The sequence below is a fragment of the Fundulus heteroclitus genome, unplaced genomic scaffold (assembly GCF_011125445.2).
Source record: "Fundulus heteroclitus isolate FHET01 unplaced genomic scaffold, MU-UCD_Fhet_4.1 scaffold_60, whole genome shotgun sequence".
Taxonomy (NCBI): Eukaryota; Metazoa; Chordata; class Actinopteri; order Cyprinodontiformes; family Fundulidae; genus Fundulus; species Fundulus heteroclitus.
This window is the reverse complement of record NW_023397033.1, coordinates 1,826,224-2,085,244: the sequence shown is the minus strand read 5'-3', so window position 1 is coordinate 2,085,244 and position 259,021 is coordinate 1,826,224. Positions and strand designations below refer to the sequence as shown.

General features: G+C 41.5%; 2 protein-coding genes and 1 long non-coding RNA gene across 9 annotated transcripts; 1 reads left to right on the top strand and 2 right to left on the bottom strand.

Moving 5' to 3' along the window:
* The first annotated feature begins 23,257 nt into the window (after positions 1-23,257).
* Positions 23,258-59,180, top strand: pipox (pipecolic acid oxidase). Of its 2 annotated transcripts, XM_036133284.1 has the most exons (8): positions 23,262-23,506; positions 29,228-29,376; positions 31,017-31,230; positions 34,709-34,891; positions 40,099-40,251; positions 49,169-49,318; positions 52,758-52,833; positions 57,963-59,180. In XM_036133284.1, the coding sequence occupies exons 1-8, from the start codon at positions 23,396-23,398 to the stop codon at positions 58,091-58,093; spliced, it is 1,167 nt and encodes a 388-aa protein (XP_035989177.1). In that variant the 5' UTR covers positions 23,262-23,395; the 3' UTR covers positions 58,094-59,180. The 2 variants fall into 2 exon arrangements, with proteins under 2 accessions (XP_035989178.1, XP_035989177.1); XM_036133285.1 differs by lacking the exon at positions 49,169-49,318 and having other exon boundaries at positions 23,258-23,506.
* On the bottom strand, positions 51,531-54,994 carry LOC118561289. The gene is made up of 2 exons (XR_004929922.1): positions 54,778-54,994; positions 51,531-54,699 (listed from the first exon to the last, which is right to left on the bottom strand). It is a non-coding gene; the product is annotated as an uncharacterized LOC118561289 (long non-coding RNA).
* A 4,490-nt stretch (positions 59,181-63,670) lies between the features above and the next one.
* LOC105918954 (unconventional myosin-XVIIIa) lies at positions 63,671-252,539 on the bottom strand. 6 transcript variants are annotated; one of them, XM_036133278.1, is made up of 46 exons: positions 252,439-252,539; positions 240,881-241,976; positions 199,676-199,726; positions 198,886-198,973; positions 196,553-196,659; positions 192,186-192,362; positions 191,832-192,042; positions 182,542-182,684; positions 182,342-182,442; positions 176,690-176,753; positions 176,429-176,573; positions 175,843-175,854; positions 174,676-174,840; positions 172,390-172,480; positions 168,365-168,557; positions 166,749-166,835; positions 162,025-162,166; positions 161,784-161,943; positions 156,815-157,001; positions 155,156-155,360; positions 152,244-152,353; positions 148,492-148,557; positions 142,627-142,755; positions 139,522-139,665; positions 139,083-139,172; positions 134,208-134,327; positions 134,013-134,124; positions 121,322-121,452; positions 118,856-119,010; positions 115,341-115,464; positions 111,438-111,545; positions 111,239-111,331; positions 110,819-110,929; positions 107,358-107,462; positions 99,097-99,243; positions 98,359-98,472; positions 96,830-96,946; positions 95,538-95,621; positions 94,346-94,483; positions 80,159-80,344; positions 77,371-77,510; positions 75,683-75,727; positions 74,888-75,001; positions 68,559-70,011; positions 67,630-67,672; positions 66,284-66,333 (listed from the first exon to the last, which is right to left on the bottom strand). In XM_036133278.1, the coding sequence occupies exons 2-44, from the start codon at positions 241,898-241,900 to the stop codon at positions 68,565-68,567; spliced, it is 7,479 nt and encodes a 2,492-aa protein (XP_035989171.1). In that variant the 5' UTR covers positions 241,901-241,976; positions 252,439-252,539; the 3' UTR covers positions 66,284-66,333; positions 67,630-67,672; positions 68,559-68,564. The 6 variants fall into 6 exon arrangements, with proteins under 6 accessions (XP_035989174.1, XP_035989171.1, XP_035989172.1 ...); XM_036133281.1 differs by lacking the exons at positions 68,559-70,011; positions 199,676-199,726 and adding an exon at positions 201,606-202,712 and having other exon boundaries at positions 63,671-66,333; positions 67,639-67,672; XM_036133279.1 differs by lacking the exon at positions 199,676-199,726 and having other exon boundaries at positions 252,439-252,538.
* Between the last annotated feature and the right edge of the window lie 6,482 nt (positions 252,540-259,021).

Sequence of the window (259,021 nt, the reverse complement as noted above, 5' to 3'; positions counted from 1 at the left end):
ACCTGTCCAGTGTGTATTTAAATATTTTAAATATTTCTCATTTCAGAAATTGAAAGTCCTATTTATGTACACATGGGAAATATTTCAAGGCTTTACTTTCTTGTAATTTGGATGATTCTGGCTTACAGACAATGAAAAAAAAAGTGTTGCGTCTCAGAAAATTTTAATACTGTATAAGATGAATAAAAAGTATGTTCTAAACAGAAATGTCAGGCTTCAAATGGATGTTCATTTTTATGGTATGGAAGCTCCACAGTTCAGTAGAGGAAGGACTGAGCATGGTTGGTGAGAACAGACAAAACAAATAAACTTAGAAACAGCTTCTTCCCAAGAGCTGTGAGAGCTATCGCTCCCTGATGGGAGACTGCAGTCCAACGTTTTAAAATCACCCCACTGCCACTAGCCCATCATACCTTACAATTCACCTTAATGCTACTGCCTACTTGCACAATATCATGTCAGAATATCTAAATGCACATTTCTGTAAATGAAGCCTCAAATCATCATTGCACATTAAGCACCTTATTACCTCATTATCTGTTATCGGTGACGCATGAAGGACAACTAGTTCATACAAACTTTTAAATCTTCATCTTTTAAATGTTTTAATCTGAATGCTATAATGAGAGAAAAAAAACACTGTAACCCTTGTTCATTGTCTGTTTGTTTGTTTGTTTGACATTTTTATACGTACTCTTAGCTGAAGTGGCCAAAAAGAAATTTCGCCACAGTAACACATTGTGACAATAAAGAATCTTTTAATGTTTATGTTCTCATTACTTGGCTGGGCCCTTACTGTATCAATGCGGTGTGGCATGGAGGTAATCAGTCTGTGGTTCTGCTGAGGAGTCATGGAAGCCCAGGTTGCTTTGATAGCTGCCTTCAGGTCATCTGCATTGTTGGGTCTGGTGTGTCTCATCTTCCTCTTGACGATGCTCCATAGATTCTCCATGGGGTTCAGGTCAGACTAGCTTGCTGGCCAGTTAAGCACAGTGACACCATGGTCACTGGACCAGCTTTTGGGACCTTTGGCAGTGTGGCGTGGTCAGTGACGGACTGGGATTAAAAAACGGCCCTGGCATTTTCACCAACCAGTGGCCCACATGGGCACGCGCACGCACGGGCGTGCACGTGCCCGCAACACACAGATATAACTTCACATGCACGGAAATAACACGTAGCCCCATTGGTGTTGAACTCTAACTTTAATATGCATAAAAACTGAACCAAGAGGCATTTGGCTTATTAGTGGGCCGAGAGATAATGTAGGCCTACAATGAACAGGGTGAAAGGGCGATCATGCCACCTCGTGATTGGCCGGCCCAAACGGCCCACGAGGGCCCGCGGCCCTTCTGGCATCTGCCCAAATGCCAGACCGTCCAGTCCGTCACTGGGCGTGGTACAAGGTCCTGCTGAAAAATGAAAGCAACATCTCCATAAAACGCATCAGCCGAAGGAAACATGAGGGGCTCTAGATGGCGGCGTAGACTCTGGACCAGAACCAGCAGATGACATGGCACCCCAAACCATCACTGACTGTGGAAACTTTACACTGGACCTCAAGCAACGTGGATTCTGGGCCTTTCCACTCTTTCTCCAGACTTTGGGATCTTGATGTTTAAATTAAATGCTGAGTTTAGTTTGATCTGAAAAGAGGACTTTGGACCACTGAGCTGGCTAAGGAGCAAAAGAACTGGACTGTCCAGATCTTTTGCTCCTTAACCCAGCTCAGTGGTCCAAAAGTCCCATGTATAACGCTTCTGGTGTTGCCTCTGGTTCAAGGGTGGCTTGACATGAGGTATGTGACATTTTTAGCCCATATATAGGATTTATCTGTGCCTAGGTGTTTTTGATGTGCTGACTGCAACCCCTTTCAATTCCTCTTGTGAAGCTTTCCCAAATTTCTGAATGGATTTTCCTTGACAACCCTCTCAAGGCTATGATTATCCCTATACCAGGGTCATGTTTTCCACACCTTGTCCTTCCACTTAAATTGTTATGAATGGTCTTATATACAACACTCTAGGAACAATTAGCTAATTTAGAAAAGACCATTTGTGGCTTAACCTCCTTGTCGAGTGTGTCAATGATTGTCCTCAAGATATACGTCAAGTCAGCAGTTTTCATAATGATTGTATAGACCATAATATGGCCATTCTATAACGCATATACATTAACATGTTTTTTAAAATTGCCGATATGTTATATTCTAAATTTCTGATACATATTTTTGGACTTTTGTCATCTAGAAATAAAGGCCTGTCATGTTCACTCTGTCTAATAAATCTATATAAAATATGAGTTTGACTTTTTACAATGACTGACAAAAAAGACTAGATTTTCTTCATGATATTCAATTTCTTTTAGATTTACCTGTATATCAAGCTGACCTGATCTGATAAAGCCTGCAGAAAGCCAGACATGCTGCTTGTAATTTCCTAATTGTAGTTTTAAAAGTTACCTTAAAAGTAATGGACGTCACTCTTTAAATATAACACAATGAATGTTCATACTTTCCGTGACCAAATGAATTTCCAAACACCCACATTTGCAAGTGAAGGAATAGTGCAGGGATGATGACCACTCCTAAACAGGTGTGGCCATCATCAGGGAGGAGGGGAGGGGTGCCTTATTACTTTGTGCACCATACAGATGGAGATAAATGCAATTAGCAGAGAACTTTATCTGGCATCTAATTAAAATGACTGTCAACCTTTAAAGATGTCTCTTTAAATGACAGCAACTTTTGCTAAGTTTTTATTAAATTCAGTACAATTCAATACAGTTTATTTATATTGCACTAATTAACAACATGTGTCATATCAAGGCATGATAAACATCCAATTTTTAGAAATAGTTGATTTCATTGAGTTATTAACTTTGCATTAATTCCTCATGGGACTGGGTTTGCGTGTAAAAGCTGTTGCATCAATGTCAGCACTTGGACTCTTGAGTGTTGGAGACATGTTCTCTCTAGAGTGACCATTCATACCTGTTTGCTTAGAAATTTTGGGTGAGTCTGGGTTTTCAGTTGTCAGGGGAACAGCACATCCCTGACTGCAATTTGTTAAGGCAAGGCGAGTTTATTTATAAAGCACTTTTCAGTAGCAAGACGATTCAAAGTGTTAAGTGTAAAGTTTGGTGTAGAGGGGGTTTTGGTGTGAGTCTGTTTTTCAAAAGCTGAGCTTGGCCCCTTAGGTCCAGTAAAAGGAACTCTTTATAGCTTCAAACCAAGACAGTTTGCACACTTTCCTGCAGCAACAGTTTGGGTTGCTTCTTCCAGGTCCAGCAGGACTGCACGCCATTTCACAAAGCAAGGTCCACAAAGACAAGGATGAGTAAGTCTGGTTTGGAAGCACTTGGCTGGGTTGTACAGAGTTTGCTTAACTAGAAGTTAAGCATTTTGGTCCAAAATCAGAAAACATCAGACTAATTTTTTCAAATATGTTTCTGGAAGAGTGGTCAAAATTTTTCATCAAAGCACTCCAAGCCTTGTGAAGAACCTACCCAGAACAGTTAACGCTTTTGTGTTTTGAGTGCGTCTATCTGTCATTCTCTTTGTGCACATTGAGAGCATCTATGAACATTAATCTTCAAGGCTTGCCGTACATTTCCAGTCAGTTATAGTTCACCTGTCCATTCCTTAATCATCAATTCTGAAAAGCATTTACTAAGAAAAGCCAATTGGCTGCTTCTCTGATGAATGCTTTCCTCGCCCAACCTGTCAGCTGGACAACCATGTCTCAGGACTTTTGCAGCAGTTTGGCACACTTTCTGTTTTCAGATGATGGACTGAACAGTGCTCTATAATATGTTCAAAGCTTGGCTAACAGTTTTATAACCCAGAGGAAAAATACTTTTTTGTTTGTTTTTTGGCTTATTTCTTGGTGCAAATAGGAGGATGACTTTTGTTTTTGATGTCCTATGTTCTCACTGATTATAGTTGCACATTTGGAAATTAATTTTCATAATAAAAAGAGAAAGAAAAAATCCTTGACCTGTCTCCTGTGTTCCTTGGTTTTCTCTAAAAAGGCATTCAAAGAACAGCTTGATTTATATTGAGATTAACTTTATCACAGGTGGACCTTTTTTAATAAGTAGGTAATTTTGTAGACATCTGTTTGCACAAATTTTTATTTTTATAGTAAAACATTTTATTACTTTTGAATAGTCAGAATTTTTCTTCGTATTCACAGTTAAGCACTACTTTGTATGTGATTCCATAAGAATCTCAATAAGAAGCATTACAAGTTTGTGATTGAGCAAAATGTAGAAAACAGTTATGAATAAGTCTATGCAACAAACCATAGACAAAAGGTGTTTCTTGTGTGCCCTCATGTCACATTTGGGATGTATTTGAGCAAAAAATGTGAAAATAAAGAAATGCTCTGAAAATATTTATATTTGTCTATGGGATGCAACTTAAAAGACTCTCAGTAAGTGAAAAAAATATTTGTACCGAAATTATTCAAGGATGAAGAAACGACGGGCAATTTGTGCCCCTTGCCAGCAGAGGGAGCCACAGCCTTGTTGTGGCTAGCCAAGCAAAATTCCACCACAGCCAAAGTGCTTAAGATAGGGTGAACTAAAGATTTATTAAAAGGGATTGAAAAGGCCTTTATGTTTAAAATAACCCTGTAGCTTGACCAACATGTTTCTTCTGACTCGAAATGTTCCTAAAATTGTGGATAACTGAAGGTGATTAAGAATTTGTGGAATAAGCTCAGCAGCCATCCACCAGTAAAGATTTGGAACTTAGTTCCAAAGATAAATCATCAGTGGAAATATGCAAAAAGCACCTCAGCAATTATAAAAAGAGTCTGACTGCTGTAATGTCAATAAATATTTTTATATTGATTGGTGAGATAGGTATAACAATTTTCACCATGCCATTTTAATAACATGCAAATAAAATGGTTTAGATCAAAACTGATACTCCTTTTACCTAGTTTGGTCATCTTTTCAGAGATATCTCTTTTTGTACAAGAGACCAAGTTCTGTTTTGAATGAATGTAAATCTAACTCTAACTTCTCATCAGCATACCAGTGTAAATTAATCCCATGTTGTCTAATAATTTTACCAATTGGAAGCTTAAATATAGTCAAGAAAATTAGCCCAAGGACTGAACCTTGTGGAATTTGAAAACTATTTATTTCTAGCATGAACACATTGGGGCCATTAATCAAAGGGAATACTGCCTTAAATAGCTTGGTTGGGATTTGGTTTAACATACAAGTAGAAGGCTTAGATGAAGCTTAAATTTGAGAAAACTCAGAACGCTCAACTGGGTCTAAACAGTTTAAACACGATCAGGTTTTAAAGATTCCTCCAACACTGCCTCACTTACTGAAGACTCATGAGTTGTTCTGATGAACCCGAACAAAACTACACACAGAGCTTCGATTTAAGGGTTTTATTGAAGAGGATGAGTTGTGGAGGATGAGAACCAGAGTCTTTTACTGGGATGGAGCAGGTGGAAGGTGAGGGCAGGAGCAGACGGAAGGGATGGAGCTTGAGGACCGTAGATGAGCCCTGGGATGGAACCCAAGGCTGGCAGGAAAGCTTTGGGAAGCTTAAGAGCTTCGGGATGGTACTGAGCAGAGCTTGAAGCGGGATCCAAGCGGGGCAGCGTCTTGAGCGTGATCCAAAAGGAGCTGCTAGGGAGGAGTGCGGTCAGGGGAAGACTGCTGGAAGACGAAAGTCCTTCAGTGCAGGATGACCAGAGAAGACAGTCTTTCTGCAAAGGAAGATGAGAGACGAACCAGCAGGGAAGAGGAGGCTGAGGTGAGTTTATATAGGAAAGCTGACAGGTGCATTGAGTCCGGGATGATTGAGACGGCAGGTGGAGATGATCTAGGGTGAGTGGAAATGGGGCTGTATGGGAGGAGGAAGGTCCCAGAAAATGTTCAGGGTGCAGCAGGAAAAACTGCACCCTGACAAAGACGAGGTAATCATGTTTGGGAGGATGCCAATTATTTAATTTATTTTTTAATAGAATACGTTTTATTTATGAAGAATCCCATGAAGTCATTACTGCTGAAAGCTGAGGGAATGGATGGATCAACAGAGCTGTGACTCTGTGTAAGTTTGGCAACTGTACTAAAGAGAAACCTAGGATTATTTTTATTTTTATTAATGATAAAAAAATATGCTGCTCTAACTTTGCGAAGGGTCTTTTTATACAAAAGTAGACTGTGTCTCCAGATCAGGTAGGATTCCTCTAGATCAGGGGTTTTCAAATTCATTGAATGTGAGCCTCCCCTTGGAATAGGTAAAGATGACCACCCCCCCTCCCCCCAACCATAGACCTACCGCACTCATGTCCCTGCAGTAAATGCATCTTTCTTTTGTGTTCCTGGAATGCTGTGTTTCAAAAACAAGTGATAGCCACATGTATTTTTATTGTATTTCTTATAACAAAGTACATTAATAAAAAAGGCCTATTCATAAAATATCCATCCAAATATTTCCATTTTACATGCTACTTTTACTGAAACATCACGGACAGAGGGCTTAGTTTTAAAATTGAGCTATCATTAGAGCAAATTCATGAACGATTGTTTTCAACAGTAGACAAACTGAACTAAACAGACGCCAATGTCAAACTGAACTCACGTCAACAGGAGACGTCAACTGAAATAATAATAAAAAAGATAACCTGAATTTAACAGACGTCAACACGTTCCATATTCCGATTTACTTTTTAAGCTAATTGTACACAATTTAAACCTATTGCTATTTTAACAACCAAGCATTTTATTAGATCTTATCTCTTATCTCATGTGTTTCTGATGTTTGGCACTTTGTTTTACCTTTTGTCAAAGTGCTCTTTAAATAATGATGACAATGATGATGATTATTATCAAAATAAACTATTGGATCACCTCCCAGAAGCTGGAAAGAAAAGAGACAAAAAGATAATTTCACACCTCACTTAGTAACTCAAATATTTTAGTCTAAATATTTTAGCCTAAATATTTTAGGCTAAAATATTCAACTTTTTATTTGTTTTTCCACGGTGATGTTTAGTAATTTCTGCCAAAGGCTGCAGCATTTTGATTTAATCCATCTGAATGCAGTATTTGCAAGCCATACTCTGATTGGATGGAAAACACCTTTCGTGGATTGGCTGGTGGAGTTTTTGAAGTCACGAGCGCAGAAACAGCCAAGCGAGCGCACAGCTGGTGTTGAGCGTGGAATAAGCAGGTGCGCGCAAGCAAAGTAGCGTGCCTCCCCTGTGACTCTTTGGCGCCCCCTGGGGAGGCGCGCCTCACCTATTGAAAACCACTGCTCTAGATGTTTAGAGCCTCTTTTTATCTCCAATTTCCTAACATTGTGCTTTAAAGAACGTGCCTCTGGATTAAACCAGGGAGCCAGCTTAATTACTTTCTTTTTCAAGGGGGCTACATCGTCTAATGCAAAACGCAATGAGGAAGTGACACTGTCAACAAAGGCATCAATTTGTGAATGGGAAGAAATAACATTGTCAGAAATAACATCTGCTGGGCATTTTTGTGATTTTGAGAAAATTAGAAGGGGGCAGCCTCTTTAAAGCTTGATACAACATTATCTGAGATCTATTATATTGTAACCTTCTTTTGGGGGTAGAGACTCAGTTAAATTGTTCTCAAAGGTTATTAAAAAATGGTCCGATAGGACAGGATTGCGAGGATATACTGTTATTTCTTCACAATCAATGCTATATGTCAGCACAAGATCCAAAGTATGAAGGCAAGAATGCATAAGTTTATGCACATTTTGAACAAAAGGAATTAATTTTAAGCAAAACCAATTCTGCTTCCAATCCAGCTGGACATGAAAAATGGGGAAAATAGTGTTTGTAGAAAGGGGTGACTTGTGTTTTGAAATGTAGAGTTAGTGTTTTAATAACAAAATATGTATTTACAAGTTGGTCAATTGTGTTGTTGTAAGAGTTTAGAAAAATCTTAATTATAGACAGATGGATGTACGAACAGACAGAAACTACTGATGTCTTAAGGAGGTTCCCTCTGGGCAATTTAAAATATAGTAGATGTAAATGTGTGTTAGCAATTTTTTTAACAAAAAATAAATAAATACAAAAAAAGCAATTAAAAAACAAAATCTACCGAAACAACTGATTTCTTGAGAAGTTGTGAACATAGTGGAGGTAAATGGGTCTTTGCAACTGTTAATATTTTAGTAATGCTGTATTAATTTACACAGCATGTAAATAACTGTTACTTAAAAAAACTGAATACTGAAAACTGAATATTTTAGATTACACTTTTTGTTAAGTATTGATGGTAAAATATTTATCTGCATCTAAGTTATTTGAATATGTAAACATCAAGAATATCAAATGCTATAAACAGTGAAACAATGTTTCAGCGTACAATGGCTAAATTCGTCTGTGGTTATGCATCAGACTGCAAACAAATGACCAATGACCTAAGTCAGTATCTGTAATGTAAGTATGCTCTTTGGTTGAATGTTGAAGCTGGATTACAGCAGTGCAGAAATATAATACACCTAATGGTGCAACCTGGACACATCTTCAGTGACTCTCCCGAGATCACTGGGTGTTTCGGGTCTTAGTCATACACCCTAACTCGGGCGACCCAGCCAGGGTCACGCCTCCCCCCTCCTAAACCAGAGCCACCGTGAAGCCCTTTCAGCTGCTTCCAACATGTTCTTGGTGGCTCTTCGCCTCAGCAGACCACAATTCCCTAGGAGTCCAAGGACACGGTGTAGAGATCAGCCTGCGAAGCCCCTGCAGCCCACTTCAATAGGCTCGCAGCGGGCCTTCCAGCCATTCCTCCGGCACTCAGCCACAAGTTCTGCATATTTAGCCCTCTTCCTCTCCTGGGTTTCCTCTATTCTGTCCTCCCAAGGAACAGTTAGTTCAAGCAGCACAACCTGCCTGGTGGAAGTTGATAACAGCACCATGTCCGGGCGGAATGTCGTGTCTGCGATGTAATCCGGGAATCGCAACTTTGTTGCAAGCCATACTCTGATTGGATGGAAAACACCTTTCATGGATTGGCTGGTGGAGTTTTTGAAGTCACGAGCGCAGAAACAGCCAAGCGAGCGCACAGCTGGTGTTGAGCGTGGAATAAGCAGGTGCGCGCAAGCAAAGTAGCGTGCCTCCCCTGTGACTCTTTGGTGCCCCCTGGGGAGGCAAATCAGAGGAAGCGAACCCCAGAAAAGCCAGCAGAAGGACCCACTTTGTATGCTGAGAGAAAGAGGGAGCTGACAGAGAGACTGCGTGGACCGTCGGTCGAGCCCCCCCCCCCGACCACATGCTGCAGCAGAGCTAAACGCTAGCCCACTGTTGAACAGACCAACGATTTTCCCTGCTTTTTAGTGCTCCTTCCTTGGATGGCCAAAGTGGACCGAACTCATATGAGGCGCCGACAGGTTGGGCAGAGAAACCAGAGGGAGAAGTAAATGGTTGATTTGGAACTGTTTTGTAAATCGTTTTGCACATGGTGTCTTTGAACAAAGGGCTAATGGAGGTAGCTCATGCAAGCCTTCGGTTTCATGGTATTGCTAATATCATTCGAGTGTGTTTTATGGTTATAACAAAGGTTATCTCCACAAGGGTTTCATACATTAATGGGACATTAACGGATACGTTATCCGGCCCACTCATTATGACTAAAAGAAAACCAAAACTTTTATTTGTTTAGCGTCGAAAGTCCGCAAGCCAAAGTGCTATTAGCTTCTTGTTTCCGACATTCAAAGGAGCTTGTCTTAAAGCATAACGCTTGTTTGTTTTTGCTCCGCCGTCGTTAGATAGAGCTATGAGCCTTATTCCCAAATTAATATTGAATATTAATGTTGGTTTAAAGGCAATTTTGATAACTTCAAGCTTTAACCAATTTAGCGACCGATCGTTACAGCGACCCCTAGGGCCCAGCGGTAGAATCACATAAACAAAGGCAAGCAATCCTAAAAGTAAATGATTTTACTGGGCAAATCAGTCTTTCGAATGTTATTTACTCAAAATAATGTTCTGGTTAACTTGGGATTTGCATTGTGAATGGGTTAAATTACATGTCAAATGTGGTTCTGAATTAGTCAAGCTAATTTAACCTCAATTCACATTCCTTAAGATGAACTTTGGTTCTTTAACTTAAACAAAATGTTATTTAATCAAATAACGATTGTTTAACTAAGGATTTACGTTGTGAATGGATTGAAAACATGACAAATGTTTTCCTAAATTAGTTAAGATAATTTAACTCCATTCCATGCTTTTGAATCAGATCTGCAGTGAATGGGATTCACTGAATTATTCTGATTATGATAAACCACTTTTGTTTTGTCTTTTGTCCTGTCTTTGCATGTGTTAGGATATCAACGAGGTCAAGTGAAACGAGCTGTTTATCCCAGAACTGCATGGCACACTTAGATGGCACTGACCCAAAAGATTGGCACATATCTATCAGATACCACCCCGGAGGTGACACAGTTTCCCTGCTGATGTCACAGTTTGGATGTGTACCGCCCCTGTATGGGTGTGTCTCGAGATCCCTATATAATGTTTGTGTGATGAGCAATCGAGGCCTTCCCGCCGATCAGGGGCCCATCAGCGCTGGTGTGACTGTAACTATTTCTCTGTCTTTACGTAGATAAAATATAACTAAAAGCATACTTGTCTGTTTTATGCGTCCTACATTCAAGGTAATAAATAAGTGGGGTTCGCCTGACTGGGTAAAACTAACTGGGTCCACCGAGGGTGCTTCACCGTAGACGGGACACGGTGAAACAGTAACAAATTGGTGTTTCCGCCCGGACCCAAAAGGCGGCGTACCACCTTCCGTTTTTCGGCCAGGACGTCATTCCGGAAGAAAAACACACAGCCTGCGGCCGCACAATAAGGTAAGGAGATTTCATTCATCTCCTAGTGTCTTTTTCTTCCTGGAAGGGCCGATTTTTGTACTCCTAAAGGCAGAGAAAGGGTTGAGGATAATTGTTTGCAAACGTGTCGATAAGAACTTGGGATTTGCGTGCGGTCAAAGAGGTGAAAGTCCGGGAGACCCTGGCCAGGTTTCTGAAAATACTGTGAACCTTGAGAATTTAGGGTTTAAAAGGTCCCCTTGTTAGGCACAGAGGAAAATACGTGTTCCTCTGTGTGTAGCATAAAAGCGGCCATTCTGACAGACACCCCATTACGCGTGGCTTCTAAAACATCGTGTAGCCTAGAAAATGTGGGTTTAGAGTCCCCTTATTTTCCGAGAGGACGAACATAAAAATCTTCGTTTTTGCAGTAATATAAAAGCAGCCTTTTTCAAAAAACGAGCGCGTATGAGATTGAGAACAAGACCTGGCAAATACACAATGGTGTGAATGCGGAGGTTTGACGGAGGGTGGCTCTGTTAAAACCCCGATTACAGACGAATATAGAAAATCAGCCAGTGGACGCACACACAACCAGCAAGACCGGAGGTACGTACGGAGTTAACTAAAGATTGGCTAGAGAGAGTGTGTGTGTGTGTGTGTGTGTGTGTGTGTGTGTGTGTGTGTGTGTGTGTGTGTGTGTGTGTGTGTGTGTGTGTGTGTGTGTGTGTGTGTGAGACACGTTACTACATTGAGCCTATGGAAGTGAAGACCAGGGTGCACCTGTTCAGGTGACATATAACCTGCTCATCCTGAGTACACTGGCTCATTGAAACTGCCGTGTAAAAACACAATAATAAGGCATATAGGAACATAATAAGTTTTGGTATCTGAGAGATAAAAAATAAGCTCTCATTGGACCAGGGACAGGACGCTGCCCCAGCAGGTTGGCCAAGACGTGTGAGTGCTGAAATGGCTGAGAATCAGGTAGAAAATGAGCTCCAGGGGTGTTCTTTAGGAACACTGCTGGAGGCAGGAAAAGGGAGCATAATGGCAAGCTTCCCACACAAAGATGCTGAAAACCATTTAAAACAATTTGAGGAGTGGTGTGAAAAAATGAGGGGAGACGGGGTTTTTGGTGATACAGAAGGACCTCCACCCGAAGCCCAAATGTGCACTTACTATTTGCAAATGTTAAAAAATAGACTAGCCCAAGCACAAGTAAAAACGGCTGATGCTGGTGAGTTTGCTAGAGAAAAATGCCAAAAAGAGGAAATCAAAATAGCAGACTTGATAAAACTAACTGAACATTATTTCAGCATATGCTTCTCAGGCCTCGACAAACAACAAGAGAGTGAAAATCTGCAGGGGGTAAGGGAATCATCGTCTTTCAAACAAGAAGGTAAGTACACAACTCCTGTTATTCCAGACATGTCTGCTTCTGGTGCAGCCGCTGTTATGCAAAACAATCTGTGTGGTGATAGTGCAGAACTGTTATCCAAGGCCAGGAGTGTGGTGACTTCATCAGACCCTTCGGTGCAGGTGCCTGGTATGGAGTTATGTGGGGGACAGGTAAGCTGTGACGCAAGACCGATACATGGAAAAAGTAGGTTAGAGGGACACAAACGAGACCAGCTACGGGTTGCGATAGAACAAGTGGTAAGACACGCTCTTAAAACTGCAGAATCAGATGACACAGATGTTATGAAAATCGATGACACGCGAATACAGGGCGGAAAAGGGCCCCAGATATAATCTGCATTCTAACAAAACGGATCTTTCTTTACCTGCAACAAAACAAAATGTGCAACTGCCATTGTTTCAGACTCACAGTGCTACAGGACAGGTGAATGCAGCTGTTTGCAGCCATCTTTCATGTGCTGACAACGTTCATCTGAGGCACATGTTCCCTGATCCAAGAAAAGGATCAAATTTGATCCTTTGGATCAAAGCATTCGTGGAGATTTTAAGCGGGTATGTATTGGCTATTGGTGATGTGAGGACTGGCTTATCAGCATACCTGGAACCACATGAGGTACATGCGGTTGAAGTTTCTGCTGGAACTGATGAACTAGGAGCAGCTGCCCCTCTGGCCCCGGTGGCACGGCAACTTTGGATCACACTGAGGGCGTTTTATCCGGTAAGTACGGATTCTGGCCTTTTAAAGGACACTACACGTTGTGCAGGGGAGTCGGCTTCAGCATATGTGAACAGAATGTTGAAAGTATGGGAAGTAATGTTCATGGTTTCAGAATGTTCATTTGGTTTGGGAGAACTGCAGCTCCGTAATTTAAATGACGTTTTTAATCATGAACTATGTTAACTAAAAGCTGGAGAAAGGTATAGAGAGGTTTCAATAACACAGTTTGTTTTCTTCCCACATTAAATATCTGGCCAAATTAAATTGTTACACTGAGATATGCTAACGTGTCTTAAACAGAAAATATCCCAGGGCTGTAGGAAATACTTGGGACTGGGGATAAAGGTTTTTTTTTAGTTTGGAGCTTAATTATGCATTACAGCAACCAGAGGCGTTAGGGCTGTATTCAGTTGTGCTATTAGATTGTGTTTGGCTTGTGTTTGTCAATGAATTCATGACAGCTGAAATAATAACAGAGTAAAAGCTTTTATATTGTAATTTTAGAACATTAATAAAATGGCAAGCAGCATATGGGGAGAATATGGCAGACTGTTTGGGAGAAATGGAACCGGATGGGATATGTTTAAAGGGAGATTTTTAACTAAGGATTTTACAGCTGCCTAAAGAGAAGAATTTAAGAGCATTAAGATATACATGATTTTTTTATTTAAATAGATGAGAAAAACTGTGCTTTAAACAAACTGTATGGGACTAAATATGGTTGCTTTTCTAAGGCTTCTCTATTAATTTATTTTATTTCTTTTTACTTGGGATTTGAATGCAACTAATGAGAAATTTTGAAAAGTGTCAAAATATCAGAAGGCCACGTTACACGCGTCATCAGTTAGAAAATCATCTGATGTTATTAGTTATACTGAGCTGAGGCAAGCCTCAGAGGGACAGTTTAACCTGAAACAGGACAAAAGATATGATAAACAAATCTGACCATGATGTAAACATCCAAAAGTTTATGGTGAGGCTGGGTTCAGTGTGTTCTGACCTGAGGGGGCATGAAAAAATATATCAGCAAAATAAAATAAAAGGCGAGTTTCTGAAGGGTTGTAATCTAATTCTACTCTCTTTGTTTTTGGGTAGCCTTCTCAATGTGCTGAATTACGGGGGAACTCTTATCATGTATAGAAAAACACTAGAAGCTCAGAAGCCTGAAAGAGAAAATGGTTGCTTTAAAGTTTCACCCTTGACCAATTAAGATTGAAAAGCATTAATAACTAAGTTTGCATGATCAAAAGAGCTAGAAAGAAATCAAAAGAATGCAATAAGATATTGGAACACACATATTGCACTCCTTGGGAGACTTTTTACTTTCGGGTTTTTATTGTTTTGTGCATTTTGATTATTTCTTTGTTAAATGATTCCTTTGCTTTAATTTTTGCATCACCAGTGGCAAAAAAGTGACAACATTCAAGGTTGTTCGGCAGATAAGGAGAAGTTTTAATACAAAATGCTGAAAGAAAAGGAACAAGAGATTCCTACATCCCCTGGACCAACCGAGAACTTAGACACATCACGTTAAGAACCAAGACACTAAAAAAGACCAGGTTTTCTTTTGTCTCCTAATACACTAACAGAATTGTTTTTCTCTGAGTTACTTCTTTCAGATGATGGCAGATGAGGCTGCTAAAGCCACCTTTGTTCCAACAGAAGACTCTGGGAAGTGAGCTCATTCAGGCCGTATGGTAAGAAGTCATGATCTAAAATGGACATGCAGGGATTGCTAAAGGTGACTAAATTATGCTAAGCCTTAACAAACTTAGAAACCAGGTAATATGGAGACCTTCTGGAGGAGAAATATGGCTTTAGAAATTTTTCTTGTACCCCTTCCCACTTTTCCCCTCTCCACTGACTCACATTAACATTTCTATCCTGTTTTCTGCCTTTTTCTTGCAAAAAAACCTGGTCAAATACATATAATTGGAATGTGCTAACAGAGAGATTTTAGTCTCTTTTCTTAGGCATTCTCAGAGATAAGTGAGTACCAAGCGGTGCCACAGTGGTCCAGGGGACGGAGAAAAAAGGTGATGTACTTGACTCCTGCCTAATCCAGTTTTTAATCAAATTTTGGACAAAAAATCAGTAATTTTTGCAGAAGCTGCATAGAGGTTTAATGGGGAATGTGATGCTACAAGGTTAAGAGAAATATATTTTTGATTATTGAACTTATACAGAGAGGTTGAACTATCTGTAAAAATATTTTGCTTGGATAAATTTAGTAAGGGATCAAGATCTGGGGTAAAGGTGAAGAACTTTTAGAATAATTTGTTTCAGAGGGAACGATGTGGTTGATTTTGTTTTGAGAAAGTTTTACTGTAATTTTTGTTTTAGTTTTTTCTTTTCAACTGATGTACACTACACTACGGATGAAGATAGACAATTCTTGTATTAGACAATTTGATTTTGGACAAAATCCATATTGGCAAAATGCTGGCAGAATTCCTTGTGGTTTCAGACACAACGATTGGAGAAAGAAGATTCATGGACAATGATCGTCCTGGAACGATGTTGTGGTGCTGAACTGAGACATGAGGACTGAAAATGGACAACTAATTGCGGGGGCAAAGACAGAGGCATCGGATAACCTTCAATGGGCCGCAACACGAAACAAAGATGAGTTGGCAGACACCCCTTCTGCATTTCACATCAGATTTTCCTGCACATAATTAAAACACAAAACACACATTAGAAACATACACATTGGCGGATGCGCTTAGAAGAAAACTTTCAGATTAAAAGCAATCAAGATTATTATTAAACCCCTAGGATGTTAATTGTTTTAAGTCAGAGCTGTTATTAGCGAGCGATAAGAGGGTCAAACGCATTCGGTCAAGTGGTACTGGTCTGGAAACAAAGCTGGTAGAGTTCGCAAAGATAAGAAGGATTTTCTTTTACGTTTCTAACAAGGTTTTTATTTAAATCATTTAAAATACATATAGATATGTTTTGGAATTTTATTAGCCCCGCAAGGGGTTTTGAATAAGATTCAAAGAGGCACCTTTAAGATACAATAAGCTTCATAAAATACATCATGCATGAGAAGAAATAGGGGGGAACCGCTAAAAGACATTCATTTTGCACAAAAATATTAAGTTACGCGATGAGAGCATAGAGCAGCTTAAGTAAATATGCTAAACCTAAAACAGGTTCAACAACTTATGAGTATTGGTGATTAAAGTAAGGAGTGGGATACATAGGGGGGGCGTTTAATCGTAAAAGGAAAATGGATAAGAACAATGTATGCAATTCTGACGACATGAAAAAAAAAATACATCTACATCAATGAGCGATAATTATGATCATGAAAAAACTAGTGGCCGAAAAAGTTAAAGTAGGCATTACAGCAACAGTTAATAGCATAAACGAATGAACGAACGAGTGAGCAAGCTAATTTTTCAATATAAGCAGAATAAACTCTAAACCTTTTAACCTTGTTCAAGCGAAGGAGAAATTGTGAGCACAACATTTACTGGGTATCTTAAAGTAAGCAGAGGCGCAACTAAGAACATAATAATTAGGATGTAAAGCACCACAAAGGTTAAGGACTTAAATGGATAAAACTGCAAGTTTAGAATAATGCCTTATTCTAATAAATAACTTGGGTAAATTAGGGATTAAAGCACCAGTGTAAATAGTTTGGAAGTGTACGCAGTTACCTAAAAGGTTTGAGGAGACTTAACAACCACTGTTTGAACACAAAATAGCACAATAGTTGTTCTTTAACTAAATGTTAAAACATCCAGAAGAAAAAAACCCACATAAACATAGTTTAGCCATCTATTAACCTAGCGGTCTTTTAGACCAGGATAATCTAACGATCGTCCTCTTGTACATGCAGAAAAGTAATGAGGTCAATTAGATTAGTTGGACATTTGGTATCTGGTCAGGACAGCAGAAGTGACTCCTGGACACAAGATGATGATAGGAGGATAACAGCTTCAACGTGATATCGATGCATGAAGGTTGGCTCTGAGGAACATCAGAGCTGCAACGGCACCCGACAGTGAAACTTCTGCTGTGCTAAAAACATCTTGAACAAGACTATGCATGACTGCTTTGCTTCACAGGTGATGGAATTCAACTACAAGGTTTCACGAACATGACATGGAGAGGTTGGCGTTCAGGAAACGCACCTAGAACACACTCTTGGAGTCTCAACAAAAAGAACATTTGAAAATGGGGATTCAACAATATGCAACTTGGGGTTAATGGGCCCGAAAGGGGGACACTAAAGAGGAGATAAACTGAAAGCCTGGGCTTACGACGAGAGACATTTCAGACAGGGGGTGTGGACACCCAGGAATTGCTGCTGTGGTTTGAAAATGTTAGAGATTTGTCGCAGGTGGTGGAGTGTTTCGATGACCCAGGCGCTTGGAACCAGGTTGGACCAAGGAGACGACGTCGTATTCCCACAGGGATTACCTGTAACCTAACACTGACAGTGAACATTTTTGTTTTTGGGTTTGCTGGGGTTGCCAAAAGGAGCATCGGAGATTACTTTTTCTATCCTGACCAGGTTCACACTTAAAATGCAAAGAACAAAATTATAGAGGCCAAAACAAACACGGACACAGAGAAGTGTTTATACAAAGAATTCCACTATTCGTCAATTTAAGGTGCAGATACTAAGGCTAAACAAAGAATTAGAAGAAGGGCAAAACTTAAAGCTGATCATTTACCAATGGGTGGTCAATATTTAAGAGGGTCTAAAGGAACTGCACAATTTCTTCAATACTCACAACAGACAGTGATTGATGAAACAAAAAAGCAAATTCTAGAATGGGAATTTTTAATCTGCTGGGACAAGACGGTGCAAACATAAAATAAGGATTTATAGATCACTGGGTGATCACTGGGTGACGATTCGCCTCTGGCGCCCATGTCCCGCCAGCCCTCTGGCGGATAGCGAAGTGAAGTTGGATATTAAAGCTCCACGGAATCAGCGGGATCTCACTCACGGTTGATCCGGCTGAGGGACCCCGATTTCGGACAGCGTCTCTCAGCTGCTCCCTCCTCTCACACGCGGTGGTGCAGTTAGGGACCGTCAAAAAACTGGGGGCTTGCAGGAAGCACACATCGTTCTTCAACATGTCAAGTCATCAAAGATTAATCAACAAAGGAAAACAACCAAATATAAAGAAGCATAAATATGGACAAACTCCTGGCAGTCTTGAAGTTGTAATTTATAGCAGGCAAATAAACAGCTGGTCAGAATGCTCTCTATGGTGCTTCTGTAGTCATGGGGATGGGCGGTGGCAGGTGGGCTATCCTCATCCTCCGTAGGAAGTACAGTCGCTTCTGTGCCCTCTTGACCAGTGATGTGGTGTTCACAGACCAAGTGAGATTGTCTGTGATGTGCACCCCCAGGAACTTGGTGCTGCTGACCACCTCCACAGCTGAGCTGTTGATGAGCAGTGGAGCGTGGCGAGGCCGTTTTTTCCTGAAGTCGACAATCATCTCCTTCGTCTTCTCCACATTCAGGATCAGGCTGTTGTCTCTGCACCAGCCAACCAGCTGCTCCACCTCCTCTCTGTAGTCCTGGTCGTTGTCGTCTCTGATCAGGCCCACCATCGTTGTGGTTGGTAAAGAACCTGGGGACGCAGTCGTGTGTCATCAGGGTGAACAGCAGGGGGCTCAGGACGCAGCCCTGAGGGGATCCCGTGCTGAGGGTGATGACGTCAGAAGTGTTCTGACCAACCCGGACCGACTGAGATCTGTTGATGAGAAAGTCTAGCAGCTAGTTGCGAAGAGGTGTGCTGAAGCCCAGATGTTCCAGTTTTTCCACCAGATGTTGAGGGATGATGCTGTTGAACGCTGAACTGAAGTCCAGGAACAGCATCCGCACGTGCGTGTTCTTCTCCTTCAGGTGTGTCAGGCTCAGGTGAAGAGCGGAGGAGATGGTGTCCTCAGTGGAGCGGTTCCGCCGGTAGGCAAACTGGAATGGGTCAAGTATTGGGGGGAGACTGGAGACAACCTGTTATTTCACCAGCCCTTTAAATCACAGGCCGGTAGTTGTTGAAACAGGTGACTTGAGGTTTCTTCGGCACCGGAATGATAGAGGCAGACTTAAAGCATGCAGGCACTGTGGCTTGGTCCAGCGAGGTGTTAAAAATGTCTGTGAGGAAACCAGCCAGCTGACCTGCACACTCCTTGAGCACCCGCCCAGGTATGTTGTTGAGACCTGGGGCCTTCCGCGGGTTGACTCTCCTCAGAGTCTTCCACACATTGGCAGTGTCAAGGCAGTGGACCTTCTCTTCCTGATGGGGAACAGCCTTCACTGCTGGAGTGCTGTTTAGTGCCTCAAACCTCCCAAAGAAGTTATTTAGTCCATTGAGGAAGTCAGCATCAACTTCACCCACCGGGGGGGAGGGCGTGTTGTATTCAGTGATCGCCCGTATGCCTTTCCACATGCTCCTGGTGTTGCTGGCATCATGGAAAACCTCCTGGATTTTCTGACTGTGGTTCCACTTCGCTAACCGAATGGCACGGTTCAGGTTGGCTCTCGCTGTCCTCAGTGCCTCCTTGTCACCAGACTTGAAGGCTGAGTTCCGTGCTTTTAGCACTTGACGGACCTCAGTAATCCAGGGTCATTGGTTGGCTTGGATGATGATGGTCTTAGTGGTGCTGATGTCCTCAATGCATTTGTTGATGTAGGCTGACACAGTCATGGCATACTCATCAATGTTGATCTCATCTTCATATGTTGCTGCAGCTTTGAATAAGTTCCCTAATGTTGTGCAATTATACACTGTTATAGTTAAGTTATTTAATGTTTCATAAATAACTCTCTGTCTGTTAAGTATTGTCTGGTGATGATCAGCTCTTAAGCTGATATCAAGACAATGGTTGAAAGGGATGAATTCGAGCGCTAGTGATCTTTTAACAGCAAAACCTGCACACATAAAATAAAGGAGTGACAACTTCTTTTCAAGTTCAAGAATTTAATTACAGAAATAAAATGAACATCCAGAGAACATCACTATGTAATGCTGTTTATCCGAATTAACACAATATTTCGATCAGTAAATTCTCTCTACTAGGCTAGTGAAACTTAACTAAACTACCAAGCAAAATGAAGATAAAAAGAACCTAAGCTAAGGAACTATTTACATGCAAAAAATACAAACAAAAGACAAACAAGAGTGGTTGATCATGATCAGAATAACTGTGAATCCTTGTTCACTGAAGGTCTGATTCCAAAAACATGTAATGGAGTTAAAACATTTGCCATGTATTTCAATCCATTCACAATGCAAAGCCCAAGCTAAACAAAACATTATTTGTTGAAATAATATTCTGAGGACCGGTTTGTCCTGTAAAATCATTTAAACCCTTACGACCGAGTTTGTTAATGCGATTCTCCCTCTGGGCGTCTGGGGTCGCTGTAGCAACTCAGTGGCTAAGAGGTTACAACATAAAGTTATCAAAATTGCCTTTACCAACATTGACGGAAGGAGCGTTAAAGGAGGAAGTTGTTGGCAAGCGTTAGCGGGCTAGCGCTTGGCTCTGTTGCCATGTGGTCGAGTCGGAGGCCTGGTGTGAGCACGTTCTCTGAACCGGTTGCAGTCCGATTTGAGCAGGGTTTTTCCTCAGAATTCCACAGCTTTCTGCTCCATCTGGGTTCGCTCCTCGGTACAGGCTGAGAATAAATACACAGAGCTGTTTCGCATGCAGGATCTTTGTTCCTGCTACCGGTGATGATGTTAAACAGCAGACTTAGCTTTGTATTTCGTGTGTTGTTTGTCTGGATTCAGTCAGGTCCTCTGCTAAGGCAGGCAGTTGAGTCTAGCAGACCCTGGATCAAGCGTGGCTGGTCCAGGCAATCTCCCTCAGCTGCTGGCTTGTGTGTCGGTGAGAGCCAACCAGGCCCTCATGGTCCGGCCTTCTTTGTCTGCTCTGAGAGAGCTGCAGTTGAGCTGAAGAAGTCTGCAGAAGAATGCTGAAGAGCTGAAGAGGAGCTGAAGAGAGCTGAAGAAGAGCTGAAGAGAGCTGAAGAAGAGCAAGTCTGTGTCTGTGCTGTGACTTTTATCTGTAAGGAGGGGTCACAGCTGACCTCCTGCTGGGAAGAAGGGCCCTCAGGAGGAGAGAGAGAGGGAGAGAGGGAGAGAGGGAGAGAGGGAGAGAGGGAGAGAGGCCATCCTTCCGGCCATGTCTGCAGCAGGACAGAATTCCTGTTACCTTCTCCATACCACTGTTAAGAATTCAATCCGAGATCAATTATTCATCATGGCGTTATTGCATAACACTAATCAGAGCACTCAAAACAGTCCTGGAGTGCCTCCATTGCTCCCTCAGTCCACACCCTCACCTGCCTCACTGTAGGTTTCAGAAAGGTGGTCTGAAGAGCCGAGTTGGGGGCGGGGGGCTTTATATTTGTGTAAACTAAGTCTAGAGTGTTCTCTCCCCGAGTAGCAAAATCCACGTGTTGGTAGAAATGAGGGAGAACAGTTTTCATATTTGCCTGGTTAAAATCCCCAGCAGTGATGAAAACCCCCTCTATGTGTGCAGATTGCAGCTTGGAGATAGCCTGATAGAGAACACTCATAGCCTCTTTTGTATTAGCACTCGGGGAACATAAACCGCTGTGATGATAACAACAGTAAACTCTCTGGGCAGATAAAACGGCCTGCAGCTAACAGTCATGAGCTCTATGTCCGGAGAACAAGAGCTTGCGACTATTCTAGCATTTTTACACCAGGTGTTGTTGATGTAAACGCAGAGTCCGCCTCCTCGGGTCTTACCGCTGAGTTGTTTGTTTCTGTCGGCGCGGAAAGTAGCTAGCCCCTCCAGGCTAACGGCGTTGCCCGGGATTGATGAGGTAAGCCATGTCTCCGTCAGGATGAGAGCGCAGCAGTCCCTAAACTCCCTCTTTGCAGAGAGCTCGAGTTGTAAATGGTAAATTTTGTTATCCAGTGAGCGGACGTTGGAGAGCAGGATGGATTGTAGTTTGTAACGAGTTTGGTGGCATTTTTTATGAAAATGTCCGCGGGTTGGTCGGAGCTGTATGCCCAAGCCGCTGCCAGTAGGCGCCGCCGGAAGTCACTGCTCTGCCACTGCTATTACTTTCAGTAAAACTTAAAGTAATATAAATCAATACACATGCCATATGTTTTGATGGATGGTAAAAAATTATTGCTGTATTTTAAAATAAACACACAAAATGCATTTTGGAACCGGTATTGCTCACTGGAGATGCGTCACAGAACAAAACTTACTCAGCCAACTTTTTCTGGATCAAAGTCTTGCCCTCAGGTGTTCCTAATTCAACACCTGATAACTCCCACCTGTTTTGCCATGCCATTTCCCACACTACCTCTGTATATAAGCTGCCTGGTTGTCATTGTTCTTTGCTGCTTTCATATGTTATTCTGCTTTGTGGTCCATCTCTCTGCCCTGTCCTCCATTTTTTCTCCTTGTGCTTGTGTAAGTTTGCTTTTGATTCTTTCATTAAATCTTTATATTCATTAGGCGGCTTCCAAGTTACTATCTGCATCTTGGTTGTGCTACAACCTCACAACTTATGACTGCAATGGCTACATTTGTCTGTGGTTATTTTTACAGATCTGCAAAAGAGACAAATGAGTAGGCTAACCAATGACCTACATTTCGTGTCTGGTGTTATATAAATGTGCCCTTTGATCTGCTGTGAGCTTGGATGACGGTGATGCAGGAATAAGCAAGATGGAACCAGAGCATACACACAATTTGAACCTGCTGCCCCAGGTTCTGGCTAAATGCCAGGAAAACAATGAATGACATGTACATGTGCATTTAAATTCTTTTAAGAGATGTTGGTGTGTAGCTGTTTAAAGGGCACTAAATGAAATGCTTTTACTATTTCTCTTATAAAGATTTTCAGCTTGACCACTGGCAGTAAAAAAGAAAGGATCAAGCCTGAAAGATTACTATTTTATATGATTAAAAGTGAAAATTAACCTTTTATTTTAATTGTTGATGGCCGTTTTCTCTATAAAATGCATTAGTAAATGAAACTATTCAGTGATGTGTTTTGCCAATTTAATGTTGTAAATAGGTAGGAGTCCTATTTAAAATGTTACCTGGGTTTAATGGAAACAGAGGCAGTTGCAAGGCTGATCAAATTTCCACGCACGTTTCCCTCTTTTATGACTTTCAGGGACTCACGTCCATTTCTGCCAAGCCCGGGTGCAAATCCGTTAATAACGGTCGTTATCAGGAGTTAACTCCTGATAATGACCGTTATTAACCTCGCTTAGGGGTGTAGCCTAAAGTACTTTACAGTACGAGACAATGACATGTTCCTGACAGGCAGCACTGAGGGTTCCAACAGATTCAGGATCTTAGGTCCGCCTCCAGCTGACATGGGCGGAGAACTATGAGGTGTAAAAAAGCTGGGAGCTGCGAGCGTCTGTTTTTGCCGTGAGAAGACTTCAGACAACATGTCCCTTATGCAAGACTATGACTGTGTGGTGATCGGGGCGGGAGTCCAGGGCTCCTTCGCAGCCTACCAGCTGGCTAAACAGAAAAAGAAGACTCTGCTGCTGGAGCAGGTGTGTCAGACACAAACATGCAGCCTGTGTCAGAGCTACTAAAGGCATTGTAGGAAACTTACAGCTCGGATGTAAGAAGCAAAATAAGTGACCAAATAGGGGTTATTGTGAGACCTGCCTGCACTACATTTGAGTGTATCCAACTGATTATTGCAGTTTACGGAGCAATAACCGGTGATAACTGCTGAAAGTAGATTACTTGATGCAGAAGATCACCATTTTATCAGACATTGGTTCTGAAGATGAGCTTTTAACATGCTGATAACATTGCAGAAACCCAACCCATAAACCGTACTTTAATGCTTATTTATTTGTTTTCTCTGTATTTGACAAACTAAGGCTGAATCACGTTGCCAAACGAAGGACCTGGAGTTACTAAACAGTTGCTCAACAGTCTCATTCAGGGTACTAAGCTCCTGCCCAGTTACAAGCAAAGTATAAGACTGGAATGACCTGGAAATTTAAAACCTTTTTCCAGGCTTAAACTATGAATATGGATATAAACAGCAAGCAAAAATATTTAAAGAAATTATTGTTGTTGGTGTGAAAGCTCAGAATTAGATGTGTGAGAGAGAGAGTGAAGAAATGAACAAAACTTATGACTTTATTGAAATGTACAATTTTTATTAATTTATATGTTTATGCATAATACCATGTCTAGCTTTGTTTAAGAGGCAAAAAAAATATATATCGGCATGAAAACAGGTATTTATTTACACATTTGTTTACACATGGTGTAAACATCAGGGCGTCATGATTAGTCATTTAGCCATTATAGTCCAGAGTTTAACATTTGGCACCAGGATGTTTTCATTCCAATTCTGAAAAGTGCTTGAAAAATAACATAAAAATATGTTTTGTACAAGCATGTATTTTATTAGTGTCATTTATTGCAAAATTGCACATTAAAATGCCCAAACAGGCTATTACACTTTCAGAAATAAAAGGATAAAATATGCGATTAATTTGCGATTAATCTCGAGTTAACTATCGACATTATAGGATTAATCGCGATTAAAATTTTTAATCGTTTGACAGCACTAGTTTCGACACATTGCCAAACTGTATTGATACTGTGACAATACTGTGTTACTGAATACTGACACCTGCTGGACCTTAAAAATCCCTACAGGCAACCTAGTTGACAGAGTTAACTGACACTGATTTGATGACCTGGGGTCCGTTCTTCGTACGTCGCTAACTCAGTTAGCAGGATTTCATTGTTGACGATTTGGCATGATCTTGGATCGTTTGGTTCTTCGAAAGACTTCCTGCACTTGTTGTCATAGCAACAAGTGCGCCAGCTTGAGCCTGCTCCAGAGCAGGCTTATTTCATGTAAACAAGATTAGATCACGGCTGTATAAGCGGAGGAGATGGGAAGTCTGTGGTAGCCATGTCCATTTTTACGACAGCAACCTGTTGCGGAAGGTGCTAGAATAATTTGCAGAGTTTTTTCGAATTAATCGCGTATTGCGCAATAGACAGGATCCATTAGAGCAGCGCGAGTGTAGAGATTTTTCTTGGTGGCTGTTATAAACAGACAAACACATCATTTAACAGTGGCTTTTAAAGAGGAAAAAGTGGTGTTGGAGCCATAAATCTAAAATTTTAAGTTATTTGTATGATGGTTTGCTTTTTATTTTTATCATATTCAGTAAGAAGATTTGTTCGGGCCATTTTATTGTGAAGTTTAGTTTACTTTGAAAGGCTTGCTTCCTGTCGAGCCGTATATTGTATTAGAAAAAACTATGGATGGATTATAGCCACGGAGCAATACAGTTTTACCGTGTAAACTGTGGATGACTTGGAAAAGGAAGATTTTCATTTTTTATGGATAAAGATTGTTTTTTTTTTGTTGTTGTTGTTAAAATTCCCAGTTTGCACGTGTCCTTTACTTCCCGTCTCTAAGGAATGACACTGAAATTTGGATGTCTTGACATAACAAGTGCCTTTTTAAAATACAGTATAATAATTAAAGGCTACCATTTTGTAGAATATTCTTGTATTTCACTTTTACTTGTCCCCATGTTCTAGTGGGTCCCGTGGAGGCTCTGACATAAAAGAACAAAGTAAATATGAGATTATTAAAATTCAAAAATTCATACTGTAGAAAGTGGTAGAAACATCTACCATGGACAGTATTTACGCATTAATTTGTCTGCTGCTTTTTGCCAGCCCTCTCTCCTGGCTTTAACAGATTTTTAGGTGTTTTAATTAATGACTCAAATTCGGCATAACCTTCCATTAAAAGCTTTTGTTCTGCTGGGAAAAAAACTGTGGGCGTTGTTTGGCCATGCTGACCAGCCAATAGCAGCGTTGCTGATCATTGTTTCTACTATCGATACATTTCCCCTTTTAAACAAACGCATGAACGCGCAGTTGTCTCAGATAACTCAATCCAGCCATACTAATCGTAAACAACAGGTGTGTTGGAAGAACCAAATTAGCCGGATCATGATTAGCCGGATGAAATCATCTTGGATGTCTCATTTGATCTTGGATGTTTTAAGCAACGTACGAAGAACGGACCCCTAGTATACACAATATTTACAATTGAAGTCATTGTATGTTGCATTGTATTGTTTTATATTTCCATTTGAATTTAAAATATATTTGATTTTTTTTTTTTAGATACAGTCAATAAATAATGTGAACCTGTATCATAACGTAATAACCTCTAAGTAAACATGTTGAGGATGCTTTTGGACTGGCATTTTTATTAATTTTTTTTTACAAATTTTTTGCTGCCAAGTCCTTTCAATGCACCCCCCCCCCCCCCCCCCCCACACACACACACACACACACACACATATACTCCCCCTTTTGTATTGAACAGTGAAGTGTGGTGAAAACAGCTTTAATTCTCCATCACATAACTTTCATATCGCGCATGCATTGACTTTTTTAACAATTTTCCCTTGCGGTTTTCATCCGCAACGGCATTGTTTCTTATGGTTTAATGTTGTCCATATGCCTTCTTTAAATATTTCAAATTCTACTCGCAGGACATGCACAATTCCAAGCTTATTTCCTGTCATTGCCATGGTGAATCACGTTATTTGCGATCCAGTCATCGGGCTTTTTTTCATGCTCATGCTCACGTTCAATGGTTGATAGGGCGCTGTGTTTAGTTAACCTGACTAATATCATCTGTTCTGAAATCGGACATGCTGAGTATGACAAAGGGAGGAAGAACTACTCAGAGTAGCAGCTTTCTACTCAGTGTAGATCAGCCGTTTTTGTCTGAAACAACGCTCAGAACAAAGATGCACAGTGCAACCTGCCCAACCATAAAGGCGTTGCAGAACCCATCCATCAGTGGTGCGCTCCGATCAGCACCTGGCACTCACTGAGCCGGGCCGTGGTACAGCTTCACACCAGAGTTGCAAAATGGTTAAAAAAAACTTTGTTTATTATTATTTTGTTTACAGTTCAGCTTGGATTTTATTTACTGCGCAGCATAGCTTTGCTGTGCGCGCTGAATCCAGATGGTGTGCGCGAATGCACACGTGCGCAGTTTAGAGGGAACAGAAACAGTTTGGCGCGTCAGTCAGTTCGAAAGAGTTCCTGTATCGGTCACGTGACTTTCCCATAGCGATACGCGCATCGACACAGATTTTGCTCTACGAGATCGACGAATGCGCCAACACATCGGTGTTGCCGGACCCATCACTAGTAAGCAGGTGACCAGAGTTACCAGTAATTACTGGCAGCAAGTGGAGTTGATGTAGGCTAATTGACTGGTAACTGAGCTGATTGGATAAAAGTCCAAAGCAAAACAAACAAAAACCTAAATCATGACACACACTCATCGAGAACAATAATATATACACCATCTTTAGAATTCCAATGCGACACAGAGTCAAACAAGTCACAAAACTGGAGAAAGCATACAATTCAGAGAAAACAGAACACCAATTCCTCATTGAAACTCATGAGATTTAGTAAAGAGTTTATAAAGTGTGAATTAAAAATGCTTCTCCTTATAACAAGAGTATTTATGTCACCCCCTCTTTTAGGAGTAGACACCATCTCAAACTTATGCTGGAACAAATATACTGGCCAACCGTGTTAAAAGTGGCAAGTATGTGTTAAGAACTCCAGATGTCTTTAATATTTTAATTGCAGTATGTATACCAAGCTGCATGAGCATTTCAATAATGCATTTAGTACAGAATGTTATCCTGTTCTAGTTAATCTTTATTTTTTTTTACCTGTGTGTGGGGTGTAGAAAAACATTACTTTTAATCATAACACTACACTGAGCACAACTAGAGCAAGTTATGTTATCATAACAGAGGTCTGTTCTTTGTATGTTGCTTAAAACATCCAAGATCAAATGAGACATCCAAGATGATTTCATCGTGCTAACCATGATCCAGCCAATTGGGTTCTTTGAACACACCTGTTGTTAATGATTAGTATGGCTGGATTGAGTTATCTGAGATAACTGCGCGTTCATGCGTTGCTTTAAAAGGGGAAATGTATCGATAGTAGAAACAATGATCAGCAATGCTGCTATTGGCTGTTCAGCATGGCCAAAGAACGTGCACAATTTTTTTCCCAAGCAGAACACGAGCTTTTAATGGAAGGTTTAAGTCATTAATTAAAATGACAGGGTATTTACACAGTGGTCACAAAAAGGTATAACAAGTTACTGGACTATTAGAAGCAATACTGAATTAAAGATTTTTAAACAACTTCAAGATAACTATAATCTGGAAAAATGTGATGTCTTCAGATACCTCCAGCTAAGATACCATTACAATAAATATATACATTTTTTGGAGCAGTATGAGACAGGTAAGTTTTGTATTTAAATAAATGTGCTATGTAAAACCCACTGCTGCAGCTTTTACATAGAGTAGAATAGAACAGGGGTTCCCAAACCTTTCAGCCTGCAACCCAAAACCAGAGATTGGTGGTCCCAGTAGTTTAGTAGTTTTTTCTCTTTTGGAAATTATGAGAATAAAGTGATAAAGTAGTAATTTTATTTAAAGTAGTAATTTTTATTTATTTAAAGGACAGTCTTCCCACTGTGTTGGAATGTTGAGCATCTTGTAAAGTTCTACTTTGGTATCGATTTCACAAATGCAAAATCTTTTTAGCATATTGCAAACAACTGACTTTATTCTAGTAATATTCTGACTTTATTCTCATAATGAAATGTTCGTTATTGTTGTAAACCTAAAATTATAACATTAGGCTCTTAATTGGATTAAGGTCATTGTAGATTAATGACAGTAAACTAATGGCCATGGAGGATTAAATTTTCACACAAAAGAATCTGAAATTTTGAGGTAAGTTTTACATATTATTTTAATTTGATATATATTACTTTAGGAGATAGGCACCAGCAACCCCCGCGACCCCATTAGGGATTAAGAGGGTCAGAAAATGGATGGATGGATGGATGGATGGATGGATGGATGGATGGATATATTACATTATCTTCCGTGATTAAAGGCAAAATATTTGCTATATTAAAACAAGTGTATTGTAAAGTCAGGAATTTGGATCATTATTTGGGCCATCTTTCGATTCCCAGGTGATGTCTCACGTCTACCCTGGGGGTCCCGACCCCCCCCCCCCCCCCGGGGGTCCCGACCCCCCCCCACACACACACACACACACACACACTTTGGGAAACCCTGGAACAGAATGTGCTTATTTTTACCCGACAGTTTTCTGTTTCCCTAATCTGGAATATTTTTCTCCAGTTCGTTTTGCCCCACACCCGTGGGAGTTCCCATGGTCAGACTCGCATTATTCGCAAGGCCTATGAGCAGGACTTTTACACCCAGATGATGGAGGAATGCTACCATCAGTGGGCTCAACTAGAGAAGGATGCTGGTGTCAAACTGTACAGGTAATCCAGAAAGTTGAGATGCAGAGTGACAACTGTTTAAACAGTACTTTTGGAATATGCATCGGAAATTAGCAAAGGCTATAGATGTTGGTGTTCCGTAACTGTTTATACTTGATGTTTGTTTGCATGCATATAAACTATAAATAACTAACTAGATGGGTTGGACAATGAAATTGAAACACCTCTCATTTTAGTGTGGGAGGTTTCATGGCTAAATTGGACCAGCCTGGTGGCCAATCTTCATTAGTTGCACATTGAACCAATAAGAGCAGAGTGTCAAGGTCCAATTAGCAGGGTAAGAGCACAGTTTTGCTCAAAATATTGCAATGCACACAGCATTATGGGCGACATACCAGAGTTCAAAAGAGGACAGATTGTTGGTGCACGTCTTGCTGGCACATCTGTGACCAAGACAGCAAGTCTTTGTGAGGTATCAAGAGCCACGGTATCCAGGGTAATGTCAGCATACCACCAAGAAGGACGAACCACATCCAACAGGATTAACTGTGGACGCAAGAGGAAGCTGTCTGAAAGAGATGTTCGGGTGCTAACCCAGATTGTATCCAAAAAGCATAAAACCACGGCTCCCCAAATCACGGCAGAATTAAATGCGCACCTCAACTCTCCTGTTTCCACTAAAACTGTCCGTCGGGAGCTCCACAGGGTCAATATACACAGCCGGGGCTGCTATAGCCAAACCTTTGGTCACTCGTGCCAATGCCAAACGTCGGTTTCAATGGTGCAAGGAGCGCAAATCTTGGGCTGTGGACAATTTGAAACATGTATTGTTCTCTGATGAGTCCACCTTTACTGTTTTCCCCACAACCGGGAGAGTTACGGTGTGGAGAAGCACCAAAGAAGCGTACCACCCAGAGTGTTGCATGCCCCAAGTGAAGCATGGGGGTGGATCAGTGATGGTTTGGGCTGCCATATCATGGCATTCCCTTGGCCCCATACTTGTGCTAGATGGGCGCGTCACTGCCAAGGACTACCGAACCATTCTGGAGGACCATGTGCATCCAATGGTTCAAACATTGTATCCTGAAGGAGGTGCCGTGTATCGGGATGACAATGCACCAATACACACAGCAAGACTGGTGAAAGATTGGTTTGATGAACATGAAAGTGAAGGTGAACATCTCCCATGGCCTGCACAGTCACCAGATCTAAATATTATTGAGCCACTTTGGGGTGTTTTGGAGAAGCGAGTCAGGAAACATTTTCCTCCACCAGCATCATGTCGTGATTTGGCCACTATCCTGCAAGAAGAATGGCTTAAAATCCCTCTGACCACTGTGCAGGACTTGTATATGTCAATTCCAAGACGAATTGGCGCTGTATTGGCCGCAAAAGGAGGCCCTACACCATACTAATAAATTATTGTGGTCTAAAACAAGGTGTTTTAGTTTCATTGTCCAATCCCTGTATATACACATATGCGGTGCTGGGAGAAATATTTGTACTTATGGATATGATTTTGATTATATTATTTTCAGTTTTTCACAAACACATTACCCCAGAACACCCTTGTCTGCTGTTGCAGAACAAATTTTGTGTTTCTCAGTTTGACCTCAGTGAGCTAAATACACACAGGCTTTTATCCCTTCCTTCCAAAATGGCACCTTTATTTCTCCTCACAGACAAACAGGACTGTTAGTCATGGGACCAGAACACAGTGGGGATTACCAGCTTTTCAAGAACACGTTGCAGAGGAACAAGGTCCCCACAGTGATTTTGACCCGTGACAACTTCCCCCAGCACATCCCAAATGTCATCCTGGCTGAAGGAGATGGCGCTCTGGTAGATGTAACAGCTGGAGAGCTGTTTGCTGACCGTGCTCTGAAGGCTGTACAGGTACGGTAGTTTTAGGAACTGACATTTTTACTGCTAAGGAACCAAATTATCTTATTCCAGGTAAAGTTCCTAATTAAACTTTGTTCAATTCAACAAAACATTAACTTTAACACATTAGTAACTTTAACAAATTAGTAAGTATAAGTATATGCTGTTTGCAGTCTTCATTCTATAAGATATGCAAAACACTTGAATAATTATAAACTGTTTTTGTCAACATTATTTATACTCAGCAATGCAGCAGTTACAATACATACTATACAAGCATATTTACTCCGTTTACAATCCTCCTCTCTGCAGAAAAAATATTAAATGAAAGAATATTTTGGAATTTCGTGCCCTAAACAGTTTTTGATTGCTTGCTTGTTATAATTGGGTTCCTCCCATTCTACTTTTAGAGACTCTAGGAACCACCAGTAGACCTGCAGTCTGAGAGTAAAGTGCTCTGTTAGGAACATATGGAGTAACCAGATCTCTGATGTATGACAGATGTTGTGCAATTATACACTGTTTAATGTTATTTAATGTTTATTAAATAACCCTCTGTCTGTTAAGTATTGTCTAGTGATGATCAGCTTTTGAGCAGATATCAAGACAATGGTTGAAAGGGATGAATTCGAGCACTAGCGATCTTTTATCAGCAAAACCTGCACACACAAAGAATAAATGAGTGACAACTTCTTTTCAAGTCCAAGAATTTAATAATAGAAATAAAATGAACATCCAGAGAGCATCACTATGTAATGCTGTTTATCTGAATTAACACAATATTTCGATTAACAAATCCTCTCTACTAGGCTAGTGAAACTTAACTAAACTACTAAGCAAAATGAAGATAAAAAGAAACTAAGCTAAGGAACTATTTACACGCAAAAACAACCAAAAGACAAAACAGGTTAAAGAACCAAAGTTCACCTTAAAGAATGTGAATCGTAGTTAAATTAGCAAAGCACAAGTTAACCAGAACATTATTTTGAGAAAATAACATTCTGGTTACTGATTTGCCCAGTAAAATCATTTAAACCCCTACGACCGAGTTTGTTAATGCGATTCTCCCTCCGGGCGTCTGGGGTCGCTGTAGCAAATCGGTGGCTAAGAGGTTACAACATAAAGTTATCAAAATTGCCTTTACCAACATTAATATTTGATAGTAATGCGGGGATAAGGCTCATAGCACCATCGAAGGATGGCGGAGCTGAACGGTTAAGCTTTGTGCTTTAAAGGTATACTATGCAACCGGGGTTGATTTTCCAGCGAGGCTCCCCCCAGAGGGCGAAAATAAAAGTACACTGTCATAAAGATGCTCAGCTGTTCTGGTTTCTCCGTCAAGCCAGGCGCTTCGGTTGTTTGGAGCTTAGCAGACAGGCGAACGCAACGAAAAGTCGAAAAAACGGCAGTACAAACCATGACTAACACAGTGAAAGTATGAACATCAGGGTTTCCCGCAGCGCTATCTTGGCGAGGCGTCTGCCGCAGCCGCCTCGCCAACATTCCGAAAAAAATAAAATAATAATAATAATAAAAAAAAAACTATATGCTTGCATATTTATTTGACGTTAACACACGGTTCTTTGTTGTTGCTTTCGCACGTGCATATAGTGAATGGCAGGGCAAAAACACATGGAATTCTTGCCGTAAAGCAAGACCGACTCTCGCGGTCTTGCACGAGACTTCTGAGCCTGTGGGTGCGGGCCGAGGGCTCTTGCAAGTACGGTATTTACCCCACAGACCACCAGGGCGGCCGAGAAAACCTTTGTTCGACCTGAAATGACTCATTTAATCATCCAAAACGGTATGGAACACATTAATTAACTGAAAAATGTTGCATAGTATGCCTTTAAAACGAACTCCTTTTGAAATGTCCGAGACCGGATGTTAGCGAGGCTAATAGCATTAATGCTAGCGTGAGCTACCTGTCAGCCCTTTTCTAAAGCATTATATGTCCACCGAGTTACATACATTTCCCAATAAACCTTTTTACTTCACCCTCAGCTCCCTGTCCAAACCTGTCTTTTGTCTCGTGTCATTTCTGTCCAGTTTGGCCATGAAGGAGCATTGAAGGAGGGAAGTTGTTGGCTTGTTGTTGGCGGGCTAGCGCTTAGCTCTGCAGCACCATGTGGGTTGGGTCGGAGGCCTGCTGTCCTGCAGACAGTCTCTGACTCCTTTGCGATCTGAGTTAGGCAGATTTCTACTCAGTATGGGGAAGTGGCTCCTGTGCCGGCTTTTCAGCCCCGCGTTGCCTGGAACCAGCTCCGTCTGGGGTCCGCTGAGAAAGCAAAACAAAGCTGGCAAAGACGGATTCTTTCACTTCGGCATCTGTTTTAAGCAGAAGTGAGAGACTTATCTTTGAATCGGCTGGCAGTTTCTCCCTATGCCAGGGAGGAGCTGAGTTTCAGAAAGGCTCATTCTCACTCAGCTCGTGGCCTCCTCCAGGCCCCATGCATGGCTCCTGCAGGGCCTTCAGTCACATGGCTGCTGAGGAAGGAGACCCCCCCCCCCCCCCCTCCTCCTTGAGTGCTGGTCGTCTGTTGATGGAGGAGTGTGTGGAGAAGAGAGAAGGGATGAAGCAGAGCTGTGCTGTGACTTATCTGTAGGGAGTGGTCACAGCTGGCCTCCCGCTGAGAGAAGGGAGAGAGGCCGCCCTCTCTGACTGTGTGTCCTTTGCGGCAGGAGTGGGATTCCTTTGTCAAACTCTTCCACTGTTCAGAATTCAATCTGAGATCAATTATTCATCATGGTGGTGTTTTAGTATAACAAAGAGCATGATTACTAAGGGCTTTATACGTGAGATTGAGAATTTTAGATTCTATTTTTGATTTAAGAGGAAGCCAATGAAGAGATGATAAAATAAGAGAAATATGATCATTTTAATTTTCATCAAAACTCTTGCAGCAGCATTTTGGATCAGGTGAAGGCTTTGAACTGTATTTTGCGGACTCCCTTATAATACATAATTACAATAGTCCAGCCTTGAAGTAACAAATGCATTGACTAGTTTTTCAGCGTCACTCCTGGACAGAATATCCAATAATAATATTCTAATATTATTTCAGTTGCATCGAGTCACTGACTTTGCAGCAATCTTTCCTCAATTGTGAGTTCTTAACCGTAAAATTTTAAATTAATTAAATGGACAGATCAAATGAATTAATAAAATTCTGTTCCGTTTTTTTTCCACTACCATAATTAAATTCTCCTAATAAATTACATAAAAAGTAATTTACATCTATAGACAAAAAAAAAAACGTTCAAGGTCGTGGTGGTGCAAGAGTAGTGCACATCACTGGGGTTGGGGTCCACAGGCCCTAACTCCGGCCTGTGGAAATTTGCTGCATGTCTTCCCCTATCTCTCAACTCATTTTTCTGTCAGCCTGCTTTCAATTAAAGGCTATTTAGTGCCACACCAACAAAGTAAAAAAATTACCTATTTTGACAGAAAATGCTGATTGTCTAAGAGAATTTTTTTTCTTTTTTTCAGGGTCAGTTTCAGAAGTTGGGCGGAGTCATAAGAGACAATGAGAAGGTTATGGAAATCAATCCTGGTCCTGTTGTCAAGGTGACGACCTCTGGAGGAGTTTATCAAGCGAGGAGTGTGGTGATCACGGCTGGACCCTGGACCAATAAACTCCTGGCTCACACTGGATTCCAGTTACCACTGGAGGTATTCAGACTTGGTGTCACATATAATGTTGCTGAGACGGCTGTATCTACTGCATGCAACATTTCAAAGGATGAACATGATTACACAACTACAGCACTCGGCATACAATATATTTAAACATCAATGTCAGGACCTTGTTGATGATACTGTATTCTAGTATACAGCTTGGAATGGTATGGACCAACGCTATAGTAAACTGCAGGACATGATGTTGACTCAGTCTCAGCCTTCAGAAAACAACAGCTTTAATTCTGTCCCTGGCTAAATATTTCTCACCAAATTAAGGATCTGTACAGTGAGCATAATTTCAGATAAAACTCAGTAAGTATATTTTCTACAAAGTAATCTAACTAGGAGAACAGATATTGAGGGGATGGATGTTAGTGCAGGCTAAATATTTGCAACATTAGGAAAGGTAGACAGACAACTTCTGTCTTTCAGCTCCGAAAGCATAGAGGCCATTACTCCCTTTTTATTTCTCTTCTTCAACAACAACATACACATATATAACTTCTCATCAGAGAACAACACTGTCTAGCAGTGTGGAATAGGCAAGTTATGGTACAGAATACATTCAGTCAGTCATACACATGTCAACACTCCCACTTATGAATGACTTGTATCCTGTACACCCTTTTTAACAATCAGAGTAAACAGAGTTGAATCAGAGCCTTTTACAGCACATACAGAACTTAACATATTTACAATCCCTCAGATGCTTACACCAAACATGACTTTGGAAAACTTCCTCAGTTTAACCTTTGAGACTGGTTTGGTCATAGCATCTGCTACCATCTCATCTGTAGGACAGTACACATGTGCCATCTTTCCATCTTTAATGGTTGACCTTATAAAATGGTACTTGATCTCAACATGCTTGCACCTTTGTCTGTATACAGGATTCTTCACAAGTGCAATGGTGCCCTGGTTATCCTCATAAACAGTGGTTTGAACATATTTATAGGAATCCATTGCTTTCAGCAGTTGCTCTAAATAAATACACTCCTGTATTGTTAGAGCTAAAGCCATGTATTCGGCTTCACATGTTGACAAGGCTACTGTGGGTTGCTTTTTGCTTCTCCAAGATACCAGTGAGCTGTTTTTGCTCATGCTCACGCAGTAACTAGATGTGCTCCGTCTATCACTAGTGTCTGCGCCCCAATCTGCATCACCGTATGCCCGGAGGCCTAAACCATCTCTGCCTTTCCTGAAAGTCAGCTGCTTACCAACAGTACCTTTAAGATAACGCAGCACGTGTTTCACTGTCACCCAGTTTTCCTATGTGGGGTTCGCAAAATGTTGTGAAAGCTTGCTTACCACGAAACAAAGATCAGATCTCGTACAAGTAGCTAAGTAGATGAGACTACCTACAGCTTCCCTGTATTTCCTCACATCTGTCATCTTAGGCGCATCATCAGCGTAGTCAATCTTTGTTCACATGGGGTCTCGCGTGTTCTGCAGTCCTGCATATCAAATCGGTTGAGGATCTTTTCAGCATACCTCTACTGTGACATTATTACACACTCATCAGTCTGACTGAAGTCTATGCCTAGAAAGTGTTTCAGCCTGCCTAGGTCCTTCATCTTAAACATGTTGGAGAGCATTGACTTCACTTGCTCTAGGCTTCTTGTGTTGTTCGTTGCGATTATCCATCCACCCAAATGACTATTATCACCTTCACTGTCTGCTCTGACTCTTTTGTGTACACACAATGGTCCGCTGGGTTCTGTGTGAAGTTGTCACTTATCAAACATTTATGTAGCATTTCGTTCCAATTTCAACCCGACTGTTTTAAGCCATAAATTGACTTCTGTAATTTACATACTAGGTTGTCCCCCAGTTTTTCATAACCTTCAGGTTGGTCCATGTAAATATTTCGGTCTATTGGCGCATGTAAGTAGGCTGTCTTCACGTCCATTTGGTGTAGTACCAAACAAAAGTAAAAAAACAAAGCAACTGGACTTGTTTTCCGTAGACAACGAAAAACAAGTCCAGTTGCTTTGTTTTTTTTACTTTTTTTTGGAATGACTGAGACTGTTCACCAGCATTTGGTGTAGTACTAACTTCTCTTGGGCTGCCTTTTGCATGACAACACGTACACTTGTTATATTGGCTGTGGGGGAGAATGTCTCACTATAATCTATTCCCGCTCTCTGGCTGTACCCCTTCGCCACAAATCTGGCTTTGTACTGCTCATGACCATCACCACCCTCCTTAATAGAGTGTACCCACCTACCTCCCACTGTTTCTCTGCCCTCTGGCAATTTCGTCAGGGTAAAGGTCTGGTTCTCCTCTAAAGACTGTATCTCCTCGTCCATTGCCCTCTTCCATTTACTTGCCTGTGGAGATGTCATAGCCTGTTTAAAGGTCAGTGGTACACCACACACTGCTCGGTAACAATAGTCAACACTGGTGAGTGGACTATCATCGTCATCAGTATCTCCCTGAGTAACGTAATCACTAAGATTACTCAGGGGCTTACGATCTCTAGTGGGGTATCTTCTACTGCTTGTGTCCTGTGGCGTCACCCTGTGGTGCTCCTCGCCATCATCCTCTGGGGATTCTGGACTGTCAGTCTGTACATCTGTGCTCTGAGCACTGGATTGCGGTGAGTCTGTCCTGTCAGTATTTACGATGGGGTCAAATCCTAATCCCTGTGTCTGAGTCTTGCTGTCACAAGTGGTTTTAGTGATAAATTTAACCAGCCTGTGTTTCTGCACTTTCCCTTTGTTGGGGTAGTAAACTAGAAAGGCAGGGCTCCCTTTGTTATGCCCTATGAAGAAGCCCTTCTCACACTTGGGATCTAGTTTATCCTTATTTTGTACATACGCATAGCACTCTGACCCGAATTTGTGCATATTGCCTAGATCACACTTCTTCCCTGTCAGTGCTGTGTACGGTGTTGTGCCAATGTGCTTGTTAAAGCATCAGTTTCTGGTGTAGGCTGCCTCCTGTACAGCATAAGGCCATAGGCTCTTAGGTAAATTACTGTCAATGAGCTTACACCTTGCCATCTCGAAAAGAGTACGCCTTTTCCTCTCAGCTATCCCATTTTGGTTTGGGGAGTAAGGACAGGACGTTCCATGTCTGATTTTGTTCTTTCTCAGGAGTGTCTTAAATTCTCTGTTTGTAAACTCAGTCCCGTTATCTGACCGGATGCACTTTACACTGCCATAAGGCGCTACATCAGCCAGGAACTTTTCAGTAGCCTGTGTGGCATCACTCCTCGTCCTGAGGAAGTATGTAAAAACTACTCCTGTGCACACATCTGTGAAAGATTGCATGTATTTGTAACCATCGATTGAACCATTGGTCACTGGGCCAGCTAGATCAGTATTTACCAACTCAAGTGGTGTTTTCACCTTGTCAGTTGCATTTCTGTTTCTCGTCTGAGTCAACTTCCCCTCTAAGCACACACGACATTCTTTGTCAGGCTTGCGCTTTGCACCTTTAATGTGCATACCTATGGTTATGTTTTGCAGTTTCAGTATGTCGTCATAGTTACAATGCCCCATAATCTCGTGCCAGGTGTGGATATCATGGCTAACATTGCACATGTCGTTTTCATCACACTCTGTTTGCAAATAGTACATTCTATCACACACTTGAATGTTAAACTCTGTCCCATTAGGCGCCACAAGAACATTATTACCTTCTTCGAAGATTACCTTGGCACACTTCACGGAGAAGAGTTCTTGTGGAAATGAAGGAATATACAGGGCGTTCTTCAGAGTCACTGTACACCTACGTCTGTTGTTGTCCATGAGACATACCTGTGCGTCTCCTCTGCCTTCCGCCAACCCGAACATCCACCTCCTGTCAGCCAGTTCCATGCTGTGGCTCTCTGGCTTGAATGAGCTATCGAAGGTTTTGAACCGGCTTTTGTTGTTAAGCATGTGGGACGTCGAACCTGTGTCAACGATCAGCCCCTTTTTCTCAGTCTGCTGCTGCTGGGCTGGCTTGTAGGTGTCTCCGGTTTCTGCTCGGAATGTGAAGTCGTCTCTCGCCTCAATCCGTCCTCCACCGCTCGCTGTCAGACCGCCACCGCTGCCGCCATGCCCGCTGCTGTTACTGCCGCCGCCGTTGTCGCCTCTGTCGCTTCTGCTGTCTTCAGTGCGAGCACACTTGGAACTTTGTGCTTGCTCTTTCTTCCTGCAGGTTTTGTCGCTGTGGCTTGTGCTTTTGCAGGGACCGCACCAAACTTTCCTTGTGCATTCATCTTTTCGATGTCCCTTTTCTCCGCATTGCCAGCATGCCATCTCTGTTGAATATCCGCTGTTCTTTTTCTTCAGTGCAGTGCGGGCTTTCAGCACCCTTTCCCCACCACCTCGGCTTCTGGCTCTGCTTCCTACGATGCCTCGAAATTTCGTAGCTTCACCTTGAAGTCTGTCAGTTTCATCTCCGCTGAACTATGAGTCACCGTCAGCGTAAATGGTTTGTGGCCTGCCATTGCCAATATAGTGCTCTCTCAGCACTTGGAGACTCTCGCGTCCTATGGTTTTACAGTCTCTGAATATCAGTCCCAAACTGACGTTGTCCAGTAATGGTGCAAATGCGCAGTAAGCATTAGCATTTCGCTTCTCGTCCTCGGCTTGTTGCTCCGCCGTCAGCGGTCTACCCGGCTCGTTCAGAATAGTCTCTTTTAATCCAACACGGTTCATACAACATAGCATCCGTTCTTCCCAGAGCTCATATTCTTCGACCTTACCGTCAAACATCGGCCACTTTGCCTTTTGCTGCGCCATAGCTAGCTACCATGTGTTCGTGGTCACGCTTTCCGTTGTTGTAACTTTGCTTGTCTTCGTCACTTCTTTCCGTTGTTGCAACTATTTATCGTTGTCACTGGGCCCATAACCTGTTAGCGCAGGCTAAATATTTGCAACATTAGGAAAGGTAGATAGACAACTTCTCTCTTTCAGCTCCGAAAGTATAGAGGCCATTACTCCTTTTTTATTTCTCTTCTTTAACAACAACATACACATATATAACTTCTCATCAGAGAACAGCACCCCCTAGCGGTGTGGAATAGGCAAGTTATGGTACAGAATACATTCAGTCAGTCATACACATATCTCAACAATGGAACACATTATTTATATTGATCTTTTATTCTCTTAGTTGTTGAAAATATATAGTGACACTAGTCATGTTCACTCAAACTGAGGCATTTTGATATCTGGGTTTCTGATGTTGCTTTTGCACTGCAGGTGGTTAAGATCAATGTGTGCTACTGGAAGGAGAGGGCTCCTGGGACATATGATGTGAAGCAGCGCTTTCCGTGCTTCTTGGTCACTGAAAGTGTGGAGACCAAAGAACACATCTATGGCCTTCCGTCCAATGAGTATCCAGGCCTGGTAAAGGTGGGTGAGTGTTTAGGATCCCTACAGTGTTTTTGCAAAGATTAAAAGTAAGGTTTCACAATATATTGCAAACATATTGTCTCTGCAACATCTGTGTGTAATATTGATATCGTTTAGAGTGCAATAATTTTTGACCAATGTATTGTGTTATGGTTCTCTTTGTGTATTATGTTATTATATGTTAAAAACTTGCGTTATATACACTAATGTAATATTTAGCCAGTTGAACAGTATCTCTTGGCAGCAGATACTCACGCCAAAGACAAATGTCATGGCCTAAAATGTTAATGGTCACATATTGATGAAAGAACAGATCAGAAAGTGAAGAAATAACAAAAAAGGCTCATTTAGCAACTACAATCATTGCAATATTTACCAATACTATCGCCATTGCAAGATTTTCTAATATTGTGTGGCCCTAAATGTGGAATTTCTGCTGGGATTGATGGAATCTCATGGTGCAGTTCTATTTTAAATTTATTGTCAAGCTTGCAGTTGATGTTTAGGGCACAGTTGCATAATTTTCTCAGTCATAAGACCCACTTTATTTTTCCTGTATTGAAAAAAAGTTCAAAACTATTGCATCTACTGAGTAGAATACTTCAGAACACTGAAAAAAAGAATAACAGAGTTTACTATGAGAGAGATGTTCTATCCATCCCATTATCTATACCTGCTTATGCATGTGGGGTAGCAGGGGGCTGGTTAGTAAGTTAGTAACTCATTTACATCAAAGTAACTAGTTACTAGGCTAAGCAACTATTTAGTTATTTTTAAAGAATCTAAAATGGTGATAAATTTGGATGACTTTCCTGTTATTGGAATTTGAAATACTGAGTTCATTTATTATATACAAAATGACTAATAATTAAAAGGATCCAATATATGAAAACACTGTACACCAGTGGTTCCCAACCCTGGTCCTCGAGGGCCCTGATCCAACACACCTGACTTACTTCCCAGTGTGCTGTCAAGTTCTCCAGAGTCCTCCTAATGACCTCATTATTTGACTCAGGTGTGTTGAAGCAGAGTAACAAGTAAAAGTTGCAGGACACCGGCCCTCGAGGACCAGGATTGGGGACCACTGCTGTACACCAATGTAAACCATTTGTAGTTTGTGGAGTGGGAGAAGTGAGTCACAACATATGTATGTAGATTATTTGGTTTAATTTGCATATTTGTTTTACTGTTTTATTGTTTTTTATTTTTGTATTTGCACAGCACTTCAGTCAGCTGCTATGTTGTATTTTAAGTGCTTTAGAAATAAATATGATATGGTGTAGATATGATTTTTTTTCATTTTCAATTTTGATAATAAAAGATAAATTAAGCAAACCCCTGCACACACTGGAAACCTTTCTCAACCAATCGCTATCACATAGGCTATGCATGCCTTGTCCGTGCCCACAGACATCATATACGTAGACGCGTCATAGGGCGCAGGTTCGCACGTCAACGTCACCACATATTGTATGTGGCAGAAAAAAGTTGAGTTCTGTTGAATCAGAAAAGATGCCTCATTCCTGTGCTGCATGGAAATGTATTCTGGCTGATTTCACTACTTGTATCTACCTTCTATAAACTAAGGCTGCACCATGTTGCAAAACTGGACACACTAAAGCTGCAGAGTGGCAACTTATATATAATGGTAAAAATGGCTTGTACTTGTATAGCGCTTTAACTTGTCTTGACGACCTACAAAGCACTTCACACTACAGTTAGTCATTCACCCATTCACACACACACACACACACCCTGACGGTGGTGAGCTATGTTAGTAGCTACAGCTGTCCTGGGGCAGACTGACAGAGGCGAGGCTGCCATGCACCGGCACCACCGGGCCCTCTGACCTCCGCCAGCAGGCAATGCGGGTGAAGTGTCTTGCCCAAGGACACAACGACAGAGACAGTCAGTGCGGGGGATCAAACCAACAACCCGCCAATTGCAAGACGAAATCCCTAACCTCTGTGCCACATCACCCTTACACACATATATATTTGTGTGTGTATGTGTTATGAATATAAGGATCAATTTGTTAAATCTAAACATTGTGGTCTTCATTATTTCATAAAACCGTGTCACATGTGAACCTTTAGGAACAGACTTTTTGGGGGAGTATTAAAGAGGTAAAATTAATAATATGAGAAGAAAAAACTCCTAGGTCAATAAAGTAAAAAAAACAAACAAACACAAAAGTGATAATGTTATGAGAAAAACGTCATTATGAGAATTAAGGGGGAACATTTCCAGAATAGTCACAGTTTGCAGAATTATTTCACTCCTGGAGTAATAGGGCCAGGTTAGATTATTTTAAATATTTTTATTCTTTAGGAGAATAAATTCAGGAGAGTGAAGCTAAAGGGATACGAAAATAAACTTGTAATATTACAAAAACTAAAATACTACGAATACAAAGTATATTCTGAGATTAAAGTCCCTCTGATGCTGTTTAAGTGACTGAGTAACTGCAGATTTGCCACATTTAAGATGGCGGACGCTCTGACGCATCGCAGCATAGGCAGAACCTGCCCAATGACGCGTCTTCGTATATAATAGCTGTGTCACAATTCGCAGGCTGCGTCCTTCATAGGACGCATTTTAAGGCCAGTGACGTCATAACGATGCGCGGAGGCTGTCCCATTTGGCAAAAATTCTGAGGATGTTTAAAATGCAGCCTTCGAATGCGTCATCCTTTTCCCCGAATTCTGAGGATGCACCGCTACCATCCTTAGTGGCCTCGCCTGCCATAAGATTTCCTGAGGTGCTTTCCGCGCTTTTTTAGTGATAGTGAAAGTAGTGATTTTAGTCAGTTATTTACAGGGTTTGTACACATTTAACTATTCAATTCAAATTACTAAAGTTACAAACATAAGCTTATATCAAGTCTTACAAATAAATATAAAATTTTATATTTAAACATATTCGTCAATCTGCTGACAAGCGTTTGTTTAATAACTGGTATATTATGATCATTAGCAGGCCCCTGGGTGAAAATAATAGCAGGTAAATGTTGCCTCTCCACTGCACTCTCCCAGCCTGAGAAAAATTTGTCGCCGGTTTTGCTGCCGCCGAAGCTGTCTAAACCGACTCTCCTCCTCCAATAAAATAAAAATAAAATAAAATAAAAATTTCCATATCCATTTTTTTGTCGTCTGGCGCTGTTTTTCCCAGGCTTGGGGTAGACATGATGACATCGGGTTGCAACCAGGAAGTGCTCCAAAGGCTAGACCCTCCCATTTACCAACGGTTGAGGATCCTCCGGAGCATCCTCTGATGGCTGGGTCCTCCTAAGGCTGAGTAGGCTGGGTCCTTCGAAGGATGCAGCCTGCGAATTGAGACACAGCTAATGTCTATGTCCGTGCCCCACGCAACCCTTTCCCACCATCCTCCACCCCTTCCCCTAATCCTCCACCCTGCTTTCCCCTAAGGCTTTCTAAAAAACACTCCGCAGATGTGGGAGAAAAGCAGAATTGTGGCATTAAAATACTCTTAAATTTTTTTGAGTTGTAGTAACACGTTGTTAGAATGTAAACAACTTAACAGAGTTATGAAAACAAGAAGAGTAATCAGCTAGATTGTGCCTTTAGGTGATGTTACTCCCAACACTGGTCTAGGAAAGTAAGGTGTGAAGTGCCATCTAGTGTTTGTATATACAAATAGCAGGCTGCAGTCAAAACGCTGCACACATATGGAAAAAAGGAGTGACAACTTCTCTTCAAGTATAATAATTTATTAACATAAATAAAATGAACAATCCAAGAACACCACTATAGAATGCTGTTTATCTGAATTAACACTATATTTCAATCAAAAAATCCTCTCTACAAGGCTAGTGAATCTTAACTAAAACTATCAAGCAAAATAAAATAGAAGCTAAGGAACTATGTACACACAAAAGAAACAAAAAGACAAATAAAATGGTTGAAAACCATCAGGGATATAGTATGATCTGTTGTGCACTGATGAGGCTGTGTGAATGTCAAGAGCGGGCAACCCTCTGTACTAGACTAGTGAAACTTAACTAAAGTACTGTGAAAACAGATTAAAAGTAAATTATTTTTAAATACGACTATGACTTTCCCTGTAATTTATCTGCCAAACCTTTGTCTGGTTTGGCAACGGGGCATTCGATTGCTGTGAATTACTCCAACGTAAAGCTGGTTGCCTGAGCAGGGGGGTGAGGAAGCTCAGCGCTGCTTGGAACTCTGCAGGCTTTCCCCATGTGGCTGTCTTGAGGTTTCCTGTGCGGGCCTGCACAGGTTGCACCCTGTGACTTCAGATCAGATTTTCTCTTAGCTTGGCCTAGCTGCAAGAGACCGCTCCACGCCATCTTGACTCGGCTTTCCTGCAACAGCTGAGAAGGGTTACAAACAGCCTGTTTCATAGCAGTTTGCTGTTTAAGTTCTGATGTTGAAAGGGCAGGCTACCTTAGCTGGATCAGTCTGCATATGTGGCAGGTCTCTGAATTCCATTCGGACACCGATAGCTTGTCCCTCCAATGCTGCTATTGAGGAACAGTGTGTGATAGAGAACGATTGTCCATGACCAGAGGTTTTTATACAGTGGCCTGCTGCTGTGAGAACAGTCCCCTGATGCCTGTAAGGTCTCACATTTCATTTAGTTTCCAATTTACAGTCTGATTTATCCCACATGGCAGAAACCACCATACGGAACACTTAAATTTGGCTCAGAAAATGTGACATCCCGGCAAAAAACTGGACAGTTGGCAACCCTAGTTGTCATTGTTATTTGTAAAATTATAACACTTTTATAACAATGTGTCTTCTTCCCTCTTCTCCTCTGACACAACTTGCAAAGAAGTTATGTACTTCTGTGGCTCTTGTGGATGATCTGGATGGGAGTGAACCTTCAGGGGAAAAAGACAGATTATTATAGAACATTGCCATTTGTAATATAGTTCTTTGTAGTCCAAATAGCATATTTTTTTGTCTATCACAGGTCTTGCCTATATTAAACATGGCCTACTAGATATTGCACACATCTATGTGTGTGTGAATGCATGCCACAAAATAAAAGGAACCCATCCATCCATCCATCCATTTTCCGAACCGCTTTATCCCTCATGGGGTCGCAGGGGTTGCTGGTGCCTATCTCCAGCGTTCACTGGGCGAGAGGCGGGGTACACCCTGGACAGGTCACCAGTCTGTCGCAGGGCAACACAGAGACAAACAGGACAAACAACCATTCACGCACATACTCACACCTAAGGACAATTTAGAGAAGCCAATTAACCTAAATGCTTGTCAGTATTACAATAAAAGGAACCGTCACATAAAATATTGGCACCCCAGATGGGACTTGAAGCCACAATCCCTTAGTAAGCCAGGGATTCAATATTTTGGTTTTGATTGATTTTTCTAGGTTTGTAGGTGTTTTTTTATACCTATAGGGGTGCCAGTCAGGTATCTCTCCTGACAAGTAGGATTTTAAGTTTTGTTTGTTTTTTTACCAGTCACACAAGGACCATACACTTAAAGGTGTAGACCCTTAAGTACAATGAATGACAAACAATTGTTTTACACATAACACCAACAACAGAAATGTTTGTTCCACAGTTGTTTGTATTTTTTAAATGTCCATTCAAAAATAAACATAAATCCCTTCCCCACAAAAAATAAAATGTCCTTGTTTCCTCCCAAGTAGGCAGGCTCCAACACAAATTGCCCCACAGCAAGAGCAGGGAGTAAACAGGTTTGCTGGTGTATTCTACAATACACCAGCAATATCACAACACCACAAACAAAACATACAAAAAAAATAGACTTACAGATCAGGAGATGGAAATCTAGCACACAGCAGAAGCAGGAACATGTTTTCTTTTGTTGCTTTCACTGGACAAATATATTTACATTTATTTTAACTTCTTTAAAGGAGCACTGTGATTACTTTTGTTTAATTTTAGGGTTTTGAATAATTCTAAAACTTACGGGAGATTTTGTATCTGTGACGTCATCAGCTTCAGATGACACGTTAGCAGGGCAGGAGCACAGAAGTGGATGTATTATTTATTGTTTGGCTTATATTTAAAGGATCAGTGAAAGAAAAATCTATCCAGCAAAAAGAACTCAAAAAACATAGCCTGAGGGGTTAAACAGCCTCGGATTAATTATTTTTAAAGCCTCTGTCTGGTCACGGTTGTCTCTGTCTCTTGTCTTGTCTGTTGAGACACTGACATTTTTGAAACTACAGTCGGGAGCCATCTTGAACTGCGGACAAATCAGGTGAGTGCATGTGGTTGGGGGCGTGGCCAGGGCGTGTCTTGGGCTGTCAGAGGACAGGAGGTTAGAGGGAGAGAGGAAAACGGTGCAGCCAGCTCTGTGCAACAAGCAGGTTGTCACAAGTTTAATAGATAAGTCCTTACTTCTGACTTTGCATTGCAAGTCAAACTTTTCCAGGTCGAATTCTCCACTGGCGGTTTCTCCATCTATTGCTGTTTTTTGAACACGGGTGGAAAACATTGATCGAAAGCACTGTTGGATTTTGGGTCATGTAGTTCGTTTGACTCACATTATAGTATATGCTTCTTGGAAAAAGATTACAAAATCGCAGCGTCAAGCCTACATTTTTTGAAATTTTCTAATTTTTCTTTTTTTCCCCCCCCCACGAGAATTCTGTAAAAATGTCAACCCGAAAAAATGTCAGCCTCACAATCATTGTGACACTTTCACGCAACGGCACTGTTTGTTCCTCGTTAGTTTCCGTTTGCTGGCTGCGCATGTACACTTCTAGTGTTTATGTATTCTGTTAGCTTCGGTGTTAACAGAATACATAGCTCCCCTGCTCTGACCGTATTCTTTGAAAATGGCTGAGAAGTAAACTGTGAAACTGGTGATTTGTGTGCCAGTGAAGCAACTGTGTACAGAATAGTCCACAGACTGCAGCGCCATAGGTGATCTGAGAAGCTTGTACATCCATTTCCCTGATGCTGCTGAACAAGCCCAGTATAAAGTGTGGTTCTATGAATATGGGCACTTCCCACAAGTGATTGGCTGTGTAAATGGAAGTTATGTTCCCATCAAGTGTCTATCTGCTCCTGATGCTGAAGAGTACAGGAACCATAAGAGCTGTTTTCATATCAATGTTCAGGATGTGTGCACACCCAATCTGGAGTTTTCAGACATTGTTGCCCAGTGGAAGGGTGCAAATCATGAATCAAGGATTTTTCTTAATTCTTCATTGTGTGATGAATTTGAAAGAGGACAGCATAGCGGAGTACTACTTGGTCACAATAGATATGGTCAAATACATAATTATTCACGCAATACCTACAATTGAATCCGTAAAATTCTCATTGTAATGCCATGCTCTTCTTTTAAATATTACATTTTCTGCTCCTGAACTTGTAGAGCTTGTTTTTCATGCACACGTCCTTTTTGGTCTCTGCTGGAAGGTACTGGCAGTATCTTCTCTCTGGCATACCACGCCAGATGTGGAGGGTGCACAGACAATATGCAGAGGCATCAAGAAAAAATTCTCCCTGGGTAAAGCACTATGCTAAAAACACAAACTAATGTGGTCTTTGGAAAGACAAAAAGTAGAATAATTGTTCAGGAGGAGGTAAGTGATGTACTTTATTTGATATATTTACCATTTGTGTTCAAGTCTTCTTATCCACTGTTCACATGTTCTCTGGACTAATACAGGACCAGCTGCCTCTGGACGGTATACCAGACAATGATCAAGTCACCCAACGCATCTGCCTTTTCTTTACTTGGTGGTGGTCCACCACCACCAGTAAAACGGACTCTCCTAGCTTCTGCATCCGCTTCTTTTTTTTCTTCAGTAGTATTTTAGAGTCTATAAAGGCAAATATCATTGAATATAAACAATATATTAAATATGAAAATAAGAATACTACCTATGTATGTTGCTCAAAAAATGCTTGTCAGTATTACAATGAAAACCACCAGGTGTATATAATACAATAGCACAATGGAACAACAAAAGATAATCAAGTACATTTTTACTTATACTACCATTATACTCTGATACTACCATTATATCACTAAATCATCAGATAAAATTACAAAATGTGTTGTTTTTAAACCTATCATGATTTAAACATCAGTGTTTAACAAAATGCTTTCATGCATGCTCAGTATGAGGGATTTGTGACAAGAAACTGGGCAGGCAGGATTTAAATGACAACTTGTACAGTTTCCAAAATTCTGTGGTTTTAATGACAGTCCAAAGGTCAGTATATGGAGAATCAGTCCAGACGGCAGAGGTTTAAAAAAACAAACACTGGGCTAAGGCAAAGACGAAGCACAAAAAATGGTCCAAATGTCACTGGAAGCTAGAAAGCTTGGGGGAAAAGGGCTGGAATGCTTGTTGGAAGAAAAAAAGATGAACTGGCATGGAAGGAAGGGAACAGACTGATTAAATACACACACAAGAGGAGATGATTGAGAGCAAGTGTGTTCAATCAGGCTGGCTGGGGAAGCGAAGGCAGCAGAGGTGAGGCAAAACAAAGCTGCCACGTCACAGGATTACTGCAAAGCCATCGACAATGCAGATAACTGTCCATCTTGCACATGTAATCTCAAGGCAGATTACATGTGTTATGAATTGGCACTTTATGAATCAAATTTAATTGCGTTGAATTTCACTATCTACTCATTAATATAGAAGAAAAATATAAGAAAGGTTACTTGTCTGTAAATCCTTATTGCTGCTTTTTTTCTTTTGTTTTTGCCTGAACAACTGTTCTGGCATAGGGGAGGGGAATCTAACTCATTTAAGAGAAGCTTATCAACAACACCCTGTCAATATCTAAATATTAAAACATGCAGCTGCAAATCTACCAATAGTTTCATTTTGTGACAGTTTTTAAACAATATTTCTGGTGTTAATTATAAGGTAATGTAATTTCATTGATTATGCCTTATGTTTGTAGATATGCTACCACATGGGCAGCAAGACCGACCCAGATTACAGAGACCTGCAGACGGATAAGTCTGATATTGATATCCTGAAGCGTTATGTAGCCAGATCCATGCCTGGCCTGATTCCTGAACCTGCTGTGGTGGAGAGCTGCATGTATACAGTAAGCAAACCTTTAAATATATCGTCTTACTTCTGGGTGGAAGACAAAAAAAAGCAAAAAACAAAATTATACTTTGAAGCCCCTCAAATGTTAGGAGCTTGTTAACATCATACATAGGAGTTTAACGATCCCTGGAAGCGCCTGTTAAAACCTTTTCGTGTTGGCCTATGTGCCATTTAAAACAATTATATTTGATTGCTTTTGCAGAAAAATCCAGATCTTAATTTAAGCGGAAATGTGGTTGAGACTGTTTTCAGATTTGTTTTAGTTATAGTCGAGATGTGGATCTATAAAGTCTGAAGCTTCTCCTATATTTTCAAAAGGGTTTTCATGATGTTTTGCAGTGTTTATTTTTTCTTTGTTTAATCACCTGTAGATCAGACATATGACATTTGCAATAGTGATTCCACCTGAAAATTTTTCTTCAATGCCTTTGTGTCACACAGATGCTGACTTTTATATTTACACTTTAAAACTTTGAAACTGTACTTAATTTATATCAGATATGTCATTTAAGGCAGACGATGTTTCCATTCAGCCTTACATGTTCAAGTCAGTCTGACCCAAAGCAAGAAAAAACTATGCTGCTTATATCATAATGCTACTCAAAATATTCACTATAAGCAAGCACACAGCAAGGGCTATGATATAAAATAAAGTCTGTTGAAATTTCAGTTATCAGCAGCTCACAGCTTTGCTGTGTCCGTCGTTTCCATACTGAGAAGTAACTGGGCCATCGATTAGATGAAGTCTCTGGCCAAATCACTCATTACTGGCTAAAATTATTGAAGCATTGATCCTTGAAGCGCTTCATACAAACACGGAGGACTTTCTCCACTAATGCGGGTACATTGCCATGAAAGTTTAACCAGGCATTTCTGTTAACCCAATAACCACATCGGTGATGATGAAACTAGACCAACCAAACTGCTCCCCATAACAAGAGCACCCCATTTCCAACCTTTCCCGCCTGCGCATCCCCCTCTCCACCTAACATATACATAGTAGGTTACATGCAACTTAGCACCTTGACAAGACTGATAATGTGGTTCGGAGGAGTGACTTGTGTGGGTTAATACACCCAACAACCGAACATTTAGACTGCTTCGGCATCCTTGAGTTTGGACTACAAAATCGAATCGACAGATAAACACAGCGGGAAAAACCTTATTTAGATGTTCCGCAAAAAGAGCTGAGACGTAACGGCAAATAAAACGTAACAGAAAACAGAGAAATCAGAAAGGCTTAAAAACATGGCTCAAAAAGAATCTAAAGATATCCAAACAACACTTTGGAAGACCAAATTGAACTTTTCAGTACTTCCTTAGGCCCCAAGCACACAACAAAATATATTTTAGGGCTGGAAAAGTGGATTTTGCATGTTATGTCCCCTTTAACCATTTTTAATTCCCTTTCAGATTTTATTATTTTTCTTCAAAATTCATGTTTATATTTCTAATGGTGTAATTATTATTATTATTATTATTATAATATATTATTATATTATGTAAGCTTTGACCAAAGTATATACAGGATTTGGCACGTATCAATGCTCTATTGCAGGCTGCCCTTCTCAAAAACTCACCTATGTAACTTGAGAGGGTCGGAACCTGAGCCGAAACAACAAAACAAAACAGATATGATACTTACCTGATCAGACATGCCACAAAGCGGTCCACCAGCTCCCTGTAGTCAGCGTCCAGTCCATCCAGCAACTGCATAATCATCCGATATGTCATATATCACATGATATATGACATATCTGATATGTCATATACAAAGAAAGATTTTGTATTTGAAAATATATTCAGAATAGAGCATTGGAGCATATAAGACTATCCTATTTTAGCATCATGAGCTCCTCAGACAGTGCGCATACGTTTATGGTTAGGGTTATAATTGTGTGGTACCTCCCCATAAATTAACTTCAGCCACTCTTCTGTGATTATCTCCTCTCCTCTGTTTTTTTTTAACCCGCAGACGCAATGGCTTCCCTTTTTAGTAGCTCTCTATAACTGCAGTTATAGAGAAAACAGCCAGGGATCCTGGCTGTTTTCTCCTGGTGGATCCATTATCTTTCAAAATTGAAGGTTCAATCCATCCATCCAATTTCTGACACGCTTAATCCCTCATGGGGTTGCGGGGGTTGCTGGTGCTTCAAGATGTCTTTATTATGCCCAAGGAGCAAATAGTTTTACAACAGACAGTAGAATAGAATATAAATATTTTTATTCTCCCACAGTGGGAAAATCAGGGTGTGACTTTGGCAAAAACAAGTAAATGGATTATACACGATATGAAACATTAAGAACAAAATTAATTGCATAAAGCTCAATTACATAAAGAACAAAATGTTAAAGTTAAGCTGTTCCGCAGAAGAGAAAGAACATATTCGAAAGGATGGAAATATTGTGCAATTATTTATAAATAGCAAGGCTTATTCATATAAAATGTTAAACCTAAAAAGAAGAAAAACAGCAGATTTACAGAACCATGGGGGAAAAAAATAGCAATATGCATAACTGTAGAAACAAACACTCCTGGTAAAGTTAAAAAGTGTGCAAATAGTCATTAGCATCTAAGAGACAGTGCAAATAATAATTCTTGATCAGATCAAGAAACCATGCAACTACTAGCATGTTTATGAACATTGACTTTGTGGGGAGCAGCAAAGATTATAAAGTCTTAACAACAGCTGTTGCTGAATGTTTACTTTCAATGTCTGTTATCACACACACACATACACACACCTTAATATACATATGCTAAGATATGTTAGGGATAGGGCCGATCCGATCCAGCATCCGTATCGGGCTCTGGTATCGATAATTTAAGGATCGGAAAATTCCAATCAAACCCGCGGACATTTCCGGTTCATAAGCTGCGTCGGTGCTTTAATGTTTTCTGCTGGAAAATCTCGAGACTCTCCGCAGGTTGCTCTGCCAGCTAGCTGCTAAGTGTGGAAAGTTCAGGTGCATCAGCACAGTTACATTGACAGCCTACAAGCAGTACATTTACAGGCAGCACAGGCTGTACAGAGAGATGCTCCTCTAAACGAAACAGAGGGAGAAAAACTTTGGTGGAAAATAGGACAGATTTTGTGGGTTGCTAAACAATCAAGATCTGATGTGATGTTCACAAGGCCAGAAAACCCGGTGCCTTCTATAAGTTGGGGCCGGTCTGTGTTGCAGATAATTATACAAACATGTTTTCTTTGTTTTTTTATGTTTTTGTTTTCTTTCCTTTTTTTTGTACTTTTCACAAAGCTTAATTTGATTATGTCACACATCTGTAACCAACAATTTGTATTCCTGCCTGTATGTAGACATTTTAAGTTGTTTTGAATTCTGATAACTTGATTTTTGTTTGATTGTGAAATTATTTAATGTCGCTTCAGGCCTTGCTGACTTGTTATATCTTGTTTGTTTTGTTGTTCTAGTTAACACCTGATCGCCACTTTGTGCTAGATTACCATCCCAACTACAGCAATATCATCATCGGAGCAGGATTCTCAGGTATATTTCAAAAACATCTAAGCCAACTAAGCACCAGGAGTCAAATATTGTCAACCATGATACTATGACTACAGTTACTATAATCTCTCCTGATATTGATAAGCAGATCAGAAAAGTCTCCTCTCTCTGGTTTTGCTGGAGTTTTTTCTGTTTAAAGCAAGTTTTATTTATTTTTTAACAGGGTTTTTTTTTTTTTCCTCTTATCAAAAACTACTGAGACTTTATGAAGCTTGCTGTAAGACATAATCTCCTCACAGGTACAAGCTAGTCCTCCTCACAGTCAGGCCTCTCAGACAGCCATCCTTACCAGACACCAAACCACATCACTTTTAAGAATCGCCTTTACTCTGAGCCATGCACCCTGTGTCTGACTTTGCATATGAGGTAAAGTTGAAGAATCTGCAGGTAGTCTTTCCTCTTGGTTATTCTGTCAACTTTGTGCAATGCCAGATTTACTGGTAGCAAAAGGGCCTCTGAGCATGATACTATCACCACTCTTCTTGAGAATTTCTCAGGAGATACTCAGATAACCTATTGGCAAGAATCTTAAAGAAGATTTTGCCTTCCACACCGAGTAGGGAGATGATGCGGAACTGTGTGATGTCACTCGCGTTCTCCTCTTTCAGGATTCAAACACCCTTTGACTGCTGGGCCACCTTCCACCTCCGCCATTCTACCCTAATAAGTCTCCAGAGCCTCTCCAGGAGTCTCGGGCAATGTTTGCAGAATTTGTAGGGCACTCCACTTTGGCCTGGGGCTGCACTAGTATGCGCAGCTTGTATAATGTTCCTGACCTTTGCCAGAGTGGGCTCCTTGATGTTGAACTGGACAGAGGGTTTTGGAGGTGTGGGTAGCTCTCTGCAGGTGGGCAGATTTTCCTCCCTTCTGCTGTTGCTGTATGTGGCACTAAGGCTCTGGTTGGTCTCATCCTCTGGGCAACGCAGGGTCCCACTCTGCGTCTGCCCCAGCAGCTGCTTAGTAAATCCGAAAGGATTTGCAACAAAGGCCGTTCGCTTGCGAGCCCTCTCTCTGCCTCTCCACCTGTGCCACTCAGCCCGTCGCAGAGATGAGTTTCTGCCTCAGGATGTCCCTGAGCTCTGTCAGGTCTGGTCTTTCCGTCTCGCACGCCTTCAGCTCCTTCCGGAGCTGGGAGATCTTGGTCTCACGCCGGTTTGGCCTAACGATGTTCTGAGCCTTCGGTAATTTGATGCCAAATCTCTCTACACCGATGCTGATGATTAGTGTGCTCATCAACTGCAGTCGCTGATCAACTTCTCCTCTGCAAGATGCATTTAGAGTGGCATCAACGTCCTCGTCAAACTGCCGCCACTCAGCCTCCTTGTTTGCAGCCGGCAATAAAACCTGACGCTGTTCTAATGGTTTGCTAGGTGTAGCATGTTGAGCATGGAGTTTCTGGACACTGTGGGGTGCCTCCGGTTCCTGCTCCTCCTCCGTCTCACCAAGGTCAGTGCTTGGCACTGGCTCTGTGCGTTGCTCTACTTGCTTCCTCCTTGTGCAGCCCATCTTGGCCTGGTAGATCCTCAGGCCCCTAAGGTTCTTACTTGCTGTCGTTATCGAAAATCCGTTGCGTATGTCTGGCACTGGGTAATCCGTCCATTTTGGGGTGCTCATCCTGCCCCCCTCTCATGCACCCCTGGGGGTATTTTTCTTTAGGGCTTTCTATAGCAAGGTATGATTGCCCCATCACGGGAGCTGCAACTCAGGGTGCTAACCTTTACTGCACCGATTGCCGTCTCTCCGAACCGTCCCCTGTCTCTCCAGTCGTCACCATACTTTCACGGTCGTCATCCAGCCTTTCCTGGAAGTCACCGACACGACCAGTGGCACCTGAGTCTTCTGGAGTTTCTGACAAAGCAAATCAGGCTGAACTGTCGTCACCATACTTTCACTTTCATACTTTCACGGTCCATACTCCAGTCATACCATACTCCAGTCGTCACCATACTTTCACGGTCGTCATCCAGCCTTTCCTGGAAGTCACCGACACGGCCAGTGGCACCTGAGTCTTCTGGAGTTTCTGACAAAGCAAATCAGGCTGAACTGTGTTAAATGCCCTGGATAAATCAAAGCAACAGCAACAAACTGTCCCTCCAGATTAGGTAGGAATCCTCTTGGTGTGTAGAGCGCCATTTTCTCTCCAATTTCCTAACATTGTGCTTCAAGGAACGCAGCTCTGAATTAAACCAGGGAGCCAGCTTCCTGTGAATAATCACCTTCTTTTTCAAGGGAGCTACATTGTCTAATGCAGAGCACAACGAGGAAGTCACACCATTAACAAAGACATCTATTTGTGAATGGGAAGAAACAACATTGCTGCTATCTGCAGGGTATTTCTGCAATACTGACGATATTAAGAGGGGGACAGACTCTTTAAAGTTTGATGCAGCATTGTCCGATAAAGATCTACTATAATGGAACCCTCTTTTGGGGGTGGAGAACTCAGTTAGATTAAACTCAAATGTTATTAAAAAATATCAGGACAGGGTTGTGAGGAAATACTGTTAATTCTTCACAATCGATGCCATATGTCAGCACAAGTCTAAAGTATGGAGCTAAGAGTGCGTCGGTTTATGCACATTTTGAGCAAAACCAATTGAATCTAGGATAGTTTTAAAGGCTACACTAAGGTTATCACATTCTGTGTCAACAAGAATGTTGAAATCCCCCACTATAATAACCTTGTCAGTGTTTATCACCAAATCAGATAAGAAGTCTGACAACTGATCCAAAAACTGAGAGTAAGAGCCCGGACCCGGACGATACAAAACAACAAACAGAAGAGGTTTTATTGCTTTGCAATTTGAATGAGGGAAACTGAGGGTTAAATGTTCAAAAGAACTATAGTAATTAGTTGGCCTGGGACTAATTAATAAATCAGACTGAAAGATGGTTGCCACTCCTCCTCCTCTTCCCACAGATCTGGGAATGTGGAAATTTGAATAAATGGAGGGAGTTGACTCATTTATACTAAAGTAGTCCTCTTGTAGCCAGGTTTCTGTGAGACAAAATAAATCAGTTTATCAGAAATCAATTCATTAACTAACAAAGTCTTTGCAGGGAGAGACCTTATATTTAATAGACCACATTTAATTGTTTTATTTTTTGGTTCAAGGTGAGCCGTATTGATTTTTATTAGATTTTTATGATTTGTTCCTTTTAGATGGGGGAAAGACACCGTCTCAATAGGGTAATGGGTGGGTAACAGTACAGAAGCTGCAGAGAGGTGTGTTAAACTACGGCTCTGCTTCCTGGTCTGGACCCTGGGTTGTCAGCATTTAGGAGAACTAATAAATCCGGCCAGATTCCTAGAAAGAAGAGCTGCACCATCCAAAGTGGGGTGAATGCTGTCTCTCTGGATCAGACCAGGTTTTCCCCAGAAAGTTCGCCAGTTATCAATGTAGCCTACATCGTTTTCACGACACCACCTAGACAACCAGCGATTAAATGATGACATGGGGCTAAACATGTCATCACTGGTCAGATCAGGCGGGGACCAGAGAAAATTACGGAGTCCGACATTGTTTTAGCAAACTTACACACCGAAGCAAGACCAACTTTAGTGACCTCCGATCGTCGTGACTGGGTGTCATTACCGCCAGCGTGAATAACAATCTTACTGTATTTACGCTTATCCTTAGCCAGCAGTTTCAGATAAGATTCTATGTCGCCCATTCTGGTCCCTGACAGGCATTTAACTATGGTCCCTGATGTCTCTAGTGCCACGTTTCTGACTATAGAGCTCCCAATAATCAGGGTCGGCTTCTCAGCGGGTGTGTCGTTGAGTGGAGAAAATTTGTTAGAAATGCAGACGGCTTGGTGGTGACCTGGGGGCTGAAATCTAGAGCTATGCTTCCTACGAACAGTCCCCCAGCCAGCCTGGTTACCCGGCTGCTCGGGTGCTTCTGGAGGACCGCTACATAAAGTAAATATGTGGCTCCGCGCTAGCAAAGGGGCGGCTATCAGCTGGTTTTTCCATAGCACGGAGCCGGGTCTCTAATTCTGACACCCTCGCCTCCAACGCTACAAAAACACTACATTTATTACAAGTACCGTTATCACTAAAGGAGGCAGAGGAATAACTAAAACTCTGACACAGAGAGCAGGAGATAGGGGGAGACTTAGACAGAGACGGAGAAGCGGAGGAGAGAGTAAGGGGGAAAGCCATTGTGGAGCTAAAACTAGGCTAGGCTAAAGCTAGGCTAGCGCCCTTTTACCACCCCAAAAAAAGAAAACCGTGTGAAACACGAGGAGTTCCCAAGCGCGATGTGCAGCTACAGAGAAAGTTTTAAAAGTGCGTATGTGTTAAAAACAGATGTTACAGCAAAGAGATTAAAGATAAAAGCTAGTGAGCCTGGAGCGAAAGACCACAGTTCACGCCGGGAAAACAGGAAGTGACACAATACGCCTTACCGCAAACAGGAAGTGACGAGCATCAGAAGCTGAGCTCAACATAATTTCTAACTAACAAAAGTATATCACAACCAATCAATTATAATAGAGGATGCAGAGAAGGATGCCCTTTATATCACTACTATTTACCATATCTATAGAACCATTGGCAATTGCAACAAGAACAAACCCTGAAATAAATGGATTGGCAAGATGGAACATAAACTAGCATTATATGTAGATGATGTAACATTGCTCATGTCTCACCTGAGTACATCCATTGCTGCTATATTGGAACTGCTGAAAACATTTAGCACAATCTCTGAATATACAGTTAATGGAACTAAATCTTCTATTCTAATTATTGTTGAAAAAGAGAATTGATACCCACCACAGGGAATTTCTCAATTCAGGCCTAAGTTGACTTCAATAGTCAAGTAAAATTCAATCAATCAATAGGGGGATGTTCCTACCATTGGTGCTATTGGGCAGAATCTATGCTATAAGTAAATATATACATTATTGTACATATTTGAAAATTATGATTGAGTTTCATGTGAGGAATCTCCCAAAATGTTTAATAACCTGTGTGTATATTCTGGTAGGTAAAACCTCTTTCCTGGTATTCTCTTTCATTTGAGATAGCTTTTGTCTTTGTTTTGCTGACATTATATGATATGGGGGGAAAAACATTTACTACTATGATTCCTTTTCTTTAGGTCATGGCTTCAAGTTTGGACCAGTCATTGGGAAGCTTCTGTGTGAGCTCTGCCTGGGAGAAGTACCCTCCTTTGACCTTTCACCTTTCAGAATCAGACGATTCCAGTCAAACACCAAATCAGCTTTATAGGGTTGGGCCTGGATTCATGAAATCTTGCTCCAATTGTTTAAGATTGTTGTTATAATTCTCAGCCAATTGTCAGTTTACATGGTATAGCCAATTTTAGAGCTCTTAAAGACATTCATTGTTTTCATATCCAGGTTTAGAAGTGTTTAACAACTGTTTTTTGCTCTACTTGGATTTCTGTTTTACTTTACCTAAATAGTTGAAGTCACTGTCTACTAAAGGGAAATAAGTAATGTTTAAACCTTTGTGAAGTAGAAAAGCAAAGTATGCTTTTAGAGGAAAATAATTTCATAAGTAAAAAGTGCACCACGTATACTTTTAAACAAGGTGTTTTGCTTTCTCCTCTGATCACTGTTTTCCTTCTTTGTCATTTCATGGATCTTACTTATTCATTATGACTTGATTATCAAATGTAAGAGAATGAATTTGTACTAATTGACTGGACTGAATAAAACAGAATAGCCAACCTCTTCCAAGACTAAACATTAATGTGGAACACACAAAATTTCATGTGTATCACCAGATATATTTCCTAATGGTGCTGTTTACATCTAAGATACACCAGTTTATGATTAATGTCCCCTTTTTTAAGACATGATTAATCTATCCTTAGTGTTATTTTTGGAACACCTCCTTAAATAGTTTGCTTGGGATTGGGTCTAACATACAAGTTGAAGGTTTAGATGAAGCTAAAATTTTAGATAACTCAGAAAGCTCTTTGAGATTATGAGATTACAGAGACTAGACTGCAAAATCGGTTACCGTGGAAATTACAGATAAACAGACTCTGGGGGCAGAGTCTGACATACTTGGATTGGACAGAATGACTGATTACGGGAAAAAATGTCAGCTAGGACACATCTGCATTATAGTATGATCCTCTCCACCAATGTGATGAATGGAACACTGATATCATCCTGGGCACGCCCCTGAATGGGTGTACACAATTGGTCCTACTTGATGTCTGTGTGAGTAATGAACGGGGCTCTCGGACGTCCGGAAATCTGCCCGTCGCGTTGTTGTGTATGAGAGCCCAGTACTGAAGCTGTAAACATCTTTCTGCCTTTTAGATTAAATATGGTAAAATATAGTTTTGGTTTCAAGCGTCTTTTTATTACTACAGAAGTCTACAATTGAAACACCACATTATTCAGTAAAAAGAACTTTGGGTAACTGCAACAGGTCAAATATGTAACACTACTGCGCAGACCTGGCTGCAGAAACAAATTACAGGGGGGGGGGGGGGCATTCCATTTTTTTAGGGGGGCACACTTTAAAGAAAAAAAAAATAAAAATAAAATATATATATATATATATATATATATATATATATATATATATATATATATATATATGCTTCAGGCTGAACAGTGGCTCTGTGACTACTGTAACAAACAAACAAATAGCAATAATGTAGTCAGTGTTGCCAAATTAGGCAGGTTTCCAACCAATTAGGCTTTTGAACACATTGAGTTGGGAAAAAAAATAGCTTATGGGCAGATTTCGGAAGCTTTTCATAACATTTGTTGGGCTTTTAGAAAGAATTACTAACAAAAAATATCAAAATAGTCATTATTCATTTTTTAAATAAGTTGAATCTGTTGATCTGACATCATCACTGAATAATAGTTATAATGAATAATATTGATTGTTATAATAAAACAAGAAAATAATAATGGTCAATCAAGTGTTTGGTCAGTGTAAACGCCCAAGAGGGGTTGAGTTCTACGTATCAACTTAAAAATATTTTATGGCTGCGTGTAAGAGAAATGTTTAATTGAGCTATACTGAGAGAAATTAAGTTTATATTAAGGTAGATTTACAACTCATGTTGGGAAGCTATTTATGATTTTTTTTTTCCGGTTGATATATCCTGATTGTTAAAGAGATCTTGGGTCTGTCTCATTCCGCCTACTTCTACACTTCGAACACTTAGTTTTAAGTATATAGTGTAGATAACGCAAAAAGTCAGTGCACTGAAGGTACCCGATGACCCCCTAAAAAATGCAGTGTGTAACGATGAACCCTACTCGCACTAAACGGACGCCATCTTGACTACAAAGCGGAAAGGGAGGGACTAGGGACGTTGGGAAGATGTTCCCATTTTGAAAATAATGGCGGACAATTCAGCCAAGACAGCCGGAGCTGCGACACCGCAATCATATAAATGTAAGTAATGGTGGTAATACGAGGCATTGTACTCTCGTCTAATGCATCACTTACATGTCCCTCACTGACAGAAGCTGATATATATGCCGGCAGCATATATTTTTGGTGGGCTGAAAATTCGCGTTCACGTGTGTTGCGTTCGTCACGTCATCCTGTCATTTCCAGTAAGCGTTTTAACATAAGTGTTCCTTTTGGAACAATACTAACGATCAAAAGTGGGCACTACGGCAGTAAGTGGTCAGTGCACATTAGCAGTGCACTGACGGAAGTATTCGGAAGGAGACAGAGCCCTTGAGTGTTATTGGGTTGTCTGATTGTACATTGTGTTTGGTGCCCATGTGCACAGTTTTTTTCTTTGCTTCAGCGCAGTTGTGTGCTAATGGCATGTTCTTATGTGTTTAATAGTTCTTTTAACATGAGAGAGTTTGAGATTTGGGCTTGTTTTTTTCTTTTAAGTTGGGCATGTTTTATGCTGGTTTGGGTTACTGGAAACTAAGTGACATAGGGTAACCTGTAGCGCTGTGTCTTAACTCAAAAGTCCAGCATAAGCTACACGCTAATAAACATGATCGCTGGTGTCAGGCTGAACACTGACTGAAGTAACAATTCTGACTAGAACAGGTTTTGTAATTACAGCAGCTATGAGAACAAGGAGCAAAACAAAGCAACAGTTCTCTTCTACCTGCAAGTAACTCAAGTCTCTTCAGTTTGGCAGTTTTAGTACTTGGTTCTGCTCCTTGGGTTCCTAGCTGTCCTAGCTAACCCTGCTAGCTGTCCTAGCCAACCCTCCTAGCGTGAATGTTTACTCCAGTTTAGACTTCAGTGCTGACATTTCAAACAGAAATTAATAGCACTCCTTCCAGCTCAATCTCTGTTTCGTTGTCACTTCTTGGAATTGTTTGGTAATCAGTAGTGATGTTACGTGATGGGCCGAGGCTTCGAGGCGTGTGTCAAGTAATGGAGGGGGGCGTTTCCGTAAAGCGCGTATCGAGGCTTGCTTCATTTAGGGGAGGAGCCGAAAACGATGACGTCCGAAGCCTCGCTGCCCGGCTGTACTACTTGACTGCTTAGGGAAGTGGCTCAGAGTTTGCCAGATGACCGGTTCATTCAGAACCAGTCATGGCTGCACGCTGGATCATAAAATAGTTCTGCTAACCAGATGCAGTTTAAAAAGCCACTTGGTCTGTTTATAAGTTTCGTTTTTATTAATTCTGCATTTTACTGTGCCTCAGCGCTTGCTCCTCTTCCCCCCTCCTTTCCTTCGGAGCAGATGCTTTTATCACCGTTCACCATTCAAAACGTGAATCACTACGTTTAATGTCCTCACGTAGCAACGTGTGTCAGTTAAAGTCAATAGGAGAGTTACTAGCTGTGCTTCATGCTCTTTTGTTTTTAACAACATAGAATCAGTGGCGCTTCGGTGGGCGTGCTGCCTCGCGCTTTAATTCAGGTGCGCACTTTTAAGGGTCATTTTAAAGAACTTGTAACATCAGGGGCTTCATCTCAGACCTGTCAGTACCCCTGTTCCCTTTATAAGAGCCCTTTACAGTATTTAGTTATGCATTTTCCCCACTGTTTATCCGTCGCACGCAGCGCACCAACGGGGGTAAAATCCGCCCACCGCACCGCCGCACTGACGAGAGCAATAGAAATTTGTCTGGTCAGCGTGGCGACTGACTGAGAAACCTGTCACTGTGAAAGGTGATGAGAATGTTATAAACTGTAACAGTCTAGAAGTGCACATTAAGCTGAAAATAGGGAGACATCAGCAGCAGGATCGTGCGTAAAGACGCAACGTGAACCTCTGTGTGCTTCAGTGTTGCTGCTGAGGGGAAATTGTTGACCATACCCCCCCCCCCCCCCCCCCCCGCAATTAGCATAATCTCACTCTTAACTTTTGATCAAAGTTGAGAGGTCTGATTATTACACACCATGCCATATCACATGACACTACTATTTTGGGAATAATTACACACAGAGAATACATTCAAACAATATTTCATTATACACATGTGTATGCATTATTTATGTAGACAAATTATTTCGTCCTACACCTTTTGTGAAGTCATTCCCAATAGCCATAATTGACAAAAAAATCAATGGATCACACGTGTTAAGATACAGCTGGCTGTGATTATACACCTGGCCAGTAGGTGGTTTCGTGTGCACATGAAGCTCCAAGAAATGAACCCTTTCTCGAACCAGTTGGCTCAAGTGGTTCAATGCCTCATAAGGCTTCATCTCACCATCACTAGTAATCAGACCAAATTTCCATCCCGCTCTACCGACACCAACGGCGACCACAGCCAAACCGCGGCGGCGACTGAAGTCTATGACTCACTTAGTGTCCCGCCCCACTCCAGCTGTGATTGGCTAGCATGTTGCCGTCAGTCGTTGATTTGATTGGCTAAATTGTATGATTGACACATCAAAAATAGTACTAAAAGGACGATGGCCACTCCGAGGTAAAAAAGAGACAGCTTCCAGTCCAGGGCAGGCACAGCTGGCTCACAGGGCGGGCACGGCCCCCCAATGCCCGCCCTTGCCGCCGGGTCTGGCTACTGCGTGTAAACAGAACCTGATCAGTGTTTGGACTAAGTATACAAAGGGTCTTTTTATACAAAAGTAGAATGGTTAATCAAGTGTCCAAACACTTGATTAACCATTATTCTTCAATCAATATTATTCATTATAACTATTATTCATTGATGATGTCAGATCGACAGATTCAACTTATTTAAAAAATAAATAATGAGTATTTTGATATATTTTGTTAGTAATTCTTTCTAAAAGCCCAACAAATGTCATGAAAACCTTCCGAAATCTGCCCATGAGCTATTTTTTTTCCCAGCTCAATCTGTTCAAAAGCCTAATTGGTTGGAAACCTGCCTAATTTGGCAACACTGACTACATTATTGCTATTTGTTTGTTCGTTACAGTAGTCACAGAGCCACTGTTCAGCCTGAAGCATATATATATATATATATATATATATATATATATATATATATATATATATATATATATATATATATATATATATATATACACTGTGTATATATATATATATATATATATATATATATATATATATATATATATATTATTTTTTTTTTTTGTGCCCCCCCTGTGATTTGTTTCTGCAGCTGGGTCTGGATAAAAGCACTATACAAGTACAGGCCATTTACCGTATATATGAAACACATGTTAAGCATTTCTGTATTAACAATGTTCTTTTATTGGTCTGATGTAGCTAACCTTAAATGTTGTGTTTTCATTAGCTGTAAGAATTCATCTAGAAAAAAAGGATGCATTTATGTACCAAAAGATGAAAGGGAATTTCCACCACAGTGAGCAAAATTCCAGACTTCAGAATAGCAGACAGCAAAAAACACTCAGATAAACATGGTCTCAAGTCAAAAATTAAGATTTATTTACAATGTTGCAAAGTGAAAGTTAACAAGTGGTCAGTTTTCAGTGAAGAAAAAAACAAACGAAAAATCAAAAACAAAAGAAAGTTAGCATGAATCATAAATTTTTTGGATAAATACAGTGTCCAGTAAGGGTTTAGGCTTTATTTTATGGCAAAAAATGGGGTGGTTGTCAGTAAAAATACCTACTTTCACTTATGTGTCAATTTCCAATATATCAAAAAAGCTTCCAAAAAGCACACATTTTCAAATCCCACCAATTGAACTCGCAGACCGAGAACGTCCACTTGTTTTTGCCAGAATTTAAATGGCTTTCACACTTTCCAATAAAACCCAAGACCCCACATGAAGTGAGTGGCCAAAGGTTAAAATTCAAGTACAAGTTTCCTTGCTGCTCAAAATTAAAATGAACAAAATGTGACACAAATAAAACCTAAACCACTGGGCTTAAGCTGTAAGACACAGAATATGAGTAGGGACATGTAGATCCTCAATGCCAGATCCAATGAAGGGATGAAAATGTAATGCCTTTAGTGGGTGCAGCAGGTCTGCCCAAAGGATGTAAGAGAGACTTTAATGAACTGAGTCAAAGAGACTATGCTGGGCATTGTGCAGCAGAGAGCCTGCACTCAATCGTTCTGGCTTTACCTAAACCAAACATACACGCACTGACTCTCCTGTCCTCTTCCCTCAGCTTCTCACTACTAGCGATGACTCTTCTACACCAAATCGGTTTCTGCGTGCCCTATTGATCCTCTGAACAATTTACATCCTGTTACCTGAATACACATTTACACCATTAGAATCTACAACCCTTACTTGCTCATATTGACGAGTCAGCAGAATGACATCATTTAATTTTTTTCAATTAAAGTAGTTTATAGACAGTTTTAAATATGTCTGTTTGAAAGCAGTAAAGCAGCTGCAGTAACATAATTCATTCACACACACTGCAGAAAGCTAAAAGAATGGCAAAAACAACAAGCCCCAGCTTGAACTGGTCATGTCCTGAAGTAGTGGATGCATGTATTTGTATATTTTCTGCGTGTTGTCATTAAGCTGATAATGGCTTACGAAGAATCCAAAGCTTGTGCTGATCAGTGGTTTCACCAGTGCTTTCAACAGACGATTGAGATCATTGCAGTGTTATGTGTTTTACAAACCTTTTCTGTTTAGCAATTAGGAATAATGCACAAAACTAAAAAGACTCTGCAGCTGAGGACTTTATTGTTGCAAAATTGTCCTAAGCTTGTTTTGCATGTTAATTAAGTCATGAGTTAGTCTGCTTTGCTTTGTAAACGATGAAAGGGTGTTGGCATGAGGTTTTACTTTAAATATTCAAAAGTTTACATCAAAGAAGATAACTATACTATTTGGGTGGAAATATGTTAAAGTGTCTGAAGAGAAACATCAACATGCACTACCAGATGTATCAACCTCATTATGGTTGTGATGGAGTTGCCTCTGCAACAATAACCTGTTTCATGATTGTGCGAGGAGCACAATGAAAAACTAGAAATCTGTTGATACCTTGTTAACTCAGTAAAATCTTCTTGACTACAAGTGTAAAACTTCTGGTGTTGCAGAGTAACAGCATCTTGTTTCAAAGACAATGCATCACCCAAACAAAACCCTCTCCAGAACCTAATCAATCCTAAATGTAAAAAACAAACAATGATTGTGCTCCAAACCCTGGACAGTATTGTTGCTTATTAGATGAAACAGAAAAAGGTCCTTGAAGAATAAAACACGTTTTTAAACCAGGCAAACATTTTTTAAAGGTATGCATGATGACTATTTAGGGAGGGACAATAATTTAGGAAACAAAATGTGCATTATAAACTCGATTCCATGGAAAAGGAAATAATAAAAACCATATGATAAAACCATATTTAAGTTAACTTGAAACTCTTCAGAAAGTGGATTTGTCTACCAGCAGTTATCAGCCAAACCAAAAGATTATTTTATCTTTCGAGGGATGCAGTCTTCTTTCTTTGGAAGGAATATATCATTTATGAGCATACTGCAGGAAAGTAAGAAACTTATGGATGGACAGTGCAGCAGCTCAGGAAGCTGCACAGCTCACCTGTTTGTTTATTTCAAACAGCACTTGTTTAAAATAGGAAAGACAAAAAAGAAGCTGGTGCTTTTCTTAGGACATCAATTGTAAAACAGTTACATAGCGTACATATGTACCTCTAGCTAATACCTTTTGGCAATACATAGTGGTATAGAAACCTGTATAATTTTGGTGTTTAGGTGTGAACTGTGAATAGAGGGAAAAAACTATATTTATCTGAGTCTGTAGTTCAATTTCAAACACCAGATGGTTAAAGCAGCAAGCAGATGTTAGCGTAGAACTGTTGCATCAGCTCCACTGAATCCAAATGTCTGTTAGTGCAGACCATTGCACTTTTGTTGACAATTCTGCATGCAAAACCAAGTGTGTTACATTAGCCTGAGAGGGCACTCCAGAGGGTGCACAGCGAGGACTACGACACATCCTCCTCGTCATCATCTTTCAAATGGCTGCTATGTCTGTATCTGGAGCGGGATAAGCCCAGCATCCCTGGACCTCCATCGTTCACTTCTTCCTCCTCTTCATCAGATCGGTCAAAGCGGGAGCGCCTTCGGCTGGTGGAGCTGGAGCAGCAGAGACAGATAAGAGACAATGCTGTTGATCAATTGAAGAGGAAAAAGATTACCAACATGAAAAGAAATCTACAAGCTTCAACCAAAGCACAGGGCAGTTAAAGTCCTCCTCTATATTTTCTTGCAACAGAAAGGTTAGTTTAACTAATTCTAATCTCAGTGTCATAGTTAGGATCAGGTTGAAGCCCACTGTGATTTGTTCTATAGGTCACACATGTATTTCTTGCATCACACAAACTGAAAACACTTGCTAATAGTTAACGTTAATATGAAAACTGTGACATGATTTCTGGAATCAAAACATGCATGTGATCGATCATGCCAGGAGGTCAAATGGATCAGGCATGGCCTGGTACCACCTTCTGAAGGTATAACTAACAGAAACCTGAGCACTATGTGACTGTTCTACAGTATTTACTGAAAAACATTCAACAAATGTAAAAAAGTAGGACATGAGCTGGCAGATGTTTACTACTATTATAGTTGTTTGTTTTGATTAATGCACCTATTAACATGATTATATTTCTGTTTGATTTCCCCTTGTTTTGAACAGTTCTGTATCTATACAGATGGGTGGAGAGAGAAGCTAGAACTTCTCATCTCTGTTGGCATAGCTCAATGCCAAGCAGAACCAATTTTGATGAGGAATCCAGATTGATATTGGGAAATCTGGAAGTTTAATGTTTAAATTCTTGTGAGTTGAAAGTCCACTGAAAACCAGGGAACCAACAGGTCCATTTAAAGGACACTGGGTAGCTCTTTCTTTCTACTCAGAAACCCAACAGTTGAGAGAACGAAACAAGCACTAAAAGCTACGTAGAACGTTCACATCAGTTCTAAAGCATGTGTACGTTTGCTGGGAATATCAGATGTTTCCTAACTATTCTATACTTTGTACACACAGACGGAACCCTAAAAGTTCAAGGCAGCTGAAGTTGTAGTGAGCAGTTTATTAAACTGGCAGACACTGTAACTCTTGTGTTTTGGTCACAATGTTTGTTTCCATACAGCTTCATTACTATCCAAACTATGACAGATTATGTTTTTAGCTACCAAAAGTACTTCCAAACAACCAACTTCATCTGTCTTTAAACAAATTAAATAGATGCATTCCAGCAGATTGTCAGCTTGCAGTAACATGCAAGGAGGGGAAAGACCACTCTAAACTACATATGGCCTGATTAGAATCCAGCCACCTGCATTCTATTAGCACATCCATTCAACAACATTGAAACTGCAAGAATGTTATATTTTTGGAAACTGGGACTTTTAAAAACAACGCTATACCAGAAATACCAGAAAGTGAGCCACCCTGATCATTCTGTTGATTCTGATAAAAGCAAAGAAAGAAAAACATTAAGAGCATTATACAACTTAGAGTACTTAGATACATTTATTTAGACTAAATCTGTTTATAAATGGTGAACTAGGTTAATTATGATTGAGCAGGGTATCCATATTTATCTGCATGCTAATTTAAATCAGTTTAGTTTGACAATGAGACAGGAAGGAAAAGTCATTGTTGCTACAAGTAAAAACACCCTTTGTGCCCAGCTGAATGGACACAGTTATCTGCTGAAAACCCTCAATTTTATGTACCAAAGATAACCAAGACTGAAACCTGGAGTAGAGACAAAAAACAAATGACAAAGTACTTTGGACATATTCATGCATCCAACCATTTTCTTAACACGTCTATCCCTTGTGGGGTCGCGAGGGGTGCTGGTGCCTATCTCCTGCTGTCAATTGGCGAGGCGGGTACATCCTGAACAGGTTGCCTATCGCGGGGCAACATAGAGACAACAGGACAAACAACCATTCTCGCACACACTCACACCTAAGGAGAATTTAGAGAGGCCAATTAACCTAATAGTCATGTTTATGGACTGTGGGAGGAAGCCGGAGTACCCGGGGAGAACCCACGCATGCACAGGGAGAACATGCAAACTCCATGCAGAAAGACTCGGGGCAAGGGTAGGACTTTGGACAAATTAATTGAGTAAAATATTTCCATTCTTTCAGCTTCTTCTGATACTATACTACACCAGGACAGACATTGCCTATTCAACATAAGCTAAGAGTATACTAACCAATGTGATCTGAAACAAAACCTGCCATCTAATCACGGGCTAACTGATTGCCGGCTAATGTTAGACAGGTCTGTGATAGATTAGGTCACACCATGCTTTGGAGCATCCTTCAAGCCAGCAACCTACTGTCTGTCAGTCGCTCTCTGTCCGATACAAGTACTTCATCATCACACTGTCGACATCCATCCTTTTCTTCTCATTCTTCTTATTTAATGGCTGCTTCTCATTTTGTTTCTGCGTTACCTTGTCCTCATTTGAACTGACAACAGATTTATCCAGGGCTTTTCTTACACTACTGGAACTCCGGAAGGAAATAGTAGAAGCGTTAGAACTTGATGTAGAGTTTGACTCAGAATCTGATTGAGAAGATATTGAGGATGACACATATTTATCTTTCTTCTTGGACTTTTTTGAAGAATTTGTGGGGCATCCTCTTGAACTGTTCCTTTGAACAGCATTGTTTTCAAAGCTGTCAGACTCAAAGCTATGACTTCCCTTTTTCTTGCTCCTTCTTTTATCCTTGCTGCCATGGTGACTGCTATAGCTGCTGGCACTGCAGGGTGATCTCATGCAGTCCGCTGCAGATTCAGAGCATCTAAGACTGCTGGTGGGATCAATCCTCTCTCCATTCACAATTGTTCGGTCCTCATCTTTATTATTCCTGGATCTTTTATCATCTTCAGAGTCTTCCAAGGTCCTGCGCTTGAATTGTATTGGTTTAAAACTCAACACTTCATTGATGGCTTTCTCCAAGTCAGGGTCAAGGTAGTTCTGATGACTGACAGACCAAATATCTGAGGTATCAGTTGGCTGATTAGCGGGAATTAACCTGTTTCGTGGTGGAGGCAAGGATAAACTACGACCAATGGAAGACAGGGGGCTATATGTGGGCCTTTGTGTTAAGCCATCATCACCGAGGCAACAACTGCCAACCAAGGACACCTGGGAATCAAGTTGTCTCACACTTCCAGGACTTTGACTCCTTGGTCTCCAACTGGGAGGGCTGCCACACAGTGAGCGACTGCTGCTGGTCCCACCTATACGAGAAATGCTTTGGTGGTCTCTATGTGAACCTGACAGTCCTAAGCTGCTGCCAGGATTGGCCTCATTCTTCTGGTCTACTTCAGGGGTTGTGGAGGACCAGATTGGCTTAGTGAGTGAATTAGTTATTTCCTTGGTAAACGGACCTCGTTGGCTGTCCGTTCCTTTCCTGACGCTGCCGTTGGCCTCTGAATAGGCTTGGGAGATGACTGACTGTCTGCTACTTAGGTCATCTGGTGAAAGAGGACTCTTCCTAGAACCGATTGAGTAAGGCTTAACATGACGTTTCTGGTTTAGCAGTTCAGTTTTGGATCTGCTGTGAAAGCTTCGGACATTGTCAGACTCTGGGTTCTTCTCAAGAGCACAAAGGAGAGTGTTGCTTTTGCCTTCAATGAAATCCAGGTTGGATTGTTTTCTGTAACTCAGAGAGCCCAAAACAGATACTGGCCTGTTTGTCTTTACCTCTCTGTGCTCTTTATATGCCTCCTTAGTCTCATTCCACTCTGAGCCCTCCTTTAAGTCTGTATTTACAGTGAATCTAGAATGATACAATGTACAAAAGATGAATGAAGAGGGATAGATAAGGACACAAGAGGGCTCATGACAAAGATTAAATATTAAATCAAGCAAATGAAAAAGGAAATTAACAAAACTTGAAAAGTACTAATACAGAAAAGGCAAGAGCATGGTAAATAAACACTGAGAAAATAAAGGAGAAACTGTCTTGTCTGCTCCAAAATTTGCCTTAGGGAGTTAAAATTTAGGGCTTAATGAGGAGGTTTTTGCCTCAGCCTTGGTGAAAATTACGACAAGAACTTTGAAGCGCAAAATCGCAGACTTTTGACCGTTGTGAAAGGATTTTTATAGGTTGGATATTGAATATTTGAGCCTCACTGATTCAGCTCTGCCTTCTTCTGCTTTCTCCAAAGCTGTCACAAAAGGAAAGCAGTCTGGCTTTTCCTGCAAACAACAGTAGTGTGTGCAAGACACACCACTGTTTGAACCAAAATGCAACTTTTTGAACCAAACACTCTTTAGAGACAAAACTTAGTAGCGTTCAGTGGAGAGAAACCCTTGCTAAATCTGCAGATCACATTTAGGTTATTAAATGCAGAGCGCCTATCTGCTTATAGAGAGCTTAAGTGTCCTTTAACTTTTTGTTTCCTTCACTGGTAGTTCATGGTTTGTAAAGTATTGTAAATTATTTTTTAATTAAAATGGTAACATCATATTTGGATTTGACCCATTCCATTCATGGTGATCCTTAATATTAATAGAGCCACTCTTCAGTTTCACTTTTCCCTGGACGTCCCCAGAGAAAACCTTCCTGTTTCCAGTCCACTCGCTCTAGTCCACTCTGATTAACCCTACACCTGCACAGGGGCAGAAAAACCTGGGCTGGGCCTGAAAAACTTGCTGTAAAGTTCGCCAGCGGGCGGAGCAGAGTAAAGAGCCTGGCCAAACCGTGGCTTATGACTACCACTTTTTCCAGTTTAAATAAATGTATGACTTTTAGATATAATCTATATTAACGTAGGGATACCTCCCATGGGTTATGCCATAATAACACCATGATACATAATTGATCTCAGATTGGATTCTGAACAGTAGGGAAGAGGTGACAAAAATAATTCTATCCTGCTGCAAACATAAGGAGACACAGCCGCAAAGGAGAAGGAGTCAGCTGGGACTGCCCTTCTCTCAGCAGGAGGCCAGCTGTGACCACTCCCCACAGATAAAGTCACAGCACACTTCTGAGACTCATCCTCTTCAGATCTGCTTCAGACCTTCTCAGAGCCTCTCTCTAAGACCACCTCGTCCTGGAGCAGATCAGGAAACCACTTCAGGCCATGGGCCCTGCATGAGCCTAAAAGAACACACAGGCCACATCTGGAGAGAACCTCTCGTCGCCCGGAGAACATGTCCGGGCAGATCAGAGTTAAGTTTGCTGTCTTAACCTCATAATCAGATGCAGGAGGTAGGATCCTGCATGCCAAAAACAGTTTTGTTGTATTTCTCCTCAGCCTGTACAGGGAAGAGAACCCCAGATTCCGCTGAAAAGCCAGCAGAATGACCTGCTGTGCAATTCTGAGAAAAACCCCTGCTCAGATCGGACTGCATCCAAGTCAGAGACTGTCTGCAGGACATCAGGCCTCCGACCCCGACCACATGGTGCTGAAGAGCTAAGCGCTAGCCCGCCAACAATAGGGTGCCCATATTTTCATTTGGGAAAACCAGGACACCTTGGAGCGGGGGGGGGGAGGTGATCTCTGTTCCCATGCATACAGATGTCTGTGGCATGCACTCACTTTACATAGGCCTACGTAATCCTACAATAACATGATATTTACAGTTGGTTTATTAAAAATGCTTTTCAGTAAAAGTCAACAGCAATAACTACAATAACAAATGATAATTTTAATTTATTTATTTAAAAAATGCTTAACAATTCCTGTAATGAATGAATAGCACAATAAAGGCCTCCCGTTTGTCTCGACCCGGTCTGAAAGCGGGGAAACTCTTTTGTAAATCGTCGGTAAACATACATTTGCGCTTCGGCATGTTGTTGGCGTACTGACAGCCACGCTATCTATCTTCTGATTAAGAACAGGGCTGCCCGCACTGACGCGGCTCAGGGATTACGTCACACGCAGCGCTGTGCGCAGTGCCCTAGTGCCTGTCAATTTAATGGTCCAATGAAGGTAATTTAAAAAACAGGACATTTCCTCACTTTCTAAAAAAAACCCGGGACGCCCGGGACAGGACGTGAAATACGGACATGTCCCGGGAAATACGGACGTTTGGTCACCCTAGCCAACAACAAGCCAACAACTTCCCTCCTTCAACACTTTTTCCGTGAATGGCCAAACTGGACAGAACTGACACGAGACAAAAGACAGGTTTGGACAGGGAGCTGAAGGTGAAGTAAAAAGGTTTATTGGGAAATGTCTGTAACTCGTTGGACACATAATGCTTTAGAACAAAGGGATAACAGGTAGCTCACGCTAGCCTTAATGCTATTAGCATCGCTAACATCCGGTTTCGGACATTTTAAAAGGAGTGTTTTAAAGCATAAAAGCTTAAACGTTCTACTCGGCCATCCTTCGATGGTGCTATAAACCTTATTCCCGCATCAATATGGTATATTAATGCCGGTTTTTAAGGCAAATTTGAAAACTATAGACTTTAACCAGGTCAGCGACGATCGCTGCAGCGCCCCCTAGCGCCCGGAGGTAAAACCGCATAAACAAAGGCAAGCGATTCTGAATTAAATGATTTTACAGGACAAACCGGTCCTCAGAATGTTATTTCATCAAATAATGTTTTGTTTAACTCCATTCCATGTTGGGTTTTTTTGGAATCAGATCTTCACTGAACAAGGATTCACTGAATTATTCTGATTATGACAAACCACTTTTGTTTTGGCTTTTCTTTGTTTTGCATGTAAATAGTCCCTTAGCTTAGCTTCTTTTTATCTTCATTTTGCTTAGTAGTTTAGTTACGTTACACTAGCCTAGTAGAGAGGATTTGTTAATTGAAATATTGTGTTAATTCAGATAAACAGCATTACATAGTGATGTTCTCTGGATGTTCATTTTATTTCTGTTATTAAATTCTTGAACATGAAAAGAAGTTGTCACTCCTTTATTCTATGTGTGTGCAGGTTTTGCTCTTAAAGGTATACTATGCAACCGGGGTTGATTTTCCAGCGAGGCTCCCCCCAGAGGGCGAAAGTAAAAGTGCACTGTCGTAAATATGCTCAGCTGTTCTCCTGGTTTGTCCGTCAAGCCAGGCGCGGTTGTTTTGAGCTTAGCAGACAGGCGAACGCAACGAATACAAAAGTCGAAAAAACGGCAGTACAAACAATGACTTACACAGTGAAAGTATGAACATGCACACAGAGAGAGAGAAACCAGTCCAATGCAGTGTTTCCCCTAGGAATTTGGGACGACCGGCGGAGCGGGGGGGGGGAAAGACAAACTTTGCGCCGCTGAGCGGCTGAGCGGGGGGGGAGACAAACTTTGCACCGCTGAACGGCGGAGCGGAGCGGGGCGGAGACAAACTTTGCACCGCTGACCGGCGGAGCGGAGCGGGGGGGGAGACAAACTTTGCACCGCTGACCGGCGGAGCGGAGCGGGGGGGAGACAAACTTTGCACCGCTGACCGGCGGAGCGGAGCGGGGGGGGAGACAAACTTTGCACTGCTGACCGGCTGAGCGGAGCGGCGCGCATATCGAGTTAGTTTTATTTTTTTATTATTATTTTTTTGGAATGTCGGCGAGGCGGTAGCGTGAGGGAAACCCTACAATGTTACTTACAATCGCATCAGCAGAAACGCGAGGTCCGCGTCAGCCTTGCAGCCTTCTATGTTCACCCGTGTACGACTCCTCTCTCTATCCAGAGCCCTTTTCCTCTTTCTTGCCTGCTCCGACATGGGCTTTCGCTGTTTTCTCGCTGGTTCCGCCATGATAACTGCACAAATATCGCCACTGCGCTACCAACGAGCACACCTTTCACTGCGGGCGTGTAGCAGTTCTCGCCGTAAAGCAAGACCGACTCTCGCGATGCACACGAGACTACTGAGCCTGTGAATGCGGGCCGACTGCTCCTGCAATTGCAAGTGCGGTATTTCCCCCACAGACCACCAGGGCGGCCGAGAAAACCTTTGTTCAACCTGAAATGACTCATTTAATCATCCAAAACGGTATGGAACATATTAATTAACTGAAAAATGTTGCATAGTATGCCTTTAAAAGATCGCTAGTGCTCGAATTCTTCCCTTTCAACCATTGTCTTAATATCAGCTTAAGAGCTGATCATCACCAGACAATACTTAACAGAGAGTTATTTAATAAACATTAAATAACTTTAAACTTTTAAACTCCAACGTGAGATCAATAAAAGCCTATATTATCTTATCTTAAACAGTGTGTAATTGCACAACACATGCAAGATATTTTCACCATCAGCTTTAGTCTTGGCTCTACTTTTAGCCGGAAACTAATCTCTCCATCAAAGTAAAATTGCCAGAAGTGTTGCTGTTGTAAGATATTTACTTCCCATTACCTCTCAAAAGAATCTAATTTTGTGAAGTCTGAAGCAATCCTTCAGCCATGCTTTGCCAAAGGTTAGGTTGTAGTTATAATTTTTGTTGAATGTTGTTGTTTAAAATAATTCAAATCAAGTCTAAAATCACAACAACTAATCCCATGGAAAAAGCCTTCTCCTGGAAATAAACCAACTTCTAACATTGTTTCATCTACTTGCAAGCAAAGCTAAACATAATCTGAAAATATGTAGGATCAGCTAATCTACTGAATCAGTCTATGTGGCTTCCACTCAGATGATGTTTGTATGATAAGAGAATCTTTCCACCCAGAAACCTACAGAAATAATTGAAGCATTGCCACTGACCTGGAACTGCCATCATCTGACAGGTTCTTGGCAGAGCCATCGTTTTTGGACAACCAAGACTTCACTCCATCCGCACGATCCTCCAGCTCAGAGTCTGTGTCTGAATGGCCCTGACTGTTTGGGAGTTGGGGAAAGGAAGAGAGTTACAGGTGCTTGTAGGAAGAGTGATAACACAGCCTTTGGGATGTTAGTGCAGACAGCTTTCTGACATTCATAAAGGAGCAACAACATTAGTGTTCAATGGGAGGGAGCCCAGGAAAGCCCATTTGGCTGTTTAAGTGGTAGTGTGGACCCAGGCAGGGGCTTTAGCATTATATCTGGATAAAAAACAGAAGTGTAAGCTCAGAGAGCTTCTGGAAACAAAAAGACATTCAAAAGGAACTGTGTGAATGTAAACAAGGCCCAGAAGCTTCTCACTCCCAGGTCAGCAGTTAGACGCTTTTCAGACAACTAATCAACCATCACACTTCCTGAAGCCAAATGACAGATTTTTACTTGCATCAGAAGAAGTTGTTTCAAAGTGCAGTTAACAGCAGTGATATTCATAACAACTATATATAAAGGCATGCAATGAAAAAGCACAGGTGGGTTATGGAGACAGGTTAAACTTGTTGATGATGCATTTGTGACATAGGAAAGCTTTTGCCAATGATGGAGAAGTTGAGCTAAATGATGGAGAGAACCAAAGCCAATTTTTGACCCATTCATGTAATGCTTGTTTGGAACCATTCAGTGATGCTAAATGCATCATCATTTCCAGCAAAGAAAAAAACAACACAAGATCATGGTCCTCACGTTCGAATCCTTCTTTTCTGGTACTTTGCCACCATATCCTGCAAACTGGCCGTAGTGATGATCGTTATGATAAAAGAAAGAAAAGACAAGAAAAAAACAAAATAAAAGACAACAGAAGGAGATGAAATGAGAATCATGGTAAACAAAACAAGAAAAAGGGAGTGGTGCTTTAAATATCTGGTGTGAATGCTGTGACCAATGTTGGGATGTTCCACCCTTTAGTCAAATGTGTTTTTAGGGAGCATTTTCTAGGCTGGCTGTTTCCCACTACTGCGTACAGAAAAACGGTCCTTGTGGGACTGTGGGGCTTGGCATGCAGCTCAGGAAATGTATCTGTGTATTTGGACAGGAAGCCTCAGAACTGGGACATAACCTTTAACTTGGTGTGTGCACTGTTGACTGCATTGAAAACAATCTACTTCTTGCGTTCCCTGCAGATATATATCAGTTGGAACAGTCTTTAGAGTTTCAGGTAACCTTTGGACAGTGTTGTTCACTTGGAATCTGAACACTGCAGTCATTTCAGCAAGCAACATCCAGCTCATCTTGCATTGATTTAACAGTGCTCTGTTTCAGGAGCAACCACAGCCTTTAAAATCACTTTAGCCTGATCTTCAAAGATTCCAAATAAGGAGGGCTAAATTGTTTGGGCAAAAACAATGTGTGTGCGATAAGTGGGCGTGAGATCTACAAAGCGATCTGAGAGAGGCAGTAAAAGAAAGATGACATTCTAAGCAATAGAGTTGGAGGTAATACTATTTTGAAATATAAAAACATTGATAATTCAATTCAATTCAATTTTATTTACATAGCGTCAATTCATGAAACATGTCATCTTGAGACACTTTACAAAGTCAAAATCAATCATATTATAATAATGCTAAATGTTACTTATACTGTTTTAAGTCTCTCAAACTGCTACAAACAAAAGTAAAAAAAATAAAAAAGATAAAAATAACAAAAGTATCAAGGATAAAATATCAATTATAAAACTTGGAAAAGCTGAATTTGTCAGCTCCTCCCTCTCCCCTTTCTGACAGAGTTTACTCTGGGAAGGAGTCGTACGGTCAGACTAACAGTGAGATTCATCTGTAAACAGCTGGATTTACCTCCACCAACTCCTCACGACACCCACTTCACCCAAATATGGCAGACATAATAATTCAACATGAGTGTGCTTTGTACAGAGTCTGTAAAGGAACATTGAGGGAGGAAAAAAATCCCTCTTCACAAAAGATATGGATGCACACTAACCCTCCTGCTGGCTTCTCGGTTGATGAAAGCAATAATACCTGTGTATGGGAGCTGCTGTTTTGGGAATTCAGCCACCATAAACCATAACAGTTTATGTTACAAAAGGAGAATAAGAAACGATTTGCTTGGCTAAGTCATAAAAATTTGCTAATTTGTAAATGACAAATAACATACATAACTATGTTTTTTTTTTTAAATATGATAGATGAACAAGAAGGGAGATAAGTCAAAATGTTTGGGTGGTGAACTATAAGCATGAATCAGTTCATGTTAATCTGGATGAAACTGATATGAAACTAGGTGTTGTTAAGGATGAACTAGCCCAACATTGGTGTTAACAGGAGTCAAAATTCATCAGGGCCATAGTTTACTGTAGGAATCAGTTTTCAGTGAAGCAAAGTACTGTAGTGTTCTATGGGGTATGGGTTCTTTACCTGTTTATGAGGTCTTCATTGTCATCACTCTCCATCTCATCCTCAATGGCTGCCTGCAGGTCACCTATCCTTTTGAAGGCCAGTTTAAGGTCTGCCTGAAGGCTCTGATTTGCAGCTTCTAGGCTCTCAATAGCCATCTCCTATAAATGAGTGAAAGGGAAACCTAATCATGCTTATTTGGTGCAAAGGAGCATTTAACCTGAATAGTTCAGTATTATTGATGAGTGACACTTAAAGGAGCATTAAGTGAAATTCCATTATTTTAGATTGAAAGAACTAAAAAATAGTGATGTGAAGAAATAAAGGTTTTTTCTAGATGGTGTTATGCCAGTTCAGGACGTGACAGCCTGCATTAGTTCAGGACGTGACAGACTGCATTTCTCATGATGCAATGTGGTCAAAATGGCCACCAACTCCCATCATGCAACACGGCCCAAAATGGCCGCGACCCTAACAACGAAGTGAAGAAGATAACGTTGCTATGGAAAGATATAAAACCCAGCCGCACCTGCATTCTGCCTTCTTCTTGGTGCTCTGCCAGTACGGGAAGGCACGCAGCTGTTTCACTCCGTGGGTTTCAACCCCCACGCGCCATGTGCTCGATTTTCTCGCTGGTCCGAGATTTACCGAAGCAACCTCATCCCTGTGTTGAACAGGAGGTCGACTTAAAAAGGTACTTTTGGATTCCCTTTGATCAAAGACTGAGAGCTCCCGGTGATCGAAAGAGGACCACGCTTTCGTTTTGGCCGAACAAAGTGTCTGAACAGCCCAGAGAGAGACTTTGGGGACCCCCCTCCCTTTTCCTTGCTGCCTGATGGACCTGCGCTCGCCGAAGCGCTCCTGGACGCCCACGGATTTGGAGCTGGGACACCCCTGAGACAACTCAAGTAACGGGCTTTCCCCTTTTATTTTTATTTCTCTTTTCACCCGTAAGGTGGGTTAGGTGTGCCTGGGCAGAAGTAGGAGTTTAGTTAATTCTTGTTTACTCCAAGACGGAGTTGTTTTAACTGTTGAATATTTCCTGTTGTATGTGCATGCTTTTTGTAAGTGATTTTGGCTGTGCTGGTTTGTGCTTTATAAGTGATTCCGCCGCAGGTTGATTTTTCCATCTTCTTCAATTCTTTTCTCTGTTCCTCTCTGTCCCTGTCCTCTTATCAGTTAAATATATTTGTTAAACCTCAGTTTGCGGTCTTTCTTTAAACTCCTCAGCCAAGCCGCTCCCTCTCTGATCGAGGTACCACCCCACATCAGCATAAGCGTTGGTTACGTCACTAAGACCTCCCCTTACGCATCACTCAAGGTGATGCATAAGGGTCACGTGTCGTCATAGTCGCCATTTTGGAAGGGTGTAGCTTAGCTAAACTTTAGCTAGCTAAGCTGAACTAGCTTGTTGGAAAACATTAAAGCATCCAGTGGGATTCTCAAAGCTGTTTTGTCTGTCAATGCTGCTATGTTAAATGCCGACGTCTTGAATGTGATGTTTAAACAACTGAGTGAACTAAGATTTGCCATTTCTTATTTTATTCCATTTTTGACCTTTATTTTCACATATATTTTGCATGTTTAGTTTAGTAGTGAGTAGGGTTCCCATGGTTGTTGGATCAGATAATTACTGTAACAGGGAATTGCCTTTGGTTCAATAAAAGCAACAACTTGTGGAATAGTAATTGTTTGTGTTTATTCCAATTCACAGTTGCATGGTCTTTCAGAAAATAGAGTTACCACTTTTCGTGTTAACATCTGACATTAAAACATAAAGAAGTAATAAAGAAGTAAGGGTTTAAACTCTAATGGCAGTTATAATGAGTTCATAACAGCTAATTAATAAATGCATTAGTGTTATAAATTATTACAAGCTTACCGCTGGTATCACCACCATTTGAGTCATATTTTGTTATAGCTACTATTTGAGTTTGAATAACCTATTATTACAGTTATAACACCAAATTATAATTAATAATAATAATCATATTCAAACAGCTTCTGGCATAACAGATGGACTACGGTAAGACGGCACACTGCATCTCTCTCTGTTGTTCTCCAGTCTCTTGTTTACAAAGCCGGGCCAGCAGTGCATGCATGTACATCAATGTGAACAGCTGTCATTCAGGGCTTAGTCCCTCCCTGCCCATAAAATGCCCATAAAATGCCACCGTCAGAGCAGTGTTAGGTAGCAGCAAAATGGCAAAGAGCAAGCCCAGCGGATCAAAAACATTCTCTTGCTAACAGCATCATAAAATTATGAATTACTTACGATATTTCTCCACTAGACATGTTCCTCCAAAAAGTGATGCTGTTTAGCTGTGAATTTATCCTTTGCAAATATTTACATACGAGGTGACGGGTGAGAAGGTGAGGGGAAAGGAGAGCTGGGTTGCAGCTGGAGTGGAGGTATAGAGAGCCCTGGCTTGTTACACGTCTTGTTTTGGGCTATAGACAGTGCTCAACAGCCCACCTAGTGGTGAAATTTCACTTATTGCTCCTTTAATCTGCAAGCCGTTCTCACAGGTCACCAACACATTTTCGACGGACACCAGGTAGCCCCCAAGGACCATATATGCCACCCATGAGTATGTTCTAAAAATAGCACATCAGCAAATCTATTGCTCTTTCTTTTTAATCATACTTGCATTTATATGGATTTTAAATTGATAACATTTTAAAAAAGCATTAAAAATCTGTTTATTTTACAAAGGTCAGTTCTGTTAGCCCTTTATATGACAGTACCAAGGAATTAGCTCTCAGTTTCAAAAAGGTTGGTGAGTCCTGTTCTACAGTCTATCCTTACCAGCTCATGTTTTTTGTGGGTTGCCTCTGCTTCCTTTTTAGCAAGTTCACCCATCTCCTCTTTGACATCTCGGATCTGCCTCTGCAAACGCTTATTTTGCTCCTTCTCACGATTCTCACTACTGATGCGTTGATCTCGTTCTTCAGTCAGTTTCTCAACATTCTCCTTTAGACGAGCAACAAGGTTCTGCAAAACCAGAAAGAAGGTTACAAAATGTATACAAACCTTGTTTTTTACATGTTTGGAAGATGAAGAGAGCGGATTATGCATTTACAGGATTGAACACAAGACTTTGCATTAGTACAACCAATACACATACAGTGTCCAAAATTAACTTCCTGATTCACCGGCCAAGTTGGCCGGTAGATGTAAAAATCAACCGGCCAGGCATATTTTTTACCGGCCAAAATATTAATCCTGACCAGACCTCAATTTTTATAAAAATTAAGAATGATATTATGTTAATTTTCGGGGGGGGGGGGGGGGGTTGGGGTTGGGGGCGTGGCTGACTGGACCCTGGAAGAGAAATCTCTGTTTCTTATCTATATTGATAAGAAAATATTGTAGTTGATTATAAAAGACACAATATAATTTATCAGATTCACATCCAAGCAATAAAAAACATTAGTCTATCCATGTAGGTGAATGAGGCGGAGTTTCATTAAGCCTATACATCCCAACATTTTCCCTCAGCTGCAAACACTTAAAGCACGCAGGGTTCACGCTGCGTCTTTACGCATGATCCAGCTGCTGGCTCTTACTCTGGTGCGCTGCACGCGAGGGGTAAACAGTGGGGAAAATGCATAAATGAAGATTGTAAAGGGCTCCTTTAGGGAGGAGAGAAGAAATAATCGGTCTGAGCTGCAGCCTCCGATGTTACAAGTTCCTTCAAATGACCCTGTGCGCACCTAAATTACATGTAACGTAATTTTGCGTACCTGAATTCAAGCGCAAGGAACCACGCCCACCAAAGCACCACTGGTTCTGTGTAGGTAAAAACTAAAGAGCATGAAACACAGCTACTGACTCTCCTACTGACTTTAATTGGGAAATTTTGGTACGAGTGGAAGGACATTAAACGCAGTGATTCACATTTTGAAGGCTGGCCGCTGATAAAAGCACCTGGCTCCGAGAGGGGTGGGGGTGTGGGGGGGCGCAGTAAGAGCGGTGAAGCGAAGAACAGCAGCGCACGTAGTTAAAAAAATGCTGAATCAATAAGAACGAAACCTTTAAACAGACTAATTGGCGTTTTAGACTGCTGATCTGGTTAGCAGATCTGTTTTCTGATCCAGCGTGCAGTCATGACTGGTTCTGAATGTGAAAGGAGCTGAACCAGCTCCATAGAAGGCGGGTCAAGACTGAGCTCTGGATGGACAGAGCTGTGAACGGATCATTCGCAGCCCAGATGGGTTCTGTTGATTTTATGTTATTTTTATTTTATTTGGTACAAACATTTACTCGCCATGTTGCAGCTAGCCCCCTGAAATTCATTCGCCAAACGGGAAATTTACTCGCATTTGGCGACTGGCGAGTGTTAATTTCGGACCCTGTACACATACATAACCCATTCCAGTCAGATTTAGGATTTTCAAAGCCTGATGTTGGCATGCTAGCAGCATAGCACTCAAGCCATCCGATACGCAGAAAATACTAAGCTGAAATACACTGCTGAAAAAATGTATAGGAATACCTTTTAATCAGAGTATAATATCAAGTCAGTTAAACTTGTAGGATATTGATCTGGGCCTCATGCATAAAAAGAGTGCGCAGCTTTCATACTAAATGTTGACGGGAGCGAGAAAATTTGAAACTTCCGGTGCACAAAAAAAATTCAATTTCAATTCAATTCAATTTTATTTATATTGCGCCATATCATGAAACATGTCATCTCAAGGCACTTTAAAAAATCAAGTTCAATCATATTATACAGATAGGGTCAGATTATACAGATTGGTCAAAAATGTCCTATATAAGGAAACCAGTTGATTGCATCAAAGTCCCGACAAGCAGCATTCACTCCTGGGGAACCGTAGAGCCACAGGGAGAGTCGTCTGCATTGTACATGGCTTTGCAACAATCCCTCATACTGAGCAAGCATGAAGCAACAGTGGGAAGAAAAACTCCCCATTAACAGGAAGGAAAACCTGGCTCAGTATGAACGGTCATCTGCCTCGACCGACTGGGGTTACAGAAGACAGAGCAGAGACACAACAAGAGAGACAAAAAAGCACAGAAGCACACATTGATCTAGTAATCTGTTCTACATTAGATGGTAGTAGCGGGTGAGCCGTCTTCTCTGGATGATGTCACAGTTTAACAGAACGTCAGACCAGGTGTGCCTACTATGAAGAAAAAGAGAGAGAGCAAAAAGTTAAAAGCTGAAATGACGACAGTCATTTCAATGTAATACAATGCAAAACTGGAGAACAGTAGACTGAAGAACAGTAGAAATCAGTAGAGTGAGAAAATTAGACCCTGATGTCCTCCAGTAGCCTATGCCTATCACAGCACAACTATAGAGATAGCTCAGGGTAACATGAGCCACTCTAACTATAAGCTTTGTCAAAAAGGAAAGTTTTAAGATTAGTCTTAAAAGTAGACAGGGTGTCTGCCTCACGGACCAAAACTGGGAGTTGGTTCCACAGGAGAGGAGCCTGGTAGCTAAAGGATCTGCCTCCCATTCTACTTTTAGAGACTCTAGGAACCACCAGCAGACCTGCAGTCTGAGAGCGAAGTGCTCTGTTAGGAATATACGGGGTAATCAGAGCTCTGATATATGATGGAGCTTGATTATTAAGGGCTTTATACGTTAGAAGGAGAATTTTAAATTCTATTCTTGATTTAACAGGAAGCCAATGAAGGGAAGCTAAATTTGGAGAAATATGATCCCTCTTGTTGATTTTCATCAGAACTCTTGCCGCAGCATTTTGGATCAGCTGAAGACTTCGAACTGCATTTTGTGGACTTCCTGATAGTAAAGAATTACAATAGTCCAGCCTTGAAGTAACAAATGCATGGACTAGTTTTTCAGCATCACCCCTGGACAGAATGTTTCTAATTTTGGCGATATTCCTGAGGTGAAAAAAGGAAACTCTGGAAACCTGTTTAATATGGGACATGTCTTGGTCGAAAACAACACCAAGATTTTTAACTTTATTACCAGAGGCCAAGTTAATGCCATCCAGATTAAGTGATTGATTAAGAACTTTATTTTTTGAAGACTCTGGCCCAAAGATTACAACTTCTGTCTTGTCAGAATTTAAATGCAGGAAATTTAAAGTCATCCAGCTTTTGATGTCATCAAGACATGACTGCAGTCGAAGTAACTGATTGGATTCATCAGGATTTATGGATAAATATAGCTGAGTGTCATCAGCATAACAGTGGAAATTAATCCCATGCTGTCTGATAATTTTGCCAATCGGAAGCATATATATAGTAAATAGAATTGGTCCAAGGACTGAACCCTGTGGTACTCCACAAGTGACCCTAGAGTTTGAGGAAGATTTATTATTAACATGGACAAACTGGAATCTGTCCGACAGATAAGATTTAAACCAGCCTAATGCTTTTCCCTTAATCCCTACAGTATGCTCAAGTCTTTGTAGGAGAATATTGTGATCAACTGTATCAAATGCAGCACTGAGATCTAACAGGACAAGTATAGACACAAGTCCATTATCTGAGGCCATGAGAATGTCATTAGTGACCTTCACCAGAGCTGTTTCAGTGCTATGATGAGCTCTAAAGCCTGACTGAAACTCCTCAAGTAAGTCATTACTTTGTAAATGTTCACATAGTTGATTAGCAACTACTTTCTCAAGAATTTTAGATAAGAAAAGAAGATTAGATATAGGTCTGTAATTTACTAACTCATCTTGATCAAGAGATGGTTTCTTAAGTAAAGGTTTAATAACAGCTACTTTAAAAGCCTGTCGTACATATCTATTTACCAGGGATAGATTAATCATGTCTAAAATAGGACCACTGATCAGAGGGAATACCTCCTTAAACAACTTGGTTGGGATTGGGTCTAACATACAGGTAGAAGGTTTAGATGAAGCAAAAATTTTAGATAGCTCAGAAAGCTCTACTGCTTTTAAACAGTTCAGACACTGCGCAGGTTCTAAAGATTTCACCAATGCTGCTTCACTTACTGAGGACGAGGTAATCATGTTTGGGAGGATGCCAATTATTTTATTTTTAATGGAATCAATTTTATTTATGAAGAATCCCATAAAATCATTACTGCTAAGAGCTAAGGGAATGGATGGATCAACAGAGCTGGGGCTCTGGGTAAGTTTGGCAACTGTACTGAATTTCTGATGTATAAAACCGTACGTACACTCAGGGATGGGCACAAATACATCAAAATGTATTTCCAAATAAAATAAATAAAATACATTAAAAATGTATCAAAATAAACTACAAAATCGCAAACTTAATTTGAATCATGTTGTATGATTGTTGCTTACTGTAGCTTACATATTGTGCAGTGTTGGGCGAGTTACTTCAAAAGCGTAATCCATTATTTATTACTTGTTACTGTCATCTCAAAGTAATTTGATACATTACAACATTACTGTCTTTGAATTGTAAGGGATTACACTACATTTACATTACTTTCACCAAAATAGCAGGAAATATGGATTTCTTCATGTGTTCAATGCAGCTCATTACACAGCAGGAGGTGATGTGTATGAAGGTAATCTTGTTCCAATTGGATTTGTGCATTGTAAGTGTGAATTTGAAGTTGTAGAGGGAGTTAAATTCTAAAAAAAAAAAATTACAAGTACAATTTTTTTTACACCTGTTCAAATTTTAAGTACAAGTACACAAATTGTGTTCTGTGAGTTGCACATCAAAAACCTCTTACATTCTCAGTTTTGCTCCAAATGGTCCAGAACTATTGTTGCTAAACTATTTATGCATTGTAATTTTGGTGTTTTGTAATTGTAAATTTTTTTAATCTGTCACAAGTACGTGTATTAAAATCTTCAAAACAATATTTTTTAATATTTTTTTCCCTCAACACAAATACAAATCCACAAGTACAACTGCACGAATCTGCTCCTGTGAGTCACAAATTCATCTTTACAAGTTACGCCTTCATTTTCACTTTTGACACAACCGCCCCAACGGTAAAAAATGATCTGTGACTTGTGGGTAGTACCCTTGATGAGACAGCAGGGGGAACTGCCTGCTCGGTCAGTCTGTACCAACCCGGAACTACGGCTTATTGCCTTGTTGCCTTCAAAGGACCCAGCACACATATGCCTTCGAAGAACGCAGCTCTCGCTGTCATACAGCGTATACATTGAAATTTGTTTAAATATTTGATTTTCTCTGTACTTAACTGTGCACTCCCACAGTTTTGATCACGCAATGGATTCGTTTGTAATCTTTTGTGACCTGCAGTTCTTCATTGAAAAGGGGATATTTACCAAAGATGTGGATTTTTATTCCAGAAAAAAAAAAAATAATAAAAAGGATGTGTCCACCTTTTATATTCAGAGGTAAACAAAAATACAACGTAATATTGTATTTATCATAATATATAATATTGTCTTTATTATATATTTATTTAGTCTATAAGTTTATCAATTTTTCAATTTAATATTTAAATAAGAATAATACGATTTTTTTTGTCCCTTGGAAAGCAGTATTTACAATTTCAAGTCCAATCTAGAATATATTACACATTTAGGATGATGATGTTGTTTTTTTTATTCGTTTTTTATTCTGGCAGGTACCTTACAGTCAGGGCTGTACAGTGGCGCAGTGGGTAGCGCTGTTGCCTTGCAGCAAGAAGGTTCGAGTACACCCCTGGGTCTTTCTGCATGGAGTTTTCATGTTCTCCCTGTGCATGCGTGGGTTCTCTCTGGGTACTCTGGCTTCCTCCCACAGTCCGAAAACATGACTGTTAGGTTAATTGGCTTCTCCAAATTGTCCTTAGGTGTGAATGGTTGTTTGTCTCTCTGTGTTGCCCTGCGACAGACTGGCGACCTGTCCAGGGTGTACCCCGCCTCTCGCCCAGTGAACGCTGGAGATAGGCACCAGCACCCCCTGTGACCCCATGAGGGATTAAGCGGTTTGGAAAATGGATGGATGGATGGGTAGTTCACTGCTATTGTTTTCATCCGGGTTTTTCGTGTATGGTTTCGTGTGTGTATTTTATAATTTTGGAAACAGCTACCGAATAAAGTAAATTTTAAAACCTTGACTTGAGTTTTTTTAATTTTTGGTTTTAACCGAGAAATCTATCAGAAGTGACGTGACAGTGTTCAGCCCAGCCTCCCTCGCTGCAATGCGCGCTCCCAACACAGGGGAAACAGATTTCCATGGGGGAACAGAATTGCGTACAACACCGGTCCGCGCGACGCGCTGGCCGCCGGGGCGTCTCGTCTTTCCTCTCTCCCCTCCGTTCCCCCCGACGCCCGGCGCCTTCCATGCGCCGGCGGGTACTACCCAACTCTCCCCCCTCTTCCGGAGGGGGCACGACACTCCGGTCGCGTCCGAGCGTCGTACAGTGAACACAGATCGTGAGCGGTGAACTTTTAAACCCCGCGGTTCCGTCGCACAGTTTGAGATGTATATAAGTACCACGACTGAAAAACTCATACAGTGTATGCCCGGCTTTATTCACCCGTTTTGTCACGGTGTTTGGCGAGAACAGTCCTGCTTTTGCCTACCGGCGTAACCCGGAAGTAGAGCGGACGTCACTTTACTGTTGTAAGGTGAGGGGAGTGTTCATTTATTTTCATCGTGTGCCACATATGCCACAACGACACACATTAAAACGTCTGAAGGCACGGAATGTGAATAAGAGTTTTTGAACTTTAATGTATCTAATGCCGATTATTCATTGAATCATTTGAATTTAAATATTTGAAATACTTTCACAGCAAAAATTATATGCGATTAATTTAGATTAATTAATTACAGAGTATGTAATTAATTAGATACATTTTTTTAATCGATTGACAGCCCTTATATATATATATATATATATATATATATATATATATATATATATATATATATATATAGTCATTGCAGTTAATCTCAAGAACTAAAAATAAGAACACAAAGATTATTAATTCACTGAAGTGTGGAACATCTAAAAGCGCTTACTTGTTAGCCTATAATAGGATGTCAGTCTGGAGACACCTTCATGGAAGTAGATCTCTTCCGCACGGTGGCAACTCCTTTTTTTGTAATATTTCCAATTATGTAAGGTCCTATGTGTATTTATTTTTTCTACCCATTTTGTTCCAACTACACAATAAATTATTACGTTTTTACATAACCTTTTTAGTGTTGGCTCTAAATGTTACTCCCCCCCCTTCCCCCTAGACAAGTTGGGTCATAACAGAAGAGAAGATGGATGACATTTCACCTGGTTTACAAACTCTTTTCCCTGATCTGTTATTTTTCTGACTAGGCCAAATGTATACAGCTTAGAGATGATTACTGAAGAAACTTCTGCATCCACTTTGTTCATAGAGGCTCAGCAACCACCCAGTTGGTGTACAGATTGATAACAGTAAAGATAGAGGTGGTTCTCAGAAAGGTCTCTGGTAATGGCCCAATCTGGGCCAATCCAAGAACATCCCAAGGTTCCTTGACCTGCAACACAATAAAATAACCAATAATATAAAAATATCACGGAAATATTTACTTATGGGCTATTTTACTTACACAAACGGTGTTTGTGTTTCAGTCTATTAATTGAAAATAACATTGATTGAATGTAGAACTGGTTACACAGTTTTCATAGGATAATTAGGTTGGCAGCGGTGACGATGCTTGACTTGAAAGGAAAATGTGTTGTTTGGTAATGCAGGCTGATGAACAATGAAATCAGAAAAATTCAACATATAGCTTATACTATGTGTCTATTAAGTTCTTTATGGTAAAAGTCTTGAAAGTTAAAGGTGATGGTTATGGAAGGCATGAGCCATAATTTATTTGTTTAACATTACCATCATTAACATCATTAAGATCCTTTGTGATGGTGATCCAATATTATTATTATTACTACTAATAATAACAGAAATGCAAATTTTATGTTAACATTTTAAATAAATATTTTTACTTTGACTGTAAGGTACCTGCCAGAATAAAAAACGAATAAAAAAAACCCAACCTAATCATCCTAAATGTGTAATATATTCTAGATTGGACTTGAAATTGAAAATACTGCTTTCCAAGGGACAAAAAAATCGAATTATTCTTATTTAAATATTAAATTGAAAAATTGATAAACTTATAGACTAAATAAATATATAATAAAGACAATATTATATATTATGATAAATACAATATTACGTTGTATTTTTTTTTACCTCTGAATATAAAAGGTGGACACATCCTTTTTATTATTTTATTATTTTTTTCTGGAATAAAAATCCACATCTTTGGTAAATATCCCCTTTTCAATTAAGAACTGCAGGTCACAAAAGATTACAAACGAATCCATTGCGTGATCAAAACTGTGGGAGTGCACAGTTAAGTACAAAGAAAATCAAATATTTAAACAAATTTAAATGTATACGCTGTATGACAGCGAGAGCTGCGTTCTTCGAAGGCATATGTGTGCTGGGTCCTTTGAAGGCAACAAGGCAATAAGCCGTAGTTCCGGGTTGGTACAGACTGACCGAGCAGGCAGTTCCCCCTGCTGTCTGATCAAGGGTACTACCCACAAGTCACAGATCATTTTTTACCGTTGGGGCGGTTGTGTCAAAAGTGAAAATGAAGGCATAACTTGTAAAGATGAATTTGTGACTCAAAGGAGCAGATTCGTGCAGTTGTACTTGTGGATTTGTATTTGTGTTAAGGGAAAAAAATATTAAAAAATATTGTTTTGAAGATTTTAATACACGTGTTTGAATTTGTTTTGCACCATTTGTTTTAGATCAACTGTAGCAGAACTGAATGACAGACACTTATGATGTGCAACTCACAGAACACAATTTGTGTACTTGTACTCAAGAATTTGAAGAGGTGTAACTTTATTTTGTACTTGTGACAGATTTAAAGGCATACTATGCAACATTTTTCAGTTAATTAATGTGTTCCATACTGTTTTGGATGAGTAAATGAGTCATTTCAGGTCGAATAAAGGTTTTCTCGGCCGCCCTGGGGGTCTGTGGGGGAAATACCGCACTTGCAATTGCAAGAGCTCACGGCCCGCACACACAGAAGTCTCGCTTTACGGTGAGAACTCCATGTGTTTTTGTCCTGCCATTCACTATATGCACGCGCGAAAGCAACAACAAAGAACCGCGTGTTAATGTCAAATAAACATGTAAGCATATCGAGTTTTATTTATTATTATTATTATTATTATTTTTTTTTATTGTTATTATTATTTTTTTTATGTTGGCGAGACTCTACCGCGGCCGCCTCGCCGCGGCCGCGGTGGCTTGGCGAGGCAGTGGCGGTAGCGTCTCGCCAACATAAAAAAAATTAAAAAATAATAATAATAATAATAATAATAATAATAGAACTGGCGAGGCGGCCACGGCTTGGCGAGGCGGCCGCGGCCGCGGCGGTGGCTCGCCAAGCCACCGCCGCCGCGGCTCGCGGCAGCCTCGCCAAGATAGCGCTGCGGGAAGCTTGATGTTCATACCTTCACTGTGTTAGTCATTGTTTGTACTGCCGTTTTTTCCACTTTTCGTTGCGTTCGCCTGTCTGCTAAGCTCAAAACAACCGCGCCTGGCTTGACGGAGAACCAGAACAGCTGAGCATCTTTACGACAGTGCACTTTTACTTTCGCCCTCTGGGGGGAGCCTCGCTGGAAAATCAACCCCGGTTGCATAGTATACCTTTAAAAAGAGACTCACTGAATGTGAAATACAGGTATTAGTATTGAAGATGGAGGGAATACGGCCACTTTTATTTGTCATTCATTCCTCTGGAATAAGTGATAAAAAGAAACGAATGGAGTAGCAGGAGGTGGCGAATGCTGTGAATGCAGCAGTAGCAGATGGAAGATCTGTGGCCAACATAAAAAGGTGGTTCAATGTCAAGGTGGATTGTCATGTCTAGGTGGAATATAGACTATATTTGTTCGGAACATTTGCGCATCACAATGTACAGTTATGGAATGGAAATGCTTTCTATTTAAAAAAAAAGCAGATTCGTTTAAAGCGGTGCCATTATAGCAATATGAGGGCAGTTGTTAGCTCTGACCACACTTGGAAATCGATTCCTCGCTGTAAATTGCAATTTAATTTTTGCCTGTTCAGCCACAGCGTAGGGCAACTTTCAATATCTGGTCAACATATGGATGAGACCATCCCATATGGCTGGCATGGCAAGACACAGGTATGGTTGTGAAATGCCTGACCTGAATTGCTCTGGTTGTAAGGAGTCCCAGTGTGCTTTTCTGTAATGCAGGTGACCCATTGTTCGATCCTATGTTGGTATAGTGGGGCCTGGGTAAGCAGTCAGTTTCTGGAGGGTGAAGGAGTTGATGTCAATGACTGGCCTACACAGTCCCCTCACCTAAATCCAATAGAACAATTCAGGGATGTCATGTTTAGGTCCATCCAATGCCACCAGGTTGAAACTCAACCTGTCCAGCAGCTCAGTGATGCCTTGGTCAGGCTCAATAGTCTAAACTACAGGCAAAAAGATCAAAAAGTCCCAAAGGAGATCTGGTGATGGCCCTATGTGCATGTTCTGAAGCTGTGTAGCAGTGGTCTAGACTGTTTTACCCAGGTGGGACACTTGATATGCTGCCTGCACTTTGGAAGTTCATTTGGAGAGGTTTGTGCAGTTAAAAGCCCCAAGAACAATGATGAAAGAGTCTGGGTGTTTCTTTTTTCCACATCTGTTATCAGCTCAATGAGTTGCATTTCAGCCTCTGATGTGTAGGCTTTTGGTGGGATGTAAACACCAACAGGAACAAAACCAGGTGAACTCCCTCAGTTTATAAAAAGGTTTACCCCATTGCTGACATGGAAGGGTATCTTTGCACAGCCTCACCTTTAATAAGGGGGTCCTGCACTGAAAAAGGTTGTAGATTCCTGGTTGACAATCAATAAAAAATGACTCCAGAGGCAGATGACATCTCCTCTGTAATACAGTGAAATCAGTAAACTAACGTTCATTTATATAAAAGCACATTTTATCTCCTCTCTTTTCCCCAAGAACTCTGCGCTGGGGTCCACCCAAAACAGCTGGAAGTCTGGCATCTGTAGTCGCCTGGTTTTGGTGAAACTTAGGACGGTTATCTGATGAAGTGTTCATCAATTTTTTTTTTTGCAGGACTGCATATCAGGAAAAATATAGCTTTGTGAGTGTCACAATGAAGATATAAATGTATCTCCAATTAAGAACTAAAAATAGTTCCTTCTAATTCCAACAACATGGTTTTACTAAAAAAATACCCATCAAGCATCTCACTCCCCCAAAACTTGTTTTGCTCCTTTTACAACGCACCAGTGCCCGTATTAACAAAATATCCTGAGACTAAAAGTAGCTATTAGTGACATTGTTTTAGGAAAAGTCTTAGAATTTCCCGAATTCTACCATTTTTCTGAGAATTTTACCTCAGTAAGATAAAAGTTATTCACAAAGCATCCTAGGTCTTCATAGGCTTCTTAAGGTGAAAAAATATTAGGAGTAATCAGGGGGAAATTTAGCGAGCCTAAGAGTGTCCGAAGCTGGAAGATGCAGAATGAGGTGATTGACTGATCCACCACCTAAGCAATGGACGAATTGGTTTTGCATAATACCATTTTCCGTTTTGACATTTGATCACTGTCTGCTTTGAAACCGAGTGTTGCTGCAGGTTCCTGGGGTAGCCGCTCCTTCTTCAAGCTGTTTCCAGTGACAGAGTTAAGGATTCCCGGCAAGGTGGCGAAGGGAGCAGGTATGCTGTAAGGAGCATAAAAGCCACCTGGGTGGAGAGGAGCCTCACAAGAACTGTGCGTAAGTAAAAATGGTGGTATATATCAATCTGATCCACTCAGGCAAGAACAAGTGTTTCTGACGTGGCAGCCGCAGCTGTGTTGTGCCTGTAAGACAGCGCTGAGGGAAGCAAGAACCCTCAGTGGCACTTATTGACGCTGCCTCAATACAGCAATTCCAGACTGACTGGTGCTTTCTGTATCGTTGGCATTAAAATAAAAAAGTTGCTAAAAGTCGTTATTGCTAGTTACTTTTTGAAAGAAAATTGCTAGAGGGGTCTGAAGAGTCGCTAAATAAAGCAGGAAAGACGCTAAATTGACTGTCAGCTCTAGTTTTCCTTCCCTCCTGAGCGGTAGCCCTGAAGGTGTCAGGGAGGGCATTTCACAGATGCGGGGCAGCAGCACAAAATGCCCTATCTCCCATTGTCCTGAGTCTAGTTCTGAAAATGTGGAGGAGGTGTGAGTGAGTGAAGCGAAGGGAGCAGGTTGTCTTCTGTGGGTTGATACGTTTTTGAGGTAGGTGGGGGCATGTCCATGGATGCATTGATGTATGAGGAGGGAAACCCTATACTCGATCCTGGTGGAGATGGGAAGCCAGTGTAGTGAATGGAGAATGGGGGTAATGTGCTCATGTTTCTGTACTCTCATCAGGATCCTAGCTGCAGAGTTTTGAATGTACTGAAGCGTCTGCAGACTTTTTCTAGGGATCCCAATGAGAAGTGCGTTGCAATAGTCCAGTCTGGAGGAGACATTGGCATGAACCAGCTTTTCTGCGTCTGGGAGGGAGAGAATGGGACGGAGTTTGGAAATATTTTGGAAATGATAGAAAGAGGTCTTGCATAGGTGATTTATATGGGCTTCAAAAGTGAGTTGGTAGTCCATTTTTACACCAAGATTTCTAACTGTTGATGAAAGAGGGATGTTAGTGCCAGAATAGGTGATGCTGGTTATGGATAATGATTAGGTTTGATGAGGAGTTCCAACCAGGATGGCTTCGGTTTTGGAGCTATTTAGTTGAAGAAACTTTTGCTCCATCCATACCTTTATCTCCTCCAGACAGGTGGTGAGTTTTGATGGGGATGACTGTGAGGGTGGGGTGTCAGCTCTGACATTTACATAGAGCTGTATGTCATCAGTATAGCAGTGGAATGAAATATTGTGGCAGCTGATGATTTGGCCAAGGGGGGTGAGGTAAAGGATGAAAAGGATGGGGCCAAGGACTGACCCCTGGGGGACACCACATGTAACTGTGTGTGGATGTGATTTGGAGTGGCCTAGGGAGATGTATTCTGTCCGGTTTGTGAGATATGATCTGAACCAACTGAGAGCAGTGTCATTTAGTCCAGTAGTGAGGTGGAGCCGGTTTAAGAGAATGCCATGGTCGACAGTATTAAATGCAGCAGAAAGGTCAGGAAGGATGAGGAGGGATGAAGAGCCAGCATCGCATGATATGAGGAGGTCATTTGTAACTCTGACTAGGGCTGTCTCTGTGCTGTGGGCAGAGCGGAAACCTGACTGGAATATTTCAAAGAGGTTATTATGTTTGAGGTGGTCCTGAAGGTGACTGGCAACTGCTTTCTGGCAACATTTAACTACTCTATATTGATTTATACATATATTTATATAAAAAAAAACTTAATTCTGAAGGTGTGGCGGCTTTTATTTTGCTGTGGCACTGCGCCACAATCAATTACATGTAGCGGAAACCCTGGGTTTGATTGCATGCTTACTACCAGGCAGCATGCCGCTCTGTCAGCGGATGGAGTGTGCGATTTGACCGAGCTCGAAAGTAGCTCGAGCTACTTTCAACGGGTACTCTTAGTCTTTATACAGATAGACAGACCGGCAGCAGGAAAAGGCAGACAGTCGTTACCTTGTACAATAAGAGGTGGATGGATGGACACTTCAGAAACAGCTTTCAGAATGAAATGAGAGAAAGCCTTGGTCCTTAATATTGTTATCGCTCTTCTGTTTTTTTGGACTTTCTCTGAGAAAACCTTCTCATTTCTCTTCACTCAAAACTCAGCTCGCATTGACCTTACGCATCAGTAGAGCTGCAAATACCTGGGTTGCCCCTGAAAGAAACTGCTCCTTAAACACTCATAAGTGAGCGGAGCCGTGCGGGGCGTGGCCATTACAAGCCAGTGGAACTGGGGCTATAGAGCACACCTCTGCAAATAAGTGTGTATGTACATGCTAATGATTGTTTTATGTGCTCTCCTGTAAACTTTCCAGCGGCTCAGATCCAACTGTGTTTACTACTCACCTCCAGTCGTTTAACCTGTGTCTTTTCAAACTCCATCTTGGTTTCCAGTTCACGGATCTTGGCCTCCTGACGATTGGCAAGAGATTTTTCAACCATGGACTGCTCCTGGAACTCCAGCTGGCTCTGGAGGACTTGCATCTAAGTCAAAAATACACATAACACTGGTAGTATACCACAGAGAAGTGTGTATTGGCTCAAATAATATGAAGTCTTTAGTGTTTTAAAGCAAAGAACGTCTTTAAAATTAGTAAAGCTGATGATTTATACCAGTACAACTTCAGTACCATTTATGAGCTATATTTCCTTCAAAGGTCAAAGTTAATAAAAAATTCACAGATTTGTTTGTATCCATGTAATACTTGTTTGCTTGACAGAACCATACAGTTCCAAAGGTAAACACTAGTGCTGAATGATTAGTCCACGTGTTGTTTAGGCTGACTGAAACATTACAGGACATGTTGATGGAAACTTGAGCAATAATTTTTTTATTTTCTGAGACCTTTTCACAAGGTTTAACCACTGCTCAAACCTGAATGACTCCAAAACAACATGCTCACGTTGCAGATTAATTTCTATATTATTAATACTTTTTTACTGAATAATGAGACCATTGCTAATAAGCTTATGCATTAGTGATGTAAATATTTAAATATGCGGTTAGTGAGCACACTTTAAGCCACTGTATACTTGCAATAAGACTAAATGAAATCTGTAATATAAAGTGTTATTTATAAATAATAAAAACATTTTCTCTGCATACGAATTAGCCAAACCATTACCATTTCCAAGTTACTAATGGACTCTCCCACTGTCTTGGCTAGGCTTGATTTACTGTGACGCAGGGGGCCAAATAAATCAAGAAATGTTGTAAGTTGGCCCCCTGGGTCACAGCAAACTCACGTGAGCCACTTATGTTCAGGATTGTATTTGTCAAGAAATGGCATCAAATGAAATTAGCTGATGTGTGTTCATGCTTGTAAAAACTGTAGCCCAGAAACTCCAAGAAGATGACATTGTGAGGAAGGAGTCAGCATTGTGACACTAAACTAAGGCCATCATACAGTCACAAACTATAAAGTTCAGATGGAGCTTATGGAAAAGCTCCGTGAAGATGTTTTAGGAAATGGGAAGCGGCCCTTCAAGAGGAATGTTACAGATAAACTTGTTTCTCTTTACCCATCTCAAAACCAACCTTTTCCTGAACTTCTTGCTTCTCCTTGAGGGCTTCCTCCAGCTGAGACTGCAGGTCATTAATCTGAGCCAAATTCTGAGCCAACTGAAACATCAACACAAAGAACTGATAAAAAAAAACAGGAAATTGATCTGATGGAGTTGGTGTCAAACATTTGCTGCTTTTTGTTTTGTTAGAAACTGAACAATTCCCCATTAGTTACACAGTAATTTGCTACATGAAAATTGGACTTTTTTAATTGTTTTGTGCAGTTGGCACAAAAAGGAAGGTAATTTGTTTTTGGTTCATTATTTTTTTACAGTAACGCCACTTCTTGGCGATAACTCTTGTATAATTGACAAACTGTTAGTGCCACATTCTAAGGAAAATCCATTTGTGGATTGCACCCATGTAAAACCCATGAAACACTTGTCAAATCTTCTCTGGCAATACTGCACAGCTTATTCTGCTTTTGACTCTGACATACATGCAAATTAACTATGTATTTATCTAACAAACCGGGGCCTCACTAGTGTGTGAAAGAACTGTACACCACCACAACAGCCGAACTGCTGGTAACCAGTTGGTGACATATTGCTGTAAAGCCTTAATCAGCATTTGTCACATCAGCCAGTGAGGTTGTGTTGCTTACTGTCCAGAACAGCTCTGTCAGAGCTGATCATGTAAGTGTATAAGGTTATGATTACAGGCAGATAACTCCATCTTGTCCACTCCCAAGTTCTGGAGGTAGTCTCTCATGAACCCCATGCTATGGGGCCAAGCACTGGTATTTTGGAAGACAGACGTCAATCATAAAAAAAAATAAAAAAATAAAATTATGAGATTGCTACCGGTTGGGTAATCTCTTTTCCATATCTCTATGCAATGGGATTGTCTTCAGAGATGACAAGCCTTGTTTTACCAGTCAGTGAGACGCTGCCCTGCGCCATTGCAATGCCTCCACCAAAAGCTGCTTGGCAGAGAGGATTTGATAAAGCACAATTAACTATCCAAAATGTATTACATATATATTGAACATCGAAAGCATTCTTGGTATCAGCTGGTATGATTTAGACATAAATAAATCACACTTCAGAATGAGCAGTGTCAAACATTATTTTCATGGTAAGTCAAAGATACACAAACAGAAACAGACTTGGCTCACTTTAAACATCATCGGTAGCCATTTAAAGCAACTTTTCCACCAGTATTAGAAAATGACACTGTAACTGAATATTTCTGTATATTTTCAAATTATTTCCAACTTTCCTTCCTGAAATCTTTATGTCACTACTTTTTTCAACGACTAACACCTGGGCCACAGAAGACTTGTGTTTTTTCATCAGCTCGTTGAAGTCCTCCTGATCCTCCTCCATTCTGGACTGCAGGTCGTTCTTCTCTCTTTGAACACGGCTCAGCTGTTCTTCCAGCTAATGGACAGAAAGCAGCAAATCAATCGGTATGAAAGCCATTAGAGTAGTTATGTAGCAACAACATGGCAGCAGCTTCTTAAAAAAGCAATAAAACAAAATGTGATTGCTGTGCTTCACAGCATTTTGCCAGTTTCTACATTTTAAAAATATACATATACATACTTATAGGAACAATAAGCTATTTTTCACCACTAGGTGAAGCTTAAGCACTATCTGTACACCAAAACCAGATCAAGCCACACCTCCCCCTGGGTGTGTCCAAAATCAAGGCATCACAGCGATGCGCCGAAAGCTGCCCAAATTTGAAGGGTCCTTCAAATGCGGCCCAGAAATGTGACCTGTTTTCCCCAGATCTGAAGGATGGGTCCAGCGTATCCTTTGTGGCTAATTATATCCCATGATTCATTGTGTTTTGAGGAGAATTATTTAGCCAGAAAGAGCAATGGTGGAGAGGAGTGAAAAGCTGTGAATAAGGTTGGATATAGTACGCTTTCTGTGACATAAAATTAACTTTTTTATGTGAGAAGGTGTGGAAAACTGAAATATCTGCTCAGCGTATTTACATGCTTAATTTTAAATGTGCTCGAACACATTCGGACCTTCCTGCTCCCACACAGCTGGCTTACCTCGCTGGCTTGCAGTTGATTGACCGGGCGGTCAAGACAAAGTTACCAAGTCTGCTTATTATAAGTAACTTTGGGCTTCCTTTTTTCTAAAGCCGCATGTAAATTTCATGAGTCGCGGGTTGCTGTTTTTTGGGCCTGTTTCAGAAAGTGAAGTTGCTTATTTGGGCTCTAAAATAAGTGACGATAAACATGTTAGAGACCTGCTTGCACTGCCGCTCTACGGACACAGTACTGGCTGAAATATCCCTCTGCCTCTCCGCGTTCACACACTGCTACCTATAGAAAAATATACTAGATGTCGGAGTGTATCCTGAGTCGCTGCCATATTGGCTGGCTCTTTTCTGCTCTAGGCTGACATAGGAGCCAAAGGGAGTAAAGGCAGCGGGAGCAATTTTTGCCCATATTTTATGCAGTTTACAGTTGCAATAACTGGCAATAACTGCTGAAAGTATATTACGCGGTGTAGATCACCATTTTGGGCTAAGATTCTGAAGATGAGTTTATGTGTTTTGTGTTTTTGCACGCTGATAATATTGCAGAAAGATTTTAGATATAGTACGGCTATTATGGTTGGGTGGTGGGTGCTACATAGAAAAAAAGCTCCTTTTTGAGAGAACAAAATATCCACCCCAAATGCTCAGAAAATATTGTGTGAAAGTGTGTGTGAAAGTCGTGAAAAGTTTTTGCTTTAACCAAGGCTTGTTGACAGGTACAAGACTGTGTCTTGTACCTGTCTCTGCATCATTTTCCGCTCAAGAAAATGATGCAGAGAAGAGTACAAACCATCTGTTTGGCCTTAGAGATCTCCTCCATCTGAACATGTAGGTCTTCAATCTCCACCTCCATGGATTTCCGGGCTTTAACAGCAGCTGCACAGGTGAACTCAGACTCTTCCAACTAAAATACAGAAAAAAATCAGTATTTGAAATGAAATACAACTTGAAATTTGGATTAACAGGGAACTAAGTTATGGCTTTTGTTCAGGCTCTTGGGATATTAACCCAAGGCTTTAGTCATATGGACCTTGTTCTTTGGACCAGAAGTTTCTTTTAGAAGGTTGCACAAGTGCAGCCTATAAATGGCTGTTTATGTTTGCAGCCATTTATAGGCTGCACATTTTTTCAGATAAATAGAAGATCTAGTAATGGGTGTGCTGGTGGCGCAGTGGGTAGCGCGACCCATGTACGGAGGCCTTAGTCCTCGACGTGGTCGACCCGGGTTCGACTCTAACCCATAGTGCTTTGCCGCATGTCTCTCCCCCTTTTCCCCCCACTTCCTGTCAGCCTACTGTGTTAAAAAGCAAGCCACTAGAGCTGCAAAAAATCTCAGAAATAAAAAAAGGTCCTAGTAATTAGATTCTAAAAAAATCATGTATTGAAGGCCTTTACTTTTTTCTCCCTGGATATTTTAATTATTCCTGAAATTAGATTTAAAACATGCTGTCTTACACAGTTAAAAATCTATACAAGAGTATGAAAAAGTATCATGAGTGAAATATCTTGTGTGTAGACGTGTCTGTACCTGATTTTTCAGCTGGGCGATCTCTCTCTTGCTGGGAGCATTGTTCTTGATGTGGTCCAACATGATCTGGGCATCAGCCAGCAGTGCCTTGGTCCTCTTTAAGTCCTTCTTCAGGCGTTTCTCAGTCTCTATATCAGAGTTTGTCACCTGGACAAACAGGCATTATTAGGTTGGCCTACTTTATTGTCTGTCACTTTTCTTAATTATTGTCAGTCACTTTTCTTAATTTTTACATACGGAGCTGTCCCTATCTGGTTATTGTGTGTGGATTAGGAAACATTTAGGTGAGGAGAAATTTGCATAATTCCCTGAACAACAATCACACCTCGTTTTGTGTTATTAACAACATGAGAGATGACAGAAATTAAAATAAGCATAAAGTTTGTTATTTGCACCAAACAACACTGTCATGATTTTAGGTTCTGTCTTAGTTTTGAATTATGGAGTTAGTTTGAGTTTTGTTGTGGTTTGATTTTGTTCTTTGTGTTATACTATCTGTTAGGGTTCTGTAAGCTTTTAGCTCAGTTCTGTTCACCTGCCAGCTCACCTCCCTGTTTTTACCCTATTAGCTTGTCACTCCCCTGTCAGCAGTCACCAACCTATCAGTTCAGTTCTCTGTCAGTCACTTCCCTGCCTCTGATTAGTTCCAGCTGTTTCCCTGTAATTAGTTTTCACTCCATTTCACCTGTGCACTTCACTATATAGTTCTGCCTCAGTCTTTAGTTCTCCGCCAGATCATTAACGAGCCCACGGTGAGGTTTTTTCCAGCGTTCCTTTCTTGATTGACCTGTTGATGCTAATCTGAGAGCCTTTTTGATTGTGAGCCAGCCTGTTCCCTGATCTGTTTTTTCTGCCCTGTCTGACTGATTTACCGGTTTACCGACCTGATTCTGTCCCATGGTTATCCGAGCTTGCTTTTGCCCTGTCTGTACCTCTGCCTATTTTGGACTGCCTTTTGTGTACCGGATGTTGGACTGCCCTTTTGACTATTGAGCCCGCCTGTCCCTGTTTCATTATTAAAGTCCTGTTTTTTGCTTATACCTCGCTTGTTTGGTTTGAATACTGGGTTTGCCTGATTCACGTTCATAACAGAATGATCTGGCCCCCCTAAAACCTATCGCCAAACAAGCTTGTAGAGGGTTTTTTTTCTCCCCTTAAATTTTTTTTGCTTCCCCCCCCCCCTCCACAAACTATGGCTTTGGAGGGTTCCAGATTGGCGTTCTGTCCCCCTGGTGTCGGTCCCAGACACCATCTCTCCAGTAGCCGCAGCAGCAGTAACTCGCTGCCTGCTCGGAGCTTACGATTGGGAGGGCTGTTTTTAACAAATTCAGGTTCTGCTCAGAATAGAAGGGATCACTCACCCAGCGACACCGCTGTCGGCTCTGCCCATGGGTTTTATCCTGACCCAACTTTGTTTATGGAGGTCGAAGCGGAGGTGGTGCGGGATCTTCGCCCGGATCTTTTTCTCTCTCTCCCTCCAGAAGAGGAGATGCAGGGAACGCTGTGGGCTCCGCCGATCCCGGCTCTACCGAAGGAGTTAGACCTCCAGCAAGTCCTGCCGTCCCGCCGTCGGAGGAGGGGACGGAAACCTGTGGATCGCTCCCTCACCCGTACTGTTCGGCCGACAGGCGAGCCAGTACCGCGCCCGTCCGTTGCCACTTCCTGCCCAGTGGATCGGAGTCCGGTGCTCCCCAGAGCTGAGCAGCCCACAGCGCCTCCTGGTGGCGCCCGTGATGCTGAGGATCTGGCTCTGGAGGACCAGATAAGAACTTTTGCCCCTATTATTAAACACCTTAGGGAGGCTCTTTTCAGCCAGTATTCAGAGGAGCTGGAGGCTAAATTAAAGGAGGTCGAGGGGCACTATAGAGCGGCTCTCCAGGGTTTCTATAGTAGACTCGATCCTGTCCCCAAGGGTCCAGCCGACGCCTCGGCACCTGCACCTGTCCCAGAGGACCCGCCCTCTACCTCAGCTCCAGTGCCGGCTTCCGGCAGCTTTAAAGCAGCACAGTCTCCGCAGCCGGTCCAAGACGCTGCAACCCGGGAGGGTCCGCAGCCGGCCCAAGATGCTGCAATCCAGGAGGGTCCGCAGCCGGCCCAAGACGCTGCAACCCGGGAGGGTCCGCAGCCGGCCCAAGACGCTGCAACCCGGGAGGGTCTGCAGCCGGCCCAAGACGCTGCAACCCGGGAGGGTCCGCAGCCGGCCCAAGACGCTGCAACCCAGGAGGGTCCGCAGCCGGCCCAAGACGCTGCAACCCAGGAGGGTCCGCAGCCGGCCCAAGACGCTGCAACCCAGGAGGGTCTGCCGCCAGTCTGCGACGCTTGGACCCAGGAGGGTCTGCCGCCAGTCTGTGACGTGGGAACCCAGGAGGGTCTGCCGCCAGTCTGCGACGTGGGAACCCAGGAGGGTCTACCACTGGTCCACGAGGAGGGGGTTCAGACGAGCCCTCTTTCAGGCCGCAACTCTGGGGCTCATCGGGACACTGGGCGTCGCGGCCCTCGTCCAGACGACAAGCGGCGTCGCGGCCCTCATCCAGACGACAAGCTCCGTCGGGGGTCTCGTCCAGACGACAAGCGTCGGGGGTCTCGCCGAGAAGACAAGCACCCAGAGCCCCATGGAGACTTAGAGGTCCCTGGACCTCTTCTGAAGCTCTTACCCCCTCACCTTTGGCTAGACAGCCAATTTCCCAAGTGGCTGACCAGGCTCTCTTTGTCGGATGTACTGGAGGGGTTACTGCTGAGGTTCTGGGTGTTAAAGGGTCTGGGAGCATCTGAAGTCTGTAGTCCGGGGCCTCCTGAACCTGAAGTCTGTAGTCCGGGGCCTCCTGAACCTGAAGCCTGTAGCCAGGCCCCGTCTGAACCTGAAGCCTGTAGCCAGGTCCCGTCTGAACCTGAAGCCTGTAGCCAGGTCCCGTCTGAACCTGAAGCCTGTAGCCAGGTCCCGTCTGAACCTGAAGCCTGTAGCCAGGTCCCGTCTGAACCTGAAGCCTGTAGCCAGGCCCCGTCTGAACCTGAAGCCTGTAGCCAGGGGCCGTCTGAACCTGAAGCCTGTAGCCAGGGGCCGTCTGAACCTGAAGCCTGTAGCCAGGGGCCGTCTGAACCTGAAGCCTGTAGCCAGGGGCCGTCTGAACCTGAAGCCTGTAGCCAGGGGCCGTCTGAACCTGAAGCCTGTAGCCAGGGGCCGTCTGAACCTGAAGCCTGTAGCCAGGGGCCGTCTGAACCTGAAGCCTGTAGCCAGGGGCCGACTGAACCTGAAGCCTGTAGCCAGGCTCCTCCTGAACTCTGTAGCCAGGCGCCTCCTGAACTCTGTAGCCAGGCGCCTCCTGAACTCTTTAGCCAGGCGCCTCCTGAACTCTTTAGCCAGGCGTCTCTTCTAGCTCTTAGTCCGGCGCTGTCTCCAGCCTTTAGTCCGGCGCCAGGTTCTGTTCTCTCTCTCTCCAGGCGTCGGTTCCTGAGGGTCCTGTTCTGCCGACGGCCTCCGAGGTTGCTGCTCCGCCGCCGGTCTCCAAGAGACATGCTCCGCCGCCGGCCTATGAGAGACCTGCTCCGCCACCAGCCGCCGGACATCTTTGCTAACCGGGGCCGTCCTACAGGACACCCGCCGGATTACCTGTCTCACAGGGGTCGTCCGCTGGGACGTCCGCCGGAGAACCTGACACGCCTAGGACGTCCGTCGGGGAACCTGACACACCTAGGACGTCCGCCGGGGAACCTGACATGCCTAGGACGTCCGCCGGAGAACCTGACACGCCGAGGCCGTTCTTCGGGACGTCCACCGGAGAACCTGACACGCCGAGGCCGTCCTTCGGGACGTCCGCCGGAGAACCTGACACGCCTGGGTCGTCCTCCTGGACGCCCGCCGGAGAACCTGACTCGTCGGGGCCGTTCTCCTGGACGCCCGCCTGAGAACTTGACTCATCTTGCTTTGTTTTAGTTTGTATTTGGACATTTGTTTGATTCTAGCCCTCCGTCCTGCACCTCCCTCCACCCACCCGATCTAGTCTGTCTTCTTTGTCTTGCTTTAGGCCGTCTGGAATCCGGCCTTAAGGAGGGGGTTCTGTCATGATTTTAGGTTCTGTCTTAGTTTTGAATTATGGAATAGTTTGAGTTTTGTTGTGGTTTGATTTTGTTCTTTGTGTTATACTATCTGTTAGGGTTCTGTAAGCTTTTAGCTCTGTTCTGTTCACCTGCCAGCTCACCTCCCTGTTTTTACCCTATTAGCTTGTCACTCCCCTGTCACAATCACCAACCTATCAGTTCAGTTCTCTGTCAGTCACTTCCCTGCCTCTGATTAGTTCCAGCTGTTTCCCTGTAATTAGTTTTCACTCCATTTCACCTGTGCACTTCACTATATAGTTCTGCCTCAGTCTTTAGTTCTCCGCCAGATCATTAACGAGCCCACGGTGAGTTTTGTTCCAGCGTTCCTTTCTTGATTGACCTGTTGATGCTAACCTGAGAGCCTTTTTGATTCTGAGCCAGCCTGTTCCCTGATCTGTTTTTCCTGCCCTGTCTGACTGATTTACCGGTTTACCAACCTGATTCTGTCCCATGGTTATCCGAGCTTGCTTTTGCCCTGTCTGTACCTCTGCCTATTTTGGACTGCCTTTTGTGTACCGGATTTTGGACTGCCCTTTTGACTATTGAGCCCGCCTGTCCCTGTTTCATTATTAAAGTCCTGTTTTTTGCTTATACCTCGCTTGTTTGGTTTGAATACTGGGTTTGCCTGATTCACGTTCATAACAAACACTCTTAATGATGCTTGATAAAAGTAATAGAAAAATCCTTTATTTACTTATTTCAATGAGTTATATTAAATACAGTGCCAGTATTTACACGCCTTGATCTTTTCCACTTTGGTCATGTTACAACCAAAATCTATTCAATTCAATTTATTTTATATAGCTCCAATTCATGAAACATGTCATCTCGAGGCACTTTACAAAGTCAAATTCAATCATATTATACAGATTGGTCAAAAATGTCCTATATAATGGAACCAGTTGATTGCTTCAAAGTCCCGACAAGCAGCATTTACTCCTGGAGAAGCGTAGAGCTACAGGGAGAGTCGTCTGCATTGCCCATGGCTTTGCAGCAATCCCTCATACTGAGCAAGCATGAAGCGACAGTGGAAAGAAACACCACCCATTAGCGGGAAGGAAAAACCTCCGGCAGAACCAGGCTCAGTATGAACAGTCATCTGCCTCGACCGACTGGGGGTTACAGAAGACAGAGCAGAGACACAACAAGAGAGACAAAAAAGCACAGAAGCACACATCGATCCAGTAATCTGTTCTACATTAGATGGTAATAGCGGGTGATCTGTCTTCTCTGGATGATGTCACAGTTAACAGAATGTCAGACCAGGTGTACCTACTATGAAGAAAAAGAGAGAGAGCAAAAAGTTAAAAGCTGAAATGACAACAGTCATTGTAATGCAATGCAAAACTGGAGAACAGCAGACAGGAGAACAGTAGAAATCAGTAAAGTGATACATGATGGAGCTTGATTATTATGGGCTTTATACGTTAGAAGAAGAATTTTAAATTCTATTCTTGATTTAACAGGAAGCCAATGAAGGGAAGCTAAAACAGGAGAAATATGATCCCTCTTGTTGATTTTCATCAGAACTCTTGCTGCAGCATTTTGGATCAGCTGAAGACTTTGAACTGCATTTTGTGGACTTCCTGATAGTAAAGAATTACAATAGTCCAGCTTTGAAGTAACAAATGCATGGACTAGTTTTTCAGCATCACCCCTGGACAGAATGTTTCTAATTTTGGCAATATTCCTGAGATGAAAAAAGGAAACTCTGGAAACCTGTTTAATATGGGATTTAAATGGCATGTCTTGGTCGAAAACAACACCAAGATTTTTAACTTTATTACCAGAGGCCAAGTTAATGCCATCCAGAATAAGTGATTGATTAAGAAGTTTATTTTTTGAGGACTCTGGTCCAAAGATTACAACTTCTGTCTTGTCAGAATTTAAGTGCAGGAAATTTAAAGTCATCCAGCTTTTGATGTCATCAAGATATGACTGCAGTCGAAGTAACTGATTGGATTCATCAGGATTTATGGATAAATATAGCTGAGTATCATTAGCATAACAGTGGAAATTAATCCCATGCTGTCTGATAATTTTGCCAATCAGAAGCATATATATAGTAAAGAGAATTGGTCCAAGGACTGAACCCTATGGCACTCCACAGGTGACCCTAGAGTTTGAGGAAGATTTATTATTAACATGAACAAACTGGAATTTGTCCGACAGATAAGATTTAAACCAGCCTAATGCTTTCCCCTTAATCCCTACAGTATGCTCAAGTCTTTGTAGGAGAACATTGTGATCAACTGTGTCAAATGCAGCACTGAGATCTAACAGGACAAGTATAGACACAAGTCCATTATCTGAGGCCATGAGAATATCATTAGTGACCTTCAACCGAGCTGTTTCAGTGCTATGATGAGCTCGAAAGCCTGACTGAAACTCCTCAAGTAGGTCATTACTTTGTAAATGTTCACAAAGTTGATTAGCAACTGTTTTCTCAAGAATTTTAGATAGGAAAAGAAGATTAGATTAGGTCTGTAATTTATTGTCATCTTGATCAAGAGAGGGTTCAAAAACAGCTACTTTAAAAGCCTGTGGTACATATACATTTACTTAGGATAGATTAATTATATCTAAAAAGCGGGCATTAATCAAAGGGAACACCTCCTTAAATAACTTGGTTGGAATTGGGTCTAATATACAAGTTGAAGGTTTAGATGAAGCTAAAATTTTAGATAACTCAGAAAGCTTTACTCTGTCTAAACAGTTCAAACACCGATCGGGTTCTCCTCGATTAAAGATGTAAAATATGCTGCTCTAACTCTGCAAAGGGTCTTTTCATACAACAGTAGACTGTTTTTTCAGATTGGGTAGGATTGCTCTAGATGTGTAGAGCGCTATTTCTCTCCAATTTCCGTTTATGTTGTGCTTGAAAGAACATAGCTCTAAATTAAGCCAGGGAGCCAGCTTCCTATGAATAATCACCTTCTTTTTCAAGAGGGCTACGTTGTCTAATGCAAAACGCAACGAGGAAGTGACACCGTCAACAGAAGTGTCAATTTGTGAATGGGAAGAAACAACATTGCTGCTATCTGCTGGGCATTTCTGTGATACTGATGAAATTAAAAGTGGATCAGACTCTTTAAAGTTTGATAAAAATCTACTATAATGAAACCTTCTTTTGGGGGTGGAGAACTCAGTTAAATTGAACTCAAAGGTTATTAAAAAATAGTTAGATAGGACAGGGTTGTGAGGAAATACTGTTAATTCCTCGCAATCAATGCCATATGTCAGCAGAAGGTCCAAAGTATGAAGGCAAGAGTGCATCGGTTTGTGCGCATTTTGAGCAAAACCAATTGAATCTAGTATAGTTTTAAAGGTTACAGGGAGTCTGTCCTTCTGGAATGTGAACAAGCACCCCAGTATCAGGTGTTCTGCAACCTTTAACTGGATTTAGTGCCATCTTCGCATCAATTCTGAGAAGCTCCCCTTGTCCCCGCTGAAGAAAAGCATCCCCCACAGCATGACGCTGCCACTACCATGCTTTATTGAGCAATGCAGTGTTTCTACATAACACAACATTTTGCATGTATTCTAGAAACATCAATATTTGTCTCAATCGATCAGAACACCTACTTCTACATATTTGAGATCAAATTACACACAGGTGTAACTACTAGTTCAATGACTTCTTATGGCAATTAGTCAAACCCGGATCAATATTTTCATCAGTCAGACTCACTTAAATTATGCCTAACCACACATCTTTGAACACATTACTCAGCAGTACTGATAACAGGGAGACTTCTTGTTTTACAGCGGAGAGGCTGAACACGTACAAAGCCATCCCAGTAATTAATGGATTCATAGAAATCTGATTGTGTGTTTGCATGAAACGCTGCAGTTACACACAGATTTACATCCTCTAGGAGGTGTGTTTTTCTATATACTGCAGGAAAGACAGCAGCCAATCCACAGCTTCTTATCCCAACTGACTAACCAATTTTAATAAAATGGCACTCCTTATCAACACATTGTTTTCGAGCAATTTCATCAACAAACGGGCACAATGTCTTGAATTAGAAAGTGGAACCATAAACCTCGGGTAACTGTCTTGCAGCCCTCACTATCAAAGTGCTGGAGGTTGTGTTCAGTTTTTAAACAGTTTATGTCAGAAAAGTTCTGACCAAGTACTGACCAGGGTAAAGTGTTGTTACCTTGCTCTGTGTCGACAGAAGCTTTGCCTCCAGCTCTCTCTTCTCCTTCAGCACCTTCTGCTTTTCATCATACTCTTCTTCAAGCTGCAACTCTATTTGTTTCAGCTACACAAACACACACACACACACACACACACACACACACACACACACACACACACACACACACACACACACACACACACACACACACAGAGATAAAAATAGACAAGGTACGTTTAAAATGTACATCCTTGTATCTATATACCTTACTTTGACTTTGTAGCAAAACAGAGGAGAATGGTTTCCTTTTCTCAGTGTACTCTTGAAGGCCCTGTAAGTTTCAGGGAGCTCTGACAAACTGAACTAACACATCAAATTTTCCTACCATGGTGCTTCTCAAAAAGCAGCATGTAAAGGACTGGCTGGGCTTTTCATTAGAGCAACTATTACCTATTGAAGTCCATGATCCACAGAAAATGCTGCAGAAACTATGGTCTTACTTGTGATGTAAAGTTATTTTTACATAAAACTTGACGTTGCCAGTCTGTTTATGTTCCAAGGGTTAATATATTCACATTTGAATTGATTGCAAATTTTATTCTGTACCTCTCTGTGCAATATTTCTGAAAATAAAAGAGATCACTGCTGATTAGTGAGAAGCAGGACCTAGTTACTGGTAGTAACATGCACAGTTGAGGACTTACTTAGTCAGCGGGATTTATTTGCTAAATTCTTTGTCTAAGCTTGTAATAAATTACACTGGAGTTTAGTTTTAACCATGGAAGCTTCTTCTTAACCAGCTCTGTAATATGGTTGTGGCTAATCAACTTTGCATGTGGCTAACATGACAATTAGCCACAGTGGCTATTCATGTTTGACCCTGACAGAGAATGCTGAGTGAGAATAGTCTGTCTTTATTATCAATACTCTCCAAACTCTGATCAGTTCCAAGATATTTTGAGAGATGTTCAGGAACCCCAATTTCCACTTAGCATCCTTTAAAAAGGAAGCATTTTCTTATAATTTAGTGAAGTACTCCAGCTCTCAAACCTTTTAATTTAGCACAGAGATTTTCTTAGAAATTAAAGAAATTGTGACCCAGTAAAATGCACTAAATTATTCTATTTTTCTACCCACAAATCCATTTTGAAAGTGCTATATATTATATTTATATAAATATAAATACATTATATATAAAGTTTTAGTGGAAATGTACAATGCTCTAGCAGAAGCACATGTATGATGTTTGTGTCATTAAAAGCTCGTAATAACAACTACAGTGCTATGACCTGATGAGTGAAGACTTTACTGCATTAATGCCTGAAATCTTCAAGTCCACATATTCATGTCTGTATTCTCTGCTCGTCCATTGCACAACAAGGCCCAGTGCTGTGATTAACATGTCTTTGTAACCAACCGCTGACTTATGTAGAACCCTAATACTGTTTGTTGCTTTGTGGGATTCTGTTGTTTGAAAATGTATTTACCATTACTTTACAATCAGTCAATGCTGAGTTCAGTAAATCACATGGTTTACCTGACAGGTTAAAGCGGTTAGGGTAGTACAGGGCAGTCAAACTTTTTTACAGTAGCAGGCCACACATTATCAGGCAGGAGGGCCCCCCGGAGGGGAGAATTTTGAAAAATAGAGTCTTCCTGATGTATTTTGGAAGATTTCAAGACAGGTGATTATTTAAACAATAGAGTCAGAGTGCATGTTTCAAATTGAATAAAAGGCAAAAAAAAAAAAAGAAGTGAATGATCAATTCTTCAAAAACAACCTTTGTCTTTTTTATTATTATTATTATTATTATTATTAAAACATTATTTTTTCACATGATGTTATCATCATGTTTTAACAAGGTAAGGTAATCACCATTTGCATAAAATTAGTTTAATTTGAATTACTAGCACCACATAAAACAGATCAGATTAGGTGAGGTCTGATCATCTTCTTCTTCTTCTTCTTATTATTATTATTATTATTATTCACAGTTCTGTTCTAAAAACGATTGTAACATTTCCTCACGAACAAAGTCAAATTTTTCTGATAAAAATACAGGGTTGGAATTTGAAATTGAATTTACATGTTGAATTTATTTCAGTCATATCGCTCTTTCGAAACCTCTTATCACAGTTTAATTTCACTTGCACTCATCACACACACAATATCATATCATCGGTGAGGATTCTAGAGACGAACACAAAATGCATCCCCTGAAAAACTTTAATAATTTGCTGCTGTAATATTATATTATATTATATGTAATATTATAGATTTTTCAGAATAAAAAGCTAACAGATGTGCATAATAAGAAAATATCAGAAATACAATTATAGAGCATTCAGTATTGTAAGAAAGCCCACACTGTTTCTGGATAAATACATTACTGTATGAGTTAAGTTCTATTCCGTTTTATGCCTCTTTCCTTGTAAGTTTGAAAGTCCCATGCTCCTGAATGCACCATAGCTTTCTGATGCTCGTGAATGCATCACACTGGTTTGTAAACGCGGTGCTGTGTAGCCGCACGTTTGATCTTCCGCTTAAGACAAAGCTTTGCAGTTTCAAAACTCACGTCGGCTCTCACGGTTTATTGTTGTGTGTGAATGACAAGAGATCACAACAAATAAATCAGCCGTACCTTGGATAAAAACTTTGGATTTAATGTTGTTCATAACACCCGTAATTTTGTAAACGAATCTGCCAAATAAATTTTTTTTCCCCCACAAGAGGTTTAATAAAACGTTTTGATATCATTAATTTAAGAACAAGTAACTGCGTTGGTCACATTTTAATCCGTTTTCTTCGTCGATATTCAGTTGTACAGAGCAAGGCACGCTCTCGCGATAGGGGATGCATATCTCGGCAGGGATGCACTTTTCGGCATAACACCGGTCTGTGTTTTGATCGGAAAAGTAGCATCTCGGTTGGAGCAAGGGACCCAATCACTCGTTAATGTTGCTCTCAGTGGAGACAGATGCAAAGGTGATTTTAGGGATGTATAATCGGGGAAATGTAGGCGGCGGCAAGAGCTGCTATAGACTGCGATTTGCCGCCGTTGATCAGCTACTTTTGACTGCCCTGGCAGTAGAATCTTCTACTCTTCTATGTCCCATGTCAGTGCTAAAACAGAGAGCTAAAGGGAGAAACGTACTGGCGCTCTATGCAGCTTGTACAAAAGTAGAATTGTATTGATAGAAAATCAAAGGCCAGAAAAACTTAAACAGCACTGATGTAAAATGTTTCAAAATGATTTTAGAGTACTGTTTTTTAGGATGCTCTACTGTATTCCTGACTGAGGAACTCTGTGAAATTACTTTTTGTTTTTAGTTTAGGGTACTTCGGTATTTTCACTGGTCGTGCTTCCTGTTTGTCTCTCTCACTGTCTCTAGCTTTCTCTGGCCACCAACAGCAGTTCTCCCCCTATTCTCAGACATGAAAGGATGCTGTTAAAAAGAAGTGCAATAATCCTCCTGACCTTCTTACTGCATGACTGTCTGATCTCCTCCACCTCATCATCCTTGCTTTCAATCTCCTTAAAATGAGTCTGACGTAAACGCTCCATCTCCATCTCCAACCGTAGCTTGGCCTGAAAAATAGATCAATCATTATACACACTTGGGGGGACAGCCTGAAAAAGAAAGACAATCTGCAGATCCCCTCACAGCTGTTTTACAATATGACAAGGAAGCTAAGTTCCAGACTCTATCAATATATTTCAATCCAGAGGAAGAAAACCCAGTTTGTTTGGAACAGAGTCAAAAAAGTCCTTTATTTCATCCGATAATGTTTCATTTGCATAATGACTGAGTTAGCAAGTTTGTGACAACTGCTATGTGACTACAGAATATTTCTTTGTGTTTTATTTGTTTGTCCTGAAACAATGCAACGTCTATACCTGCTCCAACATCTGGATGGTGCCGGCTTGCTCATCCAGCTCCTCCTCCTGGTCTTTGATCTTGGCTTCCATATCGCGAAGCTGTTTCTTCATCTAAAGCACAACGTGTATAGTCACTGATAAATGTCGGGTAACCATCTGAACAAAGGCTGAGCAGTTTGACTTGGTTTGTGTATAAATCCATGAAAAAAAGAAAGACCTTAGCAAGTGATGCTTCATCCTTAGATTCCTGGGAGTTAAGGTCTTGCAGCTCTGCTTCAATCTGGTCGAGTTTCAAATGAACTGTACGCAATTCAAGGTCCTTGTCCTACAAGACACATACAGCAAGACACCAGCACACACTGAATGAGAAAGGAAGAGGAAGTGAAATTTAAGTGTAACAAGGGAAGCTTGAGCAAAGTTTCTCTCTGTGAAGCAGGAAGTCAGACGGTGGCCGAAAGGCACTCTCTAAGACTGTTGCTGAAAAAACAACATGTCTAGAAACCTCCTCAGAGTTCTAAAAATGCAACGTGGAGCTGGCTTTTGTCTGTAATGCAGCTTTAAAGACAACTGAAAGATAGAACTAAAATGTCTACAAGTCATCTCAAAACACCTTACAGGAGTAACATGTCCAATTCAAATGCAGAAATGTCGATCTATCTTCTATAACATTAAGAAACATGTGGTGCAGTGAAAACTAATGACTCGCTTTTAATAGGAGGAAATCTCCAACCAGAAGCAGACTTGATGAGTATGAGAAGCTATCTGTTGTGGTAAACAGAGCAGACACAGAAACTAATCTAAACAGAACAGAAGACAGATGCACTGGACCAGAGGTACTTTCTATGATATAGAAAAAAATTAGTAAACAGAGTTAATAACAGCAGTAGTTCCTTTGGTGACTTTTTCTGAAAAAGAAACCCAACTATAAAGGGAATCACTGAACAAAGGCTACTGTATACTAGAGCATCAGAGTAGCAGTTCCTCAGTGGCTTAGTGCAGAAAAGAGAGATGGTAAAACAGAGAGTGTCACAACCAACAGTAATGTCCACAACCAGAAAAGTTATTGCTGCATGAAATAACACTCAATTAGTGAAAACGCATAAAGAGAGCATAGAAGGACTAAAACCAAAGAGGAAAAGTGGCTAGTATGTCAGAGAAATAACAAATGGTGGCCGTTTATTTTCAAGACGGCTAACAAATACCATGTGTTTAATCTCAGCTTCTTTCACAGCCTTAGTGTTTCAGAAGTTTTGTTTTTTCTACTCTTCCATGATCCTTGGAGGATCATGGAAGAGTAATTGTTTAAATTTTAGAATTTGTTTTGTTATTTTCGAGTTGAATGATCCAGGAGAGTCTATGATATTAAAAATATTCCCTCTTTTAAACCTTTAGAATACGGTCTTCAATAAGTAAGTATTGCCCTTGGGTATATAGTTCAGTGACCCTAGACTTGACAATATATTGAAAATAAGAATAAATTAGAATAAAAAAGGACATTAAAATAATGCACAGGCTCTTTTTCCCTTCAGGCTGCAGAACATAATGTTCCAAGTTTGGTTAGAGAAGCAGAAATAATCCTTATCTTTATGGCTCTGATTCCTAAAAGAAAATTTTAGTGGCTTAGTTTCAGAACAAGCTTCCCCCCCCTCTCCCCCCCAGGGAGATCAGGTTAAAACAACACAGATGAGCTCAATATCAAACAGGCAAGCTGGGTGTGAATCAGGGCCTATTTTTCTCACTCTACTGATTTCTACTGTTCTCCAGTCTACTTTCTCTAGTTTTGCATTGCATTGCATTGCATTGAAATGACTGTTGTCATTTCAGCTTTTTAGGCAGGGAAAGTAAAATTATTGATTTAAAATGGTTTTTACTGTTTTGTTGTAGGCTTTGACTGAAGGCTTCCGCTAGCCTTCTGAAAGCCAAGCTTTGCTGATGTTTTTGAGTGTGATTTATGGTTATAACAAACTTTATTTACATAAGACTTTGATACACCAATGGGATATTAATGTTTGTGTTGTCTGGTACACTCGTTACGACCAAATTGCGCTTTTAAGGATTTTTAAATTAGGGCTGAATGTCCACTAGCATAGCGCTATTAGCTTCCCGGACAACATTAGTGCTACCACCACTGAGCTATATTATACACTGGAGTGCTTATTGCCGGCTGTTAGAACGAGTCGCTTTGAAGCCACCAGCCCTCATATTGGTACTCCCTATTTTCCCCCAGTAACTAGGGAATATGTGTGCTACAGCATCGAATAACGAGGATTTCTCATGTTCGGGGGGGCTTAAAACTTTTAAAATGTCAAATGCCATGTACTTTTATGTTATGTTCTAAAACTATCAAGTACTGAGAAAGTCATCTGCTGAAATATTTTGCATTTTATTCATTTAAATATATATATATAAAACATTTATAAATATATAAATAACAATATACAAAAAAATATATTTACATATATGTATACATATATATATACATATATACATATACACATACTTATATATACATATATATAAATTTAATATGAATAACATGTAAAATATTTCAGCACATCATTTCCAAGTAGTTGATAGTGTTAGTACATCCACTGACTGTAGAATTACCTGTGAAACGTTTTCACTCAGCCAGAAAACTGCTTGTTGTTGCAACCAAATCCTATGGGATTCTGTGAGAGTAGAGAGTAGCAAGATGGCAGCCAGTGACTTCAGTTTTTCGGCAAAATCAGCACTCCAGTGTATTATATAGCTCAGTGGCTACCACCAAGACAACACAACTACGATTCATTTTAAACATAATGCTTGGTTTCATTTCACTCTGCCATCATTCGATAGTGCTATAAGTGTTAGTACATAGGGAAGATTAATGTCGATTTAATGGTGTTTTGTATAACTATAGTGTTAACCGATCTAGTGATGATCACCACAGTACCCCTAGCTTCCCGGAGGAATAATTGCACTAATAAAATCAAGGGTCCTAAAGATACTGATTTTTACTGAGCAAATCATTCCTTAAAATGTTATTTTCTCGAATAATGTTTTAACTCAGGATTTACATTATGAATGGGTTGAAACACATCAAATGTTGTTCTAAATTAGTCAAGCTGATTTGATCTCATTCCATATTCTTTAAGATGAACTCTGGTTCTCCAACTTGGATCTGCAGTAAAGCAGGATTCACTGAATCATTCTGATGATTTTCAACCATTTTATTTGTAATTTTTTTCTTTTGTGTGTACATCGTTCTTTAGATTTTTTTTATCTAAATTTCACTTAGTAGTTTATTTAAGTTTTACTACCCTAGAAGAAAGGATTTGTTGATTGAAATTAAGTATTCTCTGGATGTTAATTTATTTCTGTTAATAAATTCTTGAACTTGAAGAGAAGTTGTCACTCGTTTATTCCAAGTATGCAGAGTTTGCTGTTAAAAGAATACCAGTGCTGAAATCACCCTTTCAACGATAGTCCTAATATCAGCTGTTTGGGCTGATATTCACTGGACAATACCTAACAGACCGAAAGTTTATTAAACTTTTTAAATTTAAATTAAATTTATTAAACATTAAATAACTTAAAACAGTGCGCAATGGCAGAACACAATGATGATTGTGATTTAATATGATGTGCATTCTCCACCTCTGACATGTACACAATAATAAAAATAACTTACTCCTGCATTCACATTGCATATTACAATAGTGTTTCAATCTGTCCATTTTATATGTATATATGTGTTCTCTATACAGTAGCATGTGTTTGATTTTATCACTACATTATTGTGTCATTGTATTATTGTATATGTAAGCACATTGTGAGCATTGCACAACCCAGAGTCAAATTCCTGGTATGTGCATACATGCTGGGCAGATAAAGCTGATTCTGAACTTCAGTGAAACCAACCTTAAAATCACCATTTATAAAGTAAATCTCCTGAAATCTGAAAATAAACAAATGTATTGGTACCAGTTCTATCACAAACAGGTATTTAGTGGTCAGTACACGAAAATAAAAACATTTTAAACTCTGTTGCATGAAACACTGGTACATTGCAATAGTTGATCCTGCATACCCGATCAACAACAACAAAATCCTCTCAAAGCAAGGTAATGCATGGACACACCTCCAGCTGCTGTCTGAGGCTGAAGGCCTCTCCACTTTGCATGTCCTTCTCCCGAGCTAGTTTCTCCCTCAGGCTCCTCTCCCTCTGCACCTCGTCCTGGACTGCACTCAACTCACTGTCAAACCTGCACAAACACAGCCACTTGGTAACAGGATCACAACACAGAAACTACAACTGATATCAGAAAGGCAGAATGCAGAAGGAGAATTTAACACCAATCCTGTCAAACCTGTTGAGTAAAGGTCCATTCATACCCTACGTTTAGCCTACACGTCCGTATTTCTGTCCGTGCGTTCTATCCCTTGACTCCTTCATACCTCCGTCCGTTGAGGTGCGCAATAACCAATATTTCATCTAGGTGGCAGTGCTGGGCGCCATTAATTCGTCATTGATCAAACATGGCGACGGTCCAAGACGTGATTTTGTTGTATTTGCTCCGTAAGTAAACTTTTTGTTTGTCCCTTGCCCCGGACACGACACATCATATATGTGTGGGTAGTTGAGGACAAGCTCCGTAAGTCGTTCCTCGAATCCCGCCATTGTTTAAAGCCCAGATGTTACGGCCAGTGGCCTTTTTGTCTGTTTTGTTTTTCTTTCTAATATGTTGCAGGTGTAATTGCATCTTCCTGCCACTCAGTGTTCTTTTAGGAATCAGAGCCTGCTGGTGCCACTGTGGAAACTTGCAAACCTCCTGAAGTCTCCTCCTAATTTACCTTCAGCCACTTCTTTCTACCATCATCCTCGTTCTGGATTGGACACTCGCCTGATTGCCTCACCAATCCGTGGAGAGCCCTCCTTATTTAAACTCAGCTTTCCCATGCAATCAGGGCAGCTGTGTTTTAGAGCAGCTTGCCACACTGCCGGCTGTTTCCAGCATCAACACCTTAGTTCCTGTGGCCTTAAGTCATCTTTGGGTTTCCTTTGTCATTAGACCATGTCCTGTCCTTTTTGGTAGTGTACATATTGTTTCTATAGCCAACTTATCAATAAATTGTTACATTTTTTCTCATACTCTTTTGTGTTGGTTTTTTATGTTACCTCCCCTGTACCCCTAGACCTTTGGGGTCGTAACATAAGTGGGGGCTCGTCCGGGAGATCGAATTATCTAAGTTCTATCTGTTTGTGGTTTAAGGTACACTTGTAAAGTTTGCGCTATTGGCTTAACATGGCTAAATTTAACATGGCTCAGTTTTTGGAAAACCCCTCTCTTGAACAACTTACTAGTTGCCGTAAAGCTGACTTGGCCCAGATTGCTAATCACTTTTCAATTTCTTATTCAGTTGCCGTGCCTCCTGCAGTGTTATCTTCGGCTGGCCCCTCTGAAACGGTTGCAAAAGAACCTCAGTGGAAGACATCAGAGGTTGATCCTGAGGTGGTTGGTGGGATTAAGACTCCTGTCACACTTCCTCGGTTTGATCCCCTTTCGGCTTCTACTGGATCAGCTAGTTCCCAGCTTGATGCTCGTTTAAAGGTTCGTCTTGCCCGATTGAAAATGGAGGCCGAGGAGAAAGCACATCTCAGACAATTTCAACTTGAACTTAAACGGTTGGAAGTTGAAGCTGAGAAAGTTGAAGCGTACAAGGTTGTGAGGCTTCCTCAATTGGAGCTGGAATGACAAAGGTTCAAGGCACCTTCAAGAACGGTGAGCTTCACCAATGCTTCTTGTGGGTCCTCTACAATCAGCCCCTTTGACATCACAAAATATGTGGCCTTAGTACCAGAGTTTCGAGAGACAGAAGTTGACTCTTATTTTTCTGCTTTAGAAAGAATAGCGCAAGCTTTGCAGTGGCCACCTGATGTTTGGTCCATACTCGTACAATGTAAAATAATTGGTAAAGCACAAGAGGTTGTAGCTGCCTTATCTTTTGAAGACACCGTAAAGTATGAGGTGGTTAAAGCTGCCATTTTGAGAGCCTATGAGCTTGTTCCTGAGGCTTACCGGCAAAAATTTAGGTCTCTTAAAAAGCTTCCCACTCAGACCTATGTAGAATTTGCCAGGGAGAAAGGGAGCCTCTTTGACAAGTGGTGTGCTTCTATTAGAGCAACAAGTTTTAGTTCTCTGAGAGAATTAATTTTGTTAGAGGAATTTAAAAACTGTCTGCCTGAGCGGGTCGTTGTGCATTTAAACGAACAAAAGGTAGACTCTTTGTCTTCTGCTGCTGTCTCTGCTGATGAATATGTACTTACACATAAGTCTTCTTTTCAGTTTATGGCCTCTAACTCTCTGTCTACTAATGTTGAAGATGAAAACTCAAGGGAGACCTCTTCAGGAAAAGAATGCATTTTAGGAGGGGAGGTGTTATGGCCAGTGGCCTTTTTGTCTGTTTTGTTTTTCTTTCTAATATGTTGCAGGTGTAATTGCATCTTCCTGCCAGCTGGTGCCACTGTGGAAACTTGCAAACCTCCTGAAGTCTCCTCCTAATTTACCTTCAGCCACTTCCTTCTACCATCATCCTCGTTCTGGATTGGACACTCGCCTGATTGCCTCACCAATCCGTGGAGAGCCCTCCTTATTTAAACTCAGCTCTCCCATGCAATCAGGGCAGCTGTGTTTTAGAGCAGCTTGCCACACTGCCGGTTGTGTTTTGTTTGTTGTGATGTGTTTTTGTTTTACTGTAACACTCGTTTAACCTGACTATTGAAGGCTGTGTCACTCGTCTGGCAATTTGCCGTGGCACTCGGTTTTAGCCTCTCAACTCCTGGTTGTGTTACTCGTCCCCTGTTTTCTGTGACACTTTGTTAACCTGTGTATTGAAGGCTGTGTCACTCGTCTGGCAATTTGCCGTGGCACTCGGTTTTAGCCTTTCAATTCCTGGTTGTGTTACTAGTTTTTTTTGGTTTTGTCTTGTGGATTGTTTAGTGTTGATGCTGTTTCCAGCATCAACACCTTAGTTCCTGTGGCCTTAAGTCATCTTTGGGTTTCTTTTGTCATTAGACCATGTCCTGTCCTTTTTGGTAGTGTACATATTGTTTCTATAGCCAACTTATCAATAAATTGTTACATTTTTTCTCATACTCTTTTGTGTTGGTTTTTTATGTTACCTCCTCTGTAACCCTAGACCTTTGGGGTCGTAACATCAGAATTATAACCTTCTTCATGATTTTGTTGACATTTTGTACTACAAACTCAATAGCGCCCCCACCTTTTCCGGTCGTATTGCTCCGTATTGATCCGTTTTGTCCGTAATCGTAAGCTCCCAATTTTTGTGTCAAAATACGGACAAAATCGACGGTTAGAACGTATGAAACACTCCACACATATTCGTATCCGTCTTTTACGTGAGGTATGAATGGGCCTTAATTCAACATTTTAACATACTATCTTATTGGCAACACTATGACCAAATCCATAGAACAAGGGAGCCAGAACCTTGCGTTGGTAGGAGTATGATGCTATGAATAATGTGAAGACGCACAGTAACAGCAGTTGACCTGGCTACTTTGTAGAAACCTGTCAATGCGTGTTTATGAACAGACAGAAATTGTAGTGTCAAAGTTTGCATGCTTGTACAGACTTCCTCTGCTTTTTCTCCAGGTCATGGTTCCGGCTCTGTTGGCCCTCCAGGTGCAGTTTAGTGTCCTGCAGCTCAGCTATCAGCCGCTGATTCTTTTTCTTTAACAGCTGAATGTTTCGCTGAGACTCTTCATTATCAGCCTGCAAGTCCCCAATCTGCAGGAAATACACACAGACACAAGGTTTTATTACTACCAATATTAGGACTATTCTATTGATTTCCATTGATTTTAGCAACTGCATTTATGCCAAACCCTAAACAAACAAAATGATCGCAGACCCAGTGGTCACTGATGGCTAGACCTGAGACTTTGTTTGAGCTTTAGCTACAAGTTAGTATACAGAAAGTACGGCTGCCCCTGAACTAACAACACAAATAACCGAGGAACCTAAAACAGATTTACAAAGTGGAATAAATAAGTTCCCAAATTAAAAGAACACATCCATCTCATACAATCCTGTGATATATAGGATATTTATCCCTGTAAATGAGAACAACAGTCCAAATTCTGAGATATCTGACAGAAACCTGGTGGACAGGAGCATTTTAGGGAAATCTAGAAGATAAGAATTTAGTGATCATTTACCAATCAAAATAACCAATCCAAATGAATCCTTATTCATTCCCAATGACCTTCAACCAGCGCTAAGGAAAGGAAAGGTCTCTTATAGTCCCTCAGAGAGGAAACTTGTCTCTGCGTTTAACTCATCCCTCAGGGAGCAGTGTGCTGCCAACACTGAGTGGAGCACGGGGAGCAATCTGTGGTCAAGGGTCTTGCTTAGGGATCCAGAGTGATAGACTGAGTTTCAAACTGGTGACTTCATTAACATCACACTCTAAAAATTTTTTTAACATTAATCATTATCAGGCACCTATTCAAACAACAGAAGTCCAACTAAGACTTGGAAACAGAGTTTAAGAGAGGAGAAATTCTATCCCCAGTATCAGGTTAGATAGTAGCAAAGACCTGCTCTCATCTCTCAGTCACAAAAACAAACAGACTAACACAGCTCAGAAAGATCATAGGCTAAAGCAACATCCTCAGTAATCTGATATTATGGGATTTCATCCCAGGAAATAATCTCTCACTTTTTATACAACTTTGATATAATAATACTAGGTTGACAATTATTATCCTACAATCTAATGTCTTAATCAAACCCATCCATTCATCCATCCATTTTCCGAACCGCTTTATCCCTCATGGGGTCGCAGGGGTTGCTGGTGCCTATCTCCAGCGTTCACTGGGCGAGAGGCGGGGTACACCCTGGACAGGTCGCCAGTCTGTCGCAGGGCAACACAGAGACAAACAGGACAAACAACCATTCACACACACCTAAGGACAATTTAGAGAAGCCAATTAACCTAACAGTCATGTTTTTGGTCTGTGGGAGGAAGCTGGAGTACCCGGAGAGAACCCACGCACTGCCACTGTGCAGCCCGTCTTAATCAAACCCCCTTTCCAAATCCTAACTACCCTGAAGAAACTACATAACTACATCTTTCCTCAAAATCCTCAATCTTTCCTCAAAAGACCCAGGGGTGTACTCGAACCCAGGACCTTCTTGCTGCAAGGCAACAGCGCTACCCACTGCGCCACTGTGCAGCCCGTCTTAATCAAACCCCCTTTCCAAATCCTAACTACCCTGAAGAAACTACATAACTACATCTTTCCTCAAAATCCTCACTCCATTACAATTTTGGCTCAATTATAATATCTCCCCAAAGTACAATCCCTAGCTCCCATTCTAAACATCCAGGCTTTTATTTTGTAAGTCTTACCAGTACAGGAAGTAAATCCGGTTGTGTAGAACATGAGGCAAAATAACGTAAGGTGGAAATGCCAAAAACTCAACAAAGTCATATAAACTCATATGAGCTCTGGTAATAAAGTCATATTAAGCTCCTGGTTGAAAGCGGGCACATGGTTGGTTAGTCATTTACTATGTTTAGGACGTTAGTGAATGCGTATCAGGTTGACAATGGTAGAGTTCAACTGTACCATTGATTTGCTGTGCAAACCAATGGTTGCTGTTGTATTCATGTTATACCTGAGGAGAGACACTTTCATATGTTTCAATTACTTAAATAAATGATTATTTGAATATGTTTAATAGGACTTAAAGTCTCTGTGAAAGAAACGGTTTTTGTGTGCATGTATAAGAACAAAACAGTAGTTAAATTATTCTGCTTTATTTTTCCTTTACAGCTTTTACAGTGTGTTCAACACATTATTGTATGGATGAAATATTAAAGAAATGTTATGAACCATCAGTGCAAGTGACGATCATTCCCACCATTAGCTGTTGTCCATGGTGGTCTATATGAAAGTAAACTTGTAAAGTTGTAAAGTTCCACTCGGAACATTTTTGATAAGCCCATCCACATTTAGATTCTATTATCCTCCCACTAGCTAGCAAACGTGCAGTGAGTGCCTTAGGGCATGATGTGTCTGTATCCACTCACCCTTCTTTCCAGCTGCCGTTTGTTCTGCTGCTCTGCCTCCAGCTTGTCATCAAACTCCTGTTGCAGTCTTTTCTTGGTGAACTCAATCTCCCTGATGGCTCGCTCATACTTTAGCCTCCACTCTCCTCCTGCTTCAGAAACACATTCCCAGACTGTGTTATATGCTTTAACAAACAAGCAGTATGTGTAGATTCTTACTGGAGAAAGACAACATGTGTCTGCATATTCACTCAGGGACAAACAAAGTAACTAGATGGAGTGGTGGAAATGAAAGTGCATGTATTTAACAGTCATGCAACTACAATGCAGTAATTCTGGTATCACATTAAATGGATAACACAAGGCCCATTTCAAATATAGGTTCCTCAACGTTGTTTTTCCCAAAACCTCTTAACCCCACCTAGGTCACTTCCACTAACACCTTGCCCCTAATGCTGGGTGGCTCCTCTTAAACTAAACATATTATGTAAACTCCTCTTTTAGCTCTTAAATACATGTTTTTGTGTAACTGAAATATTTAGGAACGCTGAATAGTTGAATGTAGTCTGGCCAGGTGCTGTGGAGATATCTTTATATTAGAATAGAATAGAATTCAACTTTATTGACATTGCACTGTCACAAGTACAAAGCAATGAAATGTGGTATGTCTGCTTTTAACCCATCCCCTAGGGGAGCAGTGGGCTGCCACTGTGCGGCGCCCGGGAAGCGTTCTGGGGTTAAGGGTCTTGCTCAGGGACCCAGAAGGCAGGCACTGGGGATCGAACTGGGTACTTGCATCCCTCTCTGAGTGCAAGCGCGCAGCTCTAACCACTAGGCCAGCACTCCCCATATTCTGTCTGGTCCATATTTTTCAAACTGTTCAGTTTTCTCTGTTCTCTATCATGTTTTTTAAACAATAAAGTCACAGTATTTGCTGTGGAGCTGTTAAACAAGGTCATGGACCTCTGTCTTACCAATTATGCAAATCTGTCATTTGTATTTCTTGCCACGGTTTTGTAGTCCCAGTTGAAGGGTGTCGAAGTGCAGAAGTGAAAATGTTTTGTTGTTGGGTGTTTTAACCAACACACAGAGCCAGGATTCTCTTCTAGCTCTTGGTGAGCTACTGGACAGTCATGGGCTTACACCAGTACTTCTTAAGTTGTGGGGCGTGGCCCATTAGGAGGAGGGGGGTGTGATGGTGCGATGCGTATGACCACGGGGAACATGCTTTTTCTTCTTCTTTTGTTTCTTTTTTCTCCATACAAATTAATACACCCCCCTCTACTCACTGCCTCCGCTGTGCCCATTTGTATGTACCCCCCAGGACAAAAGGCCTAGGTTGGACACGCGCAGATGCCCGCGTCCAACCAATATCATCTGTATGGTGCTTTTTTTGTGCTGAAGGTTTTTCCTGCATCCTTATAGTGTTCCCTGTTAAGAGACAGGGATCCACATTTTTTCACTTACAATTTGATCTCTGATGCCAAAATTTGGGTATCTGTCGATCCCGATACTATTCCGACACCAGACCTCTTTTTGCTCTAATGTTACTGTCATATTGTTGATTTTTCTTTTTATCAGGATGTAATAAACTCCTTTCTACCAGCATGTATGATATGTATGGATGTAAGCATGTGTATCCCAAAATACAACTTGGGATAAGTGTAAGCTCACAAAATAAGTCAGAAAAACAGTAAATCTGTAATGTTCTGGGTTCTGTTCTGGTTATGTTAGTTATTTTACTCCCCTGTCTTAGGTTTTCTGGCTGCTTTGAGTTTTGTCTTGTCCTGTTAGCTTCTTAGTTTAGGTTTGGTTTCTGATTTATTTCTTGTTTTGAGCCTCTGCACTGATGTCTGGTTTAATTACTTACTCTGCACACCTGCCTTACTCCACCCCTGGTTCAATCATCTCTGACCAGTTTCACCTGCTTCATCCTCCATACAAACTGTTGAGACCAGACATCAGTGCCAAGTCGCCTGTTTGAGTATGGGTGAGTCTCCTCCTGCAAGTTTCTGTTTATTGGTTGCTTTTGGATTTTTGACCCGTTGTCCCCAGAGATCTGAGCCACCCTGTTTCTGTCTGTTCCTGCCTTGCCTGCCCAACTGGACTGTTTGTTTCTCTGCCCTTTTTAGTTTTTGGATTTTGTTAATAAATATTCTTTTACCAAACCTCTGCCGGTCTAGTTGAATTCTGGGTCCTCTGCTCTGAATCATGACAGAACGACCTGGCCAATCGTAGGACCCATCGCCAGACCAGCACGTTCACTTTTTTGTTGTTTTTTCCCTGCCTTTTTCCCTGTAGCCAGGCCCTGCCCGAAGCCTGTAGCCAGGCCCAGCCCGAACCCTGTAGCCAGGCCCAGCCCGAACCCTGTAGCCAGGCCCAACCTTTAGTCGCCTGTAGTCAGGCGCCCTCTTTAGTCGCCTGTAGTCCGGCGCCCCCTGTAGCCTGTAGTGCGGCGCCGTCCCCAACCTTTAGTCTGGCGGCAGTTTCTGTTTTCTCCCTCTCCAGGCGTCGGGCTCTGAGGTTCCTGGTCCGCCGACGGCCTCCTGAAGTCCTGTCCCGCCTGGGCCGTCCGCCGAGACGACCGCCGGAGACCCTGTCTCGCCTGGGCCGCCCGCCGGGACGACCGTCGGTGGCCCTGACCCGCCGGGGCCGCCCGCCGGGGCCGCCCGCCGGGGCCGCCCTCCGGGACGACCGTCGGAAGTTCTGACCAACCGGGGCCGCCCTTCGGGACGTCCGCCGAAGATGCAGCCACTTTGACTGTTTTGGGACTGTATTATTGGGATTCGCCCTTTGAGGGACCTTTGTTTTTGGTTGTATTTTTCTTGATTGTATTTATGAAATTCCAGAGAGATATCCATAAAGGGTTTTTAACCTAACTTTATTTTTTAGTTTACTTTTCTTTAGTTTAGTCTTTTTTCACTCTTTTATTATTATTATTATTATTATTATTATTATTATTATTATTATTATTATTATCTAACGCTACCCCTTTCCAAATAAATAAATAAAACAAGATAACCCAGAAGAGGTTTGAAATAATCTAAAGAGCTCAAAAAATTTAATTCTGGGAGATGTGTCCGTTAGGTACAGTAAAACACACAAACATACTCACATGCAGCAGCATCATCAGCAGTTAATCATCTCAGTCTGTAAAAGTCTGTAAAATACTGTAAGTTAACTAATTAAAATCACTTAGAAAAGACTTTAATTGGAGTGGTACTCCCTCTTTTAGTCTCCATTGAGATGTTGTGGGTTGGTTGTCTGCATAGCGCTTGCAGTGGTACATAGGTATGGGGGACCAAAACTGACAGAATAATAATAAAAACTTATTTATTCAATTCAAATCTAATGCTTAAATAGTGTTGGAAATAAATAAGAAAAATGTGAAGGTAAGTTAAATTATAAAACCTGTCAAATTAAACAACTGGGATATTTTAAAGAAAGACATAAATAAATAGAAATTTCTTTCAGATTTTCTAAATTAATTGGTACATTTTAAGTGTATTGGTTTATTTATTGCACCATTTAAATTTTCCTACTTTTTTCTTTTTATTTTGTCAGTTTCAGGCCCCCATACCCAAGCACCACTGCAAGCGCTACACAGATGACCAAATCACAACAGATATGTTTTTCTGAATTGGTACATAAAGTCTATAAAACATGACATTATTCCATTTTTTTACTACTTCTGGGGCAGAGTTCTAATGATGAACATTATTTTTTGGTCTTTTATCTGGTTGATTTTTCTGAAGATGGAGAGCCAGAGCTAGGACCAACAGACTGGTGGGGAGCAGGATGAAAGCTGACAAGTGGACGGTGAGATGGTGTGATATCGGCGGTTGTTGTACTGTTGGTCTGGAAGGAGGACAATCATCTCTTCACTCAGATCAGACAAACCATGACACCATACAACCGGGGTAGATGAACATTGACAAAGACTTTTGACCATTTTCTTTATTTCTTTTATTTGGGCCCAGTTTCCTTATTTTCATGTTATGTACTTTTTGTTCTTTGCTCTACTAAGGCTTACTGAGATAAATCTTCAGTTGATTTTCAATGGGAAATATTAGGTTCAGGAATACTTGTCTGGGTCCAGTCTGTCCTTACCTCTTCTGATGGGGTCAACCTGAGAGTAAATAACTGTCACGTTTCTGTACCAACAGTACATTATAAAAGTTTTACAGTGTTACTGAATATTCAGGGTCCATTCAAAAAGACTGAGGCTCAATCCGAATACACTTATAGAGTAAGGACACTGTACCAATGCAGAAGTGCGTCAGCGTTCGCCATGATAAGTGCTGTCTAAATAGTGCAGTCAGATGGGAAGAAGTTAGAAAAAGTAGCCTGAATGCTCCCTCCCATGGCTAGTTTTGCGTGACATCGTGAATGGACTGAACTTATATAATGCTTTTCCAGTCATGCTGACCACCCAAAGCGCTGCACAATATAGCCACATTCACCCAGTCACTCTCACTAACGCGCACACATTTATACACCGAGACGCAACTCGGTAGGCAACTTGGGGTTCTGACTGTTGACACCACGTAAGGTCAAGGAACAGGAGCTAGAAGCTATTATTAAGGGTATTCGGATGGAGCCCTACCTCTCTACTAGGGCTGTTTTCTTTGTATATTTCTATCCACTTTTGACTGATTTGGTTCCTGCAGTGCAAACACAGGAAATTAGAAAAACTATCCTTCACTGGAAACCCTGATGTAAATGAACAGTCATGTCCCTAGGTGTGGGTATCAGACTGGAGTAATACAGCCTTTAAATATAGTCCTGTCTCAGAGGATCTCAAACATGCGGTCACTGTAGTCACTGATGCTGTTTTATGAGACAAAATTCTGAGTAACTATCCTTACTTTAATCTCCCTATAAATCTGAACTGTATGGGCTTTCATGTGTTATTATTATATGGTGCCTTACTACCATCAGTCCTCTAGTGGCAAGATGTCAGCTCACTATAGTCATTCCTGGTATGCATGTATACATTTAAATCACATCCAATAAAAACTTTTTAGTGCCAGCAATTCTGATTCACTGTAATATTTTGATATTCCAAAAAAATTAAACAAGTCAAAAATTAAAATGTGTCTCTTGTGAGTAAATACAGTTAACATAAATACCGTGTTTTTCGGACTATAAGGTGCACTTAAAATCCTTAAATTTTTCTAAAAAATTGAAGGTATGCCTTATAATCCAGTGCGCCTTATATTTGATTACTGTTGTGCTTACTGACTGGTTTTATGTGGTACAATGCTCTAAAAAAATCTGTTAAAATGTGTAAGTATGACTGGTTAGCAACGAAACCGCTCTGCTCAATGGATATTCGGAGCATTACGGTACACTGTCACTACCTGATCGGACCCTTGAGCTGTCTACAAGACTGCCTGACTTTAATGTCTAAACTAGGAGTGGATTCATGTAAGGCAGGCTGTGCCCGGGGTCAGACCCGGCTGCAGAAACAAATTACAGGGGGGGCATTCCATTTTTTTAGGGGGGCACACTTTAAAAAAAAAAATAAAATAAATAAATAAATAAAATAAAATATATATATATATATATATATATATATATATGCTTCAGGCTGAACAGTGGCTCTGTGATATATATATGCTTCAGGCTGAACAGTGGCTCTGTGACTACTGTAAGGAACAAACAAATAGCAATAGTGTAGTCAGTGTTGCCAATTAGGCTTTTGAACACATTGAGCTAGAAAAAAAATAGCTTATGGGCAGATAAAAAATTTCAGAAGCTTTTCATAACATTTGTTGGGCTTTTAGAAAGAATTACTAACAAAATATATCAAAATAGTCATTATCTATTTTTTAAATAAGTTGAATCTGTCGATCTGACATCATCAATGAATAATAGTTATAATGAATAATATTGTTATTATAAAACAAGAAAAGAATAATGGTTAATCAAGTGTTTGGTCAGTATAAACGCCCAAGAGGGGTTGAGTTCTACTTATCAACTTAAAAATATTTCATGACTGCGTGTAAGAGAAATGTTTAATTGAGCTCTACTGAGAGAAATTACGTTTATATTAAGGTAGATTTACAACTCATGTTGGGAAGCTATTTATAATTTATTTTTTTCCGGTTGATATATCCTGATTGTTAAAGAGATCTTGTGTTATTTGGTTGTCTGATTGTACATGTTGTTTGGAGCCCATATGCGCAGTTTTTTTCTTTGCTTCGGCGCAGCTGTGTGCTAATGGCATGTTCTTATGTGTTTAATAGTTCTGTGCTTTTAACATGAGAGAGTTTGAGATTTGGGCTTGTTTTTTTATTTTAAGTTGGGCAGGTTTTATGCTGGTTTGGGTTACTGGAAACTAACAGTGACATGGTGTAACCTGTAGCGCTGTGTCTTAACTCAAAAGCCCAGCATAAGCTACACGCTAATAAACATGAGCGCTGGTGTCAGGCTGAACACTGACTGAAGGAGCAGAACAGCTTGTGCTCGTAGCTGTCCTAGCTAACCCTGCTAGCTGTCTAGCTAACCCTGCTAGCTGTCCTAGCTAACCCTGCTAGCGTTAATGTTTACTCCAGTTTAGACTTCAGTGCTGACATTTCAAACAGTAATTAATCGCGCTCCTTCCAGCTCGCTCTCTGCTTCGTTGTCACTTCTTGTAATTGTTTGGTAATCAGACCAAATTTTCATCCCGCTCTACCGACACCAATGGTGACCACAGCCGAACTCCGGCGGCGACTGAAGGCTATGACTCGGTGTCCCGCCCCACTCCAGCTCTGATTGGCTAGCATGTTGCCGTCAGTCGTTGATTTGATTGGTTAAATTGTATGATTGGCACATCAAAGATAGTACTAAAAGGACAATGGCCACTCCAAGGTAAAAAAAAAAGAAAAAAAAGAAAATACAGCTTCCAGTCCATGGCGGGCACAGCTGGCTCACAGGGTGGGCACGGCCCCCCAATGCCCGCCCATGCCGCCGGGTCTGCCCGGGGTATACGCTAGCAACAATAAACCAAGTAAGTGTCAGGGTTGACTTTTGACTTAGCTTTCTGTTTAATATTAGTTTTCAGTTTTCCTCTTTGTTTGGGTTTTAGTTATGATTTGACTTTAATTTCTGTTAGTTTCAGCTCCTCCTGTCCCCTCACATAAGCTTTCCCTTCACTCCCTTTGCAGTCAGTCACACCCAGGGCAGTCAAAAGTAGCCGTCTATAGCAGCTCCTGCCGCCGCCTACTTTTCCCCGATTATACATCCCAAAAATCAGCTTAGCATCTGTCTCCACTGAGAGCAACATCAACGAGTGATTGGGTTCCTTGTTCCAACCGAGATGCTACTTTTCCGATCAAAACACAGACCGGTGTTATGCCGAAAAGTGCAATAAAACCGTGAGAGCCGACGTTAGTTTTGAAACTGCAAAGCTTTTTAAGCGGAAGATCAAACGTGCACAGCACCGCGTTTACAAACCAGTGTGATGCATTCACGAGCATCAGAAAGCTATGGTGCATTCAGGAGCATGGGACTTTCAAACTTACAAGGAAAGAGGCATAAAACGGAATAGAACTTAACTCATACAGTAATGTATTTATCCAGAAACAGTGTGGGCTTTCTTACAATACTGAATGCTCTATAATTGTATTTCTGATATTTTCTTATTATGCACATCTGTTAGCTTTTTATTCTGAAAAATCTATAATATTACATATAATAAAATATAATATTACAGCAGCAAATTATCAAAGTTTTTCAGGGGATGCATTTTGTGTTCGTCTCTAGAATCCTCGCCGATGATATGATATCGTGTGTGTGATGAGTGCAAGTAAAATTAAACAGAGATAAGAGATTTCGAAAGAGCAATATGACTGAAATAAATTCAACATGTGAATTCAATTTCAAATTCCAACCCTGTATTTTTATCATAAAAATTCGACTTTGTTCGTGAAGAAATGTTACGATCGTTTTTAGAACAGAACTGTGAATAATAATAATGAGATGAATAGACCTCACCTAATCTGATCTGTTTTATGTGGTGCTAGTAATTCAAATTAAACAACTTTTATGCAAATGGAGATTACCTTACCTTGTTAAAACATGATGATAACATCATGTGAAAAAATAATGTTTTAAGAATAATGATAAAAAATAAATGTTTTTGAAGAATTGATCATTCACATTTTTTTTGCCTTTTATTGAACTTAAAACATGCACTCTGACTCTATTGTTTAAATAATCACCTCTCTTGAAAGCTTCCAAAATATATCAGGGAGAGTCTATTTTTCAAAATTCTCCCCTCCGGGGCTCGGGCACCGGCATAAGTGCACCCTCCTACTTGATAGTGTGCGGCCTGCTACTTTAAAAAAGTTTGACTGCCCTGCACACCTGTTGGTAATTAATCAGTCAGACGCATTTCACCTGCTAGCCTCCCTATTTAAGCCTCCCTCTGTTTCACTCCATGGCCGGTCCGTCATCGTTCTACACCCTCTCCATGCCTGTGAACCTGTTTACCTTTTGGAACCCTGCCACTTCTGCTTCTCTTTTAAGGTTAGTCCTGCTGCACTGCTGCCTGTTTCTGAGAAGCTGTGGACACTGCTGCCTGTCTCTGAGAAGCTGTGGACACTGCTGCTTGCCTCTGTGAAGCTGTGGACACTGCTGCCTGTCTCTGCCAAGCTGTGGACACTGCTGCCTGTCTCTGGCACCATGTACTCTTGCTCCGGGCCGTCAGCTCCTACCATCACCTACACCCTTACCTGTGCAGTCCTGCCTCTCCGGTCTACCATCCATATACTTTCAACCCTTAAATAAAGACTTTTCATTTTAAGTTCCGTGTGTTGTGGTTCTGGGTACATCCATAGACAAATCGTGAAAGTACGGACCGGCCAAATGGATGGGCTCAGACCCCACACAAGCTTACCTGCAGGGGTTGACGATCCGGAGATCCTCGTATATGTCGAGATGTGCGAACACCTGATGAGGGAGAGAAGGAAAAGGTGGTCCAGGAAGGCTTCAGGCCAGGACACTGCGGCGCCGATCAGGGCCGACTCCACCCCCCTGGTGGTCCTCTCAGGCGTTGTGTCAGCTGCTCCGGAGCTCAGGAAGGAGTGCCGCCCAGCTCCCTGTCATCTCGGTCACCATCTCTTGGACACTTAGCTGGTCCCTTGAGTGAAGTTCGTCATTCCATCAATCAGAGCCCCACGAATCGAGGAGGACCAGCTGTGGAACTTTTGTTACGGTGACCTAGACGACCTTCTTCTCTGTGAGCCTGCTGCTGCCTCCGAAGCGGCCTCAGCTTCCTCATCTGGCTCCTCCCGTCGGAAACGTCGGATTCGCCGGCGCATAGAGGCTTCTGAGGGAGCTCCTTCACCTCCATCCGAGGTCTCCGAGGGAATTACTCCGCCTTCGTCCGAGACCGCTCAGGAAGCCGTTCCGCCTCCGTCCGAGGCCACAGAGGGAGAGTTTCCGCCTCCGTCTGAGGCCTCCCTAGTTGTTGCTCTGTCTCCGTCCGAAGCCACCGTGGGATGGGTTCCGCCTTCGTCTGAGACCTCCAAGGGATTTGTTCCACCTCCGTCCGAGACCTCTGAGGGATTTGTTCCGCCTCTGTCCGAGACCTCTGAGGGATTTGTTCCGCCTCCGTCTGAGATCACCGAGGGATTTGTTCTGCCTCCGCCCGAAGTTGCCGAGGGAATTGTTTCGCCCCCCTCCAAGGCCACCGAGGGATTTGTTCCGTCTCCGCCCGAGGCTGCCGAGGGATTTGTTCCGCCTCAGTCCGAGGCAACCGAGGAATTTGCTCCATCTCAGCCTGAAGTCGCCGAGGGAGTTGCTCTGCCTCAGCCCGAAGTCGCAGAGCAAGTTGCTCCGCCTCAGCCCGAAGTCGCCGAGGGAGTTGCTCCACCTCAGCCCGGAGTCGCAGAGGAGGTTGCTCCATGTGAGTCCGAAGTCGCCGAGGAGGTTGCTCCGTGTCGGTCCGAAGTCTCAGGGGAAGTTGTTCCGTGTCAGTCCACGTCCACCACGGCGCCCGTCTCTGGCTTTCCTGTTCGGCCGGAACTGCGGTCTCCGAGCCGCTTGACTTTGCCTCGTCGCGGCCGTCCTCCGCGACGTCCGTCTGGGACTTCCTTCTCAGCCGGATCCGCCGACCGCGGCATCTGGGCCGCCTGGTTCTGCCTCGTCGGGGCCGCCCCCCTCGAGGTTTTAATCGGGCGATGCTGCTCCGCCGCCTGCCTCGTCCAGGACGACCTCCACGAGGACTCTTTTAGCCTAGCAGCTGTCTTTGCCTGCGCCCTTAAGGCCAGTGCCTTCTGTTTATTTTGTTAAAGCTCGACCTTAGTTTTGAGTTATTTAGAATTCCTCAGTTTTAGAATTATTTAGGGGGTTCTTTGTTTTCTTAGAGTTCTTAGTCTCTGTTTTGCTTTTGTTTTCCCTGCTCTGTTTAAGGATTCTAGATTTTGCCTTAGTTTTCTAGCTTTGCTTTTTGTATTCTAGTTTTTTACCTTAGTTTTCCAGTCTTTGCTTTTGTTTTCTCATTTTAGCTTTTTCTAGTTTTTACATTAGTTTACCTGTTCCTGCCCTAGTTTTACTTGTTTTGCTTTAATTTTCTAGTATTGCATTAGTTTTGCTTTAGTGTGTTGTTCCTTTCCTAAGTTTTTAGTTTCTGTTTTGATTTTCTAGTTTTGCCTTTGTTTTCTAGTTCTTGGTTTGATTCTTTTGTCTTGCACTCTATGGGTTCCTGCGCCCTATGGGCTCCAGCGCTCCTTAGGTCCCAGCGCTCCTTAGGATTCAGCGCTCCTTAAGGTTCTAGCGCTCACTTAGGTTCTTATCCCTGGTTTTGAGCTTTTACGCTCCTTTACTTTGTCTGGTTTGAACCTCCTAGTTTTTTGTTTTGGCCTTCGAATTCTTCTGTTCCCCGGCGTTATATGACGTCCTTCGTTTCCCAGTATTTTGGTATTTTTTCTATTCTCTACCATGTTAGGACGCCTTCTGTATCCTAGCATTCAGAGTTCTCGGTTCCCTGGCGTGTTAGGACGCCCTCTGTCTCCTAGTATTTAGATCTCTCGGTTCCCTGGTGTGTAAGACTTCTTGGTTCCCCAGCGTGTTAGGATGCTCTCCATTCCTTGGTATTTAGAACTCTTGTGTCCCCGGCGTGTTAGAACGCCCTCTGTCTCCTGTTTAGATTTTGTGTTTCCCGGCGTGTTAGGACACCCTCTGTCTCATGGTATTTAGATTTCTTGTGTCCCTGGCGTGTTAGGACGCCCTCTGGTTCCTGGCGTTTAGATTTTCTTTTGTTTCTTGGCGTGTTGGACGCCCTCAGGTTCCTGATATTTTAGTTTACTCTGTTTTGGTGTTTTAGATGTTCCCGTTTCCCTCATGCCCCGGCGATTTCCTCATGCCCCGGCGTTTCTTCCCTCTGGCGTTGTCGTACGCCCTTTCTTCCCTCTGGCGTTGTCGTATGCCTGTTCTTCCCTCTGGCATTGTCGTATGCCTGTTCTTCCCTCTGGCGTGGTTGTACGCCTGTTCCTTCCCTTTGGCGTTGTCGTACGCCTGTTCCTTCACTCTGGCGTTGTCGTTTTGCCTGTTCTGCACTCTGGCGTTATAGTACGCCTGTTTTGCCTGTTCTACCAGTTTCTGTCCTCTGGCGTTGGTACCCCTGTTATTCGCCCTTTGTTTAACTTGTCAGCTTCTGTTAGACGCTCTTTTGTTTACCTGTCAGCGTCTGTTAGACGCTCTTTGTTTTGCCTGTCATGGGTTGTTAGAAAACCCTTTTTGTTTTGATTTGTTTTTTTCTCTTTGTTTTGTTTTGTCTTGGTTGGGTAGTTTTTTAGAACTCAGAAGACAATAAGTTAATTCAATATAACATTGAAGTTTATTTTGCCCTTATGTTAGAAACAGGGCAGTGTAGTCCGACTACTCTGTCCTTCCGGCAGAGATGGATAGATCTCCCTCTCAGGAGAGACCGGTGTAAGGTGGCCAGATTTGATTTCTCTAATGAAAACTGGGGATGTATCTGACTTTGTAAAGAGCAGAATCTCTGCCTGGGGGTTGGTTTGTTTTGTCTGAACTGCAACGCCGACAAGGCGGGGAAGGTGTGTTCGGCAAATCTCTTCTATGTCAGGACAGCGGCAAGACCGGGTAAATACCTCTTGTTGCGCTTAACCATTTTACTCCATCATAATACACTGAAATCGAGGACATTTCTAGGGACAGCCTTTGCCGGGGATAGGTCATCCAAAAAGGGGGACTGTTCCCGGAAATCATGGACATCTGGTCACTCTACCAGAGGGATGGAGTGATATTACATACTTGGGAAGAATATATAATGCGCCTTATAATGCATCTTATATAAGGACAAAGACACACATAGATACATTAATTTGCGGTGCGCCTTATAATCTGTTGTGCCTTATTGTCTGAAAAATACAGTACAGATAAAGATTCAGAGGAACGTTAAAGCAACTTAAATAAAGAAATTGGGTCAATATGTGGCATATTTTTTCTATTTCTTTAGTAATTCAATATAGAACATAACTTATCCGGATTAATTCAGCCTGTACACTGTGAGTCGCGTACAGAGAACTAAACAGAGTGATTTAACTAACTTTATAAGTTCAACTGTGATGATGTTGCTGTTGTTAGGCTAGAATTAACTTCAGCCTTTACTAGAGATGGCAACAACAAATAAACTGATGAACAGAATTGTAACGAATTGCTGCTGTGCTGTGGAAACATCAGTGTTTCTGTGTCTGACCTGTGTCGTCATCATCCATCTCTCCATTGAGTTCAGAAGCCCTGATGAGTCGAGCCTCCATGACCTCCATCTCCATGGACTCCATCTGTTTCTTCATGCTGTCAAACTTTGTCTTATTGAAGAGGGCAGACAGGTTTTTAACATAACAACACATACAGGCAAAGGTACAAGAACATAGCAGCTCTTGTGTTCTACCTGCAGGTCCTTCATGTCCTTCTCCAAACGAAGTCTTTCGGAGGTCTCTGCCTCCAGCAGCTGGGAAGCCGACTCTCCGGTGTTCCTCTCATCAGCAAGCTCTGTGGACAGCTCTGTGATCTGAGGAACAGGTACAAAGGTGGATCTTTTTCATCTTGATCTCTCTGTATGTGTATTACATTTAGCTTTGTGATACATAAAGTCCTTGTGTAGAAGGACTAAAATGTAATCTGAACAAAGCTTATAAACTCATGACAAGAAGGGAAAGGATGCTTCATACAAATACATAAACTTTAGGACTATGCCAATATTCCAATCAAACGTAAATGATAGAGAGATGCAGTGTGATGTCATACCATAGTCCATCTGAAATATTACCTTTAGTTCTTCACATCACTGAATGAAATTTTGCTTATTGCTCCTTTAAATAAGGTCAAGTCTGCTGAGTATAAACGTGATAAAATTACAACAGTAAGAAGTTGCATGAATTCTGACCTTTCATTTCTGTAATCTTGTAATTCACAAAAAGAAAAACACTTTGGGATAAATCGTTACTATCCACAGATTTTTTCTCTTTCACATCTAATCTAATCTTCTGATGATGACTGTAACACTCCTTTCCTTATGTAGGTGGTCCTCATTGCCTTCAGTTATTTACTTTTTTTTTGTCAACTACATTTAATTACTAAACTACAGTCATTAGCTAAATGAAACCCCCACTGGGTTTCTTAGCGATATTACCTTTGTCTGTCCTGTTGGGGATTCTTAGCAGCAAAGGTTGTTCATTGTTGACAATAATTAAAAGGTCACTAAAATAAGGTTAGATTCCATTTTTTAAATAAGGTAGGGTTAACTCATCTACTAAAGAAATCTCATCTTCATACTAGCTACATTGGTCACATTTGCCAGTTTCAAAACTGATGTTTGTTAATAAAAGGTTAGTAGAAAAAGTTAGAAAGACAGTTATAATGTGTAAATTTCAGATTTTTTTACCCTTTTCAATCTGGCCTAAAAAACTGCTCTCCCCTGAGAATGCTCGTTTGAAAGTTTATACTGATCTTCTCATTGTCTCTGATGTAGCTAGCTCGTCTATGGTAATTTTACTTGACCTCATTACAGCCTCTTTTATTATTGATCATATTTAACTAAGTAGGCTTACGGTTTTAGCTGCTGTTTTAGGTTTTGCATTAGGCTGTTTGTTCTTATCAGAGAGGCCTTGGTATGATAAAAAAAAGTTCACTCTCTGACCTTTAGTGTCCCACAGGGTTCCAGTTCTTTGTCCATTACTTTTTGCTCTCTGCATTCTTCTTTTAGCTGACACACTGCAAAAACGGAACTAAAAATAAGTAATATTTTCTTAAAATGAGTGTATCTGTCCTTGATTTGAGCAGGCAAATAAGATGATCTGCCAATAGAATAAAACTTTTGCGCTTAAAATAGGAACAACTCATCTCCATCATCTTATTTCAAGTGCAGCATGTCTAATTATCTTATTTGAGGGGTAAAAATAATCATTCCATTGGCAGATAATATTATTTACCTGCTCAAACCTAGGACAAAAACACAAATTTTAAGAACATTTTACTTATTTTTAGATCTGTTTTGGCAGTGAATTCTTATCATTTTTATGCAGATGGTATTCCGCTGTATGTCTTTTAAAACTTATGACTTCATAGGCTGTTTAATTAAGATTAAACACCAACAAGATTGTCAACATGATCATAGCTCCTTCTGAACTACAGTCAAATTGAGTAAATTACAATACTGTATGTGTTCTGATGCGGCTCGTTTGACAGATTTAAAGTACTTTTTGAAATTAATCCTTAAAGTGTAACTCACCCTAAAATCAAAAAATAAACCGTATATAATCACTGTAGCCCTGCTTTCGAGTATAGATGCATCTCAGTCAGACAAATGCCCCATCGCCCTAGTGCCTAGTCAGACTCAGGAGTTGGAATCACGAGTGCTGAAAGCATTGATCGATAAAGTTTAGCGTTACTGCTTTGAATGTTAGCCCATGTCAGCAAAGATGCTGCTAACTTCACTTTACCACTAAGAAACAGCACCAATCCTGTCCTCCACTGCCTCGGGAGAGACGGCTTCAGATATCTCTTAGTCAGACGCCTTCAGCAAGCAGCTTGAACTGATAAGCATCAGCCCCACTGGGCTCCATAGATTCCCTCAAATTCTGGTACCGAGGGTGGTGGAAAATCCTCCACCAAGTACAGACCACAGCCACGGACCTCGCTTAAAGGTGCATAGCCACATTATATAAAAAATTTTTTATGCATCAGTAGTTCACTCTAGTTGCATACAAAGCTTTTATGAAAGATTATCACATCCTACTGGTGTATTAGTTGTTATTTTGGTGTTTTAAGTTTTGTTTTTGCTCAATTTGTTAGTAAATAAAGCCTTTATTAGTTAACGGAAGTACGAACTGCACATGCGCAGCAAGGGTTAAAACAAGGAAGAAGCTAATGGCTATTAGCATCTCCAGACGAAACAATGAAGACTGTTCCAAGATCCAGTGAAAAAAAGGCAGTAACAAGCAAACAAGTAAATGTTCTGATATGAGGCTCTTAAATTTGCTGTTAGATCATTGTATTTAATTTTTAACGGTTGGTCTTCGATCACGCCGAGCTGCCGCTTTACTGCGAGGCATTTCAGAGGATCAGGCTCGGCCTGGCATTATTTAATTTTGATTTATTAATTAGGCAAACCAGCATTAAGATAACTCTGCTATACTGTCGCTAGATGGTGCCACATCTGTTTTTATCTGCTAATCGCTCCTGCCCTGGGGCTACATCCACAAAAAGGAACTTCAAAACATTATTGGGATGGAGGCTTGGTGTATATAACCTTATTTTATCATCATCTAACTGTTTTTGGTCTTTTTTTAAGCATATACTGTGGCTGTATATCTTTAACTGCTCATTACCACACTTAGTCACATCCCTTGGAACCACCTACTTTGTCGGTATTTTTCAAAATATGTCTGTGTGCAGAGTTATGTCTTCACATCAAGGTGAGTTACACTTTAGGCAGATATTAAACATACTTTTCATCAAAGTTTTTTTGTCTGATGCAAAATTGTAATCTTAAATGTTGTGTTTTCACAAGACTGTGAACAAGGGTGGCAGTGGAAAAGAGGGAGGGACAGAATTCGGTTAATATTGTGAAGGTGAAAATAAGCAGATCGAATGACAATATTGTTGTGGGACATGAAGGAAAGTGTGTCGTCGAGGATGACACCCAGACTCTTAACCTGAGGGGAAAGCAAAGATTTGGTAAATGGGAGGGAAAACAATCAGATTTGAAAAGAGTGTGTTTCGTGCCAACAAGGATGAGCTCTGTATTCTTACCATTTCATTTAAGAAAAGTTTTAGAAAACCAGTGAATAAGAGTAATTGATGAGGTTGGAGGGTGTGAGTGTGACGTTTGGTTAGGTGAACATGTAGAGCTGACTGTTATCAGCGTAACAATGAAAATAGATAGCAAATTTACGAATGATGTGACCTAGAGGAAGAAGGTAAATGATGAATAGGTTGAATAAGAGGGGCCCAAGAACCAAACCTTAGGGCACATTGGTAGGGACGGGGGAGGATTGAGAATAAAAAGACTAAAGTGAAATTAACTGAGTGCATCCAGAGAGATGTGATTTGAACCAGTATAAAGGGGTGTCAGAAATGCCAGATGCATTTAGTAAGTAGGATGCAATGATTGATAATGTTGAAGGCCGCACTCAGATCAAGAAGAATAGGAATGGACTAGAGGGAAGAGTAAGCACCGAGAAGGAGGTTGTGTTTATAAGGAAATTTCAGTGCTGTGGCGGGGTTGAAAACCTGATTGAAGCTCTTCATACAAGCTATTGTTGGATTAATCAGTGCAATTGACTGGCGACTACCTTTTCAAGAACTTTGGAAATAAAGGGTAGATCAGAAATAGGACGAAGATTATTGAAGTTGGTGGGGTTGAGACCTGTTTTTTTAATGAGACAACATGATTGCATTCTGAAACATCTGTATCTTGAGAAGTCTGTGGATGTGTATTGAGAGACAGGACAGTGACATAAACGGCAGATGAATATCTTGTGATCCTTGTTATTCATATTCAAATTCAAAAATACTTTATCCTACTTACTGGTATTGAAACCGAATAAAGTGGACACTAACCGTTCAGCAAACCGGTTCTAAATTTAGTGTGAACAATAATGCAACAATATGAAAACAATAGTACAATGTTACATAGCAGTTCAAGGATGTAAGGATATTAACTGTAGGCACGAGCCTACAGTTAATCTCCTTACATACTACGTGAAGTCGAGGGGAGGATAGTCAAGTCTTTACCGGGTCGAGATGCATAGAGCTAAATGATCAATGTGGGCCTTACCAGGGCAGCACAAAACAGCTCTCATCTGTACAAACAGCTGAAGTGTGTCTTTGCAGCCTGCGTGCACGCACACTCAGCACTTGCCTTGAGGGAAAATGCTACAACTTTTTATGCCTGAAATATTGTTTAAGTTTGTCCCTAGAAGCCCTCAGCAAACATGATATGAGAAATTTCACATTTATTATATAACATTTAACTTTGTTGGGTCAGTTGTAGTTCCAGATAATTACCTGTGTTTTAGTACTAGTTCTGCAGGTGTTTAGTTTAAATGCCATTGAGCTCCATTTAATCTTCCAGCAGAAAACAAATTCTTTCAAGATTAATTCCACCACGGTAATTTCCAAGCTTGTTTTGTCTTTGTCAGCTCCAGTTTCTTGTATTCTTAGTAGCCTAAGCAACTTTAAATCTAGAAATTACTATGTATTATCAAAAACCTGTTTAATAATTGCAAACTCTTCATAGGTGTGCTTGAGTTTATAAATTTACCCTGCTCTCAAGACGGTCATTGTTGAGCCTCAGCTCGTTCCTCTCCTTCTCCACCTTTTCCAGCTTCTGTTTCAGCTGTTGAATCTCCTCCTGAAAGAAACAGATGATGGCATGACACACGTGTTTTGGGAAGACTATACTAATTCCTGTTCTTGATTTGCTTTTAGGCATAGGTATAACGCAGGTTTACAGAAAGATTCTTACCAACATTTATTGATACTTGGAGGAAAACAACCAGAATAATGTGTGCATTAATGACAAGATGAAGAGACATCCAATTTTGCTGCTCTGATAGAGTATTTTGTTGTACAAATGGTTCAGTTCTTTGTGCAGACGATGAAAATGTAGTTTTATTTGTTTTAATCTTTGTTTTATTAAGTGGACTAGGTCAGTAGGTAGGACTAAAAAAAAAATAAAAAATAAAAAAATACAAACTCACATCCTTTCCACGGATCTGCTCCTCAGTGAGCTGCACCTCTATCAAAGGTCTAACAGTTGTAAAGAGTTTCCACCAAGGCCAGTCCTTCACGCCACGGTTCTTGTTGATGTTCTTCTGGATGCACCGGATGGCAAGATCTTGGATCTGTTCAACGAAATCCAACAGAAAAACACAGTTATGGATCTCGCATGGTGTATTGTCACATGTCTGGTGAATTTCTTTTCAAAAATAAAACAGTAATTCATACCTGTGTAGACTACAACAAAGCTTAACTGTAAGCGATGTTCTCTTTTTTAGTGCTGTGTGCCTCTAATGTTGTAGCTGAGGGCCTGAAGCCTCTTTCAGATATGTCCATTGCTGACATTATTATTCTTACTGAACTATTTGTTCTGGTGTTTTGTAGGGGCAGCATACTTTAAGAGCTAATGCAGGCCCTTTTAATACAGGCCTGATTAATCTGTGCTTAGCTGGATTATTAATGGCTCACAGCTAGGCGAAGGTGAAGCTGCTCTCTGATTGGTTACCTGTTTAGATCACCAACTGGAAGGAAAAAAGAAAGTACACCCTGTGTGTTTATTTCTAGGATTTTATTGTCTCATTTATAAAACTTTGCGTGGAATCCATACTAAAAATGTACGTACACCAAGAAATCAAAAATGGCAAACAGCAAAAAAAATTCAGATTTATAAAATGCTTACACACACCAGGACGAGGTGAATGTTTGCATACCAGGTTATGCCTCATGTTGTGCCCTCTACACACCCAGATTCAACCATGAATGGTCAGTGCAAAGCACCTCGTGGATGTTAATGTGTATTAAAAATGGGTCAGCTTTTTTTTCCCATGGTGAAGTGGCAGCCATGGAGAAAAAAACAAAGAAACTGTGAAAGAAAATCACAGAGAGGAATTTACTGAATGTGCAAGTCAGAGTTAAAACCAAAGATGTCCACATTAAAAGGATTTGTTAAAAAGTAAACTTGATTGCAGTTTCAAACGTTGTATCACAGCCTCACACAGAGCTGCTTTTTAAAACTCCTCCCAGGCTGTGTGTTCAGATCGACAATGTTAGAAGGGAGGGATGCCGGGGATAAGAAGTTTACCCCCAGATGATAAAGATGACCCCCCCTCCCTCACCACCCCCAAAAAAAAGAAGAAGACAATGCAAAAAGTAGTTTAGAAGCTGATGGGACACATGGCTGAGCGCTGCATGGGAAGTGCGCACTTGCTCTGCGCTCTGGGGTTTAGATCGGTTTAAACTGGGTGGTTGTAGCCACTGACTATTCCCTGTAGGTCATAGCAAAACATAATGCTTGGAGTCTAAAATAGTATATTACCCAGTCATCATTGGTCAGAAAACCTTTGATCACTGAAACAATGTTCACTCCTGATTGTCCCATTTACAAGGTCCTCCCGCAGTGCCAAATGAGACACCTGGCTCTTACCATACCAGCTTTTATAATTACTTAAGCCCATAGTTATTTTTATCATTAAACATCTATGAAGAGGTAGAAATGTGTCAGAATTATTTAACTTTTTACAACGTGCAGTATATAAATAATACTATGAACCTGGCACCTTTATTCAGTAACCTGCAACACTAGAAACTAGTATTAGAAATTAAATACTAGAACTACTGTATGTAAACTACAAAGAAGCATACAGGTCATCACTTCTCTCTCCCCTGGAGGGGCTCAGATCATAACTTGGGTTACCTCCAGCGTGTGAACAAACTCTTTCTCTCAGGAAACCAGCTGTAAAAGGCACAGTGAGGAAATGGTCTGAGGAGGCTGAAGAAGCCCTGGGAGACTGCTTCAGCTCCACTGCGTGGGATGAACTTTGCTCATGGGGAGGACATTGATGAAATGACAATTGCTATATTAACTTTTGTGTGGACTCTACTGTGTTCCTTATGAAAGTTAGGTGGTTCTCCAACAGCAAGCCCTAGATAAACCCTGCAATAAAAGATTGGCTGAAGATAGGATAAGATAACATAAGATAGTCTTTATTGATCTCACAATGGAGAAATTCACTCGTCACATCGGCTCATACAAGAAGGTGCAGAGTAGGGAAGATGCATTCAGTTATATACAGTGAATCTTCATATATACAATGGATCAAAAAGGATACAAAAAATACAAAAGAAATAGGAATGGGCATATGATGTCTTATTTACATTCATAGTGGTCTATATATATATAAACATAAGGAGAAGGAACAAACAGCTACAGGAAGAAAATGGAGGCACAGCTGCAGAACAACAACAGGTGAATGTTTAGAAAAGCCTAAAAAACAATCTCAGATCACAAACAGAACGCCCAGGCTGTAGGTGACTCAAGATGGATGAATAAGCTGAATCAGTACTTTGCAATGTTTGACGTTTCTGTTCACCTTCAGAAATTCTCTGATGACTCTGCCATAGTGGGCCTCATCACTGATGAGGATGAGTCAGAATACAGAAAGGGTATCCATAGCTTTGTAAATTGATACCAGCAGAACAACCTCATCTTAAATGCCGGGATAACAAAGAAGCTGGTGGTTGACTTTTGCAGACACATGCCCACCTCACTGACTCAGGTAAACATCCAGCGTACTGATGTTGAGATAGTAGACTCATGTAAATACCTGGGTTTTCACCTGAACCATAAACTGGACTGGAGTCACACCACTGCTGCTCTTTACAGGAATGATCAGATCATGAATCCTTTACACTTTTCCCAGATTCTAAGGTGCTATTACACATGTTTTAGCTACACCGAGATGCTGCTTGTACCATCCGGCATACTACATATTTTCTCACATCTTGTAAATCGGCTGCTGTATTTTCTCTCTTTAACTTGAATATTTCATCTTTTACCCAAATATGCAATACTATCAATAACTAAGCAATGGTTACTCTGGTTTTATTTTTACTTTTATTTTGATGTTTCTGATAAGTTCCTTCTCTGTTGCTTTAGAACTAACTTTAGATTAGATCAGCTTGTTTTTCCATTACTGATTTATTGTTTAACTCTCACAGTTTTTGCCTGTCACAGCTGAATTACCCCATTCTGCGACAATAAAGGAATTTTTTTTCTAATCTTAAAAGCGAGCAAGCATCAGTCCTACCTTCCTTTTTTTGAATGCTTGTCTGGCCAGATACCCTCTGCATGCAGCCTGGAACAGAGAGATGTTCCTCCTGGTCTGGACATCACGCTGTTCCTCCAGCCTAGACAAAGTCCCAGCTCGGAAAAAGACCTGTAGGACAAGATGAGTGAGTTTTTCAGCTTCATTTCAAGTTGATGACAGAACAAAGACTGTCAAAGCAAAGCCTACTTGAAAGGTTTTTCCATTCCTGTCCAGACAGCAATTTATTTGGGCTGGAAAAAGGGCGAGGATCTAATTAGGAAGACTACAAGCTGAAGTAGAATGTGGGGGTATAAAATTCCCTAATATGAGACCTTATCGGTAGGCACTTACAGGGGCAAAGATTACATCAATATTGTCAAATAGAAAGGAAAGACATCTGTGGGTGGACAAATGGAGCATTTGGAAACCATACGAAGGAATTTTTGAGTGGTGTTCCCCCTATAGGACCTTTTGGGGAGTAGTGGCCTAGTGGTTACAGCATTGCACGTGTCCTGGAGGTTTTGGGTTCAACTCCCACAGACTGCCACTCCAGGTTCCTGAGTAAGACCCTTAACCCCAGATTGTTCCGCGGGCACAGTGGAAGCCCACTGCTCCCAAAGGGGATGGGTTAAATGCAGAGAACAAATTTCAATGGAATGTATGTGGCAATGACAATAAAAATGATGATGACTATTTTGAAAATTCGTAAACTCGCCCCCCTCCGCATGCCCCCCTCAAATCAAAGCTACAGCGCACTGTTACTCTCACAGCAGCTGGCGATATGGAGAGAGATATCTGGTCACATTGAGACCAGCGCATCAGCGCCAGTGAGTCTTAGCTGTTGTTTATTTAAGACAGGGAGGGGGACAAGGAGGTAAGAGAGAGAGAGATATGTGTGTATGCAGACCGATAGTGGAGTCACTGGCTTGCTGTCTGTAGCACAGCGGGAGCGCGTCTATTTATAGCTCTTGTTCATAGTTGCTTATTTGTTGCCCAAATAAGAGACTTTACGGTCAAAAACAAGCCCAATAAACTGCAACCTGCGACTCACGAAATTTCCAAGAGACATAAAAAAACCAAGCCAGACGTCGCTTAGAATACGCAGTCTTGGTAAAACTGTTAATGATGCCAATGGCCTTACACTTGGCTACCGTAAAGCTGTTCGTTTTACCGCGAGAACGAGAACAGAGCCACAAGACCTCCTCCGGGTCGACGCAAAGAAAGTTGCAAGTGTGGTTTTTTTGGGCCAGAGACACTAGGGGGAAATGACAAACCCTTCAGTCATCTGATTAACAATCAGATTATCATCACAGCGACTTTGAAGAGGATATATTAAGTTACAATGTTACTTAGTGGGGCTTTAAGGGACCGGACTATCTGAGTGTGTGCCAACAGATACAACAGCCCAAGCCAATAATTTCTAATACAAGGGACATCTGGCATCATATACACAAGAAAGAACTAGTATTCCCTTTTCTGACAGGTTCATTGCCAATACGGAATAACCCATCACTTAAAGTAGGGGGGAAGATGTTCTTTTGGAGAGAGTGGCATACTAAAGGCATTGAGCATATTAACTGTCTTTACCACAACGGTACATTCAAATCTGCATAATAGAAATCTCTGAAAATGTTTACAGATTCGGGACTACCTGTCTAAGGTAGCCCCCAAAGACTCTGCCCTACCTATCGAATCTCGTATCTCCTCTAAATTGATATTATTAAATTAGGCACCTCATTTGGTGGATAATATTTATAATCACCTTATCAGGGAGTTTAAAGGTACTACAGCAGGCTTAAATGCTGTGTGGGAAAGAGACCTGCCAACGATATATGAGAAGGAAGAGCGGAATTGGCTGGTTGAGGGGATGCTGAAACCAATGAGGGATGCCAGAGCTAAACTTATGCAGTTCAAAAGTTTTAATAGAATATACTGGACCTCACTGAGGATGAATAGGCTTGGGCTAGCTCAGTGCCTCCTGAACAGTCTTAAGGGTAATGAGAGAATCAGTGGGGAAAAAGCCCAATGGCTTACTACTGCTAAAAGAGTCATACTGAGGCACTGTGCTGGAGGGAATAGCCCATCTTACACTGAATGGTTCAATGTTTTAGCAGAAACTGCCTCATATGAACGACCGATATATAAAATAAATCACAAAATGGACCTGTACACAGAAATATGGGAGCCATTTCTAAATGAGATGAGGGAATGATAACCTAGGACTAAACTGGATATTTAGTTAATTTAGTAAATTACTTCCGAGTGGGTTTTTCTTGACTGGCGGTTGGGGCGGGGCGAGGGGGGCTTACTGGTTTGTTTGTTTCTCTTGAATTATTGTTGTTATTGTTAAATTTTGTTTCATTCTGTTTATTTATTTATTTTTGTTCTATAAAACAACTCAAGTTATATGAAGTGTACACGCATCACACATGGAAATATGTAGGTGATGAGCTTTTGTGCTTGTCAGATTTGTTTCTGTCACTTTAATACTCAATAATATTTCAACAATAAGCTATACATTCAATACTTTAATGAAACAGAGCAGTGTGATCTTTTAGTAGATTCTTGTAAAAATGGTCCTGTACATTTGTTTTATTAACAGAAAAACATACAATTTCCCATAACTTTTGGGGAGTGGTCCCTTTTCTATTTTATTGATTTGTTTGTACTGTTTGTACAAATTCTGGGTTTCAAAGCTGCTTTTTTGTTTGTCTTGAGTAAAGCAACGCATTAATCAGATGAAGATAGCTTTATCTCATAATTTGACTCAGTATTTTTCATCAAGCATTGTAGAAGCAGAAAAGAGGAATTACACCATCACACTACAATAGAAAATCTGATCTGACAGAACAATGCCCAATTAAACCAAGGATTACGTCGGAACACACCCTTAAACAAGAAAAATGCTTAAACCCAGTGTTACTTTAGACCAGCGTTACCAAAATAAAGATTTTGATATTTGATATTCATTCACATAGAATGAAAATCACAAGAAACCAGGATAATTTTTTACATTTTAATTGTGCATTCACATAGTTTACCTGATGCTTGTACTGAAACAGTCTTTGCGTATTTATACATTTCAATGTATTTCTGTACAACCAAAATATGGTTAGAAATATGGAAAGAAGATGACATTAAAAATATTACTTAATTGGATGCAATGCATGATAATTTAAAAGAAAATGAGAAAAATGCCCATGCTGTAGAGGGTGATTATTTGCAAACTTTGTGAGTTTCATACTAGCTAATATGTGTACAACAGAGCACAGATGCTATGAACCTAAAGAGTCAGCTGCCAGCATGCCTTCTTCAAGGTGCCTGACAGCTGTAGATGGAAGTACGAATAGAGGCCTGAAGGAAGCATTCCCCACATCATTGGTAGGTAAAATGGGGCAACTATAAACAGCAAAACACCTAACTATAAAAAGATGTTTCCATCTGTAATACAACTTCCAGAGCGAGTCTGATCAGGCGACATTTCCGCAACAAATGCCGTGAAAATACAGAGAGCAATCGTTCCTGACCAGTAACCAGGGTTACAAGTTTAATAGCGGTGACATTACAAATCCACCCTAAATGACTGAAAATGTGTTGAATCTGTCATACATTGTGTCTGACTTTTTTCTTATGACTGGAGTGTATTGCAGTAAATTGAACTCATTGGAGTCAAATAAACTTGACATGAATCTATGGTTATGAATTTTACCGGGTGGTTTGGAAAGAACCCTATTTTCAGTGAACTGGGCCAAATAAATAGGGGAACTTACTGTAGTTTTTGGACTATAAGACGCACTTAAAATCCTTAAATTTTCACAAAAATTCATGATGGCCTTCTAATCCGGTGCACCTTATATGAGATTACAGTGGTGCTTACTGACCGATTTTATGTGGTACATAAATTACTTATTGATGACGAAAGTTCTTCTCTCCGCTGAATCACGCAGCTGCGTACTTTGCACAGTCTGTTGTAAATTTACGCTTTTAAATACACGTCTGTAAGCCGTGCCGCACGGCACCTGGGGTTGGTTTGTTTTGTCTGAATTGCAACGCCGATGGGGGTCAGAGAAGGTGCATTTAGCAAAGCTCTACTATGTCGGGCAGTGTTGTAGTACTCGAGTCCGAGACTCGAACTCGAGTCCGAGTCAGCTAAATTTAGAGACTCGTGACTTGACTTGGACTTGAGCACTGATGACTCGAACTTGGACTCGGACTCCTACATTCAGATCATTCTGACTCGGAAATTGAGAAAAAGACTCAACTTTTTTTTATATCATTAGGCTATAATTTTAATATGTCATTAGAATATTATTTGGTGTATGATTTTAATATCTAAATGTCGTACCGCGCACGTGACGTCACCATCTCATGAGCAACACCCCTTGCCGCTAAGGTTGGGCAAACAGTGTGAGAGCGCACATAGCAACCAGCCATTACACATGCAACAGATACAACGATATGACCGACTTTTCAGCTGTTAAACTATCACAAGAGGATGTCCAGGCGCCCGTTTTACTGGTAGAACTGTGGAACAACATACCAAAGTTCAGCTCAAATGATGGCTTGAGTGTCGAGGGCTCGGAAAGACTGGAAAACGGGCCGAGTTGATAGGAAGGTAAGTCGTTGTTTTTCTCCTGCTCGGCGTTCACGGCATCATCGGCCGTTTTTTTCTGTTTGTAGTCACCGTCCAGGAATCGGTATAAATTTTCCTGCCCGCCGAACAGTTTAGTCCGGCCCGGTGGCCAAATGCATTATCATTATCAAACGGCTGTATCTCCTCGCTGCATCGACCCATCTACACCAGATTTGTTGTGAGTAATGGGGGAACGCTGCCGAACGCGTTTGTGGGAATCGCCCGGAGGACGGGCGAGGAAAATGCGTGACAGCATCTGCGGTGGCGGGCGGCCGGCGGTGTGCGAACCCCGCCCGCCGGCCGGAGCCGCGGCGGTGTGCGAACCCCGCCCGCCGGCCGGCACCGCAGCGGAGTGCGCTTGGCTGCGAGGGCCGATCGACGCCGCTTGCGGCTTTAACATCCTTCATATGCGGCCTATCGCTGTTGCACGTTCCATAACAACAATGTTTAAAAACCATGGTTAGGAGACGTCTTAGACTTGGAAAAAGCAGTCGTTTTACCGAGTAAAACCAAAGGGTAACTACAGCGAAAGAGTTATTAGTGCAATGGAATGTTACTGCTTCATGTCATACATCACACGTCACGGCATGTTCCTACAACAAACTTGGATCAATAAGTGACTCGACTTGGACTCGACTCGGACTCGACTCTGATTTTTTTTTAATGACTTGGACTTGACTCGGACTTGAACACTGGTGACTCGAACCTGGACTCGGACTCGAGGCATAGTGACTTGACTACAACACTGATGTCGGGACAGCGGCAAGACTGGGTAAATACCTCTTGTTGTGCAAAACGTTTTTTTACTCCATCATGATACACTGAAATCAGGGACATTTCTGGGGACTGCCTTTGCCCGGCACACATCGACAAAACGGGGTCTGTCCCTGGAAATCGGGGGCATCTGGTCACCCTACCAGAGGTGCGGAGTGATATTACACACTTGAGAATAATATGTAATGCGCCTTATAATCTGGTGCATCTTATATGTGGATAAAGACTCACACAGACACGTAAATTCATGGTTAGCCTTATAGTCCAAAAAGTACGGTAAGTTGAAAGTGGAATGAAAGATGGTCTTTAATGTGGTGTAAATACTATGACAGGAATGTGTGCAAGGTCCTGCAAAACCAGCAAAAAGAATAAGTTGAAAACCACACAATCACAATTCAACAGAATGTTTTAAAGTAAAAAGGATGAGATGTGCATGAACCTGTGTATAACTTACTCACCTTGCTTAGCCCCAAGTGGTAGCAGCTCTTCTCCAGCTCCAGGGACTCCAGCAACTCCGTCACTGCCTAAAAACCAGCAGGACAGTCAGTCAATAGATGAAAAAAATCTAACCTGAGAGCCCAAGGTTCTTATCATATGGTCTCGTTCCATATGTTCAGTTTTGAGGACAAATAAAAGGGCCCTGAAAAGTAATTAATAAAAAAGTGTCTTTATTTGATGTTTCTGCATAATTTTACCCCAAAACAACCATCCAAGCTAGAGCTTCATGAATATAAAAAAGGCAACTGTTATCTCAATTTTAATGTCCACACGTTTGATATAGTAAAGATGCACTTAAAAGCACTGCTGGTTAGACTATAAGTTTTTTAGTCCCATATATATACTTATATTATGGTCTGGGCTGCACAGTGCTGCAGTGGGTAGCACTGTTGCCTTGCAGCAAGAAGGTTCTGGGTTCAAATCCAACCCTGGGCCTTTCTGCATGGAGTTTGCATGTTCTCCCTGTGCATGCGTGGGTTCTCTCCGGGTACTCCGGCTTCCTCCCACAGTCCAGGTGTTAGTGTGTGCATGAAAGGTTGTTTGTCCTGTCTGTCTGTGTTGCCCTGCGACAGACTGCTGACCTGTCCAGGGTGAACCCCGCCTCTCGCCCGGTGAACGCTGGAGATAGGCACCAGCAACTCCCGCGACCCCATGAGGGATTAAGCGGGTCAGAAAATGGATGGATGGATATTATGGTCTGTCATTATCTGCTTCGCATTGGACAGTTCATGCATCGACGTCGTCCATTAATTTCTGATAATGGACACCTCGTCAGGCATCATCACACTTACACCATGGTCTATGTGAATACTCGATTCTGATTGGCTGCAGGGTGTATGTTAAAAAGTGTTACAGGACGTCAATAAAAATACAAGTTAAAATACTACTGCCATCTCTCCTATACAGCTAGTATGGGACAGTTGGCAACCCTACCTGCACACCAAAAACAATTTTGTAAAAGAAAACCATTAATTATTTTGAAACAGTGTCCAAACCTGCAAAATCTTTGAAAAAGAATGAAGCTAAGGGAACAGCCACATGCGCTCAACTATCATCGCTACCTTGATGGAGATGAACAGAGAAAGTATTTCTGTGGACTTTAAGGTGACCCTTGATTCTTTAGAGTCCAGGCATGATAACATGCAGTCCATGGTGACAAATCTGAACCAGCATTTGGACTCTTTGGAATCTCGAGCTGAACATCAAGACTATAGGACAAATACACTGAAAGAGAGGTGTGCATTAGCAGCTAGTAATGATGAACCCGCAGGAAAGGTTGCAGATTTGGAGGACAGGTGACAAACAACATCAGAATCATCTGGGTTCCTTAATCTGTTGAGGGACCGAGGTTTACAAGCTTCTTCTCTAAACTCCTGGTTGAGCTGCTTGGAGAGAAAACGCTTCCATTTCCCCCCCTGAGCAGGACCATGTGCACAGGGCCATGACCGCTAAACCACAATCTGGATACTGACAATAACCCATCTGCATTGCTACCAAATTAGGGAGCTAATTATCTGTGAGGCGCAAGGGAGACGTGAAAAACTTGACCGGAGAACGTGAGACCACATCTTCAAGGAGTAGACACCAGAGGTGGATGAGGAACAAGCTAAATATTGAACAGCCATGGCTAGTGTTGCGTTTTTGGCCCCGATACCGATACCCGATACCTGGCTGTGCAGTATCGGCCGATACAGATACCATACCGATACCATTACTTTGAAATTTATGTGTGTGTGTGTATATATGAAGAACAGCATACTACTTGGATGTAAAATAATTGCTATCATGGCTTTGTCAAGCTGCTACCTTATTAAAGCAGGAAAAAAGACTAATACAAAGTGAATCCAGTAGAACTAGTGAGTGTCGGGAGAGAGAAGGCTCCGTTCAAGTGACATATAAACATCAAAATGGTATCTGTGACCTATTTTTTGGTACTCGCCGATACCGATACCACCATTTTAGTGCAGTATCGGCGCCCCGGCCGATACTGGTATCGGTATCGGTGCAACACTAGCCATGGCACACTGTGTGGGATGTCAGGTATATTAAAGGAGCTATGCTACTGCTAATGGGACACAAATAGCAGACCTCAATCTGTGACCTCAATTTGCTTTTTATGAGATATCAGCTCTTTACAGGTTGTCCATGTTGCTGGTTACAGCTGATGGTTACGTAACATGCTGACAGTGGCAACAGTGCTACTGTAAAACTACTGCAGCATTCTGTAGTTATTGTACTCTCTTAAAGGGACAGGTTTACATTCTATAAAATACATGATGTTATTTGCTCATGAATGATGCTATTCTGCACAATTTTTGGCAAAAGTGCCCTAGGACTCAACCAGCTGCACTCTGAGCACAGTTGATTCAAGAACAAATTATATTTTTACAATATCATTACATGCTTCAGTTCACTTTGTTGTCGATGTTAAGGGATATTTACGGCATGAAGTGGAGACGAGGCAACAGAGTTTGAGATGTTGACAAATGGAAGCATGAATCATTTGATGTTCTTGTCTCACTTGCTTTGGTGTCATGTTCTTTTAAGAGCAAGTTTGGGAAAGATTTAGGAGTTGGGAAAGCTAGCTTTATTCTCTGACTGGTAGCGTTCTTATTTTTGTTTGTTTTACATTCCATTTTTATTGTTATTGTACTTGTGACTATAAAGTCTCCAAAAGCACCTCGGGTCCAGATTGGAAGATTCTGCACTCTGTGTGGCGTTAACTAAAGTCACACCTTTTAAATGTCAAAAATCGGTTGCCCCATTAAATTGTCTTTGACAACATTCCATGGTTTCTCTGTGGGGTTTACATCAACCAATTAGCTGACCAATCAAGCACAGTAACACCATGTTCATTGGACCAGCCTTTGGTACTTTTTTGAAGTGTGGGCCAGTACCAAGTTCTGCTGGAAAATGAAATCAGCATCTCCGTATGGCTTATCTGCAGAAGGGTGCATGACGTGCTCTAACATGGTATATGGCTCCTTTTACTGCAGACTTCACAAAAACAGTAGACCAGAACCAGCAGATGACTTCACACTGGACTCCAAGCAACATGGATTCTATACCTTTCCACTCTTCCTCCAGACTCTGGGACCTTGATGTTAAAATGAAATGCAAACTTTTATTTTAATTTGAAATAGAACTTTGGACCACTGCCAAACAGTCCAGTTATTTTTCTCCTAGACCCAAGTAAAAGGCTTGAAGCCCATGTGTAGGATTCTTCAGAGCCTAGTGGCTCTCTATGCGCTGACTCCATCGTCAGTAGACTACTTGTGAAGCTCCCACAAATTCCTGAATAGATTGTGTTTGACAATCCTTCAAAGGCTGCTGTTATCTAAGGGCTTGTGTATGTTTCCTGCCACACGTTTTCATTCCACTCAACTTTCCAGTGAAAATGCTATAACTTTTTCAGAAAATTCCAATTTCCTTATATTTATAGCTGAGCATCACTGGATGGTAAAACATTGTGAATAAAATGAGGTGAACAACCGATAGTTGATAACATGATGAGCTGCCAGTCAAAGAGGAAGGTAGAAAGTTACTGTTGGGGGAAGAAGTTTGGGGGCTGCGGACAACAGCTAACTCATTATCCTCTTGTAAAATGTTTACTTTTAGAGATTGCAGTTTTTTGCTTGACACCCCAGCAGTCACTAACCAGCTATTTACATAAGCACAGAAAAGCATTAAAGGAACTTTGCTAAAGACTCACTCTTTTCTCATCTGGTACTATGTAGTTTCGACCATGTTTTTTGGTCAAATGTGGTGCGAGGACATCAAAGCGTCTGCGGAACTCCGAGAACACCATGTGGTCTGGGTAACCTGGAAGCAGGCAGGGAACACAAGAAGCCTTAAAGCAAACATTGTTTCTCATGAAAAATCTAGAATGAGTTTAAAAATGCTGAAAATGGTTTTACTGAAAGTCCTGTTTATCATGATTACAGAAATCATTTTGGTAGTATGACATCTTTTGTTAACCATCCTATGCTTGTATCTGCATCTTCTCTCAGTTATTGCTTAACATTTAGACATTGGTAAACAGTGGCATATTAAGTTTGCTGAGACACAATCTCAAGCTGGTGAATTTACCAGACATACGGCTCAGATCTAGTGGCATACCCCCTTTCAACTACAACCTTTTGATGCTCCCTGATTCCAGGGTATACTTCCCCCCTTCAGCAACACTTACAAAAAAACATAAGGCTGTTCCAGGTAATTCATCATTACACCATAGAGTTAGCACACAGCTTCAGCTCCTTCAGCTAGTAATCAAAGATCAAGCCTGAAATATGGGTGGACTCAGACCTGAACTTTGAGAGACATCTAAAGACAATTACAAAGTCGGCCTTCTATCACCTGAGGAACATTTCCAGGATTAAAGGACTAATATCTCAGCAGGATCTGGTTATCTAATCCATGTGTTTATCTTTAGTCGATTTGAGTACTGCAACAGTGTCTTAACAGGCAGCCCCGGCAGCATGGGGAGGCTTTGGGTGGGCGTGCCTGCCCTGGACTGGAAGCTGTTATTGTTTTTATCTCAATTTGTCAATCATACAATTTACTCAATCAAGTGAAGGCAATATGCCAGCCAACTATGGATAGTCATCGAGTCATACGTTTGTAGCCTTCTTGGTATTCAGAGACAGTTGTGGTTACCATCACTACTGCGGCATGGTTATTCACACTTATTTCCAAACAAATACAAGAAGTGACAACTGAGCAAATGAGAGCGAAAGGAGCAGAACCGAGCAGTGAAACTCAGCCAAATGGAAGAAACTTGGGTTACTTGCAGGCAGAAAGAAACACTGCTTAGTTCTGATCCTTGTGCTGCCTAGCTGCTATAGTTACCTCTCCTAATATGAATGTTTAATTCAGTCAGTGTTCAGCCTGAACCCAGTGCTTATATTTATCAGTGCTATGCTTATGCTGACTTTTGAGTTAATTGAATGGACAAAGCACTACATTTAGTCCTGCCAGATCTGACTGATAGTTTCCAACCCAAACACAACATAAAATCCATCCAAAAAAAAAAAAAAAAAAAAAAAACAGCCCGAATCTCTACCTCTCTTGAACTTAAAACTGTAGACGTATTAAATACATAATACAAAACAAACCATTAGTTCACAACTCCACAAAGTAGGGAGAAAACGGAGCACATACTGTACATGATCCCCATAACATGTTCAATGAGACAACCAAGTAACACACACGCAAGATCACTTTCCCAATCACGTTGTCATAACAACCGTAAAAAATGTTTTAAAATAGCCTCCCAACATCAGTTGTAAATCTAACTTAATATAAAAGTTCTTGCTCACAGAGAATAGATCAATCTAACATTTCTATTTCACACAGCCATGAACATTTTTAAATTGATCATTAGAACTCAACCCCATCTGGGGCATTTACAAATGACATTGTGACACTTGATTACCAGTGGCTAATAATCATGATGATGCAGGCTTGGCAGTTTCTGCAAATTTCAAAATAAATTTAAATTGAAAAAGAGTGCAAGGAGGTGGCATTTTATTAAAATATAAGTTTTTACTTTTCAGCCACACAATGACAACTATTGTAATCAGAATTTTCCTGTTAGTTATTTCTAAATACCTGCCAAATGTTGTGAAAAGCACCCAAATTTTAAACAACCCACCCAAAGCTATTTTTTTCAACCCAACGTGTTCAAAAGAAGCCCAGTTGGGTGGAAACCTGCCCAGTCTGGCAACACTGGTAGGCAACACTTTTTTAGATTTGGGGATTTTAATGTGTTAATTTTTTTGCAGGACAGTAGGAGTGTTCAAATGTTTGCTAAAAGAACATTAGTTCTGTTGGTCGTATTTTCCTTACTGGACAAGTAAAACCAAACATGGAATCGGGTGTGCCCTGTAATATCAATAAGGCCTTTTATCAATATGCTTTTTTTCTATATCGTCCAACCTTAAGATGGCTCATCCCACTCTTTGACAACCATTTGAAACTGCTGAAAACAACACATTAAAACTGTCCTTCAGAAACTCTCAGTTGAGATAAAATACCAGACACTGCCATGAAAATGAACAATAAAGACTGCAGCGTCCAGAAACTGGTTGCCAGCTGAGTTTGTAAGGACACAGTGATCATTAAATCAGCTAAAGATTACGGGATTTTACGGGATTTGAAAAGATGCAGATTCTTTCAATCTGACACAGCATTAACTGTGATTTAGTATCAGACAGGGGATGGTATCAGGAATCTAATCTTTACTCTTCTATTCTTGGTGTTTTTTTTAGAGCTAACTTTTGATTAGACGGGTCTGCTCTTTGTTCCTCATTGCTAATAACTGTGAGTTACTGTCCATGTGTTTGCCACTGTCACACACGGATTTCCCCATTGCAGGACAATAAATTAATTCTTATTCTTATCTTAGATTGCTCTGATCAGTGTCCATATAAACACAAATCAGGATATGCACAGTTTGAAATCCATGCTTCTCCAAAAAAGATATTATCTACAAGGGTTGGATAAATTAGTTCATTAGACTTTCTGTAACTTGGTAGAACAAATAAGCCAAGTTGTTTCTATGTGGCCTTAACCCTGAGCTCTGTGGAAAACATGATCACAAAGGTTTCAAAATGTCTATCTTACCTTGCCTGTAGATGCGCAGGGCATCTAACAGCTTAGATCCTCGAAGCTGAGCTCTCAGGAGCCCCACATCTAAAGTCATGAGACCCGAGTCAGAGCTCTCTCCATGAGGTACACGTGGGTCACCTCCTCCAAATGCCTCTGCTTTAGGCAGCAGGCAGTGAACAAAGTGAACCTTGGAGCGACGCACCATGTCAATTAAAGCATCCTGAAAACAAAAAGATGGTTATTTAGTTAATAATTACTAGCACTAAGCCTTATGGTACAGTCTGTAAATAGACTGTTTGTTTACTGCTGAGCTGTATTATGTCGGAGTACATTATTACATCTATTTTTTTAAGTTTATAACCAGTGGGGCTATTTTATTTGTCATGGCCAGGTAGATATGCAGTTACACTATGTTAGGAGTTACCAAAGGCCAAAGTAGGGAGCTGCGACAGCTTTATATGCTCCTAGGATATTGCAGTGAACCTGATATAATATATTACTGTCTCTGGTTGGTTAACTTAATGAATTTATGAAACTTGGGGAGCACAGCTTTTATCCCACATGATTAAAATCTCCCGCTACAATCACGGCCACATCTGGATCACTGTTCATAAGTCCACTGATGAAACAATGTAGCTCTTCCAAGGCTACATTAATGAGAAAGCTAAGCTCTCTAGCCAGTTTAAAAGCTCTGCACTTAACTGCAAGGTATTCCAGATTGGGGGAGCAGAAGCTTCTGATCTTTTTTACTGCTCTGCACCAGATGTTATGAACATATACAATTAATCCTCCTCCCTTTTGTCTCTCACCAACCTCGTTCCGATCAGCTCTGTATAAAGAACGTCCTGCTAGCTCTACTCCCTCATCAGGAGAAATGTTTAAGTCGAAGCCGATTTACAGAATTATATGAAAAACTGAGGAATGTGCATGATTGTAGAAAGAAACACTCCCAGGGTAGAGCAGGTTAAAAAGTCTGCAAACAGGGGCATGCTTTGGTGGCGCAGTGGTTAGCACACACGACCCATGTATGGAGTCCTTAGCCCTCGACGTGGCTGACGCAGGTTCAACATCGACCTGTTGTCCTTTGCCGCATGTCTCTCCCCCTCTCTCATACTCCCTTTCCTGTCAGCCTACAGTACAAAAACATGCCACTAGTGCCGTAAAAACCTCCAAAAATAAAAGTCTGCAGTTATTAGCATGTAGCGAGACAATGCAAATAATTCTTGATCCAGGAAGTGTGAATGCTGCTAGTCAATGAATGGATGCAATCTCCCAGGTTTCCTTAGATAGAAAACAACTTTGAATAATAAACTGAACTTGACTCAATTATTTGATAACTAGGATTCATGGATTTACTTAACTTAGAATCTGTTTGTATGATTCCATTGAATTAACTTTTTGCCTTGAGATGACGTTGTGAATTAGCAAAAATATAAAATGCTGTGATTATATGAATAAACTGTATTGAATGAAACAGTAAAGGGTTCTGAGTGATCTGACACTGAGCTTTACTCAGTGTAGTATATTATTTCAGGTGATAGTTTGCTTAGATTTTCAGAAGGCTTTGGTTAACAACAAACAGTTCCGGTTAAGTGTTTTCCGTAGCATCCAAGTACAAGTAATGAATTTTTACTAAGTGACTAGTTGGTGTTTCGTGCTGTTTTATTTACTTACCACTTGAAGTTTGACCTGGATACAATGACTTCTTTTCTTGACAGCAGCAACACCTGTGGTGAAGGTTTTCCTCATGCTGGTGGCTCGCCGCAGGGCAAGCTGAGAGCTGCCTTCCAGACCAGCGATAGAGCCCGATAAGACTGTGGCCCCACTGAATCGACCCAGGAACAGACCACTAATGTTCTTCCTTTGATGACAAAAACGATGGCTGTCATTTGCAAATAATGTCCATCACTAAGAGGGTTAGGCACTGGCTTTCTACTGTCCCTTTTTCGCTAGCATGTAACTGTTTGATCTTAAGAGTGATATAAAACTGAATTGGCTTTGTAGAAGCAAGCTGAGGTAAAATTAGGGATACACTTTTTTTTCCCTTCCGATCCCTATACCTCAATTTGGAGGTATAGGGATATTCCGATACCACAGCTCTGTTTGATTTAATATTATCATAGCTCTCAACTCTCACGCATTGACCGTGTGACACACGCATTTCACTGACTTCACACGCTCACACGCAACACATGACATTTCACACGCAAACATGGCATTTCTCACGCATAAAAATCACGACAAAACTCCGCCTTCTGCTGAGCTGTTTCGGCTTCTTTCACAACTTGTGGCCATCAGTAATTCCTGCTGCAGTTCGTGTTAACAGAGCAGCAGGAAGAGTGATCAGAGTTATGAATAATTTTTCGGTAAGGTCCTGTACCGCGTACACAGGAGGGGAGGGGGCGGGGGGAGCTGCTGCCAGATGACCGGTTCATTCAGAACCAGTGATGGCTGCACGCAGGATCATAAAACAGTTCTGCTAACCAGATGCAGTTTAAAACGCCACTTAGTCTGTTTATAAGTTTCGTTTTTATTAATTCTGCATTTTTTAACTACATGCACCGTATTTCTGTGACTCCGCGCTTGCTCCTCTCCCCCCTCCTTTCCCTCGGAGCAGGTGCTTTTATCACCGTTCACCATTCAAAACGTGAATCACTACGTTTAATGTCCTCACATCGGTAGCAACGTGTGCCAGTTAAAGTCAAAAGGAGAGTTAGTAGCTGTATTTCATGCTATTTTATTTTTAACAACATAGAATCAGTGGCGCTTCGGTGGGCTGCTGCCTCGCGCTTTAATTCAGGTGCGCACTTTTAAGGGTCATTTTAAAGAACTTGTAACATCAGGGGCTTCATCTCAGACCTGTCAGTACCCCTGTTCCCTTTATAGGAGCCCTTTACAGTATTTAGTTATGCATTTTCCCCGCTGTTTATCCGTCGCACGCAGCGCACGGGGGTAAAATCCGCCCACCTCACCGCCCAGAGCGCACTGACAAGAGCAATAGAGATTCGTCTGATCAGCGCGGCGACTGACTGAGAAAGGTGATGAGAATGTTATAAACTGTAACAGTTTAGAAGCGCATTGAGCTGAAAGAGGGAGACATCAGCAGCTGGATCGTGCGTAAAGACGCAGCGTGAACCTCTGTGTGCTTCAGTGTTGCTGCTGAGAGGAAATTGTTGACCATAAAGGCTTGATGAAACTCAGCCTGATTCACCAATCAGGTTATAGATCTACACTGATAAACAAACCCATAGATGAATGTGTAACAGTGTAATAATTTGGTCAATAACTTAAAACTACTTAATTTTATTCAGTATTATTTGAACAATTGTGTATTTTTTTATGTCTTAATTCATTAACTGAACAATAAAGTATTAATACATCTCTTTCTCTTTTTAACACAAGTAATACATGTCTACTTCATTGTCTGGTGGGATAAAAATGAGATGGAGTTGACTCCACCGGCTCTTCCGGGGTCCGGTTAGCCCCGCCCCCCAAACAAGCCCCGCCCCAAATTAGCATAATCTCACTCTTAACTTTTGATAAAAGTTGAGAGGTCTGATATTATTATGATTTAGAACACCTTATGTCTTGAATGTTGCCTATGTAAGATGATTTGCATAGGGGACGCAAACCAAAGGAGTTGTAGTGTGGCAATTAACCATCAAATAACCAGATTCATCAGCTCACATAAGTTTCCATGCTTAATTTGTTCTAAATAAGAACACAACATAGTGTCAGAAGTTGTGTTTAGCTGGGAAAGCTTTTCCATGGTTTGTCTGATATGGATAAGAGGGAGAAAGTTGAGCAGCAGCAGCTTTTAATATGTCGAATAACAGAGAAGACCAGCAGCCAAGGGCAGGAGTTAGCATGGTGGCTAGCACTTCCAAAGCTATGTTCAGTATCCAGCCACCGGAGCCCTTTGATTTTTCTAAATCATATAAACAGGCAAATGGATCAGTCTCTTTGAGAGGTTCTGCCAGGCGGGTAACTTATCAACAAGTTCAGATGAAAACCAGGTAAATACCTTAATATACTGCATGCGAGATAAAGCCGATGAAGACCTGCGAGGAGAAATTAAACACCACAGACCAGTGGCAGTATGCTAAAGTAAAAGACAGCTTCCTAAACTTTTTCATAGACAAGACAGATGTCTTGCCACCTCTCCCTGGGTTGCCACCTTATCGTGGTGGAGGGGTTTGAGTGCCCCAATGACCATAGGAGCTATGCTGTCAGGGGCTTTATGCCCCTAGTAGGGTCAACCAAGGTAGACAGGTTCTAGGTGACCAGACAAAGAGCAGCCCAAAACCCCCTAATGATGAGTACGATTAATGGACATCGTGTTCCCTCGCCCGGACATGGGTCACCAGGGCCCCACTCTGGAGCCAGGCCTGGAGGTGGGGCACGCTAGTGAGCGCCTTGTGGCCGGGCTTTTACCCATGGGGCACGGCTGGGCACAGCCCAAAGCGGAAACATGGGTCCCCCTTCCAATGGGCTCACCACCTGTCAGAGGGGCCAAAGGGGTTGGTTGCATTGTACAATGGGTGGCAGTCGAGGGCGGGGACCTTGGCGTTCCGATCCTCGGCTGCAGAAGCTGGCTCTTGGGACATGGAATGTCACCTCTCTGGTGGGGAAGGAGCCTGAGCTAGTACACGAGGTTGAGAGCTTCCGGCTAGAGATAGTCGGACTTACCTCGACGCATGGCTCTGGAACCAGTCTCCTTGAGAGGTGTTGGACATTTTCCAACCCCGGAGTACCCCCTAGTGGGGCTACTCCAGGGTATGGAGTACCGGGTCCTTTAACAAGGGCTGTTAGGTCTCTGTATGACCGGTGTCAGAATCTGGTCCGCATTGCCGGCAGTAAGTCGGACTCGTAAGTTTGACTCCGCCAAGGTTGCCCTTTGTCATCGATTCTGTTCATAACTTTTATGGACAGAATTTCTAGGCGCAGTCAAGGTGTTGAGGGGATCTGTTTTGGTGACCTTAGGATCGCGTCTCTGCTATTTGCAGAGGGCGTGATCTACAGCTCTCACTGGAGCGGTTCGCAGCTGAGTGTGAAGCGGCTGGGATGAGGATCGGTGCCTCCAAATCCGAGATCATGGTTTTGAGCCGGAAAAGGGTAGAGTGCCTTCTCCGGGTTGGGGAGGATGTGCTACCCCTAGTGGAGGAGTTTAAGTATCTTGGAGTCTTGTTCATGAATGAGGGGAAGATGGAGCGGGAGATCGACAGGCGGATTGGTGCGGTGTCTGCTGTGAGGCTGGCGCTGTACCGGTCCGTTGTGGTGAAGAGAGAGCTGAGCCAAAAGGCAAAGCTCTCGATTTACCGGTCGATCTACGTTCCTACCCTCATATGTGGTCATGAGCTTTGGGTCATGACTGAAAGAACGACATCCCGGATACAAGCGGCCGAAATTAGTTTTTTCCACGGTGTGTCTGGGCTCTCCCTTAGAGATAGGATGAGGAGCTCAGAGTATAGTCGCTGCTCCTCCACGTCGAGAGGAGCCAGTTGAGGTGGCTTGGGCATCTGGTGGGATGCCTCCTGGACGCCTCCCTGGTGAGGTGTTCCGGGCATGTCCCACCGGGAGGAGACCCAAAGGGAGGCACAGGACATGCTGGAGGGACTATGTCGGCTGGCCTGGGAACGCCTTGGGATTCCCCCGGAGGAGCTGACCCAAGTGGCTGGGGAGAGTGACGTCTGGGCCTCCCTACTGAAGCTGCTACCCCCGCGACCCGACCCCGGATAAGCGGAAAAAGATGGATGGATAGATGTGGAAACAATGTGGAAACAAGGGGCAAATAACACAGTGGATGCATTTGTTTCAGCCCTGTAAGCAATAGCGGAGCACTCCAAGAATAGGCTAGAATAGGAGGCAGACCTTTCATTTATCGGGTTTCCCCCCCCTGTGGAACCAACTCCGAGTTTTGTCCGTGAGGCAGACACCCTGTCTACTTTTAAGACTAGACTTAAAACTTTTCTTTATGACAAAGCTTATAGTTATAGAAGCTTAGGTTACCCTGAGCTATCTCTGTAGTTGCTATAGGCTTGGGCTGCTGGACAACATTAGGGTCTTTTTCTCACTCTGCTGAGTTATCCTACTGTTCTCAAATTTGCATTGTTTGTTGTTATTTCAACTTTTAACTTTTGTTTAATTTCATTGTGTAATTTCTTTCTTCACAGTAGGTACACCTGGTCTGGCGTTCTGTTAGCTGTGACATCATCCAGGAGAGACAGATCATCCGCTATTACCATATAACATAGAAAGGATTCTTGGATCAATGTGTGCTTCTGTGCTTTTTGTGTCTCTGCTCTATCTTCTCTAACCCCTAGTCGGTCAAGGCAGATGACCGTTCACACTAAGCCTGGTTCTGCTGGAGGTTTTTCCTTCCCGTTAAAGGGGAGTTTTCCTCTCCACTGTCGCTTCATGCATGCTCAGTATGAGGGATTGCTGCAAAGCCATCAACAACGCAGATGATTGTCCACTGTGGCTCTATGCTCCTTCATGAGGAGTGAATGCTGCTTGTCAAGACTTCATGTAATCTACTGGGTTTCTTTACATAGGAAAGTTTTTGGTCAGTCTGTATGATTTGATTGAATTTGACTTTGTAAAGTGTCTTGAGTTGACATATGTGTGGTGAGGAAAGTCATACTTCTGAGAGTCCTGCAGCAGAGTGGCAGCGCTCTGGGCTGCAGGATTGTTCTTAGCATGGCCCAACCAGCCCTGAATGTTGTACTCCACCCAGTCGGTTCCATGGCTGTGACCCAGAAGGAAAAGGCTGGACTTTTCCCCTCGCAGCAACAGACTGGCTCCTGAAATAAAAATGAGAATGATCAGTATGGTCAGTTTCCCTGATCTCAAGGACCCCAGACGAGGTGATGCATTGAGATCACCTTTGTTTTCTCCCAGACCGGCACTGTAGTAGCTAAAGAGTCTCTCCAACATGATTTCCTCTGAACCTCCAGGCTTAACACCCTCTTCCTCCATCAGCCACAAAAGGCCTCGAGCCTCTTCGGTCTGGGCAAGAGTACGAACCTGCAGTGAGCACACAAAGTAGGGAAAATTTAACTTTGATATTTTTCACCTGTTAGTAATAGCATGAGCACAGGGCAAGATACAAAGGAAAGGATTTTTTGATTATGGCAGTATCAGCTGATGCCATGCAGCCAGTTGTTACAAAAATGTCATACATTATTTTAACCTTTCAAATCAAGAGGCAGGTTCACTTTGGGAATGGAACTCAATTGTTCTTAAAGCGATAGTCCAGATTTGTTTCTTTGGATAAGCTATAAGCAGAAGGTGATTTTTTTTATCATGTGTGAATAAAAATAAAAAGTTCTGACTGTACAGTTCAGCTAACAGGGTCAAGACCTAAGCAGACGTCAACCATCTAAACCAACTCCAGTTACTGTTTTCTGCTGATGCTATTTTATTTTATAAACCTTTGTACCGTCTTAGCTTTATACCTTATGGTTACGACTAAGATACATATCTGCTCCACAAAACATTTTTTAACTGAAGCATTGGCTTAAATCACAATGAAATAAAGTTTGTTTCTTTAGAGTTCCAATGTAGCCAATTGGATCTGGTCATGACCTTCCTCATAATGCAACAGTCTCCTCTGTAGTATGGTTTTAGTCATTCCAGTTGTTTGTGCATAAAAAGCTTTTAAAAGTTCAATCAGCTGCACAAGCACTAAACAACTTTCCTGCCATCAACAAATGTTAAAACAGTAGAAAGGCAGAGAAACGCATAATAGGAGGAATCTGTATTTTAATTTCCAGACCCTAGAGGTAATCAGTCAGCCGTCCATCTACAACCGTGCTAGTTCAACATCACCTTGGTTTAGATCAGTGGTTCTCAACCTTTGTTGAACGAATGCCCCCCTGACCATTCCATGATCCTTGTACCCCGCTACCCACCCACCCACACACACGCACGCACACACCCACACCCCCACACCCACACACACACACACACACTTAAAAAATATGCATGCATGCATCCATTTTCTGACTCGCTTATCCCTCATGGGGTCGCGAGGGGTGCTGGTGCCTATCTCCAGCTGTCCTTACAACCCCCCCACCACCCCCCCAAAAAAAAGACAGGGTGATGATGCGTTAAGTGTTCTTGCAGTAAACAGTGTGTTAAGACTGGAGAACTTCAACTGACATTGGGTTTTATGATGAGAGGAGCCATTGTTTTGCTTTAAAATTCCTGTTTTTATTGGATTGGAGCTGTATTTATGCCCCCAACAACTTGATGTCCTGCTGAGCAAATCTGACTATTTTACAGGAAATAAAAAGCATTGATTTTAAACATTGGCTCCAAAATTTATGTTTTTGAGACATATAATAGCTCTTGCTTGTGCATTACTTAACTGGAGAAACTGGTGAACAACATGGAAATGTTATTTTAGTTGCTACTAAGATTTTTCTGGAAAGAGCTGTGAAGTAGAATTTAAGTCAAATTGGTGTTTCTACTGAGAGAAAGGCCACGCAGCCTTTGAGGATGATTGAATTGCATATTAAAGGTCCCATGAAAAACAATTTTTTTTCTGGTCTAATACAGCTTTGTTGGACCTCTGACAGGTGTTTAAAATTGCAGTATAATATAGGAAGTCTGAATAGAAGTGGTTCAAATTTATACAACAGTTACATTCACTGTATCACAACATTTAACCTAAGGTGTATTAAGCAAAGTGGACTTGGGGGGAGAAAATACCACTACTACAGAATTAGTTGAAAATTAGTTTTACTGATATATTTTCTGAGCTGCCGAACAACATCCACACTTCACATGATCAACCATTAACCAAAAACAGAAATCGCTCACACCTCATTTAATGCTCTCTGGGCTTTTGAAAAGCAACGGAAGACTGAGAGGCTGAGGGAGAAAATTTATGCCCTCTGGACTTATTAAAGTTTTGAGGACTGAGACTCTGAGAGAAAGAAAGACTATTTTAAAGAAGAAAAATTTATGGGACTAACAGCACTTTATTTATTGAGAGCCTTGTGAATGGTGGGCCGCTGCCAGCTTTTTCCCATCTGGACACTGGGAAGTCAATTTTAGCCTGAGTGTGCCAGAGCTAACCAGGTTAAGCCGGTTGCAATATTTCGTCTGCATGTGGAGAGCTTGGCTGAATCCTTGCTTCATGAGATTCGATGTGGGGAAAGCAAGGAGCAGGAGATGGACCCTCTCCCACACAAACTTAGGTTGGCGAAGATGGTTTGTCCTCGCCTGTCTGTGGTCAGGTATTCTCCGAAAAAAGAAATCCTACACCAGGTCCCTCCCAGACACATAACGGACAGAGGCCATCAGGAGGACATTAGCCCCATTTACACTACCCTTGTTAAACCGATCCGAGCCGAGACCAGTCCGAGCTTGGATCAGTTAACCAAGCCGAGCCTCGTTCTGACGACCGTTTACACACCACCTATCTTGGTTCCTTGGTTGCTCCTTGCCTCCTAGTTACGATCAGTGGTACTACTGCTCTCTGGGATTGAAGGCGGGACCAAGCAAATCAAAACGGCGGCGCTCGTAACATTCAGGATGTTATTCTTGAGTATTATTGTGATATTTCGGTGTTTGCGGAGAGTCAGGGGAAAAAGGCAACCATTGGTGAATTCACTTGAGAGAGTCGGCTTTTGGGAAGTGGATGAGACAAACGAACATCTACTCCGGGTTTAAAGACGCCGGAAACGACAGGCGCTGAGGTTCATCACGCTGCTAAGCAGAATCATCACTAGAAACCGTGTGGCACGGTAAGGAAGCTAGTATTATTATGAATGTCTGAAATTTGTCTGAATGGAGTGTGAATCGGGAGGTGCAGCCAGACACGCCGGAAAAACCGCGGACAGTCAGCTGACTGTAAAGGCATGACGCAGTCTGCTCATGCGCTCTTTGTTATCAGATAACCGGGACAGAAAAAAACAGGCCGAGACCACACCAGGAACTGGTCTGCATTTAGTGCGGTCCGGTTATGTCTAGCTCGGTTCAGTTCAGTCTGCTTACCATTTACACTCGAGAGTTATCTCGGTTACCGAGCTCGGACAGGTCTCGGCTCGGTTAAAAAAAGGGTAGTGTAAACGGGGTTACTGTTGTCGGCAGTGGTGGTCTCATCCAGCTGGACACTGGAGGGAAAGCCGTGCAACTTTGCGCACATCTGTTCCCCCATGTCAGTTCATATCTCCCGTATGCACCGGGCCACACTGTCATTTCTGAGCAGGATGGCCTTGGTGACTGGTGTCGGGTCACACTGCATGAAGGTGGAGATCGCTTTCTTTATTGCAGGAATAACAAGAGACTCCCCCACAGTGAACGGTAAGCCGGCCTTTGCAATCAGTAGTGCTACGTTATAAAATGCCACCAACCCACTCGCTGGTTGATGCTCTGAGCGAACATGCTGTTGATTGTAGGGCGCCTTAAATGATGATCCCTCAGTGACAGGAAGCAGGCAGTCTTTTGATGCCTTGTCAGGATGTTTTTTGTGACAGATTTTCCTGTAACCACAATGGCTTCATTGTGTCGTTAGAGAAAACCTGCTCACATAGCAGGCAAATCAGCAGATGTACGTTGATGGAATAAACCCATAATTTATATAATTCGCATTGTACTGCCTGCATTTCTTCTTGTTTTCCAACATGTTTGATTTAATGTTGTGTGTGAGTAAACGTGGTTACATTATTGTGTTTGTCTACGTTTTCATTGGTTATTTCAATTTTAGCCCGCAAAGATTAAGTGACAGCTGTTAGTAGTTGTTTAAAATGCAGAGTTCAAATTAACTTTTTAAATTGTGGCTCCCTCATTCGTGCCTGAGCGCCCCCATACCAGCCCTCACACGTCCAGTGCCCCCCAAAACGATTATAACACACGCATTGAGCAACCATAGTTTAGATGAACAAGTCAAACCCTGTAAGAAGCAAGAATTCAACAACAAGTCACTGAGCAAACTTCAAGATGATGCCTTTTCCAAGAAGCCAGCCCCAAATGCTAAACTGGTGAAGGGCTTCTAACACACAAACTCTGGCCCTGGCCCTAAAATACAAGCAGCTAACCCAACCCAATTTATAGCTCGGCTAGCATAAAGAACACCCTTTTTCAGAATCTAGGAGAACAGCAGCCAATCAACATGTTGAAAGTAGCATTTTTAAAACTGCAAAGTTTAATTTTTAATCGTCCAAATTTAAAACATAAAAAACACCAAAACAAAGCAGGAATAAAATGTTGGATTAGCACCAGAAGAACACGTCTATCTCTTTCTTTCCTGCAGTTTATTGCAATTTTACATCATAGGATGCGGAGCTCAGCTGATTGTGTCTGTTCTCTATCTTGCTCTAAAAGTTGATTATCTCCTGCTTTTCACCTGCTGTATCAGGATTGTGAAGCATTCACAAGCTCTAAAACAGAGTAAAACTGGGAGGAGATATCTATGATGAAGAAGCTCCGCCTTTTCCTCTGGGTTAGCGGAAAAGCAAACTGGTTCTTTAACACAACTGCTTAAAAACTGGAACCTGTTTGCTGTTACAAAAAAAGCCTAGTTGTAATGATGTCACAACCCACAAATTCCCATAATGGCTCCATTTAAGATCAACACAGCCTGGTGAGATATACTTACCAGAGCTTGAGATGGGGCTTGATCAATAGCTGCTATAGACAGGGAGGGACTGGACTCTACGTCATCTAGAACAAGCTCTATGTTTTCCTAGAAGCAGGGAGGATAACAGCTGAGGTTAGTGAGCTACATCACATTTACACAAAGGAAACATGGAGCGAAGTAACTCAGTTCTACAATCAAGCTCAAGATCATCTTCTGTGAGTTTACATTTACAGCCAAAGAAGTGCAGCTAAATAATGTTTCATCCTTTCATTCAAACACAAAGAAAAAAACAAACGGATAAAGTACGCACTCACTGCAAAACAACGTTAAACTGATTAGATTGGTTAAACACGGCATAAGATTAAGATGATGCCCTAGTGGTTAGAATGTTGCACTTTTGTCCTGGAGGTTCTGAGTTCAACTCCCACAGACTGCAACTCTGGGTCCCTGAGCAAGACTCTCAGCCTCAGATCACGCCACACAGTGGCAGCCCACTGCTCCCTAAGGGATGGGTTAAATGCAGAGAAAAAGTCTTATTGGAATGTATGTTGCATTGAAAATAAAGATTATAATTCATTTTAAACCTACAAAACGGCATAAGAAATCCAGATGTATCAAATTGTTCACATGGATGGATCTTAGCAAATTCCCTTTTTTGAGGGGGGGATTTTTAATGGCTCTAGTGGCTTGCTTTTTTAGGAGAGTAGGCTGACAGGAAGAGACATGTGGCAAAGGACCACGGGTCGGAGTTGAACCCGGGTCAACCGCACTGAGGACTAAGACCTCAATACATGGGTCGCTCTACCTGCTGCGCCACCAGCGCTCCCAGCAAATTCCCTTTTAATATTCCAGTCCCAAAGGATTCCCTGATCCCTCCTCTGACACCCTCAACATTTAAATGTGCAAACAGGTGTAGGTAATCCTGTACCTGCGGTTCTCCTGCCAGCATGGTCAAAGATCAGATGTTCTCACAGCGCAGAGAACCCAATAATGGAGCCTGAGCCACTCCTACATGAAACGTGTAAAAATACTTATGCTCACACAAATGCTAGCATTGTAAATGAATGCAGAAGTGTGCCGAGGCAAGAATTATGTATTCCAAACTTTATGCATGTGAATCTTCACAAAAATACTGGAAAGCAAGAGACGGGGAGCTTGGTAGAAAGTTCTAAAGCTGCAGTTTAAACAAGAAACAATGTTGAAAGACAAGAACATGTCTTGACTGCACGCCCTAATGTGTACTGAACCTGTGTGCTCCCACAGGTGAACAGGCCTGATATGCAACAGGGGGATTAATATCAAATAAATGTACTCACCTGAACAACACCCATCCCACATTGTTCCACACTGTATTCAGTTTCATACCATGCCGTTTTTTACAATTAATAAATCATGCCAGGTCACCTTGCCTCAACGTTGGATGTGTAACACCATCACTTCACTGGCAATATCACCATTTACACTCTGGCACCCATTCTAGGGGTGTCGGCTCCAAGCTAATCATTGGTCTGCACATGGGCCGTACTGTGTCTAAATCAGACCATTCCTTCTGAGGGATTAACATGATACTGAAGTAGTTTTCTGAGTGAGTGTGCATATGTATCTGTAATGCCATGCTTTCTGCAGCTGTGCACCTCCTTATATCTTTCCAACTCTTGGACAAAGGTACGCTCGTGAAACAGTGTTTGCAGCCTCTCCTGTGTGTAGTTGTGGCACAGCTCCTCAAATGTAGCTCCTCTTTGCTGCTGAGCCAGGCGTGGGTTCTGGAAACCTGGCGTGTCCACGATCAGAATGGAGCAGAGAGAGTGCTGGCTGGACTTCAGAGCCCTAAGCACAAAGATTTTGATCATGGTGAGAGGGAAAACAAAGAAAACAACTGCTAATTTATGCAGAACATATATTAGAAACCTGTGAACATATGTTAACATTTATATTTTTTCCTACTTTAAAAATCATATTTTGCTTACTTCTAAAAGAAGTGTGAATACATTTTTATAACAGCCTTTTGACTTGTAAATGTCATTCATTTAAAGAGAAATAATAACCATTTCAAGATTACAGAACAACTATTTATATTACAGAACAACAAAAACATCAAAAAAATCAATGTTGATGGTGCTTTTTACTTTGAATATCAACAAAAAACATAAACAGCCAGTAAATGGAGAACACATAAGTAAACTGATCCCTGACAATATTTACAAGCAAAATGAAAACGATGTCCATGTTAACCAAAACACAACAGTAAAAACCTACCAAATACAATAATACATGTCTAATCAAATTGGTTATGCAGCTGCAAATAAAGGGAACTTTCTGATCAAATTAATTTTTAGTAGACAAGCTGGTGCTTCTATCAGCCAGCCTGGACTCACTGACTTTGGTTCTATTGGCCTGAAGGAACTACTGAATGAGAAAAAAAAGTCTTCCAGAATGGAGATAAGGAATTACCGAGGAGTTTACAAACTTAGAGTCAAGATCATAGACAGCAAGGGAGTGTACAGGAAGAAATTGGAGAGCAAGCTCCAGCAGAACAGTATAAGAGATGTGTGGTCAGGGATGAAGGAGGTCACAGGCTTCAAGCAGAAGGAAGATCAAACAGATGGAAGTCTGGACAGAGCCAATGATCTGAACACATTCTTCAGTTCAGTTCAGTCCAGGAACAAGCTCGGTAGCCTTCTCTCTCACAGCCAAACAATGATCACACTCTTTTGACATAAAACATGTCAGCCATGGACCCTTCTGCTTCCGCATGTTTGTTCTCAGCTAAATCAGAAGATGGTGCATCTCCCTTTGCCTCCTCCTTCCACTTTTCTGTCTCTAGCAATCAAGAGAAGAGACAGCTGGAGAGATTAAACCAGAACAAGGGTGCAGGTCCAGATGGTGTCTACAGCAGAGTCCTGAAGGCCTGTGCACAGCAGCTCTCTGAGATTCTACAGCACCTCTTCAACTTTAGTCTCACCTAGGAGAAGGTTCCAGTGTTGTGGAAGTCCTCTTGCATAGTTTCAGTAACGAAGAAAACCCACCCATCAGTCCTCAGTGACTTACACTGAATTACAGTGATCTAAAAATAAGTAAAATGTTCTTATCAGATCATTTTTGAGCAGATTAAAATGTTCCTAATCTGCTCAAATCAAGTGTATTTATCTTTGATTTGAGCAGATTATCTGCCAATGGAATGAGTTTTTTGACCCCTAAATTAAGATAATTAGATGAAATAAGATGATGGAGATGAATTGTTCCTATTTTAAGTGCAAAAGTCTTTTTCCATTGGCAAATCATAATTTACCTGCTCAAATCAAGGACAAATACACTAATTTAAAAAAAAATGGTACTTATTTCTAGTTCTGTGGAGGAGTATAAATACCTCAGTGTTTAGCTGGACAACAAACTGGACTGGAGACGCAACTGTGAAGCTGTCTATAAGAAGGGACAGAGCAGACTATCCTTCGTGAGGACGCTTAGGTCCTTCAGGCTTTGCAGTAATCTTCTATAAGGGTGTTGTGCAGAGTGTGATCTTCTCTGCCATCATCTGCTGGGGTAACAGCATCTGAGCAACTGACTTGAAGAAGCTCAACAAGCTGGTTCTGTTCTTGGGACCCTAGAACCTCTGCAGATGACTTTGTAAAGAACCATTTTTCATAAAATCAAGAAACTTATGGACAACCCTGAGCATCCTCTTCATCAGAATGTCGTACAACAACAGTGTCTTCAGTCAGAGGCGTCTCCAGATCAGCTGTAAAACAGACCGCTACAGGAGATCCTTCCTGCCTGCAGCCATCACCATCCATAACAAGTCGCTAAAAAAACCCGTATATAATGAGATATACAACATTTAATTTCCCTTTGGGATAAGCTAAAGAAAATTGTATTTAAGAATATGTTTTATGCTTGGTAGAAAAGGGGAAAGCAATGTAGCTTGTAATCACCCCTGTAATCTGTAATCTTTCCCATGGGCTAAAGCTACAAGTTGTTTCAAAGATAACTGACAAAGAAGGGCGCTATGTGATGATAAAAGGTCTCATTGACCAAAGAGAAGATGCCTTACTTATTCTTCAGACCCAACCAGACCAAACAATTTCTATTAAATATTTAAAAACTGCTCAAAAAACTGCTAGAAAAAGTGACCTGAACATAAAAAACACATCAGATCTTAATTGGGAAAAAAATCACCATCAACAACACTGTCTACACTGTAGAGCACTTCGGGATCCTAGGAACCACCCTTTCTCCAGACCTGAGATGGTCCTCTCACATAGACCCTGTTCGGAAGAAGGCCCTGGAGAGACGGTACTTCCTCAGCAGCTGTCGGTCATCTTCTACACTGTCATCATTCATTCTGTCCTGTGTTTGTCCATTACTGTGGTTCGGCTCAACCACAAAACAGGACAGGTCCAGACTTGAAGGAACAAATATCATGCACATATACTGCTTAGACTTTTACCTTCAGGTGGGCACTACAGAGCACTATTTACATGTCTTCCCCCAGCATGTCTCCTGATCAACACTTAAACTCAGAGAGCCCAGATTAATCCATATTTGCACTAATTAAACCATGTCTTTCTCTTTTGTTTATACATATTTACAAAAAAAAACTTTTTTGTTTCCCTTTTATATTTATATTTAAAATATCTTTACTGAGACCAAAGTGAAACCAAAGTCAAATTCCTTGATTATGTGTGCAAACGTCTGATGTTGAAATGAGAATTACATTAAAGAACCAGAAGGACGTCAGAGGAACAGCTGAATTTAAGCCGTTAAGCTTAACACAAATGTAAGCAATGGTTTATATAAAATGCTTGAACACTTGGTGTATTCACACCAGGGAAGTCCTTTGGCCCGGTTGTTTGGTCCTTTTTTTCTCGTTTGGTGTGGTTTGCTTTCACATTGTAGTTTTTGCAAGTGAACTACAACTTGAAACAGAGCAGAGCATGTGACAAAATGGCTAAGGTGGGACATAGCACAGACCCAGAAATGGAGGAAAACTACCATGGCGAGAGGCGGGGAACACCCTGGACAGGCAGCCAGTCTACCGCTGGGCAACACAGAGACAAACAACCATTCTCACACACTTTCTATGCAGAAAGACCAAGGGTAGAACTTGAACCCAGGACCTTCTTGCTGCATGACAACAGCGCTACCCACTGCGCCCACAGTGTAGCCCGGTTTCAGGACATGTTATTTCTAATTTTGGGATGGCTTCGGAGAACGCGTCCTGCAAGCTGAAGGAGTCCTGCAGCAACAGCAGACGCCGGCAGGTATGACCTGAGGACTACTACTGCTACTGCTACAGTGGCTTGTTAAATCCAAAGAGATGTACATCTGTAGTTGGTTCGAATCAAGGCCGTTTTGTATTCACACCAGAAGCGAACTGCACCAGAGTCTGTTAGGAAACAAACCCAGGCCACCTCAAAAAGTGGGTCTCGGTCTGGTCGTTTGGTCCGGACCTTTTGTCTGGATTAAGGGGAGAAAAAGGTGGCAGGTGTGAAAAGTCTGCCATATGTTCTTCCCATGTTCTTGCACTGCTGCAAGAGTTTATGTACAAATACTGGGAAAAAACAACCGAAAAATAGAATATGAGTCAGCTAGGTTTGTAGGAAAAGATGGAGTGAACCAATGGATGCAAGCCAATAGCTGAGATGATAACAAAAGAGTTTACCTGTTTATGAGTGAGATGACCACAGTGAAGACCTCGGAGTACAGTCCTGATGCCATTGATTCCAAACATTCCAGAGCTGTGAATTTGGAGCCTATAGGGCAGAGCATTACTCAGCATTACTCAGCTGATTCAGAGTAAAACCTTTTTCAATTTTAGACTTTTATAGAAAATAAAAAACACAAGATAAGTGCTTTAAATAAAAGCACAGCATTAAGTATCCTCCATCAGTACTTTTTAAATGTAAAGACAGTAAAATAAGTAGTAGGACCTGTAATGCTGTTGTCAACATAAACCAAGGCTGTTAAAATTTAGGTCGACACATAAAATCTTCTTAAAATACACAAAATGTGGGGCGTGCTCCTATGACATGGAGGTGGTGACTGCGGCTCAAACGTGGAGGCCTTAGTCCTCGACACAGCTGATGCGGGTTCGATTCTGGCCTGAGGTCCTTTACTGCATGTCTTCCCCCCTCTCTCAAACCTTTCCTGTTCGCCACTAGTGTGGTGAAAACCCAGAAAAAGAATTAAAAATATAAAATACACAAAATGTTAGTTACATCACTATTTATTTCTTGCTCAAATACCAGGTTTTTGTATTCATCTTAATTTTGTAGTGAATAGAACTGCTTCAAAATCTTTTACTCAAAGGATTACAGACTTTTTGTGGCCCGCAGGTGCTTACGAGACAATTTTGGCTCCAGTGGCAAAAAGTTCGACAACACTGGGTTAGAGAGTACAATTTAGTGCTGACATGTAGGGAAAAAAATGCTTCCATATATAACCATTAAAAGACAAAAACAAGAAAACAGGTAAAAAGCAACTCCGACAAATGAAATGAACTCTCTCATGCTGGTTTAAAAGCCAGTGAAAAAAGATTAGCTTTAAGAGCAGATATAAATTTACACAGTGAAGAGGTCTATCTGATGTGCAGAGAATGAGTTGCATAGATGTGTAACAAGCTGCGCCTCGGCCTGGCTCCAAGCAGCAACCCAGCCCCTCCCTTCCCTTGTCACGTCACCTTCTTTGTGCATATTTGTAAAATGACAAAACCACAGCAAAACAACATCACCTTTAGGAGGAACATTTCTAGTGAAGAAGTAAGTAACTCATTACTTTATAATGCTGTTAGCAAGAGACCATTTCGATTTTTCCTGGGGTGCTCTCCCCCATGTTGTGCAAACACTGCACTGTTCTGATGGGGGCGTTTTAGGGCAGGGAGGGACTAAGCCCTGAGTGGCAGCTGTTCACATGCAAGCGCACATGTACACACACAGTCCAGCCCGGCTATGTAAACAACAGAACAACACAGAGAGCGGCGGTGTGAAGTCATACCATAGTCCATCCAAAATATTACCCTCAGTTCTTCTCATCATTATTTTTTAGTTCTTTCTATCTAAAATCTAAAAAATGTTCTTATTGCTCCTTTAATAATGTGTAAGAAAACCCCTATTTTTTATTTTGTCATTATTTAATACAGGTGGCATGATAATACTGTTAAAATATAATGATATGCCTCTTTTAAAATTCAGCATATTGTAAAAGAAAAAAAGTCCTTCGTGTTATGGAAAGACTGCTGATACAAGAAAAAAAACTCAAGGTTTTTTAAAAAAAATAGCTGCTAATTAAATAACAGTCAGTCGATACGATCAATCAACCTTAGATTAACTCATTAATCAATAACTTGGATCCCTAGTAGCGCATCGTCATCAGTCAAGCTCAATATCTATCAATTCCCCCGCAATGAAAACACTGCATCTTTCATTTACATGTATTAGTTTTTTTTTTACTCTTCTTCAGGGTTTTTTGTGGCAATAGTGGCTCGTTTTTCATACAGTAGGCTGACAGGAAAGGTGGTTAGAGAGAGGGGGGAAGACATGTGGCAAAGGACCTCAGGTCAGCCACATCGAGGACTGAAGGCCTCCGTATATGGGTTGTGCTCACTACCCCTGTGCAATCGGAGCATGCCCAGTTTACATGTATTAGTAAGATAATGCCTTTCAATCATCAGCCTAAAACAAGAGAAAAAAAAACAAACAAAGTTGAACTGGTTTAGTCAGTTAACACTGTTCCATCAATAGCTCAAAGGTAAACTCTTGGACTGATTGCTTACTATGATCTTTATAAGGAGTCTCAGAGAAGCTGCTCTCCATATATAACCTGAGCAGGGTGTTTCAAACATTAGCAGAAAAAAACAACCCTGTAAACCATTTCAGGACACCTTTTTATACACCTATACGGCAAAAGGTCAGCATCAAAGACAACTCCAGTCTTTACAGTAGGTTTTTACCTATGCCATCACCTTGACTAGCATCATCCGTTCCTCCTCTGAACAAAGGCTGCATTCCCCTGGTCTGATTCTTGAAAATCAGGGAAGACAGTTCATCCAGGGTGCAGCCCAACAGGTAGGCTGCCTTCTGGGCCCATTCGTGGTGGGCAAACTGCCTGCGTCCTGCTTGAAAAAGAAGAGTATATTCAAAACCTGAAGAACAACAAGAAAAGGCAAAAAGCTAATGAACGTAACATGTCATAGCAATGATAATGTTAAGAATTGTAGTGTCCGTATAATTTGAAATTCTCCCTGCAGGAATCACAATAAAGCTATTTACATGCATAAATCAAGCGGAGCACTACGGCCAAAGCTGATCGCTCCACTTGTGAAAGTAAAATCTGTCAAGCTCCATTTGGCATTAAGACATCAATTTTTATTGCCACATTGGTAGACAGGACACAGGAAAAAAAAAAAAAATAAATATATATATATATATATATATATATATATATATATATATATATATATATATATATATATATATATATATACTATATATATACACATATATATATATATATATATATATATATATATATATATATATATATATATATATATATATATATATATATATAATGTTAATAACATTAAAAAGAATAATGTTGAGCCAAAGTAAAATCTTCTAGACCTCCTGTTTGCTCCTGTTTACTTAGCATGGCCAGTAGATGGCAGCATACAGATGGGTTGCAGAGTAAGTAATAGACAAAGACCAAATCAGCTGTCAACCAAAGAACAGGATCTTGTTCAGATCTAGAGGATGTAGAACATGCAGAGACTAAATTACGGATAAACACTGAACTTTTAACATTCAAATATTAGGCAGAATGGTAGTGCACATGACTATAATTTAGTTCAGACAATTAGGGTTGGCTTTTCCTGTTGCAGTTTTACTTTTAAAGGACTACACGCTGACTGTCAGTGAACAGCTCTATGTAGATCTAGAAACACGAGTCATGGTCTAAAACGTTGCAATAGCTTGACATGAAGATGGAGAAAGAAGCAAATAAAAAGAAAGATACTAACAAATTAAGGCCTGGAAGAAATTACGAGGGCATCAGGGCAGAAAAACAAACTAACAGGGTCTAAAATCAGGTTCTAAGAGGAAAAGATTAATTCCATTACCTTCATCTTCGTCTGCGTTTGATAGGATGCAGCATGCAAACATGCAAGTAAAGAGAGCGGGTTAGACAATACAGTTTATGGATGCAATTTTTCATCTGAGACACACAGAAACAACCAGCAGCCATGAAAAACCCAGGAAAGCCATTAAGACACATTAGCTGATTTGTCTGAGGCGTTTGAACCATGTTCTACTGTTTCAGAACAAGAGACAGTGAAGGACACATTATGTGACCTTAAATGCAACAACTAAGATCAAGAATTAAAAATCATGTGTTCCCATAATGAAATATTGGTGAGACACCAGCTCAGAATGCACATAGATCACACATAACACGCAGACACAAGACATAATACTGTCACTTTTGATTGTTTTGTGTTTTTGTTTGTTTTAGTATTTCCTTACAGAACCTTAAACAGTACCCCTGAGGCAACATTACAAATTCACCAAAATAAATCTTAGCTGTTTTTTTTTAAGTTAAACAGACAATTTTGATGAGTATAGTGTGCCCTTTTGTGTAACAAGGAACAAACATAATAAGAAATGAAGATGTGGTGTATTTACAGATGGATAAGTGAGAGATCCTACCTTTAGTGGCTCCAGCAGCCCCTAAGTGATAAATGGCCCCAAGAATAAGCCAGAGAGCCTTCTGTTCTTCTACAGAGATCCCCAGGACCTTCATTGCAGCCTGCAGCTTGGTGAACTGTTGTATAGCCCGCTGCTTTTCTTCGGTCTGAAAACCACATTAGACCAAAATTCCCACATCTGTGATGGAGGGCTGCTGGTGGCCTAACCATTTCATCTATCAATGAAAAAGAAAAGGACCCCGGAAAGCAAACAGCTTATTACCTTGGAGTGTGGGTGAATCCCAAAAGCACTGCTTTCCTTTAGCTGGTTAAGGTGCAACTCAGTTCTAAAAGAGATGAGAAGGCACAGAGTAAGCTTCTTTCAGTCACTGAAATTGTTCACTTGTGGAAAAACATAAAAATCATTAGGTAAAGCACTTGACCTGCCAGAAATGTCGAAAATAAATAACTAAAGCAAAACAAAGAGTGAAAGCCAATGTACTACAACAGTACTACAATGCAGATCATTTGTTATAGCATTAGAACAATCCATCCAGTCATTGTTTTTACTCCTAATAAAACTCCTAGAATGACACAAGCAGTTGTAAAAAGGACAACAGATAGGTAGTTGTAAAGCTTTGTGGTCTAAATCTTCATTAAAAAACATTTCACGGTCATAATGTATACATACTTACACACAGTCATAAGAAAAATAAATGGATCATGACTGTATTAAAAGTCCACTCTTGCTGCTTTTACATGATTTAACAAAGTAACAGAAGGAAAATCAGAATGAGCTTTATTACCAAGTAGTATTTTACATGTAAAAACAATTTGCTTTGGTGTAAAATACTAAAGCAAGTGGCTGCTGATCAAATGCACTTTATTATTTGATCATGAGCAAATGTTACCACTTCCATGACAGCCGGGGGTCTTTGAGAATTTTAGGTAGTTTTCACATGTATTTCTGGTTTATAAAGTTTGAATGGCCTGTCCATACTCGCACATTGAGCACTATTAAATTTTTTATAATGTTTGGCATTCAAGATTGTCCCAAACCAGTTCACTGTACAGTACATTTCTGTAAAAGCAACAAATCACTAAAACAGATTACCTGATGCGGTGAAAGAGCTGTAAAATTATCATATAATTTAAATCTAATGTGAAAATTCTGTTAAAGATTGCACAGTGATGTAATCACAGATTAGGGTGATGATGTTAGCACTAGCTTCTGAACTATTATGGCTACCCGGTTTCCCTTTCCTGTCTCCCCTGTCTTGCTCTGTGTTTCAGATTTCCAGCTACTCACTTGCCACTTTTAGTGACTGTGATATGAGCACTAAATGTGGTATTTCTGTTGCTTTGGAAGAAAGGGTGTGGGAACTAGAGGCATGGGTCCATGGTGTTGAAAAATGAGCAGATAGGCCCCTAAGCCACGGGGGAGCCACCAACAGTAGTTTCTGGTAGTGGCCCTTCAGCAGAGCACACACAGCCGAGAGGTCAGGCCGGCTGGGTGACGGTATTTAGATCCCAGCCCACAAATGATCACTAACCTTTGGGCTTCTATTAAAGGAAAACTAATAGCTGCAATTCTTTTAAATATCTAACCTATTGGTTTTCCTCATGCAAATTACAAAGCACTACAACTACTTCTGTCTGTTTTTTTCCATTGTCCACAAGGCCCTTACTTTCAATTTTTGTATCAGTTGTATCAATAACAGTTCTCAGACTTATCTGATGTCTCAACATGCAGTTTTATCTGGATGCCAAGTAAGTTAGTACTCTACTTGCAAAGGCTTGTTTGCTGCACAAGCACAGGTAGCACAGCAGCATCAACTTGTGTGAAAATGAAAAGAAGTTATCCCTCTGGAAGCAAAAAAAAAAAGAAACGAGAAAAAAGGGAGGAAGAAGACAAATAAAAACAAGACAGTGGTGAGTGTAATAGCTTATTGTGGCCTATTTATCTAAGAGAAATGGATTTTCATGCAGTTTTAACTTGACGGGCCTGTGCCATGTACCCAGCTGTAAAGGCTAAACTTGTTTGCTTAGCAAGCTTGCTGTATGTAAAAACAGGCTAAAACAATCGCTTCCTATTTTTTTTACACAAATAAAAGTTGTATTCAAACAGTAAGGCTAAAATGCTAAATTATTGACTTAATGTGCAAAAATGTTTGCTAGTGCAATGAAATTACTATATGTAGTACTAGTATTTGTTTGTTGTTGTATTTGGTGTAATGATTTTATGGTATTAAATGACAGATTTTTTTTATTATCATGTACACTTTGTAATAAATAAACTTAAAAGTTTACATTTTGCATTTTTACCAGTGTTGGATTTGATTTGTGTGATGAAACCTGGTCTGAGGGCCCCCTTGAAATTTGTTGTTTGGGACCTCAGCCCTGCCCTTTTCACCCTCTTCACACACAACTGATCTGCTGTTCACCCCACAAACATGGTTGTGAAGTTTGCAGACGACACCTCTGTGGTGGGTCTCATATCCAACATAGATGAGACCCACTACAGAGAGGAGGTCAACAATCTGACACAGTGATGCTTCATCGTGAAAACCAGCAAGACCAAGGAGGTCATAATGGACTACAGGAGGTTCAGTAAGACTGTGCACACTCCTCTCTGCATACATGAGGAGGTAGTGGAGAGTGCAAAGAGCATAAAGTTGCTGGGAATTCACATCACCTCTGACATCGTATAGAAGGCCTAACAACGGCTCTTATTTCTCAGAAAACTGAAATGGATAGTCGGCTGCTCCTAAACTTTTATAGAGCTACAATGAATGAAAGCATCCTATGTTTCAGCGTGACAGTGTGGTATGGTAGCTGTACAGCACATTCTATCACATTCTAATGTCTACTTGCACACTTCAGTTTCTCAGGGAATGTCTGTTGGACAACCAATGCCAATTGCATAGTTCTGTAACTTGAAGATCTAAATTTATTGAAATGTATTTTGCTGTGTGCATGAGTGCATCAAACGACAGAGCATCCGTGTGATGCACTCAGTGCTACTGCACAGCAGTGTTGTAGTCAAGTCACTATGCCTCGAGTCAGAGTCCAAGTTCGAGTCTCCAGTGTTCAAGTCCGAGTCAAGTCCAAGTCACTAAAAAAAGTCAAGTCCACTACTCATCGGAGTCAAGTCCGAGTCGAGTCACTATTGATCCAAGTTCGTTGTAGGAACATGCCGTGACTTGTGATGTATAACATGAAGCAGTAACATTCCATTGCACTAATAATGGCGTTCCGCGAGCAAGCTATTTTTAGAACGTGACGTCATATCACGTACAGGTAGGGCAAATATGCGTTTTCCTCCACTCTTTCGCTGTAGTTACCCTTGGTTTTACTCGGTAAAACGACTGCTTTTTCCAAGTCTAAGACGTCTCCTAACCATGGTTTTTAAACATTGTTGTTATGGAACGTGCAACAGCGACTCGAGGTACGCTGATAGGCCGCATATGAAGGATGTTAAAGCCGCAAGCGGCGTCGATCAGCCTATTGGCCGGCCTATTGGCCACCGCTGCGGTGCCGGCCGGCCGGCGGGGTTGGTGACGTCACGTGCACGGTACGCCATTCAGATATTAAAATCATACACCAAATAATATTCTAATGACATATTAAAATTATAGCCTAATGATATAAAAAAAAAAAGTCAAGTCTTTTCTTTTCTGAATGTAGGAGTCCGAGTCCAAGTCCGAGTCCAAGTTCGAGTCATCAGTGCTCAAGTCCAAGTCAAGTCACAAGTCTCTAAATTTAGCTAATGACTCGGACTCGAGTTCAAGTCTCGGACTCGAGTACTACAACACTGCTGCACAGTAAGCTACATTGTCTGTAAAAGGACTGCCATCTCTTCTGACTGAAACATTAGTCTCATTAGATGCTAAGAAAAGGACTATTGGCGCCCTTTAAGGTTCTGAGTTGATGTGCTGGTCAGTGCAATACATTTGCTTTCAATTGCTAAAAATACCGGACACAATGGGATAAATTCCCACTGTTGTGCTAATAATATTTTGCTATATTTAAGCATAAATCCTGATTATTTCAATCAGTTAGGTAAACTACAGGCATGTCTTGATGACATCAAAACCTAACCTGGCAAGCCAGATTGATAATGTGTAGCACTCTACATTCTGCACATTATCAATCTAGGACTGGTCCCATGTAATCCGTTCGAAAGGAGAGACATTCAGCAGAACCTTTGAGTTGATTGGGCGAAGCAACATGTAGTGCACGCCCTGCAAAGGTTGGTTTTAGCCAATCATGGCATCGAATGAAAATGTAAGCAGCAGGCACCATGAGAACCCACAAATTAAGATGGTCAAGGCACTTTTTGCTTTCCTTCTTTCACAGAAAAAATTGTGGATTCTGACAAAACAGATGTGAAAACAGGTGTGATAGCAGCAGCTGCATGTGCATCTTCCTGCATTGCAGTGTTATGGTCCCGCCTTAAACCATAATATTGCAATGTGATTGGCCCAAAAGTTATTGATTTGAGCTCAAGCAATTCAGATGGGGGGACAACATAGATTCATGTTTGTGAATGCACAAATACTGTAAGAATTCAGCTGGACGACCTTAAAATTTCAGCGTTAAACTCAGACAAGACAGAAGATGCCATGTTTGAGTCTTTGAAAAGGAAACAACCTAGTTACTTAATATGGACGTCATTAAATTGACCTCTGGTAATAAAGTAAAACCCTTGGTGTTATTTTTGACCAGGACATGTAATTTAAATCCCGTTTTAAACAGGTTTCTAGAACTCCTTTAGTTTTACTTCTGAATATTGCCAAAAGTAGAAAAATACTCTCCAGCACTGACGTTGACAAATTAGTCCAAGAATGTTACTCCAGATTGGATTATTTTATGTGTTTACTACCAGAAAATCCACAAAATATAGGTAAAAGCCGATCCAACCAGCTGCTGTAAGAGGTCTGATGAAAATGAAAAATTGAGATCATATTTCTCCTATTGAGGCTTTTCTTCATTGGTCCCCAGATAAATCCAGAATAGGATTTAAATTTCTCCCACTCACATATAAAGGCCCTCAAATAATCAAGCCCCATCAAACTTCAGAGAACTAATTGTTCAATATGTTCTTAGCAGAAGGAAAGGCAAGTTTATTGACAGCAATTGCTTGACATTATCGCCGGCCGTTCGCATGGCGGGGACAGCAATTGCTCAGTGGAAGACAAGCCAGAAATACAGCAGCACAATGGCATTATCTAGTGACGCTTTCACTTAACTGCCACTACAGACTCCTCACTCACTTTTCTCCAAGTTTGTCTCAGTAGTAATAATTGGTTGAGTCCTTTGAAATCCAACAACTATCGCTTCGCATCCATTGCAGGTATTGTGTCACTATGGCTTTGTTTTAATTGCGAAAATTGTGCATTTTGCATTGCTAGAATTGTCTCTGTGGCCTCGCTTAGCGTTGCTTTGTGTGACGTCGCTGCTGTGTTGCACCTGTGCATAGGGACATCATGTAAATCTGTTGCTCTGCCTGCCACATTTACATTCGATGTGAATGCACCTTAGGGAGGATTTATTTTTTTGAGAACAAAGATGTTTTGGAGACAAAAGAAGTTAATGAAATGTACAAACCGTTTGTTTGAAGAAAGTATGACTTGAGCTAAAAGGTAGAGGTGTATTAGTAGGACTGCTTTTTCCATGATGCTCAGCTCCAAATATATGGGAGCGGTCTGGGGTTTCCAGGGAGGTTGGGGTAAACATGTTCCTAACTAGAGTCTGGTGTGTCCCATGCATTGCTTATACATCTACAGGCCTCAGCATGGCACATTAAAAAAATTATGACACTCAACTTCCAAAATTCTAACCACAAATGATGTAAATAGGGTTTCTGGGAAGTGGAAAAGGCCAATATTAAAAACTGATAAAACAACAGCCTTATCGTTGTCAGCATCATCACCTCAGAACGCTGTCAGCTCCAGCCATCAGGTAGTAAAACACATTGAAGGTGGACTCTGCTTCAGGTCTTCTGCTCACCCTCAGTTTCTCCAGCAGCATTGTCTAAACAACAAGAGACAACCAAAGTAGTACACTGCTGTATTTGAAGCAAATATTGTAATTGGTGGACATAAAAAAGCTGAAATCTGACAGCATTGTTACCTGAATGGAGGCAGAAGCCACCTGCCCAGCCTGATCAAAGTCCAGGGACACAACATGAGAGAAGCGGCTGGCATTCGTGTTCATAGTTGTAAAGCAGTTGCCAAAAGCCTCTAGGATTGTGTAGACTGCCTGCCACTTCTCAGCTGTTTCAAGAGGAGATGGAAACGATCAATTACCATCCCTATTTCTGTTTTAGTACTGTTAACCTCGGCAATAATTTCCACAGAAACTTGAGATCTGCTCTAAAAAGATAAACACTTTGTCAACCTGCTGATAATCCTAACCTAAAGAATGATTTTTAAATGTTAAAGCATCCTTTTGAGAGGCTTTCTGGAGTTACTTTCACACACAGCTTATGTTAAATCAGGAACTACCTTCAGCCATTGGATGGACAAAGAATAACACTGACATCTTAACTTTTCACAAAATAAATCAATATTGAATGGAATAGTGACCCTAAGAATTGAAATCAAATCGACTTGTACTAAAAAATACCCAGCCCTGGAGGGGTCACATGATGGCGGCGTAGTGAACACAGCTAGTCAGTGAAGGCTCCGTGCCACTTGGTCTTATTTTTCTAAATATCCTGACAATCCATTGAACTGCGCTCTGTGGACATGATGGGCTATGTCCCTGGAAACGTTTTGGCCACGCTCTTTCAACAACATGGGCAAAACTCAGAAGACTAAAGACAAAAAGGATGGCGACCAGCTGCCTCGCTTTGACGCTCTTGGAAACCTCGATCCTGCTATGACCTAGGCTTTGGCCGTTATGACAGCTAATATTACTAAGGTAATCGATGATAAGATAAGCCCACTTGCGGATACTGTGCGTTAGCATGGTGAAGATATCGAACCCGCTGGCGCACGGTTAGATGAGGCAGACGCTAGGATATTAGCCTCAGAAAACTCTCTTACAGCGCACAAGAGCAGAATCGAACAGCTGGAGAGGCAGGTTGGTGTTCTGTCTGAAAAGGCGGACATGCCTGAAAATTATAGCAGACGGTTGAATATTCGTCTTCTTGGTTTGGCTGAGGACGGGGAGACCAGCCGGCCTGTTAAGTTTTTTGAGTCATGGCTATCTCAGATTCTTCGAATACCAAGAGATAACGGGCACATTAGGCTGTTTCAACAGGTCCCAGCTTTCCTTTTACAACACCTGCGATAACACCTGCGACAACATCGCACTCAACTTTGCTCTGCTTAACATCCGCTCACTGACAAGCAAGGGACATCTCATTCAGGACCTCATCACTGACCGTAAACTAAACTTTCTCTGTTTAACTGAGACCTGGCACCAGCCCCAAGACTACTCTCAGCTCAACGATTCCACTCCTAGTGGGTTTGTTTACATCTCTCAACCCTGTGGTTCCGGTCGCGGAGGAGGTCTCGCGATAATTCATCGCAAGAAGTGGAAAGTCTCACCGGTATCTGTGCCAGTCTCAAGCACGTTTGAATCCACTGTCTGCAAGCTATCTGGTCCAACTCCAACCATCATTGCTGCCGTCTACGGCCACCCAAAACCGAATAGTGCCTTTTTAACTGAGTTTGCTGATTTTCTCACCCACCTATCCTCTCTCTCACCAAACTTAATTCCGCTGGGTGATTTCAATATCCACATGGACAATACCAATTTGCCTCTCCCCAAAGCCTTTACTTCCTCCCTAGAGAGTTTTGGATGTCTGCAATACACCACTACTCCCACACACTCCAAAGGACATATTCTGGATTTAATCTGCTGCTCTGGCGTCATCCCTCTCAACATAACAGCTGATGAACTCCATATAAGTGACCATTTTCTCCTCTCATTTGCAGTGAATCTTACTCTCTCTATCTCTAAAACATCCCGCTTCATATCTTTCCGGAACATAAAGAACATTGATCCCTCCACCGTTATTTCAAGTATCCACTCTTCCTGCCTCCTTGACATTAATAATCTGCTAACCCCTGATGACATGGTCTTTCACTACAACACTGGTCTCCATAATATTCTTAACTCACTTGCTCAACTAAAAAACAGATTTGTTTCTTTCTCCGTCTCCGCCCCCTGGTTCACCCCCAATCTCCGACGCATGAAAGCCAAAGGACGGCAACTTGAAAGACTTTTTAGAAAAACTGGTCTCACTATACACAAAGAAATGTACAATAATCACATCATTCACTATAAGGACTCCATTGCCAGCACTAAATCACAGTACTACTCCAGCTTAATCATTGTCAATCAACATAGTTCTAAGTCACTTTTCTCTATACTCAACAATACTATTAAACCCCAGGACTCTTTCCCCCCGCACCTTTACACAACCTCCTTCTGCAATGACATCACATCATACTTCACAGGAAAAATCAAGAACATTCACCAGAACCTTGGATCAACGGCTCATCTCAGCACCTCAGCAGATCTCCCCCCACCTACACACTCATTCTCTTCCTTCCATCTTCCCACTGTCTCGGAAATCACAGAGCTCATCCGGAAATCCAAACCATCCACCTGTCAATTGGACCCAACATAACTTGTCTAAACCTGCCTCTGGTTCCCCTCATTTCCGCTATCATCCGCACCTCCCTCACCACTGGAACTGTCCCTACACCTATCAAAACTTCTGCGATCACCCCGATTGTAAAAAAAACCTGGTGCCGACCCCATCAACTTCAACAACCTCCGTCCTATCTCCAATTTACCCTTCATTTCCAAAATTCTTGAAAAAACAGTTGCCTCCCAGCTCCATTCTCACCTATCTGCCAACAGCCTGTATGAAGAATTTCAGTCTGGTTTCCAGCCACTCCATAGCACTGAAACAGCACTCATCAAAATCACGAATGACCTCCTCATGGCATCTGATTCTGGACTACTCACCATCCTCATCCTCCTCGTCCTGAGTGTAGCCTTTGACACCATCTGTTGCACCACCCTCCTCAGTAGGCTTTCATCCATTGGCATCACTAACACTCCATTGTACTGGTTTATTTACTACTTCTCTGGCCGCACTCAGTTCATTCAACTGAAGACCCTCAAATCCACCCCCTCCCCAGTCACCTCAGGTGTGCCCCAGGGCTCTGTCCTGGGGCCCCTCCTCTTCATCATCTATCTTCTTTCCCTTGGCAATATCTTCTGCAAATTTAACATCCAGTTCCATTGCTATGCCGATGACACCCAGCTCTACCTCACCACGCAACCATCGTCCTCTCTTCCTCCCACCTCCCTCACAGATTGCATCTGTGAAATAAAAGCCTGGTTCACCAACAACTTCCTTCAATTAAACAGTAGTAAAACTGAGGTTCTCCTCATTGGCACTAAATTAACTCTTTCCAAAACCGACAGTTTCCCACTTATTATTGATAGTTCCTGCATCTCCCCCTCGCCTCAGGTTAAGAGTCTGGGTCTCATCCTCGATAGCACCCTATCTTTTCAATACCATATCAATAACATTACCCGTTCTGCTTACTTCCACTTAAGAAACATCAACCGCCTCCGTCCCTCCCTTAACCCACACACTGCTGCCATACTTGTCCACAGCATTGTCACTTCCCGACTAGATTACTGCAACTCTCTCCTCTTTGGCCTTCCTCAGAAATCACTCCATAAACTACAACTGGTCCAGAACTCAGCTGTTCGCATCATAACAAGAACTCCCTCTATCCACCACATCACTCCGGTCCTCCGACAGCTCCACTGGCTCCCCGTGCAGTTCCGCAGTCAATACAAAATTCCCATGATGACATTCAAGGCCCTTCACCACCTTGCCCCCCCATATCTGTCAGGCCTCCTGCATGTTTCCACCCCCTCCCGTGCTCTTAGATCCTCATCTGCTTTACACCTGTCTGTCCCTTCCGCCCGTCTCACTACCATGGGGAGCAGAGCATTCAGCCACTCTGCCCCCCGCCTCTGGAATTCTCTATCACCCCTACTTAGAAACATGGACTCACTTCTCCATTTCAAATCACAACTGAAAGCTCATCTATTTAAGATTGCCTACTCTCTTTAAATATCAATTTCCCTGTCCCAGCCTCTGCATTTTTTTAATGTTTTTTTGTTTTGATTTTGTTTCTGACATTGTGTTTTTTATCCTTAATTTATTTATTGCTGGCAAACTGAATTGTACACTTTGCCCCATTTGATAAACATCCTGTACCAGACAGCTCACCATCCAAACAGGCCAAGATGCTTTCCTCCATATCTCAGGACCTAGGTTACCTATGGAGAGTCTTGCATCCAACAGATTTAGTTGGTGAGTTTTTTTTCTCCTATCCCCACAGAAGTTATTCCAGACTTATTTTTTTGTTCCCTCTTCCAATATGTCTCATGTTGCGTCATTGGTAGCATTGTTCTATCTGATCACGCTCCAGTTTATATGGTTTATACTCTCTCAGAAAATAGGTCACTGTCCAAATTTTGGAGACTATACGCTTCTCTTTTAAGGGATAATAGGTTCAGTTTTTATTTGGCTTCTGAACTGAGGATTTTTTTCTTTCAATTAATTCTGTGTCCTTGATGGATCCTTCTGTTCTCTGGGAGACCTGCAAGCCTATTGTAGGGGCCTGATTATCTCTTTCATGGCATCTAGGAATCGAAAAAGGACAGAACACATTAGGTTCTTTCAAAGTAACCTAGCTGACATGGAGAGAAAACACCGGTCCGCTCCAAACCCTGATGTGCTTAAGGACCTTTCCGAAACCCGGGCAGCCTTGAATAATCTGTTTATCAATGAAGCAGAACATTCTCTTAAATTTGCCAAGCAAAAAGTGTATGAATCCGGTGATAAACCTGGAATCTGGTTAAAAAGAGGTGAGACTCTCAGACCATTGTCTCAGTGGTAGGCGCCAGTGGCTCTAGGTATCTGGACACGAAGTCTATTAATTCAGAACTTGCAGTGTTTTACCCCAATCTGTATAAGTCTGAGCAGCCTGACAAGGCTTTTGATCTTAAGCATTCCTTTTTCTCAGATTTGACAATTCCCCAGATCTCCGATGCTCAAAGACACCTGCTACATGTCCCCATCGCCAGAGAGGAGGCTTTCACGGTAATAAAATCTATGCCCTCAGGGAAGGCGCCAAGGCCAGACGGGTATGGATGTGAATTTTACGAGGAGTTTGAAAATATCCGATTAGATCCTATGATAGCCATGTTAGACCACTCATTTGTAGCGGGCACCCCCCCCCCCCCCCCCCCTTTAATAGAAGCTAACATTTCCCTCATACTCAAGAAAGGGAAGGATCCTCAAAACTGTGCATCATATAGACCAATTGCTTTGCTCAACTCAGATTAAAAATTTCTTTATAAAATTTTGGCCACACGGTTAGAAAAAATACTTCCTAAAACTATTGGTGAAGATCAGACGGGTTTTGTGAAGGTGCGTCACTCTTGTGATAACATGAGAAGGTTGGTTGATATTATTCATTTGCTTAATGGCCACAACGACCAAGCCTTAGTGATCTCACTTGACTATGAAAAAGCATTTGACCATGTGGAATGGTCACATTTATTTTTTGTCAAGGAAAGATTTGGCCTGGGAGATCCGTTTTATTAAACGGATTAAGATATTTTATAATGCCCCAACTTTGCAACAGACTGGCGACCTGTCCAGGGTGTACCCCGCCTCTCGCCCATTGAATGCTGGAGATAGGCACCAGCACCCCTCGCGACCCCATGAGGGACAAGCGTGACGGAAAATGGATGGATGGATGGATGGATGGATAATGTCCCAACTGCTTTAGTTATTACCTGTGGCTGTTTCCCCTTTACCGTGGGAATCGACAGGGATACACGCTTAGCCCTCTGCTTTGATCTCGTCATCGAGCCAGTAGCTCAAGCAATTAGAGAGAACTTAAATATATCGGGCATTTTGGTGAACGGGAGAGAGCACAAAATTTTGCTCTATGCAGACAATGTATTGATTTTCTTGTCTTCTTGTCAAACTTGTAGCCCAAGTATAATACATGCTATTTCCTTGTTTAGTAATTTCTCTGGTTAGAAAATAAATGTACTTAAATCTGAGGCTATGTCTCTTGGATCTGTGGTTTCAATCCTTGAACTGCCAGTGCCGTTTCCTTTTCGCTGGTCTCTCTCTGGTTTTGTTTATTTTGGTATATTCATAACTCCATCATATGATTTGATGTATGAGGTTAATTATCCCTCTCTTATGAATGCCATAAAAGTAGATCTGGAGTGCTGGGCTACTTTGGCCCTGTCATGGCTTGGTACGGTCGCCCTTATTAAAATGTGTGTTTTACCTAGGCTGCTCTACTCTATGCGGATGATACTGCTCTTGCTGACAAATAAGGTTATTAAAGTGCTTGAAGAATAACTCAGTCCTTTTATCTGGAACAGAAGAAAACCTAGACTGAAAATGTCTAAACTACAACAACCTGGTTCAGATGGGGGTCTTGATTTCCCTAATATAAGGTTTTACCAGTTAGCAATGCACCTGAAAATATTATTCCACTGGTTTAAACTGGATCCTTCTTCGGTATGGCTTTATATTAAATCTTCTCAGTCTAGTTGCCCTCTCTGGAACCTGCTCTTTCTGAATAGTTCAGTTCATGAACTCTGCTCTTACCCCATTTCCTTAAAAACAGTAAAGGCCTGGGGGATGGTTCGCAAAGTGGAGGGATGCTCTGATTGCACCTCTCCTCTTACTCCTATTCTAAAAAAAATATCCAGATTTTGGCGTGCTCGTGGCGTAGCGGGTAGCACAACCCATGTTTGGAGGCCTTTAGTCCTCGAAGCGGATGACCCGGGTTCAAATTCAACCTGCGGTCCTTTACCGCATGTCTCGCCCCTTTCCTGTCAGTCTACTGTCAATAAAAGCGAGCCACTAGATGCCGCTTTATCTCTCCAGCAGGTGTGGCAGCAGTTTGGTTTGGAGAGGGTAGATTTTTATTTAAATTCCTGCAAATTAGGCATTTAATTTCTGATGATATTACAGTAACTACTAATGTCCTGTCCACTGTAGAGAATGCCTTGTGTTCTCATAGTGGTATGAAATCCATCAGTGTATTTTATAAAGGATTACTCTCCAATGTTCCTTCTGCTTTTGTGGTTGCAGAGCTCAATTAGCCCACATCAACTCCACCTGCTGCCAGTAATTACATTCTACTCTTGTCACCTGTTCACCAACTCACATATACCCGCCTCAGCCAACTCATCCCCACCAGAACGTCATCTCACTTTGCTTCTCATGTGCGACGTACCCTGCTCTACCAGATTCTGTGTGCTCAGCCTGCGAGACTCTTCAGCTAAGCTGAATTGCCTGTGTCTGCGTGCTGCAGTTCTGCCGGTTTTTCTGAGTCCCTGCCATTTGCTCTGCCCGTTCTGGTGGTTCTCTGGTCTACACCGCCTGCTCTGATCTCCTGCTTTTCCCTGCCTGTCTGCTACTTCAGCCAAGATTCATCTGCTAAGTCTGATTCTGTTTGTCTGCCTCGTACATCACTACTCATCTTCACAAGAAACCTTTATAATGTATCTCTGTGTCCGGCTGAATATCGGGTTCACCAGCTGAAATCATTACAGTAGCAGAACAAAATGAGTTCAGTTTAGGTATATACAGCGGACTCACATAACACCTGCCCTTAAAAGTAAGATTTTCAAAGCTATCCCCACTTTGTTGAAAATGTTAAACTGAAATTGGTGATTACTTCCATTGTATGTGCTCATTCACAAAGATATAGAACTATTGGTCCAGTGTGGTCAAAGATTTATATTATATTTTCAATACTACCATACAGCTCAATCCAAAATATCTCCTCCTGGGCCTCCCAGATCCTCAGATCAAGCCCAACCATAAGCGACTTTATAACTTGTTAACCTTTGCATAAGAACATTTTGCTTTTTTGGATCAGACTCTGTCCCCTCTAAGTAATCATGGCACAATGTGATACAGGAGTGTATTCCCAGTGAATACATTACATGTTTGCTTGTCACTTCCATGGACACTTTCTATTCAACCTGGGACCCTTACTTGAAGTACATCAGGCCTGTGCTGGGCTCTTGCCTGCTTCAAGGTTTGACTCGATGACTGTACTTGATATTTGTCTGCTGCCCTTTTTTCTTTTCTTTTTTTTTTGTCCCTTGTTTTGTCTGCGCTACTGTGTTGGTGTTTTGTAACATTTAAAAATTCTACTAAAAAAATATACAATACCCAGCCCTAGTTAGCACTGTTGCCTTGCAGAAATCAGTATTGTTTTTCTAGCTGGAAATAATATCAGTTTTAAATCTGATTTTAAATCAGGACTGTACCTCGGTACATTCCCACGAGTGCACATTTCCCATGAGTGGAATTAGACATCTTTATTGAAGGCATATGGAGAATATTAAACCATAATTAACAAAAATAAATACTAGTGTTGCTGGGAGGGAGTTTGTGGCAGAGAATTGCTGAAAATGTAAAATGAATGAGTGATGTGAGTGTTATTTGATGGAGAATTAAAGATGTATTCTTACACTACACTAATTCAACACCCAAAAAAAGTGGGGCCGCATTTATTACATGTCTAGGAGCAACTTGACAGGCATTAAAAGGACCAGTCAGCAAATCAAGATGAAGTATGAAAAGCCTTATGTATTCATCTTTTTGCCCGAATTTGGTTTCACCCATCCTTCTAAAAATTATTTGACGCTGGTGTATAATTTGTGCCAATCTCACTTTATATTAATCATATAGGTTATATTTATATTTTAAGTTGAAGTAAAGGTGGCATTATTTAAATGAAGAAATGTGTTGTAGCCCTAAGGGTGTTGGGGAAAAAATATGTGAATGGAAGAACTGAGAAGGGTGTTGTAAGAGTGATGTGCGTGCTGAGAATATCAAAATAAATTAGCGGCAAAAAACGGTAACGCTTGAAAATATATGAATCCAAAAATGAAAGACATTTAATCATGGTCTGATCAGCCTCTCCTGACAGAGATTTCTGTGGAGTATTTACGCTCCAGTATACAGACTCCTCCAGAAAAGGACACGTCTTTTCTGGCACGTCCTTGTGCACAACTCAGCTAAAAAGAAGGAAAAACTCAGTTTGCCTTCACAACTATGTTTGGTAGCAGTGTTGTTTCTCGGAGTAATTTGTTGTCATAATTTGACTCAGGTTACAGGCTTCTGGGCTTTCTGAAACTGAAAAGCCAGGGTATGCAGGAATTTACCCCAAGAAATTACTATATCCACTAACCAAGCTTTCTGAAACGGGGCCCAGGTGTGATAAAGCAATACAATAACAAGATGAACATCACAGTTAATTTCTAGGTGGTAATTCAGTTTGATTAACATTCTTTGCTATGTCTTCTTTACAAAGTATTACCAGAGAAGATCTTGCCCGTGCTTCCAGCAATAGAGACCAGATACTGGACCAGATGCTGGCAGTTGGTGGTTTTACCGCTGCCAGACTTGCCAAGAAGCACAATGGACTGATCCTGCTGGGTGGTGAGCAGGTTGCGGTACGCTGACTGGGCCACAGCGTAGATGTGAGGAGCAGTGTCCTCCCGCCGACAGCCTTTAAACATGTGCATGACCTGTAAGCACAGGAAGAGTAGGAATAGAAATCAAACGTTTTATGTAAACTGCTATAAATATAATTCCCATGGATATGTCATGCTATAAATTATGCTATTCTGCAGTAACAATATCAGCTACATAATGGCAAGTCTTCCCTCACCTTCTCAGAATACATAGAAGGTGTGCTGAGAGGGTTGATGATGAGCATGTTGGGTCCAACGAAGGAATGGATGAGATTTCCGCCATAGCGCTGCCTCAGGCTGTGCATGACACTGGATTCATTTAGGTAGACCAGTGAAGCAAGGTCCTCTGAGCGGTCATAGGTTGGAGGGTTGGCCTGCAAACGGACAAAAAGCTTATAGTTAGGGTTCAAAAGACTGATGACTCAAGTTTATGAATTATAATTCCCTATATGCTTTTTTTTTATTAACGCACACTCGGACTGCAGAAACAAATTACGGGGGGGCGGGGGGGGGCATTCCATTTTTACAGGGGGGAACACTTTTTAAAAAATATATTTTATATGCTTCAGGCTGAACAAGGGCTCTGTGTACACCTAGAAAGCGACAGTTAAAAAGGGAAAGGAGGGACCAGAGGGACCTGAGCTGCGGCCTGTCACAGATGTTTTGGTCAACAGAGAGTGCTCAAGCACCACCTACTGGTGAAATATCGTTTATTGCTCCTTTACAGAGACAGCGCCAAAACAAGTTGCTTTCAGACGCACCTCAGAACAGGGGTAAACAGGGGAAACATGGGGGTAAATTAACGAGCAATTCAGACTAAAGCATATAGCTATATATGATGCATGCATATATATATATATATATATATATATATATATATATATATATATATATATATATATATATATATATATATATATATATATATGTGATAACCTTAGTGTAGCCTTTAAAACTATCCTAGATTCAATTGGTTTTGCTCAAAATGTGCATAAACCGACGCACTCTTGGCTCCATACTTTAGACCTTGTGCTGACATATGGCATTGATTGTGAAGAATTAACAGTATTTCCTCACAACCCTGTCCTATCTGATCATTTTGTAATAACATTTGAGTTTAATCTAACTGAGTTCTCCACCCCCAAAAGAGGGTTCCATTATAGTAGATCTTTATCGGATAATGCTGTATCAAAACTTAAAGAGTCTGTCCCCTTTTTAATATCCTCCGTATTGCAGAAATGCCCTGTAGATGGCAGCAATGTTGTTTCTTCCAATTCACAAATAGATGTCTTTGTAAACGGTGTGACTTCGTCATTGCGTTCTGCATTAGACAATGTAGCTCCCTTGAAAAAGAAGGTGATTATTCACAGGAAGCTGGCTCCTTGGTTTAATTCAGAGCTGCGTTCCTTGAAGCACAATGTTAGGAAATTGGAGAGAAAATGGCGCTCTACACACCAAGAGGAATCCTACTTAATCTGGAAGAACAGTCTATTGTTGTATAACAAGACCCTTCGCAGAGTTAGAGCTGCATATTTTTCATCATTAATTGAGGAGAATAAGAATAATCCTAGATTTCTCTTCAGTACAGTTGCCAAACTTACCCAGAGCCACAGCTCTGTTGATCCATCCATTCCCTTAGCTCTTAGCAGTAATGATTTTATGGGATTCTTCATAAATAAAATTGATTCCATTAAAAATAAAATAATTGGCATCCTCCCAAACATGATTACCTCATCCTCAGTAAGTGAGGCAGCATTGGAGAAATCCTTAGAACCTGCGCAGTGTCTGAACTGTTTAAAAGCAGTAGAGCTTTTTGAGCTATCTAAAATTTTAGCTTCATCTAAACCTTCTACCTGTATGTTAGACCCAATCCCAACCAAGTTGTTTAAGGAGGTATTCCCTCTGATCAGTGGTCCTATTTTAGACATGATTAATCTATCCTTGGTAAATGGATATGTACCACAGGCTTTTAAAGTAGCTGTTATTAAACCTTTACTTAAGAAACCATCTCTTGATCAAGATGAGTTAGTAAATTACAGACCTATATCTAATCTTCTTTTCTTATCTAAAATTCTTGAGAAAGTAGTTGCTAATCAACTATGTGAACAATTACAAAGTAATGACCTACTTGAGGAGTTTCAGTCAGGCTTTAGAGCTCATCATAGCACTGAAACAGCTCTGGTGAAGGTCACCAATGATATTCTCATGGCCTCAGATAATGGACTTGTGTCTATACTTGTCCTGTTAGATCTCAGTGCTGCATTTGATACAGTTGATCACAATATTCTCCTACAAAGACTTGAGCATACTGTAGGGATTAAGGGAAAAGCATTAGGCTGGTTTAAATCTTATCTGTCGGACAGATTCCAGTTTGTTCATGTTAATAATAAATCTTCCTCAAACTCTAGGGTCACTTGTGGAGTACCACAGGGTTCAGTCCTTGGACCAATTCTATTTACTATATATATGCTTCCGATTGGCAAAATTATCAGACAGCATGGGATTAATTTCCACTGTTATGCTGATGACACTCAGCTATATTTATCCATAAATCTTGATGAATCCAATCAGTTACTTCGACTGCAGTCATGTCTTGATGACATCAAAAGCTGGATGACTTTAAATTTCCTGCATTTAAATTCTGACAAGACAGAAGTTGTAATCTTTGGGCCAGAGTCTTCAAAAAATAAAGTTCTTAATTAATCCCTTAATCTGGATGGCATTAACTTGGCCTCTGGTAATAAAGTTAAAAATCTTGGTGTTGTTTTCGACCAAGACATGTCATTTAAATCCCATATTAAACAGGTTTCCAGAGTTTCCTTTTTTCACCTCCGGAATATCGCCAAAATTAGAAACATTCTGTCCAGGAGTGATGCTGAAAAACTAGTCCATGCATTTGTTACTTCAAGGCTGGACTATTGTAATTCTTTACTATCAGGAAGTCCACAAAATGCAGTTCGAAGTCTTCAGCTGATTCAAAATGCTGCGGCAAGAGTTCTGATGAAAATCAACAAGAGGGATCATATTTCTCCAATTTTAGCTTCCCTTCATTGGCTTCCTGTTAAATCAAGAATAGAATTTAAAATTATCCTTCTAACGTATAAAGCCCTTAATAATCAAGCTCCATCATATATCAGAGCTCTGATTACCCCGTATGTTCCTAACAGAGCACTTCGCTCTCAGACTGCAGGTCTGCTGGTGGTTCCTAGAGTCTCTAAAAGTAGAATGGGAGGCAGATCCTTTAGCTATCAGGCTCCTCTCCTGTGGAACCAACTCCCAGTTTTGGTCCGTGAGGCAGACACCCTATCTATTTTTAAGACTAATGTTAAAACTTTCCTTTTTGACAAAGCTTATAGTTAGAGTGGCTCATACCCTGAGCTATCTCTATAGTTGTGCTGTGATAGGCCTAGGCTGCTGGAGGACATCAGGGTCTAATTTTCTCACTCTACTGATTTCTACTGTTCTTCAGTCTACTGTTCTCCAGTTTTGCATTGTATTACATTGAAATGACTGTCGTCATTTCAGCTTTTAACTTTTTGCTCTCTCTCTTTTTCTTCATAGTAGGTACACCTGGTCTGGCGTTCTGTTAACTGTGACATCATCCAGAGAAGACGGCTCACCCGCTACTTCCATCTAATGTAGAACAGATTACTAGATCAATGTGTGCTTCTGTGCTTTTTTGTTTCTCTTGTTGTGTCTCTGTTCTGTCTTCTGTAACCCCAGTCGGTCGAGGCAGATGACCGTTCATACTGAGCCCGGTTCTGCCGGAGGTTTTTCCTTCCCGTTAATGGGTGGTTTTTCTTCCCACTGTCGCTTCATGCTTGCTCAGTATGAGGGATTGCAGCAAAGCCATGTACAATGCAGATGACTCTTCCTGTGGCTCTACGCTTCCCCAGGAGTGAATGCTGCTTGTCGGGACTTTGATGCAATCAACTGGTTTCCTTATATAGGACATTTTTGACCAATCTGTATAATCTGACCCAATCTGTATAATATGATTGAACTTGACTTTGTAAAGTGCCTTGAGATGACATGTTTCATGATTTGGCGCTATATAAATAAAATTGAATTGAATTGAATTGAATATATATATATATATATATATATATATATATATATAGAGAGAGAGAGAGAGAGAGAGAGAGAGAGAGAGAGAGAGAGAGAGAGAGAGAGACCACAACTGCATGATTTAAATGTGAAAAGGAAGAACTGAAAAGCATGATATGTCCCCCAGAATTCAGTTTTATTAGTTATATGGGAATTTGGTATTAGATTTTGCAAAACTTTTTTTTTCTTTATTTTAAAATATAAAAATATAAATGAAATAGTGGTTCTTTATAAATGGCAACAAATTTTCTATAGAGATATTTATCAAAAATTACATTTTGTCTTTTTTAAAAAGGTCAAACGATGTTTTAGGGCCCTAAATTAGCTTTAGTTAGCTGGACTGAGGGCAAAAAGGGCTCTCTGGATTGTATAGGCTGCCCTATGAAAAACAGAAGCTGTTTAACTCTCATTCTGGTTGGTGCCAAACAATGCTCTCTTGTACCCATGTGGCACTTACCTTTTCTATGTCATCTTCATCCACATCCAATATTGTTCCATCATGTTCCAGTTTGATTTTTACCTTTCCCTCTGGGAGCGAGCCAGAGTCTGTCTTCAGCAAAGTGGCTGCAACAATAAAAGGCAGCAAACATACAGTCATAATTTATACAAGAGAATGTTATTAAAAGGTTGATCTATTTCAGTAACTCAAAACTTCACAGAGTAAAACACGTAATATGGATTAATTACACAGACCGATGTTTTCAAGACTATATTTCTGTGATCATTTAAGATTAGAATATTAGATCAGACCAATAAAACACATGTGTCTTTTTTCCAAAAGGTACTTTTAATTTAACAAACAAGCCTTGTTGGTACAGACTTTCTTTTTTGAAATAGTAGGATACATGTTAGTCTGTGGCTACAAACCTTTTCTAAGATTTTTCAAACTAAAAAATAACCACTTGCTCTGTGATCACATCCAGTAGAAGTCACGTTTCTTGGTACCCCTGGTAAAGATGTTTCTTTGAATCTGAACATACTGTATTTAAAAAACTGCACAGTATGTTTATGTTCTTATGCTTTCTTAGGGCAAATTTATTGCCCTCACTGACAGTACATTTATTGAGTAAGGTAAATAATATATATATATATATATATATATATATATATATATATATATATATATATATTTTACAAAATAACTGGTAGTAGATTCATTTGCGTCCCTGCCTCCCTTTCGAGGGTTGACCATCCAGAGCAAGGGGGTGGTTGAAGGGCAGGGTGTGGGGGAGGTAGCACCTCAGGGTTTGTGTGATGGGCTCTGGTTGCTTGGCCCGTTCGGTTCATGTTGGCCCATCTCCGGGTGGACAGTCCAGTGGGTCGTCTGGGCTGGGATCGGGGTAGGGGGTTAGGACTGGAGTATGGACCGGGTAGGTCGGGTTGTGGTGGCTCCCACCGCATCTTGATGTTGGGATTCACCTCCTGGGTCTGGGGACTGGATACCCCTGTGGGGTGCTGGAATACTGCCCCCCCCCCCCCACCCCACCCACCCACCCTCCGTGTTCGCATGTGGGGACACTATGGTGGGAACGTTTGAATGTGACTGTGGTTATCCGTTTGTCTATTTGTCAGGTTGGGTTTGAACTGCTCCCTCTCCAGGGACATCTCAGGTCTCCACTAACTGTGGAGCCCTGCTCCCCTCCGTCTGCTGGCACCTTGGCCGGCTGGTGGTCCTTGATGTCCAGGGCTGGGTGCTCAGGCGGGTGCCGGCTCGTTCCTGGTGGCTGCTTTCTGGGCCTGATCTGGCGTGGTTCTTTCGGGGGCCCCCCAGGGGGCGGGGTGCCCATTGGTGTCGGGTCTTTGGGCCCATGGCTGGATCCGCTCCGACTCGTCCCCGCGGCTCCTGGGGGCTTCGGCGTTGTGGCTGGTTTCCTGGGGCTGGGGGTCCTCTGCTCTTCTCTGGGATGGGGGAGGCATCTTTCCCTGTGTTGGCCAAGAGAGGCCTGACCTGAGCAAAGGGACCTTTGCTCCCCCTGAGCAAAGGGCACCTTTGCTCAGGGGGAGCAAACGTTCGGGTATCAGGGGTTCTGGTTCCCCTGGCCTCTACCTCAGTGCTCTGGGGGCAGGTCTTTGACTCCTCACAACCACTAATGAGTATTTTTCTCATGGAAAAAACTTATATACACAAGCGCATTCTCACAAACAGCTACAGGTGCTCGGATCCAGGTACTTACAGATTCACTTCTATACAGATAACCTGTATTATTATATTTAGCTGTCACTTTAAAGATTTTGTATTAAATAATACTGTTTATTCTTCAGTGACAGTATCAAGGCGTTGGTTGTAATACTTTTTTTTACGGTTAGTTTTACTGTTCTACCTCTTTGCAGGTGTAGAAGCAGACTCAGAGGACGTTATACTGCTCTTCCTCTCCTCTTTCTATCCTTTTTTTCCTCTTCTACCTTCCAGTTTCTGTGTCCGTTGAACATGAAATAGTCCCAGCATAAATCTAATAAAGCTTTTTGCATATATAAATCAAGCGGAGCTCTATGGTGAAAGCAGTAAGGCTCCATTTGTGAAATCCATTGGACTCTTTTTGGCACTAAGATAACAATTCTTAATGCTACATTGTCAGACAGGACACACAAAAAAAGACTGCCCCTCTGGGTTCCTGAATAAAACCATTAGGCCGATCTAACTGCTAACAGCCTCAGGAACACAGAAAAGCTTTGTGAACACTGCTTTAGAAAAAAAAGTTTTAGAGGCAATAATGACCCAACAGCATTGTCTACTAGCAGAAGGGTTAATAACATGTTACTTGTACTAATAAAAGATTTTTAAAAACTCACCAAGAGAGAACCCTTCCTTGTGAACAAGCCAAACTTTCTCTGAGCCATACCAAGCTTGCTCTGCTGTAATCTGCTCTTCTGTCTTCACCTGAAAGCACAAAGATTTCAGTTTTAACACAGCAGGGACAAAAGCCAATCGTCACCACACGGAGCAGTTCTCAAGTCACCAGCAGAGCCACTTTGATACCAGTGCATGCTGGGAGGTTAGAGAAAGAAAGCTGGGTCAGGTCACTGAGCACTGTCTGGATGGGAATGTTAACCAAACACCCCCGCACGCTGCAGGGCTGGTAGAACTTTGGTTCACAAGCTTTACATCACAATAACCAGCGAGCACAACACCTGTTAAAATAACAGTCAACAGTCAAAAAATATCAGAAAATCATCAAAATGAGTACATAACACATGACATTTATGAATGTGAATCCACAAACGTTAGATTGTGACTAAAAATGTTCCACTAAATTCTTGTGGAAAACATGCACTGAGCAGGCAGGGGGAAGGACAGAGCAGACTACATGCCACAGTGGAGAGCCATTGATTTTCTTTATGGTCCCTGATCATCTCTGATGTTTCCCTCCTTCAACACTCCTGATTAAGACCAATAGCTGGCTAAAAGGATGAGCTCTGAACTGAAGCACACATCTGGTACACCATTTATTTGAATCTGGTGTGTTCAAGTGGAGAAACGTCTAAAACATGCATAATAGTGGGTTGAGAGGACTGAGGTCCATGTGATGAGCTGGAGACTTTATGACAGGCACAGTCCAGGCCACACTGGAGGTTTCTTAACTGCAACATGAGACGTCTGGAAAGGATAAAACAGATCCTCTTCCCCTATTTCCTGAAGATTTTGGCAGCATTAAGAAGTCAAAGTACACGTTAAATATGGGCAATGTGCTATAGACACACACACAGGACTGTCTGCTTGACTTTATGTTATGCAACTGAAATTATAGAATCCTCCCTCAGCACCCATGTCAAAGGGAAAGTAAGCTTGCTTTTGAAGCACCAGTGTCAATTAAACAAATGGAACAGAGACTTGGAAATCAGCAATCAATGGCTGAAGGATGCACACTTTGCTTTCAAGCTAAATTACAGCGCCTAATGAGAACCCAAAACTCTCATAAATTGTTTACACTTACTAGCTGAAACACCTCTTGAACTAGGATTGCACAATATTGGAATGGCGAAAACATTGGCAATTATTGTGATGGCAAGATCAGGTGCAACATCTTCCTATTTTCGTCTTTCCTCTCTTTTTCATCTGTGCTTCCATCTATTGTGACCTTTAGCATCTCGGGTGACATTATTTGTGTCTAATGTGAGCATTCATTGCTATGAGACTGTTCAACTGCCAAAATATAACATGAGCATGAAAATGCAAATTCAGAAACACGGCATACATTGGCCAAAAACTACTGCAGTGTGAATATTGCACACACTGATATAGTGGTGAAGATATATTCCCGAAACAAAGCACAGCCTTATTTACAGTACTAGCTAATACAAATATTTTTGAAGCAATTTATTTGCAGGTTAGCTAAACTTCTTTTTGTCTGTTTTGACAACACATATGGACATGTTCCACTAGCATTTAGTACTAGCTGCAAACTCAGCTCATGGACTTACTATAATGGGGTGTTAACTTGTTGTCAACAAGCACCCATTGTGAAATTAGATTATTCTTTCACCTCATGGATTATTTTCCATAGGCTACAGACAGGAGAGGAATCAAGATGAAAGTTGTTAAATGGATGAATTTATAGGGCTTTCTAGTCATACTGCCCACAAAGCACTTGGCACTAGAGCCTCATTCACTCAATCGGACTCACTAATGCATGTACATTCATTCACTGATGCACAGATCAGTAGGCAATTTTGGATTAAGTGTCTTGCCCAGGGACAGAGCAACATATGACAGGGGGTAGCTTGACTTGAACCTACAACTTTGCGATTGTGAGACAACTACAATACCCACTGGGCTACAGTGTCCACTAACAACTTCCTTCTGACCCTTTATTTAACCAGGTGGAAATAAAAGAACTGCAACAAGCAGTGGAAAAGTGCCAGATCCTGGGGCTTTCCCCAATGAATGTGGGAAATCTATAATATGATGTGCCCAGGGCACATTTTAATACAAATTTAACCACATAATTTCACTTTCCCAAGGCCTTATTTTGACTGGTAAAAGATCTAGGTCTTAGGTAGGACTTTCCAGAATTCCCGGGATTATTAATGGAAAGCAAAGAGAAACACTCCGCCACCAGGAGTAAGGAGCAGTAATGAAACCTTTTCAGAGACACAGGTCCCTCCTGCAATCCTTCAGTGTGTTTACAGGACGGTGGATGATGCAGTCAACTTGGGACTAAACTTCATCCTGCACCCCCTCGATCCCCAAAGGACGTGAATCAGGATCCTGTTAGCCGACTTCAACACGTCCTTCAAAACAACAACCCAAACATCCTCCACCAGAATCTCACCTGGCTCGCAGCACTGGCCTCCACCTGTCAGTGGATCATCATCTGGTTTAAATCATTAACAAGAAACAAGCTCCTACATGCATTACTTCTTGTTTGTTTTTTCTGAGAATGTAAATCATATAGACATTAAACACATAAGCAGTCACTACTTCTACTCACTGCAAAACACAGTTCAAAGACCATGCATTTCTAACAGCAGGGTCTCATATTAGTCAAGCATGTTACAAGAGACCACAGTACCTCTTCCTGACTGACAGCAGCTTGTTGAACAGGGATTTTTCCTGATGAGGGAGAAGATGGAGCAGAACTGGAATGCAGATCACTACCCCCGGTTCCAGCTATGGAGGTATTTACACCACGGACAGATTGTGTTAAAGGAACGAGAGAAGATTTACTAGCAGGTGGGCTACATGGAGTGGTTGCAAATGTGGCACCAGGATGGGAAGTCATGGTTGACTTAGGAGGTCCAGAAGATTTGATTTTGGAAATAGTCTGAGGTAAGCCAATAGGAGCTGATGAAGCTTCCTTTAATTCTGTGTGATGATTTCCCTGTAACAGCTGAGTCACTGTGCCCCCTGTTTGCTTGTGTTTTGTTTCTCTTAGCTCACATTTCTTCTTCTCTTCATGTCGTTTCATTTTCACTACATTTTCTAGTTGGTGATCCTTGATTATTAGTGGGCGAAGTTCTTTTTTCTTGTCTCCAACCATAAAATGTGCCAGACCCTGTGAAATGTCTTCTTTGTTTTCCATTTTGATAAATTCATGTTTGAAAGAGAATACTGTCACTATTTTGGCCTTTGGTGGTGGAGCTGTTCTTGGTCCTGGAACTGGTCTGAGTGGTTCAGCTGTAATTTTAGCTCCCCCTGAGGTTTCGGCAAAACTTTGGGTTGGTACTATGGCCTCTTCATCTTCTGTGGGTAAGGTTTTTTTGGTAAAAAGATGAACCCCATTTACTTGTGTTTTGCATGCCATCCTCTGGTCATCTGTAGCATTTATCTGGCTGGTGTTGATGTCTAAAGAATTAACATTACCATTCGTCAGACCACTGAGAATACTCTTGCCAACATTTCCATTTTTTCCACGCTCACAGCAAACTGCCTCTGTCCTCTGGACTTGTAAAGGCTCAGGTTTTTTTAATTTTGCTGTTATCTTCAGTGGTGGTTCGGGGCTTTTGAAGTACTCTGGGACTTTAAGATGCATACCAACACTTGGTGGGGAGGAACCTCTGGCAGGATCAGTGGAATCAGCCCAGGAAACTGGTGAAGAACTTTTTGACTTGAACAACCCTCTGGCAGGAGCTAGCGCAGGGACTGATTGTGCCCGGCCTGCTAGCCCGTCCCTTTCCGTCTAATTACATAGAGGAAATACAAGATGCAAAACTATGAATGTTGAAAAGGAAAAAGCATAACTTCTTTAAACTAACATTCAAATTATCACTGGGTTATGTTTAGATAAACATCTCTCTATAATTGATTCAAGGTAGGTGAGAAACCTACCAGTTTTAACTATGTATACAACATAATTAGATGTTTCAGACTGCAGATAAAGTACAAAGCAAATGCCATGCTCAAACAGGGCTAAACCAACCAAACTGATACATCAATAGATAAGAATACCATCTATGATCAGTTAATGGACCAAATGACCAGCACTTACCCCACAGTCTTCCAAATAAAGAGACTGTATATTGTATTTTTCACGAAAAACAGATGTCAATAGAATATCAGAGTAAAAGATATTTCAAACAACTCATGCTAATGTAGTAAACTAAATTAAACTAGGGATATGTAGTATATATGTACAGTATACAAACTATTAAAGTTGAGCCCAAAATTATTCAGACCCAGATTTAGGTTCAAAGTTCATTCATCAATCATCTTCAGCTTATCAGAGACTGGTTCACAGGAGCTTGTAGGGGAACCCACAAACTCTACAGCTTATTATGGGGGCATTCCCAGGCCAGAAGGAATACATGTTAGGTAGTCTAGCAGGAGGCATCCTGATCAGATGCCTGAACCACTTCAACTGACTCCATTAGATACAGAGATGTAGCAGCTCTACTTCAAGATCCCCCCGGACATAAGAGGTCCCCACCCTGTCTTTAAAGTTGAGTCAGGCCACCCTATGGAGGAAGCTCATCTCAGCTGCATTTTGGTCATAAATAATCTATATCTCATCAACACAGGTGAGGGTCCAAACATGAACAGACTGTTTAATTGAAGGCTTTGCTTTTGCTTTTTTCTTTCTTCACCGCAACACACTAGACCATCCATATTACTGATGACAAAGCATCAGTTTGTCTGTCCAACTTCCTGTTCCATTCTACCGTCACTCATGAACAAGACACCAAAATATTTAAATGTCTCTGCTTGAGGTGGCCTTTAAACCCAAAGAGGCAGCCCGCCGTTTCCTAGTCGAGAACTATGGTCCCAGACTTAGAGGAGCTTACTCTCATTCTCACAGCTTCAAACACACAATATTTTTGTGTTTGTTGGACACAATGTTGGACCCTGGTCACATAATCGGTCCCTAATCAGCTCCCTGATTATGGTCCTAGACTGTGTAGATAACTTCTGGCCCAAGGCCAAATTACCTAAATTAAATTTAACAGTCTGAGACTAACTTTTTTCTCTCTCTTTGCTGACATACAGTAACAGACAACTGATACAGATAAAAGTGTATGTTAAATGCACGATTTTCCCAATTTATCAAAAGGAGTAACAGATTATATATGAACCATTGTTACAAAGGGACATAAATCTAGTACTTTATACAGGCATCGTCTATCACTGAATGAGACGAGGAACACTGAGATTAACGAACATGATCAAAGGTAAACCATTAATAATATAAAAAGTCAACTTACTGATCTGTTCGGTCTCATCTAAGTGAATAAAACCTAAATAGCGCCTCTAAAATCTTCAATAAACTCAGACTGAACAGTTGCATAGTTACTTTGACAAATGTTAGAAAAACAGATTTTCAAGTGAATCCTTTGAAAAGAACTATGCACTATTTACTTACACGTATCTTTCCCACCTTGTTCTCCTCTTTGATCTAAAAGTATTGAAGAAAACCAGATCAAAACCTCCTTATGAAAACTAAAACATGCAAAGATGCTAACACTGTGTTTTTGTTTTACCTTTACATACATGTTTCTACCTTTTCAAATATACAAAGTGATGCAATCAGAGCATTATTCAGCCCTCAAGGAAGTTGCGACTTTGTAATCGCAGCTTGCAATTTTCACCAGTCAATGCAACTCCTCTGTAAATCTGACTAATCACTTTAGAGCTTTCTGTTTTCCTTCTTTTCATAACATCTTGGAAGCCTTTGCAATCAAATATTATGGTTAAAATTTGCGAAAGTCAGTTTTCCAAAGTATTACGCAAAAGTGGTGAAAACCTTTCTGCACAATATGCAACATCTTAGTGAAACATGGAAATTAACAAGAAGAATCAAGGAAGACCCATCACAAACAATCTCAGAGCTTTGGTCTTCTTGTACCACACTACTGGAGCTTTTGAAAGAGATGCGAAGGAGGATGGTGGGGAAGATTAGGAGGACTGGCTGTTGATTTTGTAGCATTTTGAGTTCTAAGAAAGCTCCTAAGGAGCTTTATTACAGGTGAATTAATGTCTGTTAGATACAATAAGTTGTTGCGAAAACAATTTCCAGTTCAGTAGGATTTCCTTATACTGTTTTCTTGGTACCCTGAATGACCAATATATAATTCTTATTTTGCACTTTGACAACTCCTCAGCGTTGATTTTATCTGTAATAAATTTGCTATTTTAAGAAGGTACTTAAAAATGTTATTTGCACTTTTTTGGTTTCAAGCAACAATTTCTGTTTTTTTGTATGACCATGTCAGGGTAAAAATAAAACTTTAAAAAAGATTTTAAATAAATTGCTTTACTGTCACCAATGGCAGAAATTACGTTTAGGTACAACTCATCAAGAGAAAGACATACATGGGGGACAGGTCACTGAGGCCTTGCTGCCTTTTCCAAGGCACTGCCTTTTACAGAGTAGAGTAAAGGAATACATTAGGATGGTTGAGGGGAAAAAAGGAGTGTATTTCTCAAACTGTCTCTTAGGGGGGACTATAGGAGGGAATATTAATATTCATAGCAGGGTGTATTTATCGCTATGTTCATGTGTATGTGTGCATGTGTGCACCAGTCAGTGCAGGCCTATGACTGACCAGTAGCCCCCTCAACCATTGTCTCAGATCGTATGTTATCAGCAGTTCAAGTGGGGCATCTGTTGCAGGTCACAGGTGTCATAAATGGGAGCGGGCGGGGGGTAGAGCGTCTTGTTTGCATAACATCCAGGAGAGTTTGAGATAAAGCCAGTCTCTAAGGCCAGCATCGGGTAGCCCAATTCAATTTAAAGGAGATTGTTTTGTTTCAGGCTAACTATAAAATTCAGCCTTCAAGTATTTGCTGGCCCTCTTCATGGCACTTCTAAACAGTCAAATTTGTTGGTCTTCGACCTACAATGAGTAAGAACTTCCCAGAGGTCTTTTCCATTTCGCCATTGAGTGCAGACCACAGCCGGCATGCGATGCTGTGTCAGGATTGCATTAGTTAAGCGTCATACAGACAAGAGAGCACAAGCAGGAGAGGTTTGGGGAGGATAGGTGCAGAGAAGCGTCTGCCTTCACTGAGAGCCGGAAAAGAAAGGCTGCAACAATCACAAAAAAATAAAAGAAAAAATCATCACAACATCCTGGAGGGACTGATAATTAAAAGTGTTACAAAATCACAGCAGATTAAAAGGTTACAGAGGTGAAATCTTCTTCAAACCGTTGTGTGTTAGAAGCAAATACGTTAATTAGCTAGTATAATTCCTGTTATAACATGCAATTAAAAAATGTTTATTGACATGATTAAAAACGACTTCCCTTTTGCTCCCAGAAGGAAAAGCGAGATGAAAAAGCCATGTTGTTCTGCTGTCATGAGGCGGGAATGACTAGATGGAACAGGATGAGAAGAATGTGGAGCTAGAACAGGATGAATGGAAATATTATATAGAAAGATGAGACCATGAGAGTTACACTTCATCACAGAGCAGATAAAAAAAAAAACTATTTCAGGTATAACTAGGAAAATCATTGGCACGAACAGGCCCAGAAGACCTTTCAGCATTCAAAACTGTAAACTCTGAGGTAGATAAAATTATTCCCTCAACTTGCAAATGGCTTATATCAAAAAGACCATCATAGCTTTGAAAACTTTATTTAAAAACTAAGAGGAATGTAGACAGATTTGTAAGAATGCAAAGAACTCTCAGGTCTATGCTGAGGTTTATGGATTTTTTTAATAGTCACTGCTTTACTATATAGATATGTATATTTTTGAATTACACAGCAGAAGAGTACATCTTTTCACATTCACAATGTTATGCGAGAAAACAAAAACACAGGATTGTGGTTAGTTTGTTTGCATGGAGAATACACGTGTTAACATAATGTCAAGAAGGAAAGACATCAGCAGTGACCTTATACCTTAAGCAACTACTGATGCCCATCAATGTGGGAACTGTTTTAAGGAAATGTCCTATTAAAACTCAATATAATTGGAAATCATCTGGAAACAGTTGCCAGTTTTCGTAGTTTAGTCTGATTTCAGATTGTGCAGTGCCAAGAGAAAATACATCGGATTTACAAGCTACATTTCAAACTGTAAGCATCATTTAGCATGTGAAGCATTGTAGCCTATGACAGTATAATCAAAAATATACTAAGAGATTATGCCTTGTTTTGAAAGGCTTGCAAACATATAGCCTCTTCTCTCTGAAAAAAACAGAGTAGTGAGATTAAGGACAGCCAAGCTACATTTTAGCAGGCTATAACACTTCAAATAAGAATAGGCATCACAAACCAATTTTTAGCCATGTTTCCATCCAATTGTCATGCAAATTTTAAGGGAACTTATGAAAGTTTCCAAAAAATAAAATGCAAATCAGACATGTTTCCGTCTACTGGTTTGGAGTGAATTAACCAGGCTACGCAGCGCATAATTTCGTCAGAAGTTATTTCGTCAGAAGTTATTTTGTCAGAAGACGTTACACATGGCTGTAATACAGGAAGTGGAGGTTGCAAATTAACATGAAGCACATCTAAAAAAAATATATAAAAATGTAATTCAGTAATGTGTTGCTATCAGGCAACTTGCAATTGTTCAGTCATGTCAGCTATTACTGCCGATCTTACATACTGTCCGGAGATGTTGCGAAAGAATTGGATTTGTACGCGCGTTACGGAAATTTACGGGAAGAGGCCAACAGTGGAACAGCTGATTAGTCATGTAAGGTAAATATTTACTATGTCAAAATTTATTCGGCAAATGTGTTTCCATCTCCCGTTTTGAGCATTAACTCCTTTTTGCAAAATCCAAATACCACCTCAAGTTATTGTTAAAACTTTTTTGCGAAATTGAGAAGGTTATTTTGAGTTTTGCCGTTTCCATTAACCTTCTCTCATGATATATTTCAAAATGCGCACAAAAAAACATTGATGGAAACACTGCTTGTGCAGTGGGTGAAGAGCTGATGAGTTGTTATTGATTTACAGCCATGAGACCTGGGCACTTCACAGTCATTGAGTATTGATATAACTCTATTGTGTATACTTTGTAAAGTAAATATAAAGGATAAATTCCCCTGACTACTTGCAACTTAGGGCCAAATGTTAGGTATAACCTGACATAATAATCTGGACCAACAATGCTTCTTCTAACAACTGGTAAACTCTCCAGTGTGGTTACAGAAAATGGATGGATGAACCTGGCAACAATTTTGAGCACACCAGCTAATCTACAACAGGATAACAAAAAAAAGAGTCATGGGCTTACAATGTTTTGGAGAGGTGCTAACATCAACCTTAAAATTTGTCTATCACCCTTCAAATCTAAACTGATGTTCACAAGGGCTTTTTTTCCAAGTCAAGTTTCCCCAAGTTAGAACCCAGTCTCACGTCTTAGCGGCTGAAATAAAATAAGAAAGTTCCTCAAATCAACAACATCTAGATCACCTCTAATGTGAATCTATGTAGGTTATGATTTCAAACCTGTACTGATTACCCTTAGGTCTGCTTTTATTTCGATATCCTCAATCAGAAGTGTCCTCGTAACATTGCAGGTAGTTTAGCAGTGAGAGAATGTTGGACATAAGTTATGTTGCTTTTGTTTCCTAAATGTTCTAAAGTCATTTAATACATCATTCTGTCAAAGTCCAGGCCGAGTTGCAGGCCGGGTTTTTTCTCTCTCTCCTTCTCTGCAGGGTTGGACGGGCAGGGGCTCCTCATCGGAGTTATTTGGCAACCTTCTTCAGGAGCTGGAGCCAGGAGGGGGCGTCAGTTCGTTAACACTCATGCATTGGTACAGACCGCAAGCCTTGTTCCTAGTTTCAAGCCTTGATACCTTGTGCATACCCAAGACTAATCCTGTTTTTGCTCCTTCCTCCTAGAAACCTGGATATCCAGCTGAAAACCACATCTCCACAGTTCAAGCTCCGGAAACCACTTCTGAGACCTCTCCGAGTTCCCGTTCTGGACACCAGAGTAAAACCTCAGACTCACGCCCTACGGAAGCCCTCCTTCCTGCGCTGCCTGCCTGTCCACCCTCAGACCACCATCTCTGGAGAGAACCTACCAGCTCTGCAGCTCCTATTTACATCACTGGACAACACCCCCTCAACCTCAAGCCTCACCGTCATCCCAGTGAGTTTTCCCTGCCAACCATCACAACAACAACTTCTCAAACCATCTCCGGCCTGCTGCTCACCTCTCTCCTTCCCTTCCTCAGCCCACGTACCCAGAGACCCAGCCGGCCAACATCACCGCTCTTTTATTATTTTTTCAATAAAACCCTTAAACTGTTTTTCTGCCTCCGTATTTGTGCTCATTCCAGAGTCAGTTTATTTAAACCATGACACATTCATTTGGGGAGGCATTGATAAGGCAATTTTTATAAAGCTACAGCTAACATCTCATAATAATCCACCAACTGGCTAATACTCAAGCTCATCTTGTCACAGCTAAACGTACAGCAGCTGCAGTCGGTAGCTCACATACCGGCTTCCTTTCACTCTTCATTACCATCAGATAAAAACTGTTTCAACAGAGTTGAGTCTCAGACCCTGAATCGTAGTCAAGTTTCACGGCAGTCTAAAGTCTGAACTCTTATTTTTGACTTGAGTGGCCATTTCTGAATGATAAGCATACTCCAAAAGTATTATAATTTATCATAATAAATGAATGTCTTTATTTGTAGCCCAGTGGAAGCGACAGTGTTATTTACATAGGCCACAAGAGGGCACATAACACACAGGCTTCCACTTGAGGAGCAGTCCAGAGGAAGTTCTTCGCCTCTCACTGCCTTGACTGTTGTGACTTATAGGTAATGTGGAACTTGTGTATTGCAGGTAAACAAGTAAGCTTTTGTTTTCATTAATTGTCTCCAAATGATGCTAAAGCTGGACTAGTGTTGATTTAACAAGCTTGATGAGAACCTTCGCACGCTTTTTAGATTGAGTTCACTGACTGTTACTAGCATATGTGCTGGGAGAAACCTGAGACTAATTTCCTGTTGTGGGCCAGCTCTTAATACCCCAGGTGATTAGTTTTGATACTTTGATTTGCTTATTGCATTTTAGCAGGATTCTTAAGACTGTATGTTCTTCTGTGAATGTTCTAGTAAATCAGCTGTGTAGCTGGGGGTTTCAGTTATTTGCCTTATGTACCCGCACAAGCCTGAATAGTGACAACAGAGCATCATGAGTACAGTTTGTACAAAAAAAAAAAAAATCCAATTATGTACAAAAGTATCTGTTAGACATGTTTTTAATTAATTCTAGAAGGTGTTAAATAATTGACCTGCTGCAGTCACCCCAGGTTCTTTTTCTGAATAATGTGGTGTTTCTATTGTAGACTTCTGTAGTAATAAAAAGACTCTTGAAACCAAAACTATATTTTACCATGTTTAATCTAAAGATCAGAGGGAAGTTTACAGCTTCAGTACTGGGCTCTCATAATCAACAACGTGACGGGCAGATTTCCCGACGTCCGAGAGCCCTGTTCATTCCTCACACAGACATTAAGTAGGACCCATAGTGTACACCCATTCAGGTACGTAACCTCTAACAAATGTATTGTCCATGCTGTAATGTGCGGCTTTTTTTGTTCAGAATCCATTGTACTGCAGTTATTTATGCACTCTAGTTCTACACTACACTGTATACATTCTGTATACAGTGTAGTGGTGTCCCGATACCAGCACCAGCATTACTTCTGTATATATATTGATTTTATTCAATTTTACTTTATTTTATTGTATTCTTATTTCTGTCTGCACCATCATCACCAAGTCAAATTCCTTGTATGTGCAAACCTACTTGGCGATTAAACTTGATTCTGATTCTGATCAAGTACTCATACTCACACTTGTAAAAGCAATCCAATACTCTGAACTGGTACCAATTTTCCTCCTGGGCTGGGCTACGCTGCAACTCAAAGCCTAGATACCACTCTATACCAGGTAGTGGTGCTATACACCAAGAGGTTGTTTGCTGACCCTCTAAAAGAAAAAGAAGGAGAGACGATAACTGAAGCTCTTACAGAATTCATCGCCTTGATGGGCGACGGTGGCACAGAGGTTAGGGAGTTTGTCCTGCGGGTTGCTGGTTCGATCATCTGCTCTGACTGTTTCTGTCGTTGTGTCCTTGGGAAAGACACTTCAACCACATTGCCTGCTGGCGGTGGTCAGAGGGACTGGTGGCGCCAGTCCATGGCAACCTAGTCTCTGTCAGTCTGCCCCAGGGCAGCTGTGGCTACTAACATAGCTCACCACCATCAGGGTGTGAATGGGTGAATGACTAACTGTAGTGTGAAGCACTTTGGAGGTCGTCAAGACTAGTTAAAGCGCTATACAAGTACAAGCCATTTACCATTTGATGGTCAGTCGTTTTCAGTGGTCAGTGATATTAAGTTATTTGTGATCTATAAGTATCAATTTATTAAGTGCTCGGTATCGGTACTTATAATCGGTAAATATCTAAACTGGAGTACTTGTACTTGGTCTGGAAAAAACTGGTATCGGGACACCACTAATACAGTGTAACATATTTAGTGCACTGTACTCATGTTCAACTGTAGGTCATGTTTTTGGGTTTATTGTTGGACTATTCCAGACTGTTTATTGTTTTATTCCTCTCAGCTACCACTTATTCTATTAGCTTAGTCGCCACCCAGCCTTCTGTCCCCATCCAATCAACTCAGTCCACTCCTCAGTCCAGTTAGACCAGCTCCACCTGCTGCCACTAATTAAGGCCAACTCTGATCACCTGTCACTCTCACCACTTATACCTGCCTCAGCCAACCCTTCCCTGCCAGAAAGTCTCATCTTGTCTCGTTGGCACTGCCTGCATCTAAAGTCCCTTTAATAAAAAAGTTGCGTCATGGGCGTTCCGCTGTATTCGGGTCACGTGATCTCCTGCGGCCATTGTGGGTCTATGCTCATTAAAGGGACTTTAGGCTCAGCGACAACACAGCGAGCGACCAATTTCTTTCATTTTTACTCGTCAGCCACCATGCCAGGGTGTTGTGCTCACGGCTGCAGCAACAACACGGATAAAGGGACGCGGATGTTCCGTTTTCCTAGCGATGGAGGGCGGCGAGTATTGGATCAACCGAGTCAGTCGCTTGGACCCAGAGATGAAAAAAAATTGGAGACCTACTAAAAACTCTCGCTTGTGTGAGGTATATGGGCTTGTTTCTTAAGTGTACAATATCTAAAAATATTGAATAATAATAACCCAGCCCCTTGACTAACAAAGTTATCACTTGACTACTACTAGCAGGGTTTCCCGCAGCGCCGTGAGCCGTTCCGCGCAAAACTTGTCGTCCCCTATGGGATCAGTTCTTGACTTCAAGACAGGGAAAGAGAAGTATACAGTTCACTTAAAAATGTCTCTCTCAAGTCTTATTAAAATGTAATATCAGCTTTTCTGGATGCCTAGTAGGTGATCATCAACACTCAGATAGTTGTGTTTTATTCAGAATCAATGAACTGTGCAGAACACCTGCCTGCAGGGTATTAGAAGGTGCGAAACGCGCATAACATAACAGTGTTAAAGTGCCTGCCTGTGGCAACTTTAGACTCAAAATGGCAGCCACCGCTGAGTTGGCGCAACTTTCATTAAAGGGACTTTACCTGCATCTGGTGAAGTCTGCGTCTGTCTGCTAGGCTCAGTCAAGTCAACTCCACCTAATCTTCCATCCAGCCTGGCATCTTCTGCCCGTCATCTACTCCACTTTCTTCAATAAACTTCTTAAAATGTACTTTGTGTATGGCTAGAATATCAGGTTCCCAGATCAATTCATTACACTGTTATTATATCAAATTTTTTAACACTGCTCTCTTTTCTGGCGCGCTGGTGGCGCAGCGGGTAGCGCGACCCATGACGCGGTCAACCCGGGTACGACTCGGACCCTCGGTCCTTTGCCGCATGTCTCTCCTCTTCTTCCACCCCCCTTCCTGTCAGCCTACTGTGATTAAAAGCGAGCCACTAGAGCCACGAAAAATCTCTAAAAAACAACAACAAAAAAGGATAAACACTGCTCTCTTTTCAATTTGGCAAAGGCATGCTCTTTTAAATAGTATTCAAGAATCCTCGGTGTAATTTGGTGTCTGAGCTTTCATTTGTCCCTAGAATCACTGGCTTTTTAAACATACTGTAGATTCTCAGGTCCTGATTTAAGGTCGCTATCTAATTGCTGCACATTTAACTTTAATTTTTACTTAAACTTCAGGTTTTATTGTTAATCTTTACTTGAGGACTTAGCTCCAGTCATATCTTTTACATATGTGTGTTTTAGATTGATCTCTTTTTACTTATATAAGTCGCTTCTTATCCTTCTGTCTTGTTTATCTGTATTGTTTGTGTGATTGTGTGATGGTTGCTACTACTATTATTTGCTGCAAATTAATTATTGCCCTTTGGGGACCTAATAAAGTAAAGTCTAAAGTCACATTTCGCAAATTTACAATTCAATAGAAGTAAACTTAAAGAGTTTGCAGGGGGGTGCATATGGTCATACTGAATATGTTTATGTCAAAGTGTTGTTTCCAAGAGTGGTTCTACAAGTTACTAAATCACAGGGTGCGTACTTCCTCTGATGAACAACACATTTAACAGAGCCTGTCTGATTACCTTATCTTTAAAATATCTAGCGATCCCCACAGACTACCACTGTGGGTCCCTGAGCAAGACCTTTAGCCCCAGATTGCTCCCTGGGTGCTGTGTTAGCTGACCACTGCTCCCTAAGGGATGGGTTAAATGCAGAAGAAAAATTTTATTGGAATCTACAATTGCAATGAAAAATAAAGATTTCTTCTTCTTCTAGTTAGAATCAAATAATCACCTGAAGTATGATGAATTGAATGAAAATCTACTGCTTATTTTTCCTAACTAGTTGGCTATGAATTAACCTTATAAAGTCTCGACTTTGTACTTTCCCTTTGCATTGATCTAAAGCAGAAAACTGGGACAGAGCTGACACAGTGAACCATGGCCATATCTGTGTTGCAAAGTCATTCAAATGAGATAGTGCTACATGGTCTGAAAGCACAACACATACCAAAGACATTAATCAGACAACTTCTGTTGATTTACATCAACCAAATTGCTCCATTGAATCTATTTATGAACCACAAAACATCAACAACTATTCTTAAAAACATTTTTGGTCTAAATCATAAACAGAAGTAACAAAGGCCAGCCTTCACACAAAACCCAGCTCATCCACATAATGCATTGATCAAAAAGGACATGGTTACTTTAACTAAGCTTTTAAACTCAAACAAATTAAAGTCAATTTCCAGTGTGGTGTTAACTGGTTTGTTCAATGGCAAAACTTGAAACAAAAAGACATTTGGCATCATGAACGGGGCCATGTCTGAACTACTAGCCTTTCACAGGATGATAACCACTCACACCACTGGCCCTCAGATACTAAACCTACACTACCAAAGAAGCAATAAGGAAATAGTCACTCAGCAAACCTAATTTGAAAAAAACAAAAAACAAAACAGTTCCTCTTGCTGTCATTCAAAGGCCCATTATTGTCAGAAATGTTCTAATAAAGACAAAGTTAGATGTTCTACCTGTATGTGAATCAATTGTGCAAAATAGTTCTCAATAGTCAGGTCACATAGAAAATCAAAACTGTCTCAACAAGAAATAAACCAAGTGAGAGACAAGAGGCACACAAGAGAGCTAAGCGAGGAAAAGGCTTCTGATAGGTCAGCTATTTAAGTCAGTGCTCAGACAAGAGATGTAGAAACAGCTGTTGTGCTATGAGAGGGTTCAGTGGGATAAATATAGAAGCCCCACTGCTTTTCCTTTATCTACCACATTCCAGGAACAACCAACATCTTAAGGGAGCATCCTCTATTTATGACCACAAAATGGTAACAAGGGAAGAGTCGAGGAGGGTTGTGCAGATTTAAACACTTGTAGTGACCTAAAGCCTCAACCAGCTTCCTAGTCAATGTCATGATAGTTATGGGGCAGGACAAAGAACAGAAATAATGACTGATTAAGGCAGCTGGACTGAAAGGCTCTGGTTGATTAGGACCAGACAACAGGAAATAGTGTACAGAAGGGGTGGGGTTAGACAGGGACAGAAGGAATAGGTGAAAAAAATGCACCAACTGTTAAGGTACGTTCACATTGGACGCAAATGTGGTAGGACGAGCGACAGATTTACAGGATGTCCCTATGCACAGGTGCCACATGGGAGCGACGTGTCACAAAGCGACGATAAGCGAGACTACGGAGGCAATTCTAGCGATGCAAAAAAGTATAATTTTGGTGATTGAAGTGAAGTCAGAGCGACACAACACCTGCGATGGATGCAAAGCAACAGTTCAAAAAGCGGAACTTTTTTGTCTTGTCGCGCCGCAATAACCAATCAGGAGCTAGATGTGGCTGTGACGTGGGATGAAGAACTGCGGGGGACACAACGCAGTTTTCATTCAACATGGAAGACAAGCTGATGTTGGCGGTCTGTGGTCGGCCTGAGTTGTATGACTCAACCAGTTATTACTACAGAGACAAGCCCAGGAAGGAGCAAGGCTGGAGAAAAGTGAGTGGCGAGGCTGGAGTGGCAGTTAAGTGAAAGCATCACTAGATAGTGCCATATACTGTATTTCTGGCTTGTTACTCGCTGTGCGAATGGTTGGCAATAATGCCAGGCAAGCGACAGCAAGCAAAAGTGGCGACATTGTTGCGCCAATGTGAATGCACCTTTAGTCAAAGCTAATCTGACTCAAAGTGGGTTAATGTCTGAAAATATCCTCATGTCTTTCACTAATACACAGAAGGATAAGAAAGGAACAGCATAAGGTACATGCTGACAATCAGACAAACATTACTGAGGAGTTTTTCGCTACAGGTTCCTCCAGACAACGTTGCTTTGTGGAATACAGACATAAGAGCATAATCTATCACTCAACAAGATTTGTTGTTGTTGATTCACAAGTTGTTTCCTACTTCCAGGGCCCCATTTCAGAAAGAATAGCCAATCTACCCTGAGTTGAAAGCAGCTACTCTGACTAGTTCTACCTCACTCTGTCATACTTAGCATTTTCAGTTTCAGAACAGGCTATATCAATCAGGTAACTAAACTCAGCGTCCCATCAACCCTGAGTAAAGCACAAGGACGAGCATGAAAGAAGCCCTCTGTTATGATTTACTGCAGGTGAACCCGATATTCAGCCGGATACAGAGATACAATTTAAAAGGTTTATTGGAAGGATGAACAATGGAGGATGAGGCAGGCAAATAGTGACAGTCTTGGCAGACGAGTCTCGGGTGAATAAGCAGGCAGGCAAAGATGAGCAGGAGACCAGACAGTGTATGCCAGGAAGCCACCAGAACAGGAAGAGCAAATGGCTGGAACTCACGGGGTAAAACAGGCAGAACTGCAGCACGCAGAACAGGCCATCCTCTAGCAGTGCAGTCCAGCTGGATCATAAAATGTCCCATAGCGAAGGGCACAACACACAGGGCGGAAAAACAATGAAGAGAGTGAGCGGTGAGATATGAGCGATGCTCTGGCAAGGATGAGGCAGGTATATGTAAGCAGATGTACAGGTGACCAGAGTTGAATCTAATTAGGCTACGTTCACACTGCAGCCTGGAGTGACTGACTTCCAATTTTTTTGCCCATAAGCGACCTGGATCTGATTTTTTCATGACAGTCTGAACAACACAGATCGGATTTTTTCAAATGCGACCCCGGCCACTTGGATATGTGGTCCTGAATCAGATATGTATCTGATCTTTTCAAATGCGACCTGTGTCTGTACGGCCAGGTCGCATTTATCCGACCTGTACGTCACCGATACTCGACAAACGTCACTATTCTGCGTCCTACTATGCAGAAGCGGAAAGAAAAACAACACTCATAGCAGACTACAATGAGGAGAGCAGTCAATGGAGAGAAAGCTCTGGTTAGAAAATAAGTTAATGACCGCAAAATGCGCGCCAGCATTATAATCCATGTTTACTTCCGCAAACACTGAGGACGCTTGCTACGTGTGACGTCATCGCGTCCTCTACTGCGCATGCAGGACACTTAAGTTGAATGAATTCAGTTCACATAGGAGATCACTGTAATGCCAATTCAGACGTGACGGGACATGACAGGCTGCATTTCCCATGATGCAATGTGGTCAAAATGGCCACCAACTCCCATCATGCAACACGGCCCAAAAATGGCCGCCGCCCTAACAACAGAGCGGAGAGATAACGTTGCTAGGGAAAGATATAAAACCCAGCAAAACACGGCAATCTCCCTTCTTCTTGGCATTCTGCCAGACAAGGAAGGCACGCAGCTGCTCCGTGGATTACCCCCCCCCCCCCACGCCACATGCTCGATAACTCTTTGCTGTACCGAAGATTAACGACGCAATTCCATTCCCTGCTCTGCTGATATAGAACAGGAGGTCGACTTAAAGAAGTACTTTTGATTTCCCTTTGATCAAAGACTGAGAGCGGCTTTATCTCCCAGTGATCTAAAGAGGACCCCGCTTTTGTTTGTGCGAAGGAACTTTCTCATCCCGGTCTCGCTGGCGCCCGCTCCTGCCTACAACTGAGCCGTCAGGACGCCTTCAAGAAGTCGCATTACTCGGAGCGCTCCCCAACAGCCCCGAGGCACCTCAAAGTAACGGGGTTCTCCCCTTTTATTTCTTTTTCACCCACAGGGTGTTTCAGAAGTGCCTGGGCAGGTGTAGGAACTTAGCTAAATGCTTTTTACTCCAAGGCGGAGTGTTTTTAACCGTTGAATATCTTTCTATGTGTGTGCATGCCTTTTTACAATTGATTTTTGCTGTGTTTGATTTGTGATTCGTAAAGATCCCGCCGCGGGTCCTTCTGTAACTCTTTTTCCATCTTCTTCCATCTTTCCCTCTCTCTCTCTGCTCTCCTTATCAGTTGAGGCAATCTTTTTGTGTGAAACTTAGTTTGCCATTTTCCTTTAAACTCATAAGTTAGCCGCGCCCTCTCGGAGCGAGGTATTACACCCTTAACGTAAGCGTGGTTACGTTATTAGGGCCTCCCCTCACGCATCACGCAAGGGTGCAGAGCATACGTCATCGTAGTCGCCATCTTGGGAGGGTGTCGTATGACTGAACTGTAGGTAGCTTAGCTGAACTAGCTTTTGTAAAACATCAAAGCGTCCAGTGGGACTCTCAAAGCTATTATGTCTGTCAATGCTGCTACGTCAAATGCCGATGTTTTGAAGGTGGTGTTAAAGGCATACTATGCAACATTTTTCAGTTAATTAATGTGTTCCATTCCGTTTTGGATGATTAAATGAGTCATTTCAGGTCGAACAAAGGTTTTGTCGGCCGCCCTGGTGGTTTGTGGGGGAAATACCGCACTTGCAATTGCAAGAGCCCTCGGCCCGCACACACAGGCTCAGAAGTCTCGTGCAAGACCGCGAGAGTCGGTCTTGCTTTACGGCAAGAACTCCATGTGTTTTTGCCCTGCCATTCACTATATGCACGCGCAAAAGCAACAACAAAGAACCGCGAGGTATGTTTTATATTTTTTTTTATTATTATTATTATTATCATTTTTTTTTTTTTGTTTTTTGTTTTTTGAATGTTGGCGAGGCGGTAGCGTGACTTTGGCGAGGCGGCCGCCTCGCCAAGATAGCGCTGCGGGAAACCCTGATGTTCATACTTTCACTGTGTTAGTCATTGTTTGTACTGCCGTTTTTTTTTACTTTTCGTTGCGTTCGCCTGTCTGCTAAGCTCAAAACAACCACGCCTGGCTTGACGGAGAAACCAGAACAGCTGAGCATCTTTACAACAGTGCACTTTTACTTTCGCCCTCTGGGGGGAGCCTCGCTGGAAAATCAACCCTGGTTGCATAGTATACCTTTAAACAACCGTGAGCTGGACTTAGATTTGCTACCGCTCATTTTAATCCATTGTTTTTTTTTTTGTTCTCTTATTTCCACATATATATTTTGCATGTTTAGTTTAGTAGTGAGTAAGATTTCCAAGGTTGTTGAATCACAGAATTACTGTAACAGGAAATTACTTTTGGTTTAATAAACGACAACTGTGTAATAGTAAATGTTTGTGTCCATTTCAATTCAGAGTTGCATGGTTATTCAGAATTCAGAGCTAACCTCCTATCGGAGTTAACATCTGATATTAACACAGAGACATTATCATTGGATTGGTGATAAGGAATAAGGATTTAAACTCTAATTGCAGTTATATTGGGGTTCTCACAGTCTGCCGGATAAACCTCTTCGGTTAAAATCCGACCAGATCATTTATTCCAGCATAAATGAGTTCACAACAGCTAATTAATTAATGCATTAGTAGTATAAATCATTACAAGCTTCTAGCCTGTTATCACCACTATTTGAACTATATTTTGTTACAGCTAAATTTTGAGTTGAATTACTTATTACTTAAATGATAATACCAAATTATAATTAGATAATAAGCATATTCAAACAGCTTCTGGCAAAACATCACATACAAGTCGCATATATTTGGAAATGTGAACGGCCATGCAAAAAATTCAGATTTCAATCAGATTTCACAAAAAAATCGGAATTGAGCATTAAGGCCTGCAGTGTGAACGTAGCTTTAGTGGCAACAGATGGAGGTGATCTAAAGCAGGGTGGTGGCTGGAGGTAGACTGAGCTGAATGGGTAGTGGCTGGTGGCGGAAAAGTGACAGGCTACATAAGAAAAGTCCAAAAGCAAAATAAACAAAAACCCAAATCCTGACACCCTCATCAATGGACCACAGATAACAGAATTCACCATGGCAACGGCAGGAAATAAGAAGCCTCAAAGTGAGCATTTCTCGCTAATGGAATTAGAAATCTTTGAGGACAGCATATGGAGAATATCAAGATGTCCATCCATCCATCCATTTTCTGACCTGCTTAATCCCTCATGGGGTCGCTAACTAACAAAAACAAACAAAGCTGTCGCTGCTTAAAAAAATTAGCTAGCAGCAGAGAAATTCTGAACAAGTCAATGTGCGAGTGTTATTTGAAGTACAATTAAAGAATGTATTCTCACACGACACATTTAACATCCAAAAACGGGGGTAGGTGGCATTATTCATGTGTCTAGGTGCAACACAACAGACACCAAAAGGACGTGGCAGCAAATTGAGATGAAATGTAAAAATGTTTTTTTAAACAGGTAAGGTCTAGTTATAAACTATTGTTATGTTTATTCTTTACCAACTAAAATATTCATTAGCTATATTGAACATATGCAGTTAATGATGGGATGGTGTGAGTTTTTGAAATAACTGATGTGTTCATTCATCCTTGTCAGCATTTGCCTCTATGACACCCATTGGTCAAACAAAATTAGTTGACACTGATTTTCTTGTAGGTATATATTTTGAGCTAACCTCACATTATATTAATTATATATAATATATCTATATATTTTAAGTTGAAGTAAAGGTGGCATTATTCAAGTGAAGATAAGAAATGTGATGTGGCTCAAGCAGTGTTGTAGGAAAAAGGTAGTGACACAGTGTACTGTAATGCTCCGAATATCCAATGAGGGGGGCTGCTTCATTGCTTACCAAAGTCATACTTACACATTTGAACAGATTTCTGAGTGCATTGTTCCACATGAAATTGTTCAGTAATCATATATAAGGCCTACCAGATTATAAGGTGCACCATCAACTTTTGAGAAAAATTTAGGAATTTAATTGCGCCTTATAGTCCGAAAAATACAGTATTACTTTCACTGATATCGGCAATTCTCGGTACAGTCATGTACATTATATTTTCACATGATCTGCTGCCCTCTGGTTTTAATGTGTGTATGTCAGATGTTGTCACATATGTACAGAAACACAATTGCAATCATATCATGAGTAACAAAAGCTTTTAATGAAAGTTAGAATGAGTTAATGCAGCAAGTCAATATTTGTAGTGTTGACCCCTCTTCTTCAGGACCTCTGCAATTCTCCCTGGCATGCGCTCAACTTCTGGACCAAATCCTGACTGATAGCTGTCCATTCTTGCACAATCAATGCTTGCATTTTATCAGAATTCCTAGGTTTTCGTTTTTCCACCCGTCTCTTGATGATTGACCACAAGTTTTCAATGGGATTAAGATCAGGGGAGGTTCCAGGCCATGGACCCAAAATCTCTATGTTTTGTTCCCTGAGCCAGTTAGATATCACCTTTGCTTTATGGCAAGGTGCTCCATCATGCTGGAAAAGGCATTGTTCATCACCAAACTGCTCTGGGACGGTTGGGAGAAGTTGCTCTCTGAGGACATTCTGGTACCATTCTTTATTCATCGCTGTGTTTTTAGGTAAGACTGTGAGAGAGCCGACTTCCTAGGCTGAGAAGCAACCCCACACATGAATGGTTTCAGGATGCTTTACAGTTGGCTTGAGACAAGACTGGTGGTAGTGCTCACCTCGTCTTCTCCGAACAAGCTGTTTTCCAGATGTCCCAAACAATCGGGAAGAGGATTCATTAGAGAAAATGACTTTACCCCAGTCCTCAACAGTCCACTCCCTGTACCTTTTGCCGAATATCAGTCTGTCCCTGATGTTTTTTTCTGGAGAGAAGTGGCTTCTTTGCTGCCCTCCTTGAGACCAGGCCTTGCTCCAAGAGTCTCCGCCTCACAGTGCGTGCAGATGCACTCACACCTGCCTGCTGCCATTCCTGAACAAGCTCTGCACTGCTGGTAGCCCGATCCCGCAGCTAAAACACTTTTAAGAGACGGTCCTGGCGCTTGCTGGTCTTTCTTGGGCGCCCTGGAGCCTTTTTGGCAACAATGGATCCTTTCTCCTTGAAGTTCTTGATGATGCGATAGATTGTTGACTGAGGTGCAATCTTTCTAGCTGCGATTCCCTTTCTTGTTAGGCCATTTTTGTGCGGTGCAATGATGACTGCATGTGTTTCTTTAGAGATAACCATGGTTCACAGAAGAGAAACAATGATGCCAAGCACCAGCCTCTTTTTAAAGTGTCCAGTGGTGTCATTCTTACTTAATCATGACAGATTGATCTCCAGCCCTGTCCTCATCACCACCCACACCTGTGTTAATGGAGCAATCACTGAAACAATGTTAGCTGGTCCTTTTAAGATAAGATAAGATAGTCTTTATTGATCTCACAATGGAGAAATTCACTCGTCACATCGGCTCATACAAGAAGGTGCAGAGTAGGGAAGGTGCATTCAGTTATATACAGTGAATCTTCATATATACAATGGGTCAAAAAGAATACCAAAAAAATAAGAATACAAAAAAGGAAATAGGAATGTAAATGTCTCATTTACATTCTTAGTGGTATATATATATGAATATATATATATATATATATATATATATATACTTAAATATATACATATATCTATGCGCCTACATACATACGTACCTACGCGTATATACGTGCATATGTATACATACATACATGTGTACTGACTTATGTTCAGGTGTTGATAGCAGCAGAAGTCACTACATCAGGATTATTGCACGGGTTGTAGGACAGTGTATTAAATAGATTATTGCACCTTGGTTATTGCACATTAATTATTACAGTTATGGTCACAGTTGCAGTTACAGTGCAGCATTGTAAAATCTGATAGCAGCAGGAATGAATGACCTGCGGTAGTGCTCCTTTTTACAGACAGGATGTCTAAGTCTTGCACTAAAGGAGCTGCTCAGCTCCTCTACAGTCTGGTGCAGGGGGTTGAAGGTGTTGTCCATGATGGATGTGAACTTGGACAACACCCTCCTCTCAGCCACTTCCTCCACTGAGTCCAGAGTGCAGCCTAGGACAGAAGTGGCCATCCTCACCAGCTTGTTCAGTCTCTTTCTGTCCCGCTCTGCACTGCCAGGAGCCCAGCAGACGACAGCATAGAGGAGGGCTGAGGCCACCACAGAGTCATAGAAAGTTTTTAGCAGAGGCCTGCTCACTCCAAAGGACCACAACCTCCTCAGGAGGTGGAGCCGGCTCTGGCCCTTCTTATACAGAGCGTCGGTGTTATGAGTCCAGTCCAGCTTATTGTTGACGTGAATACCCAGGTATTTGAAACTCTCCACAGTTTCTATGTCCTGCCCCTGGATGTTCACAGGTGAGTGAGGTGGGGGTCTTCTCATAAAGTCGATCACCATCTCCTTGGTCTTACTGGTGTTTAAGCACAGGTGGTTCTTCTCACACCAGTCCACAAAGTCCATGATGACCGACCGGTACTCCAGCTCGTTCCCCTCAGACACACAGCCCACAATGGCCGAGTCGTCAGAGAACTTCTGAAGGTGGCAGCTGTCCGTGTTGTAGATGAAGTCTGAGGTGTAAAGGGTGAAGAGAAACGGAGACAGGACGGTGCCCTGGGGGTCCCCGGTGCTGCAGAGTGCCACCTCTGACTGACAGCCGTTCAGCCGCACGTACTGAGGGCGGTTAGTGAGGTAGTCCATGGTCCAGTCAGCTAGATGTTTGTCCACCCCAGCGTCCTCCAGCTTCCCCCTCAGCAGCACCGGTCTGATGGTGTTGAAAGCGCTGGACAAGTCAAAGAACATGACTCTCACAGCGCTCCCGGTGGTCTCCAGGTGGGTGAGCGCCCGCTGCAGCAGGTAGATGATGGCATCCTCTACTCCGATGTTGGGCTGGTAGGCAAACTGAAGCGGGTCCAGGGTGGGGCTCACCACGGTGCGCAGGTGGGCTAGGATGAGGCGCTCCATGGTCTTCATCAGGTGGGAGGTCAGGGAGACTGGTCTGAAGGCACCACCCCCAGGCTGAGGCTCAGGTTGTAGATGTAGCTGAGGACTTCACAGAGCTCATCTGCACAGGTCCTCAGTAGCCTGGGGGGGATGCCGTCCGGTTCTGAGGCTTTCCTTTGTTTCAGCCTCGTCAGCTGTCCTCTCACCTGCATTGGTGTGACTGTGAGGGGGGAGGAAGGTAGGACCGGAGGTGTGGATGGGTCAGTCGTTGATAGGAGTGGCGGTGGGGGGGATGGTAGGTCACTGGAGGGCTGGTGGTTGGAGAAGTGTGGAGAGTTGACGGCAGGGAGGGGGCCAGTGTGGGGGGAGTCAAACCGAGTGAAGAATGTGTTCAACTCATCTGCAAACTTGGTGTCTCCGTCTGCACCCCTGCTGGTCCTCTGCCCGAAGCCGGAGATGTTCTTCAGACCTCTCCACACATCTCTGACGTTGTTCTGCACCAGCTGCTCCTCCATCTTTTTCCCATAGTCCTTCTTTGCTGCCCTGATCCTCCAATGGAGCTCCCGCTGGACTCTACGATGCTCCTCTCTGTCCCCTGAGTAGAAAGCCCTCTTCTTCTGGTTCAGGACTCTCAGCTCAGGGGTCACCCAGCGGGGGTTGTTTGGAGAGCATCGTAGCCGTCGTGATGGCACGATGCTCTCCACACAGAAGTTCATGTAGTCAGTGATGCATTCAGTCAGGCTGTTGATGTCATCTCCATGAGAGCTTTGGAACATGCTCCAGTCTGTGGTTCTGAAACAGTCCTTCAGTTTCTCACTGGCTTCGTCTGACCAAACTTTCACTGACTTCTTCTGTGCCTTTTGTCTCCTCACCAGTGGAATGTAATGGGGGAGCAGATAGACGAGGTTGTGGTCTGAGCGTCCCAGAGGGGGGAGGGGGGCGGAGGTGTAAGCGTCCTTAACGGTAGCATAAAAAAGGTCCAGCGTTTTATTGTCCCTTGTTTTACACGTGACGTACTGGGTGAGCGTGGGGAGGGTGGAACGGAGGGAGGCATGGTTGAAATCCCCTGTGATCAGCAGTAAAGCGCGGGGGTGCTGTGTTTGCAGATTGTTTACAGCGGCGTGGATCCGCTCACACGCGGCGGCGGCGGCGTCCGCGGAGGGAGGGATGTAAACACAGAGCACGATCACGTGGCCGAACTCTCTCGGCAAGTAATAAGGTCTTAAGCTCACTGCGAGAAGTTCAACATCCGAGCAGCATATCTGCTGCTTCACGTGAACATGCGCCGCGTTACACCACCTCTCATTCACAAACACCGCCAGCCCTCCCCCTCTCTTTTTTCCGCTCCCCGCAAAAGTTCTGTCCGTGCGGATAAGTTTAAAGCCGTCAAGGGAGATCACTGAGTCCGGGACAGATCCATCTAACCACGTCTCCGTGAAGCACATAATGCTAGCGTCTCTGTACATACTCTGGAAACGGGTTAGTGCTGTGAGTTCCTCGGTCTTGTTCCGTAAAGATCTAACGTTTCCAGTGACAACCGATGGTAAATAACCTTTCCTCCGCTTCGTCCTACCGCCCCGACATCCTCTCCGCCTCCTCCGTATTTCTGCGGGGATGTATAGTTTCTCAGCGTGGTGATGAACGGGGCCGCAGCGCGAGGAGTCACGTAGTCCGAGAAGCTGGTTCCTCGTGTAGATCAAGGGACGCTCGGAGTTGCGGACAAAGGGGTCTCCACTCGCGGCATCGAAATGTGCCGAAAGTAACAAAAATATAATCACTAGAGTCCCAAAAGTTGGTTTCTTCAGGGCATCTAGGCTCAGAATACCCGATCCGGTATTCAAAAATATACAAGCAATCCAGAAAACACAATAAAAAGGAGAAAGTAGGAAAAGAAGGGATACCGCCGATGTGACTGGCTGCTGCCTGCGCAGCGCCATCTTGCCGAGGCAGGGCTGCAATGATGTTGAAATGTGTTTTGGGGGATAAAGTTCATTTTCTAGGCAAATATTGACTTTGCAATTAATTGCTGTTACGCTGATCACTCTTCATAACATTCTGGAGTATATGCAAATTGTCGATATAAAAACTGAAGCAGTAGACTTTGTAAATATTAACATTTGAATCATTCTCAATACTTTTGGCCATGACTGTAGTTCTTTTGTTAGTCTTGTGGGTCCGTGACCACAAAACACCACTAAACCCTACAGTAACTGAGTGCAACAGTAACATTCCTGACAGCTCGGCACACACAGTTGCCTCTGAAAAATGTTCTGGGTCACCTGCGTTATGTAAAAAGCTGCCATTGTCATTAAAATGAAGGGCAGCACAAAGAATCAGTTCAGAACTGCTGTCACTGGCAATCTGGATCTTTAATGATAGCTCTGTGCAGTGGAGGGGATGTGACTAGGGGTGTAACAACAAAATGATAAAAATTGATAAAACTTGCCAATTAAAAGCGCTGACAACAAATTTCATCATCGATTTTGTTGTGTAGCGTGATTAATGCGACACAAGTGATTCAACACTTACAGACACTCGCAATGTCACGGAGCCATTTACCTCACCTGCTGGCCGTCATCAATGCTGACCAGTGTTGGGGGTAACGCTTTATAAGTAACGCGTTAGAGCACTCTTATTAGTTTTTTTTCAGTACTGAGTAATCTAACGCGTTAGTTTTGCGAATTCAGTAATCAGTAACTCCGTTATTTTCCAAAATAAGCACTCGTTACTCCATTACTTTAAGAAATTTCCCTCGATAAGGAAAGTGAAGTCCCTGCTTTTCTGCATTTAGTCAGATGCGGCTGCTTGCGTCTGTACCCTGCTCCTTGCCTCTGTGTGTGTGTGTGTGTGTGTGTGTGTGTGTGTGTGTGTGTGTGTGTGTGTGTGTGTGTGTGTGTGTGCGTGCGCGCGCACCTGTGTGTGTAAGCTACTTGTGTTTGTACCCCGGCAAGATGGCCGAGAAGACAGCGTTTGATTCTTGGAGGTACGCACATTATTTTGAGTTAAAAAGCGAAAAGGACAAGAACATGGGTCCGGCAACACCGATGCGTCGGCGCATAAGTCAGGCTCGTAGAGCAAAACCTGTGTCGATGCGCGTATGCACTACGTGACCGATACAGGAACTGTTTCGAACTGACTGACGCGCCAAACTGTTTATGTTCCTTCTAAACTGCACGCGTGTGCATTCGCGCACAGCATCTGGATTCAGCGCGCACAGCAAAGCTATGCTGCACAGTGAATAAAATCCAAGCTGAACTGTAAACAAAATAATAATAAACCAAGTTTTTTAAACCATTTTGCAACTCTGTTGTGACGGTGTACCACGGCCCGGCTCAGTGAGCACCAGGTGCTGATCGGAGCGCACCGCTGATTAATGGGTTGGGCAGATGCCTTTATGGTCGGGCAGGTTGGGCCCTATGTCTTTGTTCTGAGCCTCGTTTCAGAAAAAACGGCTGATCTACACTGAGTAGAAAGCTGCAACTCTGAGCAGCTCTTCCTCCCTTTGTCATTCTCAGCATGTCCGTTTTCAGAACAAATGATATTAGTCAGGTAACTAAACACAGTGCCCGACCAACCTTTGAACGTGAGCATGAAAAAAATCCCGATCACTGGAACACAAATAACGTGATTCACCATGGCAATTGACAGGAAATAAGTTTGGAATTGCGCATGTCCTGCGAGTAGAATTAGAAATATTTAAAGAAGGCATATGGACAATATTAAACCATAAGAAACAATGCCGTTGCTGCTGAAAACCGCAAGAGAAAACTGTTGAAAAAGTCAATGCAAGCGGGATATAAAAGTTATGTGATGGAGAATTAAAGCTGCTTTCACCACACTTCACTGTTCAACACAAAAGGGGGAGTGTGGGGGGGGGGGGCATTGAATGGACATGGCAGCAAAAAATTTGTAAAAAAATAATTTAAAAAGCCAGAAACAAAAAAGTAACGCAATAGTTAATTTTACTGGTAACTAGTTACTTTTATAGTGGAGTAACTCAGTAACTCAGTTACTTTTTGGGAGAAGTAACTAGTAACTATAACTAATTACTTTTTCAAAGTAACGTGCCCAACACTGATGCTGACTGGCTACAGAGTGATGTAAATGAATGCAGAGGCAGAGCTCAGGTGTTATTTTCAAAAGCTGCTTTTTAGTAAATTCTACAAATGACGACACAGAAAACACGGTTCAAACCAAGTCCTCAAAACATAGGGAGCCCGTTGTGCTTCACAACACCAAAAGAAAAAGTAATATGCAAGAACTGACATGGCACGAGAGCACCACAGTGACACAGGACCTGAGACAACATGGAGTCATTGATGTTGGCTAGGGATGGGTACCGAATTCGTTACTTTTATAGGTACCGACCGAATACCATCAGTACTACCAGGTACCAATTCACGTAAAATCAAACGGTAACAAGTTTTGGTAAACGCTAAACGCATCACTGTCACACTGAGGGAGTAGAAGAGTGGGCGATTTTCCATGCCGAACATGAACACAGCATTGCACGCTCAAAAGCATGATGACGTCAATAGCCGCTGGTCCAGTTAACAAAGCAAGGCTGACAGAAACGCTGTCTCCGCTTTTCAGAATGCGCAGCAAATGAACGTTCACTGCAATATTTGTGAGGGGAAGAACAAGGCCAGTGGTGGGAACACTTCTAATCTGAGGAGGGAACTGGTCACTGCTGCTAATTTTGCGAATGTCTCATTATACTTTGCAACCTTTCAGACCAATCCAGTGACTTTTTTCAAAAAAGCGACTAGCGAAAAATCTTGCAACTTTCTTCTGTTACTGGTGACTTCCCGTCAAAGTAACAATCACTCTGGAGTTATTGTCTTTGGAGAGCCAAGCACTTCTACAAGCTTCTCCAAGCCCTGTCTCCCAGACAGACAGACAGACAGCTGCCTCGTCCTGAAACTTACCTGCAGTCAGACCAAAGAGAGCAGAGAAGCCTTTTCCCTCATTGTTAATGTTTCCCGCCCTGATTTATAAAGCAGGATAAAATATGTTTTTAATATATTTTTTTCTTCTCTGAAATTGTTCTAAAACAATTCCCTGAATTCTATTCACACACAGCTTCAATCCTGTTATGACCTCATTACTCTGTTACTCGTCGCTACAATATCTGACATTTGTTTTGTTTCAATGTGTGGAAACGCCAGCAGCACTGGGCTCGCGGGCTGAGTCCTGATCCACCACTTAAATAGTCGAGGAACTGAGCACATAAACTTCTTTAACAATCATACAATTATTAATATGTAGATAATGACAAATAATAATAGTTTATTAGATGAAAGTTTGTTCCATCCAATTTACTGATAAGGTGTTCTAAGTGTGTTCTAAGGGTGTTCTAACCTTTATTTCTTGAAGCCCCCCCTGCTGAAGTCCAAGACAAGCCAAGCCCCCCCCCCCAAGCCTTACACAGGCCCGCACAAATGTATCAAAAGTGATTTGTAATGAACATTTATTTATTTGAAAAATAAAGAATAAATGGCAGCTATGTCATTTTGTTCTTATTATTTTTGATTAATAATGTATTTTTTATGTCAACGGGTGTACAGTGCACAGAAATTAACTACAAACTCCAAAAAAGAGAGCTAACATATAAACTTCAAACCTAAGCTTAACTTTCATCAGCATGTCCACATTTTCAATATATTTTCCAGTTCTAATTTACAAACATGCATAAAGTAAAAACTAAAAAAAAAAAAACAGTCCTATGTGATTATACACACACAACTACTGGCTTAAAAAATTAAATTATACAACAGTTTCAGAAACCAGTACTAAACTTTTTTTACTTCTTATTTGTTCAGTTACTAATGGGTACCTTGAGCTTGCATATTTTTGACCAGGGATGCGATGTCAGGTTTGATTGTTGTGATAGCCAGTCTAAAGTCCTGGTGAACATCGAGTCTGTTTCTGACTTTAGTTTTTATTGTTAATAGCGCGCTGAATGCTGCTTCAGACAGGTATGTAGTGCTAAATGGGAGAATAACCCTGGTTGTTGTGTGTTTGGCCAGTGTGGGAGCGACAGTGTGTCCTTTGGCAACCCAGAACTTTTTAAATCCGTTTTCCTGGAAATATCTTTTGGACACAGAATCAGCTTCAAGGTCACAAAGCTCATCTTCACAGCCGATGTATTCTACGTCCTTCAGGGTGGAAACGTAGGGGTTCAACACCCACGATTCTCTGGATGAATACTGGTCCATGTCGGCAAAGCGGCTCTGAATCTCATCGCGGAGAAGATTAATGTGTGCGCACAAAAGCATCCAGGGCGTTTTTGCAAAGCATGATGTTCGATTCTGTCCCCTGCATCCGCTTGTTTGTTTCATTGAACAAAGTGAATATGTCTGCCAGATAAGCCGCTTTGAACCAAAACGCGTCAGTCAGTTGTTCAAAGAGTGGCCGATTGTGATCTTGGATGAATTCTTTTATTTTTTCTTGTAGCGCAATAAAACGCACAAGCACGAGTCCACGCGACAACCACCTCACCTCGGTTTATAGCAGCAGTGTTTGATGCGCTTCGTCCTCGCACAGCTGGGCAAAAAGTCTTTTATTAGAAGGGCGAGCTTTGATTAAGTTTACAACTTTAACTACAGTTGATGGTGTGTCGCTGAGGTCTTCTGATAGCTTTTTACTAGCCAATGCCTGGCGATGTAGCATGCAGTGGAAAATCACGCATCCAGGAGCCTTTTCTTTCAGGCGGGTGTGGAGCTGGTTTTGGCAATCTCCAGCCATTTTGTCGATTCTGTCCTTGATGGTGTTATCCGAGAGTGGGACACTTTTAACTTTGTCCACCGCGTGTGGGCCACACATCCTCTCCACAATTTTTATGCAGGCTGGCTTGATGAGCTGCTCTCTGATATTGTGCGGCTTTTTTGCCTTAGCAATTAATAGTGCGCATTCAAAAGACGCCTCAGTGGCTCTGTGTAAGTCGCCCCCTATTCTCTCAAAAACTTTTCTGATGTCACCTGATCTTCTTGATAGTGCAAACTGCTTTTTCCTCTCAAAATATTCCCGAGCTTCACCAATAGTTTCATAGTGTCTGGTCTCCTGATGTCGTTTCAGTTTGCTCGGCTTCATGCTGTCATTAGCTAGCTTCTCACCACAAATTACACATTCTGGTCTGGATTTGTCCGGTCCCTCCATAAAACCAAAGTCCAAGTAACAATCGAGGTATTGCCTTTTCTTTTTGGACCCCGTTGATGAGTCATCTGCACTTCTACGTTTTTGAGCCATATTTAGACATTTGAAGCTAAGATGCTGAGAGAAGGTACACAACCGAGTGCCGCTAGCATAGCCAGTCAGAAGTTCAGAGGTCAAAGACGTGCTGGTCATAAATAGCCAAAAATTATTCAACCTTGGACCAAAATATTTAATACAATTTATAAATATTGTAAAATCGATTTGGGTGTGCAGATTTTTTAAATATGATCACAACCATAATTTTCTTTTCTTTCTTTTTTAACCATAGTTTTCATCACCTCAAAGCAGAGAAAGCTCTGGACGCTTATCAACTAATTGTTAGTTGATCGATAAGATCACTCACCTTTAGAATAACTCCCAAATTGATAACATGCATCCCTAGTATTAGCAGCTGGACGGATTCCAGGCACTGTTGCCAAGTCCGCTTCTTATAACGACTTTGGACTTCTTGTTTTTTCTAAAGACGCTTGTTTCTGAACATTAAGTCGTTCATTTGGGCTCTAAATTAAACACGAGTTACAAAGAGAAGCACTTGCACTGTCGCGCTACAGACACCGTGAGTAAAACCGGCTGAAATATGCCTCCGTCTCTCCGCGGAGAATTAATAAACGTGTCACAACAAGACAACATCTTCTTTAATTCAATGGAAAAAAACACTGACTTGCAGTGTATGGACTTTGTTTTATGTACAGTTAGATGCTGTACACATAGTGATGGTAATTATTTTTATGCGGCTACATGATTTTCCATGGGAATGAACACACGCACAGCAGTGGCAGCTGGCCAGCTGGAGATCAGAGGGGGGCTAGGGTTAGGGGTTAGGATTAGGGTATGTTAGGGTTACCCTAACCCTACCCTAACCCTAACCTCCGTGCTCTAAAATGCCACAGTCAGAGCAGATCACAATGTTCTCGTGCCAACAGCATTAGAAATTTATGAGTTACTTACTTCTTCACTAGAAATGTTCCTCCAAAAGGTGATGCTGTTTTGTTGCGTATTAATCCTTTACAAATATGTGCATAGAAGGTGACGAGTGAGAAGTGAAAGAGGGGCCAGGTGGCAGTTGGAGTGAAAGTAGAGAGTCTCGGCTTGTCGCACATCTCGTTTTCGTCTACAGACAATGCTCAAGATTCAAAGATTCTTTATTGTCACTGCGTGTTACCGTGGTGAAATTTATTTCAGGACACTCCGGCTAAGAGTACACATAAAGAACAACAGACAATAAACAATGTGTTCAGTTTTTTCCCCGCATCATAGCGTGCAAAAGATAAAAACGATTAAAGGTTTGTGTCCGAGGCTTTGATATCAGTCCCTTGGCAAGCGATGAGCCATGTTACATGCGTTAGTTGTCCTTCATGAATCACAAATAAATAGAGGTAATAAGGTACTTTTGTGCAATGATTTGAGGCTTCATTAACAGAAATATGCATTTAGATATTCATGAGAGAGGAGTGTGCAAAATAGGATATAACAATAAAGTGATTGTAGCATATGATGAACTTTAACATGTTTAACATTAGATGGATTGTAACACATGGTTTTAACGGGATGAACATTTGATGGACAAACTTTCAGCAGGGGTCTCTATCGCACTCTGCTGAGAAACCGCAGCAGTAACAGTGTGTTGGACCACAGTCTCCAATCAGGGAGCGATAGCTCTCACAGCTCTTGGGAAGAAGCTGTTTCTAAGCTTATTTCTTTTGTCTTTGAGGCTTCTGAAGCATTTACCTGATGGGAGAGGTGCAAACAGCTCATTGCCTGTGTGGGTGGGATCAAAGAAGATCCGTCTGACCCTTCTTTGGACTTGTTCTGTATAAACTGAGTCTAGATCCTGTAGACAGCATCCCACAATCCCCTAAGCTGTTATCTACACCTGTGCTAGGTCCTTCCTGAACTGTGCAGCTTCCATACCATACAGTTATGCTAAGACATAACACACTTCCTATGGTCGCTCTGTAAAGATTTATTAGCAGTTTTGTGGAATTCCAGTCAGTTTCTGTTTCCTGAGGAAGGAGATATTTATATATATATATATATATATATATATATATATATATATATATATATATATATATATATATATATATATATAATAAATAACATGCAAAATATTTCAGCACATGACTTTCTCAGTACTTGATAGCTTTAGTACATAACATAAAAGTATATGGCATTTGACATTTTAAAAGTTTTAAGCCCCCCCCCCCCCCGCCCTGAACATGAGAAAATCCTCGTTATTCGATGCTGTAGCACACATATTCCATAGTTACTGGAGGAAAATAGGGAGCACCGATATGGCGGCTGGTGGCTTCACAGCGACTCGTTCTAACAGCGGGCTATTAGCAATCCAGTGGATAATAGAGATCAGTGGTAATGCTAAACAAGTAAAGCACTAAAAAGACTCTAAACATACAGCCGAAACAGGACTGATCAAGTAAAGCTTTCCTCCCTTGCAGTGAGCTCCATTGAGACTGAGAGACTTTTAAAACTGAAGAAGATAAATACTTTTAAGGACTGTTACCGGAAAGTGACCGATATTTTTGTTCAGAAAGAGCGCAGAATGGACTTCATTTATAAGTAGAGGTAAGACAGCGATAACTATTCATGTTTTGTTTTTGTAATGAAATGTGCGTAATGTGTGTTATAGTTTTAGAATGTGTTACAAATCCAGAAATCCATCATAACTCATAAACTGTTACCAATCAAATAACAAATAATTTAGTATAATATTTTTTTCCATGTATCTTGGTGAATTGATTTGGCTCAATCAGTCTCCTTCAGCACTTTGCAATGAGTCTACTCTGTAGAGTGTATATATTTGTAAATCTGACTCTGGTGCCTCACCAGCTATGAACCTTACCGCACGTCACTGAAGTTCCAGTATGCGGAGCACGTTAGAAAAAAGTCCCGGTACCCTGAGGGGTAAAATTTAGTGCAGGTACAGACCAGTACTCGGTCCGTATCCGCCCACTTAAAACACTGGACCTGATGAAATGCAACTAAATACAAGCTGTGAAACATGCTTGTAAAACAAGATGGCAGCACTGCCATTGTAAACAATGAAAATTTAACAAAATGATTGCCGCTAATGGTTTTACACAATAAGCAAAGAACAGGCTAACTTCAAACTAACTTAAAAAAAATAAGTAAATTAATAAATTAAAGTGCCTCGTCTTATGGTAAAAAAAAGTTTCCTCTTTACGATATTTTTAACAGTATATTTTCCTAAACATATATTCAGCATTGCATGTTATTCTCTTCATGGAAGCCCAATGAATGCATTGGCACTGAGACTGATCCCCAACCAGGAGGGAGCAGTCTGCATACAGACTATAAGTGTCTGTCTGTGTAACAGTACTGTATCTTCACACATTCAATATTTCACATTCTGATTCTCAAAAAAGGAACTTCACATAGAAAAATAGAGATTGCACCACTGAAGAAAACGGAACCAATACCAAAGTGTCTCTTTTTTAACTTCAGAATCCCACAGACTACCACTCTGGGTCGCTGAGCCCCCAGAATCCTCCCCGGCACTACTGCTCCCTAAGGGATAGGTTAAATGCAGAGGACACATTTCATTGGAATGTATGTTGTAGTGACAATAAAGACGTTTATTATTAGTAGTAGAATTAGGCCCATATATTGATAGAATGGCATAAAAATCTCAATGAATTTCAAAGGTATATATTATTTTTACAGACAAAAAATGTGAGTTTTAGAACTGATCCTTTATATAAACCACATTCCCAAGCATTAAGCTTTTTCCCCTCCTCCATTTCCTGCATCCTCAGAACTTTATTACACTTCCTTCACAAGAAAACGTTAGCTGGACAGGGTCAGGAAGTGGCCTATTTGTTCCAGAGCAGATTCCATAAATACCAGAAAGAAAAAAAAAAAAAAAAGGAAGCAACTACTCTCCAGTCGCTTCTACTAAACCTGTTAAGACAAGTAAAATAGGATCCTACTTTTATATCACTTCTAACTTCATTCCTGCTTCAAATTTCACATCATTTAGAGGTAAAAGTGTAAAAAAAGTGTAAGTCTCATATCGGTCTCATCTGGAGTTAAACAGAGGGAGTAGATAACATCAGTTCAACATGCAGTAGTGCTGAAGCTACTCAGGAGAGACCAGTCAATCAAAATTGCGTCAAGGGCACATCAACTATATACAGTGACCTTGACTTATGACCAACTGTCCCCCAACTTCACTCAAATATTTAATGAGTCTCTGGATTTGTGCCAGGTTCCTTCCTGCTTGGAACACCAAACCATCATTCCGGTCCCCAAGAAACGCACCAATGATTTAATGACTAAAGGCCTGTAGAATTGATGTCTGTGGTCATGAAATCCTTGGAGCAACTGATGTTGAAGTAAGGCTGGGTAGTATGGACCAAAAATAATATCTCAATATTTTTAAGCTAAATGCTGATAAACGGTGTTTATCTTGATATGTTTTTAGTGTCATAAAATAATAATAAAAAGGCATCTCTGAATCAAAGCTTTATCCCAAATATCTGAAATGCACATTTTTAACAAACTGCTATGATAAATATGAGAAACAGCTGACAAAGAGCTTACTCTAATACATTGGCTCCCAAACAGTGTGCCGTGGGATTTTGTGACAACCATACATTTGTAATAATCTTATGGTAATATAAAACTACACAAAAATACTTATTTTTAATGTACTATATTAGTACTTCTTATGCACTCATTCATAATGTAAACTCTATACTTAACAGTTATTTAAAAAAAGATCCTCAAAGACAGGTCCATATTTCACTGTTTGCGCCGTTGCACAGGCTGAAATTATAAGCCCAAGAGGCATCAGAGGCTGCCGGACAACCTTAAACACAAAACAAAGAGGCAAAATGGACCACCAACTACCAATGCAGGGACTACCGACAACCTACCACCGAAAGAAAAGAGGAAAAGAACTGTCAGCAGACAGTATTGTGAAAGTTATCTTTCTTACGGCTTCAGTTGGACTGGGGACGTTAACTGTCCTCAGCCCAAGTGCGTCCTCTGTCGGGAGAAGTTAGCTAATGCTACCATGGTTCCAAGCAAGCTTAAGAGGCACTTGGAAACCAAACATCCATTTCATATTGAAAGAAACTTTAAAAGAACGCGGTATTTGAACCAGAGCCAGCAAGTCCGTTTGTTGGATTGTGTGAAAGTGTCTGAAAAGGCAACGGAGGCTAGTTACATGTTAGCAGAGCTTATTGCAAAGCAGAAGAAGCCTCACACAATAGTGGAGACGCTCATCCTCCCACTTGCAAAAAGATATATATATATATATATATAGAGAGATAGATAGATAGATAGATAGATAGATAGATAGATAGACAGACAGACAGACAGACAGACAGACAGACAGACAGACAGACAGACAGACAGACAGACAGACAGACAGACAGACAGACAGACAGACAGACAGACAGACAGACAGACAGACAGACAGACAGACAGATAGATAGATAGATAGATAGATAGATAGATAGATAGATAGATAGATAGATAGATAGATAGATAGATAAGCCCAATTTTCCACTACCATTGTTAAACCGAACCATGCTGAGCTCGGACCGAGCTTGGATCAGTTAACCAAGCCACGTATTGGTTCTGATGACCGTTTACACGTCACGCTATCTCGGTTCCTTGGTTTACTCGCCTCCTAGTGATGATCTGCAGTACTACTGCTCTCCAGGATTGAAGGAGGAAATCAAGCAAATCAAAATGGTGGCGCCCGTAACATTCAGGAAGTTATGCTTGGTTATAGTTCATTGTTTGCGGAGAGTCAGGCGAAGACGGCAACTTTTGGTGAATTTACTTGATAGAGTCGGCTTTTGGGAAGTGGATAAGACAAACGAACGTCTAATCAGGATTTACAGACGCAGTAAACAACGACAGACGTTGAGGTTCATCACACTGTTAAGCAGAATCATCACTGGAAATCGTGTGTCACGGTAGGGAAGCTAGTATTTTTTATGTCTGAAATGTCAGCTGGCTGTAAGGAGATTACGCGGTCTGCTCATGCGCTCTTTGTTATTAGAGAACCAAGCCAGCGAAAAACCGGGCCGAGCCCACACATGGAACTGGTCTGCATTTAGCGCGGTCTGGTTGTTTCTGGCTCGGTTCAGTTCAGTTTGCGATCCATTTACGCTCGGACTGGTCTCGGCACAGTTAAAAGGCGGTAGTGTAAACGGGGTAAGACAGATCGATAAATAGATAGACAGACAGACAGACAGACAGACAGACAGACAGACAGACAGACAGACAGACAGACAGACAGACAGACAGACAGACAGACAGATAGATAGATAGATAGATAGATAGATAGATAGATAGATAGATAGATAGATAGATAGATAGATAGATAGATAGATAGACAGACAGATAGACCTATGTTCAACTTAAACAGGCCTAAACCTAGACATCAGTGATGTCATAAAATAATAATTTCTGCTGACATACTGTATGTTGATTGAACTACAACACAATTCAGACACCCAAATATTTAGATTCATTGTAACTGACTTAGTTGCACTTAAATCCGTGACACTAAAAAAACCTGTAAAACAGACTAAATTTCTTTAATAAAATCTGTGGCCAGGAAAAAACTTTAGTGTATCCCAGCTTGGGCTAATAATAAACCTTTTATTGTCTTATTTCAACAATCAAGTTTAAAATGCTTTATTAGGAATTTCCTGTCTGCACACATCACAGCTTAGAAGAATGGCAGGATCCTGTCTGTGTGCTATATTCATGTTTGTGTAGACAGACACCAACCTGCTGGAAGAGTGAATAGACAAAAGGTTGATATGTTTAAAAGAAGCACATTTCATTTGATAGCTTAAAAATACATGGATGTCACTGTATCATCTTGCATAAGGAGCTGACAGGACAATGTTTGTACTTTTTTTTTTTTTACACTTTGTAGAAAGTAATGTTTTCTTTTCTAGTTTTTTTATACTCAGAACTGAGATATGACTGTTAGCTTAGAATTAGCTCTCTGGCATTATTTGTTAAAGTATACAAGAGAAATTATTGTTTTTAGACTAGAATCAAACATCTTTCACTGTCCCACATTGGGGAAATTTAAGTGTTCCAGCAGCAAAGTGAAACACGAAAGATAGGATGCAGATACAAACAGCAAAACAATAAGAATAACAGACTGTAGAGTAGGAAACATGCTCAGCAAAAGAAAACATTTTAAATATTATTAAAAATAGTACACTCAAAAAATGGAATTAGTGTCCAACTGTTTAGAGAATTTATTTTTAACAATGTGCATAACTTCTATGTATATTTATGCGAGAAAGAAACCAGCAACAGACTAAGCTGTGTGACAGCAGCAGAGATATACACACTTATTGATGTGCAGTGATGGCTCTAAAGTCTAACAGCTGGTGGGGAGAAGGACCTGCGATAATGCTCCTTTGAGCATCTAGGATGCAGCTCTGTTACTGAAGAAGCTCTCCAGCTCTGCAACAGCTCCATGGTGGGAGACACAGTCCAACAGCTAGATTCCTGTCTCCCACCACTTGCACAGAGTCCAGGGGGCATCCTAGAACACACCTGCCACTTCCTGATGAGCTTATCTTTCCAAACCACACCACAGATGATGGCTGATGCCACCACAAAAACGATAAAAGGTCCTCAGCAGCGTCCCCTGCTCTCCGTTTCATTCACTCATAACCAGGGCAAAGCAGTCCTCAGTGTGCTGCATGGACATCATGAGAGCTGTGTCTCATGTGACACAAAGCAAGTCTTGTACTCAGTCAGGGGCAGATTGGGATATTTCCACAGAACAAACACTATGAGCAAAAACTTGTTTGCTGTGTCATTGCTTGCATCATCAAAATCTCAGCGTAGACTGCACAGTCACCCATTACAGCACAGGAGCCAGAGTGCTTTAGCTCATGCTGACTCAGTCCCACTTTATGAAAACAGGAACACCTGATGGTGTGAACCAGAAAAGTGTTAAGGTAAACACAAAGAAAAACTGCCAAGTTAAATCCCTAATTAAGTACTTTTAAGATTCATTTAAATGTATCACCTGAATGCACTACTCTGAACCAGGTATTCAAGTTATCGATTAATGAGTTAATCTAAAGATGATTGATCTGAAGATGTATTTAGTGACAGCCAAGGCTAATTATAGGGTGTATCTGTATAGATACAGATGTTTGTGAGAGTGTAAGGTCTGTCCACAAGAAAATGCTCCACTGTGGTTTTGAGGAGCCAGGACGGGCGCTGAAGGTCCAACACAGGGATAGGCTCGTCTCCCATCCTAAAGAAGAGCAGAGGAAATTTACAACGCTGAAGCCCCAGGGGGCTGCAGCGATGGCACGTAGGCTGCGCCGGCAGGCAGCTCCAGCACAGGCCATCCAGCCATGGACCCAGAGAGCCGAGACAAAACACACCACATCCCAGCAGAGCCCCGACAGAGCCAGGGGGTCCAGACCCCGCCAAGCAACTCCAGTGAGCCAGCACACACCCAAACACTCAGCCCCGGACACCGAGAACCACCAACCCACCGGCAATTTTAACGGGGGGGGGGGGGGGGGGGGGGGAGGGCAACAATTATTGGAGACCTGAGATGTTACAGGAGAGGTGGCAGGCCAAAACCCAACCTGACAAAGAGACAAGCACAAAGTCACAGCAGGCGCGCTGTCACGAGCACACGTTCCCACCGTAAGGCACAAAGCTGCAGACACTCCACCTAATAATGCACCTACTAATGAAGAGGGGATGCTGTATATCCACCTGCACTCACCACACACCCTATTCTCCCAGGTCGTGGTACAAATACACAAAAGTTAGAAAAACAGTAAATGACGTGTTGTGAATTGGCAATATATAAATAAAATTGAATTAATTTAGATTGTGTTCAGAGGAAAAATCCCATCCTGACAACAAATGTGCAACTGTGCAGGTTTCATATTCACTGCATTTATGATATTCATGAGAGATAACCATAAAAGGTAAACTTCCCTGCTGCTCAAGACTTTAAACCTAACTTTATTTTAATCCCATCTCTTTTATTTAATTCTACATAATTTTTGTCTTTTTTACACTCTTAGCTGTAGTAATGTGAGATATGTAAAGCAGATGTAAAGAGGATTATATAAAACGGATTGTTCGTTATTATTCTCTAACACAACCCGTATACAAATAAAATTTAAAGGGGTGCTTCATGTGATCAGCACAAATTAAATATACTGGTTGAGCAACAAATCATAAATTTTCAAATATAATTTTTTTTAAAGTGCATTAAGGGGGTTTAACCCCTAAAGCTGTCACATTCAACTTTTCAATTCAATTAAATTTTATTTATATAGCGCCAATTCATGAAACATGTCATCTCAAGGCACTTTACAAAGTCAAGTTCAATCAGATTATACAGATTGGGTCAGATTATACAGATTGGTCAAATATTTCCTATATAAGGGAACCAGTTGACTGCATCAAAGTCTTTACAAGCAGCACTTAAGCACGATCACTTAAACCACCTTTGGTCGTTATCTGGTCAGCCCAAAAGGGAAAATGCCCTGGAGTGGGAGACAGAAAGAACAACGGTATGCCTCGTCTTGCTCTTGGTAGTCCCAACCAAGAAAAAGAAAATCACCATGTGAACTGACAAAAACTGTGGGGCATAAGTTCTGATAGCATAAGGTTACAACAAACTGGTTACGAAAAAAGGAACGTCCTTATCAACAATAGTTGGCACCTCAACTTCACTGATGCCCAAAAAGCACCAAATGTCACCACGATGCATCACTTTATGCGACAAACAAGGCTCCTATGTGCTCAACATTTCTCCACTTGGTGGTGTGTGTATATATATATATATATATATATATATATATATATATATATATATATATATATATATATATATATATATATATATATATATATATACACACATATACTCATTAAAAGCTCCAAGATCCCTCCTACAGTAGTTCTACAGAGCTTTCTACTTTTTCCTAATGCGATGTCACCAGGTGGTAACTCGTAGTAGAACAAAGCTGCTTACATGTCTGGTCTCCCTGCGTAGCCCCTCCATGTTCCTCAACCAGCAGTGGCTCAGCTCGCTCAGCTCCAGGATGGGTTGAACCTTCAGCCTAACTGTGTCTCCTGACTGACGGATCATCTCCACTATCTCGTCACGGCTCTTGTTTTCCACGTTCAGGCCATTTATCTCCACCAGCCTGTCGCCAGGCACGAGTCCAAGGGCCAAGTCCTTGGTGCCAGCACCAGGCTCAGCGAAGTGGACCATGCGTCTGTAGACTCCTCCATCAGGGTTGCGATCGAGCATAGTGGTGCGACGCAGAGAAAACCCAAAGTCGCCAGTGCTGCGCCTCTGCAGCTCCAGCTCCCGTGTTTCTGGGACACTTGGTGCAACCACAGCAGGCAGCAGTAAAGGTGCAGGAAACGTCTTATCAACCAGTTCAGGGATGGAAGCTTTTTTGGCGTCCGCTGCATCTGGTTGAAGTCTTTGGCTGTGCTTGCGAAGCAAGTTGAAAACCTTGTTCTCTACCTGCGGTGAGGGAGCTGCAGAATTCTGCCCAGAAGGCGTGGAGCCCTCTGATGGGGTCTCCTCCTTGCTCCTCTGCGAGAAGGAGAAGCGTTTCATCATCTGCCCCACCTGTGAGGAGTTCTGCTTGGCAAGTGAACCAAAGTGAGCCACCCGATCCCGCACAGAGCCGCGGTGTCCGTCCTGGCCTCCTCCACCCTCACCTTTCCAGTCATCGGTGGAGCTGGCGATGCTTAGCTGGTCGTCCAGGACCACGCTGCTGCGGTTGCTGAACTCGTCTGACTCAATATCTGTGAGGGAAAGCTCATTGGTGCAGGCCACTTTGATAGGAATTGGGTTGGAGATCTCCACTTTGTTCTTAGAGTCCCGCTTAGCCTCCCTCTTCAGATTAAAAAAGCCCCGCCGCATGCTCATCTCTTCCAGGCTGCGCAACTCTGCCGCAGACATCCTCTCTTTTTTCTCTTTCTTCTCTTTCCTGCTCCCTTCCCTCTCTTTGTCCTTCTTAATCAAATTAAACATGGCGACTATCTAAATCTCCCAGGAGAGTTTGAGTCACGAGTCAGGAGTGGTGTTTCCAAAAAGGGGAAAAAAAACCCTGGAGTGGGAGACAGAAAGGACAACATAAGAAACTTAATTACAAAACAATACTGACAACATATCAGTACAATCGATTTATTCATTACATTTTGAACATACTTTTTTTGCCCCTTCCTAGTACAACCGGAGCAGAGTAGGGCTGAATTGTGATGTGAGAAGAAACAAGTCGGTTCTCTCTGTGGAAGTCCAGGAAAAAGTTAAACTGAAGAGTGGCAACATTCATATTAAGGACCACCATGAACGGAATGGGTCAAACCGAACTATAATTTTACTATTTAAAAACCATGAACCATACCTGAAGGAAATAAAAAAGAGAAAAATTACACTTCGGCTTTTTATATGAATTCAGGAGTGTTGTATTTAATAACCTTTTTTCCCTGTGTCCAGTCTGGCAGTTTAGCTGTAGCGTTAAAAATCGCCGTCTTAAAGTCTAACTCTTGGACTGAAACAAAAACCTGAAAACTGTTGAATAACTTCCAAAACAAGGTAAACTTTGAATATTCATGTATCAAAAGTGTTCAAATTAAGTTTAAATATGAAATATCGCGCATTTTTTACACCGATTATGGTATTCCGCATTTGAGTGCTGCCTCCGTTTACGATCGGCCATTTCCGACGTGTGACGTCAGTTCAAGAACACAGAGAATGCGCGAAGCGAACTTGCATAGAAACACACATTGTTTACATTGTACAACCGGTACGGCGAACAAGGATATATGGATGTTTTCCAGTATCTTCTTTCACACACCATATCGGCTGATCCACGTCTACTTTGAGCAAGCGCTTTTAAAAATATCGCCGAACTAAGTCCACAATAAAATGCCTTCTAGGTGCGTAGTTGGTGGCTGTAGTGTAGCTTATAGGCCTAGTGCAGACCGCGGAGAAGTTGGTTTGACAATGGCCATTCAAGCTCCGCGGAGTCAGCGGGATCTAGGTCACGGTTGATCCGGTTGAAGGACTCCGATTTCGGACAGCGTCTCTCAGCTGCTCTCTCCTCCCATACACGGTGGGACCGTCAACAAATCTGATTTGATTTTTGTTTATCAAGAGTGCGCCGCTGACTCCGCGGAGCTTCAATGTCCAATGTCAAGCCAACTTCACCGCGGTCCAGTGCAGGCCAGAAAGTAGCGCTACATACTTGGCTGAAGGATCAAAAGGTCCGAAACACATGGGATAAATTCGTAAAAGAAACGCGAAAGGACTGGATTGCCAGCAGTGACAAAAGTGTTTTATGCAATTCACACTTCACGAGCGAGGATTTTGAGGGGTACTTACAATGGAGCATGGGCTCTATGTGTTGGGCAGCGTTAGATATAGTCTCCTCGGGTTCACCTTGTTCAAACTCCGTTTCTTCGTATATATATTCGGTATCGGAGTCGCCGATGCTTGAGGTGGAGTTTGTAGATGTATCAGACATGTTTTTTTATAATTTTTTTGTATGTAGAGTAAGAGTTATTAATTAAATCTAATAAATCGGCAGTGAAAGTCGTAGTGTTAGCAGCCGGATGCACGGTACTAGTTCTGTTTGTGACGTCACATTCCGGAGCAGCCCGACTGAGGAATGTTCGGGCTCTTTCGCTTATACAGCAAGTTTTATCGAAATTACTTCCAAACGGCGCACATAATTCACATATAATATACATTTCTTTACTCTGGTGACTATTTGAATGCATCTGCGTTAAAATACATTCAGTCCAAGAGTTAGACTTTAATAGCCAAAGAGAGCCCAACAGATTTACTTTCACAATTGGAGCATTACCGCTTTATAGTGCTCCGCTTGATGTGTATACAAAAAACTTTATTAGAAATTATTTTGAGACACAAGTTCAACATCTCTATGTCCATGACTAGACTGGCAGAAGGCGGAGCCAACTAGAATCTGGATCCACTGCTGCCTCTGGCTCAGAGCGAACTTCAAGCATCCAGAGGCTGTAGTTTCTATCAGGAGAACTGGCACGACACCTGCTGACGTCTGGGTCCATGTGAGCCGCTTAATGAAAGCCACGTTCAGTCACAACGCCACGTGAGACATGATAACGTCTGGAATTACTTTTTTCAGATCAAGCTGTTCAATGCCTCAGCTCACTGATCCACCCACTGATCTCTATTATCCACTGGATTGCTAATAGCCACTGTTAGAACGAGTCGCTTTGAAGCCACCAGCCGCCATATTGGTACTCCCTATTTTCCTCCAGTAACTAGGGAATATGTGCGCTACAGCATCGAATAACGAGGATTTTCTCATGTTCAGGGAGGGCTTAAGATTTTAAAATGTCAAATGCCATATACTTAGGGCTGGACGATAATTCAATAACAATATTTATATTTATTGAGTCACGAGTCAGGAGTATATTATATTTATCCATAAATCCTGATGAATCCAATCAGTTACTTCGACTGCAGTCATGTCTTGATGACATCAAAAGCTGGATGACTTTAAATTTCCTGCATTTAAATTCTGACAAGACAGAAGTTGTAATCTTTGGGCCAGAGTCTTCAAAAAATAAAGTTCTTAATCAATCCCTTAATCTGGATGGCATTAACTTGGCCTCTGGTAATAAAGTTAAAAATCTTGGTGTTGTTTTCGACCAAGACATGTCATTTAAATCCCATATTAAACAGGTTTCCAGAGTTTCCTTTTTTCACCTCCGGAATATCGCCAAAATTAGAAACATTCTGTCCAGGAGTGATGCTGAAAAACTAGTCCATGCATTTGTTACTTCAAGGCTGGACTATTGTAATTCTTTACTATCAGGAAGTCCACAAAATGCAGTTCGAAGTCTTCAGCTGATTCAAAATGCTGCGGCAAGAGTTCTGATGAAAATCAACAAGAGGGATCATATTTCTCCAATTTTAGCTTCCCTTCATTGGCTTCCTGTTAAATCAAGAATAGAATTTAAAATTCTCCTTCTAACGTATAAAGCCCTTAATAATCAAGCTCCACCATATATCAGAGCTCTGATTACCCCGTATGTTCCTAACAGAGCACTTCGCTCTCAGACTGCAGGTCTGCTGCTGGTTCCTAGAGTCTCTAAAAGTAGAATGGGAGGCAGATCCTTTAGCTATCAGGCTCCTCTCCTGTGGAACCAACTCCCAGTTTTGGTCCGTGAGGCAGACACCCTATCTATTTTTAAGACTAATGTTAAAACTTTCCTTTTTGACAAAGCTTATAGTTAGAGTGGCTCATACCCTGAGCTATCTCTATAGTTGTGCTGTGATAGGCCTAGGCTGCTGGAGGACATCAGGGTCTAATTTTCTCACTCTACTGATTTCTACTGTTCTTCAGTCTACTGTTCTCCAGTTTTGCATTGTATTACATTGAAATGACTGTCGTCATTTCAGCTTTTAACTTTTTGCTCTCTCTCTTTTTCTTCATAGTAGGTACACCTGGTCTGGCGTTCTGTTAACTGTGACATCATCCAGAGAAGACGGCTCACCCGCTACTACCATCTAATGTAGAACAGATTACTAGATCAATGTGTGCTTCTGTGCTTGTTTGTCTGTCTTGTTGTGTCTCTGTTCTGTCTTCTGTAACCCCAGTCGGTCGAGGCAGATGACCGTTCATACTGAGCCCGGTTCTGCCGGAGGTTTTTCCTTCCCGTTAATGGGTGGTTTTTCTTCCCACTGTCGCTTCATGCTTGCTCAGTATGAGGGATTGCAGCAAAGCCATGTACAATGCAGACGACTCTCCCTGTGGCTCTACGGTTCCCCAGGAGTGACTGCTGCTTGTCGGGACTTTGATGCAATCAACTGGTTTCCTTATATAGGACATTTTTGACCAATCTGTATAATCTGACCCAATCTGTATAATATGATTGAACTTGACTTTGTAAAGTGCCTTGAGATGACATGTTTCATGATTTGGCGCTATATAAATAAAATTGAATTGAATTGAATTGAATATATATCGATCGATAGACGTGTGGCGCGATAGGAAAAAATAGGGTCGATAAAACTTCGATATAGAAACAGTTTTCCTTCCTTCCTTTCAGCCTATGATATTAGTTGATGCTAGTCACTACTTCCTCTCGACCAATCGTAATCGCGGACCCGGGCACGCCGTCACAAAGCGCCGCCCTCTCAAACCACAACACAGAGCACGTGAATATGTCGCAGCAAGGAGCAGCCGCTCACACCCGCAGCAGCCCGAGCTGTGCAGCCCTGCGCGGCTCCGTGTCTTCGTAGGAATCTTCTGGAAGTTCTTCCAAAACAAAGCAGGTACAGCAAGCTAAACTGGGCTACCTTCTTTGTGATAAAATGACAAAGCGTCCAAGCGGCATAAGGACATTGGGCATGCAGTAACGTGCTTCATAGTGATGGATATGCAGCTGTTGTCTGCAGTTGAAAAAACCTAGCTTCAAACAATTACAACCTGCCACTCTTGATCTGCGATATAAAGTTCCAGGTCGCAAGTTTTTCTCTAACAGCGCTCCCTAAATTGTGCAAGTAGTGCAGGGAATCAGTGCAAAATGAGCTGCGGTCTGCGTCTTCCCACGCCACAACCTCGGACCTCAGCCCTGCGTCAGCCTCTCAATTATGAAACCTAAGAAGTTACTAGTGGACTATTCCCACCTAAATAGGCTATTTTATTTATTTATTTGGTATATTTATTTTGGTCATTGTACTGGTCACTTTAGTTTATTCTTTGTCAGTATTTAATAACATATCTCAGGTCTCTTGAGTTATTTTTCTTTAAAAAAATTCTGTTATGGTTAAAAAAGTTGGTTAAATAAAGATTTAATTGGAATTGTGTGTTTGTGTTCTTTATTAAAATTTTGCAATATCATAAAATGTCCAGGCAGAGCTGCACATAAAATATGGTTTTAAATATTTTCAATAATTATCGATATTGATCAATATGCATTTTTTTTATTGATAAGCTTTTTTTCTATATGGTCCAGCCCTACATATACTTTTATTTTATGTACTAACACTATCAAGTACTGAGAAAATCATGTGCTGAAATATTTTGCATGTTATTTATTAATATATATATATATATATATATATATATATATATATATATATATATATATATATATATATATATATATATATATATATATATATATGTATATATATATATATATACATACATACATACATACATAGAATCTATCCAGTAGCTAACTCCAAATTTTTAACTAACTCTTAATTTTATCACGGCATTCATCACTTTAAAATCAATAACGTTTATTCCTCCTTTTTCTACTGATATTACTACGTCGTTTTTTTCTGATCACGTGTTTTCTATTATTGCAGATGAAATTGTGACAATATTCTTTCACAAATTGAGCCAACTGTCAAATATTTGTTAATTTTTTTTGTAAAATGGTTTGAATATTTGTTTTGTCATTTTCAGTGTGGTCCTTGTTAATCATTATACCTAAATATTTTACCTCATTTTTATCAATTAAAGTGGGTTGATTATTTTGAATTGCTAAGATTTCACACTTTTCTATGTTCATCTTTAAGCCTGAAGCTTTTGAGAAAAAAGCCACTAAATTAACTAAATAAAATTGATTTGTTACAAATGCAGACCGCGGGCTCAATGTAGTTTGTTTGAGTGGCGTTGCCATAATGTGATGTCATTGGGAGGCGCAAGGACCATGGAAAATTTTGTGACGTCATCGGGAGGCGCAGGGACCATGGAGAATTTCTTCGTAAAATTGTCCGTTTACAAACCGCAATCCCGCTCGCGAATAAAACCTACACCCTGTTATAATTACTTTAGTAAGTTGTCCAGACCAATCACAATGTTTTGCGTAATTGTGCAAACGTTAAACCAATCATGTATTCTGACGTCATCAGAAGGCGCAGGGCCCCGAGTCGATCTGACCACCCGAGCCGATCTGGTACCTACACCGGCAGCGTCCCATGGGGCGTCTACGTATATAATGTCTATGCCGACAACCATTAATGGCAGGAGCATGACGTTTCCAGCTGCTAACCAACCAATAGAGAGCCGTTGTCCCCTGATGACCGCGCCCTCCTCATTTGCATAATGTGGTGGAAATGCATACAGAAATAGAAAAAAAGACAGGCAGAAATTAATAGGGTGGAAGAAATAAATGGGGTAAAATAATAGAAAGGAAGAATAAAACATAAAAAAATATTAAAACATCGACAGAAATAAATACATTTTAAAACTACGTAATTAATAAATAAAGTTGACAATTATAATGAAAAATAAATGAATGAGGTGATTAAAAAGAGGAATAAATAAACTAATTATAATTTCATTTATGTCTTATTGGATATTTTAATTGCTTCTTACATTTATGTATTTGCTGTATTTCTGTGTATTTATTTTAAACTTATATATTTATTGAGCATGTATTTATTTCTGTATATATTATTTCTGTATATATTTCCATATATAAAAATAAAAGTTGCCCCAACTTCAGAATGAAGTTTACATTAAAAATGTAACATATTTATAGCCTATATTTGCACACTTTTACTAACCATAATCAGAGTTTGAAAAGAATTGAAATATCATGAAATGTTAAAGTGTACTTTGTTTTGAAAAACCAACAGCATCTGCTCTTTTCTGTCTGGCTGTGTAGCTGCTAGTGACTACCATAGACATCATTTGGTAGACGTGTCGTTGAGCAGGTTCTGCCTATGCTGCGATGCGTCAGAGCGTCCGCCATGTTAAATGTGGCAAATCTGCAGTTACTCAGTCACTTAAACAGTATCAGAGGGAATTTAATCTCAGAATATACTTTGTATTCGTAATATTTTTATTTTTGTAATATTACAAGTTTATTTTTGTATCCCTTTAGCTTCATTCTCCTGAATTTATTCTCGTAAAGAATAAAAATAATTAAAATAATCTAACCTGGCCCTATTACTCCAGGAGTGAAATAATTCTGCAAACTGTGACTATTCTGGAAATGTTCCCTCTTAATTCTCATAATATGATGTTTTTCTCATAACATTACCACTTTTTTTTTTTTTTACTTTATTGTCCTAGGTCTTCTTTTCCTCATATTAGTAATTTTACCTCTTTAATACTCCCCCAAAAAGTCTGTTCCTAAAGGTTCACATGTGACTTGGTTTTATGAAATAATGAAGACCACAATGTTTAGATTTAACAAATTGATCCTTATATTCATAGCACATCACATATACACATGCACACAAATATATATACACACACATATACATACATACACCCACACACACACGCACACACACATTATTTAAATGATATAAATATATATATATATATATATATATATATATATATATATATATATATATATATATATATATATATATATATTTAGAAAGATATAGATATGTGCCCTGCGACAGACTGGCGACCTGTCCAGGGTGTACCCCGCCTCTCGCCCAGTGAACGCTGGAGATAGGCACCAGCAACCCCCGCGACCCCATGAGGGATTAAGCGGGTCAGAAAATGGATGGATGGATGGATATAGATATGTATAGACAGCTATCATCTTAACCTATAGTTATATATAATCACACAGCTATTTATTTGGCTTATTTATAATACTTGAAAATCTATATATGCACATCTATGTCTAATTACAATAGTCTGTACTGTATGCAAGCTAAAAACCTTGAAAAAGAATGGTCTTGCACAGCTTTTTTCTAGTGTGGCCACTCTGCAGCTTTAGTGTGTCCAGTTTTGCAACATGGTGCAGCCTTAGTTTATAGAAGGCAGATACAAGTAGTGAAATCAGCCCGAATACATTTCCATGCAGCACAGGAATGAGGCATCTTCTCTGATTCACATTCACTACAATGGAACTTGACTTTTTTCTGCCACATACAATATGGCGGTGACGTTGACGTGCGAACCTGCGCCCAACGATGCGTCTACGTATATGATGTCTATGGTGGCTACTGTGCTGGGCTGCTCTCAGGAGGACAGGAAGACTGGAGACCCCAGTCCAGTGTAATCAACTTACTCACTATATTTAAGGACTTTTCAGGCCAGTCTGCTGACTTTCTTTTTAATAAAGTCACTAATGACAAATCTAGCTATGATTTTAGAGAATCTATCGTCGCAAGTCCATTGTTCTGGAAAGGGATGTAAGGCTACTTACACATGATTAAAACATTTAAAAACATATGCAATTCCTCCCAGGAGCAGACAAAGCAACGCGCTCTCACAAGGTGGGACCATGTGAGGGTTCCAGGAACGAAAAGAAACCCATCTTCTCCAGGCCTCGGTTAGCAGACTAGCATTTCTGACAGTACAACATGGAACAGACTCCTGCATTGTCTGTGTGGAGGAAGCCATCCTCCCAGTGATAAGATCACAGCACCATTAAGGCCGGTGAAGCTGCAGACGCAGACTGCAACAATGTCGACATTCCAGCCCAAAGCTGACACGCCTAGGTTGGAACTTCACCAACTGCATGCTGGGTAACTAGCAGCAAGCAGTTTAGTTTAAAGGTGCATAGCTTCATTATTTAACTTCTTTATTTATTTATGCGTCAGTAGCTCACACTGGTTGCATACACTTTTTTATGAAAGATTATCACGTCCTGCTGCCGTTATTAGTTGTTATTTTGGTGTTTTACACTTTGTTTTTCCTCAGTTTGTTAGTAAATAAAGCCTTTTGTGTTTATTTACAATATTAACAGAAGTACTTGTTTTAATCCCTGCACAGCAGGGGTTAAAACAAGAAAGCAGCTAACGGCTATTAGCAACTCCCGGCGAAACAATGAAGAAAGGTCCGAGATCCAGTGAAAAAACACACAAAACAATATGATTCCAAGAGGGAAAAGTCTGGAATGTCCCTGGGAATATGTTGGTGTTCACTGATGTGGCTGCTAAACCTGCAGAGGCTCAGATGAGACGCAGAGTTGACTGACGTGAAGAAACGTTCTCATATGAGGCTCTGAGGCTCTTAAAGTTGTTGTAGATCGTTGCCGCTTTATTGCGAGGCATTGCAGCGGGTCAAGCTCGGTCCGGCATTATTTACAAGGGATTTATAAATGAACCAAACTGGCATTATGAGTGATATGATTATGATACGCCTTTAACAGTGATCCCAGATTGGAAGTCATGTTCTAAATGAACCACAGTGTGGGATCTGTGGGAGTTACTGGACGCCCAAGAGCTGGAGTTAGCTACTGGAAACTTTCTACAGATACAAATACGTCCGTTTCCTGGTCAATAATAGCGCCAGAGATTGTCAACTTCAATTCAATTCAAAATACCGTATTAATCCCAAAGGGAAATGAAATGCTGGTGTAATACATCAGTGGGTTGTTGTAGACGGTTCAAGAGTTCCCGGCTTTTCTGTTTTGAGCTCTTGCCTTCACGTTTCTGATGCTGTGGCCTGGTTTGGTTCTCATCCTTTGTTCAAGCTGCTGGACCGACTCTACAGAGGTTTTACTTAAAAACACATCAGTCAACCGTATTCCCTAAGCTCTGTGTGCAGTTTATATTCCTCCTGAGAAGCTGGACCCATCGTCCACAGAGCAGAAGCTGTCAGTTGAACGGGTGTCCAGCTCCATCATCTCAGCTGTTGTTACAGTGATGTTGGCTTCCTCATTAGTTAGCAGCCCTCAACATTTACAGCAGCACAGGGGATCATGGGAGAAACGTGGACAAAGCCAAGAGTTTTCAGCTTTAGTGGGACATTAACAGCCTGGAACCTTCATGATGAACATTTCGTCTCATGCACAAGATTCTCCTGAAACACCAAAGTCTTTCTCCCTTCAAGCCCAGCGGCTGTGAGCAGCGCTTGGTCCAGTTTCAGCCTGTCTGGATCGGTCCTCATTGTGTCTATCCAGATGTTCTACTAGAGTCCTGCTTCCAGCAGTGTCAGGTCGGACGGCCTTCTGCGTTATGATGGATGGAGTTAATAAGGGTGTCATGATGTGCAGACGCACAGAAAGGCTTGTGAAACAAGTGAGATAGGAAAGGCACGACCCGTAGGAATGGCAGCAAGGCGGCAACAGCCGAACTTCAGTTCAGACGCGTTTCTGAAAGGGCCGTTTGCAGGAGGATCCAGCGAGCGGTGCTACTGACAGAGAACAGCTGGAACATGGGTCCGGCCAGCAGTGACTGTGTTGAAGAGTAGAGCTGAAGGAGACAACAGGCTGACAGGGCTACAACAGGCGGAGCTTTCTGGCTACGTTAGCAGGAGCTACGCCGCTGCTTTTCTTTGCCTGTCTCGGCTTTTCAGCAACAAGAAACAATTCCTGGTCCACTTGATGAGAAAACCACCGCTGCAGTTAATCCCTGCAGGAGTTTTAGGCTTTCCTTGTACTTTCCTAACCATCCTAGCGAGCTAACTAGCATAATTGGCTCCCATCACAGCATTAGTAGTTTGCCCTCATTTTTCACAAACCCACTCTGAAACAAAACACCGGGATCCTGTGAAAAACATCCTTTCCTTCGGGCGGCCTCCGCGCCGCTACTGTCTCCTAACCGCAGACATATACACAACATGAGGAAGAAATACTCACTGTTCTCCTAGCAGGGCTGCTGCCTTGCTTATGGGCGAAGCTCGGTTCGTATGGAGCACAAACCACAGACTAATAACTATCAGCTCCTGTCCAGCCCTCATCCAGGCGCAGCAGATAGCGAGACGATCTGTGCCCCCTGCTGGCCATTCAGGAGAACTGCAGAACACATCTGCGTGCCAGTTAATTTCCGAAATCCCGATATTTGACACAAACAAGCGGTTCTTCTTTATTTCCTTTAATGGAGGTTATCAAACAGGGTTGGGTTGCATTGGAGTTGTAGATCAGAACACTTTTAACCCTAAAACCCTTTTTAAAGAATCTACTGATTCCTCATTCAACAGTTATGAACAAAACCCCGTTTCTCTACAAATGAAGTTTATGTATCTGTCTCTGGCGGGTATTTAATACATTCTGAAACATGCTGTTCACTGTAATCATAATCGCGCCATCTTTAAAGGCCATTATTTAACCCTGGATATCCAAATCTCACAATTAATTTCTGTGTTTTATTTCCACTGCTGTTCAACTTCCCAGTGTTCAATTGTAGTAGTTATCTCCCCTTCCATATTACATTGTTATTGCCATTCTGTAATTGTTTACTTAATTACACTTTAATCTTTCATTCAGCTCCCTTTGCACATTATCTGACTACCATCTTATTTCAACCCACACTGACATGTACAGAATGTGTCTTTGTCTCTAATTACCTGAATTATATCCACCACATACTACGGATAGGGATAGCTCAGTCATCCGGGGAGGACTCAGAGTAGAGCCCCTGCTCTTCCACGTTGAGAGGAGCCAGTTGAGGTGGCTCGAACATCTGGTTAGGATGCCTCCTGGACGTCTCCCTGGTGAGGTGTTCCGGGCACGTCCCACCGGGAGGAGACCCAGAGGGAGACCCAGGACACGCTGGAGGGACTATGTCTCTCTGCTGGCCTGGGAACGCCTTGGGATTCCCCCGGAGGAGCTGGCCAAGTGGCCGGGAAAAGGGACGTCTGGGCCTCCCTACTAAAGCTGCTACCCCCGTGACCCGACCCCAGATAAGAGGAAGACGATGGATGGATGGATGGATGGATGGATATCCACCACAAACTCTTTTCTTGTAGCTCAATGCATATGATTTATACTTATTAAGTATCTGAGCCCACTGAAACGTTTCCCAGTGTAGAAAAGGAATTGCTGAATTTGCTAAATTCATTCATTATCCTATTAAGTATTATATTGCCACTTTGAACCATATACTATGTCCTCTCTGTTATCTGACCATTTTCATGCCCTCTTTATTTGCTGTTACTATAAGTGTAATTTCTTGGTTGATAGATGGATGAAATAAATAATCGAGTAATCCTGCTGGGCAACAGCAGCATAGACCAAATTTACATAACACCTATTTAAGTTAAAGTGACAGCTATAAAAATAGTATGTGTGGAATATAAATTAGTAACAACAATAATAGTAATGAAGTAAAATGAAAATGTGAAATTAACTATGTATCTATAAATGTGTCCAACCAAAACTTGTTTAGAGTAAAGAAAGCAGTCCACATAATAAAATGTACAGGTAGTAAATATAGTGGATGGCAGGTTGTACATTATTAACATTTCATCTACTTAAATATCTTAGTAGTTTATACAAACAACTTGTAACTTACAGAAGAATAAACACTCCAGATGTGATGTAGAACAGAAAGATCACCAATTACAGTACCTCTTATAAGTGGGCTAAATGTGTATGTAGAATTGATGTGCCTAAGCAGAAAGAAAATGGACTTGTGCTGATGTAATAATGTGATATTGTCTTAAGCTTGCTAAACGCACATGTAAGTATTAACACGTAATTCCTCAGGAGTGTTGGTCAGATTTGGCTGGTTGTTTGCAGGGCCAAAGTGGAGACAGGAGTTTGGAAGCATGTTGAGTAGAAAGATTTAATCAACAAAAGACGAAATTTAGAGGTGTCATGACACAAGGAGATCAGGTCATGGAACACGGACAGAGCAACAGAAAGAGCAATGGGGGACCAGAGTACATGGCAGGAAATGGACAGGTAGCGTATAATCCAGCTGTGAACAAAAAGAAGTCACAGGCCTCAATACTGTGGTGGGGAAAGAAGATGACAAAGAAACCAGATGAGCTGATCAGAGGAAATTAGTTGCTGCCTAGGTAAAGGAAAGGGCAGAGAAGCTGAGGGGAACAGACTGATCCCTGCATACAAACCACTGCAGAACCAGACCCGTTGTCAGAACTGTTCAGGTTGGGACTGAAGAGGTCTGCTCAGCTTTACAGAACTGTTTCAAGCTCACAGACTGGGGTATGTTTGAAGAGGGCACTGATCTGGAGGAAAACACATAGTCTGTGCTGTCCTATATTCACTTCTCTACTGATGCTGTCCTACCAACAAAGACAATCAGAGTGTTTCCTAACCAGAAACCATGGGTGGACAGCACAGTGCGGTCCCTGCTAAACAGAGAGGAGGTCCACAATCTGACACAGTGGTGCTCCAGGGACAACCTCATCTTGAACACCATCAAGACCAAGGAGGTCATATTGGACTACAGGAGGTCCAGGAAAACTTGATATCATCCTCTCTGCAAACAGGGGGAGGTGGTGGAGCGTGTAGACAGCATAAGGTTCTGGGCATTCACATCTCTGACCTCTCCTGGGCTAAGAACACCTAACCTTACTCTAGCCAGATTGATATCGCTCCGCCTAGCTCCGCCTAGCTTCACTCACATCCATCTGGGACCTCTCCCATAGAGAGTGATTTCTCCAACCAATTTTATTGTCTGGCCAATCAGGATGCAAGGCTGGAGTTTCATAGATGTGACGTAGTGGAGGAGCGACAGTGACGTGAGACAGACAGCAATGGCGGCTCGCATCGAGGAAGCAAGCGTTAACATTGATGGTGCTATTTCTTCCGTGTTGTTCAATCTACCTAATATTGTTTCATTAAAAGAACATCAGAGAACGCCTCTGAAGGCTTTTGTTGGTGGAAACGATGTTTTCGCCCTTTTCCCGACCGGATTTGGCAAGTTTTGTTTTCTGGGGCGCGCCTGTGGTGGACGCGTTCGCCGTGGTGGCGCCCGCAGCGGAGCGGTTAGCGCAAACCATATTAGGAGGCCTTTGGTCCTCGACGCGGTCGGCCGGGGATCGACTCTGATCTGCGGCGCTTTGCGGCCTATCTTCCCCCCTCTTCCCCCCTCTTCCTGTCAGCTCACTGACAATAAAACGCATGCCACTAGAGCCGCAAACACATTTAGAAAAAAAAAAAGTTTTGTTTTTCCCTGCGTCGCTCTCACAGCGTCACGGGTTGGCTTCGGTGTGAGTGGTTGAAATAGCACATCGATAAAGATGACAGACAAGTAGCTTATCCAATCATATGCAAGGATTTTTGATAAGGCCCAGCCTTCAAAAAAGGCAATTCCTATGGAGAGGTCCCAGATAGATGTGAGTGGAGCTAGGCGGAGCGAAATACATCTGGCTAGAGTCAGGTTAAAGAACACCTTCCACCAGGTGAAAAAGACCCAACAATGGCTCTTCTTTCTCAGGAAACTGAGATGGACTGGACTTTCAACCAAGTTCCTAATAAACTCCATCGAGCTACAATAGAAAGCATTTTGTGTCCCACTTCCATCAGGGAAATGTTTCAGGAATTTTAAATAAAAAATTAACAGACTTAAACAAGCTTCTTTCCCAAAGTTGTGAGAGCTATCGCCCCCTGCTAAGAATCTACAAACCATCAGACCAGTTCATAATCTGCTGCATGTTACAAACATACTACTGGTTACATAGGTTTACTATCTGACAGAAATCATTTATATAGACTGTTATCTTTTTGACTTGAAAATAAATGCATTGCTTAAGCCCCTCAGGGAGTGTTGTTGTTGGCCAGTCCAATCAACAGTTAAATAAATAAATGGAAAGATCACATCTTGTTGTGTCTGCATGTTATGTGTATTTATGTGCATTCTGAACCGGTGTCTGCTTCATCAAAATGTCATTATTGTCAGGGTGCAGTCTTTGCCTGCTGCACCCTGAGCCTTTTCCAGCACCTACCTTCCTCCAGCCAGCCCTGATTCCACTCTCCTAATCATCTACATCTGTCAAGCTCTAATCATCTTGGACTCAATCCACCTGCAAGCCTCACTATATAAGCTCTGTCATACCAAGCTAGGTATCCCCGCCAGAATGTGTATCCCCTGCGTCGGGAGCGCGCATTCAGCTTGATGAATGAATACAGTCAACTCCGCCTCATTTGCAACCAATTAGGCGTTGGGATTAATGTTTATACTTCATTAATCGATTTATCTTGTTATGATGTAGTAATGTAAGCTTCTGATATAATCATATTACTCACATGATAGCTTAATCATGTCCCTGTGAAGAAACAGAAGACACTTCAGTACAGCCTCAGTCCTGTAACTAGGGAAACGCCCCAAACCTAATAAAACCGAGGAGAACGCTGAGACCGGCAGAGTGGGTTGGAGATTGTAACTGTACGGTCTCTTCCTACTCTCCTCGCGGGTCAAACCAAACTAATTGTCTTTGTGCATTTCTTTCCCTGTGTTGTATGATGTTTTAGGTATTTAGACCTGACAGGAAATCAAGATGTTTTATTTCTCTTAACGAAATATAGGAATAGTGCTGTTACATTATCGTTCAGTTAGTGGGTTAAAACTGAAAATGTAACACTTGTTAGTGCTATTGTAAGGGATTGCTATGTCGGTTAAACCTCGACTGATCACTGAGTATAAAACGTTCTGAGAAAGTAAACGGCTCTGTGGTCATCTCCAGATGTGTCACGAAAATATTAGCTTTATGTCATTAGATTGTCGCATGTCTGTCTGTTGAAACTAAAAATCCACGTTTCTGAGTCCATCATAGCTGTCTACTTGTTAGTTTTTTTTTTGTTTGTTTGTTTTTGTGGATAGACCCGCATGAATGGATTATATAAAGCTGACTTCAAGTGTGAATAAATTAATACTGAATGAAGTTACTGTCAAAATGATCAGATCTGAGATTTTAATTCAGCCAAGAACCATATAAGGAACACAAAATGTTCTTTAAAAAAAAGAACAGTATGTGAGGAGTTTATATATATATATATATATATATATATATATATATATATATATATATATATATATATATATACTGTGTATATATATATATATATTACAATTTTATTAGAATAGGATGTTTAAAAAATATTTGGACTTCACATTAAAAGTTTTATTGATTTCAAACACTACAGCCCATTGTTATAAGTGCTGACCAGACAGTTGGTCAGAAAGTTTCCTCTCGATGCAACCAAGCAGGTTGCATCAAGTCTCTCCAAGCAGTATTCACTCCTTCTGAAAGAGCGTAGCGCCACAGTGGACATTCGTCTGCATTGTTGATGGCTTTGCAGCAATCCCTCATACTGAGCATGAAGCGACAGTGGTTTCATATTCATAAGTTAAACTGCTACCCTTAGGTTGTGAGAATTGATCCTTGCATTTTACTGGGATTTTGAGGTTCATGTATATACACACACACACACACACACACACACACACACACACACTCACACACACACACATATATATATATATATATATACATACATATATATATATATATATATATATATACATACATATATATATATATCTGCGACAGACTGGCGACCTGTCCGGGGTGTACCCCGCCTCTCGCCCAGTGAATGCTGGAGATAGGCACCAGCAACCCCCGCGACCCCATGAGGGATTAAGCAGTATGGAAAATGGATGGATGGATATATATATATATATATATATATATATATACTTATACTTTTGAGAGTATCTTATAATCCACACCTAGAAGGCTGATAGGCCTATAGGATGAGCATAACTCAGGATTTTTATCTTTTTTGGCTGTAAGTGTTATATTAGCTCTGTACAAAGTCTCTGGTAGTTTTAGTTCCTCAAACGCTTGTTGAACATTCTCAGCAGCAAGCTGCCTAATTTTCCCTTCATTACCTTAAAAAGCTCCACTGGAAAGCCGTCTGCGCTCAGACTTTTCCCCGATTGAAGTGCAGATATAGTTTTATCTACTTCCAACTGCGTTATGGGAGAATCCAACAAGATAACCTGTTCCTCAGAAAGTTGGGGAAATATTACATAATTTAAGAAAAATCCTGATATCAGACTTGTCATGTCAATCTCAGAGCTATATAAAGTGGCATAAAACTCTTTGAAGCTATCATTTATCTTACGATTTTCCATTTGTCTCTGACAATTAGAATTAACAATCGCCGTAATAAAAGATTTTGCAGGGATATTTTTTGCAAGACGAGCCAAATATCAGTTAGGTTTATGAGCTGATTCAAAAAGTCTTTGTTTGCCGAAAAGAATATCTTTCTCAGCCTTATGCATTATTAGATTTTGGAGAGCTGTCCTCGCGCTTTTAAGCTCATTTAATGTTTCTGTAGATTTGGTACAGTAGAATTGATTTTCCAACTGTTTAATATTATTCTCAATCTCTAACTGCCTTGCTAATCGTTCCTTTCTCTTGTGACTTGTGTATGAAATAATAACACCTCTAAGATAAGATTTATAACT

What these genes read in the sequence shown, in the direction of transcription:
- LOC105918954 (XM_036133278.1), bottom strand. Translation starts at nt 241,900, where the DNA reads ATGTTTAATTTGATTAAGAAGGACAAAGAGAGGGAAGGGAGCAGGAAA. An exon ending in GATGGATGATGACGACACAG is followed by an intron (nt 121,453 to 134,012) that starts GTCAGACACAGA and finishes GTGTTTCTGAAG; the next exon opens with CAGGAGGAGAGTGGAGGCTA. An exon ending in AGCAAGAAGTTCAGGAAAAG is followed by an intron (nt 94,484 to 95,537) that starts GTTGGTTTTGAG and finishes TTTTTGACTTAG; the next exon opens with ATGCAAGTCCTCCAGAGCCA.
- pipox (XM_036133284.1), top strand. Translation starts at nt 23,396, where the DNA reads ATGTCCCTTATGCAAGACTATGACTGTGTGGTGATCGGGGCGGGAGTC. An exon ending in AGACTCTGCTGCTGGAGCAG is followed by an intron (nt 23,507 to 29,227) that starts GTGTGTCAGACA and finishes ATTTTTCTCCAG; the next exon opens with TTCGTTTTGCCCCACACCCG. An exon ending in AGTATCCAGGCCTGGTAAAG is followed by an intron (nt 40,252 to 49,168) that starts GTGGGTGAGTGT and finishes TTATGTTTGTAG; the next exon opens with ATATGCTACCACATGGGCAG.